This window comes from Chelmon rostratus, chromosome 12 (genome assembly GCF_017976325.1).
Source record: "Chelmon rostratus isolate fCheRos1 chromosome 12, fCheRos1.pri, whole genome shotgun sequence".
NCBI classification, from domain to species: domain Eukaryota; kingdom Metazoa; phylum Chordata; class Actinopteri; order Chaetodontiformes; family Chaetodontidae; genus Chelmon; species Chelmon rostratus.
Window position 1 is genome coordinate 6,852,717 of NC_055669.1, and position 264,521 is coordinate 7,117,237.

General features: G+C 42.7%; 28 protein-coding genes and 1 non-coding gene across 41 annotated transcripts; 19 read left to right on the forward strand and 10 right to left on the reverse strand.

Moving 5' to 3' along the window:
• Window positions 1–3,280: 3,280 nt before the first annotated feature.
• On the forward strand, window positions 3,281–10,574 carry LOC121615013 (cysteine/serine-rich nuclear protein 2-like). 2 transcript variants are annotated; one of them, XM_041949142.1, is made up of 6 exons: window positions 3,313–3,418; window positions 4,308–4,344; window positions 5,872–6,083; window positions 7,966–8,228; window positions 8,314–8,616; window positions 9,458–10,574. In XM_041949142.1, exons 3-6 carry the CDS (start codon window positions 5,873–5,875, stop codon window positions 10,442–10,444), a joined length of 1,764 nt encoding a protein of 587 aa, XP_041805076.1. In that variant the 5' UTR covers window positions 3,313–3,418; window positions 4,308–4,344; window position 5,872; the 3' UTR covers window positions 10,445–10,574. The 2 variants fall into 2 exon arrangements, with proteins under 2 accessions (XP_041805077.1, XP_041805076.1); XM_041949143.1 differs by lacking the exon at window positions 4,308–4,344 and having other exon boundaries at window positions 3,281–3,418.
• A 1,251-nt stretch (window positions 10,575–11,825) lies between these two features.
• LOC121615006 (Golgi reassembly-stacking protein 1-like) lies at window positions 11,826–16,596 on the forward strand. The gene is made up of 9 exons (XM_041949133.1): window positions 11,826–11,973; window positions 12,871–12,951; window positions 13,070–13,273; window positions 13,379–13,465; window positions 13,583–13,713; window positions 14,093–14,225; window positions 14,535–14,643; window positions 14,752–14,895; window positions 14,996–16,596. The coding sequence occupies exons 1-9, from the start codon at window positions 11,911–11,913 to the stop codon at window positions 15,481–15,483; spliced, it is 1,440 nt and encodes a 479-aa protein (XP_041805067.1). The 5' UTR covers window positions 11,826–11,910; the 3' UTR covers window positions 15,484–16,596.
• An 809-nt stretch (window positions 16,597–17,405) lies between these two features.
• Window positions 17,406–25,575, reverse strand: LOC121615005 (WD repeat-containing protein 48). 2 transcript variants are annotated; one of them, XM_041949131.1, is made up of 18 exons: window positions 25,521–25,575; window positions 24,674–24,814; window positions 24,466–24,541; window positions 24,146–24,358; window positions 23,046–23,134; window positions 22,547–22,648; window positions 22,236–22,460; window positions 21,645–21,719; window positions 21,284–21,386; window positions 21,104–21,201; window positions 20,732–20,839; window positions 20,534–20,630; window positions 20,345–20,440; window positions 20,008–20,113; window positions 19,767–19,854; window positions 18,659–18,735; window positions 18,319–18,511; window positions 17,406–18,219 (listed from the first exon to the last, which is right to left on the reverse strand). In XM_041949131.1, exons 1-18 carry the CDS (start codon window positions 25,566–25,568, stop codon window positions 18,124–18,126), a joined length of 2,031 nt encoding a protein of 676 aa, XP_041805065.1. In that variant the 5' UTR covers window positions 25,569–25,575; the 3' UTR covers window positions 17,406–18,123. The 2 variants fall into 2 exon arrangements, with proteins under 2 accessions (XP_041805065.1, XP_041805064.1); XM_041949130.1 differs by having other exon boundaries at window positions 24,466–24,544.
• An 8,741-nt stretch (window positions 25,576–34,316) lies between these two features.
• On the forward strand, window positions 34,317–66,972 carry LOC121614505 (sodium channel protein type 4 subunit alpha B-like). Its single transcript, XM_041948388.1, has 26 exons — window positions 34,317–34,589; window positions 36,490–36,608; window positions 37,800–37,889; window positions 38,866–38,994; window positions 40,325–40,416; window positions 40,539–40,781; window positions 40,898–40,961; window positions 47,285–47,426; window positions 48,455–48,652; window positions 48,758–48,907; window positions 49,033–49,423; window positions 49,655–49,726; window positions 50,098–50,336; window positions 51,408–51,581; window positions 51,838–52,194; window positions 56,037–56,473; window positions 60,030–60,157; window positions 60,297–60,451; window positions 60,908–61,081; window positions 63,007–63,129; window positions 63,668–63,940; window positions 64,105–64,158; window positions 64,242–64,383; window positions 64,639–64,739; window positions 64,954–65,224; window positions 65,741–66,972. The coding sequence occupies exons 1-26, from the start codon at window positions 34,323–34,325 to the stop codon at window positions 66,970–66,972; spliced, it is 5,817 nt and encodes a 1,938-aa protein (XP_041804322.1). The 5' UTR covers window positions 34,317–34,322.
• A 5,299-nt stretch (window positions 66,973–72,271) lies between these two features.
• LOC121615493 (zinc finger protein ZFMSA12A) lies at window positions 72,272–77,495 on the forward strand. Its single transcript, XM_041949863.1, has 7 exons — window positions 72,272–72,409; window positions 73,625–73,827; window positions 74,580–74,672; window positions 74,788–74,880; window positions 75,008–75,118; window positions 75,221–75,353; window positions 75,765–77,495. The coding sequence occupies exons 1-7, from the start codon at window positions 72,406–72,408 to the stop codon at window positions 77,156–77,158; spliced, it is 2,031 nt and encodes a 676-aa protein (XP_041805797.1). The 5' UTR covers window positions 72,272–72,405; the 3' UTR covers window positions 77,159–77,495.
• A 305-nt stretch (window positions 77,496–77,800) lies between these two features.
• On the forward strand, window positions 77,801–83,398 carry LOC121615492 (zinc finger protein 345-like). Its single transcript, XM_041949862.1, has 7 exons — window positions 77,801–78,070; window positions 78,999–79,201; window positions 79,348–79,440; window positions 79,867–79,962; window positions 80,133–80,243; window positions 80,346–80,475; window positions 80,592–83,398. The coding sequence occupies exons 1-7, from the start codon at window positions 78,058–78,060 to the stop codon at window positions 82,463–82,465; spliced, it is 2,520 nt and encodes an 839-aa protein (XP_041805796.1). The 5' UTR covers window positions 77,801–78,057; the 3' UTR covers window positions 82,466–83,398.
• Window positions 83,399–85,733: 2,335 nt separating this feature from the next.
• On the forward strand, window positions 85,734–110,461 carry col6a1 (collagen, type VI, alpha 1). Its single transcript, XM_041948663.1, has 35 exons — window positions 85,734–86,000; window positions 86,700–86,829; window positions 87,429–87,629; window positions 87,736–87,895; window positions 89,815–89,928; window positions 90,808–90,828; window positions 91,636–91,656; window positions 91,753–91,797; window positions 91,910–91,963; window positions 92,053–92,097; window positions 92,929–92,955; window positions 93,071–93,097; window positions 93,229–93,273; window positions 93,360–93,413; window positions 94,052–94,114; window positions 94,207–94,269; window positions 94,381–94,434; window positions 94,525–94,560; window positions 94,643–94,705; window positions 94,993–95,055; window positions 96,676–96,738; window positions 97,644–97,706; window positions 97,844–97,894; window positions 97,980–98,015; window positions 98,180–98,242; window positions 103,126–103,191; window positions 104,964–104,999; window positions 105,366–105,402; window positions 105,614–105,622; window positions 105,723–105,856; window positions 106,255–106,361; window positions 107,370–107,556; window positions 107,670–107,841; window positions 107,960–107,989; window positions 108,299–110,461. Exons 1-35 carry the CDS (start codon window positions 85,922–85,924, stop codon window positions 108,901–108,903), a joined length of 3,024 nt encoding a protein of 1,007 aa, XP_041804597.1. The 5' UTR covers window positions 85,734–85,921; the 3' UTR covers window positions 108,904–110,461.
• A 4,339-nt stretch (window positions 110,462–114,800) lies between these two features.
• On the forward strand, window positions 114,801–127,549 carry col6a2 (collagen, type VI, alpha 2). Of its 3 annotated transcripts, none has more exons than XM_041948665.1 (32): window positions 114,801–114,987; window positions 116,935–117,026; window positions 117,196–117,296; window positions 117,438–117,581; window positions 117,703–118,065; window positions 118,152–118,172; window positions 118,274–118,339; window positions 118,453–118,551; window positions 118,666–118,692; window positions 118,848–118,874; window positions 118,990–119,034; window positions 119,210–119,263; window positions 119,355–119,417; window positions 119,513–119,575; window positions 119,901–119,954; window positions 120,041–120,076; window positions 120,159–120,221; window positions 120,348–120,410; window positions 120,526–120,588; window positions 120,678–120,740; window positions 120,837–120,887; window positions 120,975–121,073; window positions 121,170–121,232; window positions 121,435–121,470; window positions 121,552–121,597; window positions 121,686–121,838; window positions 121,949–122,043; window positions 122,869–123,050; window positions 123,159–123,337; window positions 123,442–123,480; window positions 125,436–125,770; window positions 126,539–127,549. In XM_041948665.1, exons 2-32 carry the CDS (start codon window positions 116,951–116,953, stop codon window positions 126,806–126,808), a joined length of 3,039 nt encoding a protein of 1,012 aa, XP_041804599.1. In that variant the 5' UTR covers window positions 114,801–114,987; window positions 116,935–116,950; the 3' UTR covers window positions 126,809–127,549. The 3 variants fall into 3 exon arrangements, with proteins under 3 accessions (XP_041804599.1, XP_041804601.1, XP_041804602.1); XM_041948667.1 differs by having other exon boundaries at window positions 126,542–127,549; XM_041948668.1 differs by lacking the exons at window positions 125,436–125,770; window positions 126,539–127,549 and adding an exon at window positions 124,037–125,357.
• Window positions 127,550–128,690: 1,141 nt separating this feature from the next.
• On the forward strand, window positions 128,691–133,845 carry zgc:162816 (uncharacterized protein LOC571260 homolog). Its single transcript, XM_041949809.1, has 10 exons — window positions 128,691–128,758; window positions 129,930–130,079; window positions 130,168–130,297; window positions 130,525–130,675; window positions 130,771–130,951; window positions 132,159–132,277; window positions 132,403–132,529; window positions 132,782–132,844; window positions 132,925–133,030; window positions 133,117–133,845. The coding sequence occupies exons 2-10, from the start codon at window positions 129,934–129,936 to the stop codon at window positions 133,204–133,206; spliced, it is 1,113 nt and encodes a 370-aa protein (XP_041805743.1). The 5' UTR covers window positions 128,691–128,758; window positions 129,930–129,933; the 3' UTR covers window positions 133,207–133,845.
• A 222-nt stretch (window positions 133,846–134,067) lies between these two features.
• On the forward strand, window positions 134,068–144,515 carry orc2 (origin recognition complex, subunit 2). 3 transcript variants are annotated; one of them, XM_041949604.1, is made up of 16 exons: window positions 134,068–134,183; window positions 134,464–134,535; window positions 134,635–134,790; window positions 135,860–135,946; window positions 136,061–136,150; window positions 136,254–136,285; window positions 136,371–136,428; window positions 136,534–136,838; window positions 136,920–137,029; window positions 137,115–137,247; window positions 143,112–143,208; window positions 143,289–143,435; window positions 143,519–143,690; window positions 143,797–143,858; window positions 143,940–144,058; window positions 144,162–144,515. In XM_041949604.1, the coding sequence occupies exons 2-16, from the start codon at window positions 134,466–134,468 to the stop codon at window positions 144,243–144,245; spliced, it is 1,722 nt and encodes a 573-aa protein (XP_041805538.1). In that variant the 5' UTR covers window positions 134,068–134,183; window positions 134,464–134,465; the 3' UTR covers window positions 144,246–144,515. The 3 variants fall into 3 exon arrangements, with proteins under 3 accessions (XP_041805538.1, XP_041805539.1, XP_041805537.1); XM_041949605.1 differs by lacking the exon at window positions 134,068–134,183 and adding an exon at window positions 134,230–134,317; XM_041949603.1 differs by lacking the exon at window positions 134,068–134,183 and adding an exon at window positions 134,253–134,359.
• Window positions 144,516–144,649: 134 nt separating this feature from the next.
• On the reverse strand, window positions 144,650–146,663 carry cfap410 (cilia and flagella associated protein 410). The gene is made up of 7 exons (XM_041949803.1): window positions 146,464–146,663; window positions 146,291–146,309; window positions 146,075–146,121; window positions 145,701–145,930; window positions 145,356–145,506; window positions 145,143–145,242; window positions 144,650–145,027 (listed from the first exon to the last, which is right to left on the reverse strand). The coding sequence occupies exons 1-7, from the start codon at window positions 146,538–146,540 to the stop codon at window positions 144,863–144,865; spliced, it is 789 nt and encodes a 262-aa protein (XP_041805737.1). The 5' UTR covers window positions 146,541–146,663; the 3' UTR covers window positions 144,650–144,862.
• Window positions 146,664–146,938: 275 nt separating this feature from the next.
• rpl37a (ribosomal protein L37a) lies at window positions 146,939–149,194 on the forward strand. Its single transcript, XM_041949549.1, has 4 exons — window positions 146,939–146,965; window positions 147,668–147,796; window positions 148,027–148,109; window positions 149,028–149,194. Exons 1-4 carry the CDS (start codon window positions 146,963–146,965, stop codon window positions 149,089–149,091), a joined length of 279 nt encoding a protein of 92 aa, XP_041805483.1. The 5' UTR covers window positions 146,939–146,962; the 3' UTR covers window positions 149,092–149,194.
• Window positions 149,195–150,776: 1,582 nt separating this feature from the next.
• On the forward strand, window positions 150,777–153,826 carry pecr (peroxisomal trans-2-enoyl-CoA reductase). The gene is made up of 8 exons (XM_041949792.1): window positions 150,777–150,905; window positions 151,397–151,530; window positions 151,625–151,790; window positions 151,873–151,954; window positions 152,044–152,140; window positions 152,223–152,333; window positions 152,841–152,952; window positions 153,069–153,826. The coding sequence occupies exons 1-8, from the start codon at window positions 150,794–150,796 to the stop codon at window positions 153,149–153,151; spliced, it is 897 nt and encodes a 298-aa protein (XP_041805726.1). The 5' UTR covers window positions 150,777–150,793; the 3' UTR covers window positions 153,152–153,826.
• A 738-nt stretch (window positions 153,827–154,564) lies between these two features.
• LOC121614497 (NADH dehydrogenase [ubiquinone] 1 beta subcomplex subunit 3-like) lies at window positions 154,565–156,599 on the forward strand. Its single transcript, XM_041948377.1, has 3 exons — window positions 154,565–154,637; window positions 156,128–156,256; window positions 156,364–156,599. The coding sequence occupies exons 2-3, from the start codon at window positions 156,129–156,131 to the stop codon at window positions 156,512–156,514; spliced, it is 279 nt and encodes a 92-aa protein (XP_041804311.1). The 5' UTR covers window positions 154,565–154,637; window position 156,128; the 3' UTR covers window positions 156,515–156,599.
• LOC121614498 (UDP-glucuronosyltransferase 1A1-like) lies at window positions 156,346–168,603 on the reverse strand. Its single transcript, XM_041948378.1, has 9 exons — window positions 168,034–168,603; window positions 167,279–167,342; window positions 167,049–167,197; window positions 166,754–166,881; window positions 166,432–166,525; window positions 166,081–166,206; window positions 165,901–165,988; window positions 165,210–165,429; window positions 156,346–157,015 (listed from the first exon to the last, which is right to left on the reverse strand). The coding sequence occupies exons 1-9, from the start codon at window positions 168,565–168,567 to the stop codon at window positions 156,745–156,747; spliced, it is 1,674 nt and encodes a 557-aa protein (XP_041804312.1). The 5' UTR covers window positions 168,568–168,603; the 3' UTR covers window positions 156,346–156,744.
• A 2,642-nt stretch (window positions 168,604–171,245) lies between these two features.
• On the forward strand, window positions 171,246–175,895 carry LOC121614512 (NADH dehydrogenase [ubiquinone] 1 beta subcomplex subunit 3-like). The gene is made up of 3 exons (XM_041948412.1): window positions 171,246–171,289; window positions 175,424–175,552; window positions 175,660–175,895. Exons 1-3 carry the CDS (start codon window positions 171,261–171,263, stop codon window positions 175,808–175,810), a joined length of 309 nt encoding a protein of 102 aa, XP_041804346.1. The 5' UTR covers window positions 171,246–171,260; the 3' UTR covers window positions 175,811–175,895.
• Window positions 175,896–176,040: 145 nt separating this feature from the next.
• Window positions 176,041–180,131, reverse strand: LOC121614511 (UDP-glucuronosyltransferase 1A1-like). The gene is made up of 9 exons (XM_041948410.1): window positions 179,583–180,131; window positions 178,905–178,968; window positions 178,675–178,823; window positions 178,380–178,507; window positions 177,726–177,819; window positions 177,409–177,534; window positions 177,229–177,316; window positions 176,465–176,684; window positions 176,041–176,311 (listed from the first exon to the last, which is right to left on the reverse strand). Exons 1-9 carry the CDS (start codon window positions 180,114–180,116, stop codon window positions 176,041–176,043), a joined length of 1,674 nt encoding a protein of 557 aa, XP_041804344.1. The 5' UTR covers window positions 180,117–180,131.
• A 1,508-nt stretch (window positions 180,132–181,639) lies between these two features.
• Window positions 181,640–185,198, forward strand: si:ch211-227n13.3. Of its 2 annotated transcripts, none has more exons than XM_041949812.1 (6): window positions 181,640–181,722; window positions 182,488–182,554; window positions 182,708–183,168; window positions 183,413–183,488; window positions 183,607–183,735; window positions 183,827–185,198. In XM_041949812.1, the coding sequence occupies exons 3-6, from the start codon at window positions 182,742–182,744 to the stop codon at window positions 184,233–184,235; spliced, it is 1,041 nt and encodes a 346-aa protein (XP_041805746.1). In that variant the 5' UTR covers window positions 181,640–181,722; window positions 182,488–182,554; window positions 182,708–182,741; the 3' UTR covers window positions 184,236–185,198. The 2 variants fall into 2 exon arrangements, with proteins under 2 accessions (XP_041805746.1, XP_041805745.1); XM_041949811.1 differs by having other exon boundaries at window positions 181,686–181,817; window positions 182,488–182,568.
• Window positions 185,199–187,659: 2,461 nt separating this feature from the next.
• On the forward strand, window positions 187,660–189,376 carry LOC121614797 (C-X-C chemokine receptor type 4-like). Its single transcript, XM_041948878.1, has 4 exons — window positions 187,660–187,726; window positions 187,828–188,036; window positions 188,152–188,435; window positions 188,557–189,376. Exons 1-4 carry the CDS (start codon window positions 187,712–187,714, stop codon window positions 189,150–189,152), a joined length of 1,104 nt encoding a protein of 367 aa, XP_041804812.1. The 5' UTR covers window positions 187,660–187,711; the 3' UTR covers window positions 189,153–189,376.
• Window positions 189,377–195,080: 5,704 nt separating this feature from the next.
• On the forward strand, window positions 195,081–200,822 carry mcm6 (minichromosome maintenance complex component 6). The gene is made up of 18 exons (XM_041949442.1): window positions 195,081–195,276; window positions 195,460–195,606; window positions 195,851–195,961; window positions 196,583–196,670; window positions 196,810–196,971; window positions 197,092–197,257; window positions 197,367–197,515; window positions 197,663–197,813; window positions 197,918–198,059; window positions 198,161–198,302; window positions 198,385–198,492; window positions 198,872–199,027; window positions 199,287–199,415; window positions 199,500–199,664; window positions 199,794–199,923; window positions 200,034–200,240; window positions 200,337–200,476; window positions 200,576–200,822. The coding sequence occupies exons 1-18, from the start codon at window positions 195,179–195,181 to the stop codon at window positions 200,684–200,686; spliced, it is 2,502 nt and encodes an 833-aa protein (XP_041805376.1). The 5' UTR covers window positions 195,081–195,178; the 3' UTR covers window positions 200,687–200,822.
• Window positions 200,823–201,212: 390 nt separating this feature from the next.
• si:ch73-71c20.5 (DUF4748 domain-containing protein) lies at window positions 201,213–204,178 on the forward strand. Its single transcript, XM_041949500.1, has 3 exons — window positions 201,213–201,255; window positions 201,524–201,791; window positions 203,246–204,178. The coding sequence occupies exons 1-3, from the start codon at window positions 201,213–201,215 to the stop codon at window positions 203,412–203,414; spliced, it is 480 nt and encodes a 159-aa protein (XP_041805434.1). The 3' UTR covers window positions 203,415–204,178.
• On the reverse strand, window positions 203,777–212,219 carry LOC121615233 (protein lifeguard 3-like). Of its 2 annotated transcripts, XM_041949499.1 has the most exons (13): window positions 211,981–212,219; window positions 209,928–210,043; window positions 208,704–209,021; window positions 207,629–207,696; window positions 207,259–207,323; window positions 207,119–207,172; window positions 206,976–207,026; window positions 206,833–206,872; window positions 206,213–206,250; window positions 206,037–206,124; window positions 205,823–205,918; window positions 205,670–205,723; window positions 203,777–205,555 (listed from the first exon to the last, which is right to left on the reverse strand). In XM_041949499.1, exons 3-13 carry the CDS (start codon window positions 209,014–209,016, stop codon window positions 205,406–205,408), a joined length of 1,017 nt encoding a protein of 338 aa, XP_041805433.1. In that variant the 5' UTR covers window positions 209,017–209,021; window positions 209,928–210,043; window positions 211,981–212,219; the 3' UTR covers window positions 203,777–205,405. The 2 variants fall into 2 exon arrangements, with proteins under 2 accessions (XP_041805433.1, XP_041805432.1); XM_041949498.1 differs by lacking the exon at window positions 209,928–210,043.
• Window positions 212,220–213,210: 991 nt separating this feature from the next.
• Window positions 213,211–218,804, reverse strand: casp8 (caspase 8, apoptosis-related cysteine peptidase). 3 transcript variants are annotated; one of them, XM_041949475.1, is made up of 13 exons: window positions 218,647–218,804; window positions 217,592–217,759; window positions 217,139–217,314; window positions 216,907–217,012; window positions 216,616–216,645; window positions 216,375–216,504; window positions 216,238–216,293; window positions 216,088–216,151; window positions 215,845–215,921; window positions 215,632–215,743; window positions 215,426–215,553; window positions 214,193–214,584; window positions 213,211–213,630 (listed from the first exon to the last, which is right to left on the reverse strand). In XM_041949475.1, the coding sequence occupies exons 2-13, from the start codon at window positions 217,697–217,699 to the stop codon at window positions 213,495–213,497; spliced, it is 1,515 nt and encodes a 504-aa protein (XP_041805409.1). In that variant the 5' UTR covers window positions 217,700–217,759; window positions 218,647–218,804; the 3' UTR covers window positions 213,211–213,494. The 3 variants fall into 3 exon arrangements, with proteins under 3 accessions (XP_041805409.1, XP_041805410.1, XP_041805411.1); XM_041949476.1 differs by having other exon boundaries at window positions 218,732–218,801; XM_041949477.1 differs by lacking the exon at window positions 216,616–216,645.
• A 334-nt stretch (window positions 218,805–219,138) lies between these two features.
• LOC121614834 (ciliogenesis associated TTC17 interacting protein) lies at window positions 219,139–222,214 on the reverse strand. Its single transcript, XM_041948921.1, has 9 exons — window positions 222,097–222,214; window positions 221,719–221,904; window positions 221,577–221,632; window positions 221,327–221,413; window positions 221,031–221,198; window positions 220,825–220,949; window positions 219,895–219,971; window positions 219,693–219,760; window positions 219,139–219,543 (listed from the first exon to the last, which is right to left on the reverse strand). Exons 1-9 carry the CDS (start codon window positions 222,212–222,214, stop codon window positions 219,355–219,357), a joined length of 1,074 nt encoding a protein of 357 aa, XP_041804855.1. The 3' UTR covers window positions 219,139–219,354.
• A 351-nt stretch (window positions 222,215–222,565) lies between these two features.
• On the reverse strand, window positions 222,566–225,288 carry LOC121615362 (caspase-8-like). Its single transcript, XM_041949695.1, has 6 exons — window positions 225,033–225,288; window positions 224,201–224,538; window positions 224,033–224,067; window positions 223,710–223,815; window positions 223,074–223,626; window positions 222,566–222,913 (listed from the first exon to the last, which is right to left on the reverse strand). The coding sequence occupies exons 2-6, from the start codon at window positions 224,529–224,531 to the stop codon at window positions 222,766–222,768; spliced, it is 1,173 nt and encodes a 390-aa protein (XP_041805629.1). The 5' UTR covers window positions 224,532–224,538; window positions 225,033–225,288; the 3' UTR covers window positions 222,566–222,765.
• Window positions 225,289–225,602: 314 nt separating this feature from the next.
• trnae-cuc lies at window positions 225,603–225,674 on the forward strand. The gene has a single exon. It is a non-coding gene; the product is annotated as a tRNA-Glu (tRNA).
• Window positions 225,675–226,143: 469 nt separating this feature from the next.
• LOC121615026 (granulocyte-macrophage colony-stimulating factor receptor subunit alpha-like) lies at window positions 226,144–232,232 on the forward strand. Of its 2 annotated transcripts, none has more exons than XM_041949158.1 (10): window positions 226,144–226,208; window positions 226,751–226,824; window positions 227,151–227,203; window positions 227,361–227,503; window positions 227,621–227,796; window positions 228,096–228,229; window positions 228,400–228,544; window positions 229,665–229,770; window positions 230,299–230,380; window positions 230,486–232,232. In XM_041949158.1, the coding sequence occupies exons 2-10, from the start codon at window positions 226,758–226,760 to the stop codon at window positions 230,570–230,572; spliced, it is 993 nt and encodes a 330-aa protein (XP_041805092.1). In that variant the 5' UTR covers window positions 226,144–226,208; window positions 226,751–226,757; the 3' UTR covers window positions 230,573–232,232. The 2 variants fall into 2 exon arrangements, with proteins under 2 accessions (XP_041805092.1, XP_041805093.1); XM_041949159.1 differs by having other exon boundaries at window positions 226,167–226,243.
• Window positions 232,058–235,435, reverse strand: LOC121615027 (SH2 domain-containing protein 1A-like). 2 transcript variants are annotated; one of them, XM_041949161.1, is made up of 4 exons: window positions 235,159–235,435; window positions 232,925–232,985; window positions 232,687–232,831; window positions 232,058–232,564 (listed from the first exon to the last, which is right to left on the reverse strand). In XM_041949161.1, exons 1-4 carry the CDS (start codon window positions 235,308–235,310, stop codon window positions 232,509–232,511), a joined length of 414 nt encoding a protein of 137 aa, XP_041805095.1. In that variant the 5' UTR covers window positions 235,311–235,435; the 3' UTR covers window positions 232,058–232,508. The 2 variants fall into 2 exon arrangements, with proteins under 2 accessions (XP_041805095.1, XP_041805094.1); XM_041949160.1 differs by having other exon boundaries at window positions 232,687–232,834.
• Window positions 235,436–238,010: 2,575 nt separating this feature from the next.
• Window positions 238,011–241,446, reverse strand: LOC121615306 (uncharacterized protein CXorf38-like). The gene is made up of 6 exons (XM_041949613.1): window positions 241,211–241,446; window positions 240,967–241,101; window positions 239,906–240,025; window positions 239,288–239,437; window positions 238,885–239,094; window positions 238,011–238,792 (listed from the first exon to the last, which is right to left on the reverse strand). The coding sequence occupies exons 1-6, from the start codon at window positions 241,412–241,414 to the stop codon at window positions 238,682–238,684; spliced, it is 930 nt and encodes a 309-aa protein (XP_041805547.1). The 5' UTR covers window positions 241,415–241,446; the 3' UTR covers window positions 238,011–238,681.
• Window positions 241,447–264,521: the final 23,075 nt, after the last annotated feature.

Here is a 264,521-nt window from a genome sequence, read left to right on the forward strand (position 1 = left end):
GAGGCTATGTAAAAAGGAGCCAACTCATGTGTACATGTGACATTTCAACAAGAGGAACCACAGTAGACATCAATGATTCAGAGAGAGAGGACGTAGGAGTATCATCTCGATTTCTCTGTATCACGAGGGAGTTAATAATTTTCAGTTTTCCTTATCATTGCTCCTGCACTGAGCTGAGCACTGTCTATTTATCTACTTCTGTTGTCAAGGACGTCTTTTTCAGGAAAACAAAGCAATGTCCAGGCAGCATGTGGCTCTATTTGTCACCTTACATTATTACCTGACTGGAAAGCAATAACACATTGTCCAACAACACCTCATACTTCCTGTTATGCCCAGGAAAACTGAGAGTGATCTTTAAAAGGGGCTAGATCCTCATGATAGTATCCACATAAAGGAAGCAGGAACTGGGGCAGAGTTTCGCATGCCGGAAGCTTTGTCAAACTCTGTCAGTATATCGCTGTATGTGGGCCATCGCTGGCACAGCTTGACTGAGAAAACAGGGCCACAAGAGCCAGTGGCAGCAACCTGAGAGGCTGCCAGAATGTAGGTTAACTATAGGTTATGTAACGTGGACTCCGGACTGAGAGCACAGTAATGGTTTGCTCCCACTCTTCTCTGTATGAGCAGATACGAGGTATGATCATCCATCAGACACAGAATAAGAGTGGATGACATCGTTGAGGAAAGCTACTCTGAAATAATGAATCTGTGCTGTGGCGCTGCTTCATCGGTATTAACATTTGCATTGTTATCTGGGTCAGGCAGACGTCGATGGCTGCACTGATAAAGTGAATAAATACAGTAAATCGTGGTAGAATGACTGCACATGTACTGCACATTCAAGTGAAATATCAATCTCCCTCCATGATTCAGCTCCATCTCTGTTAGTACTGCACCAGTGTGGTCTGAGAAAATCTGGACCAACCGCCTGACTAATTCAAGCATACAACAAAGTCACACTGTGCGTGGTCACAGCCAGTAAAAGAAACAGGAAACTCCAAATGTATTGCACAAATGTATTTTTGGACAGGCAGTGTGATTGTACTATAAATAGCCATGTGGCCTCACGGAGCACTTTTATCATGTGTTATTAGTAACTCATGCCAAGATCTCACAGGGGATACAAACACTGGGTGGACCTTCAGGCTACAAAATCTACCTCACATGAAACACTTCATTAAAGATCAGTACACTTACTCACAAAAAGTGCAAGTCTGAGCATGAAATAAAGGGCAATTCTCGTGTTGCTTCACTATACTAGTAATTCCCTCCATTCCTGCTGCACTGTCTCCCTGGTGTTTACGCCTCACGCAGGTCAGTGGAACAGAAACACACACACACACGCACTAGAGTGATCCCAGCCAAAGTGGGTCACACTCACATAACACACTTGAGTGCTGAGGTTGGGACGAGCAGTCCTTCCTCTGCCTGAATATCTGGACCAACAGGTATTTACTGTAGGTGTTGGTGCAGTTTTTCTTCAAACTGAAACGCCGATGTGGATCAACATGGGGTCAAAGCTCAAGAGTATTTTGGACTTGTCTGTCTTCCCGTTCATCTGCCTGTCCATCTGTTAAGCTGTCGCTCTGTTTGTCTCTGTGAGAGCTGAGCTTCATTTTCCTCCCAGTCGGGGACACAGAGTAGCCTATGATTATCTTTAAAAGCAGGGACATTGGAATGTTAATCCAGTCGCTTTAGTTTTTCTCACTCAGTACCCCCTCCACCCGAAAAAAAAACAAAAAAACACCCCACAGAATTAACAGTCTGGATAGTTCACAATAAACACGTGTCAAATGTGTAATCAAACTCCTATTTTAACTAAGGCCAACATGTGTTGACAAGAATATGCAGAATAGAATGTGGAGACATAAACAGAATATAACAGGAAAGCAGGAGAGAAGATTTTTCCTTGAGTAGAACAGCCAGAGGCTTTACACCCAAATCCATAATCCTGCCCATCTACAGCTTCTCCACACTGCAGGGAGTTTCCTGGAGGTTAGGAGTGTCTGACTTGAAACACCATTACAGAGGTGCACCAGTGAGTCACGTTACAGTGACGTAAGATGAATACCTGGCAGCACGTCTCACCTTTAACCAAGGTCTGATCGTCACTTTTATAAGGGGTCCAAAGGCAATTTACCCAGGCACGCAAGACCAGACAGTCTTATGTAAGCAACAGAAGGACATAAGATCAGACTCTTACAATAAACTGAATTATAAATTGTAACTGAACACTTACAGTGATGTTGAAATTTACCTACCACACAAGTTGTCAGCAAGGATTTAAAAAAGAGGGACACTCAGACAACATTAATTCAGACAAATGGTTTTCAAAATAAAAGATCTCAATCATATAAATTCAGTTACATTTAACTCTGTACATTAAGATTCAGTCGTGCCTAATATTCCACAATTTGGTATTTTAGATTCTTATAAACCGAAACTTATGAAACTTTCTTTGCCTCCATAGTTGCTTCCTGAATTGCTGTTGTATCTGTCACAAACAATGCGCATATTATGAAATACAGTGAAGAAACAAATATGTCAACTATAGGGTAACAGTTCTATAGCTTCCAAAATGACCATTGAGTTGAATCAACAACTCTGACAGTTGCAATAAAAGCTCAAAATATGAGCTTCAGCTATTATATTGGAAGGTTTTCCCATTATTTCGCCCACCCCCAAAATATTGGTGAGTTTATTTTGTTTTGTTGGATGAGATTTTACAAAAGGGAATCATCAGACATGCTACTACAGTCCAAATCAGTACATGTGTTATAACCCGTTCATAATGCTGGCTGATTGCCACCTGATAATCACCAGCTGGAGGTTTATTTATTTACCACATCACCGGTTGTCAGAGGGAAGCGTGAACAGGACAGACAGGGATCTGTGGGCAGTCCTGTCAGCGGAGCGTCTCCTGCCTCTGCGTGTGTCAACGCCTGCGTCAAGAAAAGTCAGGGGAGCCACAGAGAGGATTTATGCGAAGCGAGATCATTCACGCTCACAACCACTTCCGGTTTCCCGGGCAAAAGAGCTCAAGTTCGCCCGCTAACTATGACATTTCCCATGTTTATGCCGGCTCGGTGTGTTTAAACTGAGCTAAAAAAGTTGAAGATGACCTCATTTATTTAGGATGGAGTTTATCAAGTTAGCGGACTCGCTAGCTATCCTGACAGTTGTACGCATGTGCGCGGCGTGCGGAGGAGGAGGAGGAGGGTGAACTATCTTGCTGCTGCATGTCGTGTCTTTGGGAGCTCCCAGCCAGTCCTCTCATGTTCATACTGGTACTACTGTGAAGCCTCACATAAACACAGGGGAACACACAATGCCCAGCTGGCTGAACCGCGGACAAGACCCGTAACTTCGTGTCAATTTCGGCCTTCTTTGTTGTTATGCTGCGTTTCACTTCGTGGTGAGTAACGAACGAAAAACCACTGTATTACTCCCATAAGGTTTCTGTTAATAATTTCTGGCTTTTATATAGTAACCTTATCGTATTTTAGTGTTCATCACTTCGCACTACGTTGATCTGGACTAACGTAGCCTGTTTGTAATGTGGGCAGTTAACGGACCACGACTGTTAGTTTTACTCTTAATGTGTATCAGGAACAACCACACAGCGTAAAATTGTTATCAGTTTTTAAACAAACTTCCTATGACAACGACACGGACTTCGCTCAGCGTCTGTCTGTCCTGCTCGGAGGAACTTTGCTCTGCTTTAAACGGCACGGTGCCTGCCGGTGTCGCCGCTGTGAGACAGCGGGCGGACAGGGCGGACAGTGTCGGCGTCGTGGCTGACATGATCGCGGTGTGTGTCCGCGCGAGGGGTGAAGAGGTCAGCAGCCTAATGACTGTTGTTATGCCAAACAGGAAACGGCTCGTGCACTCCTCCAATGAAAACCTGGTACGACATCCGCGCGTTCAGCATTCCTGGAGGGATGTGAAGTGTGTTTGAGCACAATACAGAAATTATTGTGAACTTGTTCTGCGTCATGGTAGTTTTTTTTATTCAATAGTGTCACTGTAAAAATAATCTGCAGCCTATTCTTATCTACGTTAGGACATTAACACAGAGTAGTTCCCCCTCCTGTTTCACGTGAACGCGCACGTGCACTCTGTGCTTCTGCTGCTTTGAACCTTTAAATTATTGATGTGGTCTCAGTGGATACCCACATGTACAGTAAAGTCTTTCCTCTCTGTTGGATAATAAATGTAATAAATATGATATAATTGAGAGAAGATGCAGCTATAATAACACTGCAATGCAGCATTCATGAGACACATTTTCATTTTATTTTCAGGAATATTAAACAGGCATGCAGATGATTTCCTGCAGAGGTGAATCCCTTCACACCTAACTACCTATGCAGCAGAGGGTTATACAGTGTGAACAGTGTAATGGCACAAGAAGCTGTCTCTTGTTTCACCTCTTATTTGCTGATGGATCCAGGAAGTTGCTCACTCTGAGTACACACACACACACACACATACACACACACACACATACAAACAAGGCACAGTTTAACTGTTTGCTTGCTACAGACGATCACAAGCCACTTTTCTTGTGGACCCAGCATTGTATGTGTATTACTGTGGGGAGTCCAGCCTGTCATATGAAGGTACAGATGGAGTTCAGATGAAGGTAGCCATCGTTTTATGTTGCTTTTTGTGACCAGAAATAATGCCTGGTGTACTCTCTGTTTTAGAAAACACACATGCTGTACTGTTTTCAGTGGCTCGTGTTAGCTTGAACGCTCCCTACCCTTCTCTCTGGGACTTGAGGGGAGGTCAGTCTAAATCCTGATCAGCTGCTTAGCTCACTTATTGGACCATGATGGATGTTGAGGTCAAACAGGTCTGATGTTTGGAGACAGAAAGAAGAGTACAAGTTTTATGAGTGTATATTGAGTTTGCATACTTGTTACAGAATAACACCAGGCAGATATGACTCTTTGCTATCTCTACTACTCCCAGTAAAAAAGTTTAAAACCAAATTAGAGCTGAAACGTTTAGTCAGTTTGTCAATTCTCAGAAAATGAACAAGATACATGAATATGTCTAGTTGCATATATTAAACGTGACAGACTATGCTGGACTGGACTACGAACAGCTTTTCTTTCTTAACACCACTGTCTTTTACAACCTACTCTGCTAAGTTTTTCTCTTCCTCTCATTCGCTTTGAACAGCCCCACTACGGCTTGTAACCCTGAAATTACTCATGTTTGGATTTCTTTTCCATGTTCACATCCAAAAATAGCAGCCACTTGAACCATAACACCCCCCCCCCCAGTCCTCAGCACACTGCCATTGGACGGTCCGTTTCCACGTATTCATCACAAAAAACTTGAGGAATCATTGGAATGTTAATTACTCTGCCGGGAAAAGAAAAAGATTTTTTTTTACTCTCAAGTGCTCAGCTGGTTGTAAGGGAACACAGGATTTCAGTTCATATTTGCACACTTAATGAAACATCAGTTTGTTGCATAATCAAGATGTAATTAGCCTGAACAAACTCGTGCCCTGAAACTGGCTCGACCGGCAGAGCTGCAGCTCTCAACAGGAAAGACCTCTCATTCCTCCAGCTGTCATTTTCAAAATATGCATTATTTGACTATGTACATTTGGTCCCTCAAACAACAGAGTTACTACATTATTGTTGCTGTGTTAGTGAATTATTATTCCATTATTAATTCACTGATTTACATAATGTCTCATTCCATGTTCTGGGGTGAGGTAGGCTGAAACAAGTGCTGCTTTTTGTATAAAGCCTCACAATGCTTGACTTGTTTTCTTCCTCTTGGTGTATTGATCTGTGCATTTGTTACCACGGTATGATGAGTATGTAAACCTTTGTTTTCATACAGAATGTATATCAACCACCCCAGCCAAACGATGAGAGGCATCCTGAAGAGGAAGTTTGCAGAGGTCGATGACAATCCCTGCTACTCCTCCTCCTCTCCTCCGTCCTCCCTCTCCTCCCCCGCCTCCTCAGAGTGGGAGTCCGACGGGGAGAGCAGCCCCTCTGACAACCAGGATTTCGCACCTCACAGCCCTTCTTCACCCGCCGACTTACCCAGTAAGTCTCCAGACCCACACCCACTGGGCTTTTTCTCCCCTCTTTCAAATAATGCAAACCTCCTCTTTATCTGCCTGTTTTCCCTTCTGTGTTGTATAGGAGTGACTCTTATCAGCCTGCAGCAGCGCTGGTATGAAAACGCCAACCTTAGGGTGGTTCTAGATAATGCCCAGCAATGACTCGACTCTGGACTGCCTGTGTAGTTGGGCAGAAATAATTTGCCTGAGCAATAGGATGTTGTGGAATTAATTTGAATAGCAAGGTCCATTTAAACAAGTCATATCAAATAGCCTCATTAAGATGTGCTGCACAGAGGACCTGCAGTGACAATATATTGTGCAGTCATTGTTGCACAGTCTAAAACCCACTGTATACCACTTTCAGGCTTGATACTCTGAGTGTGTTACCAAGTCGCAACAGAGTCATGGTGCAAACAGTGCCCCAGTGTGGAGCTTTACAGGCAGACAGAGCAGCTGAGATGAGCTTAGTCAGCTGGTCTCAGTTGTTTACTGACATTAGGAACAAGAGTTCAGCCTCAGTTATGTGTGAAGGTTAGATAATTTGTTGAAGCCAAACTGTTAAACTAAACAGTAACCTGATGGATACCAGTGATGGAATGTAACCAAGTCCATTTACTCAAGTACTGTTCTGTACAATTCTGAGGCACTTGTACTTTACTTGAGTATTTCCCTGTCATGCAACTTTATACTTCTGCTGCACTACATATCAGAGGCAAATATTGTACTTTTTACTCCACACTTTCCTGACCAGCAAAAACAATCCATCTAACTCCAAGTGTGCTGATAATGAATGTTTCTGATAAACTGAAGGATTAAGTGTTTCTTTACGGGTTTTGAAAACTCCCCCACTTCTTAAGCTAAATAAACTATTTAAAACCCCTCTTGGATTAGCTGTAAAATACATTACATACATACACTGAAGACAGGCTGTTTTTCTTAGCTCATGACTAAGGACTACCTAACAGTATAAAAAGAAGTTAAAATTAGCTCCACCATAAACATCTACAGCGGTGAAGTGCAAGATACACATTAATGCAGCAGTAACATTAATCCAGAAACATATATACACATGTAATACAGATATAATCGTAAAACATTGACAGGAACAGTTTTGCTGCACAATGAGTACGTTTACTTTTCCTTACTTTAAGAACTTTATGCTCATAATACTTTTAAGTGGGGTTTTGAATGCAGGATGTTTACTTGTAGTAGAGTATTTGCAGTGTGGTATTGCTAGCATCTGCACACTTCCCCTACCACTGATTAATGCTGAAGACTGAACTGGCAGAAAGTCTGACTATGTTCTGGTAAACCTCCAAAGAACAGCAGTAAGACTCTGTTTTATTTTCTTTTTCTCTGTTCTGTTGGGATGTCCACTGTTGCCATGGACTCTTTGCTTGGTATTTCCTGTCCACATGTACAGCATGTTAAACTATTGACCTAAGGCTCTGCATTGAAGCACCTGTAGTGTGTCACCTAGTGGCCACTCAGAGACCTGCAGTAGACAAAGCATGGGTCAAAGTTCATGGCCAGTATTTATCAAGGGTCTAGTTATGGACTTTCAGCAAGGAGGAGGACTACTGCTCGGTGAAAGTGTGACATTGCTGTTTTACAACATTTAGAACTGCAAAGTAGAAATGACCATGAGCTATTGTAGTTTTTCTGGTTGTTGTGGATTGGACAGTGGTAAAATATTACTGTTGGCCATCATTGTAAAATAAAATAAAATAAAATAGTAGAAGCAATTGTAAGATTTCATCTGTTGTGGTTAAGCTGAGCGCTGGTACTCGGCCAGAGGAAAAGGGCTCATTTCAACTCACTTTTTCTGATGTTTTCATTGTCTCTTTTTCTAACACAACCAGTTCGGTCCATCCTGAAGAGGCCTAAGCTTGCAGGCGCACAGAGCAACGTACGCTTTGACCAAGTGACGGTGTTCAGTTTTCCACGCTGTCAAGGCTTCACCAGTGTGCCCAGCCATGGTGGGGCCACCCTGGGCATGATGCGGAGGCACTGCACCCTGCAAAGATACACTGTGGCAGAGCATGCACTGGAGCAACGGCACAGGCGCAGAGCGAGGCTCAGAGAGAGACTGAGAGAAGAGAGACTTAATGCATTTAAACACAAAGTGAGTGCACTTCACACTTCTACATTAGTTTGCATTGCTTTTCTACACAGCAATCTTCTGACTTTATCTGTTGTGTTGCTTCCAGTTGATCACCAGTGGGGCCATTGACCAGAAAGAAGCACACCGACTCACGGTGGATCAAATCCCAGATGAAGACACTGACATCCACGTCAGCGATGCTGAGCTGGGGGACGGAGGTTTCCTTCAGCCGTACTCCTCCAGGCAGCGGCAGGCTCTCCTCCAGGCAGCGGGGGTGAAGCGCATAGACAGGGAGGAGAAAAGGCAGCTTCACGCCCTGCGTCTGTCCAGGGAGGCCTGTGGATGTGACTGCAGAGGCTTTTGCGAGCCAGAGACCTGCGCATGCAGTCTGGCAGGCATCAAGTGTCAGGTATGACACTTATACATAAACGAAAGCTAAGACTTCTAGTGTACTGCTGCTTACACTGCAACATAACAGCTGATGGTAAACTTGATTTGGCCATGACGAGTTTGCACTGGCACATTTTATCTTGTGGTATGAGCAGATTTCGTGTGTTACTTTTACATCTGAAATGTGGACATATTTGACCGTAAAATTGTAGTTTGTGCTGGATATGCGTTTCAAATTAATCAGTCAAATGTGTGTTTAAGGCATGTTAAGTAAAGAGAGTGAAGTGAAATGTACTTTGGCACTCAGTAATGGGCAATATAACAAAATATAATAAACAATGTGAGATGGTACGAATGGATCTATTTTACCATTTATACCATGGCAGCTGTTCCTTTCATTTATATGGTTGTATTAGACCTGTAGTTTCCATACGGGGGCACACTAATTATATAAAAGTTTGTGTTACAATATTTTTTTCGCATAATTGATCTGTCAGTATTTCTTGGTCAAGTTTATTACCACTTTCCTTTGAAAGCTCTTTATTTGTTTCAGTTAGCCATTACTTTTAATTAACTATTCTCCACCCATATCTATTTGTACTGCACTGTACTGTAAATTAGGATTAAATCTGTATTACCCACCTCAGTGGGTGCTACTGTAATAAGTTGACAGTCAGGAGCCAGTTTTTAGAAAACAAGAGCAAAGACTGTAAGTTAAGCAATCTAATTGGAATCTTGCAGATGAGCTTTTAATGGTTTCTCAGTGATTGTTAACTTCAGACCCTGGTGTCAATACTCTGTACTCTGTATTTAAGTTCCTGCAGCACTGATATTCTCTTTCTGCTGTCTTTTACACTCAGGTGGACCGCTTTAACTTCCCATGTGGCTGCACTAAGGATGGTTGTGGAAACACTGAGGGGCGCATCGAGTTCAACCCCAGACGTGTGCAGACTCATTACATCCACACCGCCATGAGACTCGAGCTGCAGAGACAACTGCAAGATGAAACACCGAGCAAAGAGGACCAGACAAGTCTTCCAGAGGACCTTCAAGAGTATGCGGACCAGGATGAGGCCCATTCGGTGCAGAGTGCACAGGACAAGGGCTGCCCCTTTGGCTTCACCGTGGAGGAGGATGGTCTTCCTCTCACCATGCCCACCACTCCTTCCTTTCATTTCATCCCAGAACGGTTGGTAGTGGAGGAGAACAGCTGCAGCAGCGACATGACCGAATCCTCTTGCTCCTCCTCTGACTCTGATGCAGGAGGATGCCTTAATGGAAGTCAGAATCTCCCTGAAGTTGATGGAGGGTTGTCACGTGCCCTCAGCATCTGTGACAATAATAACTACTCTCCATGCAGCCAGCTGAGGCACACAGGAGAACCACTGACGCAACACAGCAGCAACTCTGCCACTTACTGCGCACCTACTGACAGTCGGGGACCACTGACAGCCGACACATTCACAGACGATATAAACAGGACCTCACTGACAGATTACCTCGATGAGAATGCAAACCAAGCCAGAGACTTCTTTGACGATGACTCTCTTGAGGGCTTCCCCAACACTCCCTCCCCCACTGTGGACTATTCCTCAGGCAGGTACATGGACCTGAGTCTCTCCTCTGACTCCGACCTCGAGTTCTTCGACAGCGACTACACCTCTGGCCCTCTGCACAGCTCTTTCAAACTACACAGACACCTGGACAACTTTTGCCAACTCCAGCTGCTTAGCTCTGTTAATTTGCCACAGTACGAGTCGAGCACCTACCTCCTGGAGTCTCTGATCGGCCTGACTGAACCGAGCCCAGAGCAGGGTTATGCTGTCAGCGATAACCAGCTATTATAGCTGATTCAAAGCGTTCTAGTGACATAACAAGAAACTGAGTAAGAGAATTTAATGTATAAAGCACTGCCTTTATGTATTTGTAAGAATATTTCAATGTACAAAGAATGATTAATAAAATATTTTTTTCCTAGTTGGATATTTTCCTTATTGCCTAAAAAGAACTTTGCTTTTATTTTAGAGAAACCACACTTCAATTATGTCTTGTTTTTTTATTTCCTCAACCTATATAATGGTCTCTGACATATTATTTAATGTGCCATAGAGAACATTTGGATTGGACAGAGTATTGTGTGTATTATCTTCAATGAAGCAGTCTCATCAGTGCTCATTTCATGTTTAACCACAGCTGGAGTTCCCATCCAACAACAGTTTCTCCTGTTTTGGACTACCTATTAAAGGTAATAACTGATAGAAAGGTCACAAAGGTAGAGGCAATAAAGTGTTTTCATTTCAAATGTGTTTCCTCAGATATCAACACAAATATCCATATTATGCCTGCAGCTGGCCATGGTATAAGCAAGATAATCCACACTGATGCATGCAGACCTAGAGGAAAAAATACTCCTCTATTTTAAGTCTCCTGGTTGTGAATAATGTTTTTAATAACATCTAGTTCATCATGGATTATCCTGTATACGCATAATGATATGGTGGGAATATTTCTATGCTGGAGTAATAAAACATTTTTACTTATTTATTCACTGATTTCAATTGTATTTAATCAGTGGTATTTTTCTCATCATCTCCATTACATGTAAAGAAACCAAGACTGGCCAAGCATCACGTTATTGAGGCAACAATGATAATGACAATAATGTTCGTGAGTGCAGAGCCAAGAAGAAAACCTATTTAACAGCTTTTCTTTGGCTTCTATTATCATTCACTGGAATTCGTAATTCATTCAATACAATAGTAATACAAGTACTATCTATTTCAGGCATTAATATGCCTTTTTCATCACAGAGTCGTCTCCTCACGGCAGGAGAGGCACTAATGAAGTTTCATTAAGTTTCCTGTGAGCCAGGTGCATTATAAAAAGACCCTGGAACTGGTTCACTTCAGTGAAATGGAGTCGTGTCAAAGTGTCTGCTGGTAGAATGGACTGCTCTCCGGGTTGTTCTTAATGTGCTGCCACTACTGAACCTCTGCTTCAGAGAATATCAACATTGTGCTTTGTGCTACCATGACATCATTACATACTCATCATGTCATGTTGTTAGTAGAGGACAAATTAGCACAGCTTAAGTATGTAATACCAACGCTATTTGAAATAATAAGTTAATTTTAAAAAATTAAGCATCCTGTGTGCGCATGCGCGGTTTGAGCGCTCTTGCCTGTTCGATAACGTCGATGTTCGACTGTTTTGGACTGTAGACAAGATGGCCGCAGACTTTCAGCCGTGATAATACTCACACACTTGTTATTTTCTGATGATATAAGCTAATATTTTAAAATTCGTGGCAGAAATGGGTTTATCACAGAGTTCAGAAGTATCCGAAGGAGGAACATATGGATACCATGTGCACGGCGTAAGAAATGATCCAGCTTCCTTTGTATTTGGAACAGAGTGTTCAGCAGCTTACCGTGATATGTTACTGTATGCTAACAGAAGGCTAGCTAAGTAGTTGCTGCGGACCCACCGGTAAAACCTGATGAGGTGGCACCGTTTACCTGTCATTTCAAGCTGACACAATGCAACCGAAACTTGTACTTATTTCTTTAAAAAATAAGCTCGAACTCAGGCTTATAACTCGACTCAAAGACAGTCAGCTCTGAATCTACTGATCTATTACAGTGCCCAGCATTATTGTTTTTAATCAAAGTCGTTCAATGAATACCTGTAGCTAATGCTTTGACTGATATAATGGTGCTCAGCATGAGGACAGTTTAAAAGATGGGGAATTTTTAACTGGCCTCTGATGAATCGCCTTACTTCAGCCCTTGTATGCTGTCCCAAGATGTAGACTGGTTATACATTAAATGACAGTGCTGAAAGGATCGGTCGATTAGCCGATAAATCCATCCAAAGTGATCAAGCAACAGTGCCAAACACTGAGTGGTTCACGTTTCTCACATGTAAGATTAGCTGCTTTTCTCTTGTTCATAATCTGAATGAAAGATTTTTTAATTGTAGACTGTCTGTTGGACAAAGACGAAATTTTAAGATCTTGGGCCCTGAATGATTGATTAAGTGATCCAAGAAATACAAACATTAATCCATAACAGAAATAATCCCTAGTTGAGGCTGCTCACTATAGTGCCTTATCTGGCGAACGGTGCTATGATTTAGATGCTGCAAAACACATACTTGTTCATTCATCATAATATTTAGAATATTCCTATCCAAATGATAATGTAATACTGTGATTGTATTTAATGCTGAGGTAGCACAAGTTACTAAAAAGCTCGTGTTGTGTTGTTGACAGGTGCAGCCCAGTTCCCCTGCAGAGAAGGCCGGACTGCAGCCCTTCTTCGACTTCATTCTGTCTCTGGACAACAGAAGACTGGTAAGTTTATTGATTGTCCTGTTGTAAGCTGTTAAGTCACCAGTCGCTGACTACATATTGGTCATAAGCAAAGAGTGCACAGACTACTGTTTTGACTCGACCCGCTGTTGTTCATCAGAACGAGGAAAATGACCTCCTGAAGGAGCTTCTGAAAGCCAACATGGAGAGAGCGGTGAGGATGGAGGTGTACAGCACTAAGACCACCAGAGTTCGCGAGCTGGAGGTGGTGCCCAACAACATGTGGGGAGGACAGGGCCTGCTAGGTGCCAGTGTTCGCTTCTGCAGCTACCAAGGAGCCAATGAGAATGTCTGGCACGTTCTGGTGAGCTTCTTCATCAAGAACCAGGAAGACTTGATTTGAACTTCTTTACTCGCTACCTCATTGTAGCTTCATCTTTGTTTTCTAACTCTGATCTTTTCCTCGTAGGATGTGGAAGCCAGTTCACCCGCTGCACTGGCAGGGCTTCAGCCACACAGTGACTACATCGTTGGAGCAGATCAGGTGTTGCAAGATGTAAGATATAATGCTTTGTTGCTAACATTTGGCTGTGATATATTGAGCAAAAAAATGCATCTCTTCACAAATCTTTGAAAAATGAGTTGTCATTAATTCAGAGTTGCTGATTTGCAGTCAGAAGACTTCTTCTCGCTGATTGAGGCCCACGAAGGGAAGCCCCTGAAGCTGCTTGTGTACAACACACAAACAGACGGATGCAGGGAGGTGCTGGTCACACCAAATGGAGCGTGGGGTGGAGAGGGCAGGTACAGGAGAATACCTCTGCATTTCACCCTTGATACATTTATCTTTTTGCCTCGGGACTGTCTTATCTTTGCTAGATAACATTCACTACTTTTCCATTTCAAAAAAGAAAGAACACAGCTGTCCCACAGTGGTGGTAGCATTTTCATATTAGAAGAATGATGCCTGTGTTTGGCATCACTGGAGTTAAATGCAAATTGATCTTTTCTATTGTATAAAGTTTATTCAAATAATTCGACCATTGTAAAAGTACGTTGTCCAATCATTTACAATTAGGCCCTTTCAGATCAAACTGCATTATTTTATGTTATAAAATGTATGAATGGTGTAATAGGGCTGTTATAAATGGTCATAAAGCATTTAAAAAATGTTTGCTCTTAGCTTGGGTTGTGGCATTGGTTATGGCTACTTGCACCGAATCCCTGCACCGCCTGACACACCGATGGCCAATCAATCGACCCCTGTTCCTGAGGAGGAACCCTCCCCGAAGCTGCCTACCCACGGATTCACAGAGGTAGATCTGAATCCACATTAACTACAGTTAATGCTGCAATTAATGAGTCATTTCAATGATGAATTCACTTCAGTGATTCATCCATAAGATGTCAAAAAAAAAATATATATATATATATATGTTTGAGAAGCTGAAATCAACAAATATTTTGCATGTTTGCTTGTTTCAATGACAAAAAATTGTTCAATCAAAATCAACTAATCGCCTAACTGCTTTAGCACTTTCTAATTTAGCTGTTGACTGATTTAATGTACTGTTACATGAGATCAAACTATTGGTCGTTGCAACCTATTTCTGTTTGTTTTCCAGGCGCCTTTGATGGCACCTTCAAGCCAAAGTGAAGATGTGTTAGACCTGGAGCAGGTCACCCTTCAGGAGGCTCCTCTACCTCCACCCATTCAGAGAGTCATGGACCCTGGTCAGCTCACATGTGCAGCCGTTTTAGAGGATGATGATATATGACATTTAAGCTCCTTGGCGTCTCACTGTGCACATAAAAATCTTATATTCCTGTTTGTTTTTCCAGGTTTCTCAGACTCTGAAGTGGCAGTGATGAACCCTGACGCTGCAGATTTGGTGGACAGGCTTGATCTGTCTGTGTCGTCCATTGACATGACCAACACTTCACTGGCTATGCATGAGGAGAAGGATGGTGAAATCTCTGGAGTTGGTGAGTTAGGACAGCAGCACTTCATGCCGGTGTCCTGGAGTGTTCATGTATCCATTTGGCAAAGTGAACATAGACCATGTTTGTGTTTCCTGTTGTACAGAGGAGCTGGAGGACAGTGTGCTGCTTTCATCGTCAGCGGACAACCAGACTGACCCACAACAGCTGAGCCCCCAGGCAGCCATGGACCTCACTTCTGCTCTATCTTCCACTGACGCTTCGTCAGATTCAGGCATCCCACCAGCTGAACCATCTCTTCTGGTCCCAGAGTCCACAGACCTCCTCGTCTCGCTCTGCGAGTCTAGCGATAGCCCAAGTCCACCTATGGGTGCATTACCTCCCCCCGTAGAGTCCCCTGAGCCTCCTGCTGAGCCCTCTGTCCCAGCTGAAGACCCTCCCTGCCCATCCCCGGTCGATCTCCTCCAACCCTCTGCTGTGAATGAGTCGATGGCGGAGGACTCTCCTGCTCAAGCCATCGAGGATGCAACAGGGCCAGTGGAGGAGTCCACGGAGCCTCTGGATGTGGCTCCTGCTGACCACTGCAGCCATGAGAGCGACGAGATGGAACCAGAAGAGCCGCCTCTTGAGTAAGCTTGCATCAGGCCATACAAAAAGTGCAAAAATGCAAAGTGAAGTTGACAATCAGTGGGGCTTTTTGAAGAAACATTACACAGGAAATACAGGACAGTCGGAGGGAAATGCTGTCGATTTGACACTGATAGTCTTACAATGAGTGCATAAGGTTAGTTGCACGATAGAAACCAGCTAAAGCATCTAAGTAGAACACTTTGAAGCACTGTAGGACCATCCTATTTGTTTTATACATGAAAATTTAAAGTTACTACTAATTTCTTCGGCAAGATTACGATGTGATCCACATTTTACCTTGCGTGGTGCGAAATTGGAACAATGCGGGTGACGCGACTTTGCCTCTGGTACACAAATGTGATGAATACTTGAACACTTCCAAAGATAAACACATACATTTACTACAGCAAAGCACAGCTGCACCTTAAGATCCAGAACACTATCAGTTTTGAAGCTACCATACTGTTGGCAGAAAATGATTCCCACAATACAGCTAAAAAAAGCTAATTTACAAGATTATATGAGGGAACTTTCACTGTAGTTCGTGGCCATGTATTGGATTTTAAAGTGTTTTTTATGTGGTATGAGGGAAATAATTGTCCACTTGTACTGTGTGAAACCAGTCAGTACAAGCTTTTAAACCAGCTTTGATGAGGTCAATATTTTTTAAACACTATCTTTCATTTGATTTATTCAGCCAGGCAGTCTGCGACCTGCTTGAAAATAATTTTTATTGCTTGTATTGTTGGTATTAAGTCCCCATGTCTCCTTCAACACTGTCTTTACTTTGTAATTTTGTGATCTATGCAACAGTAGAGTACCGCCTGTGACTCGACAGGTAATGTGTAAATCCAGTAGACGACAGACCTTTCATATAGACTATGTAAGAATTCTGGTAACAGTGATGCTGCTGTTGAATAATTGTTCTCTGTTTTTCTGGGGTGGGGGCTTCTTAATGTTTTTCACAGTCAAAGTAGGTGCTAGTGTGTAAAATAAGGAAAAGTATTTTTGCAGATATTTTATCAATTAATTGTATGTTTTATTAGGAATGAGTGCAGAGTCTTTTGATGAATGTGAAATGGGTGAATCTTTGATGGTTAAAACAATCATATCACTTAAAAAACAAACTGTCCCTTGCTTGTCTTATTTCACACTCATCAGCTGAACACATTACAACTCAAGACACATCCATTTATAATCCCGTAAATCTGTCACTGTTAAACCATTCCAATTTATTTCTTCGAATGCCTAAAATATACATATTTCACAAGTTATTACAACAAGGGATACTGCAGTGTTATGGCCTAATTATGGTACCCATCATGTTTTTGGCCAATTAGAGCTCACTCGATGCGTCTCTGCTATGGCGTTAAACACACTCATCATGGCAAAATTAACTGCAGAAAACTTACAATGAAAAGATCTGTTGTTCTGCTTGGTGACACACCAAGAGAGAAATGGGTATTACCGTTTATTTCACTTTGGTGAATTCCCCACAGTTGTTGAATATCATCTTGGATGAGATTCCCCTTCAAGTTATATTCATGTTTCATTGAACTCCTTTAGAATCTAAATGAAATATACACTAGGAACAGCCCTCACTGTCATCAAAGTCACTGCTCATGACCCAAGCACAGAGCGCATAAGCATGAGTTATTGTTAAAGATACATACCTTATATATATATATATATAGAATTTCCCAATTGCTAAGATGACTTGGACGACTACTAACATTCTTAAGAGTTAACTGCAGTTTTGGGTTGTCGTGAATACAACAAATGCAATTTTTAACATCCAAGTCAAATTACCTTCGTGATCATGAATGTGCTCTAGGGATTTGGAAGAATAACAGTTGGTTTTAAGTAAACTGTACAACAACACAATAAAACTGCTGCAAAACCAAAAGAACGAAAAGTCACTGAAATCAAAAATGTTGTACATATATTTACAAAAAACATTCAGTCCATTGAGAACAGCACAGCTAAAAAGAAATGACAAAGACAAGTGTATCTGTCAATGAGGTTCAAGCTCTGCGGGAATTAGATGTCTAAGCCGAGGTTAAGTTCAAGTTAAGGTGATGACAACAGAACAGAGGAGGATTGCTTTGAGAGACTGTGACGCTACCCAGAGACCAAGTGGACTCCTGAACTGGTGACAGAGCAGAGACAGGTGTGGAGTGTCTGTAGAACAAGGACAGTTTCTGGAATGTACTAGAACAAACAAACAGTCTACTACATCCATGTGCATATACACACGCTCGGACTCAAACATGTACTGTAACTTCAGTCACCTCAAAATAAAAATGCCAATCAGAAGGAAAGAAAAAAACAGCAGTCAAAGAAAAGGAAACTGGTGAGCACTGGAGAAAACTCAGTCCATCCTTGTAATTCTTGTCAAACTGTAAAAAAAACAAAAAAAAACAAAACACTACGGACCACTTATCTCCCAGGTGTCTCTTGGCTGCTCCGGCCTGTTCTGGTCAGTTCCCTATGATACACCATGAGCCACGTCCTCACACTTTTAACTGGATTCTCATTGATACTGCGACTCTGGACCACACAATGGGGTTTAGGGTACTACATGTCAGAGGTGGGTGGTGATTGGCAAATGACGAAGAGTTCTTGTTTTAAAAATTATGACTTTCACGTAGACTTCTGCCTATAGTGAAGTGTCAAGTCCCCTCCGCTCTTCCAGATAAAATGTTTAACTGTTCGCAGGTCCATGTTGGGATCTAGAACCTGGTTGAAAGATACAAAAAAAAGAAAAAAAAAAAGGTTGATACAATGAACAATAACAGTGCACTTGTCAAAATATACAAGCACAGACACCGTGCTCACCTGGTCTTGACACATTAGTTCAATCTTCTCCTCGGCCAGCATGGCCATGTCCTCCTCCTTCTCCTGCTCCCCGGGCTTATCGTTGGTTGAGGAGCTGGTGGTCTGAGACTCGTTGTCCAGGTTGATGATCTTCTCGTAAACGTGCTCCATCACCTTCCTCACCTGGAGCATGTCACTGGCCGAGAGACGGTCCCTGCAGAACACACAGCAGTAAAAATCAGCTCTCAGCCGGCAGGGCTGCAACGCAGATCTGCAGCATCCACGTCTGTATCGATGGACTCTGATCCCTGCATGACTTAATCAAAGGAAATACAATCCCAGGGTAGAAAAACAAACTCACTTCTTTAGAGTTTTTGCACCAGAGGAAGAATGGGGCTGGAGGTAGAAAGGGATTTTGTTGAATTTGGGCATATTTTTCTGGAACAGAAGAGAAGGGATGACACATGTAAGTCAAATAATAATGACAGGAGCAAACTGGGCACAAACTTCATCACTGAGATAGTGAAACATTTCCTCCCGGGGAAAACACGGTGACATACAAAGCCCTTCAAGCCTAAATTCTGGCTTTAAGTGGGAAAGGCACACACATAAATAAATGAGTCATCATTAATCTTAACCCTACTATGACAAGTTAAAATGTCTCCTGTTACAAGGGTCTATACACTACTTCAGGAACTACCTGCACAGAAAAAACACCATCTAACTTCCTCTGTACTTAATGACATCTTTAAGGCAAGTAAGAGTTGAGAATGTTTTTGTTTACACCTGGCATTGACATGCAGCTTGAGTGATCTGATCACAAGTGGACAGCTGAGACACCCATCATGTTCCTGTTACATCCTTGTCAGGGACACGTGTGTTTACAGTACAAGAAGACGTGGTCACATGCATCCAAGGCCACCTTGGCAAGTGGTTTGAGTGATTAATCACACTGTGTCTTGGTGGTTGTACACAGTTATATTTAGTGCTACTTGTGATCAATTCACCCAAGGCGCATGCTAATGTCAGGTGTAAACACGGTCAGAGAGTGAGAGTGTATTTTGTTGGCTTCTCTGAATGAAGGAGCTTTAGATAAACACATTACACACACAAAAGGTAGCACATATAAATGCAAATACTAACACTCTCATATGAGAAGCCAAATTTGAATTTATGATAAGATAAAACTTCATTAATTCCCATCTGGGGAAATCCGGTGTTACAGGCAGCAGCAATAGCAGAAGTAATAATAAGAGAATAAAAAAACAAAACGAAAAAAAAGTTGACTACACATAAAAAAAAAATAAATAAATATATATATATATATATATATATATATATATATATATATGCACATTTTATACAAAAGAACTATAAAATGTGTATAGTCTATTTAAGATGCAATCATTTGTCTTGTTTGATTAAATGTACATTAAAGGAAGAAAGGAAGAAAACATATTTGTACTCACATCTACAGTTATGTCAATAACCCACTGTGGAACTGTCTCATTCAGCAACATGGACTCAGTCTCTCCACCTGAGTCTCTACATAGCAACCTGCAACACATAACACAGGATATCAGAAGCAATTCAGAGGTGCAACAGATGAGCCTACTGCTAACTGTTATGTTTATTACAATCACACACTGATGACATTGCATCGTTCTCAACTCACATTTAACCTGCGCTGATATGGACATGAATCATTACCTAAACAGAGTTCTGCCGCCTGCTTCCCCAAAGATCACTGGTGTGTGTGGTGGCACTTGGAAATATCCATTCCCTTTCTGGACCCTGTTCTCCTGCTCCCCGTTCACTGTGGCCACAAGAAAACACTCCTTTAAGACACACTCAATGACCCTTTGGACACCCGCCACACATTAACAACAGCAGGAAATGTCAAGTGTATGTCCACAGTCCACATGGATAACGAGTTAAATGGAACAATGAACACACATCTTGAAGTTCCCCCTGCATCACTGTAGAGGTTTGCTTCATTCAGTTTCAGAATAGTTGGCAGTAGATGAATAGTCAGCCACCTCCTTACCGTGGTTCACCTCGTTCTCTTCCTCGTCCATGGGGTTGATGCGAGTTCTGGGCCAGAACTCGAGCAGAGCCTGGAGCAGCAGTCCACCCAGGTTCACTGCAGAGATGAAGCGGCAAAAGAAAGTTAGCAGCTAGCTTCAGTTCTGCATTATTCACGTTACTTAAAATGTGGTTGGGTCAGGTATCATACACTTTGGGTCGGATCCATCAGAGCTTGAAAACCCAGCGTCCTTTGCAGACACCCAGGCAGCGAAGCAGTCGCTCTCGTCCAATGTGATGGTGAGCATCTATTGAAAAAGACATGAACTATTAGACTTCTAACCAGGGTCAGGAAGGACTTCTGAGTCCTAAGATGAAAAGCTCCTGCACAAGCAGGTTTGTGACTCACCCCAGTTTTCAGGTCAACAGAGAACCAATTTGGCACATAGACCATCTTGAAGCGCTTTTTAATCTCTTCATCAAACTCCACTTTCCCCAAGTCTTCACCCTTGCAAGCCTGAAAATAAAATACACATAAAGTCAGTACAAACCACAGGTATCACCAAGAGTGAGTTCACACCACCAGGAGAGAATTTCTTTAACTCTGGAGTGACTCATGGGTAGTAGCAAGGAGAGGTGGGCACCAATTAACCGTGATGGTCCTCTTCCAGGTGGGCTGTGGTGGGATTTGTTAGAACATAATCTGAGCCACTGTTGGACGAAAGATTGGCAGATACAATCACACTTTTAACAAACTTAGAAATAACTACAACGCGTTTACCTTCAGGACGTCCCAGAAAGCCACGTTGTTGTTGGTATCTTTGGTGAGTATGTGTCTCTTGTCATTCAGAATGTGGCACTGTATGATACTGGCACCTCCTGCAAACACAACAAAGAATTCAACTTCACAAAATGAAGCATATAGAAGATACAATAGTTTGAGATAAATAAACTGGTTTACCCTTGATGACTTGTTCTGGCTGAGTGCACAGTGGTGTCAGAGGGTTAGTGCAGTCATTGTCGTACTCCCCTGATGATCTGAAGTTGTGCATTCCCTTTAGAGACTACACATACACACAGAAAATAATAATCACTGCAGATTATCCTGGATTCAATAGCTGTGATTAATGTAATGCAATTATCTTTACGCATCATCCACACCATCACAAAGCTGGTTTAATGTTTTACACAAATTACCGCTGGAGGATTACTGATGAATAACACGAGGTGTGGCTACATGCACAAGTCTCTATCTACACTCTATTCCATAGTCATTATGCTGACAGTCAACCAGTGATCTCAGAGGTGTCACGCATGCTTACCCATTTATTAACGGATGATTTGGTGGTGGAGACCCAGATTGCTGGAGGTGGGTCAGCAGATCTGTCCAGTTCCATCTGAGCAAAAGAGAAAGACAGCAAAGGGTTGAATGACTCCAAATGTTGAGCTATGAGCACAGGAATGACTGAGGAGACTATGGGCTCATTATTCACAACTGTTTAACTTCTCTTCCTTTAAAAATACAGATTACAGCTTCCTTTTCACCACTAATAAAGCACAAAAAAGACGAGCCACAAAGGAAACAACTAAACAAACAAAACCAAAAAAACAGTCATATACAAATGTGCGATAGAAACACGACAAGGAGATAAAATTAAAGAGCGATTGAAAACAAACCACTGCACCTAATATTTACATCACACTGTAAAGACACACCAGTTGAAAGCTGTACCAACTGAAAGACCTGTACTGCTCAATAATAAACCTTTCAAATGAGAAAAGTTTCTAAAAATCCAAGAGAAATTCTTTCATTTTAAACTTTAAATGTATTATTATTATTTTTTTTTCCACGTCCATTAAATAACCTGGCGCATCACATAACAGAAACTGTGTTCCAGGTTAAAGCCTCTTACTTTGAGCACTGGGGCCTTCTCCTCACAGATGAGCACACGGATGTCTGGGTTACGCAGGTCAGTGCAGTAGATCTTTTTGTCTCTGCCTCCAGAATAGACGTGCGTAAAGGCCTCATTAACCTGCAGGGCCCAAACCCCTTCATCGTGCACCCGGTAGGTGGCGATACACCTCTGCTGGCCGAGTGACCAAAGGCGGATGGTCCCGTCTGAACTGCCCGACAGGCACTGTGGAGAAGTACAGCAGGTTCAGATTTTAGAATTCCTCTCTTTAACAGCTACCCTCACCTTTTACTTAAGTTATCTTAACTTACCTGAGTGCCATCTCGATTCAGCAGCAATGACTTGACGTTGTCTGTGTGACCCTTTAGCTTCATCAGTTTTGCACATGTCCGTGGATCCCACACTCTCAGAACCTGAAGAAAAGAGGAGAGAGTGTATGAAGACAGACACTTCTTCACTACATTCAAATGGCCCACTAGAACCACCACTGACTAATCTGATGAGCACTTAAATTTTTCCCTCAACTGGCAATAACACTGGCATGTATAGAAATGCATTCTGTAATCTTTCTGGTGCACATGTGGACTCCAGACAATATGTAGTCTAAACTAAGACAGAAATGCTCCACAATAATTGAGAGATTTTTAAGCAATTTCCTGCAAACCTGTCACTAGAGTACATGCTCAAGAAGTTTCAGGCTAAAAACTGAAAAACTATCCCAGATCAGATGGCCAGTGAAATAATTACAGTGGTTCTTTACTCTAGGGTAATTGAACTATTAGTATGCATATGTGTGTGTGTCACAAAAACCTTTTCTGTGGATCCAGATACAATGACCGTGCCCATCTGGTTCATAGCCAGACTGTAGATAGAGTCCTTGTTCCCGCTGAGTGACGAGGCTGTTGGAGACAAACTATAGTGAGTCTACAGGTACAGAGTATGTTGCAGAGAAACATATCAGACATTACAGACCAGTAGTCAGTACAAACATATAAGAATTGAGTATAAACTATAGGGTTGGGCGATTAGACGAACACATCAGCTACTACTGGCCAAGTCCATCTTCAGTCCACAACAGCAGAGAGAGGCAGGGGGGATAACAGTGTGTAGAGCCAGAATATTTTCACATCTAACCTGATGAATTATGGGTTTATTTCAACCAAACCAGAGCTGGTGGTGGATCAGCGGAAAGACTAACAAGACAGTTTTGATTAGTTTTATTTTGTTTCTGTCGAGTTCACATGAAGTGTGTTTAACAATGAGTTAACAAGGCAATTAAGCTCGTCTTAGTTCAGTTAAAGAGAGAAACTTGAATTCAGAAGGTATGGGTCATATTTTTCTGTTTGATAAGGAAAATAGGTGTTAGAATATTTCCTTTCGTGACAGTTTGAGAGTTTATTTATTAGGCTACATAAACATAGCAAACCCGGCATTCTCAAACACCTGCATGAATATATCAGCAATCTGTGGTTGTTGGGCTGATGGTGGCCAGTTGGAAAATTATAATGAATCTTCATTAAAAACATGAAAAAAAGGTCTCCACACTGCAGCTCCCTTAAGTGCAATTTAACAGTAAATCCACCACTGACATTTTGAGCTTGTGCATTTCTGTAGACTTAACAATACATACAGAGATGCCACCTAAAGCTCCCAGATATTTACCTAAGGGGTAACAACCTCTCCTTCAGAAGAAAACATGTACAAAATCACAATGACAGGTAGTCATCTCATGTTTAGAAAAAGACCACAACATTTCATGTTTTAATTGCTGTCTTCTCAGCACCTGCCTTTTTATGGTATTTACATGTGCGTAACTGCTAAACATATCACCCAACCCTACTACAGTATGTATGGTCCAGAAATGGGCACAAATGAAATAAAGAAATAATCAAAAAACAAACAATACTCACTGGTGACCGTGTTGTTGGAAGCAGTGAGTGCTGTTAGTGTGTTCACATCCCAAAGAAAGATCTGCCGGTCCAGACCTGCTGATGCCACAAGCTCCTTGTCCTTAGCGTAGGCCAGAGCTTTCACATAGTCCTTGTGTGTTCGTAACGTCGACATACAGAATCCTTTATGCGCGTTCCATACTTTGACTGTTGTATCTGATGAGGCAGATATCACTGAAAATGGAAACAGTGGAAGTGTATCAGATCAGAACAGTACAAAAAGGCTGTGTTAGATGATAAACAATGCTTTAATAAATTACCATGCCATTAATCAAACTCACATGTTTTTCCATTGCAACAGAGAACTATGTCATTAACCCAGTCTGTATGATGCTCCATCGAGGCAATGTATGGGTCCTGCTGCAATGATGGAGAAGAGAAATTGAGCCAATTAAATGATTGAAATTTTTAAAAACGGATGAATGTAAAAATACAGCTGAGTGGTCACATTGGAGGTGTAATATTTGAATGAAAATCTAAGAACTCTACTTTGTGCTGGTAGACGCTCCATATCCGGATGATCGAGTCCCTTCCAGCGGTGAAGAGCCGGTTCAGCGCAGGGTCTAGCTGGAGTGCGTTCACCCCGTTTCGATTGTACTTCTCCACCTCATCTCTAATGACATATGACACCTGCAACACAAAGAGTAGAGTGACCAATGAGATCAGATTCTTATCTCGACAACCTGTTTTTTTTTCCAAAACACACCCACTTCCTTGTGCACATTTCGACGCCTGAGCACACACGCTCGCGGTTAAGTTTAATGCAAACGTTTAATGCGTTGTAAGGACATGCAGAGTTAGTAAAGGAGCCTGGCAGCTAGCTAAATTAAACATATAATAAGAATTAATTCCTATAGATTCCTATTAACAAAAAACAAATTCAGTGCTTACAATGTACTTTGGTTGTGGTGCGGGGTGCACCGCACCACCACCGAGGCACGTATGTGTTCCCAGCAATTAGACCGAGCCCAGATACAGTGTAGCTAAGCTACCATTAACGTTGTAATAACATAAAAACGCTTCGAAGACAGCACGTGAATCATTTGGGTTGAATTGTGAACTAAGTACTTATGTTATGACACGTACTTAAATGATAACTGTTAACAAAAACATGTAATATTTTAGACGCCAGCGTTAGCACAAGAAGCTAACAACTAGCTAACGTAAACTAAGCTAGCTAGGTTAGCCGGCTTGAGTCATGACTCGTAAGAGACACTCTGCGTTCTGCTGACAGCTTCTGCTGTCCGTCAGCTATCCGTAAGGCACTTTCAAAAGCTGAATACCCTAATGTTGCCGTTGACAAACACTTAGCAGTAATCCAACTATGAAGATTTACCTGTACTTTTCTCCGCCCAGCAGCATTTTGCCTGTGATGCGTGGCCATCTTGCATGTTGACAGTCAATTCATGTGATGCTACATCCGGAAAAAAAAAGAAAACATATGCACGTGAGCGTTATGGGTAATGTAGTTTTGCCATCGTCATCCAGGGCCTTGGAGACCTTGAAATTCATAGATTATTTATTAAAAGGCTTCTTAATCTAAACATTCAAATTGACACAAGGAGTGAGTCACTCATTAGGCAAGATAGGCAACTGCCTGCGGCCCCAAGAGGGCCTCTAATGTCTAACAGACATTCTAACATATGTTTAGGCCTAATTACTCTGAGATAACTTGCTAAATGCCTTCATCAACTTCATAAATGCCTAAATATGCCACCAAAAAAGCAGGATCAAACAGATGCAGGCGAACACCAAGCACACCTTTAATCCTTTAAAGAATGTCTTAGGATATATTAGAGGATCATTTCTAATATGGTCTTGCATAATTAACACACATGGACATGCAATGCAAATGTTAATCCTGTGCTCAACCTCGCAGATAAAATATTGCGCCTCATTGTCAAAATTGAAATACTGCAACGTATTGTGACCAGTGCTGTACCCAGGATTTTAGAAACACTGAGGTCATGACTCTTTGTTTCCATTTAGCCTCTTTCCCAACATGCAAGTCTAAACATTCCTTTAATCCCTCTTTACAGCCCCAGGAATAGTCTTTCAAGAGAGCCCTAGTGGACCATGACTGGATATAAAAACTCTGTGTACATTTTTAATCATACAGTAGAAACACAAAAAACCCAAAACTGTATAAGACAGGACCTCAGGGTCTATAGTGTTAATAAGCCAACAGTCCAGTTCTGAGATACACTGCAGCTGTTTGTCTTTCAGCAGAACACACAGCCCACTTAGTCTTCCAGCCCAGGCTACTGACAGAAATGTTATTAATGGCCACTAGAGAGCGCAATAAGACACTGAACACTGAAGATGTGGGCTTCACCGCTGGGTGATCCAAAACCACCAACCCTCAGCTGGTTGGAAACACTCTATTAAATGCTGTCTTTTGTGTTGATCTATGTTCTTTGTGGGTTCCGTCCAGCACCGCAGGTTTTGTTTCCAAATGGGCTTCACAGCAGCTGATTTTATTGATGAACTTCTCCCTGTGCTTCACAGTGGAATCAGGTGTTTCAGGCCTTGCTAAGCACATGGCTGCTTGTCTCTAAACTGCAGAACTGAGTCAAATGTGCCTATTCTGTGATCAAACTCCAAACAAGTTCATGATAGTACAATACATCCTCAAAAACCCACTGCTGACATTAGGTTACTTTTAATGCTTAGTGCCATAGAGGAACCACATAAAGACAAGTAAAAGCAGTCTTTCCCGCACAGAGCGCTGATTAACTAAAGTTTCCTCCTCACCGTGTTTATTATAGGCCTTCTGTATGTTTCTGGTGGTGTGTGGGGGAACTGCCCCTGTATCTCTGCTATATTTGAATGTGTGTGCCACGGGGCAGCTATAGGAGCGGTAATCCTCTGTGGTCCAGCAGCATCCTTCCTCCCTCATGCTCTTGCTCAAGGGCAAATCGAGGCGCGCCTCTGCCGCCGCTGCGCAGCTGCTGAAGACAGCGCAGCGTCCTCTCCACGCTGCGCGGCTCGGGACCTGTGCCCTGTGGGATGACTGCGGAAGAGCCACTCGAATGGAAGGAAAGAGGACAACCTGTGGCAGCTTTCAAAATGTCCAACAAAAGGTGATCGGACCACCGGCATTTGTCTAGAAGTCAACTTTAACCGCTAAACTTTGGATTCTGGCAGGAAGACGCACTTTTCTGCTCTGCTGGATTGATGTTTTTGGATCCATCATGAAGAATAAACCTTAAAGAGAAGACATGGATTTCGCACGGAGAGTTTGGCTGTTCCAGCTTCTAAAACCCGAAGAACTCAACTCTGTAAATGATGCTGTGAATCTCAGAGTTTCATATGTAAGTACTACTGAACATGCATTAATGTGGCTACACAGACAGGAAGGTAAATTGCATTACTTGTTAACTGTATGGTTGGACACTTTTCTTTGTTTCCACCTAGAGTAAGGAGGAGAACTTCTCCATTTACTAAAACTATATTAAAACCAGGTATAATTCTAAAAAGCCTGGTTTTAGGGTTAATATGTATTTTAAAACAGTACTAACATGGCCTATGTTCTACAGTATAGAAATAAAAAGAGAGTAATATACTAGAAAGTGCATCATGCAAAATATGAATGCCATGTTTTTTAAAACATTTTTAAATCATTTTTTAAAGTACAATGTTTAGCATAAAACTCTACACTTACTTCACACTTTGATGATCTGTCACTGTGACTGAATCTGTCTGACATACATTCCTAGCACACCATTCAGTGTTCCATGGCTTCCCTGATTGAAATGTGATAGGTGATGCATTACATAATGATATGAGAGGCAGTGGTTACACATTTCAGATCTGTTTTCAGATCTGTTTTGTCGAAATCTGAAAAAAAAAATCCATCATCTTCTTGTGTTATGTAACTGAGGACAAGTTTTAAGATTTGGAGCAGGATTCAAATAAGCAGAAACATGCATATGACTGAACCAGCAGAGCTTATAAAAAGATTTTTTCATCACCCAAGTCATCCCAGCAATTTCACCACTGTTCCATTTTGCGGACCTATACATTCTGTAACCTACGTATTTAAGCTAAGCGATGCAATTACATTGAAAGGTTTTTGCAAAAGAAGTAGGTCACCAGTTCAGTCTGCGCACCTCAGATCACAGTATGTAGCTCTGAGAGGGCACAGACATGTAACACGGCCCAATAAGAACAAACTATATGGACAATATGACGTCCAGCTTGTGGTGGAACTTTGTCTCCAAAAGTTTTTGACATGCCAAAGTCTGTCTGTCATTCCACAGGTGATCAGATTATTTAATTTGATGGTAAACTGGCTGTCAACGATTCCACACATGACACTTGTTTTTACAATAGACAGTTAACAAGTCTTGATCAAGGAAAAAAGATGCAGGAAATTAATGTTTGTGTTTCTATCCTGAAAAAGCCCTCTCAAGGATTCAGCCTCATAAATCCAGAGAAACACAAACCTCTAATATTAAAGCACCATGAACAGACAAGTACAACAGTCGAGATGCCATTTTTACTACAGAAACCTTCATATGGGTGTTTGCATAAATATGCTTTATTAAAAGTTTTAGGACATATTCCCCAATGACCATAATGAGAAGGAGGTGGTCAGTTGTTCCATTTTAAAAACAGTGTAATATTAAATGCATGAAATTCACAGGAAACATGGAGTAGATGTTTCCAGCATTTCCAAATATCAAGGGAAGAAATTCAGATGAGAAATAACAATGACAGTGAATCAGAAATGTTTCAAATGAATTTTAAAACCACGAAGAAATTTGAATAAGTGAATAAAACTTTGATAACTGTGACTGAAAATCGGGTGAATTAGTAACACATTGGCATGTGTAAGTGCTGCTCTTGATAAATAACTCAAATGAGAACACTCATGAGGACGGATAAAAAGTGACAACAGGATCAGGCTGTTCGTCAGAGTAGATTCAGGTCATCTGGTCCACAGTCAAGCTCTGGTCCCCCCTCTGCAGTATATCCATGTGACAATATTTGCTTCCTGTTAAAGTAGTCTTGGCATATGCGAGCTGATAGAAATAGAAATGGTGACGACACGTCAAATCTGTTGTCTTTTGATGCCCATACAACATTTTAAATGGTTGGTTACGTGATGGATGTAAGATGAAAGCACATTTTTGAGCTGCAGAGATTGATCCCCTCACACCAAAAATGAAGTGTCACAAAGCCGAAAGAAGCTGACGTGACGTCATGTGACGTCATGTGGGGCCGTGGTGGTTCAGACTTAGAGTTTTCACACGCAGGTCTTCACAGCAGTTAAGTGAGGCGTGTGCTGTTTTCACAGGCAAATTTAAACTGAGCAGTAGCTTCCTCCATAAAATCATTCAGGACCAGCACTGTGTTTGTTTTGCTTTCATTTTGACTGGAGAAGGTTTTCAGAGCAACAGGAAGCAGCAATAAACAAAAGATAGAAGCTATTAAAGAAAACTGATTAATCCCTATACAGTAAAAATACTGCTTTTTCTGTCAATGAGGCGTTGATAATAAGTCATGCTCCACTCAGGCATAACAGCATGTGTAGAGCAGCATAATTCCTGATTACTAAATCATATTTAGAGACATTAGTAGCTAACATGGGTTTATATATAGAGTTTAAACATTTCATAATTTGGCACTTTTTATGAGAGAACATGAAAAGATTGGAGAGAGAGAGCAGGTCATCACAGGTCAACATTTTCTTACCATAACAGCTCCCAGTGCCAAATGAGGGTTTTACTCCAGTATGCTCTGATTGAAGAAAGGATAGATATGTCAAATTTTGGGAAGTAGAATCTATTTGAGTAAAATAAACTGTAGTTACAAGTGTAACAACTCATGACTCAGCACAAGTCATACCACATTATTATGGTTTTACTCCTGAAGGCCACAAGAAACACATCAACATCAAACCTTTCAATGTTCAGCCATTCCTCCCTCATCACAGGGGGTTTACTAAATGTTGTGATTTCCTCATGTTATTGAAGCTTATAGTTGAGTTTAAGCTACTTCTACTTGCAGAGGCACACAGTACAGGTAACTATTGCTGCAATATCCCTCAGCTTTACATTTTGCTGACTTTCCCTAAAGCTTAACAGCAGCAAGTGTCCCAGTGTACTGACACATAGTCGAGAGATCTTCACTACACGTTAATGTTGTTACCTTGTGCATGCGCCAACAGAACCACCTGTTTAGGAATGTTGTGTGGTTCACTTGTGAGATACAGTAAATGGAAAATTGGTGTGTTGTTTTATGTTTGTATATTACATCACCTGTTAGTCATCCCTTTTAATCCCATCAAAGAATCTCAAAGGCAGCTCTGCTGGCCCCTTTCTGTTCAAGAGGCAAGAAGAGAAAGAGGCAGTTAGTGCTTTGTTCCCTCTCTCTGTTCTTCTTAAATGTTAGAAAATTAAGTAATCAAATAAAATGATATAATATTATATATATTTAGACCAATAAAGCAGCCAGGCCAATGTATTGGCTGATACCATCTTATTGCAGATGTATCGTAGTGTGTTCAGCATATTCTGCCAAATGCCAAATCAGATCTGAGGTCATTTAGAAATAGTGTCACCATTACATCATTATCCGACAGAGAGCACTAACAAGCTGATTTTTCAACTTAAAAAACCCTCACTAAGCATTTATGTTGGTCACACACACACAAACAGACACACACCAAAAAAAATGAAGGGATCCCTTTTCAGATCGTTTATGTTAATGTTGTTTCTTTTGGCCAATATATCATATAACAAATACTGGCCTCAATACTTTAGTATCAGTCGGGCTATTATGACTATTTGGACACTTATCACAAAATAATTTTTTTTCTGCAGAGCACATGTTGTCAAGTTGACTGTGTGTGTGTGTGTGTGTGTGTTTGTGTTTGTGCGTGCCAGTCCATGACTCCACTCTGCCTTCACTCTAATTATCATAATTATTTGCAGTGATGATGAGCATATCACATCTGGCTGTTATGGGAATTAAATTTCATTCAGCTAAAATCCTTTTTTTCTCTCCGTGTTGTCTAATTTGTTATCACCATTTCCTCCCGTGCACATGAGTGCACAGTAGCAGATACTCTGTCTGTGCATTTAACTGCAGATTAATATTACTGATACATCCTTTAATAATGTACGCTACAGAGACGTTGTCATGGCCTCTAACTGTTCTGTAGTGTCTGTGACCTTTTACAGAGGAAGTGCTGTGACTGTGTTTCTGTGGACGATTCATCTCATCCAGTCACATCCTGTAACGTCCTGACAGAAACTGAACCCGTTTATCTGCTTTATGACGTTGCAAATGGACCTTAACCTATTTATTTTGATAGCAAATGGGAAAGCGCTGGATTCGGCGTATGAGACGAGCTGATCTGAGATCAACCTGGGCCAAATAAGCAGATCATGTGAAAGCAGATAACTAGCGTCTGGCTGGACGTGTGAAGGGATCAATGCATTTCAGGACAGGAGGAGATGGAAAACTCACAGAGCTTAGTCAATATGAAAAGGATACAATGGTATTTCTCTGTCAAAAGGGGAACATAGAAATGTAATCCTCTCTTTGGAAAGCTTTTTCAGTTATTAAAATATCAGACTCCATCACTGGCTAAAATGAGGGGGTGAATTTTTGGTAGTGGCCTTTAGTATTGTCTTTATTTAGACCGTGGCTTTGGCCTCTGATCAGATTACCTCCAAACTTTGTGCTTTTTTAAGTGCAGAGGAACAAAGTTTGCCAATAAGAAAAAAATTAAATAAGCGTTTCAAGCTATTTATACTACATTTAGTAACCTGTCTGGTACAATTATTCTGTCATTTTCTGAATGATTTCAAACAAAGACCTAAAACTGGCTGCAGCCGAGGCCTGATGATAGGAAACAACAAAGGCGCTTGGAAGCTTTTTTGTATCGTAGAAAATGCACTGAATCACTTCCAGTTTGTGATGTCTTGAAACCCGTGAATGCAACTCGACCTGCACACTGCTTTTATTGCAACCACCACCTGCACCTGCAGTAGCATCCTCAGATTTCATGGAGAATCAAGTGCTAGAAAACCCAAATCCAACTAAGCTCGAGAACAGAATACCATAGAAAGACTGAATGTGTGTGTTTCTGTGTTTTATAACAGTGACATTGTGTAGCATCAGATTGTAGGGCTGATTATTTAAACAGCCTGCACTTTAAAGATCACACTCACAAATGCCCATATGTTGACCCAGCTCACTGTTAATGTTCTGGGACTCAACACAGTACTCATTATAGTTTGAAATCATCAAGAGAGAGCTTGGAGGACATTTTGGCTTTCAGTGGTGCGTTTGGTGTCTTGTGAAAAACGACATCTTTAAGGTTGCTGGCAGGTCATCGTCCAGGCCCTGCAGCTTTCCTCGCTTCAGTGGAGGCAAACAAGTGACCGCCATCCTAATTCAGTGCTGGTGCAAACCCCTGGTCAGGGCTACAGACTGTGGACTTAATCCCTCTGACTCAGAACTATGGCTGCCCTAGTTTGACAGAGATTGTTGGATAACAGGAAGCTGGTGGTCAGCGGTAAGGGTAAAACTCTCTCAGCACCATCTTCCAATCAGAAAATCAGAGGCAGTCCAGCTTTTGACTTAAGCCTTTATACATTGCAATTACACAATGTTTGGAAAAAAGAGAGCTTCAGTGATAGAGATGTACATACAGTACTCAGTAAATACCACATTAAATACCATTGTCAGGCTTTCCTTGCCACAAAAGAATATTCACTATATCCTGTTGCTTGATTGCTGTAGTAATGAATGATCGTGCTTCTTGTCAAGTTGAGCTTTTAGATTATTGTAAGATTCCATTCATTTTGTTTTACAGAACTGCTTTTATATTGTTAGTACCAGTTTAAGTCACTGTGTTATATGTTTCTGTTTGGAGAAAATGAAACAATCCCAGTAAAAACTTGTGCAGTCTATGTGCCACTTTCTACCCATTCATCTTAACGTCCCCCAGTCTGGATTCAGGTCTTTTTTGTTTGTAGCACAAGGAGTGCCAGAGTCTGTTCACATAAAGGCTTTATACCTGCAATTATTGATTTTTGGGCCATTTGAGGGCAGTGCAAATGTGTAAACCCCATACTGATATACAGTATAATCACCTCACAAAGCTGACATGGCAAACATCTTAGCAAACAATGGCTATTATTTTCACATCAAGCAGACATGGAGTAATGGTAGCATGCATTTGGAGTCGTGCTTGTCTCCACCTGATGAGTATATGTAAGTCCGTTTTGGTCTCCAGCGTCTCCTGAGGGAAACCTCTGGCTCTCTGTTCCACTATGTTCACCACCTCTTCAGGAGAAAGCAATGTTAAAGATGTGTCTCAGGATTTCATTTAAAGGTGTCAATAGATGTAGAACCATTAAGACCATCAGGTAGGCTGTTCCAGAGGTTTGGGGCTCAATTGCGAAAGGCTGCCTTTTAGTTCTGGCCTCAGGAACAGTCAGGAGGTGTGATTTAGACATTATACACAGTCATCTCATCCATTTTTTGTATAAAAATATTGATTAAAGCAGCTTTAGCCATGCGAAACCCCATAGCTAACAGGCTTGTGCTATGTAAATGCATGTTAAGCACAGTGTGTGATCACCTCTCCACCTGGATGCAGGCACACTCCAGTCTGCCTTTAAAGCAAGGCAAGGGGTTGTGGATGCTTTGCTGTCACCACTGGTTACTGGGACCCAAAGTTTGGAGGCCTCTCACTCCCGCACCAGGATTTTATTTTTGGACTTCTCCTCAGATTTTAATACAGTGAACACACACACACTTTGCGTCACGGGAGCTAAGGATTAAAAACTTCCTGTAGGATGGACCACAACATGTCGTGGTTAAAATGTTCAAAATCCAACTACACTGATACTGTTTCACACAAGCGTCCCCCATCAAAGACAAACTGACGGATGATAAAGTTTTTCTGATTCTGATGCTGATTCTGAATGTGTTTGAAAACTCACAGTTACTGTTAGTTTGTTCTGGTAGCTACTGATAGACTTGATTTGTGTATGAATTGTTGCTTCATAAGCCTGTAAAGCTGAATTATATTATTCATTCTCTTACCTTCTTCCATCTCTTCCCTGCCGGTAGCTGTAAGTAAATTCTAGTACAGGAGAATCAGGATGAAAAGATGGCAGCCATGCTGTTACCAACGGGTCCTGATGGCTTGCGGCGGTTCACTCGCGAATCCTTGGCTGCGCTGGAGCAGCGGATTGCGGAGGAGCAGGCCAAGAACGCCAAGGATTGCCATGATGGTCACAGGAACACAGAGCCATCAAAACCCAGGGCCGACCTGGAGGCAGGCAAGCAGCTGCCTCGCATCTTCGGTGACATCCCTCCAGAGCTTATCGGGATGCCACTGGAGGACATTGATCCATTTTACTACAAGAACCAGAGGGTGAGAGCGTCTGTGTGTGATACTGTGGGTGGGTTGGACGGTGGCGGTTGTGTGCATGTCTGCTCCTATTAAGTCTAATATGCAATACACAAAACTATGATTTTTTTTACTGCGTCTGTTTCATCGAGTTAATCGCCATCAGCTGGAGGCCTGACATGCTCACTCTGAGAATGACTGTGTTTATTGGTAGAAAACATACTCAGACATCACCTGGACAAAATGGCTAAGGAGAAACACAGCACAAAGAACAAACTGTCACTTAGTGGGTCAGTTTAAAGGATAGTTTCATCTGTTTCCAAGTCAGACGCCATACATACACTGAAGCAGTTTTTGCTTAAAATAAGATAAGATCCCTTCCTAACATGTTTCCATTTGAAATGATCGGTGAATCCTCGGTCCTTCTGTGCAAAAAGATCTTCCAGAGTTTAGCTGATGGTATTTTGGGGGCTTCAGAGTCAAAAGCTGACATCTTCTGAAGCTCTTTTTTTCTAAAGGTCTTTTTAACACATACAGACAGACAGTTGAATCCTCATATTATCTTCACCAAACTTTGGAATACAATTTCACAAAGAATGAGGGCTGTAGCAACACCTTTCAAACATGTTAGGACAGGAGCGACAAGAGAAAGCTGTGGAACGCTCCAAAAACACCTGTTTGGATCATTCCACAGGTAAACAGGTTGATTGGTAACAGGTGATAGTATCATGATTGGGTATTAAAGGAGCATCCTGGAAAGGCTCAGTCGCTCACAAGCGAGGATGGAGCGAGGTTCACCACTTTGTGAACACATGATTGGATAAAGGAGATTACCACATGAGCTCAGGAACACTTTCAACTAAAACTGTTGTCAGTAAACACAGTTTGTTTGCAAATGACTGCATCCTGTTTCATTTATGTTTTACACAGCGTCCCAACCCTTTTTTGGAATTGGGGTTGAAAAAAAGCGAAACTGTTGTCAGCTGATAGCCGATAGGTTCGGCCTCTTTTGCTCTCCACACGGACAGTTTACCAACTGTTGCAATTAAAGCCTGCTCAAACGTGATTGGTCAATACTACCTGGACTACAAACAGAATACAAAGGGAAACCAGAAATCTTCCAATACCAAAATTTTGCCCCTACATATGCAGATATCCGTGCATAGAGATTAGTGGTGATGGTGATTGTGCAAGTACTGCTACATGTTAAATTATCACCCAAGCTCTCATCTGGACTTCATCATACGTCAGTGATCCTCCCGATCAGCTGAGGTTTTCACTGAATTTACCAAGCTGTGTTTTACAGCAGCTAGCTGAGATGAGAGGAGTGTGGCCGCATCTCTTTAGATCTCTTTTGGATGCAGAAATGGGATTAGCAAGTTTTGATTTGCAGAGTAGATCAGGCTGCTGCCCATTAATGGGCCGCTTATGGACAGATGAAAAAGGACGTGGCAGTCATTCTCAGGGTCTCTTTGTTTTGGCATGTGATGCGCTGCTGGATGGGAGGATTATCCAAAGACGAAAAAATATTTAAATAAATGCCACATCTGTTGGGGAAAGGTTCAGGCCGCTTTGAGGTTGCCTCCATTATCTCCGCTGGCCTTGCCCGTTGCGTGTATGTGCACTCACTGCTTTCTTGGAGGCAGAAGTGCTTTTGGTGGAGGTTGACACAGATGGTAGACAGAGTGGTAGACTCAACACAGCAGCCATATTATCATCCCTGCAGGGTAAAGAAAACAGCTGAACTGCTGCCCAGAGCTGCACAGATGGTAAACAATGTGCCTGAACATTTATCTTAAAAAAACGTGTCTACTTCTTGATGACTTGTTATAATTTGTTTTAATTACAGAATGTAAGCAATAATGCTTGTGATTGATGTGATTTTTCTCACCATGATTTCTGTCTTTTTCTGTTTTCTTTGCAGACTTTTATAGTACTTAACAAAGGGAAGGCCATCTTCAGATTCAGTGCCACATCTGCACTTTACATCTTTAGTCCATTTCACTTCCTCAGATCAATCGCCATAAAGATTTTAGTCCATTCATATCCTTTTTGATTCCACAGTGCCTGTGGAAAATAATCTTGTGGTTGTTTGATGGAGCGAGCCAAGTTATTTCCTGTCAGTTTGTATTAGGGTGATATTAGCGAGATTTGCGATAAGGCACTGGTGGGTGAGTGCACTTCTGCTTTAAAAAAGATGGAGATGATAAAAGTGATATGAGGATACTGTAATAGTTAATAATCAGGTTTAGGTCTGAGTACTTTCAGGTATTGCTTTTGCACACCAGTGTGTGACAACTGCTCCAAAACGTAACATGAAGATCATACTGTGAATCAGGCAGCGTGCTGACAACAAACCACTGTTACAAGTTTCCACCAAAATCACATTTTGATGCTGTAAAAAGTCGAGATCTCAAACTAGCAGATAAGCCAATTTCTAATATTTACTGATTTCCCCCCGTAGGTTTCTATTGGATTTTTCCATAGTCCCATTTTTGAAACAGCTTTGTAATGGTCCTCTCTGGCATCGCAAACCAAATCCCCTCATATCCCTCTTTTAATCTCTGAAATGAAATAAGAGCAAGGCGATTTCACGTCATGTGACGGCTGCCTATTAGTTCTCAGACAGCCGATTCGTACTTCACATGCAGGAGGCAGTCTTTCCTCTGGATCTCCACTATGACAAAACACCTATTGATCAAATTATCAATTAAATAACTCCAGCAGCTGTTATTAATTCACTGCAACTGATAAATCACAGGACTAACCAACTCACCACGTCATGCTCTGAACTACATCTTAAAAGTCCTATTAGCAAAATGTTTTTTTTATGATATGATAGATATGTTATGTAAAGCAGTTTAGTCTATTGAAAGTAACTGAAGTTACTTTTTAGATAATTACTTTGGTGACTTGCTCATGATTTGATCCTGAAATTTTAAATAATTTCATCTTTCAAAGTTAGCAGCTGACAGATCCTTTGTATTGTTTCATTCATCCACGAGAGGGAATGATATCACTCCCCTGATTTACTGTTAAATGGAATTTACTTACATTTCCCGTAATCTGCATTTACTGTACCTCTAATGCCGTTTGCACACACAGTGATGGCTTATCCTGATGGATGTATCATAGGATTACAGGATACATTGTGTCATTGTGTGATACATTGTTTGCTTATCACAAAAACTGTAAATACTGTTTCACAACACACTTTCCTTAACCCTTTTCCACATTGTTTAGCCTGTTCATAATGTGCACTATACTGACCAACTGTTTCTTCATGGCCATGTCGGATCCAGCACCATGGACCAAGTACCTGGAGTAAGTACACACTGTTTTCAAGCTGTTATCTGACCCTGAACTTTGTGCCTAGCACAGAAATGGAAACTGTGCCACATGTGTTCTAATGCGGGGCTTTACTGGGGTTTGTTGTTCTGTCAGTGATGATTGCAGAGTCAGCTGATATGTAAGTATATTATGCATGTAATATTTACTTCCGTCAGAACGCCACATACTGTAGGCATGCTAGAAGAAAGCATGTGATGTGAAACTGATGCCTAAAAGTCTTTAGATATGTTTGACTGTGCATGATGTGGCCAAGTTGTTGTCATCATCAGTGGGTCTCAGGCATGCCGCATGCTGTCCGCATTGACGAAGACTTTCAGTTTGTTCATTTATCTTTTCAGCTTTAGAAATTAATTTATATAAATGTGACAAGAGAAACAATTTGCTATCTTGCTAAGAGTTAGATGAGAAGAATGATACCACACTCATATCTATATGTTAAATATCAAACTACAGCTGAGGCAGCAAAATCTGAATGTGTGTGCCAGACAAAATGTTTCCAAGTTTCCAGTCTTTATGCTAAGCTAAGCTAACCAAGTGCAGACTGCTTCACTTTGACTGCAGACTTGAAGTAAAAATGTACTAAAGAAACAGGAATATGAAGGAACCACTGGAAAGTTTTCAGTTTTTTTTTAAATTCAATAAAAACTTAGATGTATTTATTACCAGTGTGGACTGCATAGGTCCACTTTACTTTTCATTATTTCATGTCTTGCACACAATCTGTCAGTAACATCACTCCCCTGTAATTAAAGTTACAATAAATTATCAGCTGCATTCAAAGGATTTTGGGCTCAGAGTACTTATACATTAGTCTTTCTTTTATTTGTCATGCTGTGCCTTTCAGTCCTCATTGTCGCTGATTGTGTTTTATTTTAATGCACGACTCTGTACCTGTACTCTGGATTAAGACCTGACTGCATTTCCTTCCCCCTCTGTGAATATTTTTCAGGTATACTTTCACCGCCATTTACACGTTCGAGTCGGCGATAAAGATATTCGCGAGAGGATTCTGTATAGTGCCGTTCACCTTCTTGAGAGATCCGTGGAACTGGCTGGACTTCTCCGTCATTGTCATGGCGTAAGTGCCAAATATCATTCATATTTCATTCATATTGTCAATCAGCCTCTCCTCTTTACATTATTAGAGGCTACAGCTACCAGAAAACACCCAATTAAAAAAGGTCCACCTTTATTCAGTATTCACACTCTGTCTTGTGGGACAGTTTTATGTGCAGACTGTAATGATGGTCAGATAGAAAAAAACCCACCTATTCCTTCTGTCAGTATTTTCCAATAATGTCAAAGTGACCGCAGTCAGCCAGTCATCCTGAGTGGTGATTTGAAACACTATGAGCGATAAGCCTAATGTTGAGGTCAGAGATCTGCCAGCCATGACTCACTACCCATGATGCAGGTGGCAGATTAAACAGGTGACCTCTTCATGCATTGATGCAGCATTGTCCCAGACCAATCATTCTGATAGGACATTTGCTTTGTTTGAAAACAGTGAGGCAAAATCCCTTTACTGGGTGTAGACATACTGAAACCTGTCATTACCTTCAGAGATTAATTGGTTTCTGATTAATTATGGCCCAGTCAGCTAATTCCTCTGTGATGTCCTCTCACAGGTACTAAACACATGTTATTCTTTTACAGTTTAAGGAGGCTATAACCAGTGCTTTTATACAACGGATCACATTGTATGTGAAAGGAGTTGCTTGTAGTGGTGAACCCACAGAGAAAAATTACACAACTCTGCTGCTCCAATCAGCTCTAAGTCGTGTTTTAGCATCTTTCAGCCCATTGTTCTGGTTTTCAAAACCACAACTTTACTGTTTTGGTTCATTCTTACTACTCACACAGTGTTGTCTGGCAGCAGCAGACAGCTGTTTGCAGCAATAATGCTTAAAAAACCCTGCATGTTATTTTCTTCAGGAGTTGGTGGAAACCAAAATAAAGCTTAAAGGAGAGTGTGCACTGGATTCATCAGTTGGACAGAAACACAATTCCAAATGAATGATGCTGCTGCTCTGTGTCTGCTGGATGTGTAAATAGGTAGCTGTTTGCTAACACATTAGCCAAATCAACTTATGTATCAGTGTTGTGTTCACATCTGTGTCTGTTGCCCCCAAGAGGGCAAAAAATCAGTTTTTGTAGGTTCTGTTTTGTTTTCATGTATGTTTCATGTAACTACAAGATCTACACGAATTCAAAGACTGACTGATGGAACCAAGATGCTAAGCCGATAAAATGACTTTTACTACAAACCCATAACATCATTTGATTGAAATGTATTCATAAAAACATGATATACAAGCCAAACATTAATTGTTAACCCCGGTGATTTGTATAATTCTTTGTTAAATCTCCCTGTTGAGGTTCGTAAATCTCCTTATATCAAATTCCAGATATGTGACAGAATTTGTAGACCTTGGAAACGTCTCAGCATTAAGAACCTTCAGAGTACTGCGAGCACTGAAAACCATCTCAGTTATTCCAGGTAAGACGACCATCAGCTCAAACCTCACACTGTGTTTCTATGTCTCCTCTCTGGTTTCCAATCACTTAATTTTTCTGGGTGTTGCCAAATAACCGACACATAGTCTCCTCTCCTCCGTCAAGGTCTGAAGACCATCGTCGGCGCTTTGATCCAGTCTGTGAGGAAGCTGGCAGACGTGATGATCCTGACCGTCTTCTGTCTCAGCGTGTTCGCCCTCATTGGCCTGCAGCTTTTCATGGGGCTGCTGCGGCAGAAGTGCGTCCGCAGCCTCGCACACTGCATCAACTCCTCCTACAGCTACAACGCGTCCTTCATCTGCAACAACAGAACCTGGAGCTCCAGGGCAGACTTCCTCAGCAGCGAAGGTCAGCCAAAACCAAAGAAGTGTTGAGAAAGCATTTCACACATGTAGAACGCTCTAAATACATGCAGTGAAGTTAGAAAAAAAATTTTCTTAACTTCTTTTTTCCCCTTTCCGCAGATAATTTTTACAAAGTTGAAGGAGCAAAGGATGCCTTAATATGTGGATATGGAAGTGATGCAGGGTAAGTGAGTGTCCTGCTTACTGCCTGTTAATCATCTGCAGGCTGTTACATAATATCAAAGCATCTAATGGCTTTTGAGCCCATGCATGTCATGTGGATAATTGGATACAGGCGCTTGAGCATCAGGCTTGCCGCAAATAGTTTTTGCAGGACAAGGAAAAGCAGAAACAATACATGATATTGTTTAGGCTTCATATTTAAATCTGCGACTGAGAAGCATAATGTATGGAGGACTGATCCCGTCAGAGGGAGGGGTGTAGCGTGAGAGAGGCTCTACACAAGACGACATGTGGTGTGGATAATCACCCCGGCTCCACTGGAACCCTTTACTGAGAAACATGGAGTTGCCAGCTGGAGAGAGTGGGGTCTTTGGAGATTTCATCATCTCAAAAGCTCTATGACATGATTAGGTTAACCGGAGTGGAGCGGATCACTTCGGATTGATATTCTGTTATTGTTGAGAGGGGATGCTGCACTGACGTCTTCAAGCAGCGTCTCAGCTTGTGCCTCTGAGAATTAACACCTTTCATTTCTAACATCAGGATAAATGTAGACATGCATGAATAATATTTTAACTGTGGAGTGACGGACTTTGTTCCCAATCAAAGGCACAGTGTGAAACCATCCAAATATTGCTACTCAGCCTACGCACTGAATAATCCTATAAATCCAAATGCTTTTGAAACAAGCACAACAGGATGACTCTGCCCATGCCAGGCCTAGTTCAAGGGTTATAGTGAACTAAATACCCATCTGTGTGAATCTGAAATCCTGCAGCTTCAACAAATGGCTTCCATTAGTTGCTCTTCTTAATGATACAAGATAATGGATGATAGCAAATAACAAAAAAATGGCGATGATAGCTTTAACAGGGAGGTTTGGAGCAGCTTTTTTTTTTTCTTACCTTATGTTTTTTAAAACAAATGGTTCTATACTGAACCAGATTCTATGTCTTGGTACATATTTGGTATCCTTAAACAATTCCTTATGGAGACATTTTACAGGGCCACTCTAAAAATCCCTTGGGCTTCTTTAAAAGCACAGAAAAAAAGTTTCTTTGATCAATTAATAAAAACAACTTTGACAAGAAAAATCATTTAACTAATCCAAATCCCTTCAGCCACTGCAAAACACAATTTGCAGTTCACTTTTAAATTAATCATTTTGAATTCATACCACCACTGTGCCCCTGACTGACCTGTTATGGGTATTATAGTATTTAGACCTGTCTGTCATGGCAGGTATCTCAGAAACAAAACTGAAAGAATTAAAACTGGTTAGCCATAACACATATGTTCAGTAACATTTAATTTAAAGAAATTTGAAATGGGAACAGAATGGGGAAAACGCTTCACGCCTTTATAACTGAGAGTAAAGTTATACATGTAACATTAGTAAAATAAGGGCTAATCCACATAGCCTCCTGCTTCATGCCTGAATGTTAGCTAGCACTAATGTTAGCCAGAGTACTTTCCTTTAAAAAAATATTCTGTAAAAGCTGAGAGAAGACGTACTTATAAACACCACATATTATATGATGCTTTGTGACCCATCAAGTTTATTTAGACTACATTAACGTAACAAGGAGTTTAAAATTATCTGGCAACGATGAGCTAGGGTTAGAAGGTTGACTATCTGGCTAGCTAACCTTAGTTAGCCTTAACTAACACTCAGCGTTAACTGATAACTGACATGTTAGCGCATGTTAGTTTGATTTACGCATGTACCTTATGTTAAAATAATCATACAAAAGAAACAGAGACAGTTTAATTGTGAGAGAAAAGTCTAAATAAAAACAACCCTGTTTGCCAAAATTAGGTTAGCAGCTATTGCTAACCGACCGATCATAAAAGGATATTTTTTTGAGCAAATCTAATATTGAGTACTTTCAGGACAAAAACTTCTTTACAGCTTTCTTTAGCGCTATTCCTTCCCTGCCAAATCAGTACCTGTATGATGGAGTAGGCTACAACTAGGAGTCTAGCAGACCATATGGTACCATAAGCACATCTGCAGTGTAATTACGGTCACGGCCAGCAGGGGGAGACAAAAGGGTCACACTGCAGGTTTAAAGGATCAGTGTGTGGGATTTAGGGGGATCTACTGGCAGAAATTGAATAGAATATTCATAAGTATGTTTTCAGTAGCGAATAATAATCTAAATCTCAGAATTGTTGTGTTTTTGGTACCTTAGAATGAGCTCTACAGTTGGGAGTGTTTCCTCTTCCAATGTTGCACCGCCATGGTTCTACAGTAGCCCAGAACAGACAAACCAAACACTGGCTCTAGTGAGCACCTTTCACATTTTTACGTTGAAGAGAGAGCAATCGTAGGCTCTCCTAAATGCTTGGAAAGTGAGGGGTGAGGAGAGGGGTATCAGTTGGTTGTGCTCTGCAACCTCCCCACTAGATGCCACTAAATCCTACACTCTGGTCCTTTAAGCTGATATTGACATTGATACAGTATTTTATTGAAAAAGTATAGACTCACTGGATGTAGTTACACATTTCTATTGGCATCAGAGCGCAGCCAACCCTTTAGTTTTTAATCACCCTCTCTAACCTCTCCTCCAAAAACACAGGAACTTAATCTCCCAAGAAGTAAAATCTGATTCAGTAATTTGTGTTCAAGTCAGATGGAAAAGAGGATACATCTGAGGGCATTCAGTGGGAAATGACATCATTAAACTCCCATGAATAGTAGGTCAGTAAGATCAGGCTAGTGCCAGTGTGACCTATCCAGCTGTGCCACAGTTTACCTACTCACTGCAATTGGACTTCTTTAGATTTGTTTCCTGTCGTTTGTGTTTTTTGCCATTTGTGGAGCTCTAACAGCGCACTGTGGTTGACATTCAGTCTCATTCAGTTTTTCTCTTTTTTTCTGTGTCTAATGGGTGTAATAATGGCTGCCTGGACATTAAAAGAACGAGGGGGATTACTGTTTACTGAGGGAGATTGTGTCCCTTTAATTTTAAATTTGTTCTGTTATATGGTATTCTTTACATTCTTTTTTATTCATTTGCAGTTAGAATGATGCTATGACAGACTTGCCAGGTTACATGTTTAAGTGACCATAAGGTAACTTATGTGTCTGTTGGCAAAATGATTGGGTTGGCCTTTTACCTTCTGTGGCATTTTAGATGGAACTTTCTGAGGCTGGCTGTAGAGGCAGGCAAGATATTAAGCAGGCCAGAATGGAGGACGTAAAACATAGAGGATGCTTAATCTTTTGAGTGTATTCCAACAAGTAATCCCTGAGTAGATTTCCAAATTAAAGCTTTGGATACGTTATGATGACACACACAGTAACACACATGCACGCAAACACACACAGACACAAGTGGGCACATATGCGCACACACACACACACACACACACACACACACACACACACACACACACACAAACATATTCAAATGATATTTTCAGCCTAGATGGTTAACAAGTTTGTGATAAATGATTTGCTCAAAGGTCCAAGTCGTTTCTCGTCGCGCCCACTGTAGAGTTCAGTGCTTATCCCCTCACATCTTAAAGCCACTGTGCATCAAGGATTATGACTTTCAACTTTAGCCCTTGACCGGATGGATATGGGCATGGAAACCCACCTCCCACCGAACAGGGAAAACACTTTGCTGAGACTGACAGATGTTCCTCAGCTCTTTTGTTACACAAACTGCAGGGCACTGATGGTCCACTCTCAGGGATACTACTTATAGATAATGTAAATGTAAATGTTAGCAAAGAGCAGCTAATGTCAGCATGGAAACAATGTCAGCGACAGATAAATCAGCCACAGCTGGAATGAGCTCCACCTACACTGTGTGTTCAGCTTCACCAACAATTTATTCATGAAATAGGAAATTTATTTCAAAATGGAAAATGTTAAACTTCATAACTTATTCATAATAGGAGGTGTAGGCTGGTTCTGCACTGACTTGTCATTCGGTCCACATGAGGACCAAGGTCCAGACTTTGAGAAGCCCTCCCCTGGATTGTGTGGTTTGTTAACATGAAATTACCCGTAAACTTTTAAAGGACCATACTGTAGTATCTGACTAGTTTTGGGACTCGGCTTTTTTGAATAAATACTGTCAGTTTTAGAGTTTTGAATGTGTTTTTTTCCCCCAAGTGTTCCAGGAAGCCACTTATGTCCATTCATTTTGCAATCCATCACATTACATTGTAGTTTTAACACAGAGACAGCTTTTTCAAACATTTGTCCTTGTATTGCATCACAGTACAATGACAATAATGTAGAACCAAGTTTCAAGAGTTGCCTGACATAGTGGGAGAAATACATCCCACATGCACTGTAGGACGTGCTGTGTGTGTGACGACATATTCTTCCTGCTGCAACCAGCGGCTAACTGTCAGTTCTTCATGCTGGCTGAATGTTGTCTGTGTGAAAGCAGATCAGATCCCACAGCGAGTGCATGCAGCATAGCAGCTCTCCTTCAGGAGCACTAATTCAGGATAAACCCATGCCAGAGCAGTCTCCTGGGCAGTTACTATAGAAATCTCAGGGACATTCGCAAAGCAGGTGCTTTGTTTTTACAGCAGCATCTAATTGCAAGAAGTATGACATACATGCGGCTGTTTAAGTGGCAACACTGGCCAGCAGTGTGGTATCATGTCCTTACCACAACCACAACAGTAGATGTAGGAGCCCCAATTGTGTGTGTTGCATGAGAGGCAGCCCTGAGGGTACCCTCACTTACTATTAGACATTTGATATTTATTATTATGATCTGTTAGAAATTAGAAATCAGAAAGCTGCTCAGACCAGTTTTTAGTGTGAAACTAAAACCCAAGATGAACAAATGGTAGAATAATGATTAAAATAGGAATCGCTATGTCCTGCAAGAGCCCATGACCTGTTAGTTAAGGAAGTTCCTTGAATGATTTGGCTCTCATTTTAATGTAAAAATCTGTTTTTTGTTTATTTAATTTAGAATGACATCATACTTTCCATGCACAAATTGTTTTCATTTAGTATATTATAGGCATAAATAGAGGTGCATTATTATTGACAGATTATTTTCCTGACTAAGTTTAAAATGTATCTTTAAAATGTCTTAAAATGCTGAAAAATGCCCGTCACAAATACCTGAAGCCGTCTTCTTTGACCAACCAACAGTGGTAAACCTTAAGATTTCCAATTTACAGAAAAGAAGGGCAGCAAATCATCACAGCTAATAAGCTTGAACCAAAAAATTGTTAGGCATTCCTCAAATCATTAATCAGTTATCATAATAGTTGTATATCAATACTCCATAACTCATTAAACCCCGACTCCAAAGAAGACGGGATGCTGTGAAAACAGTAAAATAATACAAAAAGCAGAATTCAGTCATTTGCAAACAAACTGTGTTTACTGACAATCAATCAATGAAGCCGATGAGGTAAAGAATTAAATATTCTGTCTTTGTGCAGTTTTCAGTTGAGAATATGTCAAAAAGGATTGCGACTTTGCAATTGATAAAAAAAGCCTTCGAAACGCCACATTAATCCAAAATATGTGTTACAATATGCTTTGATATAATTTAATTCCAGATGTTCACTAAAGAACAAGATATAGCTGTGAATTCCGTCAACACAACACAAAATCTCCAGATTCTGTGTATGTGTGTGTGTTTCGACATACTAAAGAGAGTAAAACAGGCAGACAGCTCGGCGACTAGTTGAGCAGTGCAGCAGAGGGAGGACCAGCCTGACAGGAAGATGTCGCTGGCCTCACGCAGCCTCCTCTGTCCTCACTGCTGGATATTAGCGAGCATTCCTGCTCAGCTGGCTGGTTGGTGAGATCTACAGCTGTTCTCACAGCAGCCGCCCAGCTGTTTCCTAGCCATTACGAAATTATTCTGCACTCAGATTGACATGGCAGTCCAGCTTGTTCTCAGCTGCTGGACTTAAATATTTGCTGTAATGCCACTATGCTGACAATGAAGATCAGAGATGGAGGCATGGACCTGAAAATTTTTGAACTGCAATTTGATATCCATCTGGCTCAGCGTAATCCCTTTTGCTCAGTGCATTTTAGTGCTCCTGCGTGAAACGAATTTCAAGAGGCCTCTTCAGCTGAAATAATGGTGTCGATAGCAGCGTATGTACTTACTGACTCATCCGCTTCTCTACCCTGCGGAGTCAAAGGCCACGGTGCTACATGTAGATACTGGAGATGTTTTTAGCTCTGCAAAGCAGCCTGCACGCCACCACGGCCATATCTGTCCCAGCTGCCATTGATTTAATTGTGCACAGAGTTTTTTTATCAGTGTCCTCCCATACTCATCTGTCTCCTGCCTTTCAACTGTTTGTGCATTACAGGAAGTGTCCAGATGGATTCGACTGCCTAAAAGTAGGGAGGAATCCGAACTATGGTTACACCAGTTTTGATACCTTCGGCTGGGCTTTTCTGGCCCTCTTCCGACTCATGACACAAGACTACTGGGAAAAACTGTTTCACCAGGTGCAATTTTTCTCTTTTAATTTAGCAATTTTCTCTGATGTCTTTCTGGATAATAATCCATATTTTCAAATCCTCATGAATTTCAATTAATCCACAAAGACAGTGGAATGCAATAATTTTCCTCAATCAAATGTCAAAAAATGATGCTTATGGGAAAATTCAGTATGTGATATGGACTCTATTTTCTTAGACTGGCCATCATTTCTATTATTTATGATAATATTGTACTTACGAGTTGATTTCAGGTGATACAGTGACTCCACAGAACTTTGAAGCAAGCAGCATTAGTAGTCAGATGAGATATGAACAACTCTGTATTTATACCTTCTAATGCACGTACTTTACGTGTGATATAATATTATATAAAAATAATAATGCTAAACTTTATTTGTGTAGCACCTTTCAAATGGGAATTGCAGCTCAAAGTGCTTTACAAGAAAGAAATCACATGCACCAAGTGAGTGCTTTACAAAGAAAAGACAGAATGGACATGAAAACAGATTGTTAATGATAATAAGGATGAAAATACAAATAAAGACAATGCCTAAAACCACAGAATGAAATAATACAATATAGGTTAAAAACAAGGATCAACATAAAAACAAGCATAGTCTAAACACAGATTAAACCTGCAGTGGTACTACTCCCTTCAGGAGTTGGAAGAGACCAAAAACAGAGCTAAAAGGGAGTGAACGTAGGACAACCATAAATCTATGATAATGTTGCCCCTTCTCTGCTAACACATAAGCCACAACAGGTGATAAAATGTCAGAGTTGTCTTAATAGCTTGTTCCACTGCCCCCTAGTGGACAAAATATAAAATAATGCGTTGTTAAAAGGTTGACTGGGGAGATATGAAGACCAGTAACGTCAACACCGTTGACATAATCTGCAATGAAACTTCTGAATAAAATGCTTTTCATCATAGCCATCCCATTATGGCAAAAGTAAGAAGATGTTTCAAAAAGACTAGATTTTTCCTTTAACTATAGTATTTGATTGTAATGATTTCATGTCTGCTCCCTCAGACGCTACGCTCAGCTGGGAAGACCTACATGGTTTTCTTTGTGCTGGTCATCTTCCTGGGCTCCTTCTACCTGGTCAACCTCATCCTGGCTGTGGTGGCCATGGCCTATGAGGAGCAGAATCAGGCAACCATCGCTGAGGCCTGGCAGAAGGAGAGGGAGTTTCAGCTGGCTATGGAGCACCTCCGCAGAGAGCAAAGAGTAAGTGCAAAGCAAACAGTCGGCGAGCATTTTTGTGTTTTCATGTGTGCTTTCAACAACAGATAAAAAACGATGTCCACTATCACGATTTCTTTCTGTGTCAAGTTGGCAGCAAAAAGACAAGCGCAGGATACAGACTCAGTGCTGTCCCCAGAGCTGTCTCCATTTTGCGTGAAGATAGGCAGCATACGTCGAAGCAGCAGCAGAAGAAGGAGATCACACAGGACGTTGTCAGAGGAAACAGCAGAGGAAGCTGCTGAAGAGAAGTTTGAACCGCTGGATGAGCCAATGGTACATTGATCATATCCAAACGTTTCTCCCAGTCTTTGATATTCTGATTACAAGCTATAGGAGCTAATGTTCCCTCTCTGTTTCTGTAGCCGCCTCTGTCTCCCCTTCCAGTCCACCCCCTACTGGCCACGCTCTCTGCTCATCCCCTCAGCACCAGGAGAGGAAGCCAGAACAGCATCTTCAGCTCCTTCCGGGTGCGCAACAACTCGGAGGCTGACTTCGGGGATGACGAGTACAGCGTTCATGGAGATGCCTTCAGGAGTCGCGCCAGTTCAACGGCAACACCCTGGAAGAGGAGGACGGGCAGCGTGCGGAGCCACTGCTCCCAGAACTTCACCCCCAGCCTCAACGTCAATGGCCGGCTCAACATCTCCCTCGACCAGAACGGGGTCACCACACTGGGCCTGCACACTCCCACCTCCATGCCTGCTTACAGCATGGAGAGGGTCAGAGAGGACACAGTGAGTGGTAGAAGCATGTGTGGAATCAGAAAACTCTGCAAGACTGAATAAGATGCTTTTATTAGGATTTAGTACTTTAAAACTCCCATATGCCACACAGGTTATTCCAGTATAGGAACACAACAAATAACATGCATAATAAAAGGAGAATAAAACCTTGCACTTATTTTGTAGGTGTTTTCTGTCTACCAGAAGCCGACCAATGCAGAGGACACAGCTCCCAGACCTCTCATCCAGCCTTCCCCGACAGTGACTGAGCCTCCTCCAGTGCAGAGGAAAAGAGGGCTGAGCTCTGTCAGCTTCCTCAGCGATGCCATGGATGGTGAGTCCTTTAGAATATTTAAGGAATCGTTTGACATTTGTTGAAATGACAACTCTGTGCTTTCTTGCACAGAGTTGGATGACAATACTGATACCACTCTTGTCCTCACTCATTATCTTTAGAGAAGCTGGAAGGGTGATTTTGTTACCCTTTCTACAGAGCCAGGCTAGCTGTTTCCCCCTGTTTGCAGTCTTTATGCTAAGCTAAGATGACTGGCTGCTGGCCATACTTTCATACTTTCTTGAGCTGTTCATTCTCTGGCTTCAGGTCATGTCCACTGGTGTTTTAAAAGGAAGCATAGGTTCACATTTCAAGGGGAAACATTACAAAAGGCCTGTAGATGAATGTTTCACCTTGGTGTCTCTTTGCAGAGTTGGAGGAGTCGAGGCAAAAGTGTCATCCCTGCTGGTACACATTCGCCAAGAAGTACCTGATATGGGACTGCTGCCCCTGGTGGCTGCAGATGAAGGAGTGGGTGAAGTACATGGTGATGGACCCCTTCCTGGATCTGGGTATCACCATATGCATTGTGCTGAACACCCTCTTCATGGCCCTGGAGCACTACCCCATGACCGATGAGTTCAACACGATGCTTTCAGTGGGCAATCTGGTGAGGGGTTTTTAATGACCGGGTGGGCCGGTTTCCAGCATGTCACACACTTTATCCTAAGTGCTGCTGGGTTAGCAGTGGAGAGGACTAAAAGCCTCATTGAGAAGAAAGTAAAGCAGAAGGACGAAGGACATTCATTCAAATCATGTGTTTCTGTATCAGACAGCTGGGTTTTTTATAGCCAGCGCTGTGTGGGTCAAACAGGGCCGCGCTGATCCTTTGTCAAAGGTTCTGCTTTAGACTATTTGTGATTATCCTTGGTAAGAGGGAGTATTTTTAGCAGGAGGTGGGACTGATTCTCTCATTTGTATTTTGTCATCTCCCCCTGCTGGTAAATTATCCACTCTGCCTTAGAGGATATAAACCCTAAAAGATTTACATGAAATTTGGTAGGAACTTAAACCACAGCCCGAGCAACAAGTGAATAGTTTGTGTTTGTTTGTTTTCATTTTTTATTTTGAAATATTCTTGATAATTTCTCTTGAACTATGTGGATATTTGGGTCGTAAAACTGACACACTGCAGAAGCATCCACTCTAGTGCTTTCCATTTTTTCACCTTGAAGTGATCTGATCTAAACTTCAACTTAAATCAACTTAATGTTGCATTTTTGGCCACTATAAGGCAGTGAAACAACCTGTAAACACATTATTGAAAAAATCACCTAACAAAGATATTACAGGGAACCTGTTAGCAAATAGCTGCCTATTTCCACATCCTGCAAATACAGAGCAGTGTTTGCATTCATTTGAAGTCATGTTTGAGTTCACCTGATGAATATAAGTCCAATATTCTCTCTCCATTTAGCTCTGCTTTGCTCTGTTCAGCTAGTCACTTACTGTGGTTGTCTATGTGTCATGTGGTGGGTTTATCCCAGCTTTTATAAGAGTTTTTTTCACTGGAAACTGACTGAAGCAAACAGTACTGTATATTTGTGGGCCATAAAACCAAAACAATGATCTAAAAGACACTAAAATGCTCATTGAGGGTAACTAAGATTCCACTTGAACAGGAAATGTTGGTACTTTTTCCACTTCTTACTGTTTTTCTGTCCCTCTTTGTCTTTTCTAGGTATTCACAGGGATCTTCACAGCTGAGATGGTGCTGAAGCTGATTGCCATGGATCCCTACTACTACTTCCAGCAGGGCTGGAATATCTTTGATGGCATCATTGTTTGCCTCAGTCTGATGGAGTTGGGTCTCTCCAATGTAGAGGGGCTGTCTGTCTTGCGGTCTTTCAGACTGGTAACAGAAATCTTTCACTCTCACTCACAGTGCTTTTTCATTAGAGGTGTTTTGGCATTGTTTGCCTTTGTATTCCTTAAACAAATTCAACAAATCAACAGTGATTGACACACTAATGACGGATGACACATTTGAATATAGTTATTCAAACTAAAATGAATCATATCATGACTTTCTTTTTGCATTAGTCGTTTAAACAAACAAGAACTAATCCTATTGTTTGGACTGACTGGACTCGCCTTGTGCTCTTCTTCAGTTACGAGTCTTCAAGCTGGCAAAATCCTGGCCCACTCTTAACACTCTCATCAAGATCATCGGCAACTCCGTGGGCGCCCTGGGAAACCTGACGCTGGTGTTGGCCATCATCGTATTCATCTTCGCTGTGGTGGGCATGCAGCTGTTTGGCAAGAACTACCAGGACTGTGTGTGTAAGATCTCCATAGACTGTCAGCTGCCACGCTGGCACATGAAGGACTTCTTCCACTCCTTCCTGATTGTGTTCCGGGTGCTGTGCGGCGAGTGGATCGAGACCATGTGGGATTGTATGGAAGTGGCCGGGCAGCCGCTCTGCATCCTAGTATTCATGTTGGTCATGGTCATAGGGAACTTGGTGGTGAGTATTAAAGCTATAGAGTAGGTAGTGCATTTTAGAATTATATCATATCATTATGATTATGATGTTAGGAGTTTTCTCACACATGCATGAGACATGAGGTGTTTGGGTACGGTTAGCGATGACAATGATGCTCCAGCACCTCCTGAGCCAACAGCCTCTGGTTCAGCAGCTGACCCAGCAGCACAAAGCACACACCTACAGCAGCGGGCTCGTTTTTACATGACGAAAAGAACCGATCCTCTTATCACTGCTGCTCCCCTCATCGCTCTCTCATGAACTCATCCTCCAGCAGGAGTCAGGCAGGGAGCGTTCATGTGTTTCAGGGAGTGGCTTTGGATGGAGGCCTGAACGGTGGGGCTGAGATCTTTTGGTTGGATACGTTCAAATTCTAGATTAGTGTTGCTCAGTTCTCCAGCGCTGCCACGTCCAGCTTTTTTATATGATTTAAAATCTCTGTCTATGACCAAAACCTCCTCTGTTACATAGAGCTGCATTGTTGTCACTAAACTTTTGAATACGCATCAGTGAGTCACAGTGTTGCATTGAGTCCCTTCATGGAGCTGAACATGGGCAGTGTAGCTTAGGGTCAAGAATAATACTCACTAACACACAAAATCTGCAGCTGAAAGTATATAAAATCACATGCTGCAGTTTAGAGCTGCGTTTGCTAAAAACCACAGTGCCCCGCTGGAGAGATTATCAAAGGAGATCGTTTAGCCTTTTTTGAAATTCTGATCAGTTTACATCTTTAGTTGAAGCCTCGGGTCTGAGAGCCACAAACAGGCTGGGGATTTAAGATAGACGTCTTTTTATTGGATTTGTTGGCCAAAACAAAAATACGGATAACCGCCATCTTTATTCTTTAACGGTGTATGATAACAGGAAGTCTGCCTAGAGAGAAATTCAACTGCACGTCAGTGGAAACAACTGTAACTGCTGTCAAATCAAATGATGATGTCATGAGTAATCAGGGATTACACTGGACCAATGAGGATCTGTGATTCCATTTTATGAGGACGGGACATCCTTGAACAGTTGTTGGCGGCTCATCGTGATACATTTTGCAAACTCAAATGTCTGTGCAGCTACGTTTTGTGCGTTTTTCCTTCGGTGCTCTCGAACACATGTTGGTCACTGAGGAAGTGGTTGTGTCACAGTGTCATGCTAACTGCCTTGCAGATTAGCATCAGCAGACCTCAAAACAGATCACGTCTAGACGACATATAGACCATCTGTTGTCCCTCCTAAGTAATATATGTATCATCTGCACATGCCGTCGTGCAAAGTGTGGCCACTACAGACACACTCTGCGCTAGGAGCGGCGTCTCATGACCAGCAAGGCTGAATGTTTTATCCGCTGCTAATGAACTCAGCCTTGTGGGTGGAAAGGATCAGCCAAGGCCACAGCCCTGTGTGCTCGCTGTCGATCCAGCCTTTTCAGCAGGTACTGAGTATCACACAGGATGAAACGCAGCTTGCACATCATTGCATGCAGCGGCTTCTATAGAATAGTTAATCTGTGTGACGGCTCTGTTTGTACACAACTGCTGTCAGTGTCCAGTAGTGAGGATATGTATGTTCGTTGGACCACACATATGGTGATTTGCTGTCCAGCTGTGTCCTGTAAACTAACGTTAATGAGAACAGATTAGAAAAATCCCGGAAGTGCAGACAGCCAGCAGTCACACCATTTATTTACTGTCAGTGTAGTTTTACTTTGATTGCAGTCATTTTTGAAATATGTAAAATCACACATTGTAGTGTTTAAGTCTGTTTCTGCAAGACTATTTCAGCCTGAAAGTTTTTATTGTTGTATCCTGATATTTTTATATTTTTTTAAGAATTTATTGTATTCTGTTGTTACTGAGGCCACATTTAGACTCATGGCCTGACCCTTCCATAAATTAGCAAGATATATGTGTTATGCAAGTCTTAACAAGAAACAAATGTGCCACCAGCTCATGGCTTTTCCATCTCATGCTGAGCACATATTATAACAGTAATATACACTGAAATATGAGCATCATCAGCACTACAATCAATTCAGTTCTGTCACATAACTTTTAGGCTTTTAAAAAACAATGGAGCAAGGCTTTGAGTGTGGAGTTCCTGTTGGATGTGGTTCAAACACCTGTTCCCAGCATGCCTTCTGTTCCCACTGCCATTAAATGCTAGTTTTTTTTTCCATATTTAATCATATGCTCTGATATGTATTTGTCAGACATGTTTAAATCCTTCATGTTTAACTATAAAATGGTTGAAAACAAATTGCTGCTGTGTTTTGTGCAGATCTATAGATGTGCTGATCAAACAACAATATCTATGGATGCACAATAGCAGCTTCTCATAGTGATGTATTCCCTGACAATATATACAGCAACAGAATGTCATCATACTAAAAGTCATACTGTAAACATGCCTACATGCAAAAAACTAGAATGTCTGCCAAGCTTAAACCTACAGTAATAACCTAGTCATAGTCATGAGCCACCCACATTGGTGTGCAGTATATTAATTTATGGGGTACAAAGTTTGTTGGAAAAATACTTGCTCACTGGGTGAAAGTCTAAATGCTAGTATTGTATATCAGAGTTAATGTAGCCACCGTGTCACTTGTTAAATAATGTTTTCTACACTAACCATCCAAACTGTCCAAGGGTTATGTTGGCATAAACAACATTTAAATAACAATTTTCTGAATAATAGTGCACCATAGTACTACAGCAGAACTCACAGACTTTATGGTTAACCTTAATTTATTCCAGCTAGCCACAGCCGATCTGGAAGCAGTTAAAATATATGGTCAAGATGCAGAAATAAACATCCTGTTTTTGTTTCAATGAGCCATTGTTTTAAAAGTTACAAAGAATTTTGAATATTTTGAGTGTCAAAGCTGCCATTGTTATTTTTATAGTTTTGAATGCAAAGCTTAACAGGAGTAGGAATACTAAGTACAGTATGGCGGTAGATGCTTAGCAAAATCACCTGTCTACCTCCAGCACCATTACGCCTACATCAACTTTACTCTGGTGGATTCTCCACTCCTCTCTGCCTTTTCAGTTGCACTGACAAAAGAGGAGCGGTTTTGCAATTGGTGGATCAGACACCTCCAGTGACTCCAGTGTCAGGGCAAAGACAGTGCTCCTTATAGAGTTTAATGGACAGAAACCTCCTCTGCACATGAATTGTGGGAAAGCTGTTTATCCAAGGGATTATCCAGGATGCTTCGGGGCGAGAAGGTCGGAGGGCATTCATCACTAATCATCTGCTCATGCTCCCCATCTCTGACTGGCTCAGTGGCTAAAGATGATCCTTACCAACTGTGCACATCACACATGCACACAGCCAGTTCTCTCGCTGTCTCTCTCTCTCTGTCTCTCTCCCTCACACACAGGCACACACACACACACACACAAACACACACACACACAGCTGTGCAAAGATGCACTTGATGCTGCTGCTGCTCTCTAAGCTAGTAGACAGATTACTTTGGAGTTGGTTGTTTGGAAACTTGAGTTCAGTGTAGCTGAAAGCACCCAAAGCCATATGTGCCTGAGCATATCTGGCTGGAATATCCTCCTGAATCTACAATGCAGGATTTGCCAGTGTTGACAAAATATGTGGGATATCTTGCCATGCATTAGGTGCATTTATCCTTTATCCTAGCTCAGAGGCTAAACTATGCTCTGACTTGTAAAGGAAGAAAAATGTTGACATAAGCGCAATGTAAATACAGCATTTTCTGCCGTATTCAGGCTTAACGGCTGTTAAATTATAACAATGCCCTGATAATTTCTCCAAATCAAATGTTACGTAACATAACATTTGTCTGTCAACAGGTGTTGAATCTTTTTCTGGCCCTGCTGCTCAGCTCCTTCAGCTCCGACAACCTCTCTGCACCAGATGAAGACGGCGATTTGAATAACATCCAGATTGCCATCGCTCGCATCAATGCCGGCGTCTCCTGGCTAGTCACAAGCATCGTGGACCTCTTCAACCGCGGCTTGAACCGCCGGAAGCAGAAGACCAAAGAAGCCAGTCAGGCCATTAAGCTGGTAGGAAACCATGTGGAAAGTAACGGGGGAATGTTTGGACGTTACGGGGAGAAGTATATCATACCAGAGGAGGACAGCTACATGACAAACCCGAACCTGACTGTCATTGTTCCCATCGCTCCTGGAGAGTCAGACGTGGAATTTCTCGAGGAGGAGGAGATTTCTGAGTCATCAGAGGATGAAAACAACAAGGCGGTGAGTTTTTCACCTCCAGAGAAGTGTGTTGGACCTAAACCCTCATGGTTGACTGTTGTCAGATGTTCTCTTCAATAGTGTCAAAGCAGCCTTTGACTCCTGATGGATGTCAAAGCAGGAAGAAGTGAAGTCCACTTCTGTGGGGCATTTGTGTATCCCGCTTTTGTTTTTATGCAGGTTTCCATGCACTCTAAACTAACCTAAATTAACCTTATCCAGGTTATTCTCACGCTTCCTGTCTGCACGACAAGTAAAGTAAATATTCACTCACGATTCATTCATTATTTGAATTTATGAAGTTTACTCTTCATATATGTTGCATTGAATGCTCGCCTTTAGACAAATTTCACATTTTTGCAGGCTCGGCTTTGCTTTTATCGGCAGTTGTTTACTGGCTCTGTACCCAACATGTTGCCAGAAAATGTTCTAGGAAGTTCTTTCAAAGGATTCATGAGTTCAGCTCGGTGTTTGTTTTGACTCCTGATAGAGGCGGGGGTGGACTGTGAAGGGGAAGGTGATGTGGAAAATTCCAGACGTGTAAGCTGTTAATCTGTCAAGCAGACAAGGGGAAATCTGATGGAGACAACGACGATTAAGATTGAATGTCATGCAGTGAACATCTGGCAAAGTCTCCTCACAAGTAAAGAGTTGTATACAGAAAGGATGGTATATCTATTGTTTTTCTATTCAGAAATCAACCATAACTGACCCTAACTGACATTACATCATTAGCAACATACAAACTGGTTGAAGAGCATATTTTAATCTACAGCACGTTCCTGGAGAAGCTGACTCGGGACTGTTTAACTATTTGAAGTTGCCTAAACTTTAGCTGTCACTAAAATGAACTACAGCCATCCGGTTGGAGTTTCAGTGTCTGGTACCCGAGCCACAGTGACATTATTATCATTGTATAATACTGATATAATGTTGTTATTAGCCACCTTCCATGCATGCCAATGAGGTGCTTCTTATCTGACTCAGCCCCTGCTGTGAACCCTAATCTCGACCAGATAGTCAGATAAACATGTGGATTAGAGGTGCGATCGCTTGGCATGAAAGCTAGAACTAGTAGTAATAGGCCTTTTCATAGAAGGTTTTTTAACATGTCACAGTATGAAAAGCACAGGTGTAAATAATAAAGCCAGTCACAGTCACATTGGCATTACTTACTGGGGCACTTGACACCTGTGCTTTTCCTACTACCGGTCAGAATGTCTCTGCACATAATTATAGGGACAGTATTGAAACGCCATTTACCCCCACACAGATGTTTAATCAGGTTGATTAGATCTAAGGGCAGCAAGGAGACTGAGGGGGATCAATGAGGTAAAATCAGTACTTCCCTGCACACTTGTGAGAAGAGGTCTAATCGGGTATGATAATGGATAACTCCTGTGTGGGTGGTCCATGGATGTTTAGGGGCTTTCGGGGGGTTAGGGACCACTGTGCCAAGCATACTGAACACTGTCAGAGGTAGCTAAGCCAACACTAGCACTATTTGTATTATTCAAGTTTACAAACCACCATTAGCTGAACAAGCTATCATTAAAGATATAGTTAGACATTTTGGGGAATCTGATTATAATCTTTCTTTCCAAAAGTAAGATTATAGATCTACAGCACTCTCATGTCTCTTCTGTGGACTAAATATAAAGTTAGCTTAGCTTAGCACAAAGAGTGGAAACAGCTAGCCCAACAGGAGGCATAATCTGCCTACAGCACCTCTGAAGATCACTAATTAACACTCTATAGCTTGTTAGCTTAATCCGCACAGAAACTGAGGAGTAAAAACAACACATTGTGGTTTTACGGTGGTTATGTGCTGAACTATTTCTTACTAAGTGCAGTAAGTCTTGCCATGACTGTGAGGCTACACTTAGATTTTTGCATTGGTTTGGAGATACAGTATATTGTGTCCATTAGTGAGTTTAGAGGTGCTGGAAGGTAGTTTTTGTTACCATCTGACAGAGCCGGCCTAGCTGTTTGTGCTAAGCTAAGCTGGCCAGTTGCTGGTCTTAGCTTCATATTCACAGCACAGACATGGGAGCTGTGTTGATCCTCCCGCTTAATTCTGTTATGGTCTCTGTGATTGGCTGTGTAAATGTGAGAGAAACAATGTGACTGGCTGAGAGAATCAATATTGTGCTCACCACAAATGAGGCCTGATTATGGAAGACCTTGTGATTAATTGGACGTGACTTTGTTTGGATCTAAGTCAAGACAAACTTATTGGATGCTTATCAATAGTCCATTCAATAGTACTTCCTGGATAAGTAAAATGTAAAGAAATATTTATGGATATTGGCTGCTTGAGTACGGCTAGAATAACTGACTTGCAGTATGCTTTATTTATTCTGATTTATTATGGTGCCATTGTTGCGTTTGACCCATTAGACTGATCAACCACCATCTTTAAATTTCTCATGTATTAATTGAGCCTGCCTCCTTCTCTCTCTCAGCCTCTTTGCATCAAGCTTCCTGTTTCTTCCTCTTAGCTTGCTCTCACTTACGCCTGTTTCTCCTTGAATCCTCTATCTCTCAGTACCGTATGGGTGAGGTGGAGGGTGTGTCACTCTTGTCCTCTCTGGCAGGCAGACAGCAGCGGGCCAGATGTGGAGCCAGGCCCTGCAGAGCAGATTATACTGACACAGCTGAGCAGAGCCAGGCAGGGCCAGGCTGAGCTGAGCGGGCTGCAGTCTGGCGCTCTCTCTTTCTCTTTCCCTGCCGTGCTGCGCTCCACACCACACCAGAATTAGGCATCAGGGAAAATGGAAATGAAAAAAAAAAAAAAACTCCTCCAGCCCTCCATCAGCTTAACAGGGCATCAGAAGCTGCTCAGCAGTGAAGAAGAGTACATTTTACATGGGATAGAGCTTTAAATACACACAAAAAATGGCAAGACTGTGTATTATGTAGTTTACAATTTTTTTTAGATCACTTTAAAGCACAAAGAGCAATCAGCCTATGTGCACATGTATTACATGTGCATGCATACAATTAGCAGTGATCCTGCTGTTATATGCAATGTTGAGCGAAGTGCCATCCGTGCTCTCTTCGAGCACTAAGACTTGTGACGCTGGTAATCTGGTCTCCAGGTCCTGTGGATGCTCGTTATTGCTGGATTAGACTTCGCACCAGTTTATAGGATTGAAGCTGCACCTCGGTCCTATAAATCATGTGAAATATGTTGCTGGTACAACACGCAAAAATCTCATCAAAATTGTATTAAGGCTCTGAAGAGATTGAGAGGCAAGGCTGTGCATCTAGGTGAGCTGGCTTTTATGGGATGAGTCCACAATGAAATGCTGCAACACTGCTCTCTTTGGTCTGACACTTGTATATTGCACATATGATAACACCCCAATCAGTACAGTCTGCTGCAGATGGAAAACAACTACCAAATCAAACAAAACTGTAGTGTGTTATTTTATGCAGATCTATATTCTTCCATGTGTATGGCGAGTAAGGATATGCTGTTTAGTTGTTCAGGAGACAGGTCTAGTGACCAGTCAAGTGCATACTGGATCTAAAGTGAATGACAATGTAAGTGGGAAATTCATTGTTAACTGATACATTTATTGCTCCTCAGGAGGAGATCAGCCTATCAGAGGGCAGCACGGTGGATCTGAGGAAGCCTGGAGATGAGATGGACAACTTTTCAGAGCTGGCTGAAGAGAGAATGGAGCCGGAGGATTGCTTCCCAGAATGTGAGAATTCAGAATGAAGTTTGTAACCGTACAAAAACATGAACACAGTGTAAGATCGAAGCTTTATAATATTAATTTTACATGATCCATCACCATGTGGTATAATCTGTGCTGGTTTGTTTTTTGCCTTCCCGCTCAGTGTGCTCGAGGCACTGCCAGTGCTGTGACATCAACACCAGCCGCGGCCTGGGCCAGGCCTGGTGGAGGCTGAGGAAGACCTGCTACCAGATCGTGGAACACAGCTGGTTCGAGACTTTCATCATCTTCATGATCCTGCTCAGCAGTGGGGCTCTGGTACGGCTCGATGCTATTTGGAAAATAAAATATTTGGGACATGTTTAGTGCCTGATTACTGAATAATATTGCAACCATAGTTGCAGGCAGGTTGAAAAATGACAATGCAACATTTTTGCATGAATTAATTCGATTTTTCTTTATTTCCTTCAGTTCTGTATTAGCTTTCTTGTTAAAGTCTCCTTCTTATCTAACTTACAAACATCAGCACACAGCTTTGTCCTACACCTAAGCTGCTTGTTGATGAGCCACCAAACAAACAATTAGCTGGTGAGCTGCAGCATATTAAACAGCATTTAAACATATCTGCAAATATCACTTTGGGCTCTTGGGATGCTGCGACCTTCCTCTTCAAAACCGCTGTCAATAAAAACACAGAACTTGCCAGACAGATGTTCTGTGCCAGCAGTGGTGGTTTGGTGGTGTGATGTAGTTGCTGTCCCTCATCTCCTGCAGGCATTTGAAGATATCTACATTGAGAAGAGGAAAGTGGTGAAGGTGGTGCTGGAGTCCGCCGACAAGGTCTTCTCCTACATCTTTGTGCTGGAGATGTTCCTCAAGTGGATCGCGTATGGCTTCAAGAAATATTTCACCAACTACTGGTGCTGGCTCGACTTCCTCATCGTGGACGTAAGCGAACATTTAGCTGTGCCTCGCACGTTTTTGTTGCACTACATGAAAGGATGCTGGTTATTAAAAATCACAGGTTGAACTGTAATCCCTGTCGCTGTGGCTGAATCTAGCTTTTCATGTTTGTGGGATTTACAGCTTGCTAAGAGTCATGTTGTTTGCAGGAAAGCCCTCGTCAGTTCATTTATGCTCTGCAACAGCTGGCCACTTTCTTCTCTGAAATTGTGCATCCGCCACCATCAGTTTCTCCTGTTTCAAACAAACTCTTCAACTGTTTTAGGCTCTGGATTCATTTACTAGAAACATACAGATTGCTAAATCACACACTAAACAGTTGTTACGTTGTACAATTTTTTGCCTCTATGCCGGGATTTTGCCAGACAAATGAAAAGAAGTGGCTCCAGTGGTCGGGGTCATGTTGCACTCTGTAAGCACCTTCATACAAACTGTCGGGTAAAATGGGTGTGGCTCTGCAGTGTGTAGTCACCCAAAGTGCCCGAGGCGCGCGGCCCGAGGCCTGACTTGACCTCTGATTTCGCCTGCTGTTACACAGATTGCCACTGACCGCTCTATTGTTAGGGTAAGTCGTAGTTAGCAGGTCCCAGGTGAGTATGGACTCTGAGATCGGAAACTTGCATCTGCATCACAAATGCTTCTGTGTTTCTCCACTTGTAAGTGCTTTCTGTTGTGATATCAAAAGCCACTGTCTTGTTTCCAAACGAATGCGCTTCTTGGGATCACATTTTTGTCACGCACTACAAAACTAGGAAACTTGCTTCAGGACTTTGGCTTTTATATCAAAACCAAATGCGGTGCCATGTACTCTAAGGCTTATCTACAGAAGATCTGGTGTTCTTTAAACAGCATATTAAAGCTATGGAAATGTTGCTTTACAGACATTATTGGTCTTATTGTCAAATTAGAAATGCACCTCCTGAGTTCATGTCTAAATTGCTGTGTCTAATTCATGTATGATTGTTATTTGTTATGTCTGTTTAGAGGAAAAGACAAATCCTGCTGATCATTGCAGCTACCGGCAGTACCTTTCGTTTCTCTCTAAGAAAAGTGCCACCTTACTTTCTTTTACTGTGCTCTTGTATTTTTCCGTCTATACTTCCCTGGAGCCAAAGACTTCTCTTGTCCCGAGAATTAATATCGAGTATCTTCTTTAGATATATTGGACAAACACATGTGGAAATAGACTTTTATAAAGAAATACAGACCATTGGGACCTTATTGGTCCTAAATTGTTTTTAATTAACTTATTGGATCAATTGGATACAAATTGGGAAACAAATTTGGCAAAGACAGATATAAATTCTTTATAAAACTCACTCTATTTGATATATATACATATTTTATATGCATATATAGCGGAGTATGCATGCATGGACACCGTTTGTCTATATGTGCATACTTGTCTGTGTTTTGTCATCATCAATCATGACATGAGTTTTCTTTCATTTTTTGTCATGCCACTTTCATTCATAGCTGTCATCCAAGGGCCATTCAACAGCGGAATACCATTTTGTTTTGTTTTGGATGTAGAATAGAGTGGAAGTCTAAATTTGCGAAAAGATGATACAACAGCCAAACTAAATCTAAACCCTAAAAAATTACGTAACTGTGTTCCTAACTGTGGAATGTCCCAAAAACTCTAAAATATGGCTCTTCAAATGTCTTCTGTCTTTTATGATGTTTTTCTTTAAAAGTTATATAATTGCTCTGAGAATATATGCCATTGTTTGACTGTGTATGTGATATTGCTTTATTCAAGGCTTTTCGTAATGTTTTTCCCTCTTGTAATACTTATAAAAAAAAACATTGTTACCCCCCCTAGTCCGAGGATTTAAACAAAAATTAGCTCAAGCATTTGAATTTATGATTCTCACACTACACATTCACACTTTCTGTCTTCCATATAGGTGTCCTTGATAAGCCTGGTGGCAAATTCACTGGGATATTCTGACTTTGCTGCAATCAAGTCTCTGAGGACCCTGCGAGCATTGAGACCTCTGAGAGCTCTGTCCAGATTTGAGGGCATGAGGGTGAGAAATACTTTTTCTGGTCATGAATCTCTTTCACTACTGAGTTTCTGTTGAGTAGTAACTTGGTGATTCATCTCAGGATAGTTACCCACCAAGGAGGAAGGTACATTTTCGCCCTGGTTTGTTCATTATCCTGCCTGATAGCTGGATAATCTCCTTATTAAAAACAGATCCCCATTAGGACATAGGACTAATGGGGATCTGCAGTGCTAGCGGTGTGGCTCTTAATAGATTTCTCTAGGAAATTTGAGAAAAGATCAAAGTTAAAAGAGTTATATTTCAACTTGAAGGCACTCAGTCAACACAAACATGCAGTGAATTTTATATTAGCTTAAATCTGTTGCCTGATTGGCTTCAAGTTAAAACAGTACATCTAAATGATTAATTAGTCAATTATCAGATCAGGAGCTAAAGAACTGGCTTTACAATCAGACTGACTTGCCTTGAATTGCTGAAAGAAATCAAATATGTGGGCAGCGATCAGAGAAGTGCTCTGTGCTGTGGGACTAATCTTTATCTTTAACGTGTTGCTCATCAGGTGGTCGTGAACGCTCTCATAGGAGCCATCCCCTCCATTATGAATGTGCTGCTCGTGTGTCTTATCTTCTGGCTCATCTTCAGCATCATGGGGGTCAACCTGTTCGCCGGCAAGTTCGGGAAGTGTGTGAACAGAACGGGCTTCATCCACAGTATCTCTGTCGTCAACAACAAGTCGGAGTGCCTCGCTATGAATGACACACAGTTCTACTGGACGAAAGTGAAGGTCAACTTCGACAATGTGGGGCTTGGCTACCTTTCCCTTCTGCAAGTGGTGAGTTTTTCCTGCTGGACTGTTTGGAGTTTGTCAAGTATGTCAAACACACTTTCATTTTAAGAATGTGATCAGAATATTAGCTGTCTAATGTCTTTAGATAAAGTCAATGATTCTCAATGCAACGCAATGGCCTGACAGTAATGTGTCGTATTGTATTACAGGCTACATTTAAAGGCTGGATGGAAATAATGCATGCAGCTGTTGATTCAAGAGGAGTAAGTATGATTATCTACTTCCAGGATCTACATCATAAACACGTTCCAGTATCCAGCTGACTTTTTAAACTGTTTGGTTTCAGGTGGAGGAACAACCCATCAGAGAAATCAACCTCTACATGTACCTATACTTTGTCGTCTTCATCATATTCGGCTCCTTCTTCACCCTCAATCTCTTCATCGGTGTCATTATTGACAATTTCAATCAGCAGAAAAGAAAGATGAGTATTGACTGAGTACTGATGTCGGGCACTGGATTATTAGGTACTGTATTTGTTAGTAATTATGTACCTGTACAAGGTGGGTGCAATTTAGCGACCACTCGAATTGCATAGTCATGGATTGCAAATGTTTGTCATGTTTCATTCTCCAGGGGAAAACAGATATGAAGATTTGAAGGAAGCAGCTTGTTGATCACTGAACAGCTCTTTGAACATTTTTTCTGTAAAAATAATGTTAGCTGTTTTTGTCTATACTTAGGTGGACAGGATATCTTCATGACTGAAGAGCAGAAGAAGTACTATAACGCCATGAAGAAGTTAGGATCTAAAAAGCCTCAAAAGCCAATACCAAGGCCTGCGGTAAAATAATGACATATTTCAGACGCTGACTTGTTTAACAAACATTTTTTGCAACATGCTTTCACATAGTGTATATTTGTATTCTAATGTGTACATTTTCTTAAATATTTGTGTCATATGAACAGCCCATAATCCGACATAACAGCCTTTGAAATATTGTACTGTTAATGTTGCATTCACTGACTGATTTGCCAATTGTATTTCCCAAACCTAGAACATTCTCCAAGCCTTCTTCTTCGATCTCGTGTCCAAGCAAGCCTTTGACATCATGATCATGATGCTCATCATCGTCAACATGGTGACCATGATGGTGGAAACCGACGAGCAGTCAGAGCGCATGGAGTCCATCCTCAACAAGATCAACCTGGTCTTCATCGTGATCTTCACCACCGAATGCCTGATCAAGATCTTTGCCCTCCGTTGTTATTTCTTCACGGTTGCATGGAACATATTTGATTTTGTAGTGATAATTCTCTCTATTGTGGGTAAGTAGAGACACAATGCCAAAAAATGTATGTATGACAGTCTTGAAGCTGCATTGAGTGGATTTTTTGTTGACCAAGGCAGTGGAACACGGTGTAAACATAACATTAGTATATTGTAACCTAAGAAAGTTGTTATAGAGAACATGATAGCGATACAGTTGTCTGCTTACACATCCAGCAGACATGGAGCAACATTACCATTTATTAGTTGTTGTAGCCATAGAGGTGTCCAACCCGATCAATGTAAGTCCAGTATTCACTCTCCTTTTAGCTCTGTTTTGGCCTTCACCAACTGCTGAAGGGAATATCTGGCTTTTTAATGCACCTTTATTTTACCCAGCTAGCAGCTAACTGTCTGCCTTTTGTGACAGCGAGTGACCACTTTCACATTGCACAGTCATTCTATCTATTGTGGCTATAAACATTTTCATTAGTACTGCTGTAAGTACAGTATATTTAATTGAATCATTGTGCAACGAAACAAACCTAATCTTGCTTTGTCTTTCTGTTTTTCAGGGATCGTTCTCGCCGACATCATTGAGAAGTACTTTGTATCTCCAACACTGTTTCGAGTCATCAGACTGGCAAGGATAGGACGAGTACTTCGACTCATACGTGCAGCCAAAGGAATAAGGACTCTACTGTTTGCCTTAATGATGTCCATGCCAGCTCTCTTCAACATCGGCCTCCTGCTTTTCCTTGTCATGTTCATCTATGCTATCTTTGGAATGGCGAACTTTGCCTACGTGAAAAAACAAGATGGGATTGACGACATGTTTAACTTTGAGACCTTCGGGAATAGTATGATCTGCCTTTTTCAGATCAGCACCTCAGCAGGTTGGGACAACCTCTTGAGTCCTATAATGTCCAGCTCCCCAGAAGAGTGCGACGTTAACTTTGTCAATACTGGCACTAACACCCGGGGAAACTGTGGCAGCCCCTCAGTGGGCATAGCTTTCTTCGTCAGTTACATAATCATTTCTTTCCTCATTGTAGTCAACATGTATATAGCTATCATTCTGGAGAACTTCAGCGTTGCCACAGAGGAGAGTACAGAGCCGCTGAGCGAGGACGACTTTGAAATGTTTTATGAGGTTTGGGAGAAGTTTGATTCTGAGGCCACACAGTTCATTGAGTTTTCCATGTTGTCAATCTTTGCTGACACTTTGTCGGAGCCGCTGCGCATCGCCAAGCCCAACAGGATCAAGCTGATCTCCATGGACCTTCCCATGGTCAGCGGGGATAGGATCCACTGCCTGGACATCCTGTTTGCCTTCACAAAGCGTGTCCTGGGAGAGTCGGGTGAGATGGACGCTCTCAAGCAGCAAATGGAGGAGAAGTTCATGATGACCAACCCATCCAAGATTTCCCATGAGCCCATCACTTCCACACTGCGCCGCAAACTGGAGGAGGTGTCCGCGATCATCATCCAAAGGTGTTACAGGAGGCATCTGGTGCGCCGGCAGATGAAGCAGGCATCCTACCTCTACAGACAGATAAACTACGAGACTGTGGTGGATGTGGAGAATGCTCCAGAAAGGGAGGGCCTGATAGCCACCATGATACAGCACTATGGACCTGTGGGGGTGGAGGATGTGGAGACAAGAGACAACACTCTAATGTCCTCACCACCATCTTATGAAAGTGTGACCCGGGCAGCCAGTGACCTCACTGAGGTCGTCAGATCAATATCCAGAGACTCTGACCTCGGGGAGCCTGGTGAAAACTATGAGGAAACTTTTCTTTGAGACTCGATCGTGTGGAGAGTGTTTGTGTGGTTTTTGTTTGTTTTGTTTACAGCAGAGAATATAAAGCTCAAAATAACTCATAGTCAAAGAGATGAACTTTTTTATATATGTATTAGCAGATGCCGAGGAAATATGCAATATTTTCAAGTAACTCACAGCCTCTGATCAAATTTAACAACCCAGAAGTCAATTTTGTTACACAGCCACAACCTCCATGAGAGGAGGACTTTAAGTTAAACTTGTCCTCCAACACATATATTAAACTTGAACAACACATTGGCTTGTATATTGGATGTTATCTGCAGTGTTTTTAACATATCAGTAAACACTGAACCTCAACTTCGCTAAAGAAGCCCATTATGAATATTAAATTCTTACTTCTAATCGTCAATTAAAACTTGCAGCACAATAATTGTTATATATTCTATATTATAGACCTGTTCAACACACACTTGCAAGAGTGTGTTTCTTTGGTCAAGTGGTACAAGTGGTTCAGTCACTGTGCCACTCCTAGAAATGTTCATTGTTGTTAGCTAAATTTTAATTGAATTTTGAATAACTGGCTACATTCAATGAAGTGATTTTACTACAGCTGACATTAGTTTAATCGATTTTTGCTGCAAAAACTCCTCGGTTGACAAATAAAGTCCTGTTCACCTAATTTCAAAAAGACAGCATATGGACACATTCATACATGATAAAAAATAAAATAAAATAAAATAAAAAATGTTATAGAAGATGCCTCTAAAAATAATTTTCTTTGGCAAAAGTAGTGAACAAAGTAAAGCAGCTAACGAGCTAAGCTAACTTGCATTCATGACTGTAGCTTTTATGAAGCTTTTATTCAAGTGTCACTAAAATGATTTTCACCAAAGCTAACATTTGCTTATCACATTTTCCAATTTAAATTTTAACATTTTAAAATTTAAGGGAAAAACATGCAAACCAAAATTGTGAATTAATAATAATGACTTCTGATATTTGGAGTTTTTAACGATGTGTTTGTTCAGTAAAATGATTTGTTTGATATGCACTTTGATTGAATGAAGTTGCTTTATACTGTATATGATGATAGCGATACAGCCCCTGCTTTAAATACTATCAAGTGTATTCAGGTCACAAAACAAACACATGAGGAAAAGCTCAATTTCTTGTTATCTTATAATTCAGAATATACTACTGATGACACTAATATGAAGAAATACTCCGTAATGTTTCTTATGTGAAAAACTACTATTTCTAATTACTTTGTCAAGCATAGCACATTACAAGTTTAACTTGCACCAGTGTATCGATTACAAAGAAGAGCTGTGTGTGCTAATCATCCCTGAATTATGTGCCTGATTTTGATTGCTGTTCGCACACTTCTCTGAACCTCTGAAAACCATTTAATTTGATCTGATGGATGTGGATTGGAAGAGCATGAATGCACTGAAAGCTCATTTTGTAATTAACTGTGTAAAGAACTTTGAGGCTGTGTGATGTATGTAAAGCTCATTTTTACCTATTTTTTGTAATGTATTTATATTGAAAGACCATTTCAGTGACTCTCATGATGGCCATAACAAGATATGATCAAATTATATAAATATACTGTGTTCATTTTTATATAAAAGACTTTCCTTGAGAACCTGATTGTCTGTATTGCATTTAGGTTGATCATTTCATGAATTATTTTATTAAATGGTAATAAAACTCTTCCATATTTGTTTTCAAACTCTCAGTACAGTTCAGATAGTTGGCTGACACGTCATTGTTTTTGTTAACATATTGCCATTCACTTATTTTCATGTTTAAGATTTATAGACATCATTTTGAATATATTTTGCTGTACTGGAGAACAAAAGCCAAATTCAAAACTAAGCGGTGTCTCTTCATTTTCTTCCATTTTAGATTTGACCTCATTACAAGGCAGGGCGCTGTTAAATCTCTGTGCCTGAGTCCATGTGTATAAAAAAAAAAAACAGGACAGATGTGCAAACCTCTGCATCTCTATGGCTGTCTGTCCCTGTGAGTGTATTGCCCTTTAAAGCTCGAATTTGTTTATAATGCCTCCGCAAATGCCGTACAATCACATAAAACCACAAAAATGTAGCCGAAATGGTCTGTGCTGATTAATGATTTCATCTATTCATTGAAGAATGTTTGAGAGGAGAGGATCACGCACAAAAAAATACTGCACAGTAATGCTGTTCTGTGATTAACCACCACCAAAAAAAAAAAAATCTACTGTAGTCATTGAAAAACCTTATAATAAATAGTGCACAGCCATTAAAAGAACAATAAAACCAAAGAAACTGGACTCTTTCGCTTTTGGCATTCGTGTGTATTTTCCATCTCTAGGACGCAGCTCTTCCGTCTCCAAGACATCAGTGAGTTTCATTACCAATTTTTTTTTTTTTTTTTTTTGAGATTTCAGTGGCGCAGTCAAGTTAATAGTTGAGTGCTGCCACATTTTCAGTTTGGAAAAAAATCATCAAGGGTGCCAATTTGGATTTAGCCCCAAAGAGATTTCCTCTCTCTGGTTGTCGGGGTGGTCAAATCCAACTCTGACCAGCTGGGATGGAGGGATAATCTGTGTGTAAAAAAAAAAAAAAAAAAAAAGTCACTTGTTTTAATTACACACTCACAGACACACAAATGCGCACACTCTCTCTCTTTCTATCTTTCACACACACGTACATACAGTACACGTGGACATACATGCATTAACACAGCTACCACACACACACACCCTATGCTTTTGCCAGCCAACCTCATAATAGACAGATGCTTACTTTGAATTTAATTTGGGTTTGAGCATGAAGTGCCAGGAAAATGTGACTTGACTGAATGTGACTTGGTAATTGATCTGATTTTTTAAGCGTTTGGACATGTGGCAGAGATTAAAGCTTCATCAGAGAGAGCAAACATTTTTAAAAAGATTAAAAAGGCACTATGTCTAATTACAAAATGCACCACCACACAGTAAAACACAGCAATGTCAATGTAATGCATTACAAAATGTCTACATATAATGTGGACATGCTAAACTCTAATACAAAAGACATTTGATGAATTGCATGTTCTACGTGTGCCATTTATTCAAATGACATTTAGTTAAACGAAGGTCATGAGTCACATCGAGTCTCATCATCATCAGTCAAAGGGGTCAGTGGGAATGTAATTATTTTTTCAACACGATAGTCTACGTGCCTTTAAATCTGTGCATCCCTGGAGTGAATTTAAACGGGAAATATATATAAACTGCTCAAAGTCAGCAACGGTTTAAGGGGAAGCAGGACTCATTCTGTTTTTTTTAAAGAATCTCTGACTTTTTATGGCACTTATGGTTGTGTTTTTTATATGGAAGCCCATTTTTACGAAGAATAAAACTAAAATACATGAAAAGTCAAATTTTCAAAATGAGGCAAACATTCATTATCTCATAATTTTGACATGGTACGCCAAATGTTTTGTCTTGCTTTGTCATAATTTAGACTTAAACCCGCAGCAACTGATTTCTATCACTTGTCACAAACGTGTTAGCAAACACATGCCTGTTCACATCCAGCAGACACAGAGATAAAACACAAGTTTTCATTTGAAGTCATGTTTTTGGCCACTTGGAAAATGTCGGTCCAATACTCACTTTTTTGGTTTTATGTTCACTATCTAGGTGATACAGTAGCATAAAGTGGGCTTTTAGAGCTTTTTTTTGCTGAAAACACTGAGACTGCTTAGAGTGAACCACAACAATTAAGTTGTGGCCATAAAGTGAAACGATGAGCTGAAACATGCAATAAAGCCTGAGCAGAGTTTGGTGGAACTGCAGAGTGAGTTGTTATCAAGGAGATATTTTGTAAAATGAAAGGCCAGAGGGGGGAAAATGTCAGTTTTTCAAATATCCGTATACTCTTGGTCAACTCTTTAGAAAGTCACATTTTTGTTTATGTTTTCCAATTCTGATTTATCATCCTAAAATGTTCTTTTCGTATCATAAATGTAGCTTAACATTTTAAACAAGTGTTACTACTTTTATCTTCTTTTATTTGTCCTTTTCTGGCAGCAATGGACTTCCGTAGATTTGCTGTAATGGTATTCACTGTTGTAAAGATACTGCAAATGACCACTTCTTGTCATGTTTCCTTTTACTCTCCCATTCGCCATGAATTCAGAAATACTGAGGTCACATGGCCAAACCAGCAGCCCTGTCTCCTAATGGATATGCAGTAAATTCAAACTGGCGACCCAATCATTCGGAGTTAAAGCTTACTACTTTACTGAAATCTAAATTCAAAGTTACATTTAGCCTATGTATTACCTATGCTTGCAAAAGATTATCTCTGTGGGGCTGGCTAGTTGTTGTGACAAAGTAAAAATTGAGGCTGGCCTCACTAAAAGGGCTGAGAATCCAAAAAACAGAAGAGTAGAGGAAATAGCCTTTTTAGGTACCGACGGGCTCTTCTGTCAGTCACCAGGCACTGCAGGGATTTACTTGGTGTCATTGGCAAACGCTGCGCAGATGGTCTGATGAGGCACTATCTAATTACTTTTCCCATGGTTCCTCTATTTCTGATGAATACTTATTGGGCCCTCTCTGTTAGAAAACCTCCACTGCCACCAACAGGGGATTCATGCATTTACAGATCAGTCTTAGGAATGACTAGATAGTTTGTTGGCACCTATAAAAGTTCCAGGTGATACTCTGACTGGTGTGCAAATATGGAGACAAAATGCTGTAAAGTACAATACAGTGGCCAGCAACACATATGTCTAACAGGAGAACATGTGGTGGAGATAGCAGAGGCCAAGACAAGCTTTTGATATAAAGAGTAAAGTTTACCTTTAGAACAGATGCATTGATCCACTGCACGGTTAAATAATTAAACAAAAGAAGCAGACAAGCTGAACAGTGCATAGGAACATGTATCACACCAACAATTGTGTTTAATTGATTTACCACGTTAATATGATTTTCCCTGCTCTGTTCTCTGTGTCATTTTAGTTTGATCACAGTTTTTACATCAGTTGTCTCACAAATAACACGTCAAATGTAGGCTGAAGTTTATGATTTGCCATGTTTACATGTGCACAAGTACACCTCAGTGATTATCAAAGAGGCTTGGAAAGAGGCTGATTTCACATTGTATAGGTGCACATCACTGCAACATTACACTGAATATCCTGAAATATAACAGCTGTATTTGGTTACTGCGAGTGAGCTCTTTGTAGCCGACGGTAGGTGGCGGTAAAGCAACAGGATGTTATATATAATACACGAAGAAGCAGAGCCCGGAAGTGGCGTTCAGCTACGTTTCGGAGCGACAAGAGAGCAGCGAGGTGTTGGACTGGAGGCTGGTTTCTCTGCTGTCCCTGCTGAAAGAAGAATATCTGATTTAGGAAACGTTCTTCTTTGCCAATTCAACTGTCATAGCTCTTCGGGGGAATAAAATGGGTAACGTTTTGTATTGAGCTGGGGTCGTGTCTGTTTGTTTTGATGTTGTTAGCTTTGCTGCTAACTGCAACTTCTCAGCTTTGACTTATCAGACTGCTAACAGTCGGAATCCTTCCCTTAGGTAATTTAGTTAGATATAACATGAGGGGTGAAGCCACTGCAGTTTCTATGATATGTAATTTTGGACATATAATGGACAGAGGAAGGAAGTTTTCCAGTTCTTGAGAAACTGTCTAGCCCAGAATACATAAACTCGTGATAATACATAAGTGGGCTGACGGTAAAACAAACCTGCCTCACTCTCAAAATGCTAACAGTGGACAAATCAAATGAAAGAGAAAATCAATTACCCGAAACGACACTTTATTGCCACCCAACGGTACACATGAGCCAAGTAATAGTCACACAGAGGTTAAAATCTCTTTTCAAGTGAGATCGAGCCAAGAAAGCAGCATTAAAACCCTAAACTCAACAAAACACATCAACAGGCTCAGAAAACTGTCACATAATATACTCAGTGTCCATTAACAATATGAACTAACACTGCATGCTGTTTTTGCTACTGTAGTCAGACCTGATGGCTGTGTTTTTATGGCAGCTGCTGGGTCATACAGCATACACTGAGTGTGCAAAACTACAGGGAACTTTGGTGTTGATTGCACGACCTGTCTGCTCATCATTTAGTCTCTCAGTGCAACTTTCTGCAAATAATGTGGAAATTATTGTCAGAATACATGAACTTTAAACTTTAATACAACACTAATATCAACAACAATTGACACCTGTTTCCTCTTTTGATGCCAAGGCAAAAAGGGAAAAAGAACTTCTTAGCACACAAAACAGGATTTTCTTGATATTAACAACCTGCACACAGTGCTGATACAGAAAAAGTCACTGAACACATACGGAAACATTTGTTCATGTTAATAGTAATAGTTGAGGAGCAGTTGATTTTTTTTTTAAATTTTCGCTGTTTCATCTGTACAGCCTTGGGTTGACAATCTGATTGTAGATCTGTTTTTTGTACCTTTGGTACTTTCAGTACTGTAGAATGCATTAACTGTGATCATATTATTTTAAACGAAGAAGTATCAATACTTTGACAACCTTAGTGGAAACTGCACTGTATGCTGTAGATGCTTAATGTTTCTGGTGTGACAGTGCAATGGTCATAGCAAGAATAATAATGCTACAGTCACCTCCTCCCCCTTGCAGAGGGTCCCCTGCCCCTGTCCTCGCTGAGGCTCCTGGTTCCACCCCTGCGAGTGATGTCGGCTGTCATGTGGAATGTGGTTCGTGTGAGGAACATCAGGAATTATGGGAAAGTGGAGGAGTTTGTGTCCTTGGTAACTGAAGCCATCCCTGACATCTTGACAGACAGGCAGATGAGATTGCTCACTCTGGGCTTAAGAGCAAAGGTAAGAGATACAGATGCACTGAAAAGCAATGTGCTGTTTCATTTTCAGCACATATTAACTTTAAAACGTAATATGTGTTTCATGTTAAAGCTATTTTGTATTGCTGATATTTGCCTGTGGAATCAGCTTTTTTTATTATCTTTATGTTAGTTAATAGAACAATTCTTTAGATTATTTAAATGTCATTGCACTTAATTTTACGGTGTGGTTAAAAATATAACAGATTTTGTTTTTAAAGAACTATCACTGTTACTCTTGTCTGGTCTACACCATTGTACTGTAATAATATACACAGTATCACAAATTGTGAATTGATTGAATTGAATTCCTTACAACACAATTTTACTTGGTTCTCAAACATGTTGCCATATTTTATTTGACTTGCAAATGGTTAAAATACTTTTTTCTTGAGCTACTATAACAATAAGCGACTAAAATCTGAAATCATTAACTTTCTGCACATTCAAACTTAAAGAAAAGGTGATGTAGCATATAGTGTCACATTTGTAGATAGTACAAATGGAAAATGTCTTTTAAAAAATCAGTGTAATGGTGTTTCAATGTGTTATAATGTTGAGTTATTCCTGTAATTTTTCCACCTCTGCATTTCAGTATGTAGGCAGAAAGTAATATGATCAGGGAAGAACTGGAAGTTTTTTTGTTTGCATTGTTCAGTGTGGTGCTTGCGGCTCCCCAGCAGGATTTTTGAGTTTTCTTACTTGCCTGTGGCTCTTTCTTAATGGCTTTTCCAGATGACGTTGCAGATGTTAAGTTCTGAACAGTCAGAGGATCTCAGCGGTGTTAAAACTCGCTTGAACGGTCTCCTGCCATCTAGCCCAAAACAGGTGTGTGACTTTTTCCAGTCATGGACATGAACATTTTTTCTGTTTAAGAACAATTGATTAGAGAATGGATTGTTGTTGAAATGATTATTTTAGATATGTATATTTCACCTGACAGGTTCTTCCAGGAAGTGAAGCTCTTGAAGCCAACTTTGTCAGGCTTGTTGAAAAACTCCTGGAGAACCCAAAAGGGAGAGAGCACTTCCTCAAAGTATGTCCCTGCTTTTGACCCTTTGTTAAGTTTGACATGAAAAAATAACAGTTTCTTTTATTTTCAGATGATGCAGAAACATTAATGGTTTGCATCCATGCTTTAAGATAAATTTTCCACTTCGCAGAATGTGTTTCCTGTGGAGTATGGGCCTGACTTTGACACAGCTCTGGAGGCACTGCTTTGTGAGTTCTTCACCAGACTGGAAGGTTTGCTGCTTATACCAGACTTTAAACAGGTAAAGAGAGCAATGAAAATGCACTTTACAGTTTAGACACTTTCAAAGATTGTATGTCTGGTTCCAGTCCATCAAAATGATGGTATTATTTGTTTGGTAAAGACTGCAGTGTGGATCAGTGATACACCCTCTGTGCTAGAAGAGCACATGCAGTGTGTCCCCAAAGCAGATGACCTCAAGGTACTGCTCAGAAGCAAGGCCCACTGCGGTAAAATGGCCAAGATGGATACCAGTGGTAAGTCTGCCAGATTTTTATGAGCACGATTACTGAAACAATCAGTCAATTAACTGATGAGTCAATTAATTTAAGTGATTTATCAAGCAAAAAGACCAAACATTTGTAAGCTTGTTAAATGTGGGTTTTTTCTGTTTCTTTCATTGTAAATTGATATATCTGGGTATTGCACAGTGGGTCATAGGAAATTAACAGTTTAACATTTTGTGACTGACATTGTTCATTATTTATTTATTATTATTTATAGAATATGTTTAACGATTAATTGAAAAAAAAATTGTGGATGCATTCATTGATAATAACAATAAATTTCCATTGCAGCCCCAGCACAGATATATGAAAAATAAAACTCTTAAATAGATGAAATGTAAACTAATAATTCTCACTTTTTTAATTTCTCTTTTCAAACAGCGCCATCCCCCTCGGAGCAGCGGCTCTTCTCATCACTGTCCCTCCATCCTTCACTGCAGGAGACTAATGCCAAAGATGTGGAAACTAACACAGAAGCATTAAATAAACAAAAAGAATCTGAGGGGTTTTGTCTTCCTGAGGCGGGAGATATCGGGATACAGAATGCAAAACAGCCTTCTGAGGAGGAAGCAAACCTCCTGGACAGCAGCAGTGAAGAACAAACAGCAGGAGGGAAATACAGTGACAGCATTGCTGATGTTCACACTGTAGAGGACGATGATGACCAAGCTTCCGCTACCTGCCAAGCTCCCTCTGTATCTACTGAGAGCCCCATATCGTCCAGCTCAATGATTGGCCCTCCACGGCAGAGAGTTGCACACAAATGCACTCAGTGTGGGAAGTGCTTCATTTACCGCTATGAACTCCTGGAGCATCAGAGGCTGCACACTGGAGAAAACCCTTACAAGTGCACTCAGTGCGGAAAGGCCTTTAGGAGGACCTCTGACCTGTCAACTCACAGGCGGACACAGTGCATAAAAGCAGCTTATATTTGCATCAAATGTGGGAATAGTTTTCAGTCTATACAGGACAGATTTAGACACCAGTGTGTTCATAGTGTCCAGAAGTTTGACTGTCCTCAGTGCGGAAAAAGCTTTAAGAAAATGCACTTGCTCAGTAAGCACGAGCTGACGCACACCCAAAATCGCATCTTCAAGTGCAGACAGTGTGGGGAAGTGTACCCCAGTATGAGCGAGCTGAGATCCCACCAGAGGATTCACCCTCCCGAGCTGTCCAATCAATGCATGCAGTGCGGGAAGTTTTTCAGCTCTGTTGCCTGTTTGACAGCCCATGAGCTGCGTCACAGGCAACAGAGGACACAGATCTGTGTGCGCTGTGGCAAAGCGTTCAAGAACAAACACGACCTGAATCTTCACATGCGTAGTCACACAGGCGAGAGGCCGTTTCAGTGCACATTCTGTGGCAAACGTTTCTCCGTGTCAGGAAACCTGAACATACACATCAGGACCCACACTGGAGAGAAACCATATCTGTGCTCCGACTGCGGCAAGGCTTTTGTTTCAGCTGGCGAGTTGCAGATACACCGGCGCACGCACACTGGGGAGAAGCCATACAAGTGCACTGTATGTGGGAGAGGATTCACCATGGCGAGCAAAGTGACACTTCATATGCGCGTTCACACCGGGGAGCGGCCTTATGTCTGCTCTGAATGTGGGAAGGGTTTTTCACGTAGCAGCGAGTTGAAAAAACACACTATGAACCACACAGGAGTTCGACCCTATGCTTGTCATCTGTGTGCAAAGACTTACACATGCCTCAATCACCTGAAGAGACACTTGAAAACTCACAGTGTAGTGCAGAACCAGTCTGTCTAAATCCATCCATGACCATATGGCATTTTTTTAAATGAATGTTGTATTTATGCAGCTAGCCTGTACTGATTGTAGTGCTGACTTAATGCACTGTGTTATAGGTGTCACACTCACCCTCTGTTGTATGGACTATGTTGCTGAAGTTCTTGTTTTTACTGACTGAATCTTTATCCTGCGTTGTGAGATCTGTTCTGATTGTATCCTCTAAAATGGTTCAAGTGCAACTTCTGGGCATTTCATCTATGGTTTTTTTTCTTATCTGAAGTCATAAAACATGTTAAAATGGTCTCTGAGAACACATACAAAAACAAACAATAAATCCAATGTAGGCTATAAAAGTGGCCTATTTTTTTGTTCCTGACAATAGCAGAATTTGTACTTGAATCCAACATGAAACATCCTGCAGTAATGTGGCATGACACCAATATTCTCTATTTGCTGTCTATTTTTTTCTAGATTTTAGTCAAAACAGAAACTGTAATTATTTAAATTCTAGCGATTTTTAAATGCATTTTTAAGTATCGACCAAAACCCTTTTACCTTACAATTATCAGGATGTCTAAGACATTAAAGATAAGCAATATGGCTATAAGAAAGGAGTTTCGCAAGTTTTAAACGTTTTGTAAGATTTAAACATTTGATCGTCTGGAGAGGCGGTGCATCTCACTTTGACAGTCGATTGAGCAGGAATCGCCTTATCCGGGCTGCCCCGCAAAACGAATCGAACGTCACTGTTACAGACTGGCACTGACTGGGCCAACGTGCTCCAGAATGAACAACGTGTTTCAGGAAGAAGTTGGCGCCTGAGGCCCCGTATGTGGTTAGCTAGCACGCTAACCGAAAGTATGAAAGGTTGTCCATTGTGATTACTTTTCTTGCCATCGTTATTAAAGAATTCCACAATGAACGACATGGGTATGTATTGGCTTGCAAAGATCAGCAAAACAGTGTATTTTTCGCTTCTTATGCAACTAGTCGATTAGCTAAGCGAAGGATTAGCCCAGGCTCAACAGGCCTCGACTAATCCCTGGAACAAGAATTGTTTTTCCCAATAATAAGCCGGTTTTACCGGGCAACATCAGCGGCCTTGTTGCGCGTCTGGTAGCGTTAGCTATAAGCTAACGTTTTGCCTTAGGGAAAAACACTAACGACACCTCGTATTTTAACAACAGTTTAGATGCCCAAACAGGTTTTCTGTAAGTTCAGTAACTGCAACACAGTGTTGGGGTCTTATCCAGACCCAGTTGCATTTAAAATAAAGTCCCTGATGTTAGCTAACAGGTAGCTTTTGCGAACTGTATGTCGGTAACGTTGAGTTAGCTACTTACTGCAACGCTTTTTCCTGTGACATATCGCGCAGTGTGCGGTGCACTGTCTGAACACGAATGTGTTTGAGTATTTATAACTGTTTACCGCTACAAACATGCAATGCTAGACGTATGTACACAAGCTTTCGGTTACAGCACCCCACAGGGCTGTACTTCAAAATGTACAGCTACTGCATCATAGGGATGGATACGAGAGGAAAGTGTCCCAACCATGCTGACTTTGAAGTGGGATGCTGTAGTGACACTGAAAGGCATTTCCAGTGTCCCATTAGCACTAGAGTCTACTCCACATCCCAATAAAAATAAGAAACATTTGTTAAAGACCTAGTACGAATGACTGTGTGCATGTGGTTAAAATGAAAACCAGTCTTTGAAACATCTGAGTCGTCTTCTGTACCATCGTTACCATACAACGTATTCAAGTGAACTGTGGGCACATGTAATACACATTACAGAGTAGAAGGTTCTCATCTTGCTTTTAAGTTTGTTTGACCCAATCTAATTTCTCTTTGAAGAATTCAGCGTCCCCCTGTCCTCGCTGGCACTCCTGGTCCCACCACTTCGGCTGATGTCAGCAGTGATGTGGGAAGTGGTGCGCCAGAGGAACATTAAGTACTATGGGAAACTGGAGGAGTTTGTGTCCATGGTAACAGATGCAGTTCCTGAACTGATGAGTAAAAGAGAAGGGAGACTGCTCTCGCTGGGCCTGAGAGCGAGGGTGAGTGTTTTGAAATGTGTTGATCCACCTTGTATTTAACGAGGACTTTTTAAATAAGACAGCCAACAAAAGGGCATCATGGAGGCACTGAAATCAGTAAAACATCAATTTAACGTTTTAAATGAATTTAAATACATTTCCTCCAGACAACTCTTGAACTGTTGCGTTCTGAACACCCCGAAGATCTCAAGGCTGTCGAGACCCACCTCAACCGAATCCGATCTTCTTGCATCGAGGAGGTGAGTGTTTTTATTGTTGGTTGTATAACTGAAATTAATAGTCATGACCACATCAGCAGAAAATGAATCTGCAACTGTTTTGCTAAATATTAAATAATAAATGACAGTACATTAACTGGTTCCAACTTCCCTAATGTCAGGATTTTCAGGTTTTTTGTGTTGTATGTCTTTTGTCTTGTAAATTGGATATCATAGAGTTTTTGATTGTTGGATGGACAAAAACATTTTGAAGACATCACCTCTGGCTTTGGGAAATTGTTATGTGCATTTTTCACAATTTTCTGACATTTTAATAACACAACGCTTACAAAAATGATTAAATAATCGTTAGTTGCAGCGCTGATTTAGTTATTTCATATTTTCTTCATATTAATATCATATTTCATTTGACTAAAATCATCTGTCATGTATTGTTGTCTTACCCAGACAAACGACCCTGTAATTGAAGCACCAGAGGCAAACTTTATGAAGCTGGTGCAAGGCCTCATTGAAGACACTGATGGCAGAGAACACTTCCTCAAGGTAATATTAATGTTACATTTCATTAATGCGGTGCCGTAAATGATATGATCTGGCAAATGTTCTGATTCCACTTCTTTGTCAGTTTCATCTAACATAATGTGAGAGATGTCTGATTATATTGGATGATGCCATGTGCTGAAGGTGTCTGGGTATTTTTTTCCATCTGGCAGAATGTTTTTCCAGTTGAGTATGGCCCTGACTTCGACACAGCACTGGAGACTCTGGTCTGTGAATTCTTCACTAGACTGGAGGAGCTGCTGCCAATACCAGATTTCAAACAGGTACCAAGAGGTTTTCTGAAAGATAAGAAAATGAAGTCCACAAATACGACCACTTTCAACTTGAAATTCATGTCTTTTCCTCCGTGTGCTTCCCTTGTGTAGACTGCATCCTGGATCAGTGCTGCCCCGTCTGTCCTAGAGGAGTACATGCAGTGCGTCTCAAACGGGGAGGACCTTAAGTTTCTTCTCCAAAGCAAACAGTGCCATGGGAAATTGGCTAAGAATAGTGTTGGTGTGTGAATGATTTACATTTACTATAAACTAATCAACACATAATGTATCAGTTGCTGAAGAGGGAGAATGTTGTCAACACTTTGTTTTAATTTTCTCGTCATGTTTTCCCTGCAGCTCCATTTCAGTCAGACGATCTTCTCATTCCCTCTCTGTGTCTCCCTCCATCGCTGGAAGTGGCCATCGCTTCCCACCCGAGTGCTTGCGATGATGAAAACAATGACGTTCCTCAGATTGTCATGTTCGATGAAGAACTGTCTACAAACCCCTCCACATCAGCCGACTTTCCTGAATCGCCAAAAAGGGCTGATATCTCATCGTCTCCTCGGAGGAGGCAGCAGTCAGGGATGCATAAATGCCCCGAGTGTGACAAATGCTTCAAGCATCATTCTGTCCTCATCGAACACCAGAGAGTCCACAGTGGGTTGCAGCCTTACAACTGCTCTGAGTGTGGGAGGGCTTTCAGAACCGCCACCCTGCTGGCCGGTCACAGGCTGCGGAAATGCAAAAATGCTGCATATCTGTGCATTAAATGCGGGAACAGTTTTCCAACCTCTCTGGATAAATTCAGACACCACTGCCCAAAACGGGGCCGTAACTACGATTGCGGCCACTGCGGAAAGAGTTTTCAAAAGTCCAGCAGCTTAAAGGAACACGTGCTAACTCATGTCCAAAGCCGCCTTTTCAAGTGCAGTCATTGTGGGGTGGGTTTTTCAGGGATTGGTGACCTGAAGTATCATCAGCAGGTAGATCATGATAAGCCTTATCAGTGTAAGCAATGTGGAAAGAGCTTTATCTCCTCCAAGTGTCTGGCCAAACATCAGCAACGGCATGAAGAGGTCGGTGGAATGGAGACCGCCAAATTAATGACTGGAGGTAAACATAAGAAGAGTGGCTCCACTCATCGGACTGCCTCGACTTTGTCCTCCAGAAAAACATCTGGCAAAACTGTCTACCCACGAGGACGAGTCACACATAACTGTCCACTGTGTGGAAGAAGCTTTAAGTATCGTTTTGAATTTCTTGAACACCAGAGGTTCCACACTGCAGTGAAGCCGTACAAATGCTCGCAGTGTGGGAAAGCCTTCCGCACGGAAGCTCACCTCTCCGGACACAGGAAGAGAAAGTGTAAAAATGCCGCCCACATTTGCACCAAGTGTGGGTGTCATTTCAGGTCTCTACACGAGCGGGTCAGACACCAGTGTGTCCAGCTGCTGACAAAATACGAGTGCTCTCATTGTGGAAAGACTTTCAAGATGGCCCACCTGCTAAGGAACCATCAGTTGAGTGAACACCAGCTCCCCTACAGCCCCAACCATCGCTTCAGGTGCAGATACTGTGATGAGACCTTCCCTGGCATCAGCGAGCTGAAGTACCATCAAAGAGTTGACCACGAGAAACCCTATCAGTGTCAGGAATGTGGCAAGTGTTTCCTGTCTGAAAAATGCCTGGCCAACCATGAGCTACGCCACAACGACGACCGACCCGAGAGCTGTCTCGTGTGTGGCCGCGGCTTCAGAAACCGCTACGACTTGAAACAGCACATGCGCACTCACACAGGAGAGCGGCCATATCAGTGCACTCACTGTTCGCAGTGTTTCTCCACAGCAGGAGGACTGAGGAGTCACACCAGGGTTCACACCGGCGAGAAGCCACATGTTTGCCCAGACTGTGGCAAGGCTTTCTCCCAGATGGGTGCAATGCGCACCCACAGGCTCACCCACACTGGAGAAAGGCCATTCAAGTGCACGGTGTGCGGCAAAGGTTTTACAATGGCACACAAGGTAACAGTTCACATGCGCGTGCATACAGGAGAGCGGCCGTACGTGTGCTCTCAGTGCGGGAAAGCCTTCTCAGATGGAAGTGTGCTGAAGCAGCACATGCTGAACCACTCAGGGGTGAGACCGTATCACTGCCAGATCTGTCCCAAGACCTACACCTGTCTGAACCACCTGAGGAGGCACCTGAAAAGCCACTCCAACATGAACTGAGCGAGGCTTGAAGGCAAACTGGAGCAGAATCTTGGATAACATTTTACACATGCATATACAGAGACACTGCATTCAGCTGTTGGGCTACTAAAACTTCAATGGACCAACCAAACCAAGCAATATAAAATGAGACTGTACAGTTGCTGTTGAAATTGAGGTGAAAAGTTCAGTTTCCTCTTCACTGTAAAGTAAATGTAGTCACATTAGCCAAGTGTCAAGAACTGTGTGAACATTTAAAGGAATCTTTTGACATTTTGGATTTGCACTCCATCGCTTTGTTGCTGATAAATAGATGAGAAGATTGATACTACTGAAATTTTCTGTTATAGGATGGCACAAGGAGACTGTTAGCTTAGCATAGCACAAATACTGGAAGTAGGAGGAAACAGTTTGCCAGAGTCAAGCAGCTGTTTCCATGAGTCCAGTCCTTGTGCTAAGCTAGGCTAATCAGTTGTTAGCTGTAGCTTCATATTGAAAGTACACATAAGAGAAGGGTATCAATCATTTCATCTAACGCTCAGCAAGGAAGTGAAGAAACCTATTTCGCAAAATGTGGAAACAGTCCTTTAACACCAGCACAAGCGAATGGTCTGATCTTTTCCCTCGTTCCCTACCAGACTTTTCTTGGAGCTTTTTTTTTTTCTCTCACATCAGTTTCTTATGCATGAATACGTTTGGATGTTGTTCTGGATGTTAGTTGGGTGAGATTTGTTCAGAAGCTGTGATATTGGTGAAAATATATTTTTGGAAAGGCCTCATAAGTAATAGAAAAGAAAATGTTGGCTCTGTAAATAAGCTGAAAGACAAAATATTGTGAGAGTGCAAAGTTAAAAACATGACACCATTTATTTCAACATGACAAAACTTTATTCCTGTAGGCCTTTTATATTCTCCACTTTGGTTTGCAAACTTTGTGAATTTCAAATTAAACGACATTGGTTATACCTTGTTCATGTTGACTGGATTTATTTAACAGGAAACCATTTGTAGGAGTTCTCAAGTGTGGACAGTACACTAACATCAGGCTTCACTAGATGGCAGTAGGGGATCATTAACCATTTCTTCCCAGGCAGTGCAGGCTATTGATGAAATAGAAATTTTTTAGTTGGACCAATCAGATATTTTTTTGCTTTGCTGAAAACTGGAACAACTGGAGACTATTCAAAAGATGTGTGAGGAGACAAGAGACTGATGAGGGGCTGGTGCAGCGGAAGTTAATCTGTCTCATTTCCTGTCATTAACGTTATTTGGCGTGGTTCGGAATCTTGATTAGCCTGCAATTTCCCAATGTTTTGGCTGCTGTGCAGCAGTATCATAGAGACTATCTCACTTTTTCTTCTGTCCGTACAGTGCCTCAGCCCAGTTTAGTTTACAGTAACGTTTAATCTGGACCAACACTGTTCCCAGGACCTTGTAAATTAACTTGGACCTCAAGCAGATGAAGTCTTAACTCATATCGTAACAGTCACATGTCGATTAATCTCTTCCATCTGTGCAGTGCCGACTCATGTTTTCCCTGGAGGAGAGAAGCTGTTACTTCACCCTCTCTTTCTCCCTTGTTCCATTTTTATTTTAGCTCATCCGTGCTCACTTATATATTGTAGCTTTTGAATCTTTTGAATCGTATTCTCTCTCAAAAAAAAACAATCTTTGCAATTTGCAGGAAGATCAACCCTGAAGATGAACGTTGTGGTGTGTTAAATGTTGCGAGATGCTAAAAACCACAAACCATTAACAACAAAAAAAAAAAATGGTCAGACTGGAGACACCGGCTGTGCTCAGCACTAGTCCTTCTTTCTCTGTGAGTCAGAAATGTTACTAATCTTCTCCACTGAACATCAGGATCCTGTGGAAACTCGTGCTTCATCCTGTCTGCCAACAGGCTGTGCCTAAGACATTATGCAGAGCCTCTCAGCTTTAGGAAAAGTGTGTTTTTTTGCAGCTCTTTCAACATGTGGAGCTTTATCTCGACCTTTTGAGGATGTACCCTATGTTTATTCCCTCAGGGGGGAGAGATAATGACTTCTCAGTGAAATAATTTAGTGATCTCAGTCCCACCTTCCAGAACTAAAAAGACCACAACAAAATAAAGAAAAAAAAAAGAAAAGGTTGCTCAAGCAATTTTGAAAACCAAAAACAGTTCCAAGTGCTTGGCTAATGAATTCTTATTTTATGGAGTAATGTATTCCTGATGAAGGCTGGTACTGAGACATTTCAAAATGCATCCATCCCGATTTAAACACTCCACACAGCTGCCAGAAATCCAACAGATTTACTATGAGAGCCTGCTAATAAACACAGATCATTACCAGATGTCCCCCCTCCTCCTCCTCACCCCTCCTTTTCTCCCTTCTTTCTTTCCTTCCCTACTTCTCCACACAACGTTTTCTCCCTGAAACAGTGATCTCAGTGGAAACTCTGAGTCCAGGCCAGACCTTCTCTGCAGTTCCACAGACTGACACACACACACACACACACACACACACACATACACATGTATGCCCACAGTAACCGTGCAACATCCACCCCCATCAACACCTTGCCAAAGGAGCACTCCACGCCTACACCCCTCTGCCTCCCTCCATGGAAGCGCCTCACTACACCCTGAAACTCTTTCCAAAGTCCCCTCCAGGATCTGCCCACAAGGAGCACTAGATGGCACTGTGTCCCTTCCTGCGTCAGACGAAAAGGGAGTACAGAGCCCTCCCCCCTCCTCCTCTTGATTTTATGTTCAGGTCTGGTTCGGACGCCCAGCTGAACCAGATGTGTTCAAACTCCACCCACCTCCATCTTCCACTTTTACACAAAGAGAATACAAAATGCTTCCAAGATGTGCGTCAGCTGCTTTTCATTAAGTTTGATGAAATTACTCCAGTGTGCATCTATGCACTGTTGCATTTCACGATTTTTTGCAGTTATGAGTGAAAATGAGAGCCCAAAAGCTGTCTCTGATTTCTCACTGTACATGTTATGAAATCCTTTAAATATAATCCATGATCACTTTCTAAATGCGCCCTCTTTGCTGCAAAGAAAACGCGCCATCTGTGCACGCTGCAGCCTCCTGCACAGTGAGCTGGTTTATTGTTTATTCCAGTGTGTCCACGTCCCTGTGGACCCCTTTTAAGGAAGAAGGCATATGTGGGATTTTGTGTAAACTTTGGACTCGTGCGCGTTCAAGTCTATTCCTACTCATCGTCGCCAGAAAAAGCGCGTGAACTCTTCCTCCTCCTCCTCCTCCTCCCCCTCCTTCCTCGCCGTGCGCTCTGGTCCTCCTCTGCGCGTTCTGGGTCTCGCCTCGGACAAACTGCGGCGGAGCGCTGGATCACCAAAAATTCGCCGAATCGGTTTAGAGGTACCGGGCTTGGGGCCGGAGTGGTTCGGTTGTTTTTTTGTTTTGTTTTTTCTTGTGATCGGGGGTTGTATTTTTTCGGTTTTTAGTTTTTTTGCAGTTTCACCATGGGGACTCTGAAAGGTCTCCTTGCGCTGCTGTGCGTTTTCTTGGCTGGAGCGCAAACGCAAAACCGAAGGTTTGCGGGTGAGTTTGCTGAAAAGAGGTTGTGCTTTTTAAGAAAACTCCAGATGTTTATGGCACTGTGTTGCATGTAAAGCGCTCTTTCTGTGTTTGAATGTAACATGTCCCATGCTGAAGTGAAGTTTACTGCAAGAGCTACTCCAGATGTTCATTGTCTTCGGGAAGTGTCGGGAGCCTTGCAAATCAGCAGCCCAGATGCAATGACAGCTGAGAGTAAGATCAGAGGATGACAGTAGCCTAGCCCACCTTGAGCAGGCCTTTGTTTGGGCCATGGTTGTCTCAATGGGCCTTAATAGTAAGCGTTAGGTGTGACGCAGACTAGATCTACCAGTGCTGTGGATCTCAACGAGATAGAATTGGACAAGAACCAAAGCAGGTGAGGCACCTCAGGCCTGCTCGACTGCCAGGGTGCTGTGCAACAGGTATAGTACAGGTGTATACAGCCATGTCATGGGTGCAGGCCTGCAGCAGGATGGATAGAAAGTGGCATGATGTTGGCCTACAGAGCTGCAGCAGTGATGCCAGTGCTGACATCACTTGAACTGATGGGTGGATGAGTGATCATTAATGCATTTTGGATTATACTGGTTCATAATCACATAAATTCCACCTCGAATGCGCCATTTGGCAGTATTATGGCTGTTCAATGGATGATGATGTGCTGATGACCATCTTTTGTTTGTTTGTTTGTTTTGTGAGCAGATTGTCCGGTTGACCTTTTCTTCGTGCTGGATACATCTGAGAGTGTCGCCCTCAGACAGACACCTCCCGAACGTTATATTGACCAGATCAAATCATTCACCACTCGCTTCATAGATGAACTCAAGGAAATGTAAGACGCACACACACACACACAATAACCCAGTGGAAGGATACTCCATTACAGATAAAAGTCTTACTTAACTTCTGTGGTTTAACATCTCACCTTGCTGCAGTGATGTGCAGGTGTACTCTGGGGCACTGTGACATCACTGCTAGGTTTGGTTAGCTACATGTGCAATACAGTGCACTTTCAACTACACCCAGCCACACCCGTCAGTGCTCAGTGAAACACTTTTCCAGCCTGGTGTTTAGTTACTCTTTAAGTAAAGGTGCAAAAGTATCGTTAGCAACATGTTCACGTGTCAAATGTGAAAGTTTTCACTCACTATTATGACATTATTTGTTTGTATGTAAAATTGGAACGTACAAAGTAATTAGTAACTGAAGCTGTCTGATATATTTACAGTAGCTTTAAATAGCAAAAAAAAAAAATCTCAAGTACAGTGACCTCAAAACTGTATTTAAGTGCAGTACTTGAGTAAATTTACTTAATTACATATCGTAACTGCCTGTTTGTACCATGTTGCATATTAATGTTGTGTTGACCTGATGGTTGTACTGTCAGGTGGCTGAGACTCTACTTAACACCTGTGTCCTGTGTTTATCCAGGCGCCACCGATGTGACCGCACCCTGACGTGGAACTCAGGAGCACTGCACTACAGTGACGAAGTCATCCTCGTACGAGAGCTCAGTGAAATGGCGACTGACCGCCAGGCCCTGAAGAATGCCGTCAATGCCATCGACTACATCGGCAAGGGCACATATACTGACTGTGCCATCAAGAGGGGCCTTGCTGAGCTGCTCATTGAGTAACAGTAACACACACACACAAACACACATAGACTGTAGCAGATTAAGTAAAAAGAAGATTGGTATAATTTCTGAGCATGTGTTTGTGTGTGTGCTGGCTAACAGGGGCTCCCACTACCATGAGAACAAGTACATCGTGGTGGTGACTGATGGCCATCCTGCTACTGGTTACAAGGAGCCATGTGGAGGCGTGCAGGAGGCTGCTAATGAAGCCAAACAGCACGGAGTCAAAGTGTTCGCTGTCGCTATCTCACCTGACCAGGAGGTACAGAACACACACACACACACACACACACACACACACAGACACACACACACACACACACACATACACATTTGTACCTATATAATGGTGAGCACCATCATTAGCATAATACATTCCCAAGCCCCTAACTAAGCAGCGACCTCCAGGGATGAAAAATGATGCCAATGCTCAGGTGCCAAAACCTGCAGTTCCTCAAATGGCCACTTGAGGTCCAACAGTCAATCCCCATAGACCCCCATATTAAATGCCCCAATTTACAAAAAACAGTGTTGGTCTCTAGAGCTAATATCATCATTCATGACAACTGTACCGAGGGGGAAGTTTTATATAACTCACTTGTTTAAATCATATAAAAGCTTAAAGTTATGCATAATTAAGGGCGTGGCCACTTTGACTGACAGCTACCGTCTTGGTTTCAGCATTCATTTGGCCCTCCTCAGCTCCACCTCTTTGCCCATTTTGGGATCAGATTAGTTAGTTGGAGTCGGGCGCTGCCAGGGCGGTGATGGCCAGAGCCACTGTCACTGAGCTTCACAGGAACCTGTGGGTGACGTCACAGAGACTACATTCATGTTTTCTACAGTCTGTGTCCCTAACCTAAACTTTAATCACCACAACTTAATGCAGAACCCCAATCCTTATCCATTAGAAGGATAAAGGGTAAAGGCCCTGAAAACCTACAATATTTACTCAATCAACTTGGCTCTTTCTTGGGTCTTACATTTAACGTTTCACCTGTTTGGCTATTTCTCATGAGAAATTTCTGTGTTTGTATTTCTTTCTGTGCTCTTATCACTGGTTTAAAGTTTGTGGGGCTTAGTTGGAAAAAGGTGATGCCACCAAGCAAGATTTAGCAATGCCTGAATCAGAATCTGATAAAATGTTGGGTTGTTTGGTCTCAGCCCTTCTAATCTGAACAAACCACACCCTCGCAGTCCTGATGAAGCAGATTAGTTTGGATTTTTTTTTTTTTTTTTTTTTTTTTACTTATATTTATTTTTGTCAAATAGAGAATTACTTGGGATTAGAAACTAAGATTTTAGGGGCTTTTTCATGATATCTTAAAACAATATTTACAAACCCATTTGTACAAAAAGTTATTGGCCTATGTCCATAATAGCTGTGAAGGGACATCTTCCTAGTGTGACTCAGATTTAAGAGATGGGGGACAAAATCCCAAATTCTCAATGCATTCCTGAACAAGAAACACAAAGAAGGGACCCCCCACCAAAAAGACAGTGTCTATATTAAATTAGATTAAAATAATTACTTGATTTGGCTAACTCAGACTACTGAGGCCTAATACTGGCTACAAATTCAGAATATATTTATACATTTAACCTCAAACTAAGTTTAACTTTAACCCACAAACTTCAAACCCCTGAAGAAGTGAGGACTGATGGCTGTCTGTGTTTAATGCTGCTGAACTGAGCCTTGTTACAATGCTGTACCCAAAACAAAGTTAAGTGAAATTGAAGTACCTTAAGGTGAGATCAAGTAAGAGAAGGTAAGGAAGCACCTTAAAGTAAAGTGAAGTACAGTGGAATGAAGTGAAGTAAAGAGAACTGAAGTGAAGTGAATTAAAGCACAATACCATTACATAAAGGGAAGTGAACTGAAGTAAAGTTACTTTAAATAGCAAAGTGAAGAGTAAAGCCTCTTGTGGGAATAAATTAAGGTGTTCTTGACAGAGAGTCTGTTGAAATTCAACAGTGCACAATGTCTGTTATGTCTAAAACAAGGAAGTCTAACAGTTCCTAACTGAGATCCAATAAACTAAAAATCACAACATCACAAGGTTTCACAGTTTTTAGAGATCAGCCTCATCAGTCAGTCACATACAGTACAGAGAGCACGTTTCACTGCCGGTGCTACTTTTGGGCTTGTGATGATGATGCATTTATTTTGTGTCTCTACAGGACACCAGGCTGTCAGTCATCGCAACAGACCGGAACTACAGACAGAACTTCACTGCTGCAGACAACTCCAGAACCCAAAGGACAGGAACCATTCGAACCATCATTGATATGATCGTATGTATCCTCTTCTCCTCTCCTCTCCTCTGCTGTCCTCTCCTCTCCACTTCTCTTCTCTTCTCTTCTCTTCTCTTCTCTTCTCTTCTCTTCTCTTCTCTTCTCTTCTCTTCTCCTCCTCTCCCCCTCTCCTCTCCTCTCCTCTTCTCTTCTCTTCTCTTCTCTTCTCTTCTCTTCTCCCCCTCTCCTCTCCTCTCCTCTCCTCTTCTCTTCTCTCCTCTCCTCTCCACTTCTCTTCTCTTCTCTTCTCTTCTCCTCTCCTCTCCTCTCCACTTCTCTTCTCCTCTCCTCTCCTCTCCTCTCCTCTCCTCCTCTCCTCTCCCCCTCTCCTCTCCTCTTCTCTTCTCTTCTCTTCTCTTCTCCCCCTCTCCTCTCCTCTCCTCTCCACTTCTCTTCTCCTCTCCCCCTCTCCTCTCCTCTCTTCTCTTCTCTTCTCTTCTCTTCTCTTCTCTTCTCTTCTCTTCTCCTCTCCTCTCCTCTTCTCTCCTCTCCTTTCCACTTCTCTTCTCTTCTCTTCTCTTCTCCTCTCCTCCTCTCCCCCTCTCCTCTCCTCTCCTCTCCTCTCCTCTCCTCTCCTCTCTCTTCTCTTCTCTTCTCTTCTCTTCTCTTCTCTTCTCTTCTCTTCTCCCCCTCTCATCTTCTCCCCCTCTCATCTACTCTCCTCTCCTCTCCACTTCTCTTCTCTTCTCTTCTCTTCTCTTCTCTTCTCTTCTCTTCTCCCCCTCTCCTCTCCTCTCCTCTCTCTCCTGTTCTCTTCTCTTCTCTTCTCTTCTCTTCTCTTCTCTTCTCTTCTCTTCTCTTCTCTTCCTCTCTCTCTGTATAAACAAAATGAAACATTTGGATTTTAAACTAACATCTGTTTTCTTTCCATCTTTTCAGACAAACGAGACAAAGGATACGGTACGTCTCTTTCAAATTCATTTAATCTTTTTGTGTGTGTTTGCTTACTGCATTTACATTTAAATTAGTAGTTACATAGTAAAACTGTGCATACATAATTGCATTGCAGATCGCAAAGAGAGGTTAGTTTAAGTTAAAGTTAGTGCTGAGCAACAATGCTGATAAATGTCATGAATGAATTGAAGCTCTTTTGGAGTTTGTGTGTTGATAATTTTCATTCTTCCTGTGTTGTTTTAACTGAGGCATTAGTCATTATTGTATCTTTTAACTGAAACATCCCATCAGCAGAATTGTTTCTGATGAATTTCGCTGATGCAGCTCGAATTAAGACAACTTCTGGACAGTTCTGGCAAAACGGCATGAGTTATTGCTGTTTATCTAGAGCAATAGATCTTAAATCTGAAATGGAGCTAGGATGTTTACAGATAGGTTTTTTTCCCTCTTGTTCTGTCTCAGATGCTTGCTTAGTCTTGTTCGAACTGGTCTCCCCTGCCGTGTAAACTCTGCTAAGCTCTCTCGTGCTCAGGAAACAAGGAGGGGTCAGGCAGGACTGCAGCAGGAAGCTGAAATGAACACATGAGATTTCAGCGATATTCACAATCTTGTCTACTTTCGTCTCTCCAAAAAAAAATCACTGCAGTTCTAATTTAAGTATTGGACATGTCTCCCAGCCCTGCTGTCACCTGTCAGTCAAACATGGTGATGTTCAGTTGACACCAGCAAACACTATTATTTCAGTGTCTCACCAGATCAGATCAGACGTCCTGTTATGCTTTGCTCATAATCTTTCTGTTCTTTTTTTTCCAGTGTTGCTCTTTCGACTGCAATGTAAGTAAACCATTTATTATCTTAATACCCACATTACTTCTTCTTTTTTGTTGTTTTTTGAGCAATTATTTCATTGTTTTATTGTTTCCCCTGCAGGCTCCAGGAGGGCCTAAAGGACCAGATGGAGACATTGGAGCTAAGGTGGGATGATGTGATATAAAAGCGTATGAATCCTCATGTCAGAAACCAAATGCAACTAAATGCATTACTGTACAGACCTCTACATTGTCTGCATCTTTGTGCCTCTCTGCAGGGAGAAACAGGTAGACCAGGGATGCCAGGAGAGAAAGGAGACGTTGGTGACATGGTAGGTGACTCACATATCTTTGGATTTGTCATGCAGGTTGGATGGAGGTTTCATTCAGATGCTTTAATGTTTCTATCCCTCTGTTACAGGGCAGCATTGGAGATCCTGGCCCTCCTGGGTACACTGGAATGAAGGTAGAGTGCACTTAAGTTAACAGACGTGATTCTCTTTATACTGGAGCATCGAGTGAAAGTGACCAGAGAGACTTTGTAGATGTGAATGAATGGATGCTCAAGAGATTTAGCAGTAGCAGCACTGATAGATGAGAATGTCTTAGTAATGGATGACATAGCACCATCACATTGTGTCACATTGGAATTAAATGGAGTAAGGTTTATTGACCTTTTTTGGTAACTTTATGTTTATTGATATATTGAAGCTAAATGAATGAGTTGACACGGGCGGAATGATACTGGAAGAGGAACAGTCTTTCAGAGACATATTTATTATGTTACATCTTATAAACACACACAGTCGGTTCTTCCAGTCTTTTGCATATTGTTCACGTTATAGTCTTGATAGAAAGATTCATTTCTCCATGCAGTTTATTTAATTGACAATTGAATACCACTCGTCCTTTTTTGAACGTTGGTCTGCTGTTTCCACCTGATGGCTTTCTTGCTAGCAGCCAAAAATATTTTAAAGAGATATACAGCACAGAAATCTGTGCTGTAAGTTTATCTTTGGTTTTGTCCAGGTAAAATGTAACCCAAGAGCTAGCTTGTTAGAGCCAATATGAAAAAATGGAAACACTTATCCACCTTTTTAGGTTCACGTAAATGTTTGTGACCTACAAACAAACTAATGCAGGCAAGGAAACAGCTGTAAATGAAAGTATTTATACGTTTTTAGTTTGTTTACCTGTTGATGACCTCTGACTCTAGGTCAGACTTTAGCCGCCTTCTCATTGATCACTTTGCTGCGTGTGGTGATGATGACTCTGATATGTGTGTTTCTGTTTCCAGGGTGACCGTGGCGGCAGAGGAGAAAAGGTATCTTCAGAACGCACAAAAATGAAAAGTATACTTAAACAGCGTTTCGTATTTGCTCCAGGGTGCCGTATGATTCGTGGACGTGGCTGACTAATGTTGTGTGTGTTCCCTGCAGGGTGAGAGAGGACACAAAGGCTACAAGGTGAGCTCCTCCGAACAGCTGTCTCATCTTGAGTGGGATGTTCTGCTGTCTGTAATTGCCCTGAGAGCTAATAATTAAATTGCTCTTTCGCTCACTCTTTCTAATTTCTTTATCGTCTCTCTCTTTCTCAGGGAGACAAAGGTCAAAGGGGAAGGGATGGAACCGATGGACGAAAGGTGAGTGACAGACCTGACCATTGACCCTTCTTTTTGCTGGTTTGATCAAGTCTTTTGAAGATATGCATCTATGGTTTTCCCTCTAGGGTGAAGCTGGTTTCCCTGGTCTTGCCGGCTGTAAAGGGTCTCCCGGGTCAGACGTGAGTTGCAGATTTCAATCTCAGAATAATATGAATGGTATGATCTTGCATTTTGGCCTCGTCTGGAGCTGCACTCACATTTATGTCACACATCGCACACAGTTTGAATCACAACCAGATGGGCGATCACTAGATGTTAACGCACTCTGACAATGACGTCCGGTTTGAGGTTTTCAGATACACAGTCAGTCAGATGTGCAGGTGTCAGGAAACACACACACTCTGTATCATTTTGTTTTGGTGTCATAAACTCTTTCTTGAACAGACACACAGTTAGAGAGGCCGCGTCCACATCTGTCTGAGGCCCAGCCACACTGTTTACAGATTAGCCATTAGCCAGCGTTGCATGTTTAGGAACGTCGCCGTCGGTGCGGCCCTGATCAACATCACGCCCTGTGTCTGGATCCCCCGGGGCAGGCGGACTGAAACCCTTGGCTCTTAATCACTGCTCCGTTTACATTCTCCACTGTCAGATTGTTTAAATGAAGCCGTATAGTCAGACTGTAAACAAACACACACACACTCGCACGCACACACATACCTATGTGTGCATGCACAGTCGCCTCCGAGCTTGAGCGTTGCGGCTTCAGCTGCTTTTGATCATGTGCTGAAACTGCGTCTGTGTTTCCTGCTTCCAGGGCATGCAGGGAGAGTCCGGACCAAAGGGAGATCCTGGTCCTTATGGATTGAAAGGAGCAAAAGTACGAAATGAAAAAGAAATAAAACGTGCGCTGTTGTTGATCTCAAATGGCGTTTTGGCAGTTTGAAATGAGACATTGTGTGTTTGTTTCAGGGAGATCCTGGAAGAGACGGCGAACCAGGGAGGCCTGGAAACTACGGCCCACAGGGAAATCAGGTGAATCAGTGCAAAGAGAAAGAACGAACGACGACAAAAGACAGATGTGCACGGAGTGTATCACACGAAGCAGGAAATATGAAACATGTGTAAATGTCTGTGTTGTGACAGGGTGAACGAGGCCCTCCCGGAAACAACGGCGACAAAGGAGAGCGTGGTGACGATGTAAGCGATAAAGCTCCAGATAATGGCAGTCTACTTGCTCTGTGATCTTGAATGGGTTGTCTGATGTCCTGATATCTGTGTGTGTTCCAGGGCCCGCCGGGATCGGACGGCACTCGCGGCGAGAGAGTACGTAGGATTAATATTGACTTTGAGTGTGAATACGTAACAGCTGGAGAAATATGGATTAATGTCTTTTAAATCCTTTAAGGGACAAGTTGGAGAGAAGGGGGAGCAAGGTTCCCGTGGAAACAGAGGCCCAAGAGGAGAACCAGTAAGTGATGATAAGGATGAGGAGGAGGGAGGAAGAGCAGCTCCCCTGTCACTCAGGGGCTGTCTGAGCTCAGCACCTCCTCCTGAGAAATTCATGGGAAATGCTGTTTGGCATATTCAACTGCAACCACACTGACCTTAGTTGAGCACCTGCTGTTCTCATATTATCCCCATGCACTCCTACTGAGCTCACTTTGTTTAAAACTTGGCTCTGTCTGCTTTACCTCTCTAATGTACTGTCTCGTATGCCTTTAGGTTGCATTATACATTTGTTCTTTTCATTTCCAGGGGGAGCCAGGGCCCCGTGGAGAACAGGGGAGGGAAGGCTCGGCTGGCTCCAACGGAGACCCTGTAAGACACACTCAAATGTGACCACACACACATTTACATAGACATGCACACAGGAGCCATAGTACATATAGTACCACTGTTCATGAGACTGTTGTGTAGAGTTTCAGGAGGTGGCACAGCCCCAAGTACGAACCACCCACTTCTCTTTCTGGCAGCATCCCTTTTTTTCCAGTTGGAGAGGGGTACTGGTGCCCGAGCGTGTGCTCGCTTCCTGGTGCGCGCGCGCATGTGCGAGCATCCGTATTGTGCAGAGGCTTAAACAGAGGCGAACGTGGCTGGAGCCCCGGAGTGCTGCCCGCTCCTGCATGCTCCATCTCCCCTCTCTCATTCTCAGCCTCTACTCCTCCTGGGAACATCAGCACTCACTCTTTCCCCTCTGACTCAGTTCTTCTCTCCGTCTGCTCCAGCCAAAGCCTCAGTATGGTTTCTTTAATATGGCACCAGGCAGTGTAATAATAATAATACGTTACAAGCGTTAGTTGTGGTAACCTCCGTGATGTCAGAACTTTGAATGGCTCTTTTGTGCTGCCTCCTGTCCTCATCAGAGCTGAATGAATGGTAATTGAACTGAATAGTACAGAAAACATGGAATAACTGACATGTTGGGCCTCCCTCACACACTCAGGAAAAACTGTATCCTTACATGCAGTAATGTACTTGACATCATTTGTGCTGTCGAGCTAGCATAAAGTGTACAGTGTACAGCACTTCACTACATATTTTTGTCAACATTAGCTTTAAATTAAGAAGTCCTCTTACATGGTGGCAAATATCTTCCCGTCAATACACTCGAGTGTTTTGTTCCTTTTCAACAGTGTGCAAAAGTTGGTGCTTTCATTAGGGGAACAGGACTGAGAAGCTCTCAGCTGGACCCAGCTGTTTGCTAGGAAATAGTCTCAACTGAAAAGCAATTTAAAAACTCCTCTAAACTGCAACACTTTCAAAGACTTGTGTAACAAATCCAGAGAACACAATGTGGAAATCAGATAGCTTTGGAAGTTCGTTATCAAGTAAAGCTTCAGTTAACTGTAGCAAGCATGCCGACGTGTTCCCAGCTCTTAGCGAGTGTGAGATTATTATAATGATTAGAAATGATGGCCAAAAGTATGAAAAAAGGACCAGAGTTATGATAATTAAACTGAAACATTTTTAAGCCCTTAACATGGGCTGAAAATCTTGTTTTAGCTGACCTCCAGTAGTCTAACTTCTCACCTTGACGCAGTGATGTAGAGATGTACGCCAGGACTCGTTGTTAAGGTTTCAGGTATGTTGGACCTCTGAACTCTGGTGAGATCCAACACTGTCAACCAGCAAGGTCAGTGGAAAAAACATGATTATCAGCTTTCGGCTGAGACAATTTCTCAAGACGGTCAGTTCTAACAGACTGCCTCTGCCAAAGCCTCACGGGAGCTCTAGTTTAGAGTATGAACAGAATACAATCAGTGAAGAAGTGTTGAAAAGTGGCCCAGAAGTGAGGCGGAACTTTGTGCTGTTGACCCAAACTGGCTGGTGTCAAAGGCCTTTGCCAGGCTTTTTCTCCAGCTGCGAGTGCTTTATACAACTGTTTTTTTTGGACGCGTGTTTTAACAATGTCTCGTTAATGGTGTTGTTGCTTTCCAGGGCGAGCCTGGCAGGCCCGGGCCTCTTGGCTACAGAGGAGATGAAGGTGCACCTGGACCAGAAGTGAGTCCAACGACACACACACACACATGCACAGCGATTATTGATAATTAGCGTACATCAGCTTCCTGTCAGTGATGAGATGCTACTTGAAAACAGTTATCTGATCTTTTTTTTGTTTTTTTGGGACAATTTCTCACTTGTTTCAAGTTAGGGGCTCAGTTGGAAAAATTACGTCACAAACTTCCAAGCACCAATCAGAATTTAGCAACGGCTGAATCAGAATGTGATGACAGACGGTGGGTTGTATGATCAAACCACACCCACACAGTGTTAAAATTCATTTATTGTCTTATTTAGTCATGAATGGTTAGTGTTACAGAACTTTTTGAGTCTTAAACTCAAAAGAAATAATATCAAAGATAGTTTTTTTTTTATTAGCCTATGATTGGTGCGTATTTAGTCATGAATATTTAATGTTACTGAGAAATACTTAAGGTCTGAATTCGTGTTTTCAGGGGCTGTAAGATTTTAAAGCCTAAGACATAAGAGGTCCAACTCCAGCTTTACTGCTCCAACTGTTAACGCCACTGATTTAACTCCAAAATCCATAAAAATGTGCAGTTTACTGTATCAGCTGCAATTAAAAAGCTCATAGTCATAATCATCAATAATGTATATTAGAACAATACCAACTATCACTTTAACACCTTTAAAGTAACTGCAACTAATCACACAAAGTGATAACCTGTAGAAACTGATTTGTTACGGAAACAGTTAAAAGTTTTTCTGCTACATGTGGACTGTCCACACGCAAGCGCACACACACACACACACACACACACACACACACACACACACACACACACACACACACAATGTCTTGACAAGATCCAAATGTTTTCACCAAACATGTGCCATGTCACTTTTCATATGTTTCTAATCTTGTCATTCCTTTCACCTCGCAGGGACCCAAAGGACCGAGAGGGATAAAAGGAGCTCCAGGAGACAGAGGCCAGATGGGGGAGAGGGTGAGTGTGGGGGACGGGGGGGACGGGGGGGACGGGGACAGATGTGTGCCATCCATCATATTCCCTGCCATGAGGGTTGTGTGCGTGTTTGTGTATGTGCGGATTTAACTGAACATGTTTCTCTTTCTGAATATCAGGGAGTAGATGGTGTCCAAGGGAACGGCACTTTGGGTTGTCATGGTTTCCAGGTATGTGTTGATAATGCCTGTTGTGTACACACGAGACTTGGCTTTGTGTAAATGTGTATGTTCTGAACATTTATGTCTTTCCTAGGGTTATCCCGGGCCCCGCGGAGACTCCGGTGAGCCGGTAAGCATCCTTTCAAATTTCAACTACCTATTAGTTCTTATTTTACATGCACACATCAACACTGAATATGACTTCCATGTTTAAAGTTCACTGATTGGAGTGTTAAATAGATTGTGATGCCCATGTGCACTCTTGACCTCTGACATTTGATGTGAAACCTTCAGGGTGGCAAAGGAACCCCTGGACCCAAAGGAGATGATGGAGATCCCGGCGATCCAGGCCCCGATGTGAGTCCGCCTCTGACTTGTCTCCATTTTGGAGTTGCTCCTCACTCTTGATCTCATTTTATCTCTCCTCAATCCCTTCTTGGCCGAGAGTGCTAACAGGATGTGAGTCACGTGTCTCGATTTATAGACACATTTGCATATTTCCATTTTATTGCTCTCTTTTAACACTCATAATAATGTATAATAATGTGTTTGTTCTTTGAATTTCTGTCTTTCATTTGGTTTTTCTGATCTAGCCCCTCACATACCGTGCTTTACCACTCTTCTTTTTCTGTCTAGCCATCTCACTCTCACACTGTCCTTCTGTTGTGCAGCTGGAAATGCTTTCTTAAGTAGATCTGAACGTGTGTGTGTGTGTGTGTGTGTGTGTCTTTGGGGAAGAGAGCTTTGAGCTGATGCAGCTGTGTATATGTCGTCGTCAAGGATACCAGGAAATGAGCACGATGAGGGGACTGCATTACTCTTTTAGTGTGTGTGTGTGTGTGTGTGTGTGTGAGTGAGACAGTGTGTGGCAGTGCTACATGTGTGATCACCCGTGTCCATATAGCGTGCCGGTTTTAACACTTTAACCCCTGGTTCAACTTGGTCATGTTTGCATTGAAATTATGTCATTTCCAAGGTCCACGTTTCATGGCCTAAACATTTCTGCACATGTTTGGACTTTTCTTTCATCTGAACATCAGTGCGCGTCGACTCCTTCTTCTTCTTTCAGAGGAGTCACACTTTGTCCGCTTTGAATTTACAGCCTCAGATCAGTTTACCGCTCATCCAGACTGACTTTGTGTTTCTGTGGCACAGGGAGGGATTAGATGCAGAAATATGACTCGCCTGCTGTTTACTTTCCCATCTTTTACTTGTCCTTGAGTAGTGACGGCAGCATGCAGGAACCTTCTCATAACCTCCGTAACCGATTCTACAGCTGTAATAAAGGAGGATAATCCTCTGCTTGATTATATGGCGACAAATCACCAACTCAAAACATGCATGAGTCAGTTTAGAGGAAACAGTTTTGGAATCTCACAAAAACTTGCAAATGCTGCTTGAAGGTTGTTGCTCCATCAGCTTTTTCTGCACTAGTTCTCTTTCTGAAACATAAATTATCAATCAGTCTACAAACTAGTGTTTAAGCTTTGGAAAATGGTTGCCAGCATGATAAAGTAAATAGGCTAAAACATGCAAAAAGCCTCTAATGGAAATGGTCTTCTAGTGAGCTTTCACATTCTCTTGATAAGTTATTTTAAGTAAAATATTGTTATATAACTTGGGAGATATGCTTATTCACTTTCCTGCCGAGATTTACTTCAGACGATTGACACAGAGCTCAAATCTGTTAATACGCTGCTTAGCTTAGCATGGAGATTGGAAAACATGGGGCACCAGCTAGACTCTGTCTGAAATCCTCCTACCTGCACCACTAAAGCTCACTGATTAACACGTTATTACTTGTTTAATTCACACAAGAGTTCAAATGAAGAGTTGCTTCGCTAACCACCTGCTAGCTGTAGCTTCATATTCAACCAACAGATTTGAGATGAAACCAGTCTTCTCATCTAACTCCCAGCAAGAAAGCAAACAAGACCATATCCCAAAACGTGGAGCTGCTGCCTCAAAGAACATGTCACTAATGTTCGCTCTGCTGCTGCGCCGTCGTTCAGTCCATGATCCCAAGACCCTTCTAAAAATACTTCATAAGATGCCATGTTCTGTCCTCCTCAGTGGAAAAAATGAATCCATTACAATCCACTTATCCCCACAGGCATTCACCCATCTTTCTGTCTGAACAGTCACTTGTTTGTTCCCACATGTTTTACATTCGGGCGGTTACTGGAGGACGAGACAGTTACTGCTTTGAACTGAAATCGTGAGACATCAAACTGGCCATCAACATTTTAGAGAATCTAACGCCACTGGCTTCACTGTCAGTTTTGAGCCACTGGATTTCTAATTTAAATTGTTTAAATATTTTCACACTGCACAGGCATGTACTTCGTTGCCCGCGCTCTCTCTGGCCAGAGGGGACAGGAGGTTGCGTATGGGGGTGTGTCAGGGAAGATAAAGGCGGAGACAGACCTTTTGACTTTTCCACCTTTTTGACTTTTTGTCTAGCATGCTTTGGAATGATAATATACACATATCCAACGAGGAATGACAGTCACATCTGGCCATGTGACAAATGTGAATGAGGGTCAGGAAGTGTGTGTGTAATTGTGTGGATGACACGGCCCGTGCTCTATACATCAGTGTTTGAAGTTGAGAATGCAGTAATTGGAACCTTGTGTTTATGTGCACGTGTGTATGTGTGTGTGTGTGTGTGTGTGTGTGGGAGTGTGTGTTAAAAGCCAGGTGGTTGGCATTACCTTCTCTCTCCCTCTCGTTCTCTTTCATATCTGTCCACTCTAGGTGGATGGTTGTAGAGCACGGTGCACATCGGCTGGTTTGAGTCGGCTTCCAGGATCAAAGGGCACACATTATTCGTTGTGGTGATTTGGGCCTTTACAGTGCCAGCCTGCCCTCGAGCACTCACTGCATCTCATTTCTTTCTGGCTTTTGAGCTGCAAATAAGTATTTATGTGACTACCAATCAGAATGCATTTGGGGGAGAGAGGAGATAAACTATTGTGGACAAAACTGGTTAAGCTTTGTCCATTAATGATCTTTGGGATTTAAAGGGTTTAATATTATATGCTGATGAGTAACTACATTCTTTAAAACAGCCGTTGCCCTTGAATCTGCATGTGTTCGCAAGCTGTTCTAAAAGCCCTTTCTGGAGCATAACTCCATGGTATCTGCTCTCAGTTTGCAATTTTGCATTAATTTGTAATTCTCTGCAGCTGTTTGTAGTCTTCCTCAAACCAAAATATCCACATTTCGTTGCAGTGTGTGTGTAACAGTATCTATGGGAACATGGAACTTAAAGATGGGATCATTTTTCCAACTTGATTTCCAGTGTGAAGCTCTTTATTCTCCACAGTTCTACAGTGTGGGTCATAATCTCTTATCAGTCAGCAGTGGGTCAGAGTGCAGCAGCTGCAGGGGCTTTGGCTGCTGTCCGGCACAGACCTGCCCTCAACTAAGATTTGAGTTTGAGTGTTGAGACTTTTCTCAGACTGATCCTTTGCACATGTTTTGATATACTGGTTCCATTTCTAAAAGGTGATATGATATACTGCAGCCTTTAAGAAGCATCAGATAGTCCTATATATAAATACAGTGACATTTAACAATTACTTATTGTATCATAATTTCGGGAACTTTCATGCTGTCGAAGCAGCTAAAGAAAAGAGAAAAAGTGAGAAGAAATTAATTAAGGAAGAAACTGAATACATTAGAAAAGAAGGACAAAAGACAGGAAAGGGGGAAATTATAAAGAAATGTGAAAAAGAAAGAAGTCAAGAAGACAGATAGAGACAATATGAACTTATAACATATGCATACATCTTGATCTGCAAAATAGTTTAGTAACTCCAGCCATGAGATAAACTACATTTTCAATTTCCCTCTGAAATGTAGTGTTTATTAGTATTGCAAAAGCCCCCTGAAGGACTGCTATTTTGAGATTTAGCTGTGATGCATGCTTCCAATAAACTGGAACAGTTTGTAGAGGATCAAAGGTTTGAGACATTTTAAACTGGACAGTGCCATCTGGATATTTAACCATGACTGTTTCTCAATTGAATTTCCAAAAAATGTATTATAACACTGTCACGGTACATTGCTATTGTGACATGGAAGATATTTACTGTGATAGAATAATTTAGCTATACCATCCATCTCTAGGGAACACAATCAATAAAAACACTTTCAGTGCCACAATATTTCCTTTTATTTCTGTATTAGGACCATTAAGTTCTCACCATTCCCTTATTTGCTAACATCTTCCATGAATTTTATGCAAATTAACTTTTTTATGTTGATGACACCCAGATTTACATTGCTACCCCACCAGATTGTGGTCCAGATTATTTTTGTTAGCCACTGTTTAGTTATCTGGGTGTGTCCTCACTCATGATCAAAAAACACTCAAATCCTCAGGCTGTCTTTCGTATCTATGTTAAGTGTTCAAACACACAATGCCAACTCAGTTTTCACTTCAGTGACTCCCTGAGCCTGCTGGATCAGACTAAAAAATTACTTAGTACATACAAAACTCATCAGCATCCTTATTTGGCAGAACTCCTTCTTCTTTATATTCATTCATGTTCAGATCACAGATCTTGATCACCTTAAGAAAATAAACAAACAGTCTGTAAGTAGCAAAGCTTTTCCTGCCATGTTCCACTCTATGGTATAAACTACCATGCACAATTATAGGCAAAAAAACACAATTCGTTTCCCCTTTACAATCATTATTACACCCTTGAATTTTTGTCTCTAAAACACCTAATTTATGGTGTTTATAACTATTTAGTTATTCCAGTTTTAAGCATCGAGCCATATTTATTGTCAACAATTGAACAAACCCTGATCCAGTTGTGTTACAGACTGATAAGGGCTAACGTGTGCAATGCCAGGGAAAAGATTTTCGTTGACTCCCGGGGGTTATATGTGCCGATACGCTCACATGCACATGATCCTAAAGATGAGAAAAGAGGCAGCACAGCTGGGCAGTCCCCCTGCAGTCATAAGAAGACATACTAATTTGTTAAACACACCTACAGGACACAAAGCTGTCATCTTGGAAATTATTGCACATTACTACCAGACAGTGATTGATGTTAACAGCAGTACAGGTTCAACATGGATACTGTATAAAACATTAGAGCTGTATGTTTAACATGTGTTTCCATCCTGCCATCTGAAAAGACAGCCTATCTATGTAAGAGAAAGAAACTTTGTACAAGTCTGGGCCCCTTTCTTTATCTCGATTCTTTCTTTTTTCACAGAACGACGAACCAGGGCCTCCAGGACCTAAAGGAGCCAAAGGTCACAGGGGACCTGAGGGCAGACCGGTAAGAACAGCATGGAACCACAGCATGAGCTGATTTCGCCTGCGTGCGTCTGCAAGTGTGTGTGCGTGTTGTAGGTTTGTCTGCATGTGTAAGCAAGTTAAGATATTGGAGGGTTTGCTGTCCACACATGCAAAGTATGTCCAAACCATTAACCTCAATACATTGGGAAGTTGTTCTGAAGATGAAGATTATCCTAGCTTAGCTCAATTGAAAATTATTTATTAAGCCACTGATTTAGTCTAAACAAAGTCAGTGAGATCATATCAAATGTCAGCCACCGTGGCAGAATCAGGACTTCCAAACAATTATGTAATTGTTCAGAATTTGAATTCATTTGAAAGATGAGTCGGTATCCTAAATTTGTCTTATTGTGAAGAAATCCCATGAAAACGCCAAAAACCAACAACGAGTGTTAGTCTGTCTCGACATCCCCAGCCTGTCTGTGGCGCTCAAGCTCATTCATTCTTATTAAATCTTGAAAAATGTTCCACAAAGATCTACTTTCAAACAGGAGAAAGCAATATATTTCTTGGGAACTATTTTCAGCTGCGTATTAATACACATTTGGTGCTCTAGTGAGTATTTACTGCACCAGGATGGTCAGTACAATAAACAGCGTCTGTGTTCATGATAATGAAGGAACATGTCAGCTAGTACAATGGTGTTGATTTTAATAGCAGGGTAAAAATGGAGGTCTATGTGAAGGAGGAATAAGATGTACCAGGCTTTGGCTACACAGGCACTACTTGTTAGTAGCAGCAATTAATTGTTGCTTATGGTTATTTCATGGAATTTGTTGACACCACATATAGATATACAGAATATCAGCAGACCTTTCATTAATTGCAGTGTATTTCCCTACCTGCGGACAGAGGTTGCCGCTGATCCCATAGACGCCCAGCAGCTGAGCTAAAGTTTGCTAATCTCAGCACTCAATGTCAAACCGCATGTAAAGACATAAAACATGGCATCCATTAGTTTGACTCACAGTATGTAGGAAAGATAGAGTGATTCTCTTTCCCTCTCACCAACTGGCAAGTGAAACCTTGTGGAATTGGATCATGTGAAAGATTAACAAAGGTTGGATCTAAATATAAGACTGTGCATGAAGACATGTTCTCTACTCTATTTCACACTTTCCCTACTTTCTGTCTATCTCTCTTCCTCCTCTCCTCCTCCTCCTCCTCCTCCTCCTCCTCCTCCCTTTCCTCCTCTCTCTTGTACCTCTCCTCTGGCTCCCCTGCTGCATATTTCTGTATGAACAGTTTGTGTCATGTGTTTTCTTGAGACAGTTTCTCTCGTCTACAATTAGCGTTTCTCTCTCTCTCTCTGTCGTGTGTGTGTGTGTCGTGTGTGTGTGTTTTCCTGTGTGCACACGTGCACGTTACTCTGGCGTCTTTGACACTGAGAAGAATGCTCTTAAACTGATTTTAATGTCTGTTAAAACAAAACAGATGGTTTTCCTACAGCCGAGCGAAAAAACAAAATGCTGTGGCAATGAACTTTTGGAAGATTCGCATGTTGTTGCAGAAAGATAGCGGTGTGCACAAATGTGTGGGTGTGGATGTGGGTTCAGTGACTGACGGATTCTGGCTTGCAGTCATAGAAGTAATGGCTTTTCAAAGAATCACCACTTCTTTTTATTCCAGTTAAACTAAAAGCAGTTTCCAGGACTAACTCTGTCATCTTGAAGTCAGACCAGATAAACACAACTATCAGGGAGACTAATCACTCAGTCCCCCTATTCTTACTTATTCTGCCTTTCTCTTCAGGGACCTCCTGGGCCTCCTGGACCACCAGGAACTGATGTGAGTATAAAAAGAATTCAATCAGCCCATTTAATCTGAACCCTCGCCCTCTTTTTCGCCGCAGGGCAGGACAGCTAAGCACCACAGACCTAATTCCCCCTTGAGGCTGCGCTCGGTTTGAGTCTGAAACTGATACTGTGTGTTCAGTCCAAAGCCGCACAGCCAATTTCCTGAACACAAAAACCCGTAGCCTTTCACCGACCAGTCCTCTACGTAAAATATCACCATTGTCATGTTTTCTTTTTGCATTTTGGAGCAGCTTGAAACAGTCCAGGACCCTGCTGCATGTGTGTTGTGTTTGAAAGTTATGTAATGCGATTTAACAGTGCATCGCTGCAGTAACAAGTACTCCACCTCTCTCCTCAGGAATGTGAAATTCTGGATATCATCATGAAGCTCTGCTGTAAGATGAACACACACACACACACACACTCGCAGGAACGGAGCCACTCTACGTTAAACGCTTTGCCCTTTTCAACTCAGCGCCTGATTAGCTAAACACGCAATCAAAACCTGAAGTATGTGATGGTCAGGTTATGTTGTGTTGTTTCTGCACAGTTAATTAACTTTAAATTTGTTTTTTTTTTTCCCATTCTCTCCTCATCACTTCACAGCTTGTTGTGGTAAGTTTGTAGTGGATCTGAAACACAGTCATCATAGTTGTTCCTCATGCTCCATGGCTGTTGTCATCCATTGTGATTTTGTTTGCGTGTGTGTCTCCAGAGTGCAAGTGTGCACCTCTGGATCTGGCCTTCATCGTGGACAGCTCAGAGAGTATTGGTTCCACAAACTTCGCTCTTGCCAAAGACTTTATCATCACAGTGATTGACAGACTGGCCAAAGACCAGCAAGTCAAGGTAATGCCCCTCTCTGACTGATCTTTGGTTTTAACACTGACGACACTCTATTTCATATTCATCTATCATTACCAAACTGCTTTAGGATAACCCCCATGTGAACTCTGTGGATTGTGTTGTTTATTCAAACTGACACCAAAAACGTTGCGAAAACTGTTTTCAGAGCTGTGAGGAAATGATCAGAGTGCAGACCTCAAAATAGAAAGTGTGAATGAAAGATATTGTCTCCAGTTTCAGAACTTGTTTCATGGCTTTCCAGTGACTCTCCTCTTCCAGTTTGGATATAATTAGTCAGGATGGGTGGGACGCAGAAATGTTGACAGAAGAAAACACATGCTCGTAGACATAACACACCCACACCAAAACAAACGGTCACCATGCGACGCTTTTCTTTCCAGTTCGCAGGTAATGAGTCCAGGGTGAGTGTAGTCCAGTACAGTGGATCACAAGCCCAAGAAGTTGTCCAAATGGGAACCAACGTTGTCACCCTCACCGACTTTAAGCAGTGAGTTCACATGCATGTAGCCAGAGCCCTGCCCGCCTTGATTTTCCTCTGGCTTGATCTTTGAATGTGTGCTTCAGTTCTCATTCAGTAATGATTCAGTAACACTACTGCTGCAGACATTTGATTTCACTGGTCTGGTTTCTGGTTACATCCTCTCCAAGTCTCAAGTTCAAATCAGCCAGACCGTATTTGGAAGGAGGTCTGCAGGCTTTTAGTCATGCAATAAGATCATAATCATCTCCAAGAAAATCCTAATTTACTAACTCAACACTGGCTATCTTTATTTTTTGATGTATTGTCTCATCTGGGCTGTCTTTCTGAGAGTGTGGAGAACAAAAGTATTATATTATATTATACTTTATACTGTACTATCTCTTGACATCCAGCCCAATCACATTCAGCCTATCTTAACAAAAGACAGTAAGCAAGGGGATGCAGTCCAGTTCAATCAAAAGTGTTTCCAACATCTCTAGAGTTGCATTATTTACTTATCTTTATGGTAAATAGTAAATTACACTGTAATTTAAAAGGATAGTTTCACATTTGCAATTAACATTAGAAGATCAAAAAACATGTAATCTGCAATATGGAGCTGGAGCCAGGAAACGATTAGCTTAGCCTAGCATACATAAGAAAATGTCAAAATCTCTTCTGTTTAGTGCCAAATGGGTCAGCAAACAACAGAATTTTTAATTTTGAACACATTTCCACACTAAACAAAATCCAACTAACTGTTGGGTGGGATTTTTTTTTAACAGTATGCATATTGTATATATTTGACAGAAGCTAACTATTCTTTCCGCTCCCAGTCTTTGCGCTAAGCTACACTAGAACACAATCCAGAACCATGTAACTCTAATCAACAGTAAAAGAGATGCCACTTCTCTCATTTCATTCTTGGCAAAGCAGCAAACAAGTGTATTTGCACTGCATTTCATTAATTATATTATTAAAAAGCATTGCTTTTTTGCATGATGAATTTGTGTGTGTGTGTGTGTGTGTGTACAGGGCGGTGAAAGACTTGCGTTGGCTAGCTGAGGCCACGTACACAGGCGAGGCCCTTGAGTTTGCCCTGACCAACACAATCCAGCTGATGAAGCAAGAGAACCGCGTCGTTATCGTGCTCACTGACGGACGTTCAGATGTTATCAGGGACACAGTTCCACTCAACGTCCTCTGTGGTAAAAACCTCCGGGTGAGTAAAATACGCCTCGACGGGCACAGTAAACATCTGTGCCACGCTCGTAGACCTTTTAACCGAAATACTAAAGGAAGTGCTTACCTTAAAACCTCTTTCCTCAACTCCAGGTGGGAGGTTTAGGAGTGAAGGACTACTCGGGCCGTCAGCCCAACCAGGAGCAGCTTGAGGACGTGGTTTGCAAGAGTGACCCCAAACCAGGCTTTTCCTTTGTCCTGGAAAACTTTGCCGAGCTGCTAGATGACACTTTCCTGCAGAACCTCACATCCAAAATCTGTCAAGGTAAACATTCACACACAAGTGCGCGCACACACAAACACACACACACACACATACACATCCATCGGTTGAATATTTTGTACCAATGAACTGACGTCACCCCTGCTGTTCTCTCGTACAGATAAGAGGTGCCCAGACTACAAATGTCCCAGTAAGTCTTTTTCTTCTTCAGTAACAACAGTTATGCTTTTCAGTGTTTACCTTATCTTACTGCTGTTGGCCCACTTTGCCATTTATAACTTAGGAAACAATTTTCTCTAGTAGTTTAAAGTGCATTCAAATAGACATGAAGACATGTGATCAGAGCTGAAATAAAACAGAAAACAACCAACAATTTAAACCTGTGAAACTGAAAAAGTATAAATGCTATTTGGCTGTCTTTCTTTGTTATTTACAGAACCAGCTATTGATCAGATTTATTGTTTGTGTGTCTCTTTGTCTGTGTGTGTGTGTGTTGCAGTCTCTTTCTCTGACAGTTCCGATATTTTGATGATGATGGACAGCTCGGCCAGCGTGGGACAGAAGAACTTTGAGACAAGCAAAGCCTTCGTCCGCAGCTTGGCTGAGCGTTTCCTGACTGCCGAGAGGAAGCGGGGTGTCACTGTCAAAGTGGGTCTGGCCCAGTACAGCCGAAACGCCCGCATGGAGCAGGTGCCGACTACCAATTTGACCCTGCTGTCGTATCACACTGAGGAGGCGGCCTTCCAAAACGACGGCACCAACGTGTTGGAGGCCATGGAATTTGCCGTTAGGAGTTTACGTGGCCGCGGGGACACATCGGGAGGCAGAAAGAAGCTGGTGCTGTTCTCTGATGGCAGGTCTCAAGCCGTCACCGAGGCCGTGCTGGAGAAACGCGTTCGTGAGGTGGCGGATGCCGGGGTGGAGCTGTTTGTCATCGCCGTTGGCAGCCAAGTCAATGAGGCCAACCTGCGCACGCTGGTGAGCAGGGGTCGTCAGGATGACATCACCTACGCCCAACGCCACCTATTCCGCGTCCCAGACTACCCCTCTCTGCTCCGCGGGGTCTTCCACCAAACCGTCTCCCGCAGGGTGTCCTTGCCCTGAACGCAGGGCCCCAAAAAACAGGACCAACACGCTTTAGATTTTTAGTCCCATTATGAATATTCAGTCTCACTCATTTACCGTACACTGTGTTCAAGTACATTCAAAGAAAAGAAATGTCACAAAACGACAAATGATTGTGTGGCAGGCAAATGGAAATGTTTTCTTTAAATTTACCTGGGGCTTTTTTCCCCTGATTTGGATCGCCGAGGCAGACCATCTCAGGCTGTGTACAATTTGGACTATAACCCAAGTGATGGTTCTAACCTAAACCATTTTAGAGTTTTAGAGCCAGTTGTGATAGTTCACAACTGGGAGGAATAGATGCCTGGTAGCCAAAACCCAGGGTAAAAAAGCCTCAGTGAAAGTGGTTGCTTCGGTCCTGGAGAGCCATCAGTAAGGGCCTCAACTAAACTAGATTTCTAGCTTTTAAATGCATTGGGCTGATTTCTACTCAGGTATTCTGCATCCCTGCATCACTTCAGCTAGTCTGGGCCCGTGCTCTGACACACTAACTAACTAGCATGGGTTGAAAATGGCTCATCAAGGCTACGCCCTGCTGTCTCTCCAGGACCGGAGAAGGATTTCTGTTTAGGGTTTAATGTGGACTCATTCTTGTTGCTCTTACCACTCTTTCAAGTGGTGTCAGATTCGTGGAGTCACAATTTTACATAAGCAACATAAGTGAAGCAACCGCAGCTGTGAATTGAAAAACCACAAATTCCTTTGCAAGTGCTTGCTGTACTTAAATGATTGTTAACCTGGAAAGCTGGCATGCTTCGCCAGTTAACTGTATTTTAGGTTTTGCCCCATATAAAGCAAATTATTGTGCAATTGTAAAGCAAATCTGTTGTGTGACTTGGTGACACCTCACACTCACCTCCATCACATTAAAGCTCTATGAGATCACCAAACCTACAAGCAAAGCGGGACATGACATCAGGCAGACACTCAAACAAACCGGCTTCTCACCTGGTACTAATGAGAACGCGACAGCTGGACTCAACATGTGTGATTCCCTCTCACTGCGTGTGTCTGTATTTGTGTGTGGGTGTGTGAGCACATATGTGTGTCCATCTATGGCATGTATATGTGTGTGGAGGTGATTTGTTTATGTGTAACCTTGGGCGATTGTTCCATAAACAATGGTGCTGGGGTCACTGGTTCAGATGACAGAAACATGTTCTTGATTTTCTGGGCAGGAGAGACCCCGCTGTCAAACACACACACACTTACACACACACCTTTGTACTTCATCAGTGAATTAGGAAAACATCTGTCATGGTTGAAGGCTGGAAAATGAATCTAATGGGACTCACGCCATGAGCCCCTCACACAAACAGAAAGGATACAAACACCTTTTAGACCCCCACAACTTTAAGTTCCACACCTTCAGTTTTGTTGTCATCAATGGCCCAGAGTCACTGTGCTGTTGTTATTATCTGTGGTGCTATTAGTCTCAGTGTATCGGCCTCTACCCATGTTGTTAAAGAAGATATTTTTACCTGAGGACACAAAACCTCAGTAGTGTTGGAAGAGCTCCTTCAATAAAGGTTGCTACGCCAAAGTGTCTCAGCTCACTTTTGTTCACACAATGCAATCTGTTGCTTCCCAAGCCAGTACACAAACATGCATAAATATAGCAGAGCTTCCTTTGATATAGATTCTCACTCTATGAAATGTATTATTAACCAAGACTCTTACTTCAGAGAAAAACAATTGATTTTAGCCCTTTTCATCTACAGCTATCATCAAGTCAGAATTGCCATTTTTTCTCATATGACTGTACTTTGTGTTTAGTACTAATTAGCAAACGTTACCGTGCTAACATGCTAAACTAAGATGGTGAACATGGTAAACATCACACGCTGAACATTAGCATGTTAGCATCATTGCTGTGAGCATGTTAGCATGCTGACTCATGCTGACTTATGTCATATATGGCTTAAAGCACATATGCTCGGTGCACATAAGTACATCCTCACAGAGCTGCTAGCATGACTGTAGACTTTTAAGTTTTGTTTATGATCCTTAACAACATTTATTTACCAACTATTCATCACTCAATTTTGGAGACTTGCTCAGTTTTTTTTTTCTTTTAGCAGTGCTAGCAATGAGACTCACGGACAGCGTTTACTGGTCGACTGAGCCACCACTTTTGTCTGGAGTGAAATATCTCCAGAACTACTTGATGAATTGCTGTGAAATTCTGTAGAAACATTAATGTTTCCCAGAGGATCAATCCTACTGAATGACTTTTCCTCTAGCGCCTCCATGAAGTTGACATTTTTGGATTACAGCAAAGTGCCCTTTCAACTTTTGGACAGGCCACGGTCAGATTCCACAGAAGTTGGGATGTTGTGTAAAAAATAAATAAAAACAGAATACATAATAATATGCAAATTAATTAAATATATATATTTATACAAATACACACACACACAAACTTAACAACTTCACAGACTGGAAGGCTGTCCTGGGATGCCCCCTCGACCCAGTGAAGGTGGTGGGAGAAAGGAGGAATGAAAATACCAGCGATAATGACTCTTATATATATATAGTGAAGTATAATATAGTGTGGGTCATACAGTATAATGTAAGGTCAAATGTAGTGATAAAGTATGGCATAATAAACAGTATAGCAATATAGCTCAGAATAAGATATATAATAAAGTACTGTGTATTGTATTGAGCATAATATAGTATAATATAATGTCATTAAATAATAATGACAAAAAAATAATGACAATAAAATGAGTATATTGGAACATATAATGACCTATAACATATGCTATATTATATGTGTTGTGTGTAGTATTATACATGCATTAACCACTGATAAAGATGCGCAACATTCCAACAGTAAAAAAAAAAAACACTCTTTTTCTTTAACTAATCATTAATTCTGTGTCAGCAAGTAGCTGCCTGCAAAGATGCCCATGAGCAACACATCTCTACCAGCTCCAGGGCTGCTGTGCTGCAGCTGAGTCTGACCTCTGACCTCCCTCTTGAAGAGGAGCAAGAGAAAAAAAAAAATTCCTCCTTCAGGGGTCAAAGGTGTATCACTACAAATGCTGCCCTATCATCACTGCATGTACAGAAAACACCAAACATGCAGTACATGGACATGCAAATGTTAAACTGTCTGCCTCTCCATGGCTCACAGAGAGACATGTGTTTTATATTAAATCTTGACACTCAGATTGCAGCAGAAATTCAGTGGAATTGTCTCAGTTTGATGTATTTGATCTCTTCCTGTGTTGACGCTAATTTTTGGAATATCAGGAACCAAAAGCTGCATTAATCAGAGAATACCACAGAGTTCCTGTGTGTGTGTGTGTGTGTGTGTGTGTGTGTGTGTGTGTGTGTGTGTGTGTGCGTGTGTTTATATGCATGTTCATGGGTTTGCCCACTTGCATGGCAATGCACATTTCTGTGTATGATTTACAGCATGTGTGGATGTGAAGGTGTGTGACTGGTGTGTATGCAGCTGTGGGTGTGTGTGTGTGTGTGTGTGTGGGTGTGTGTGTCTGTCTGTATGGGGGACTGTTCCTCAGAAATTTGTCTTGGCTCCTCTGTAGTTTTTCTGAAACCCAATTTCCTCCTTCCTCCTGTTTTCTGAAGCTGCAGCGATTGGACCCTCCATCTTACTCTCAGACCTCAGCACAACCTTTTTCCACCGAAATTCACTGGTAGTGACATAAGTTGCACACATTGGCTCGACCATACGCGTGCATGATGTGTGCGCGACCTTGTGTGTGTGTGTGTGTGTGTGCATGTGCGTGATGCACTGAGGTAACAACTCCCAGCTGCTTTGTCTGAACAGAAAGCACATCTGGAGAGAAGGAGGGGAAATATTCCCAAAAAAAAGCAAAGGAAGAGAGGAGTAAATGTTAGCTTATCGTACGTTTAATGTAATATCCTGCTTAAATAGAGCATTAGAGATTCAGAAGCTGCACTGGAAAACATCTGGAAGAACAGTATCACTCCCATACGTACACAGACAGCCCAGACAGCCTTGTAAATAACCTTCAGAGCTGTCATTTTGTATCTGTGCATGCTGCAGATAGCCTGAACATGTATCTGCGCTTTGACTGTGTGGATTTGTGCGCTTGCATTTGTTTACATGTGCTTGATTTGCTTTTATGTTTCTGCTGCAGCCTCGTCTTTGTGCATGTTTGCATATGAACTCGACTGAGTCTTTCCTTGTGTGTTTTCCGTGGAACAGAGAGAGAGAGAGCGATGCTGGGAGAGCTCTTTATGATTCTGGAACTGATTATGCAGAAATCCCCCCAGACTGAAACGGTCTTTTAGTCCATGTGAAAGAAATAAAGGGGAAAAAAATGATGGAGTGAGAGAGAGAGTGTGTGAGAGAAAGCGGGAGACACAGAGAGAGAGAGGCAGAGACTGGTTTACTCACATGCGGGAGGGAGGTCATTCCTATTCTATGAGTCACACTTTTAAGAGACCAGAAACCCCCACCTCCCTCCACCTCCACATCTCTCCATCACATGCACATACACACATTCACTCCTCTCTTCTTTTCTTTTTAAGGGAAAAACCCTTCCCTGGCCAAGAGAAGAGGTTCAGAGAGTAATAACTCTGGTCAGCAGCTGCCCTCCTCCTCCTCCTCCTCCTCCTCCTCCTTTGCTTTCTCATCTGCACTTGGTCGTCATGACAAAACACTGACAGCTGTGTCACATCCAACCAATTCTAGTCTGCTATACGTTCAGATAAAGTCAAGTTACACAGCATGAAGGACTAAAACTTCAACATTTGTGTGCAGAGATGCATTATGTGTCTATGTGTGCAAGAGCAGCAATGTCTAAAGACCAGATCAGATCCAGGTCCCCTTCTTCACTGGGAAACTTTAACTAAAACACCTTTGATGGGATATTCTTAAAGAAGAAGATTCCAATCTCTCACATTTCACACCAGCACCTTCCATACTGTGCTGACCCACACTGCCTCATCATCTCCCTCTCCAAGCTGATAGCCTATCATGTAACGGATGTAAAAGCCTGTTCCTGACACAGCCTGCTCCTGTGTTCTGGCCTGGATAACACATTAGTGGCACTGTTACTGGTTAATGCATTGGCAGCTCTGCAGGCCACATCAGAAAAATCAAGCACTGACATGTACAAGCGCTGGTGCTGCCGACGCATGATCAGCAACGACGAAATGAAAAGAGACATGTTTTGTGGAGTGTAGCTGTGTCTGTGCGGATGTGCGCAGACATGGTAAAACCTCTGAGGGAGAGACCCCCCACCATGTCCACCAACACTTCAACACATGCAAATGGGCAAACGGGCAGCTGAAGCACCTATGGGTATAAACATGGTGAGCAGACTCACGGACAGCCTGTCAGTGTTTACACCGAGTATAAACTGCTCTTACTCGGCCTACTAATTGTAACCAGACCACCAGACACAAACGAGAGCCTTTTGTGTGTGTTTATGAGTATGGGGGCTCAAGTCTGCTCTTTATCCTGTTGTATTTCATTCTGACTCGCCACATGTGTGAGATTAACAGTGAAAACCTCCTGAATGTTCTATCTCAGGGACATGAAAGCTCATAATGTCCCCAGGGTTCCGCCATGTGCTCCGCTGAGGACCACATCTATAAAATGTACATATCTTCTGATACTAAACAGGCATTAGAGTTTGTGGCGTTATTCAGAGAGAGGGAGGGGGGTCGTTCAGATCTCCAGCTGCGCGTTGGCATCTTGCTTTACTGGTATATGGCAGTAAAACCGGTACAATAGGCCGCCGGTGCGCGCGCGCGCGCACACACACGAGTTCCTGCGGAGCCATGGCGCCTCCAAGCGGACAACAGCGCCCACTGCTGGGGTGCGCCGTGCGCGCTCGGGAGGAGGGCTCAGAGCTTGTCGCTGGGGCTGGACCGGGACAGGAGAGCGAACGGACGGCTCTTCTGTGGGAAGTAAACGCGCATCCAGGGCTTTATTTCCCATTTTCTTCCTCCCGTTTCCTCCTTTTCTCTCTCGGCGTTCTCTCCTGCTGAGATGAGGAGATAATCAACAGAGGATCAGCCGCTCACGAAGTTTTGAAGTTGTTGGAAAGAGTTCGGGTAAGCAGCGCTTTTACGCACAACAATGTACCAATTCCTCTGTGCGTCTCTCTATCTCCCTCTTTCACCCTGTGTGTATCTGCCTCTGTCTCTGTGTCTCTTTGCATGTTAAAATTCACTCCCTCTGCAAAAACGAGTGCATTTCCTCAGCAAAACACACTTTTAATAAGCAAATCCACAAACTATAGAGAAAAAACCCAGATAGAGGATGGGCGTTATCGGTCGTGCTGTTTTAGCTATATATATATATTGCATGATATTCACCTGTGCAGTGATGAAAAGCTAAAAGCACTCGCACTCACTCACTCAGTCCCCTGGCCCGGACAGACTTAGAGGAGTGGGAACATCTACAGGAGCGACTCCTCCGCAGCTGCCTGTCCGCTAGAGGGAGCCACAGCAAAGCGTGGCTGAATATCTGCCGGTTGGTGCGCTCTGAAACGGTTTTGAAGAAGGCCTAAAAAAAATAAAATAAATAAGTTTGAAAATATTGTTTCTTTCAGTGTAACTGGATAAAAAACAAAAGCTGCCAGCAGGCGTGAGATGACTTCACTTCACTTCACTTTAGATTTCATTTGTTTTGATAACTGTCAAATTGTCAACTGGTGACATTTGAAATATGACATTTACTTATTAAAACATGTTATTTGTTAAGGAATTTATGTATAGTTTTCTCTTGTTTGTCACTGTGAAGGTGCATATTTTTACAGTGTGTGCTGCAGTGGACAGGTGTTGGCTGATGGTCCAGTGTTGGACACTTGCTGGATTGCGATCTTTGGAGTTGATGTAGAATGATGGATAAATAGTGGAGCATCTGTAGGCTTTGTTGACATGTTCCTACCAGTGTCAGACTGGATGTGAGAGCAGCGCTCAAATTGGCACTCAGGGGCCCGGAAAGGCCTCGTATCAAGTGTGTGGCAGTTAGTTGATTTGTGGTAATTTCATTAAATGTGGATTTGTTCTTGGATATGCGCAGCTACAATAAAAAAGGCAGGTCCTGCATGGTTAGCTGCCTTGGCAAAATTTACATGCTGCATATTCTTGAATGAATTTGTCTTTTATCAAATTACAAACACTGAACCCATGTTCACTGTTAGGGAGGTGGAAACCTGTGGAGGGCAGCACACTGAGGCCTTGTGAAATGTTGTACTTTAAAACCATAATGTGCCTTCCTCTATTCAATCTGCAGCCTGCTCTCTGCTGCAAAGCACAAAGCAATGCTTCTACAATTATTCCTTGACTTTAAAGAATTGAGGTGCTCTGTTTAGATATGATAATTAATTCAATTTTTTATAAGTGGACCTACAAGGTTGATCTGGTCAACCAGTGAGTCCTTTGAAAACCTGTGTAGTCTGAGTGGCTCTGACTGAACTTCCATTAGTTATGGCTGTAGTTTGGCCACATGTTAAGGCCTGGGTCCAGGTTTCAACACGAATAAACCGTAATGAGGTAAATCTCAGCCTATGTTGAGATCAGTCACCTCCTCTAGCTTCTGTTGTACAAAAAAGAAGAGCTGAGTTCAACTCATGTCATGCTTTCAAACTTATTACATAACTCCGCGGCAGCCATTTTGTTCCCCAAGCAACAGCCAGTAGACTGTCCTGCATACAGAGTTTTTGCAAGTTTTGCACTATTTTGCAAATAACTTCTCTGGCTGTGAACTAACACTGCTTGACAGCGATCATACAGTCTGTGGAATGATTAGAAAATTATTTTTATTAGTAAACTACACCACAGTAAAAGGCTACAGTGATTTTCTTTTTTAATAAGCATATGGATTTTGATTTAGGCCTTATTTGTCACATCTCTCCAGGTTCTGCGTTTTGTTTTTTTCTGTATTTTCTGTCTTTTAATTTTCATTTTAATGTTCTAATGTGACTTTACTTATTTTGGGGAATAAAGTGAGAAATTTGATGGCTCAGTTGTGTGTCTTCTGCCTGAATGTGTCAGACAGGAGAAGGGGAAGATGCTGGGGTTAGAGGTCATCGTGCTCTGTCTTCTCTTTGGAGCCCTGACTCACGGCCAGCCAACAGAGTGCACCAGTGAGTACCAAGAAACTGAAGCCTGGTTGCTTCACAGCCACAGTAAACTGGCATGTCAATATGTTAACACAGTTTTAGTGATGAACATTTCCACTTGCTGATTTGAATGTGATGCAGTTTTCCATGGAGGTTTTATCTGTGTTTGTGCGTGTGTGTGTGATCCCTCCAGAGAAGAATGAATGTCCCATAGATGTGTACTTCACTATTGACACATCTGAGACCATCGCCCTGCAGGAGCCACCCCCTGGTTCGCTGGTGGAGAGCATCAAGGTTCCTCGCTTATCTACAGTTTTATTACTTAAAACCCTCAATACAATATAGTCCCAATTAAGAGCGTCATCATTTCTAAATGACTGTCGGCCGAGTAGGCTGTTGTAGCCGTGTTGTACAATGTGTTGTGTGTTCTTGCAGGACTTTGCAAAGCAGTTTGTGGACCGTTTAGAGGATGCTGAAATCAGAGGTGCTGTGCAGATCAGGTGGAACATCGGAGGACTGCACTTCTCCCAGGAGCAGAGGGTGTTCAGTCGTATCGGATCAAAGGCCGATTTCAAAACAGTACGTCACTAAAATTACAATAACATTTTATTTTTGTTTAGTGAAAGAATAGTCTGTCATTTTGGGAGATATAGTTATTCGTTGATTGCTAATCCAGCCTCACACTTGACACTGTTTCCAGGGTGTCAGTGGAATCGTCTACCTGGGTAAAGGCACCTACATCGACTGCGCCCTCACCAACATGACCCAGGAAATGCTGCGCTCCCCCTCTTACCCCAGGGCCCTCCGATTCGCCGTGGTCATCACTGACGGCCACGTGACTGGAAACCCTTGCGGGGGCATCAAAGTGGCAGCGGAGAGGGCTCGCGATGAGGGCATCCGGATGTTTGTCGTGGCGGCATCGAAGAAGGTTGAAGAGACAGGGCTGAGGGAGATCGCCAACTCTCCGGCGACAGTCTACAGGCGGGACTTCATGGCTGTGGATCTGAGCCAGGGCAGAGCCATCATACACACGGACACCATTGACCGCATCATCAAGACGATGGTAACACACACACCCACAGAGACAAAGAAACATGAAACACGATCAATGCTTCTTCTGCTCACCCCTTGTGTCTCTTGTCCTTGCAGAAACATTTGGCGTATGTAGAGGTAAGAATGCTCTCAGATGTAATCATCATCGATATCATGAAGATTTATGTTTCAGACTGGATAAGCACTGACTGTCTGTCTTCATTTCCTGTATGACACAGTGTTACAGTGTGTCCTGTCTGGAGACACCAGGGCCTCCCGGTCCCAAGGGCCACAGAGGACAGAAAGTAAGCAACACACACACACACACACACACACACACACACACAGAGATTTACAGAATTTGCACAGTAGTCACTTTCATCCTCACCATTATCTCCTTCGAACTCATTGACTGCAGGGAGCTAAAGGAGACAACGGCGAACCAGGTCTCAAAGGAGGAAGAGGACGCCCAGGAGACCCTGGTATTGAGGGTCCAATTGGTCAGCCCGGTATCAAAGTAAGACATTGAAAATCCTCCTACCCATCACTTACAGTTCTCTGTAGTACTCTGTGACAAATGTGAATTTGTTAGAGTTAATGCTGTTTCTTTTCCCTTTTTTCCTCTCTGTAGGGAGAACCAGGTCTTAAAGGCGAGAAGGTGAGGCACCACTTTCCTTTTGTGTGGATGAAGTTCATCAATGCACAACTTAAAACTGTCTTAAATGGTGAAATTTTGAATAAATTACTGGGTTTGTGGATGAATGATATAATGATTGTACATAAAATGACAGTTGATGGTCTGTCTGTCCACAGGGAGAAATGGGAGCTCAGGGGAAAAAGGTAGGACTTCTTTTTCTATTTATAGTTTTTTTCTAAACTGAATCTCTTAATTATCATTCATTTTATAAAGTGATTTGTCTTCCTCATCTGATTGTCTCTTCTGTTTTGTCGTTAGGGCGTGGCTGGCATACCAGGACGCAATGGGACAGATGGACAGAAGGTAGGTCCTGAATTTTAACAACCAAGTTTTACTGTGCAATACAGGGAACAAAACGCCACATAGAATAAAATCTGATTCTGTTCTGAAAAATTTAAATTGTGGAGTTCTGATTTTCAAGCTTCTTTGAAGATTCTTTTGTAATGCTACTTTTTCTCCATTGTCTTCATCCTAAAAGGGTAAAATTGGACGGATCGGCGCTCCCGGCTGTAAAGGAGACCCAGGCGACAGAGTATGGTGTTCAACATGATTTGAAATAATTAGCACATCTTTATTATTTTATGTTGTGGCCTATTTATGGTGTGAGACTGATGTATTTGTAGGGTCCTGATGGTCATCCCGGAGACGTCGGTGAACGTGGTCCCCCTGGAACTGACGGAGAGAAGGTACATGATCTCACCTTCACTTAAAACAATATCCATCAGCCATAGAACCTGTGGTTAATTCTGCCTGATTGTGTGCGTCTGTGTCATTTCTTCAGGGTGATCCCGGTCGGCCCGGAAGACCTGGTCCCTCCGGCCCGGCTGGAGAGTCTGGACCAAAGGTAGACCTGACCACAGAGACAGGGATAGATGCTCTTTGCTGGGGCAGAAATTAGGTCTGAGGTCATGTTAAAGGACCAGTGTGTAGGAATTAGTGGCATCTAGTGGTGAGGTTGCACATTGCAACTGACTGAATACCCTTCGCCTCACCCCAACAAAAACACACTGATTCTTAATTTCAGGTGATTATACACTAGTGAAATCATACTTATGATGATTATATTCCATTTCTACCATTAGAGCCCCCTTAATATTACAAACTGGTCCTTTAAATGGTTTTGAGGAATGTTGGAGGCGAAAGGCTAAACGCTGGTGCTTCTTCTACAGGGAGAGAGGGGAAGTCCTGGATCACCTGGCCTCCCTGGACAGAAAGGAAAACAAGTAAGGCTCCTCCCCACAGAGAAGAATACATTCAAACACACTCACTTCATGCATCATGCAGCTCACCCGTGTGTTGTTTTTCTTAGGGAACCAGCGGTGCTGGAGGAAGCAAAGGCGAGCCAGTAAGGAACATTTATAATGTGATGTTTCCCTTCATGCATGTATTCGCTTTGTGTTGGTTTTCTAACTGGGCTTGTGTTCTAGGGGAGAAGAGGAGACTATGGGCCAAAGGGCAATCAAGGGCCTGATGGAGTTAAGGGAGACAAGGTATGAGTTAATGTACACTGTGAAACATTTCTGTGTTATGAACCTTTTACATTGGCTCTAACTATTCGAGTCATTGAGATACAATATTCCACCACTAGTGGGCTCAGCACTGATTTTATGTTTCAGGGTGAAATGGGGCCAGAGGGTGTGAGAGGACTTCCAGGTGAAGAAGGAGTCAAAGGAACAAAGGTGAGAAGAGCCATATTATCCTTCTAATCTGTGTATGTTCACATCATGCACTCTTGAACTTTTTAATCTAGCCCCTTTTCTTGCACCAGTTGTCACCTTTCTCTCCTCTGAACAGGGAGACAACGGCCTGCCAGGCCCCAGGGGACCACCGGGCATATCAGGAGAGGCTGGGAGAAATGTAGGTTAAAGGTCACATTCAGGTATCATATGAAAAATTACCTCAGCGACACATGACCTCATGCATCTTACATTAACACTGTTCTGTAGGGTACCAGAGGTGACCCTGGTGATGCTGGACCAAGAGGAGACCCTGGACAGGTTGGACCAAAGGTATGTACCACTGTGTATGTGTTAGTGAGTTTGCACCTGTTTCCAGGTATCTAGCTGCTGTTCTTTTTCTTGACTGTTTCTTTCGTCTCTATTTAGGGAGACACTGGAAGACCTGGCTTTAGCTATCCTGGGCCAAGAGGAGCATCGGTAACACACACATGCACTCTCTCTTCATGCATTTGCTACCTGAAGTGACACACTCGACTGAGGAAGCTTTCGTCTGCTGTTGTACAGGGTGACAGAGGAGAGAAAGGCAATCGTGGACCTCGTGGTAGCAGAGGAGACTGCGGTCAAAAGGGTGAGCCGGGAACTAAAGGAACCCCGGGAGAGCCAGTGAGTAACTCCTCATAGATGGATGCATGCTGTCACTGGAACAAAAGTTGTCGCAGTGTCGCAGTTACATGATTAAAATGTTTCTGCTTGCAACAGGGTGAGCCAGGACCGCAGGGTGAACCTGGCCTAAGAGGACCGAGAGGAGAGCTTGGGCGTGACGTAAGTAAACAAGAACTGCACTGTTTATCAGGGAAAACCCACGGGCTTTCCTTCTCCTAGTCACTGACATAGAGCAGATGAAGCAATCATCTGGTTGAATCCAGCCAGGAAAGGCCAACCTAAGCTGATGTTCTCATATGTTTACTTGTTACCAATTGACTATCTGCTAGCAGATGTGATATTGTGTTCTTGTCCCCTACAGGGAGATCCTGGACCTGAGGGAGATCCCGGCCTCACTGTAAGTACATCTAACCACTCGTTTATTACTTGCACATCAACAGAAACACAGACGATTTGATGGATGTCATGCTTCCTGCAGGAATGTGATGTCATGAACTACATCAGGGAAACGTGTGGCTGCTGTGGTGAGTGTAGTTACTAGAGCTGCCATTCATGTTCTGATCACGCTCTGATTGGCTGTCAGATTCTCACTGTTTGTGTTTTTGTCTGCAGATTGTGAGAAACGCTGTGGACCCCTGGACATTGTGTTTGTGATTGACAGCTCAGAGTCAGTGGGTCTGACTAACTTCACCCTGGAGAAGAATTTTGTCATCAACACCATCAACAGACTGGGATCCCTTGCCAAGGACCCCCAGTCAGATACAGGTATATGTGCATTCGTTCATGCACATGTTCCCTTGCTTCTTAAATAATCTCAAAATTTGACCTCAAAAGCAAAAACAACTTTGTGTAAATGCAGTTGCTTGTGTTCCCAGGCACAAGAGTGGGAGTTGTTCAGTACAGTCACAGTGGAACCTTCCAGGCCATCCGACTTGACGACCCCAAGATTGATTCACTGTCTGCTTTCAAGGTCTCACACACAGACACAAGCATGCATGCATACAGTTTGGATGTGTGTGATTGTTCGTTAGTCTCTTCTGTGGAGATGTTTCTGAATGAATCAAAGCTGATGTGCTGTCAGATCAAATGTGTTGCACACATAAGGCAGATGGGAGTCATCACAGTATGTGCACATGTCCCTCTCGTTATATTTCTGACATTTGCCAAAGCTGTACATGTAATCTAGGATGCAATAGATGTCAGACCCACCTCAAGTAATAAGCCTGGCAATATTCCTCATTTTTCACATCGTCAAAAAGTGACAAAAATGGGAGGGCCAAAATCAACAAAGAATTGCTACAACTGCTGAACTCTGGCAAATGTGGTGAAAGTCACATATAGCTTATTCCTCTGTGTCATAGAGCTCCATTGTTGTCAACATTCCACTGGGTGACATGTTCCTTCATGATCATGAACATGGGCACTTTTTTGAGTCACATACATTATTATTGATTTCCTTTTAACTTAAAATGGAAGGATCGCAATACTCCAGAGGGATATTTATTGTTAGCCGTCAATTCCCAGATAACTGCTTAATTTGGTTAATTTGGGGTCTCTCTGAAGCCTGTATTCATGAGTTTAAAATTTATAGATACAGTATATGTTATTGACTGTATGCTAATTTTACCTGAGCGCAGTCCACAGCACAACTGCTGTCTTTTTTCACAGAACCAGTCCAAAACTTCCAAATGGTGCAGGTGCCTTCCTCTGTGTCCACACTCACTACTGTCCTCACATGACGTACCGCTGCACCGTGCCTACACAACTCTCACACGCTGATTTCTCCACTATTTAGGATGCAGTGAAGCGACTGGAGTGGATCGCTGGAGGAACATGGACTCCCTCTGCTCTGAAGTACGCCTACGACAACCTGATCAGGGACAGCCGCAGAGCCAAAGCCAACGTCACTGTAGTTGTCATCACTGACGGACGCTTCGACCCCAGAGATGACGACTCGCTGCTCACCTACCTGTGCAGGTGCCTGACACTTGGCTGTATTTTGAGATTTAGAATTAGCGTTTGTGCGGAAGGAAAGGGTTTTGTCTCATTGTTTGTGTGTGTGTGTGTCCTGGTGCACGCGAGCAGTGATCCCAGTGTTGATGTGAGCGCCATTGGTATCGGAGACATGTTTGACCAGATTGAGGAGAATGAGAGTCTGAAGAGCATCGCCTGCCAGAAGGATGGCAGGGTGCTGGGCATGAGGCGCTTCGCAGATTTGGTGGCTGAGGAGTTCATCGACAAGATTGAAACCGTCCTCTGTCCAGGTACACGAATCACAGAAACACACATTATGTGCAACATGTTCATGTAGTCAGGGTTCTGGTTTTTGTAATTTTTCTCTAAAATTCTGTCTTTATCTTTGCTTTAGATCCTATCATCATATGCCCCGATCTTCCTTGTAAATCAGGTAAAATTTTGAACTATTATTTATCACTTCTTGTCATCTTCTAAAATTTTACATGCTGTTTCAGCATTTAGGCCTGGGTAACCACCATTACTAAGGCGTCAATATGCTCCAAAGGAAATGCCTGTTAGTCACACAGCGTTGGATCTCTGGGAGATGTGTACATTTTTGTATCTTTCTGAAACTGACAATACTTCTTTTTTTTACACAACCTCTTCCGTCACTTTTTGCGCGTACAACTGAGTGCAACCCCATGAATGCCTTTAAGAACTTGAACACTTGAATAAACACTTTAGACATGTTAAGGTAACACTTGGTACCAACTAGATTGTTTGAAGCATACTGACGCCTTTGAGCTATGTTAAGGAGTAGACAGGTTGTGGCTTAAACTGAGGTCATATCTTTTTTACACGGTTGAGTGATGTTCTGTAAGGTCAACACCAACACCAAACTTGACATTTAGTGCAACTTGGTTTACCTCCAGCATCTTTGTTGGCTCTGTTGATGCGTCGTGTCTGTGGGACCAAGCCCACAATGTTATTCCGCCCACTTGTTTCAGGAGGGGGCGTCACTGCGGGGCAAGCCCCTCCCCCCTGGGAGCCACTGGCCGAAGAAGGCAGCCCCTCATTGGTCCCCACCTCTTTGGAGGGTGTAGCAAGCCTGCTGAACGGCCTGAGCGAGCAGCAGTACGGGGTTGGCGTTGCAACCATGGCGTACACAGCCCAGAGAGCCAAACTCGCCCAGGGAGAGGACAGGCAGCAGTGGACCCAGCTGTTCATCGACTCCTTCAAATATGTCTATGGGGACATTATGGGAGACCCAGAAAAAGCCTTAGGACTTTGCTAATATGCTAATACGCTAACCATGCTACCTCGCCATTGTGGACGCCAATAACTAATAAGCTTATTGCTGGACCTAGAATAGATTTTCTAAAACCTGTGGGCATTTTTTTTTAAATCTGTGGGTGCAATATGCACCTGGGCTGATGCAAAAGAAGCATGATACGAAGCTGGTCCTGTGCTAAAGTTTCAGAGCAGCCTTATGTACAGTTACTGTATATGATGGGCCAAAATTCAAAATGTAGATTCATGATGCTCCCTCTCCTCATAGAATATTTCTGACTTTACGTACATGGAGCTGTATGACACGCGTCATTTCTTCCACCTTAGTGGAGCAAGGTTTTCCATTCGCATGGAAAGCGGATGTCATCCATTTGTTGGAGGCAGATTGCTCTGTAGAGCCATTCATGTTGCTCCTGTATTGTGTACAGTGGCTCTTTGATGAGTCCTCATTTCCACTGTGAATCACATGCTCGCTGAATCACTCTGATGACATTTCTTTTGCTGTTTTGCACATATCCATGGTTACGGCTTTAAATATGCTCTGGGAATTACTCAAGTTGGTGAAAAGGCCATGACATGAGGAAAATTTCTGGTTTTACACATGCCACAGTATACTGTATATGAGTCAGAAGTTGATGTATGTGGATGTTTGGTTTATGGACTTGGCGCTGACAATGAAGGAACTATTGTATGTTATGCCCTTGACTGGTGCATGTTTTTTTTGCATGTGGCTTGGCTTGTGAAGTAGGATGACTAGAGGAAAATGACTGGAAAGCGGCTTAAACCAGATGTTATGGTATGTTAGCTCTGTGACTGCAACATGCTGATGTGAACTAAGTCGTTGTGTATAAAATGTATTCATGCGTTTATAATGTTGTTTCAAGATAATAAAATTTAAGAGCAAACTAAAAAAGTGCTTTCTTGATGAGGCCACTGCTGACCTGAGAAGGTTTAGATGACACCAGACAGCTGGACTGCAACTAGCATGTATAGAGGCCCACCACTTTATCTGCTGCAGTTTATCTTTTTCTGACTTTGACCTCTGAGCATCTGTGTTCCAGCTGTGGCTCACTGGATACCTCATTTGATTTAAAACTTTATGTGTGTCTGTTCCAGAGCCCGCTGTGGCTAGCTGTGTTCAGCGGCCGGTGGATGTGGTGTTCCTGCTCGATGGTTCTGAGAGGATGGGACTGGAGAACCACCGCAGGGCCAAAGAGTTCATTGAGAACGTGGCTCGCCGCCTCACCCTGGCCAATGACGAGACAGACGAGAGGAATGCCCGTCTGGCTCTGCTGCAGTACGGCAGCCCTACAGAACAGAGGGTGGAGTTCCAGCTCACACACGACCTCACGGTCATCTCTGATTCACTGGCAGGAGTGACCTACATGGACTCTTCCTCCGCTCTGGGCAGCGCTATCATCCATGCTGTCAACAATGTGGTGATTCCAAAGGTATAAACAAACACAAACACTTGTGTCGGATTTGTAGGCAGGTAACCTGGAAAGGAATAGTTTTTGGAAATTCGACAAATACCACTCTTATGTCTATATGGTAAATATGAAGCTTTATTGGCTCATCTTTGCATAACAACTGGAAACAGAAGGAAACAGCTAGCCTGGCTCTCATGTTCACTAATTAACACGTAGCATCTTGTTTGTTTAATCCATACAAAAAGTGAAAATGAAATTGATAAGTTGTGGTTTTACAGTTTTGGTGTGTGTGTGTGGGGGGGGACTGTTTCTTATTTCTTGTAAAGACCTCCTGGAGTCTCTGCTGGTTGCCTGGCAACCTCAAGGTGACGACTCCAAGAAGTTACTGCTAGCAGCCAAGAATTAATCCAGCATATAGCCCCCTGAAAACCACAACTTTTTACACTTTATTTTTTCCTAAATATTATCTACAATGTGTTAGTTAGTAGAGGTTTTACTTTTTGTCGCAGTCTAGTAGTAGCTAGTTGTTTCTCCCTGCTCGCAGTCTTTTAAAGCTAAGCTAAGCTAAGTTAATCGCCTGCTAGCCTTACCTTCGGATTTACTGTACAGGTATGAGAGTGGTGGTGAGAGGCAGTTTGTTTTACTAGCTGTTAGCTGCTAAATTAATTACCACCTGGTTGAATCTCTGTATCAACACACAGATGTAAGAATGGTGTCACTTCTCTCATCTAACTCTTGGCAAGAAAGCAATAGAGTGTATTCCCTTAACTCTGGATGTTGTGTTTCTAGCAGGGGAAACGCTTGGCTCGTCGTAACGCTGAGCTGGCCTTCGTGTTCATCACTGACGGCATCACAGCCAGCGAGCAGCTGGACGAGGGCGTGACTGCCATGAGGCGAGCAGAAGGCGTTCCCACGGTGATCGCCATAGGAACAGACACAGATGAAGAAGTGCTGCGGAAGGTGTCGCTAGGGGACATGTCGGCCATCTTCAGAGGAGATGATTACACCATGCTGAACAAACCCGCATTCTTTGAGCGCTTTGTCCGCTGGATATGCTAGTGAGGAACTGTAACGCTCTACACCATAGAATTAGAATCCAGAGAATGAAAGGAGGGCCAGCTCCCTTCAGCGTACACGTAAACACACACAGATGCATCAGCAAGCCTCTGTGACCATTATCATTACTGGATATAAGGCACTGAGACCGCTATGTATCCAGTTGTTATGTGTGAGGATTCATTTACAACAGCCAAAACAATCCACATAGGACCAGTTGGCACATGCACACACACACACACACACACACACACTGACACACACACAAACACATAATGCATATCATTTGTAACTTGTTCTATTCATTCTAAATCTATGGTCAGTCAACACTTCCACCCAAAGACACTCGTAAGTATCCCAGATGAGAGGTGTATGATTATTGAATGTGTACGAAACAAATTGTAGGCTTTATTGTGTTTTATTGTGTACTGTTTCGTTTTATCTGAGTTCTTGCTTCCCCCCTCTCTCAGTCTGTTTTCACAAAGTCAGTATTTACATTAAAGGTGCTAAGATAGACATAAAGCCATCTGAGTGGTTCTGAAAACTTTTTTACATCATGTTATGCTGTAATTAATTGTAGTTTGTTCAGGGGATACAAACATGTAGACATATCTTCTCCAGGGAAAAAGAAATCACAAAAGAATCACACACATACACACACACACACACATACACACACACACACACACACACACACACACACACACACATACTGAAGTTAATTACACATACATTGACAGACAAGTATAAAAGAAAGAAATCTGTTCACATGACATCCAAATAAAGCCTGATGTGGTGACCCCAATACTGTCTTTTGTTCATATGTTTTTGATCCATGTGCAATTTGTCATTAAATCACTGTGGCTCTCAACAATGATTTTAGTAAAGAATTTACATTTTAAAAGAACTTTTATTCTTTATAATATTACATTTGGAATTTAGTATTTATCCCCTCCCCGTAATGTTTTTTTCCTTACATTATTTTGATTCCATAAAAGAAAATCTGCTGCTGCATGTCATCAACTGTTGTTGTCATCAACAAGGGTGTTTTTGTGTCTGGCCCCCTCTGCTGTACAGAGAAACACAAAGCAGCAAATTTAACAGTGTTTTCAGACTCATCTATTATAATCCATCTAATGTATCTATCATATAATTTGGAAAGTCTACAGTACATTTTGGAAGCAAATGCTGCAAAATTGTCAGATTCGGATTATGAATACAAGGTAATAAAGGTAATAAATTATGTAACAACATCTTATAAATCTTATAAATCATTGCAGATTAAAAAACCCAGCAGTATATGAAGTAGTTGAAATTACCCCCACCTTTACCAGCTGCATCAATAAAATGATGTTGACATTAATTCATCACTAATTAAACTCCAATAATGCAAATATATTCTAAAATGGACCATTCTGCATAATGAGTACTTCAACTTCTGGTACTTTAAGATCATTTTTTGATGCTAATATTGATACACTTTTAATTACATGAATGTTTGAATGCTTGACTAATGGTGAGTATTTTTATGTTGTGACCTAGAAATACGTGGACCTCATAAAGTGCATGTAAGCATAGCAGCCAGAGCATTTACAGGAGGCAAACACATATACTTTTATTTCATTTGTGCATATTATTTTTATAATACTTCATCTCAGGGCTGATGTCTCTTGCACTGTCGCTTATGCAGAAGAGTGTATCGCAGTTTGTTCATTGACACTGTAGCTACATTATGAGTGTGCGCGCGCGCGCGTGTGCGTATGTGTGTGTGTGTGTTTTGGTCAGTTATCAACATTTACATGCAGTTTTGATACCTGGACTCGTGAAAGATGTGAATACTTGTTCCACCTTTGCTTCGCGTTAGTGAATGACCGCATCCGGTGAGGAAGTAACTGTGGTCACGTGGTCACAATATCCCGCACGTCGGCGAGGTATAAACATCGCTGTCTAAAGGTAAGTCATCTGTACCGATAATACGAGCTCCACACACAGTCTGTGGTAATATTCGTAGAGACATACTGAGGGATTAATAGGGGCTGTTGTAATGGAGGGGCTGACTCGTCTTCCTCGTAGCCTTCTGACCGAGCGACGCTGCTGAAATAAAAGCTTACAACAAAAACGTTGTGTAGTTTTGTTCTTAGTGAAATAGCCGTGGCCTGTGTACTTTTGTTGGTATTTAAATTTTTTGTTGCTTAATTGCTTTCTTTATATGGTTTAATCTCGAAGAGACTTCAGTGGAAAATAATGGTCGTTTCGACCAAATTTGGTGTGTAGGCACATTTTTCGAAGTTCAAAGGTCCGTTGGTTGCAAAATCTGAGGCATCACCAGCGGTGGAGGAAGTATTCAGATATTAATCTGAAGTAGAAGTACTAATACCGCTCTGTAAAAAAATACTCCATTACAAGTAAAAGTCCTGCATTGAAGATGCCACTTTAGTAAAAATATGTAAGTATAGGCAGGAAAATGTCTTGAAGTATTCAAATTAAAAATAGTCAATGCAGAAAAATGGCTGTTTAATTGTGTATAATAGATCATTCTTAATGTAATGTTTTTGCTTTTAGTACATTTTTGTGATTATACTTACATTCATTTAATGTAACAACAGGACATGAGTTGGTTGAGGTGGAGCTCATCTTCAACTATTTTGCATAGGACTCCAACTAGTGATTGTTTTCACTATGGATCAGTTATTTTCTCCATTAATTGATTGATTGTTTGGTTTGTAAATATTCTGAAAATGGTGAGAAATGCCATAAGTTCTCAGAGACACCTTCACAATGCTTGTTTTGTCCAAATGTCAAAATTAGTACAAATATGTTAAGTGATTAAGGAAAAAGCAACAAATCCTCACATTTGAGAAACTGTAAGTAGAAATGTTTTTAAGAAATAGTTAATAGTTATCAATAGCTGCCAAGTAATTTTTGAGTAATTGAGTAATCAATTCATGTGCAGGTCAGAGGGAGTTTGTGTGTTTGAATGTTTATTATCACAAGAATAGTCTCTGTGGACTAGAATAGGAGTTGAAGCCAATCATGCACAAGAATTTAATTGCATGAGAACTATCTGGTGTATGTGTGTGTGTGTGTGTGTGTGTGTGTGTGTGTGTGTGTGTGTGTGTTCCAGTGCTATGGAGGGAGAAGCTCTCTCCACACTGTGTAGCCCTGCTCTGGTGGTCGATGTGGATAAAGTGAGGAGAAATGCCCAGAGGATGACTGAACACTGTCAAAAGCTGGGCGTCCAGCTGCGGCCACACATGAAGACCCACAAAACCCTGTATGAACACACACACACAGAATACATTGATACGGGTCAGTCAAGTCACGGATGCTGATAAGGTCTGTGTATTTGTGTTCATGTGTAGTGAGTGCGCTGACATAATGACGGGCGGATCACGGAGATGCATCGTGGTTTCCACGCTGGCAGAGGCCAGTTTCTATGCCGACCACGGATTTGATGACATCCTCTATGCGTACTCTCTTCCTTTTGATAAGGTTCTTCTCAACTCACACACTAAAAAGACTCATGTGCATGGTTTGATTAGGTAAAAGTGACAAAATTTAGCAAACTCAAAAAAGTCAACGAATCCTCAAAAGTCCCTTGAGTTTTGAGTCTGTAGTAAATGTTGTCTCATAAAGCAGCAGGCCCTTCGCCATATCACAGTAGGAAGAGCACAGGTATAAATGATAAAAATTAATAAGGTGTGTGTGTGTGTTCATAGGTGGAGCGCTGTGCAGCCCTGTCAGAGAGGCTTGATCTCTTCCAAGTTTTACTGGATCATCCTCAGGCTCTGGAGCAGCTCAGAAAGAGACCACTGAAAGACGGTCAGCTGTGGCACGTCTGGCTGAAACTCGACTGTGGCAACGGGAGAGGTAAAGACTCGGGAGGCCGGGACACAGCCCATCGTCAGCTGCTGAGCTGTGGTAGTCAAGCAGCTTGCTGATTCTCAGTTTGCTCTTTGCCGTAGCTGGTGTCCTGCACTCGGAACCTGAGGCGCTCAGATTGGCTCAGGCCATCACTGAGACGGAGGGCGTGGAGCTGACAGGAGTGTACGCTCATTGTGGGAACACCTACAGCTGCAGAGGAGTGGAGCAAATACAGGCTGTCGCCCAGGAAACCACCAACTTCACTCTGCAGTTCATGGAAAAGTATGACATAAGTGCAAAAAAGACGAATGCAAGTAGAGGTCATTCACTTCACATGTAACCTGTCAGACAGAATGCTTAAAATACAAGCAACATTTTCTCAGATACATTTCTAATATATTTCATTTGGGTTACTTTTGACTGATGTTTACCTTTGTACATACAGTATGTCCATCCCTTCAATTCTTGTGAATGTGATGTCTCAGGAATGCCTTGAAGAAGTTTCTTCAAATTTGACATAAATGTCCACTTCAGGCTGAACTGATTAGAATTTTGCGGTCAAAGCTCACTGTGACCACATACAACACATTCTTGACCATCACTCAAGAATTCACAGGCTAATTATGTTAAAATTTCACCAAAATGTCTCATAGGATACAATGATGAAGTTATGGCAATTTATATCCAACGGGTCAAAGGTTAGCTTCACTGTAACATCATAATGTTTAGCAGAAACACTTTTCTGTCCATGATTCAACTCCATTACTCAGGAACAGAAGGGGAGATTGTGACCACCTTCAAATCCATCCACCTTCAAACTGTGCTGATTGCATAGATCTTCTGTGCTGCTGGCTTGAAATTGTGTCTGAAGCATCCACATTTTACAATTTATAGCTTCTTTGCAGCAATGCCTATATTTGAAGCATTATAGTCCACTGCAAGTTGATTGGTTCTGCTGATATTGAGCCTCAGGTGATTGTTGCACCATTTGATGTAGCTCTTTATCAGGCTTCTGTGCTCCTCTGGAAGAATAGTCTGTGAGTGAAGACAGCATGTTTCTCACAGGAAATAATTCACTGGAATCATACACGTCAATTTACTGATAACTTCCATTTCAACAAAAAATACAGTTCATACTTTTTGTTAAATTCCTTCAAAGTCTTCACTGCATATATGAGTCTGGATGGACATGGAGGTAAACTACAACTTGACTTGCTGGCAGAGGCATACACCTGCGTTGCTGTTTGCTAACACGTTCCCCATATTAGCTTTTTTAGGTAATATGTTGCTGTTGTCTTTACAGCTTGTTGCACTGCCCCCTAATGTCTTAAAATTCAGTTAATGCAGATTTAAGTTGGATGACCTTCTTGACAGTTATTATAGGCTATTTTACCGTAAGGCCTCAGCCCACTAACAAGAAAACAAGCTATTAGATTTATTTCTTATGAAATGCTGTCTCTGTAAACTCCTCTGGTTTGTTTCTGGGCAGACTGAAGGCTGTCGGCATCACATGTAAGTCCAGCATTGGCTCCACCCCTTCCTGCAGTCACCCAGTCAAAGACATGGCGCAGCTCAGCGAGGTGCATCCTGGAAACTACGCCTTCTATGGTGTGTATGGATGTAGATGGAGTTATGTCAATGGGCCAGTTTGTTTATTCAGTTTTCCCATTTAAATTAGCATACGAAAAGAAAGTCACAAATTCAGCAGTGGTGATGATGTTGCTGTATTTTAGACGCGCAGCAGTCTGTGATTGGCTCGTGCAGCCTGGAGGATGTCGCTGTGAGGGTTTTGACCAGAGTCATCGGACACTGTCCTCACAGGAATCAGCTCCTGATTGACTGTGGATGGGCTGGGCTCAGGTACCTTCATCAATATTTTGTACCCTGTTGTGTCTTTGCAGAATGGTCTTAGCCTGCTTACCATTTTAAAATGCTATGATCTCTAATGATGTTAATCCTTAGCAGGCTTACGATATCTTAATGGAAGGAGTTTGAGGGCAAAATCTTAAATGTATGATTTTAATTTCCTTTAATTTTTAATTTCCTCTCAATTGACCGATGATACTCACCATGGCAGCGAACTGTTGTTTTTCTGTCTGTTTTCGCTCTCAGTCTAGACGGAGCTGGAAAACTTCCCACTGGATATGCTGTGATTGAGGGACACCCCAACCTTAAGTAATGATCGTCTACTCTTGTCTCTAGACTCAATAGTAAACATAAGTGTGACTCAGATTCTGACAGATATTTCCCTCCAGGTTGTTGTCTATGACCCAGGAGCACGGTAGAGTGGAGCCCATCTCAGGACCGCTGGACTACAGCAAATACCCCCTGGGCTGTCTGCTCACACTGATCCCCTACCATGTCAGTACTCTTCAACATGGAGTGAAGCTTAATACTGTTTCATTGTGGCACTCTCCTCTTGTCTTACCCTTTGTCAATTTTCACAGTCGTGTGCAACTGCAGCGATGCATCGTGTGTACCATGTGCACTCTGAGGGCCGTCTGCTGGGGAAGTGGACACCAACGTGTGGGTGGTGATCAGCTGTCCAACTGCAAATGTGAATGAGTCAGTGACAGGAGCAACAAATGTCAGTGGGCTGCCGTCAGTATGTGGGCATTCACTGGAGGCTGAAAACAATCAAATAAGTATGATGCTACAATTATCTAACAATATTACAAATAAAAATAATAATGCTAATTATCTATGTGCCAGCTTGATGGTTAAACACAAATGAAGTGTATGTGATTCAGGTATTTTACCATAAAGAGCATGGATTATGACTAGTCCATATGACACTGAAAACAAGTATGGCCAACATATCTATGTTGTAACCTACCTTGTGCAGACAAGTTTTCACTAGTTTTTTAATAGTCATTGTTCAGCCTTCAGTTGTGGATTGTCTCTGTATGTAGTTACTGAAAAAAGAAAGATACTTCGCTCACAGTGATCAACACATGTATTGTCAGGGAGTTTCATGATTAGGAGCCTATAAGCTGGCTCCTGATCAATAAATGATCCCTCATGATATATTTCAATGAAATAAGTGTGCCATCACTACAGGTTAGAGTAAGGTGTTGGTCTCTTTTTTCTGAACAAATAAAATGACTAACTGTGACTGATTTCCACTTTTGAACTTGTCTTTATCAATAATACATTAAATGTAAATTTTTCAGGTTGGTCTTGCCCATTTCTGAAATAGGTGTCATAATATTGTAATTCTAACACAGTAAAGTACAATGCTACTGTTTAAAGTGTTATCTACTGTCTATTATTGCAAAATTAAATCACTGAAGTCTCAGAAACGTGATTGCAAGCCACCGCGCGAAATGCATCATGGGAAGTGTGGTTTTAAGGAAGCTAACGTTCTGATTGGCCATCATATGACCTTTCACTTGTCACGTGGTTTAAAAACTTCGGGAGGATGGCGCGGAAAGTTGTCTCGCCACACAGGGTTGTTTTCAGTTTCTGAACGTTGTGTTAACGTTTTCCATCAGGCGAATCCTGCCATCATCAGGTTGGTGACGCAGTTCGGACACATTTGTTTGCTGTTGCACTTTTCTTGTGAGACACTCAGTGACCTGACCGCTGCTGCTGACTGTCCACAGCGTGTCTCCCCGCGACGCCACACTGTCAGCTAATCTCACTCAGGTTATTGATGTTACCATGACTGAAACTGAATGAAACGTCTTTGTAAGGCATATAACATTGATAAAGCTGAGGCAAAACCATGCAGAGCAGTTAGCTTTTAGCTAGTAGGCTAACTCACTGTTACTGTCTGCTGTCTTGCCCTCTAGCCATGAGTGTGTTGGAGGTGAAGTTCATTGGTGATGGCGATGCTCTGGAGCACATCGTGGACAAACGGGAGGGTATGGATAACAGTCACTTTACTCCTCGTGCTCAGGTAGTTCTGTTTATTAGTATGCGGCTACCTGCTCCATCTCACTGCCTTCTTGTCTAACTTTAAGGTGCGCAGAGCAACAGTGGGTCTGTGCAGAGGATGGTGACGTTTAAGAGCCCAGCTGGACGACGGGCCAGAGAGGATGCAGAATATGATGGCGATGAAAATGGAGTTCTTGATGAGCAGAACTATGTCCAAGCACTTGGAACAGACAACACAGAAGGTGAGTGAGGCAGCTCTTGACAACGTGTTGCGGGTAGTAATCCTTCAAAATACTCTACCTGCCAGTTTTTGTTCCAGCTGTCTTTACTAACCTTTATTGATCCTGCTGCAAAATACTGCCAAACAATACCCAGCTGCCATTTAGTATACATGCAGTTACCAGTTTATTAGGTACACCCAGATAAAATGAATACTGTGTAATACAACAGTCATCCTGTCTGCATAAAGGTTCTCTTTGGTTTTTGTTAACTATTTTAGCGAGCTGTTGGTTAACCCTCGTATTGTCTTCCCATCTACTATGCACCTTTTGTCTTCCTGGGTCAAAATTGACCCGGTCTGATTTGACTGCTTGTAAAGCATGAAGTATAAAATAATCATCAAATTCTGTGTTGAACCTTTTTAGTCAACTTGTTTCCAACACATCAACATTTATTTTACACTTATTTTTGTAATGTATAATAGATTTAATTTATAAAAAAAATACACTTCATTTTTGATTTAAAAGCATGAAGTATAAATGTGGGTGTGCGCGCGTGTGTGTGTGTGTGTGCGCGCGCGTGTGTGTGTGCGCGCGTGTGTGTTAATTGTACTGGAAAGCACAATAGTGTGATCCATTATACCACTTATTGTGGCCGGGTCAAATTTGACCGGGAAGACCACAGATGCTATAAATTTTAATAAAACACACATAATTCAAAGAATAAAGTCATAATTAATTTTAATTGCAAAGAGCATAGTATGGAACCATCCTTGTCATTTTCAAGCAATTATATGAGAGAAAACCATAGTTATGATATGCAAACACTTGAAAACAGGTCAAAATTGACCCGAAGACAACAGGAGGGTTAACTATTATTTTAAAGGCTGCAATGACAGTAGACTGAATGTAAAACACACTATAATAACATGCTGTATTTTCACAATTGATCAATGCTGGAATCAAAACACCAGCTCTGATTCCTCCTGGTCCATCTTGCAATAGCACAAGGCCATTGTGTTGCACTGCTAATCATCTATAAAAGTGATCATTTAACGTGGTTGCCGTTACGTAAATGTTCTTGGTTTTACAGAGGATGAGGAGGGTATGTCCAGAGTGGCTGGAGCCTCCATTTTCACCTTTCAGAAAGTCAAACGTGGACATAGCATGGCTCAGACTGGTGAGAGCCTCCATTCTCTCTCTTCTCTTGTGTGACATCAGCTGCGTTAATTGGATGATTACTAACTTGGTTTTCAGAATATCTCAGGCTTTGTTACGGTGTTTTTATAAATAGCAAGTGAGTTGGCTCGGACTCCCGGGAGAAGCGTGACCTTCAGCACAACCCCCAACTTTGAGCCTTCCACTCCGACGCGAACAGGCCGCAGTAAGTCCATCACGTTATGAAGTATGTTGTACAGTATTTTTCTTGTCCATCCTATCCTTTATCCATTTACATGCAACGATCCTTTATCTCTGTCTTTGACTAGACCACAAAGAAGAAAGCAGGACACCACAGAGGGTGAGACTAAAATTTGCTTTCTTCTGTAAGCTGTGGTTATGTGGCTGTTGTCTTCAGAGCGTAACCTCTGCTTTTTGTTTGACAGAGGAAGAAGGTTCAGTTTGTCTCCACAACACCTCACAGGCTCAGGAAAAGAATGACAAGTGAGTTTAACATATTATAAAGGAAGTAGATTCACTTATTGCTACAATAGTCTAGACGTATGAGGATAGACTTTAGCAGTGATCTAACGCTGCTGATACTTTCAGCTCCGAGCATGCGGTCAGACAGTGACAGTGAGCTGTCGCCCTCTGACTCTGGAGAGGAGGATGATGAAGCTGGAGAGGAGGAGGAGGAACAGAGAGTAAAGAAAGAAGACAAGGAGAACTTGAAGACTCCGAAAAAAGGTTTATCTGCAGCTCTCTACAAGACTCCTGCCAAGAGGAGCAAGAACACTTCTGAAGCCCTCAATCAGCCCAGTATGATCGAGGAGTATTTTGAAGCTCATGGCAGCTCAAAGGTCTTGACGTCAGACCGCACCCTGGAGCGTTTACACACCCCTAAACTTGACAGGGTCAGTATATAACGGCAAGTGTTTTAAATGGATTGAATGCGCTGTGTTCCCGTGTTATTGAAGATCCTTCTTTGTTTGCAGGAGACGTTGGTCCAGCTTTTAGAAGGAAAACCATCGTGCTACTCAAAAGAGATCCAGCAGCTCCACAACAAGCACAGAAAGCACTTTAGCAAATGGATGTTACAGTTACAGTGAGTGTGACTTGCTCTTTTCCTTATTCCATGCTTTTGTCCTGTTTTAGATTTTGTACAGGAGAAAGTGTCTGTGTTTGTGTAGGTTGGGGTTCAGTGTGCTGGTCTACGGTTTGGGCAGCAAGAAAGCTCTGCTGGAGGACTTCCGTGTGTCTCACTTGGCTGAAGAAATCCACCTTGTGGTCAATGGATTCTTCCCTTCCATCACTCTTAAATCAGTCAGTATACACAAAAGATTCTCTGAACAAACTGGGAGCAAGCTTGGGCATTGAATAAGGGTGATGTTATTCTGTCAATTTGTATTTTTTTATATATATTGTGAACTAGGGATGCACGATATAAAAAAGACAGGAAATTATGACGTCATTCCGATAAGTCCGATATCATGACGAACAGCCCCGATAACATATGTGTTTTTGTCAGCACGGCAGTGCCTCGCTCCCACTATGAGACCAGAATGGCCTGCAGTGAATGCTGCGTTCAAGTTACGTAAGCATAATCAGAAAAACTCTATCTCACTGGGAAAAATCAAGAATACCCCCTCATGCCAGAAAACAACTCGTTAACTCGGTCATAATTTTGCTAGTTGCTGACTTGAATTAACATTCGCAGTATTTTTTCACATGTTACACACAAAAAATAGAAACATGAACTTAAATAGGCCGAAAGAACGACTGGCAAACCAGGGAACGGGGGAATGTACGTTACACCTTGAATGCAGCATGCGGTACAGCGTGCTTATGAAAACCGAGTTCAGACTTCTTCAAAGTTTCCGAAGGAGACAGTTCGCTGGTTATTCGTAACAAATGTTCCAAGCGAGTTCCACTAGGAGCGAGAAATGGCACAAGCTTTAATACCTGATCAGTCACCTGAAACATAACCACCGTTTTGACGGAGTTTGGAAAGCGCATGAGGACGCCCGGCCTGCTAAAGACGCTAACGTTAGCAAGCCAGCTGCAAAGAAGCCACCGGGACTTGCGCGTCGGCGAGGCTTTTGTTGTCATTGAGGAATGCACTTTTTCAGTTTGTTTAAATAGAAATGTTTGAATCTAACTTGTGCCAGTGCATTAATTTTCTATGTATATTTATTTTTTGTAAACTTCTGGAATACACTTTTTCAGTTTGTAATCCTGATGCATGTATTTGCATCATTTCAAGGGGCCTTTATTTTTTATATCAGTAAGTAATGCACCTTATTTAAATTGATGTGAGATATCAAATTTGTTTGTTTGATAGCTTTAAGAACATGTTTGAGAGGCTTACCAATAGTTTCTCTACGGCCCGGAGGGACGAGCTGGTCGTGTGTGACGTAATGTGTGATAGGCTGAACTAACTGCATGTGTCCCTGCTTCTTTGTCGACCTCCGACCCCGGTGGCTGAAATGTTTTCTCAAACATTAATTCATCGACAGTTTAGTTTTTCAAAGCATCTTTTCTCTTCTTTTTCCCTGTGGAGTGATGCACTGTGGGGCAGCAGAAGCTGAAACAGCGTCCTGCAGCTTCAGGTCTTCAAAGCTCAGTTGTGGGAGTGTCTGATTGGATCAATAATTATCTGGATATAACCTAAACATAACAGCAGCACAGATGTCACATATGCAATAAATATGAGCTGGGCAGCACTTTAGTGTCCGACAAAACAAATAGAATGAAAGCAGCAAAAATTAGCAGAACCTTTAGCTCGTCTCAGTTAGCCCAGTCGTTCATGTGCTGCTTCCTTTGCCTGATCGCAGTCTGCTGGTCTTCCTGTAGCTTCCTGACAGCAGGGGGCAGCAGCTCACAGCTGTACGAGCTCTCTGGCTTCCTGCTTTTGTGCGGTCATATGTTCTGACTGAGTCGACCCGGTTCCTGGATGAATCCGCCATCCCGACAGACCAGAGCCTGAACGAGCTGAAGTCACAGCAGTGCCTTCACTGGTTCAGTGAGGCAGAGGTCTCATCGAGCGCAGGAACCGTTTGATCCGGCTGGAATCTGAAGACGAGCTCGGTGTCCTGCAGCAGAACTGACCTCAGGTCAGGTTTCTGACAGTGAACAGTAGCAGCTCTGAATCATCTCATTGACTTTCCTCTGCTGAACTCAGGAAGCTGCCTTCATGCATGTGGTTCAGTCACTCACATGAAGCATCCGTTCAGAGGTCATGCTAAGCTAACCTAGCGAAGCTAAGCTAGCTGTCATTTCCTGCAGATGCAGTTTATCAGGCTGCTCTGAGACGGAGTCTCTCATCTGTCAGTCAGTCAGAAAACTGTCAACCAACCACAGACTGCAGTCTCTGCTCTGAGGCCCCACCCACCTGTCAGAGACCAGGACCTGCACCTGACCTGAGGAAGCTTGTGTTCCAGATGGCCTCTGTGTTGAGTGGTGATGGAGGTGATGGAGGGAAAGCTGCAGCAGAGGGTGGAGGCAAACATTGTGCGCCGACAGCCGACAGCGTAATGAAACATTAACGAGAGTCACCTTTTCTTCTTTGAGCAGACCTTCACTCGTTTACCTGACAAAGTTTTCTCAGGTCAGCCAGCATCCTTGGGATCGCCCGGAGTGCGTCGGCCATGTTTGGAAAGAAACGAGCCGAGCAGAGGACAAGGTCTCTCTCGTCGTTTTTGTGTGTCTGACGTCACCAATGTCAGCAGAAAGACTTCCTGTTGCTTCACGAGGAAAGGTCAAAGGTCAAAGAGCCGAGGGACAGACACAGGTTGACAGAAGGTGTCGATGGTGAAGTATCAGAGCGCCGGGCTGCCGCCATGGAAATGACTGAAACATCTCAGCTGATGTTTGATGACTAATAAATGTGGTTCAGAAGTTCATGTTCCCCTCAAGATGAATATTAATAAGTGAATTGATCCTTTTCATCGGCGCCACCATCAGGTCAGTGTTTTAGTGCTCATAAACCAAAGTGCTGGGGAGCAAATACCTGCAGAAATAAAGACACTCCCATCAGCCTCAGCTGCACCTTTTGCTAATTAGCTAAATATTAGCATGCAGTCTTAAAAAGCTAAGCTAAGATGGACATGGTAAACATTAGACGTAGCTGCTAAACATCAGCATGTTAACAAAGCCAGTGAGGCGGATCTTACTCCTCAGAGGATGAACCCTGGAGATCTGAATGATCGGGTGCTGTAATGAACCCAGCTGCCTCTAGAGGACACCAACACGACTATCCTGTTTTCAGCATTGCTAACCGGTGAGTGGCTTTTACTGGTTTTAATCGGGCAGTCAGTAACACACACGCTGATCAAAAAATGTGGATTTACAGACGTTTCAGTGTTTGGTTCAACCATCGGTTAACTGGACTGAGCAGAAACTACAGAGACCCACCATCACTCGAACGCTGCAACGTTCAGGGAAAATACACATTCTGCATGTTGGTGTTGTTGAGCTCACAGCTGTTTGTTTACCAAACCTGAATGAACAAAGTGAATCTGAGTCAGTTTTTAATTCTGATGTGAAGCTGCAGCGTCCAGAAGGTTTATTTTAACATGTTGGAAAAGAAGCACTTCATTTTTTACTTACTTGGAGGCAGAGTTACAGAAACAGAAACTGAGCTGTTAGATCAAATGTAAAGAAGTTACAACCACTTCCTGTCAGTTTTCACTTCTGATAAACTGGAAATATTTCATGTTAAACCCTGTTACCGTGGTTACTCAGTGTGATGTGTGATGTCACAGTGTTGTCTGTGATGTCAGTGTGTGATGTCAGTGTGTGATGTCACAGTGTGATGTCACAGTGTGCTGTCACTGTGATGTCACTGTGATGTCACTGTGTGATGTGATGTCACGGTGTGATGTGATGTCAGTGTGATGTCACCGTGTGATGTCACCGTGTGATGTCACCGTGTGATGTCACTGTGTGATGTCACTGTGTCAGGTCAGTGTGTCATGTCAGTGTGTGATCAGACCTGATCAGTCACCTGAAACATAACCACCGCTTTGACGGAGTTTGGAAAGCGTATGAGGACGCCCGGCCTGCTAAAGACGCTAACGTTAGCAAGGCAGCCGCAAAGAAGCCACCGGGACTTACGCGACGGCGAGGCTTTCGAAAAGTCCAAGAAATTTGCCAAAGATGACCTACGGGCTAAGGTTATTGAAGATTTAATCATGGACGTGATGGTGCTTGACTTACTATGGACTGCCCTTCCTTAGTTTGTTTATATAGATAAGTCTAAGTAAGGGATCATGTATCTTCCTTCAGGATGACATAGAAGCCCGATGCGACGCTTCTCCGTAGGAAACTGCTCACTATACGTTATCCCGCTTAGGACACGGCTTACTACTAAAGCATTCAATAGTGTGATACAAAATACTGATTAAAACATATTTTATTGATTTAAAAATGAGTCTACTCTTGCCTGTCACCGCTCTCACTGCGCAGCGGCTCTGAAAGAAAACACGTACGTTGCCTAGCAACCGCCTCTCACTGTGCGCAGGCCGGCAGGAAAACTTATTTCTTTACAGATATTCAGCGAAATCATGTCAAATGTGGAGAAGTGATGGGATATCCCAGACCCGAGAGAGACGTAGCTGGAGACAGAGTTTGGTTTACCGCTATTTTTTCGGACTGATGGATAAAAGTCCTGCATCAGCTCATTTCTGCTTTCAGCGTCAGACATTAAAAAAATCTGACTCCAGTTTTGTCTCCACTCAGCAGTCTTTTAGCAGACCGATCGTCCATGCTGTGTTTCTCTTGGTTATTTTCGTGTCTGTCGGCTTCAATCTGGTCAACCTCTGCGTCCTCAAGTCTTTTGTGTCTTAATATCGGTCCTGCTGTCGGTCCAGCGTTGTTCTTGACTTTTCTCGTCTTTTTTGCTGGGGACATAATTCTCCAGCCAAGTGTTTGGTCCTCTCCAAACAAATTAAAAATAATGTACGGAAAATGCTCCATATTTTGCCTCTCAAATCAGCTGGCGATGTGTTATTGAGCTTGGTACATTAAGGGATTGCCCCTTTAGTCTGACTGTTAGGAACACCGCTGAATTTTCGCGATTGACCAATCAGAATTGAGTATTTAAGAGTGCCGTCTTCTAACTTCTGTCACTACGATATGCACTGTGCATTATTTTTGTTGTCATTGAGGAATGCACTTTTTCAGTTTGTTTAAATAGAAATGTTTGAATCTAACTTGTGCCAGTGCATTAATTTTCTATGTATATTTATTTTTTGTAAACTTCTGGAATGCACTTTTTCAGTTTGTAATCCTGATGCATGTATTTGCATCATTTCAAGGGGCAATTATTTTTTATATCAGTAAGTAATGCACCTTATTTAAATTGATGTGAGATATCAAATAGGTTTGTTTGATAGCTTTAAGAACATGTTTGAGAGGCTCACCAATAGTTTTTCATTGAAAAAATAAATATCTCTTCATTTAAAGAGTCAAAACTGATTTTGGTTTTGTTCGTGGTATTGATGTCATGATGTTAGGTATATGTGTGTGTTATCGGTTATGGGTATTGGCCTTTAGGAGCTGAAAGTTATCGGTTATCGGTATCGGTTTTAAAAAACAGTTATCGTGCATCCCTATTGTGAACAAATTTCATGAAAAGACCAAAGAACCATCGACCCCACTAATAAGTCTTGTGTCTGTGTTCAGTGCCTGACGTATGCAATTCCTCCGTGCCATAAAGCATCAGTGAGACACACTGTTGCACTGGATGACATGTTCCCTTTGTGACGATGAACACAGGCACTGTAGTTCCCAAATACAGTCCTGCTGAAAAAAAACACTCACTACAGCATCACATATGTATTAATCCATAGCTGAAAATAGCCTTTCACAAATGCACTATTTCCTCCTGTTTGAGTAACACTTTCCCGAAACTGGTGCCCAGTGTTTAAAGAAATTACTTGGCCTCATTTAAAAATGAAACATGCTTATGACCCAGTTTAAAGATTTACATCCTATGGAAACCAGTGGTCTTAGAGCTGAGTGCCACAGACAGGGTCGGTTGGAGACTTTTTGAAAGACAAACACATTATTGGCTTTGGACTTTTCACAGGATTTGGTGCAACTTTGTTGTTTAAAAGAGAAGTGCTTGAGCGATATTGATAAAGTAAGTTATGATAAAGCCTTATCATACTATGCTTTCATTGCAGATCTTAAATGCTCTGACATGTGAGGTTCTAGAGCACCAGGGAAGTTTCCGAACACCGTCAGACCAGATCCAGTACATCACACAGACCCTTAAAGACAGTGAGTGTGTCTGTCAGTGGTCTCTCTCTTAAGCTTGCGTTTGAATTCCTGTGTTTTAAAATTAAAGGATGTCCTTGCAGGTCCAGACCTCCATGTGTACCTGCTGATCCATAATATCGATGGACTGATGCTGCGAGGAGAGAAGACACAGAGTGCACTGGGGCAGCTGGCATCCCTGCACAACCTGCACTTGGTGGCCTCTTTAGACCACATAAATGCTCCACTGGGTGGGTGTCTGTGAGTGAGGGTATTAACATGTTAATTATATAGAAATGTATTTCAAGCTGAATCTTTGCTGTGTATTCCCCAGTGTGGGACCAGTTCCAGCAGAGTCAGTTTAACTGGCTGTGGTGGGAGTGTGTGACGTTTCAGCATTATGATGAAGAGACATCGTATGAAAACTCTCTCCTGGTGCAGCAGACTGGCGCCCTTGCTTTGTCCTCCCTTACACATGTGCTACGCAGCTTGACACCCAATGCAAGGTGCCCACACACATACACCTTACTGGTATTATCAACTGCCGAGCTGTTAAGTGGCTGATGAATTGCTGATGGAGTTTTTCATGGCTCTGGGTCTTTTCTTTTGCAGAGGAATTTTCAAACTTCTGGTGAAATTTCAGCTGGAAAACAAAGATAATCCTTCATACACAGGTAAACACATGCTCAAAACATCAAAATGCTGTACAGATTTTCTGTTATGATTTCATTTTTGTTTCCTATCACTGTGCGCAGGACTGTCATTCCAAGATTTCTACCAGCGCTGTCGAGAGGCGTTCTTGGTGAACTCTGACCTCACACTGAGGACTCAGCTGACTGAGTTCAGAGACCACAAACTGATCCGCACACGCAAGGTGGAGTCCTGTTTGACTTTAGAATTCCCAACTCTCATTCAGCACCATAACCCTGTGCAGCCTCCAGGGTCTCTCACTTACATTTATTCCCTCGATTCTCCAGGGTGCAGATGGAGTGGAGTACTTGATGGTTGCTGTGGACGCGAGCACGCTGATGGATTTCCTGGAGAACGAGGAGGGTGACTGAGAAGAGAAGGCTTCGGACTTATATCTCTTACACTCTACTGACTGACTTTACTAGCAAATAGATGTTTTGGTAGAATCAGTCACTGATCTACAGGAAAGGCCAAGTTACATCTGATCAGCATAAAACATGAGCAAACCTTACAGGCTCTGCACACTTTAAATGAATGGATCAAATCTAATTATTGGTGAAATGTTTTGACCTTTCATAATTCACATCTTGTGTTTTGATGCATGTTTTCAATTAACACCTGTAATTAAATTCAACACTTGGAGTTAATGTATTGCAATTTCATCTCTTTACTTACAGAAATAGATTTAAATTTAGCAAAACATTCTTTTGTTCTTACAAGGCAGTTAGGCAAGCTGCTATTTGTAAAAAAAAAAATGAAACAAAAAAAAAGGCAAAGAAACTATACAGTAATGCTCCACATGTGAAAACTGTGACAAAAGGGAGGCAGGTCAGTGAGATTACATCACACATCATGCATATTGCAACTAGAAGGTGACAGGTAAAAATGAGGGCGTGGTGGGATCCTGTTTCTAATCAGTTTAGACTAAACATCCAAAGAGGAGGGAGAGAGGGAGAGGTTTGGCCCTGATTGCGTGCTATGAAATTACTCAGTGCTGGATGTCAGCTGTTTTCTGTGTCTGCACTGAATCGTTTAGCGTTTCTGAGTCCAGTGTGTAAGTTTGGAGTCTGTTCTGAGTAGCTGTGTGTACAACTTGTAGCTCTTCTTCATCCAAATCCCGCAGCAGCAGCAGAACTGCGTCGAGAGTGTGTGTCTGGAAATACAGTTTCAGTGATCAATTACTGGCAGAGATTAATACGAATTTTAAAAGGTAGATTATTGCAACATTTTGAGATTTATGGGAGCACTGTTCAGAGATGAGAGGGTACCTTTTTCAGTGATGGTTTGTTTTCTCTGGTTGACGGAGAAGAAAGAGATGGGAACTTGTCTCTTGGGAGGGGCTTCATCCCCAACTCTTCCCTGATTTTGCTAAAAACAAAAATCAGAAGAGAAATGTGATTTTTTTTTAAATATTCTAATTGGTTTGACAGATTCATTTCAGCCAATGCATCTTCTACTTGGTGTCAATCCACGAGGCTTACTTGGTCTCCTCCATGTTGTAGTTAAGTGGGTCATTTTCTGTCTCTGCATCTGGAAGTCCGTTGGTGGAAAGCTGGTTTTGGTGACTACCTGGGGGGGTGGTGAGCTCTTCACCCTCCATGAGAGCTGATGCAAGCTCATCCTCTGTCACTACTGCAAACACAGACACACCACACACACATATGCTTCATTAGAATCATCACAGAAATGTTTCATCTGACTGATCTCAGATCGCAGCAAAGCTATGCAGAATTTTGCTCCAGCTCAACACCATCATTTGAATGCTTTTCTTCCATGTGTGGGTGGAAGTTGCTTCAAGCACAGTCACAGCAACACTGCACGCCCACCTTGGTTGTCGAGCTTCTGCAGGCGAGGCAGGCAGCGCAGTACAGTGAGGCGATACTGGCTGGAGTCAGCTCCACAACAGGGGTTTTCAGCCAACCAGAGCACTCTGAGACGCGTCAATGGCCGTAGATGAGAGAGCTCAGAGAGTGAGGCAATCATGTTCCTCCTCAGGTAGAGCTCACACAGAGACACACAGCCAGCCAGGGGAGACAGAGACGAGATGCTGTTGACACTACAGAGACAGGAGAGGAAGAACAACCCTGCCACGATTCGTCAAACATCTTAAATGATTCAGTGCAATCACGTCAGGGTTAACAGTCACATGGCTGTGTGTGTCAATGTGGCAGAGAGGCAGCAAGGAGTTAAATAGACCAACCTCAGTGTCAGCACCTCAATGTTGGCCATTTGAGAGAAGATAGAAATCTGAGAAGACATGGTAACGGGGTACACTGTATTATTGGATACACACGTATACAACTTCAATTAAAACAATAAAAAAAACAAGAGTAACAAAGTCGGTTCGAGCATAAATAGCGAATATAATGCTGAGACAAATGTGATGCACTTCAAATGTTTGAGTAACGTTACTTACATCAGTCAGGTTGCATCCCCTGCGGACACAAATGTAACGAAACGTTATCACAAATACGACGCATACAAAACAAGTTGCGACCATCAGCCTCGACCATCAGCCTCGACCATCAGCATGTAAACCAAAAGCCAACAGAATTTTTGGGATGCTAGCATTACAACACTTAACCTTACCAGCAGTTCAGTTTCTTCACGCTTTCCAAGTCGGAGGCCTTAGCCTTAGCGAGAACCAGTTTCCGTGTTAGCTTCATTGCACATCAACTAACTTTGCTGCCAAGACAGAATATTTCTAATGCACTATAAAGTCACAAACAACAACAGCCGCATTATGACAGACTAAATAGACAAACATTTCAACTCAGCAGTCAGTATGGTTGGCGTCAACCATATAAGCACGCATGCGCGTATCCACCAGGCGTCCTTAGTTACAGTCATTTCCTGCGTAATTATTGCGTACGTGAATATTTTTTTTTTGTTAAAATATGCCACAGCAATATTACTACGAAGCAAAATATTTAACACTTTAAACTATTTATAAGAGCAGTTTAATTTGTCTGGAATTGTACCTGCATTCTGCGAAAACACCAAGTCCCATAATGCAGCGCAGACGACTGGGTAAATCGCGCCTGCGCGGTAAGCAATCCCTCTTTGGACCTACGTCTCCACTGAAACGATGGTGAGGCTCGAATGTCCCCTTCACAATCCGTACCAATCTGACACTTTCTGTGCTAGAAATGATATAATCACACATTTGGAGACTTTGCGGCGTCCTTGTTTGTCAAAGCTGAGTGATATTTGTGTTGGTCTTGTGATTGTCTCTATTCCAAAAAGCGATGTTTTCATGTCGTATTGAGACAGAAATGGCTGCCACCATTGCTATACTCGCCGAGTCCAAATACCGGGCGGGCTAGGCATGTTAGCTTGCTGTCGGTCATTAAACTCAAAATTTGAAGTGCTACTTTACAGGAGTCAGTTTTTACAGTGGAGTTAAGTGTTAACAAGGTAGCAGGTTAACAGAGTCGTCTCCGAACATTTTCTTGGGTTGTTGAATTGTTGGCTAGGTGGCTATCTTGGTTAGAGGAAGCTAGTATAGGCTAGCTGGTTACACCACTGGTGACAGAGGACTCATTCACCCTGCTTCTTTGGTTTTGCAGCTTACTGGTGTCAACCGTGTGTTGATTACTTGCTATGATATGACATGATGTGTTCCCTTGTACAACTGGCTGCAAGACACACTTCTTAACCCGATAGAAACAGGACTCTTTGGAAGTTCTGTGGCAGTAGTTTTAAGGCGGTATATAAGGAGTGGTTGCTACTTGTACATCTGCAATACTGTTGCAGATTATGTCATAACTTATTGTGTCCATATTTTCCACAGGCCAAGCGTACCAAGAAGGTGGGGATCGTTGGTAAATATGGCACACGTTATGGTGCATCGCTGAGGAAGATGGTGAAGAAAATTGAAATCTCCCAGCATGCTAAATACACCTGCTCCTTCTGTGGCAAGGTAAGGAAAACTGTAGGAATCACCAAAAATCTGTTGTAATTCATTCTTATGCAGAAAGCAGTGTGCCAAATCAGTATATGTACTGATGTGGAGGAACACTGGGAATGCATGCAGCAGATGGCACAGATTTTAATGTTGAGAGTACTCACATGATGTTTGGATGTGTCTGGACAAGTCGACAGGATGCCATTTTGCAACCACTGTTAATGTGTTCAATTTTATATTTACAGACCAAGATGAAGAGGAGGGCTGTTGGTATCTGGCACTGTGGGTCCTGCAAGAAGACAGTGGCCGGAGGCGCCTGGACATACAAGTATGTTTTTCTCAGCTTTGCTGGAATTCTATTACCCAACTTCATTTAGAAACATGTAGTAATCCAAACTGAAGTTGCTGCCGCTTATAACAAGTCGTTCTGGTATTAGGGCTGCATGACTAAACCCAAGGACTCCTCCACCAGCATCATATTTTTAGTTTTACCTGCTGCTGACTGTATCTGTAGTTTGTTGGGTTGTTTGGTAGCAAATTGTCACAGAAGGCAGTGTACCTATGGAACAAACAGCCATACATCTTGTTTTTAAATTTGTCATTTAGTTTTTCATTCAATTTGTTCAAGTGTCAATCAGTGGTATCTCATTGTCAATGGTTATTTGCCTGTTCAGTTTGTGTGGCCAATATTGTTAATTTTGGCCAGTCAAGATCCCTTTTCCCAGCCTCACATAGCCAGACTGCAGCATGCCATGTTTGATTTACCATATGTCTTCAACCAATTGGTTAACCAATTAGACATAGGAAAGGTTAATTTCAGTGTGTCAATAACAAGAACTAAATCATCCAGTTTAAAGGATAATTGAAGGAGCGGCCTTGGCAGATGACAATATGAAAAATGATTGGATGGCTGTAAGAGTCTACCACAAAACACCTAAAATCAACATTCTATTTAACAGTGTCAGAGAAAACCATAAAGCAACTCTGCAGTGCTTTCATATGATGTTACTGATTGCAGACAGCTATTGACGTGCATGAATGATAATAAAACTATTTGCATGAGTGTAAATGAAGCAACACCCAAGTTTTCTAGACACCATTGTTTCCGTTTTCTAAATTAAGGAAAAGACAAGCTCCTGTTGAAAAACAAACTTTCTGTGGTCATGGAAATGTGCCTGGAAATCTCAGGTCGTGGGAGTTGGGAGAGTTCACTGATTTTTAACTATTTTTGTTTTGTCTTTTGCAGCACAACTTCTGCTGTCACAGTCAAGTCCGCAATCAGGAGACTGAAGGAGTTGAAGGACCAGTAAACCAAGTGCGATGATCACTGGTGGATTTGGGACTTTGTTTTCTATAATTTAACCGAACTGGACATGGCCTCAACATCCCAAAATAAAGCGGTCTGGAGCGGAACTCTTTGTGTCTTTGTACATCTGTTTTATAATGTAGCAGTAAAATCTAAACTTGTGGGTGATAACTTCAAGAAGATTCCTCACTAAACCTGCATGAGTGAGAAAGGTGCACCATCAAAAGCAGTACAACTATCCATGTACATATGTATATGTGATAGTGCTGCAACAAAAGAAAGGGGTTTGCATTTTCTTTGCAGTTAACACATTTTTAGTAAATTAGCTGAATAGCCCACAAATTTATAGGTGTTTAATGGAGTTCTTTGGCAATGGAGCTTTGTAGGGGTTACTCCTTTGCTCTGCCATAGTGTCCTTTTTTAACTGGCATAATCTCCAAACTAAAAAATAGTGCTGACTGCAGCAGCAGGTGAAAATATTTCAACTGAAATAAGTCATTTGATAAATATTTATTCTGCAGAGTTTAAGTGTGGAATATTCACAGAAGATATGTTAACTTGCTATAGACAGATGAAGTAATAATAATGGCTGCATTCTGTAGCTGCAGTTTTTTGGCTGTTGTGCATGCTGGCTCACTCTCATGACGGGCACCTAAGTGTCACTCAACCATTATGACCAGTCAGGATGCCTGCCACGAGAAAGGTCTAACTGGTACATTAAGGAGTCAGCATTTATAGCGACATTGTATATTACAGAGTGGATTTTGCAGAGTGTCTTTTTAATAGACTTGAGATGCTGTGAGACCAGAACAAAACTGGTTGATGTATAGCGACTCTCAGTTCACTCTATTATTGGCAGCAGCTGCTGTATAATATGCAAGTAAGTCTGGAGATATTTTTTTCTTAAAATCTTGAGCTGCAGCACAGGTGTTAGAATCAGAATTAGCTTTATTGGTTAAGTATGTACACATAAAAGGTGTACAAAGGTCTGGTTTTAAGTTGCTCTTGATGTGCTTATACCCCACCAAGAAAGTGAGAAACATGCAGTTAACACAAGGACAACAGGTAAGGTAAGTCATAATAAAAGTGTACATACAAGTAGGAGGGAAAAATAATGTATATGCTGTATATAAAAAGCAATGACCATCAACATACAATGCATATTGTGCTATGGAATGACTTTTGAATTGGTTATGTAATAAATTATATACATGAAGTGGAAGGGTATAGTAGATGCATGCAGATGTGTACCACAAATATCAAGCAACATCCAAGCAGAACAACAGTAAGGGAAACAGAATGAAACAAAATGTACAGGGGTATTAAACAAAAATGCTTCAGTTGTGGTTATAAATGGGTGTTTTTTATTTATTTTTGAAACAAAGGTCTGTAGTATTATCAAGATAAAGTGTGCCTTTTATGAGACTTCTAAAGACTCGAAATCTTGGTTAAAAGCTTCAGTTATTTCTCAGTCACATTAAATATCCTGACACAAGTTACAATTAAAGTTAAGATTAACATATCAAAATTGACTAGTTGATTATGCAATATTTTACATATATATTATATCAACAAGTATAGTCTACATAATTATGTTTAATTCTTGAAACAAGCGGCGTTGTTCGCACTGAAGACACCGGCTGCCGTAAACCGTCCAGCAGGGGGCGGAGTGTCGCGCGGTCCCTCAGCAGGGTAAAGAAACAAGTATGGCGGCGTCCAGTGTTTTCAGGTCGGGCTTGTTCAACCACAAAGTTGCAATAGTGACGGGTGGAGGGACCGGTATCGGCAAAGCTATCTCTGCGGAGCTGCTGGAGCTGGGTGAGTGAGTCGGTGCTGTGGCTTAAGGGACATTATTCTGTTGACAGTGCGGACGGTTTGAGGTGAACTGCGGCTGACTGACAACAGTGAGCCAAGTGAACTTTAACACAGATGAAGTCCTGTTCAAACCTGACTGTCAGACCAGCAAAAGCCTTGAAAACACCTGGACGACGAGGCTCATTTCAGCCACTAGAGATATGTTATGAATGTAATTCAGAAATCTGTCAGTGCTAATAAATGTTGCGTCAAGATGAAATTCAGTTGAAAAGATTCCAGCTGTGCCTTTATTTTGGAGAGCAGTCATCTGTATAACGACACACGCGGGAGCAAACATTCAGTGACCTTTGGTTTCCCAATAATCACATCACTTAACTACATAATAAGTATTGATTCATCAGACATCCCTGCATCATGTGCTTACATTAACTGCACCTTACATTGAGCTTTCAGTGATAATAGATTTGTTGTTACTGAATCTATTTTGTGTTCAGGTTGCAGTGTGGTGATCTCCAGCAGGAAGGCAGAGAGGTTGGAGGCAGCTGCTCAGGAGATGAGACAAAAAATCCCTTCCTCCAGCCCTGCCAGTGTCACTCCTGTACAGTGTAACATTCGAAACGAGGATGAGGTGGGCCCACACACACCTCCAGCCTCTGAAACTGCTTTGTGTTATCACAGCATGGTCGCTAGGTGTCTTTGTGACATCTTGTTTTGTGCGCCAGGTGAAGGCCCTCGTATCGTCTGTGCTGAAGCAGCACGGCAGGATAGACTTCCTGGTGAACAATGGAGGAGGTCAGTTCAGCAGCCCAGCAGAGCACATGTCCTCTAAAGGCTGGAAAGCCGTGATAGACACCAACCTCACTGGAACCTTTCACTGCTGCCAGGAGGGTAAGACGCACGCCGCTAACACTGGGTCAGGGTGTGATTGTGAAAGCTGTCAGCGTGACTGTTTGCTGCTCTGTCCACACAGTCTACACCGCATGGATGAAACAGCACGGAGGTGTGATCGTCAACATCATCGCTGACATGTGGAAAGGTTTTCCAGGCATGGCGTAAGCTGCACCGCCTATACCAGCTCCACACATGAATGTACAGCTCACACGCTCTCCTCCTGTTTGCTAATATTACCTCTGCCTGACAGCCACACAGGAGCAGCGAGGGCAGCAGTGGACAACTTAACAAAGAGCCTGGCCATCGAGTGGGCAGCCTCAGGAGTGCGAGTCAACTCTGTTGCACCCGTAAGTAAAGGTCGTTACTAAATGCAGAATCAGTGTTTTAATTATGTAGTCATTTTAAGTCTGTGCATTTGTCTGGTTGCAGGGTACAATCTTTTCCAAAACTGCGATGGAGAACTACAAGGAGTTTGGGTCCCATCTCTTCAAGATGTCTGTTCCGTTCAGCCCTGCAAAGAGGCTGGGAGTACCAGAAGAGGTGTGTGACTATGTAGTGACACCCACAATAACTTAAGCAAAGGCACTCATCGAACTAAGAGTTGTTGTGTTATATTTAAATAGTCTTTGCATTGCTGTGTTCATGGACGTAATGCATATGTTGAACATTGTGAAAATATCAGTTGTTTATGGGATTTTTGTGTTCCAAATACATGCATCCGAAGTCCAACTTATACCTTGCTCATGTAAACACACAAACATCTGTAATCAGTGACACAGTATATTCAAGAAAATTAAATTGTCTTATATCCATCACATCCAGCTGCCTGATAATATAAAGTCAACTTGAACAGTTGTTCTCAGTGTTTCAGAAAACTTCCTATTATTTGACATACTAATGACTTTTGTAGTGTTCATTTTAGACAATATTCATGGATCATGTTTAGCAGAATTGATCAATCAACACAGAGTACGTGCTGTGTGTCTGTGGCTTTGTTGCAGTGTGACAGGAAGTTATTTATTTATCTTATTTTGTGTCTGGGTTCAGATCTCATCAGCAGTGTGTTTCCTGCTCTCTCCTGCTGCCTCCTACATCTCTGGAGCCACCCTGAGGGTTGATGCAGGACAGAGCCTGTACCACTCCATGTGGGAGATACCCAGTATGTACATCTTGCTAACACATCCACATATCTGTCTTGACAGTATGTACCATGTACTATGCAGTATACTATATAGTACAGTAAATTCCTGTGGTGTTTTGTGTGTTTGTCTCCAGACCACAGCGCATGGCCTGCAGCTCCAGAGGGGGAGAACCTGGATGCTCTGAAGGACCTGCTCAACCCACAAAGCAAACTCTAATCCCCTTTTTGTGGCATAGTCTGAGCCCATGCACACACGCACACGCTTGACCAACAAGCATCATGGACATGGAGCTCAGTACAGGCACCACAAGCACTGTCAAAGAGACATGACACCATGGTGGCCTTGTTATAAGATGATGTGATTTATTATACAAATCATGTATATAATTGTATGTAATTAATAGCAGTGTGAGTTTGTGAGTCGTTTCCTGGAAATAAGTTGATACGTCATAGAATATTTTTTTCTATGCCTTTTGTAAGTCAGTAAATACACATTAAGTGCTTTTTAACACAGTTACGACAAAGAATTCAACAAGTGGAGATAAAAGTTATAAACAACAGCAAATGAATACAAAACAACAGTGTAAGAGCCATGAATGAGTTTGAAGGGATTTTTCTAGGTGTGTTGGTTGAAATATTTGTTTTGTTATTGTTTAGCTTTGTGTGATTCTGTTGATGAGGGAATATGTAGGTCAAGTGGATATGGGCGGGGATGTTAAGTTAACATAAGCACCTGCTCATCTTTTTTTTGGAGTGTGTGGCTAGAGAGTGAGGGAGGGTGAGCAGGGTCGCTGTATTTTTTGTTGACCGCTATTTCCTTTGATCACTGTGATCACTTTAATTATGCGTTTGTACACGATATAATAAGTTGATCATTCTTTTCCGTAAATAAAAGGGTAAAATATATTTTCGTATTTCAGTGATTTTTTCAGCCTCCCAGCGACTCTATGTTCTTAGAAGTCGCTACAAACAGATATGAATCGTTTTGGGAGTATTGCATTGATTTTTTTGTTTTTAATTTGCACTGATTTAGTGTCTCTGAGACTGTCTCAAAGTCAGGAGCTACAATGTAAAAAGCAAGGTCACCTTTAGTCTATAGTCTGGACCTTGGACCGGGCTTCTACAGTGACGAGAGGGACAGCAACTGTTTTTCAAACCTTTTTTGTCTTCACTGTGGCCTGATGTAGTGGAGGAATTTGTCTACTTTACCTTCTCGAAAAAAAAAGTCATTAGCATGTTTGGGAAGAGAGAAGGAGAGAACTGATTGGTACAAGTCCAGCCCCCATAACTGCTTCCCACAGGCTTTGTTATCTATCCAGCACAAGACGATAAGCTGATCTGTTCTCTAAGACTTTATTTATCCCACTCAGGAAATTCGCTAAATGTATACACATGGTTGCAAAACATCTTTTAAAACAGTTTACCAGCAGGCTGACAGTTAATAGGTATAGTATATAGTAATAAGAATAAGTACTTATGATACAATTTAGTAATCTGTTGTAATCCTGAACCATAATGAGCATGTGCACAGATTAGTAAGAATTGTACGTGTGTAATATTGTTTTATTTTGCAATGTTGAAAAAGATCACTACAAAGACGTTTTGGAATTTTGACCCGAATGCTGTGCCGTAAACCTGCCGTAAAGCAACATTAACTGTCGTAACTTTGAGTCCGGCAGCAGAGGTCACAACAAACTACTCAGGTATAGCGTGTTTTTAAATAATATCTTAATTTTCTGACGCACATTTTGTTGCTCTTTCAGAGTGGGTGACAACAGCATCTTTACACATATGAAAGTGTAGGTAATGGGTCTGAGAACAAACGCTTTATTTGTCTATCGAGAGCTGGCTAACGTAATGCTAGCCCAGGGAACGAGTCTACCTTCACTGCTGGTGGTTTGTCTTCACTTTTGCTCACTCAACATTTGGGTTCATTATCTTTGAAGGACTTATTTATTTAATGTAGACAAGTAAGTTAAGTAATCAGTGACAATGCTTGTGTGGAGGTAGTCCGTCTCTGATAACGTAAGGCAAGTGTCAAATGTTCAGTAACGTTTACCACCACTGTGCTATTGCAGGCTAACGTCAGCAGGGCAGCGAGAAGCTTGTGTCTCTGTGTATTCATTAGCAGCAGTAATTTACACATTTATCAACACTTCACCTCGAAAAACATCAACGTATTTGTGCCAGGCTTTGCCTGTCAGCTAGTTGTCACGCATGATTTCATTATAATCATAAATAAAATATTATCCTTACACACTGTAATGTGGCTTTTATGAAAATATATAGTTTTATTCCCAACATTTTGGATTTCTTCTGTTTATGTACAAGACAAGAGGAATAAGGGTAGTTTAAAGACAGTGATATCTCTATATGAAACATTAGCTGTTGTGACTGTGTGTTATACACTACTTTGTTTACAAAATTGTTTGATTTCACTTAAGTGTAGACACTGAGATTAAGGGCCAATTTATAGTAATTTTAATGTGGAATTATTGCAATACAGTTCGTGGCATCAAGTGAAAGACAAATGTTTTTATTTTATTTTTTTATTTAAAAGTCAGACTTGAGACTTCAACAGTGCCAGCCCAAGAAACCTCAGTTTATCACAGTTTTTCTCCATTTACTCCCACATCAGCCTGATAAGAATTAAGAGTCATGCATCCTGAGAAACTAAAATACCAAATATGTGTAATGAGCCAGTGTAATGCAGAGAGACAGCAGCATTTAATGTGTTCTGAGATGGCACTGTCATGTTATCAAGAGTATGTTACATTTACATGACAGAAATAAGCAGCAGCTTTGGTCAAAATGAAATCAAAGTAGACCAGGAAAGACAGTTTGATCACCAAAATTTAGTTTGTTTGCCTCCATAGTAGGAATATTTTGATCTAAGTTACATTTCTTGACAAAACATAAGAAGAAAACCAAAGAGGTAATCAGTTGTAGGTTGCAATCTGTGTTGTGGTTCAGGTATGGAAATGCAGCATGTGAAACAGTTCATGTATGGTATGTACATGTCTTGTATTTTCACTTAACTCTGAGATGTATCGTGGCTAATTTCTGTGACTCACACAATTACAAATGTATCCAGATAAATGATAATATGAGAGGCACAGAATGAGGTGTCTACCAGCAAGCTAATACGTAATCACCATTAAAAACCCATACATATATCTGCATCTGTGTTCAGCATGGGAGGTGACCACGGCCACAGCAAGACATCCATGCCAGACTGGCGGCAGTGGAAGGCGGAGGGAACACCTTTGGAGTTCACACAGCAGAGGCTGGCAGCCAGGGGTCTCAAGGATCCATGGGCACGGTCAGTATTTATACCTATGAGATATGTGTAGCTGATATTTTCATTATTCATATTTCTGACCCTTCTCCCCGTCTTCCTGTCCTGTCGCTGTCACTCTCCCTCTGCAGTAACGAGGCTTGGAGATACTCAGGTGGCTTCGCTCGCGCTGTGACTCTGTCTGATGTGCTACTGAAGGGATTCAAGTGGGGCTTTGCTGCCTTTACTGTTGCTCTGGCTGTAGAGTACGCCCTGTTCCCTCCAAAGAAAGGGGGCCACTAATGCTCATCACTGTCCCTCAAGCCCAGACCATAATGCATTCTAATAATATTCTGTATTTTCTGTTTATTAAATGTTTTTCCGATCACCCCATGGTTTGCGTTATTCTTCTCATTCCTTTAAACTACAGCCAACTTTAATTTGCACTGATATTTTAATGACAATGATTAGCTTTTAATCTCCCTTCACAGACAGTGTCATTGCTGAGATAAAGGTGCAAATGTAGCACCAGGTTAGTCCTGCTTCCTCTTCCTGCTCAGTTTCCGGAGGCATAGTTTCAAGCATTTTACTATCAGTATTACAAAAACCAGCACTACAGAAGCCAGTAGTGCTATTACATCCAGGCAGAAGTACTGGATCCAGTTGAGGTCATGGACAGCAGACCTGAGATGTTTTGCCCCTTTGTGCCGCATCACAAATTCTGTCCAGTACACTGAAAGGTCGAGGGGGTCAACTGGTCGGTCTTTATGGAGAGCTGACAGCTTCTGCATATTCTCTTTATACCTGCACATAAGTTGAAGAATACAACATGGAAGTGAAGTAGATAGTTTGAAAAGCAGATTCAGTATTTTCATCATCAGCACCAATATTTGAGGAGCTTCTTTCTACAACAGTTAATTTAAACACAAGATACTTGTGCTCAAAAAGAGGATTCATTCTCAGTGAAGAACCTTGGAGCTCTAATCTGCCTCTATACCTGCCAAAGAGCAGTGATTCCTAACACGTCTCTGGGGGTCATCAGGTGGAAACCTCCCTTCAACAGTGTTTCGCCTACTTAGTCCCACTACACCTCCAGGAGGTTAGGCAGTGAACTCCGGCGTCCCAGAGTCACCCCCCCTAGTGCCAGTTCACACTGCTCCTACACAATCCAAACAGCACCGCCACGTTCAACTGACCCAGAGATGCTCCAGGTAGTGGCCAGTACCGATGCTACCATTTAACTATTGCTAATGCTACTGCTAACCGCTAGGAAGAACAGAAGAAGACAATACAGTTCCGATGCTACCATTTAGCTAATGTTATGTGCTAACCGCTACCTGCTAAGAGGAACAGAAGAAGACAATAACGCTAGATTCACCTATACTGTTAATGTTAATTGCTAGCTACCAATACTAACTGCTAAGATACTATCATACTCTCACCGCTTTAGCTATTGTTAGCTGCTACAATGCTACCACAGGCCTAGATGCCACATGTAACTGCCGATTGCCACACTACCATCATCTACCCCTGCCTCTCACCAACTGCACCAAGAAAAAAGCGGGGTGGGAATACAAACCCTGGTTCGGGTAGGGGATAGAAAATAAAGAGGTAGAGTCAAAAGATGAAAGTAGGGATTGGATACAGACCCTTGTTCGGGTAGGGGGTGGAAAATTTAGAAGGTGCTGAAGGTGGAGGCCTAAACCACAGACTAGATTTAACAGCCTCTTCTAACATTTCCTTCAAGAAGCAGCAAACCCTACCATTTCCTTCAAAAAGCAAACAGAGCAGGAAAACAAACCCTAACATTTCCTTCAAGAAGCAGACAAAACAGGAAAACAACCAAAAAGATCAAAAAACAAGCCAACTCTGTGTCTTACCACGCAAACTCACCTGAACAGGCCGCATGGTCCCAAAGAGAGACTCTAGCTGGCCACACCCCCCACCTTATCTAAACTTCCTGGTTCTCTTCCTATTGGCAGAGCGAGAAGATGGGGCGGGGAAAGCAGAGCAGAGGAGAGGTGTCTTGTTCAGACTTTAACCTCTTCTCTTGCCGGGTTAGGCATGCATGTCCTCTGCCTGCCCCCCCACTGTCCCTATTTCACCCCCCAACTACTATTATTTCTCCTGATCCATATCCACTGACTAGACCTAGCAGCCTCATCTGACATCTCCCTCACTGTCTTTCTTAAATTTTGCCCATGCACTCCCAGCTCCCTCAACAGTGAAACAGCTGACCCTGCAACAAAACCTCTACACCCCACTTCAACCGGACAGACCCTGGTCTTCCATCCCCTCTGCTCAGATTCTGTCTTTAAATCTGCATACTTAGTCTTCTTCCTTTCATAAGCTGCCTCCACTGAATTTTCCCAAGGGACTGTTAACTCAATAAAATACACAGTCTTTTTACTCATGGACCATAAGACAATGTCTGGCCTCAGATTACTATAAACTATTTCCTGGGGCACAACTAGCTGTCCTCCCAAGTCGACCTGCATTTGCCAATCATCAGCCCCTACCAGGCAGCCACCTCCCTGCTTTCTCCCTGACTTAGCAGCTTTATTTTTCTCCCCCTCTCGAACAAACTGCACATCTAACCTCTCCTTTCTAGAACTTCCAGAATTCACCTGCTTCCTTCTCTCCTCAATGCCTGCGGCTAAGCTTCTCAGCACCTGATTATGCCGCCATGTATACCGGCCTTGTGATAAGCTAATTCTACAACCTGACAAAATGTGCTTTAAACTTGCTGTACCTGAGCAGAGTGGGCACGATTGATCGCCCTGTACCCAGAGACTTAGGTTCTGCGGGGTTGGCAACACATCGTATGTCGCCCCTATCAGAAATTTAATACGGCCTTCCTCCATATTCCACAGGTCCCTCCAACTAAGTTTCCTCTTCTCAACACCTTCCCAATTCAACCATTGTCCCTGTTTGGCTTGACCAACTGCTTTTGCCCCTCTTAACAACTCCTCCTGCCTACGCACCTGTTCCACTACAAGCTTTCTTTTCTCCTTTAGACCTGCTTTATTCCACACTGGTTTGCCTGGGCCAAGCCCCAAGCCTCCCCGGCCAAATTGAACATTTCCTACTATTTCTGCATGCCTAAGAGCTGCCTCTGCCTCCTGCACTGCTGCCCTTGGGTTCCATTTCCTCCCCCCAGAAGGATTCGGAACCACATTGCTAACTAACATGTCCTTACTCCCAGATAATAAAAGTTCTGTCCTAACCTTAGTGCATTTAAACTCCTCTGTTAGACTGGATACTGGCAGCTGAAGCATTCCTTTCCCATACAAAGCTACATTGCTTAAGCACCTGGGAGCACCCAACCATTTTCTAATATAAGAGCTAACTAGCCTTTCCATTCTCTCTGCTACAGATAATGGGACTTCATATACTGACATTGGCCACATTAACCTAGGATACAAGCCAAACTGCAAGCACCACAACCTCAGTTTTCCTGGGAGCCCTGATTTATCTATTCTCTCCAGCCCTTCTGCAACATCCTTTCTAAATTGCACAACCTGTTCAACATCATTCAGGTCCACATTGTACCACCGTCCTAGACTCTTAACTGATTTCTCCCTAATTGTTGGGATTTCCTCACCATCTATAGCAAACTTTCTATCACTTACTTTCCCTCTGTATATTGAAATACTCCTTGACTTACTAGGCTTAATCTTCATACTAGCCCACTTGAGATTCTGATTGACTTTATCTAACAACCTCCTTGTACATGGCACTGTTGAAGTTAGCAGTGTCATATCATCCATATAAGCCCTAATTGGTGGAAGACGCATTCCATTCTGCCGTCTCTCTCCACCTACGACCCACTTGGAAGCCCTAATAATTACCTCCATAGCCATTGTGAAAGCTAGCGGGGACACTGTACATCCTGCCATAATACCAACCTCCAATCTTTGCCAGCCTGTTGTGAGCTCTGCGATACTTGCACACAGTCTGATGTCTTGGAAATATGCTTTCACCAAGTTAACAACTATCTCCGGCACTTTAAAGTAGTCAAAGGAACTCCAAATAAGGTTATGTGGCACTGACCCAAACGCATTAGCCAGATCTAAAAATACAACATTCAAGTCTCTTTTCTCCCTCTTAGCTGTCTGAATCTGATGCCAAATCATGCTAGTATGCTCTAAGCATCCCGCAAATCCTGGTATCCCTGCTTTTTGCACTGTCGTATCTATCATACCATTCCTTTCTAAGTATTTAGCCAGCCTCTGTGCTACGATACTAAAGAAAATCTTTCCCTCAACATTTAGGAGAGAAATCATCCGAAACTGGCTAAGGTCCGATGACTCCTTCTCCTTAGGGATGAAGACACCTCCTGCCCTGCGCCATGCTCTTGGAATACTTTGTTTCTCCCAAACTATTCTCAGGTATCTCCATAGTGTCCTTAAGATGCCAGGTGCACTCTTATAGACACGGTAGGGGACTCCATTAGGCCCTGGGGCCGAAGAAGCCTTTGCACGCCTAACCACCTCCACCACTTCTCTCCACCTAGGTGGGCTCACATCCATCTCCTGCTCCACTTCCCCTAATGGTGGCATGTCAGGTGGAAGACCTATGTTCCTATTCTCCTTTGAATCTGAATACGTCGACTTCAAATACTGTTCAATCTCTGATTTCGTTGCCTTAAGTTGCCCTCCTTTTTCTTGATTAAACAAGCCTTTCACAAAATTAAAGGGGTTCCTAAAAAATGCTGACCTTGCACGTTCCTTCTTCTTTCTCTTCTCCCTAAGGTGTTCTGCCCTTCTGAGTACTGCTAACCTGCTTCTCAGTTCCTCCTGCAACACCTTAATTCCCTCCCTTTCTTCTTCTGTCGCCTTCCTCCACTGCTTTCTTAACTGCCTCCTTTCCTTTACTAACTTCTCTATTTCTCTTTGCCGCCTAGACTTGCCGACCTGCACCCTCTCGCCTTTCCTTTTGACAAGCACCCCAAATCTCTCTCGACCATAGGAGTAGATCACATCTCCAATTTTATCCAATTTCTCCACTACATCTCCTCTAAGCCTGCTTAATATGACTGATAAATCTCTATCAACTGCCTCCCACTCTTTGCTATCATTAGCCCTCGGCCACTTAACTCTAGCTTTCTGCTCCATGCTTCTCTCCTTGGCTGGCCTGTTGCCCTCAACACCAACTGCATCCCCTCTCCGTACCTCCTCCTCTCCAGGGATAGTGTTACTGATATCCTGCGAACTGTGGTTTTCTACCTGTCGCTGGACTTCATCCGACTGATTCGACTGACTTCTCAAGAAATACTGGTCGATGCGGCCACTCTGCCCTTCCACCGCTAAACACTTCCTCCTTCCCTGATGAGTTCTAAGGCCTCGGATTGATGTTATTTTCTGCCAGCCACATGGGCAAACTTGAAGCTTCTTATCCTCTGCTGCACAACTTTTGCTCTCCTTAGTTGCCTTCCCTGTCACCTGAGTACTGCTACCTCTGGCCCTAAGAGATGGGTCCGTGCCCCCATCCCTCACTGAGTCATGTATCCAAGACATAGTCATATCCGTTATCCTGTTCGTTACCATGCAATCCACCTGTGAGTCATCTTCCACCCCTGCTCTCGCTGACTCTTGGGGTATTTTCCTTATATTGGTTGTAGCTAAGTCTGGTTGTAGCAAGGTTAAGGCTTGCCACTGCTGCCATGGGTTGCTAGCCCATACCAGCACCTGTGGGGTCTTTTCCCTCCTGTCAGCTGTCTTTCCAAGCAGTCACATGGTCTTTCCCATGTTGTCAGCTGCTCTATTCACAACAGTCACTAGCCAAGCTAGTTGTGAGTTAATTTAAACACAAGATACTTGTGCTCAAAAAGAGGATTCATTCTCAGTGAAGAACCTTGGAGCTCTAATCTGCCTCTATACCTGCCAAAGAGCAGTGATTCCTAACACGTCTCTGGGGGTCATCAGGTGGAAACCTCCCTTCAACAGTGTTTCGCCTACTTAGTCCCACTACACCTCCAGGAGGTTAGGCAGTGAACTCCGGCGTCCCAGAGTCACCCCCCCTAGTGCCAGTTCACACTGCTCCTACACAATCCAAACAGCACCGCCACGTTCAACTGACCCAGAGATGCTCCAGGTAGTGGCCAGTACCGATGCTACCATTTAACTATTGCTAATGCTACTGCTAACCGCTAGGAAGAACAGAAGAAGACAATACAGTTCCGATGCTACCATTTAGCTAATGTTATGTGCTAACCGCTACCTGCTAAGAGGAACAGAAGAAGACAATAACGCTAGATTCACCTATACTGTTAATGTTAATTGCTAGCTACCAATACTAACTGCTAAGATACTATCATACTCTCACCGCTTTAGCTATTGTTAGCTGCTACAATGCTACCACAGGCCTAGATGCCACATGTAACTGCCGATTGCCACACTACCATCATCTACCCCTGCCTCTCACCAACTGCACCAAGAAAAAAGCGGGGTGGGAATACAAACCCTGGTTCGGGTAGGGGATAGAAAATACAGAGGTAGAGTCAAAAGATGAAAGTAGGGATTGGATACAGACCCTTGTTCGGGTAGGGGGTGGAAAATTTAGAAGGTGCTGAAGGTGGAGGCCTAAACCACAGACTAGATTTAACAGCCTCTTCTAACATTTCCTTCAAGAAGCAGCAAACCCTACCATTTCCTTCAAAAAGCAAACAGAGCAGGAAAACAAACCCTAACATTTCCTTCAAGAAGCAGACAAAACAGGAAAACAACCAAAAAGATCAAAAAACAAGCCAACTCTGTGTCTTACCACGCAAACTCACCTGAACAGGCCGCATGGTCCCAAAGAGAGACTCTAGCTGGCCACACCCCCCACCTTATCTAAACTTCCTGGTTCTCTTCCTATTGGCAGAGCGAGAAGATGGGGCGGGGAAAGCAGAGCAGAGGAGAGGTGTCTTGTTCAGACTTTAACCTCTTCTCTTGCCGGGTTAGGCATGCATGTCCTCTGCCTGCCCCCCCACTGTCCCTATTTCACCCCCCAACTACTATTATTTCTCCTGATCCATATCCACTGACTAGACCTAGCAGCCTCATCTGACATCTCCCTCACTGTCTTTCTTAAATTTTGCCCATGCACTCCCAGCTCCCTCAACAGTGAAACAGCTGACCCTGCAACAAAACCTCTACACCCCACTTCAACCGGACAGACCCTGGTCTTCCATCCCCTCTGCTCAGATTCTGTCTTTAAATCTGCATACTTAGTCTTCTTCCTTTCATAAGCTGCCTCCACTGAATTTTCCCAAGGGACTGTTAACTCAATAAAATACACAGTCTTTTTACTCATGGACCATAAGACAATGTCTGGCCTCAGATTACTATAAACTATTTCCTGGGGCACAACTAGCTGTCCTCCCAAGTCGACCTGCATTTGCCAATCATCAGCCCCTACCAGGCAGCCACCTCCCTGCTTTCTCCCTGACTTAGCAGCTTTATTTTTCTCCCCCTCTCGAACAAACTGCACATCTAACCTCTCCTTTCTAGAACTTCCAGAATTCACCTGCTTCCTTCTCTCCTCAATGCCTGCGGCTAAGCTTCTCAGCACCTGATTATGCCGCCATGTATACCGGCCTTGTGATAAGCTAATTCTACAACCTGACAAAATGTGCTTTAAACTTGCTGTACCTGAGCAGAGTGGGCACGATTGATCGCCCTGTACCCAGAGACTTAGGTTCTGCGGGGTTGGCAACACATCGTATGTCGCCCCTATCAGAAATTTAATACGGCCTTCCTCCATATTCCACAGGTCCCTCCAACTAAGTTTCCTCTTCTCAACACCTTCCCAATTCAACCATTGTCCCTGTTTGGCTTGACCAACTGCTTTTGCCCCTCTTAACAACTCCTCCTGCCTACGCACCTGTTCCACTACAAGCTTTCTTTTCTCCTTTAGACCTGCTTTATTCCACACTGGTTTGCCTGGGCCAAGCCCCAAGCCTCCCCGGCCAAATTGAACATTTCCTACTATTTCTGCATGCCTAAGAGCTGCCTCTGCCTCCTGCACTGCTGCCCTTGGGTTCCATTTCCTCCCCCCAGAAGGATTCGGAACCACATTGCTAACTAACATGTCCTTACTCCCAGATAATAAAAGTTCTGTCCTAACCTTAGTGCATTTAAACTCCTCTGTTAGACTGGATACTGGCAGCTGAAGCATTCCTTTCCCATACAAAGCTACATTGCTTAAGCACCTGGGAGCACCCAACCATTTTCTAATATAAGAGCTAACTAGCCTTTCCATTCTCTCTGCTACAGATAATGGGACTTCATATACTGACATTGGCCACATTAACCTAGGATACAAGCCAAACTGCAAGCACCACAACCTCAGTTTTCCTGGGAGCCCTGATTTATCTATTCTCTCCAGCCCTTCTGCAACATCCTTTCTAAATTGCACAACCTGTTCAACATCATTCAGGTCCACATTGTACCACCGTCCTAGACTCTTAACTGATTTCTCCCTAATTGTTGGGATTTCCTCACCATCTATAGCAAACTTTCTATCACTTACTTTCCCTCTGTATATTGAAATACTCCTTGACTTACTAGGCTTAATCTTCATACTAGCCCACTTGAGATTCTGATTGACTTTATCTAACAACCTCCTTGTACATGGCACTGTTGAAGTTAGCAGTGTCATATCATCCATATAAGCCCTAATTGGTGGAAGACGCATTCCATTCTGCCGTCTCTCTCCACCTACGACCCACTTGGAAGCCCTAATAATTACCTCCATAGCCATTGTGAAAGCTAGCGGGGACACTGTACATCCTGCCATAATACCAACCTCCAATCTTTGCCAGCCTGTTGTGAGCTCTGCGATACTTGCACACAGTCTGATGTCTTGGAAATATGCTTTCACCAAGTTAACAACTATCTCCGGCACTTTAAAGTAGTCAAAGGAACTCCAAATAAGGTTATGTGGCACTGACCCAAACGCATTAGCCAGACTGTAACTGAGAGCCATATCATGATTGACCGGACCCCCTCACCTGGTGTCACTGATGACATCCTTCAGTCCCTGAAGAAGGTTCTCTGTTGTCATCGAAGTAATATCCAGCACGACTCCTACTCCATTTCTCGCCATCCTCTGCGCGTTGTCTGGCTGGTCCCCTACAACTGGCACCATCACCATGGGAACGGCGTGACACAGTCCCTCAAAGAGACCATGTGAGCCAGCATGTGTGATGAAAGCCCGAGCTCCAGGATGTGCTAACACAAAACATGCACAAAGGTGTCAGATGTTATGCAGCAGGTGATATTAGGGGGAATGCTAGCCCCCTTGGATCTATAATATTCTCTAAGCTACATACTATAAACCCTCAATTCTATACTTTGTTATAGCCTATATACTCTATCCAGTACTGTCACTCTCATGATGAAAATGACAAGTAGCAACGTGTAATAGCAGAGGAGTGAGAGGATCATAGAGACACACTGCTGCCTGTAGTGTTCCTATAATATTCTTATCATATTTTAATGAGCCTTCAGTAGCACCTGTGCTGCTGAATATACACCTCCAGACCAAACCACCTCTGTAACAAAATATTTTAGGGGAGACATGACTACCAATGTAGTTTTTACTTGAGGGTGAGGGCTCATATTAAGGTATGTGACATGTAATTGGTCAGTTTTGAGAAGTGTGCTTCACATTTCAAGATGTGTCCCAGCAGGTTTACTGACCCAGTAGGTCATTCTGAGGCACCCATTCCATCATCTTCACATTTTCAGGGACATTGTCGGGAACCTGTCCAGTGTACCTCCATATTACCTAATAAAAGAAGGGTCATTCAGTGCTTTTTGACGGTTGCATTGATTTGAAATGCATTTCAATATGTGTTCACACTGTGTATATTCCTGTACCTTCTGTGGAATCTGTCTGAAGGCTTCTATGAAGACCAAGGTTATCTCTTCTGGCATATCTGAGATCATGCTGCCCAGAGTGAACACTATAAACCCATGCTCTCCTGACACCCAGGGCTCCAAATCCTGCAAACACACACGCACACACACACACACACACACACACACACACACACACACACACACACACACAGTTGGGTCAGACATCCACCTCTCTTTTTCTATCCATCTCACTATCTCCCTGCATTGAAAGCAGCGAGATAAAGTAAGGAGAAAGTGAAAGAAAATCTAAATGTTAATTGTTTTTTATCAAAATTCTTTAAAAAAAAAAAAAGGGGGGGGGGGCTTTACTTCCGGCAGAGGATTTCTCACGTTGCAGTTGATTCCACCAACTGGTACCATGTTAGGCATGAGAGGGCGTGGGACATCCAGTATGAAGTCAAACCTGTTTAAACACAGAATTATAATATTTATGTGAATATGAGACAAAGAATCTATGATCTTCTTTTCTCCCACTCTGATTAATGGTATCAAACAGCAGTACCAGTAAAAGTACATTTTCATTATGTTCCTCTGCTGTTTATTAGTGTGTCAGTATGTGCATGTCAGTACTTGTGCACAGGACAGTCAAGACAGTCTTCTCCGAGTCACAGTATAACATATACAATGTTACCTCAGCAGCCAGATAGCAGAGTCTGACAGCACCTCAGCTATGCCCACCTCCTCTCCCAGGAACTGATAGGCTATGTGGTCAAAGTGCCAGTACAGCAGTTGGCATAGCAGCGGCTCCATTAAAGCCACCTGTAGGTCAGAGGCATCATAAAATAATCAACAATTTAACAAAGGGAGGTGATGTGCTTGTCAAAATATATGTAGCTTATGTGGTTTTACTTGACAGAATAAAAACATGACCACCCTTCTTGGCATGCTCCTGCCCATGCATACAGTATATCGTTATGAGTGCTCACCAAAGTGTTGAAAGTCCTCTCCTTGAAGTTCATCTTATCGATGTATCCGGTGAAGAAGCGAGGGACATACGAGGGCGGGGAGGGGCAGCCTGCAGACTTCGTATCCAGCGAACATGGAATCCCCCTCAGCAGGTTAATGGTGGGGATACCTGAAAATGATTAAGCATACACCGCTAAGAAAATGTGCAGACATGTAAGAATACAGACAGTCCAAGTGTGGCAGAACTCACCTAATTTCCGAGCTATTAATGAGCCAGTGGGCACGACAGGGTCTGTTAAGACGGCATCAAATTCCTGCAGAGTGAAAAGGTGGAAAGTAGGAGAATAATGAATCTCAACAGCAAGCGCAAACAAATCATCTTTCCTCCTCTGTCGCACATTCAGACCGCTCACTGTCTTTGCACCAACAAACTATCCTTCTCTCATACGGTGATACTGATATTATACTACTGATAATACTGATTATCTGCACTACATTTCGAAAACAGATATTGTACTTTTTAATCCATTCCATTTGACATCTTTGATTAGTTCAGATTGTTAATAGAAATTATGTCAAATGAATGAATTGTGATAATATCACAATTCATTCATTTATTACAGATGAATTTACCCATCAGTATTTAAAGTAGCTCCACCTCAACGAGCGACAACAGTGGATGCTACTTACACATTGTTGCACCAGTATTACCCTTCTAATAATGTCATATAAAATAATATATTAGCCTCAGGGTACTTTTACCACTCTAAATACATTTTTGCAGTACTTTCGCATCAGTACATCAGTGAACACTCCCTCTGCCACTGTCCTATCTTCAGTAGATATATGACTTGTGCACAATAACATGAACACTTTAAAGTATGATGCAATCCAAAACAGCAATGCCTAACTAATTTAGTATAAAGTGCAAAGCTATAGTATTGAATTTCATTTGATTTCACAGCTGATCCTGATGTTGTGTTCAGCCTCTGTATTTGTACTCACCTGCTGTGCCAGGTGTGAGATGAGGCTGGCATTGAAAAGTAGGCTTTCGGCAGTGGAGTGGATTATGCTTGAAATTTTCTGGAATTGTGAGTATCGCATTTTTATCTTCTCCGTGAAAGACTGTGTAGTTTTTTGCATGAAGTCCTTGTTTGAATCCATGGCAGAAACTAAATGGGACTTGTCATAAGGAACAGGGTAGGTCACAGTGTCATAGTGTTTCCCTGGACCCATCCTCATGCTGATCTCAGGTATCACCACGGTGACCCGGTGGCCACGGCGCCCCATTTCTTGGGCAAGGGCCTTTGAATCCACCCAGCGACTCCCATCCATTGGCACCACCAGCAAGTTGCCCAGAAAACCTGAAGAGACGGTGTCGCTTGCAGGAATGGTGTTAGTGGCTTTGGCCTCCTCTGTCCTCACTTTCTTCTCTGGTCTGGAGTTTTCTGCCACTGACGCTGTCGTCTCATCTGCGGCACCATTCACCTGCATGTCCATGTATAGCAGCAGGGACAAAAGCACTGCTGCTTTCCACATTGTCCTCTGTCCTCTGTGTCTTCAGCCCACTGAATCACTGAGGCCTCCTCCTCTGTTCTTTGCATGCTCTCGTAAACCCCTCCCTCCTCCCCACCCACATTCATGCTCTGTTTGATTTGTTGAAATTCCTCTGTGAATTACCAGACTTGTGTTCAAAGTCCCTGCTTGAACAATAACACCAGTAGCAATGGTCATTGCTGTGGGAGTGTCAGTGATTTATTTACAGTGTAGTTGAATTTTTGCTTTAAATGGCAGATTGCTGTGTCATGCATTGTAGTAATCCCATTCTTCTTTGCTTTTTACAGTGATCAGGAATCCCCTTTTAAGTTCACAGTCTCAGTGTGTAAACAATGACTGAATAGTCCTGGTCCGATGTCAATTAACACCAGTAATAATAGCTGGAATTTCTAAACCACTCACTCATATATTCAATTTATCATTCCAAACTGGGCAATTTCCTCATAAAATGAAACGAGCAAAAGTAACACCGCTGTACAAAACCGGGGATCATCACCACTTTACAAATTACAGGCCTGTTTCTCTTCTTCCTCAGTTCTCAAAAATACTAGAAAAACTTTTTAACAACAGATTAGACAGTTTTATTGAAAAACACAACTTACTCATCAACAGTCAATATGGATTCAGATCAAACCACTCAACATCGCTTGCTTAAACAGAACTCATAGAAACTATCACAGATTCCATAGACAAAAAGCAATATGCAGCAGGAGTATTCGTTGACCTAAAAAAGGCATTTGACACAATTGACCACAGTAGATTGATTAATAAATTGGAGCAATATGGGGTTAAGGGGGTTCCCTTGAACTGGGTGAAAAGCTATTTGAGAAACAGGCAGCAATATGTAAAGATGGGAGACTGTTCGTCAGAGTGTCCGGATATTGTATGTGGTGTCCCCCAGGGGTCAGTGTTGGGACCGAAACTCTTTGTCCTATATATAAATGACATCTGTAATGTGTCTAGTTTAGCTAAATGTATTTTATTTGCAGATGACACAAATATTTTTTGTTCTGGTGAGAGTTTGCAGCAACCTTTGGATGTCACCACTTCAGTGTTAAGGAAAATCAAAAAATGGTTTGATAAGAATAAACTTTCACTAAATCTGAACAAAACAAAAATCATGTTATTTGGAAATTGTAAAATACACGATCAAATACAGATACAAATAGATGGTGTAAACATTGAAAGAGTACATCAAAATAAATTCCTGGGAGTGACAATAGATGACAAAATTTGTTGGAAATCTCACATCAAACATATTAAATCTAAACTGTCTCACAGCATTTCAGTTCTGGTTAAAGCAAAGCATGTCCTAGATCATAAATCCCTCTATATGCTGTACAATTCACTCATTCTTCCTTATTTACTGTACTGTACAGAGACATGGGGAAATACATACAAAACTGCACTTCAGCCACTTTTCATACTACAAAAAAGAGCAATGAGAATTATTCACAGGGTTGATTATGGGGCACACACCAATGACTTATTCTGGAAGTCAAAAACTTTAAAACTGTTTGATTTTTGGAACATAAAACAGCCCAAGTTTTATATAAAGCAAGGAACTATCTGCTACCAAGAAATATTCAGAGAATGTTTCATGAAAGAGAGCAAGGTTATGATTTAAGAGGGAAATCAAATCTAAAGGTTGGCAGAGCTCACACAACAAAGAAAAGTTTCTGTATCACCATTTGTGGAGTAAAACTGTGGAATAATCTGAGCACTGAAATCAAAAACAGTTCAAGTATAATTCTGTTTAAAAAAAGACAGAAAGAAATGATTCTCCAGAGGTACATTGAATAATTTACACAAGGTGTTTGCTTGCTATTTAAATTAAAATGTGGCAGGAAATGACACATAGTGTTATGAAAATCAATTACTGTGTTAATTATTATTATTATTAAATTAGTAGTAATGAAATTAATTAGAACATATTAATAGTTAAGATTATAGGGGTAGGATTAGATAAGTTTATACTTCTTCCTACTCCCTTTCGCGCATGTAAACTACGTTGCTTATGAGAAGTTACTGTTTTGTGGGTTATTTTTGTTTGTTTGTTTTTTTTAATGTGCACTTATTTCCTTATGATTCCTTATGATTATTATTATTTATATAGGTACTATGTATGTATAGCTATGTATGTATGCATGTATACATGTGTGCTTTTATTTTTATTTTTATTGTTGTTTACGTGATCGAAATAAACTTAAAGTTATAATAATTAATTTGGACATGAATCCATATGTTCAGGCACGGTCGCAAACTCCACGACGCAAGAAAGAATGTGAAGTACTGTACTGTTTAAACCTGTTTACCTGCTCTGCAATCCTGTCTATACAAGACAGAACAATTCTCACTCTCACAAAAAGAAAACTGAGGATTTGTAATACGACACTAATGCCAATCCAGCCTGTTTCTCTAGATTTCTCATCCAGTGTGCTAGAACATGTGAAGGTGGTGGACTGACCTGGCAACTGTGAGATCTGCAAGTGTGGATTAGCAACCAACAGCTGTTTTCTGGTAATCTGATTAGTTGAAAATTTATTTGGAACTGGGTCCTGCATTTGCCTTTTCAAGACAGACATTTTGACCTATAGTAGGAAAATCGCAGAAGTAACTAATAGGCCTAACATTTATTAAGGCTCTCTTCTACTGAAGTGTCTCAGTGAACCAGCATGCAGACTACCAGGAACCTGAAACTCAGGTAGCTAAATGGAATTCAGCCATGCCTCTTTTTATCATTTTTACCTGTGCATTGTCAGCTGTGTAATGACGACATGTCTGCAGGCCGATTTTGCTCACATAATCTACTGTATTCTAAAACAAGTTGTGCTTTATCAAATTACCACATCTGACATACAGAAAGCCTGGAGCCAGGTAGTATCCCAGTCTGTACCATCGGTACCGTCACTTACCTGCGGTTGAACAACCAGCAAGGCCAGACACCAACTGCCTTCATCGTGGGAAAGTCCAGCGTGGCACCTCTTAAGCCTGTGATGATTCCACGTATGGAGCTGACAGCAGCGGTGATGGCAGCTCGCATGGATAAGTTATGGAAGCGGGAGCTGAGGCTGCAACTGCAAGTCTCAGTTTTTTGGTCAGACAGTACTATTGTTTTGAAACATATGGAGAACGAAACCTCAAAAATCCTCAAGATGTCTGATCCATCGCAATGGAGACATGTGTCTACTATAGATAATCCAGCACCTTGCCCCCAGGGGTTGAAGGACGAAGATTTTCCTGAAAAATGAGGTGTGGCTATCTGGTCCCTCATTTCTTGTACAGTCAGAGGAAATGTGGCCTGTCAATCCAGAAAGCTTGAAAGAACTCCCATCCGGAGACCCAGAACTTAAGGTGTCGGGTGCCATTGTTTCCAGGGAACAAGAGGAGGATGATGCTGTGATATATTTGATAAATCACAGCTCATCATGGACACAAGAGTGATAGCCTGGATTCTAAGGCTCAAGACCTCACTTGTGAATATCAGAAAGAAATTGGAAATTGTTGAACACCTGTCTTAATCTTCGCCTGACTCAGCACAAGTGGATACTCTCAACAAGGAGGTGCACGTAAACAAGTCCAGTCATGGTTCTCTTTCAGTGGAAGAGATCAGAGAAGCTGAACTGTAAATAATCAAGTTTTGTCAAGGAAAAAGGCTCCCAGAAGAATTAGCGTGTCTGCAAAAGGGAGAGTGAGTGAAAGGAAATAGCCACATATACAAGCTCAGTCCCATATTGGAGGATGAGATATTGAGAGTTGGAGGGCGAAGCTGCCATGCCTGAGGAGTCTAAACACCCAGCTATAATAGCTAAGACCTTCACATCTCAGAACTCAGCATAACCATCAGGAGGTTGGCCATGGTGGCTAAAACCATGCGCTGTCAAGGCTGCGGCAGCGCTATTGGAGTCCTTCAGCTAGTGTTGCCATGAGGAAAGTTTTGGCTAAGTGTGTCATTGGCGCCAGTTCCATGGAGCTGCAGGACAACAGCAAATGGCAGATTTGCCTATTAGAAGTTTCCGCCGATGAACCTCCCATCAGTTATGTTGGAGTTGACTACTTTGGACCTTTTGATATCAAGCGTGGGAGGAGTCTGGTGAAAAGATCTGAAGTCATCTACACATGTTTGGCAGTAAGAGCAGTGCACATCCAAGTTGCTTCACCTCTGGACACAGATTTGTTCATCAATGATTTATGGCGCTTTATTGCCAGAAGAGGGCAGGTCAACAGCATTAATTTCGTCGGGGCAGAGCGTGAATTGAAACAAGCCATTGAGAGATGGAGCCTGGAGCAAATCAATGATGCACTCTTCTTGAAAGGAATCAAGTGGACCTTTTACCCTCCTACTGGATTGCATCATGGTGGAGCTTGTGAGAGGTTAATTCGCTCCATCAGGAAGATTATCAATTCCATGCTGAGAATTCAAAATCTGGATGAGGAGGGACTGTAGGTGGTATCAATTCTGAACAGCAGACCGCTTGCCAAAGAATCCACAGATCCAAACAACTTGGAAGCATTAACACCCAACCACCTTCTTCTTCTCAAATCCAAGCCCAGTCTTCCACCCGGATGACAGTTATGCACGCCGGAGATGGAAGCAGGTACAATACATTTCTGACCTGTTTTGGAAAAGGTGGATGAAGGTATATTTGCCACAGCTACAGGAGCAACAAAAATGGGCAACGGTTAAGCGTGACTTCATCCCTGGGGACATACTGCTTATAGTGGATGATTCTGCACCTCGGAATTCCTGCATCATCAGAAGGATTACGGAGGTAGTGCCATATCGAAAAGGACTTGTACGGCAGGTCTGCATCAAGACCTGGCCTGTGACCAAGATTTGCCTTCTTCAGGAGTCTGCATTGTTGTGAAGTCTGTTTTTTTGGCTTCACCTTTGTTTGTTTTTGCTTGTTTGACTTGACTTGAGTGGTTATTCACTCTGAAGAAAGGACAAGTGCTAGTGACCTCTGTCCTGACATGACTTTTCTTGGCTTAAAGGAAGAATTAATCAAGAACTCACATAATAGATGATGGACATTTTGGGTTAAGAAGAAAATTGCCTTGTGTTGAAAAGAGCAAATATTGTAAAAAACAAAACAAAACAGGGAATTGCATTGTACTGTTTATATTTTGTATGTTACATGAATTTTGATATGGTTAATATTCTGTTATTGCTATGTAGTGATGGTAATGATTAGGCGCTGGAATGAAGAGGCCAGCTCTTTGTGGCAGCTATAGCCAATAATAACAATTTATTGTTGTATTATTGCATTGTCACATCGGGGTAGGAGGGTCACGTGGTGGTGGTTTGTCAGCATCAGAGATGGTATAGTCAGCTGCTCACCTGGTGTTTGGGTTTTGAACTGAGAGGGGGTGAACGGGAAGTGCTACTTTTTACTGACTGCTTGAGTTTGTTGTAGATGGAATTCCTGCCTTTCTGATGCAAGTGCTCTGTTTTTAATCACTAATAAATAACAATAATCAATAATAATATGTTTTTTTCCCCCTCATTCAGCATCTCAGCACCTAAGTGGATCAGGATAGTTGCCTACAGGTGGCATGAAGGAGACAGGCTGGTTAACCTTTGTCAAATTTACATTCTTCGTCAAACATGTTTTGGTTTTGAACGCGGCCTGTTAAACGACTTGGATAAACACAGTTTCTATTATCCAAACGCTCTGTCCAGTCCGGTTCGCTAACGGCCCATTTTACAAATTGTGCTGTTGAATTGCAGGAGAGGTCAGAAATAATAAGGATGATGTTGGACACTGCCAGGAGATTCCTGAACGTGGTGGATATATCTGAGGAAGATCTTGGTAATGCACTGAGGGAAGGATTTATTGGGTCTGGGGTATTAGATGGACAACGTAATGAATGGCATCACTGAGAGTGGACACTGAATAATTTTCACGGTTAGGCAGTTATAATGCAATAGGTGGCGCTAATGCAGCACATATGGATGGGAACCGCCATAAATCTCCAAAGAAGAAGATCTCTGATCTGATGACACATTCGCGGTTGTAACTATGTGTGTTATACACTACTTTTTTTTTTTTTTGCAAAATTGTTTGATTTCGCTTGAGTGCAGACACAGATAAAGGGCCAACAATCACTGCATTACAGTTTGTCGCATCTTGTGGAAGAAAAATGTTGTTTTTATTTGAATTTTTTATTTAAAAGTCAGACTTGAGACTTCAACAGTGCCAGCCCAACAAACTTCAGTTTATCACAGTTTTTCTCCATTTACTCCCACATCAGCTTGATTAGAATCCTGCATCCATGCATCCTGAGAAACTAAAATACCAAATATGTGTGCTGAGCCAGTGTAATGCAGAGAGACAGCAGCATTTAATGTGTTCTGAGATGGCACTGTCATGTAATCACAATTGTAATGTCTGAGCCTTTTGCAGAGTATGTTACATTTACATGACAGAAATGAGCAGCAGCTTGGGTTGAAAAGAAATCATAGTTGACCAGGAAAGACAGTTTGATCACCAAAATTCAGTTTGTTTGCCTCCACAGTAGGAATATTTTGATCTAATTTACATTTCTTAACAAGACATAAGAAGAAAACCAAAGAGGTAATCGGTTGTAGGTTGCAATCTGTGTTGTGGTTCAGGTATGGAAATGCAGCTTGTGAAACAGTTCATGTATGGTGTGTACATGTCTTGTATTTTCACTTTTAACTCTGAGATTTATCGTGGCTAATTTCTGTGACTCACACAATTACGGATGTATCCAGATAAATGATAATATGAGAGGCACAGGATGAGGTGTCTACCAGCAAGCTAATACGTAATCACCATTAAAAACCCATACATATATCTGCATCTATTTTCAGCATGGGAGGTGACCACGGCCACAGCAAGACATCCATGCCAGACTGGCGGCAGTGGAAGGCGGAGGGAACACCTTTGGAGTTCACACAGCAGAGGCTGGCAGCCAGGGGTCTCAAGGATCCATGGGCACGGTCAGTATTTATACCTATGAGATATGTGTAGCTGATATTTTCATTATTCATATTTCTGACCCTTCTCCCCGTCTTCCTGTCCTGTCGCTGTCACTCTCCCTCTGCAGTAACGAGGCTTGGAGATACTCAGGCGGCTTCGCTCGCGCTGTGACTCTGTCTGATGTGCTACTGAAGGGATTCAAGTGGGGCTTTGCTGCCTTTACTGTTGCTCTGGCTGTAGAGTACGCCCTGTTCCCTCCAAAGAAAGGGGGCCACTAATGCTCATCACTGTCCCTCAAGCCCAGACCATAATGCATTCTAATAATATTCTGTATTTTCTGTTTATTAAATGTTTTTCCGATCACCCCATGGTTTGCGTTATTCTTCTCATTCCTTTAAACTACAGCCAACTTTAATTTGCACTGATATTTTGATGACAATGATTAGCTTTTAATCTCCCTTCACAGACAGTGTCATTGCTGAGATAAAGGTGCAAATGTAGCACCAGGTTAGTCCTGCTTCCTCTTCCTGCTCAGTTTCCGGAGGCATAGTTTCAAGCATTTTACTGTCAGTATTACAAAAACCAGCACTACAGAAGCCAGTAGTGCTATTACATCCAGGCAGAAGTACTGGATCCAGTTGAGGTCATGGACAGCAGACCTGAGATGTTTTGCCCCTTTGTGCCGCATCACAAATTCTGTCCAGTACACTGAAAGGTCGAGGGGGTCAACTGGTCGGTCTTTATGGAGAGCTGACAGCTTCTGCATATTCTCTTTATACCTGCACATAAGTTGAAGAATACAACATGGAAGTGAAGTAGATAGTTTGAAAAGCAGATTCAATATTTTCATCATCAGCACCAATATTTGAGGAGCTTCTTTCTACAACAGACTGTAACTGAGAGCCATATCATGATTGACCGGACCCCCTCACCTGGTGTCACTGATGACATCCTTCAGCCCCTGAAGAAGGTTCTCTGTCGTCATCAAAGTAATATCCAGCACGACTCCTACTCCGTTTCTCGCCATCCTCCGCGCGTTGTCTGGCTGGTCCCCTGCAACTGGCACCATCACCATGGGAACGGCGTGACACAGTCCCTCAAAGAGACCATGTGAGCCAGCATGTGTGATGAAAGCCCGAGCTCCAGGATGTGCTAACACAAAACATGCACAAAGGTGCCAGATGTTATGCAGAAGGTGATATTAGGGGGAATGCTAGCCCCCTTGTGAAATGACCAAACTGCATCCCCCCTTGTTATCTTGGATCTATAATATTCTTGAACTACATACTAAAACCCTCAATTCTATACTTTGTTATAGCCTATATACTCTATCCAGTACTGTCACTTTCATGATGAAAATGACAAGTAGCAACGTGTAATAGCAGAGGAGTGAGAGGATCATAGAGACACACTGCTGCCTGTAGTGTTCCTATAATATTCTTATCATATTTTAATGAGCCTTCAGTAGCACTTGTGCTGCTGAATACACACCCCCAGACCAAACCACCTCAAAATAGTAGTGGTAACCAAATATTTTAGGGGAGACATGACTACTGATGTAGTTTTTACTTGAGGGTTAGGGTTAGTATGAAGTTTTGTTCATCCATAACAAATTAACGACTCATATTAAGGTATGCAACACGTAATTGGTCAGTTTTGAGAAGTGTTCAAGATGTGTCCCAGCAGGTTTACTGACCCAGTAGGTCATTCTGAGGCACCCATTCCATCATCTTCACATTTTCAGGGACATTGTCGGGAACATGCCCAGTGTACCTCCATATTACCTAATAAAAGAAGGGTCATTCAGTGCTTTTTGATGGTTGCATTGATTTGAAATGCATTTCAATATGTGTTCACACTGTGTATATTCCTGTACCTTCTGTGGAATCTGTCTGAAGGCTTCTATGAAGACCAAGGTTATCTCTTCTGGCATATCTGACATCATGCTGCCCAGAGTGAACACTATAAACCCATGCTCTCCTGACACCCAGGGCTCCAAATCCTGCAAACACACACACACACACACACACACACATATTTGGGTCGGACATCCACCTCTCTTTTTCTATCTATCTCACTATCTCCCTGCATTGAAAGAAGTGAGATAAAGTAAGAAGAAAGTGAAAGAAAATCTAAATGTTAATTGTTTTTTATCAAAATTCTTTAAAAAAAAAAGGGGGGGGGGGGCTTTACTTCAGGCAGAGGATTTCTCACGTTGCAGTTGATTCCACCAACTGGTACCATGTTAGGCATGAGAGGGCGTGGGACCTCCAGTATGAAGTCAAACCTGTTTAAACACAGAATCATAAGATTTATGTGAATATGAGACAAATAATCTATGATCTTCTTTTCTCCCACTCTGATTAATGGTATCAAACAGCAGTACCAGCAGTGGCGTGCACAGAGGGGGGGCAGGGGGGGCGACTGCCCCCCCCCCTTGTGGCCCAATTGTTGAAAAACGCGTGCTAAACTGCCCCCTGGGAGCCAAAACGCGCATTAAAGTGCCCTCTTGGGAGCCAAAACGCGTGCTAAAGTGCCCTCTTGGATGCCAAAACGCGTGCTAAAGTGCCCTCTTGGACGCCAAAACGCGTGCTATAGTGTCCTCTTGGATGCCAAAACACGTGTTAAAGTGCCCTCTGGGACGCCAAAATGCATGCTCAAGTGAAGTCCTTTTCACCCCTGCCCTTCAAAAAGTCTGTGCACGCCACTGAGTACCAGTAAAAGTACATTTTCATTATATTCCTCTGCTGTTTATTAGTGTGTCAGTATGTGTGTGTTACTACTTGTGCACAGGACAGTCAAGACAGTCTTCTCCGAGATGTCACAGTATAACATATACAATGTTACCTCAGCAGCCAGATAGCAGAGTCTGACAGCACCTCAGCTATGCCCACCTCCTCTCCCAGGAACTGACTGGCTATGTGGTCAAAGTGCCAGTACAGCAGTCGGCATAGCAGCGGCTCCATTAAAGCCACCTGTAGGTCAGAGGCATCATAAAATAATCAACAATTTCACAAAGGGAGGTGATGTGTTTGTCAAAATATCTGTAGCTTATGTGGTTTTACTTGACAGGATAAAAACATGACCACCCTTCTTGGCATGCTCCTGCCCATGCGTGCAGTATATGGTTATGAGTGCTCACCAAAGTGTTGAAAGTCCTCTCCTTGAAGTTCATCTTATCGATGTATCCGGTGAAGAAGCGAGGGACATACGAGGGCGGGGAGGGGCAGCCTGCAGACTTAATATCCAGCGAACATGGAATCCCCCTCAGCAGGTTAATGGTGGGGATACCTGAAAATGATCAAGCATACACCGCTAAGAAAATGTGCAGACATGTAAGAACACAGACAGTCCAAGTGTGGCAGAACTCACCTAATTTCCGAGCTATTAACGAGCCCGTGGGCACAAAAGGGTCTGTTAAGACAGCATCAAATTCCTGCAGAGTGAAAAAATGGAAAAGTAGGAGAAAGGGATGAATCTCAAACAGCAAGCGCAAACTAATCATCAATCAACTCCACTTTCAGAGGATTATATTATACTTTTTACTCGACTATGCTTGTCTGATAGCAATAGTTTAAGATCTGACATGAAACACACTAACAGTATAATAAACTCATAAATTACAATGACTTGTCAAAGATTAAACCACTGGCTTCTAGCCTTCTTGGCTTGTGACTCCTTACAAAAAAGCAGTTTCAGATGTGAGTTGACATTTTCACCATAAACTTCTCTCACGGTTTCATTGAAATAACTGTTTGAGGTACATATGGGTACAATTCTCCAGTATTTCACAAAATTTCACAAAAACTTTAAATAAATTTTTGCAGTACTTTCGCATCAGTACATCAGTGAACACTCCCTCTGCCACTGTCCTATCTTCAGTAGATATATGACTTGTGCACAATACCATGAACACTTATGTATGTATGATGCAATCCAAAACAGCAATGCCTAACTAATTTAGTATAAAGTGCAAAGCTATATTATTGAATTTCATTTGATTTCACAGCTGATCCTGATGTTGTGTTCAGCCTCTGTATTTGTACTCACCTGCTGTGCCAGGTGTGAGATGAGGCTGGCATTGAAAAGTAGGCTTTCGGCAGTGGAGTGGATTATACCTGAAATTTTCTGGAATTGTGAGTATCGCATTTTTATCTTCTCCGTGAAAGACTGTGTCGATTTTTGCATGAAGTCCTTGTTTGAATCCATGGCAGAAACTAAATGGGACTTGTCATAAGGAACAGGGTAGGTCACAGTGTCATAGTGTTTCCCTGGACCCATCCTCATGCTGATCTCAGGTATCACCACAGTGACCCGGTGGCCACGGCGCCCCATTTCTTGGGCAAGGGCCTTTAAATCCATCCAGTGACTCCCATCCATTGGCACCACCAGCAAGTTGCCCAGAAAACCTGAAGAGACGGTGTTGCTTGCAGGAATGGTGTTAGTGGCTTCGGCCTCCTCTGTCCTCACTTTCTTCTCTGGTCTGGAGTTTTCTGCCACTGACGCCGTCGTCTCATCTGCGGCACCATTCACCTGCATGTCCATGTATAGCAGCAGGGACACAAGTAATGCTGCTTTCCACATTGTCCTCTGTCCTCTGTGTCTTCAGCCCACTAAATCACTGAGGCCTCCTCCTCTGTTCTTTGCATGCTCTCGTAAACCCCTCCCCCCTCAACACCCACTGTCATGCTCTGTTTGTGTTGCTGCGACTCCTCTGTGAATTACCAGAGTTGTGTTCAAAGTCCCTGCTTTAATCGGAGTTTGGACTTCTTTAAATGGCAGATTGCTGTGTCATGCATTGTAGTAATCCCATTCTTCTTTGCTTTTTACAGTGATCAGGAATCCCCTTTTAAGTTCACTGTCTCAGTGTGTAAACAATAACTGAATAGTCCTGGTCCGATCAATTAACACCAGTAATATTTAATTTGGACATGAATCCATATATTCAGGCATGGTCCCAAACTCCACGACGCAAGAAAGTATATGAAGTACTATACAGTTTAAACCTGTTTACCTGCTCTGCAATCCTGTCTATGCAAGACAGAACAATTCTCAATCTCACAAAAAGAAAACTGAGGATTTCTCATACAACACTAATGCCAATTGAGCCTGTTTCTCTAGATTTCTGATCCAGTGTGCTACAACATGTAAAAGGTAGTGGGCCGACCTGGCAGCAGTGAGATCTGCAAGTGTGGATTAGCAACCAACAGCTGTTTTCTGGTCATTTCATTAGTTGGAAATTTATTTGGAACTGGGTCCTGCATTTGCCTTTTCAAGACAGACATTTTAACTTGCATAGTAGGAAAGTCACAGACGTAACTATTAGGCCTAATATGAATGAAGGCTCTGTTATACTGAAGTAGGCAGCCATGCCCCATTTTACCATTTTTACCTGTGCATTTTCAGCCGTGCAATGACAACATGTCTGCAGGCCGATTGTGCTAAAACGAGTTGTGCTTTATCAAATTACCACAACTGACATACAGAAAGCCTGGAGCCAGGTAGTATGACGGTTCAATGGCAGGTTTATTACATTTAACATATGTTGCTTGAGTTACACAGAAAGTGGAGAACAAAGGTAATCTTTTGTTCAGGTTAATGTTTTCCTTTTTTAAATTTGGAACTTACCCTTTGTTTAACCAGCACAATTCCTCTTAAATAACATTAAGGTGGCATGAAGGAGACAGGCTAGCTAACCTTCGTCAAATTTGTGCTGTGTTAAATGACTGGTGTAAACACAGTTTCTATTATCCAAACGCTCCATCCAGTTAGTGTTGTTAGCAGCCCATTATACAAACTGTGCTGTTGAATTGAAAGAGAGGTCAGAAATAATGAGGATGATGCTGGATGCTGCCAGGATATTCCTGAATATGGCGGATATATCTGAGAAAGAGCGTGGGTCTATTGCATAAGATGGACAACGTCATGAATGTCATCACTTAGAGTGGACACTGTGAATAATTTTCACGGTTAAGCTGTTATAATGCAATAGGTGGCGCTAATGCAGCACATATGGAGGCGAACCGCCTTAAATCTCCAAAGAAGAAGAAGACGAAGCACAACAACTAGTCCCCTTCCGCCCGCGCGCGCATCTTCAACTCGGCTATCCTCGAGACTACTGTGTGTGCTCGAGCTCAACAAGACACAGCCTTACGCGAGCTCGCTGTGGCGCGAGTCAGTATGTGAACAAGTAAGCGCTTCGCTATGTTGTCGTTTTAGCTAGTTGGAGGTTAAAACAGCCGTGAACATGTCAAATCACGTTAACGGTGAAAGGACTGAGACGAAGTAAGTTTTAAAGCCAAAGCTTTAAATGCTGAGTGACTATCTCAGCGCTGATGTAGCCTGAAGTCTGTTGTTGTTTATTGTAGTCTGGCTTGCTAGACAGGACAGGATGCTAAAATTGGCTAAAGACGGGTCGGGTGTGTTCAAACCTAACTTCAGATCACCACCAACACGGGTCGGTGGCCCCAGGCTCACTTGCGTATATCCGTTTGTTTACAATTTCGAGCTAACGTAGTTTTTAAATCTTCAATATTAACATGGTAGCCACAACAATAGGCATCGTAAGATCTCTCCATCATTAGCATTAACGTTACATGTTCTTGAGGTCTTGTCTTCTGGAGAGGGCCTGTGTGAAAACCTAGTGTCAGATTTTTCTGATATCACATGATATTGTGCTTACATGATGTATGTTTTTATATCAAGTGACCACAGACTAACTGACACACAGCAGACCTGCGTAGTGCTTCAGCATAGGACTGCTTGGTTTCAGTGGCTCAAAGCAGAAAACAACGGAGCTGCCATTCATAGTCGTCTGTATGCACTGTAGAGAGAAATGTGAAAAGGAACAAGGCTGTCAAAATTAAGATCAAACAGAAACAGGAACAAGCTCATATTTCCTATACTGTGCTGTGTTTTTCCCCTTTCCCCTGATTTTGTTATCTTCAAATGATAGGCCTGTGACTGACAGCTTTTGTGAGGCAGATGGCTTGGAGTTATTCATTCATGCATCGTCCATAAAGGTAGAATATTATAGGTAAGGCTATATGAAAGCTCTCTAAAATGTTTGAATCCTGTAAATGCCTTAACAAATAAGACCTTAGTGAGCACACACATAATGTATTAGGCTTTACAGATGCTTTATCACAGGTAGTCGTTGTTACTGTCTCTCGCAGATCCTTTGAGTATTGCCTGAAGGGGGAAAGACCCATGTATACCCGACGCACCACTAGGAAGAGCCCCCGGAGAAGCCCCAGCCCAAAAGAAGAAGTTATCCAGCGTAGGTTGAGGGGTAGGAGGCAGGGGACGGGGCTGAGGAAGACCAAAGCCGGCGACAGCGTAGTTCATACAGATGATGGAGGGAAGCGTGACATCATTGACATCATCAACAGTACACATGCTAAACATGCTGAGGAGGATGAAGGAAAGTTTATTGAGGTGGCTGATGAAGGAGTGGAAGAGTTGGATGAAGACAGTTCCTCTGTTTCCAGCAGCATAGCTTCTGGTCCTTCCCTCCTACACAACATCGCTCCTAAGAAACCGAGGCCCTTGCAGGGCATGTGCTCAGCCTGCCAGAAACTCTACCAGAAGGCAAAGAGGATGAAAGCACCGATTAAAAATAAACTCCTCGACAATGGTGAGTGCACAGACAATGTAACGTCTGTCTTGGGTAATTGGGTCGCTGCTACAGCAATGTCTGTGTGTCTTTTTTCCCCGAAGCCTCTGTCATTACTGGTTTCACCCCAGTGTTTTGATGTTGAATAGCTTCCACATTCACACATTCTCCGCTCAGCAGTCGGAGGAGTTGACTGCTGCCTGTGTTCTGGCGGGTTAGTCTTCATTCAGTGCACAGATGCATCGCTTTCTGATTTGTTCCCCAGATCCTAAATCCCTGACATGTGACCAGTGGGTCCTAAAGAAGAACTGGAGGCCGAGGAGGCAGTCTAATATAAGAGGGTAAGACTGCTTGTGTGTGCAGTATGAGTACGGTTGCTGACTTTAAGGTGGAACACCAGTAGCCACACAGATTCATGTGCTGTAGGCTGATTATAACTGCATCTCTCTGTTTTGTCAGAAAGCTTTTGACCCACATACAGCTGGTCAAAAAAAGACTTCAGATCAAGAACAAGGCAAAGCGAACTGTTGAACATGTGGGAGAGGGAGAGCCATCAGCTTGCTCAAGACCACACACGTTCCTTCAGAGGTAATGCATCTGTGTTCACATAACACGCAAGTAGATCAGTAAGCCTGTTTACATCGAAAATGACTTGAACGTGCTGCGTTTGTTGTTTCAGGAACCTTCGACGGCTTCTCAGAGTTCCAGTGAAAAAGGAGAGGAAGAAGAACAGGAGGAAGAGGACGAGAGATGATTCTCAGGGTCCTCGCGTCGCCAAGCTGCAGCGTCTCCACAGCAACAATCACCCCCAACACATCAGTACTGGCTGGACTGTAAACGACAGTCTTCACCCACCCAGTGGTCACAGTGGCAGTCCTGGTTTTGAAGAGTGTGGGGAGCAAGAAATCGACGATCCAGCCAGCGCAGATCTCACTACTGAGTTCTTTCCCTCTGCAGCCCCCCTGGAAACCACCAAGCTGAAAGGGGTCACACCCAGTCAGAAAGCACAAAACAAGACTTGTGGATTCAGAAACTTGCTGGCCCAGTTGCGTGGCAACAGCAGCATGATTGTCAGAGAAACACGTTAGTGAGGTGACTCGACTTTCTCTCTCTCTCTCTCTCTTTTTTTTTTTTAAAGATGAAGTTTAATCGCTATATTCAAGTGCTGATGCAGCTTTTATTTGTGATGTTTTTGTTGATCTTCAGCCTGGCTATTATTCCTGTTCTGAATATCAGTCTGCAAATACTTTTTGCCATGGAGTTGTATACCTATTTGTTGGAGTCAAAGACAGTTTATTTGCAAGTTCTGGTCAGTTCCACACACTTGCATGCTATTTATTTTTTCTTGAATTACAAAATGGCATTTAAAGTTTCATACAGGATAACTGAATGTATGTGTGTTATTTTTTACATGAATTCTGTTTGAAATTGTACACTTGAAGTTGGAAGTTTACATACACCTCAGCTAAATACATTTAAACTCGCAACTCCTGACATTTAATCCTGGTAAGCATTCCCCATCTTAAGTCAGTTAGATCACTACTTTATTTTAAGAGTGTGATGTCAGAATAATCGAGAGAATGATTGATTGATTTCTGCTTTTGTTTCTTTCATCACATTCCCAGTGGCTCAGAAGTGGACGACGTACTTTTAGTATTTGGTAGTATTGCCTTTAAATTGTTTAACCTGGGTCAGACATTTTGGCTACTCTTCCAGAAGCCTTTCATAATAAGTTGCTGGAATTTTGTCTCTTTCCTCCCAACACAACGGCTTTAACAGAGTCAGGTTTTTAGGCCTCCTTGTTTGCACTGCTTTTTCAGTTCTGCCCATAGATTTTCTATTGGATTGAGGTCAGGGCTTTGTGACGGCCACTCCAATACCTTGACTTTATTGTTTTTAAGCAGCTTTGTCACAAATTTGAAAGTATTCATTGTCCATAGACCCATGTGTGACCAGGCTTTACCTTCCTGGCTGATGTCTTGCGCTGTTGCTTCAGTATTTCCACATAAATTTTCTTTGTCTTGTCATTATGGCCAAATTGTTCAATTTGTGTGTCATCAGACCTGAGGACACTTCTCCAAGAAGTACCATCTTTGTGCTCATGTGCAGTTGCAAACCGTAGTTTGGCTTTTTTTATGACTGTTTTGGAGCAGTGGCTTCCTTCGTGCTGAGCTGCCTTTCAGGTTATGTCACTATAGGACAGTTTTGCTGTGATACAGATTCTTCACAAGGTGCTTTGCTGTTGTAGGATTGATTTATACTTTTCGCTCCAAAGTACGTTAATCTCTATGAGACAGAACATGTCTTCTTCCTGAGCCGTATGATGGCTAAATGGTCCCGTGGTGTTGACACTTGTCTACTACTGTTTGTACAGATGAACTTGTTACCTTCACACATTTGGAAATTGCTCCCAAGGATGACCCAGACTTGTGGAGGTCCACAATTTTTTTTCAGGGGTCTTGGCTGGTTTATTTTGCTTTTTCCATGATGTCATGCAAAGAGGCACTGAGTTTGAAGGCAGGCCTTAAGATGCATCCTCAGATGCTCCTCCAGTTGACTCCAATAATCAGAGCCTTCTAAAGCCATGACATCGCCTTCTGAACTTTCCAAGCCATTTAAAGCCACAGTCAAAATAGTGTTGACAAACACCTGACCTAGTGGTATTGTGCTTTAGTGAATTATAAGTCAAGTAATTTGCAAAAAAAAAAAAAAAAAGGATTCGCTTGTTTAGTTGGTAGTGTTCTCACAGGTTATGTGCTGTGAAAAACCCTTCTTCCAAAAGGCCACATGATGGCGCCACTTAGCACATCATCAGCACTCCAGTATGTCGGCCCTGAGCTGTTAAGTGTGCCTTAATACAGAACACTGACTTATCACAGCAGGAAAAGCACAGTTGTAATTACATTAACAGTGAGTCAGTTAGTGTCCCAGTGCACCAGTATGCACAATAAGTAGAGTCATGGACCCAGCGCATCTAAATAGAATGCAGCCTTTAATGAATGTAATTATTTACACCTGTTCTCTGCTGAAAATGTTGGCTTTTAAAAAGAAAAGCTCAGCAGCACAACCCTGGTTAACACTGTTAGTACAGGCGCCTGTTCCCAGAAGAACGTTGACCTAGTTATCTGGAGAACTTTGCTAAGGACGTACCAGGAACAGCTCTTTTTACACGAGTAAGTGTTCCACATCTGAGGGGTTTGAAACAGCAGTGTTATTTTTGAGATGTCTGTGCTGATACCAGCGAAGGTGGAGGAAGGGTGGGGAAAATGAGAAAAAGAGATAAGAGACCGAGGGTTCAGCGCTGGAGGTTTGACTGAGTTTTTTTGAGGGTGGGGGTGTGTTGCTGTTTTCTTATGGGATTAATGTATTGGGAGAGGATGGAGCGTCACAGTCAGAACTGCCAGTTCAAAGCCAGGAAATGCCGGGCCGCACACACGGAGGTGGAGGACAGACTTTAATTAGCATCAGTTAGTGCATTGATTACAATGAAATGTCATTAAAACTGAACTGATGAGTTACTAAGTAAATTTCAAAATGGAATCACATCACCTGACATGTCATCTTTCCACCACCAGATGTTTACAGTGTGCCACCTGAAAATGAAGCTCACAGCAGTAGATGCTCTGATTGGTCAGGCTGAACTCACAGCAGCCAGCCAATCGGAGCTCCAGCTGTGGCTCTGTGCTGCTTCCAGGCCTTTAAATTAAAACAGCCATAAAATGGAAACTATCCATGTTAAAGCAGGAAGAATGGATTGTGATTGACACACCAGTCAATTAAAATAATATGTGAAAGTTTTCAAATTGATTTGCCATTTCTAAATTCAATATTCAATCATTTTCAAAAAGCATCCTTTAAATTTGGTTTTAACACTTTCAGAATCCAGGATCACGCTCCATAACAGGAGGGGATGTGTTCCTGCAGGCGTTGGTGTTGAAACATTAGTTGTTTTGCTCTCAGAGAGTTGACACACTCATATCACAAACACACACTCATGGTTCATTGAAGGGAGTCCTGCAGCTCTACCAGAACGGAGCTGATAATCATCTCCCATTCGCTTGCAGAATACCACGTCTCCTCCACCTGCGTCTCCGTCTTCCTCTCATGCATGTTCACAACCACATCAGCTTGCAGGCATCACACAAGACAGTGACGCAAATGCAAGCATGTTCACAGCCCTGTGAGTGCGGAAAGCTGCTGCTTGTCCTGATTTAACAGAGCATGGAGCCTGGAAAGATGCTGTCACACACACACACACACACACACACACACCACACATTGTCTGATTCTCCACGGCAGTCCTTCCTATTGCCAATAGACCCTGCTAATCACAAACCAGAGGTCTCAGGGCCAAAACAATTCATGCAGTGCACTCACACACAGCACAGTATCCTGTGAGAGAACCACTATCAGCACCTGACACCTCGAAAACAGGAAAAACGTTTCAGCAGGAACACAGATGTGTTGGAGTGTTTGGAGGAGGAGCGTGAACACAGCTATATAACCCCTGCGGACAGAAACCTCCACTTCACTCCGCTGAGAGGGGAGAGGGAGCGCCTCCGTCATGTCATACTATGAGGTGAGGTGCTTGGTGATGTCTCATTCACAGATCTGTGTTCAGGATGTTTCTTTTTCCTCCCTCGCTGTATTTAATGACCATCTAACGTCTTGCCTCTGCAGCACATCGTTTTGGACTACGACTACAATGACACGGGCTCAGGTTCTGGATCTGGTGACCTGGGGGTGGATCTAGAGGAGCCCTGTGATGTGGAGCACATAATGACGGCTGACCTCCAGCAGGTCTTCCTGCCTGTGGTCTACGCCCTCATCTTCACCCTGGGCATCACTGGAAACGGCCTGGTCGTCATAGTGCTGGGCTGCCAGCGCAGGTGAGAGGACAGGTGCAGGGTTGGTGGTTGAAGCGCATCCAGTGTGTCTCGTTGTCTCCCTGATTAGCACCGATAGGCTTCATGACTGGACTCGCTCTCCTGTGTCCGGCTACAGGTCAAAGTGCAGCCTCACAGACCGGTATCGCCTCCACCTGTCGGCCGCTGATCTCCTCTTTGTTCTGGCGCTGCCGTTCTGGGCCGTGGACGCGGCCATGGCTGACTGGCGCTTTGGAGCGGCCGCCTGCGTCGGTGTGCACGTTATCTACACGGTCAACCTGTACGGCAGCGTGCTCATCCTGGCCTTCATCAGCCTGGACCGCTACCTGGCAGTGGTCCGAGCCACGGACACTAACACCGGAGGTCTGCGGCAGCTGCTGGCACACAGACTGGTGTATGTGGGTGAGTGTTGCGGCTGATTTGCTTTCTGTTGGTGCTTTTCCAATTTGCAACTCTTCTCTGTTCTCATTTCTAACATCACACCCTCACAGTCTCACTTCTTTTATTCTCTCTCCCCCCGCAGGTGCCTGGTTGCCTGCCGGCCTCCTGGCAGTCCCAGACTTGGTGTTTGCGCGGACTCAGGAAGGCGGAGAGGGGGCCACTCTGTGCCAACGCTTCTACCCGGAGGACAGCGCTCCTCTCTGGGTCGCAGTCTTCCACCTGCAGCTGGTCCTGGTGGGTCTGGTGATCCCAGGCCTGGTCCTCCTGGTGTGCTACTGCGTCATCGTCACCAGGCTGACCCGAGGCCCCCTGGGGGGTCAGCGGCAGAAGCGGCGAGCGGTCAGGACCACCATCGCGCTGGTTCTGTGCTTCTTCGTGTGCTGGCTGCCGTACGGGGCGGGCATCTCCGTGGACGCTCTGCTGCGCCTGGAGGTCCTGCCCCGCAGCTGCAGCCTGGAGGCCGTGCTGGGCGTGTGGCTGGCGGTGGCCGAGCCTATGGCTTTTGCGCACTGCTGCCTGAACCCGCTGCTGTACGCCTTCCTGGGGGCCGGGTTCAAGAGCTCGGCCCGCAGAGCCCTCACACTGAGCCGAGCCTCCAGTTTGAAGGTTTTACCACGAAGGCGCCCCGGGGCCTCCACGACCACCGAGTCCGAGTCCTCCAGTTTACATTCCAGCTAGTGTTTGCTTGTGCTGTACATATGTGTATATAGTGTGTCTATACTGTATATATATCTCTGTGTGAGTGTGTGTGTGAGAACGTTTATACAAAGTGTGTGACAGAGTTAGGAGCAGTCTGCTGGCCCATGACTTGTCTCCTCCTATAAATACTGTTTTCAGGTTTGTTTTGCTGCTGCTGTGCTTGTTGTATACTGCTGAGGATGTTTGTAATAAAATCTCCAAAACAACCAGATCTGTGAACACGTCTTCTCTTCTCATTTCGAGCTTCCTGAGTGAAACAGCGTGAATTCCCGGCCTGCTCCTCAATCACTCAACCACGGCACCGACTCTCCTCCTCAGGGTCTGACACAGATCTTATTGTGACCCAAATTACATAAATAATTCAGACTCTACAAAGTTAGCTAATGAGAGGGCAGATGAAGATGAAGGCAGTTCAGCTTTATCACAGAAAACACACTGAAAGGCGACAGGAAAGGTTGGAAGAGCAACAAGCCCCAGTCAAATCTATGTGTCTCGTGGTTTAATTGTCAAGCCACAGTTGCCAGCTATTGTCCAGGGCTGGGAATTGTGTTTTGGTGTGAGGTGGTGGTGTACAGATAAAGGCTGTTTGGTAAAAGTGTTGAAATCAGGCGTGTTCGCCTTATCTTTACTATCAGCTCGTCTCCCTTTGTATTACTTCATGATCAACCATCTGAAGCCACTGATCCGGAGCGTGTCACACCTCTTTCGAGAGATGAAACTTTTGAAAATGTGGCGTGTGATGGCCAGGTGTGCCTGAGTCACATGTGTGCGTGCTCGCGTGTGTGTATGTGTATGTGTGTGTGTGTGTGTGTGAGAGAGAGGGCGCGTGTAGATTCAGTGGTGTTATGTTTTGGGGGTGCGAGTTAGATTCATGTCGATGATATAAACAGTTTGCTTCTTCTACGTGAGAAAGAAGGGAGCATGAAGGGGACAGGAGGTCCGTTTATCCACTCCACACACACACACACACACACACAAAGTGCTTCCCACATACATGTACCTACTTCCACTTGGAAGTGGGAGAAACAGAAGCTGGAAGTTTACTGTGTCCTGTTTCCTGGAGCGATGAGGAGCAGGATGAAGTGGAGAGTTGTGAGAGAGACGAAAAGGAAGAATACAGTAAGTCAGCACAACAATGAAGGGTTGACTGTGTGAGGGACTCTGTGTATCACTGCGACTGTATCCTGTCATGTGCATATGTGGCTTTACAGAAACGCATGTAGAATCATCACATTCACAGCCGATGTAAGAAAAAGACTCACCTATTCCCTTCTCTCTCTCTCTCTCTCTCTCTCTCTCTCTCTGCTTCACACACATACAAACACACATACAATTACAGGGCCACACACTTCTATTCATAGTGTATTCAAAACAGGAAAGACTTCCTGCTGCTCATTTTAGGAAAAACAAGCAGCTAAAACAATCAAACACCCGAGCAGCTCTGCACTCAGAGAGCTGCTACAAAATCAATCAGTTTAACATGAAGGGGAGACACTGAGGGACTGAATAACCCACTGATGTGTAAACAGGCAGTAGATCCTTAAAGTGTCAAGAGTCGTGTTGTTAGCTCTTTCTTTATATAATAATATCATGACTCCATCATAGATTTTCACTAACTATACACCCGCAGTCTTGACCGTCCAAACAGGAACGCCAAAAACTGAGAATCAATTCCAAATCTGAGCAAAACTGAGAACATAAATTCCAAAAAGACTGGCAATGTTAGATTAAATCACTTATCACTCATTAACTGCAATTTCCCAGCTTGGGATAAATAAAGTATATCTATCTATCTATCTATCTATCTAACTTTCAGGTTTTTGCCATTCTAGTGGCGTGGCGCAGGGGCAGTGAAGGTCACTGCCAGCATGGCTATAGACTCCATGTCAGGTGTCAACCACACATCAGCCAAGCTACAGCAGTTAAGTCTGCAGAGCCAGTTCTCTTCTAATCTGTTTTATTAAATGAGCCGTTATCTAAAAATAAAAAAAAGAAGAAGAAGAAAATGTTTTCAAGTTACAACATTTTCATTTTACATTAGCCCAGTAGCATGTTTGTGCAGTAAACCAGTGAAACATTTCAGCATTATCACAAGCATCAGCATAGTCACATGTTTGTTGTTTTACTTTGTTTTCCAGCATTTTAATCAAATTTTAAATTTAGCATCAATGAGGTTGAAGTGTTGACTTTAAGATTTAATTTGGGAGTGTTTATACCTACATGAATGGGTCATCATTGTCAATATTTGGTTCCAATATTTTCCAATCAATACTCAGATCAATACTGTTGGAAATCTATGATCCACAGACATCAGCAGACACTCTGTATACCTGCTGGCAACGTTAACCAGTACTACAGTTCTACCATTTGCACTTCTTGTTTGTTTCAGGAGGCTTTTTGCCTTCAGTCTGGTTCTCTTTAAGTGAAACGCATGCTTAGCTGGGCCGAGGTCCACTTACAGACTTTTCCACCCAGGAGTGTTACACTGTTTGGCCAGAAAGTGCTCCTTGGCTGTTGTCCTGCTTGCATTGTCATAAAATCAAGTTTACTCTGTTCGGTACTGTGAATAAAAGGGCTCAAAGCCCTGCTCTGCTCACCCAGTGTGAATGTGAACACCCATGAACTTGAAATCAAACCTCAGTCCAGTGTTCACCACCAAAACAATAAAAATGTGTCAGCATGTGAATAGAAATAACTGCTGTACACAAGGAAATGACTCCCTTTCATCCATCTTTCCCCTCTTGTCTTTCATATCCTGCTCACAAAACAGTTGCAACAAATCTGACACCATTAGAGTTTTCATCTCCAACCACAAACCGGTTCAGTCCCTGTGCAGTGTTAGAGTGTTACTATACACTGTGTTTACTGTGCGCCTGATCTGTGTGTCTGGATGTCTGTGTTTTTACTAATAGTAGCAGCAGTAATGGTATTACCAGTGGTGAAACATGTGTACTGAAATACATTTCTGAGGTGTTTTTATGCTTCTGATGCATCTACTTCATTAAATTACATTGATCATTTTTAAAGTGTGTGTGTGCGTGTGCATGTGCGTGCATGTGTTTGCCTACAGATGGTCAGGTTCTCTCATATTCAGACAGGCTGAGTTTCCTGCTGCTGAACAATCGTGGGAAAACCAGAGGTCAAGACAAAAGGAGAAATAAAGAGGGAGAAAAAGACTGGGCTGCATCCAAATGGCCTGCAATAACTTCCTGCTTTGTTCCTGGTGGATTAATACAATGTGACAGGTGAAACCAATAGCCTGCCAGGAGTGTTTGTATTGACCTCAGCAGGTGGAGACGTGAGAATGATGTGGGAACAGAAATAGAAGTTAATGGAATAATAGAGTGGAAACCAGTGTTGGTCGGTCACAGATGGCCCTGGGACTGAACCATGCAGAGGCTTGTGTGAGTTTGGATGTTCTTCCTTTTTTCTACACAATAAGACAGACATTCAGCCTGCCATTGCACTTGAGCAAGGCACTGACCTCTGACTTCAAAACTTGAGTTGGCTGCACTATAACTGCCAACTGCCTCTGAAGTTCAGATTTCTTTTACCCGGTTCAATAAGGATTCAACAGTTATCAGCAGCTATATATAACCAGATAAGCAGATATAAGGACATTTAAATGTTTATTTGTCTACAATTATAACTCCTCCTATGAGGCATCAACAACTGGTGTAACTGTAATCATATTTAACTATGTATGAACAAAGCTGTTATAAAGCATTTATTAACTGTTTGTAAACATGAAAAAAAGCATTGATGCTGTGGCTTGTTTAAATTGTTTTCAAATGTTTTCAAAATCTTTAGCTTGAAAACACAGTTTCACAAAAAATGGTCAGCTTACTAAAGTTTTCTTTGCATCTCATAATTTCATCAGCAGGTAATTTGCTGAAAAAGAAAATATTTCCAAATAAACAAACACTTTCTTTGTAAATATCATATATAATAATGTCTATATATGATTAAAAAAAGATGGAATATTTTACCATCAGAAAAAATAAGACATTATTTAAACATCTGCAACTTTGATATTTGAGTATTGAGTATTTGGATGTATAGTTTGGTTTTACTTCAGACAGCCATTGTAACTATTAGTATGGTGCATTGCTCTGTTTAACAAACAGCACCCTCCAGCGGTCACTCATAGTCACTACACTACATGCCCAGGACTCTTGGGTCAGGTTGTGTTGCTCTGTAAGTTACATGGAAAATTGTGCAGAATACCATGAAATGTATTTCATCATCATCAGCTCGTCTTCCTCCTGCTGTGAATGATAAGTGATAAGACAGGTGTAAGATAGGTGTTTCCCCACATGGTTCCTCAGTGCTCTGCCATGTCTCAGCACTGTGTGTGTGTGTGTATTTGTGTGCGTGAGCTCATGTGTGTATATATCTGGAAGCGGGATATTGTCTGTCATACTATGCTTTTATTCTCTCTGTTGTTGTATTCTTTTGTTTTGTGAAGCACTTTGTGTTGCATTTTAAATGGATGAAAAGTGCTATATAAATAAAGTTTGGTTGACTGATTGATTGATTGACAGACAAAAGATCTGACACAAAATCTGAAATCCATTTCTTTTGACCTAGCACACACACAGCTATCTTTTGAATATCAACCATTCATTTGCTAAAGGATTGAAAATTGCTGCAGGTTGGTAGCCTTGTTCCTCATAGAACAGCTGCTGTTCTGTTGGATTCTGGATTGCAATGATGACATGCTAAAATTGTAGAAATGTCTCCTTTATTCTACGCTTCTGCTGTTCACAATGTATCCTCAATATGCACTTCGTCCATGCCCCAGTAAATTGCAAAATACTGCACACACTGATAGCAAAGAAACAGACTACTTTTGACCATGAACCCAAAGTAACCACAGCTGCTGTTCTACATGTGTAGATGTGTAGACGGACCAGCCAGTAAGAGTGGCTATCTGCAACATGGTCATTCCTCACTGCAATGCTGGCAATGGTGGATGAATACTCCTTTCCATGTACAGCCCAGCCCAGGTGTCAGTAATTGTAGTAACTGTATCTTTAGTTCAGGCTGAACTAACACAAATCTGTACCTGAAACAACCGCTTTGCTCCCTTACATTAAACTGTATGCATCTGCTGTCAAGAGAGCCCATTTTGTGTGTTTTTAAGTATAAAATCCACAGCGCGCGTGCACACACACAAGTACGTGCACGGTCTCTCCTGACGCTGGTGGAGTTGACTGTTGCTGCGGGTGTATTTAAAATAATGAGTGATCATCGCTACACAGTGGCCACAGTGAGGAACTGCAACACTACGTTGCATTAGTGGCTTTCACACACACTCAAAAGTGATGTTACAGTTGTAATATGTCACGCAAACAACCATTTCTATATGTTGATGATAACAGATAAACTGATATTAACCTTGTATTAGCCATAACATCTGTCTGTTTTGATATCCTGATGCTATTGTGATTGTTATAATGTTAAACGTAATATATTACTGATGAGTGCATTGTTGCGATTACAGAAAGTTATGTGACTGGGTTCACAATGACACTGTGAGCAGTCATGGACAATGATAATTTACTTTTTGCGAAACCGGAAACGGAACAGGTTATAATTTAAAGCTGGCACGTTGTCTGCGTTATGTCTACTTTATGTCAAATTTGATATAGACAAAGACACGCGCACAGCAAAGAGAACAGATAGCGACTTTTTTTCTCTCGTCTTAACCATTTTTCCCCTGAACTTTATTGGTTTGAAGCAGGAAGCGGAACGCGGGAAAGAGCAGAAGGACGTCGCGTCAGTTGCTCCTGATTGGCTACAAACCAGAGAACGTTTGCATGGCATCAATGATTGGTCGAAAGCGGCGCGCCAAAGATCACGTGTCCCTTTTTTCGCGCGAAACTGTTGCTCTGTTGTCGGGACTTCAGCGTGCTGTCTGTGTCTGTCCGTGAAGCAGCGGGTCAGAGCTGAATATTGCAGAACTTTTTGAAGCTTTTGTCGCAGTTTGACGGTGTTTCAGCATGGATGTTGCCGCAGCAACCGCGGAGAATGCCGCAGAGATGGTGAAGGACGAGTTGGCTGAAAAATGCCAGAAGTTATTCCAGGCTTTCTTGGAGGAGTAAGTCAGCCAGCAACAGGCTTCATTGTATTGTTGTCGGCCGAAGCGCGTTGCGCACGAGTTGATCGCAAGATATCTCAGTTTTTCAAGTATTCGTTATCCGCGACTATGAGGATGTAATGCTTTGTTGATCTTCTGTCGGCCATGTACTATATTTCATTATTTTTCCGTATCCGTGTGCAGGTTCCAGACCGGGGATGGAGAGGTGAAGTATGTCCGGGAGGCCGAGGAGCTGATCCGTCCTGAGAGGAACACCCTGCTGGTGAGCTTCACAGACCTGGAGGGCTTCAACCAGGAGCTGGCCACCACCATCCAGGAGGAGTACTACAGGTGAGCTCACCACTGGAGCCCCAATTCATGAGCACTATGTTCCTGTGCAGCCTCAGTTTGATCTCTAGGCACAGTGCTAAAGTGAGCAACCCTTTCACTGTAATTTGGATTTCCCAGTAAAGCTGTTGTAGCACACATATTAAACACACAACTATTATCCTCTCTGTGTTGGCCAATGAGCAAGTTTCAGGTGCATTAACAGCCACGGACCATCGGCTGTGGATTAACTTGATTCTGTTTTCAGAGTTTACCCCTTCCTGTGTCGGGCAGTGCGAAACTTTGCTCGGGATCATGGAAATGTTCCTCTCAACAAAGAGTTCTACGTAGCCCTCGAGGATCTGCCCACCAGACACAAGTAAGACAACACCTCTGAATGAAGTGCTGATTTTGCTGTGAATCCCTGTGTGCATGTTATTTGTTTTCAGTTTAATCAGAAAGCTTTGTTTACATACCATATGGACCATGATGCTATTAATTCACATACCATAATAGTCTCAGTAGAAATCAGTAAATTGCAAAATACTGCACACACTGATAGCAAAGAAACAGACTACTTTTGACCATGAACCCAAAGTAACCACAGCTGCTGTTCTACATGTGTAGATGTGTAGACGGACCAGCCAGTAAGAGTGGCTATCTGCAACATGGTCATTCCTCACTGCAATGCTGGCAATGGTGGATGAATACTCCTTTCCATGTACAGCCCAGCCCAGGTGTCAGTAATTGTAGTAACTGTATCTTTAGTTCAGGCTGAACTAACACAAATCTGTACCTGAAACAACCGCTTTGCTCCCTTAAATTAAACTGTATGCATCTGCTGTCAAGAGAGCCCTATTAATTCACATACCATAATAGTCTCAGTAGAAATTATGTAGTTAATACAATTTCTTGTTTCAGACCCAGGACCTGATTAATCTGTTTCAATAAAGCTAGAGCAGTTTATCAAATATGACCCTTTTTTCTGTGTGTAATCTAGGATCCGTGAGCTGTCATCCATGCGTATTGGCAGCCTGGTGAAGATCAGCGGTCAGGTGGTGAGGACACACCCAGTGCACCCTGAACTGGTAAGATGTCCTGCAGTCGACGCACCAAAATAATTAGCGGTGTGAGGTAGCAAGCAGCAAAGGGAATCCAGAAAATCAAAAGCTGTGATGCGTAAACGTTAATAGCACAATCATTATAATGACTTCCATATGCTTGCAGGTGAGTGGCACCTTCCTGTGCATGGACTGCCAGTCAGTGATCAAAGACGTCCCACAGCAGTTCAAATACTCCCCGCCAACCATCTGCAGAAACCCTGTCTGCAACAACCGCTCCCGCTTCCACCTTGACACACACAAATCCAAGTTCATCGACTTCCAGAAGGTAACTGCGAGGCAGGAAGCGTGTGTGTGTTTGTGTGTGTATGCATACATGGATTACAGGGGTACTGATGACAGCTTAAGCCTGGAGGTGTCTGATTGAGTCTGAACTCTGTACGTTCAGGTGCGTATCCAGGAGACGCAGGCGGAGCTGCCCCGTGGTTCAATCCCACGCTCCCTGGAGATCGTCCTGAGGGCTGAGGCTGTGGAGACGGCTCAGGCCGGAGACCGCTGTGACTTCACTGGGACCCTCATTGTCGTGCCCGATGTCTCTCAGCTCCGCACTCCTGGTATGGTTTTAACTGTCACACTTTGAGCCTCCAGTGGCCTCCTTAGATTGGGCTTTTTTCTTTTTTTTTATATATCAATTGACTCAATGTGTGGGTGTCCCTCCTTCAGGTGTGCGAACAGAGACCAGTACTCGTGTAGCTGGAGGACCCCAGGGTTTTGAGTCTGAGGGCTTGAGAGGGCTGAAAGCTCTGGGAGTCAGAGAGCTTTCATACAGACTGGCCTTCCTGGCCTGCAACGTGGCTCCGACTAACCCACGAGTAAGAGACACACACACACACACACACACACACAAAAGCTAATGAGTGCATGTCCACAGTCATCGCATTGTTCTCACCCAAACCAAAGAAGCAAATAAAGCTCCAAACATGTCTGGTGTTAAAAGCGCGTGGCTTCTCTTGTTGCAGTTTGGCGGTAAGGAGCTGCGGGAGGAGGAGCAGACCGCAGAAAGCATCAAGAGCCAGATGACGGAGAAGGAGTGGGAGAAAGTATTTGAAATGAGCCAAGACAAGAACTTGTACCACAACCTGTGCACCAGCCTCTTCCCCACCATCCACGGTCAGTGCACCAACTGTCATTGAACATTTACTCTATCCAGGAAAGCTTCATGCGAGCGTGTTGGAGCTGTGGGTTCCTGGTTAAATGTCACTGTGACTATGCAGGCAATGACGAGGTGAAGCGCGGCATCCTGCTGATGCTGTTCGGAGGCGTTCCCAAGACGACCATGGAGGGAACCTCGCTGAGAGGAGACATCAACGTCTGCATTGTCGGAGACCCCAGTACTGCCAAGAGCCAGTTCCTCAAGTATGTAACACAGCATAGACAAATTTTGTAATCCATTGAATGTAGGACTGAATGGTAATTTAACTGTGTGTGTGTGTGTGTGTGTGTGTGCGCGCACGCAGGCATGTGGAGGAGTTCAGCCCCAGAGCAGTGTACACCAGCGGCAAGGCCAGCAGCGCCGCCGGTCTGACGGCAGCTGTGGTCAGAGACGAGGAGTCCCACGAGTTCGTCATCGAGGCCGGAGCTCTGATGCTGGCTGACAACGTGAGTGTTAGGAGTCACAGACAGGACGTTCGGAAGTGTATTTAAGTGTATTTGGTGGTACTGATGCCAGTGCTTCCTCCAGGGTGTGTGCTGCATTGATGAGTTTGACAAGATGGACCTGAAGGACCAGGTGGCCATCCACGAAGCCATGGAACAGCAGACCATCAGCATCACCAAGGCTGGAGTCAAGGTAACAGCAGGCCGAGCAGCGTAAACTCAACATTGAAATAATATTCTGAAATTGGAGACTCACAGCTGTGCTCTTTAGGATCATGACAACAGATTCCTGCAGCTGAGCTTTATTTGTTTGTTTGAAACAAACTACCTTTGTATATATATTGTTTAAGTACATTTTCTACCTTATTTTGGTCAAAACAAACACTGTTAATGCCCATGAAGGACAAGACATCAACATTTCTACTGCATGACTTGCAAATCCAATTTAACTAAAACAGCTTGAACTTGCTCTCAAGATGTAACGTTATGACCCAAATTAGGTTTCTTTTAGCCCGGAGGCCTGTTTGTCGTCTTTGCAGCAGAGTAACTGACTTTGTCTCCGTCTCCTCCAGGCCACCCTGAACGCCCGCACGTCCATCCTGGCTGCCGCCAACCCTGTCAGTGGGCGCTACGACCGCAGCAAGAGCCTGAAGCAGAACGTCAACCTGACCGCCCCCATCATGAGCCGCTTCGACCTCTTCTTCATCCTGGTGGACGACTGCAATGAGGTACATTTGTACACAGAATCATCTGTGCATTTGTTCCTGCACTGACTATTAAATGAACCTGCTTTTTACTTTTCATTCTTGCACTTTATGTGAAGTTCAGCTGTTTTAAATGTGCCTGCTTTATGTTTACCATCTTGTAGTTCTTGCATGCATTTATCTGATGCTTTAACACTGCAAGTTTCCCAACTGGGACTCTTTTCTCTAAAACTGGGTTTTATCTGAACTGGTATAAAGCTGTGTGTGTCTGTGTGCATCCCAGGTGACAGACTACGCCATCGCCAGACGCATCGTGGACCTGCACTCCCGCATAGAGGAATCTGTGGACAGACTTTACTCTCTGGACGAGATCCGCAGATACCTGCTCTTTGCAAGGCAGTTCAAACCCAAGGTGCGTCTCTGCTCTACTGTGCGTTGACATCAGGTTTGACCGCTTGTGCACTTGCGATTCGTATTAACCATCGCGCCTCTGTAGATCTCCAGCGAATCAGAAGAGTTCATCGTAGAGCAGTACAAGCGGCTGCGTCAGCGCGACGGCTCTGGAGGGGTGTCCAAGTCTGCCTGGAGAATAACGGTGCGACAGCTGGAAAGCATGATCCGCCTCTCAGAGGGCATGGCGCGCATGCACTGCTGTGACGAGGTGAGCGCCGGAAATCTTTTCCAATTGAGCACCCACAAAAGGTGCACAGGGATGTTCGGAGACTGGAAGTCCGACACACATGCATATTCTATGATACAGTGTTGACCTTTGCCTTCTCTGTGTCCTCAGGTGCAGCCCAAACATGTGAAGGAAGCCTTCCGTCTCCTAAACAAATCCATCATCAGGGTGGAGACGCCCGACATCAACCTGGAGCAGGAGGATGAACTGGATGAGGAGGAGGAGCAGCAGGAGGAGGATGGTACTGACACACGCAAACACACACTGTCAGAGACACATACACACTAACATAATGATGTCACGTAGTTTATCCTCTGGCTTCATAAGGTTTTGTCCAACGCAAACTTGCAGGAAACGCCATCCCTAATGGAGTGAACGGAGTTAACGGCCACGTTAATGGTGTTAACGGGCACGTCAATGGAGTCAATGGCCACGTCAACGGTGTGAACGGCCACGCTGAGTCTGGCAGCCAGCCCAAACCGTCTCTCCGCCTGTCCTTCCCCGAGTACAGACGCATCTCCAACCTGCTGGTCCTGCATTTGCGCAGGGTAGAGGAGGGTAAGAGACTCCCCCCTTCATCCCACTGAAAAGTTTCCACAAGTGTTTTTTCTTGTATCGTGCAGTCTAACCTTGTCACTGATGCCTGTGTTGCAGCTGAGGAAGAGGAGGAGCTGAAGAAGAGTGCGGTGGTGAACTGGTATCTGACGGAGATTGAGTCGGAGATCGACTCCGAGGAGGAGCTGGTCAATAAGAAGGGTCTGATAGAGAAGGTCATCCACAGGCTGGTGCACTATGTGAGTCCGCCCCCTGCAAAAATATGACCGCTGATGTCAGGTCAGCAGATGAAGATGAGTTTGGACATAACTGACAATGTGCGTCTGTTTCCCCCACAGGATCACATCCTCATCGAGCTGTCTCAGGCGGGGCTGAAGGGCTCAGAGTCAGCGAGCACGGACGAAGAAGTTGTTCTGGTCGTCAACCCCAACTACATCCTGGAAGATTAAACTCCTCTGAATGCTCCTATGTAAAACATACATAATAGTAGCACTGGAGATGTTATTAGGCTTGCTTTGTGAGTTTATCATCTCTGTTGTACAGACAATTCTGTGGCTCTTAAAAAAAAAAAAAAGGCATTTGTTAGGTCAAACTGACTTTTGTAAATATGCTGCTCTCTTCCCTCCAGTTGTTTGCTGGCTTCTGTCTGTTTGGCTCTCAGTTTAGGGACAAACAGCCCTGAAATTGTGTGATTGCTGTTTATTCATAACTGTATATTAGAGGCATACTTTAAGGCTGACTTGCCTTCATGGGTTCAGCTTATTTTGTACGTGTTTTGTAAAATTATATGATGTGAATGAAAATGTTGATTCAATAAATAAAATGTTGACAAACAGAACTTTTCTCTTTTTTTGCGCGGTTAATAATGTCCTCCGGTATTTCATAGAAGCGCTACATCGATATTGTCCAGTAGGTGGCAGCAGACACTTGATTAGAATACCACTGCGCATGCCCAGACGCGATTATTTAATAAACATGGCGGCACCCTTTGTGACAGCGGTTAGGACAGCACTGAAAGGTAAAACACAAGAGTTTCAAAAGTTGTACAAGAGTTTTAACGTCACATGCTCTGTTTAAAGTCCAGCAGCATCTAAGTTACCTCGGCAAGGCCTGTGTCAGTGCCATTCACGTAAATGATGTCATATAGTGATATTTTATCAAACTACGGACAACATGGTGACTTTTCCTTGTATTTACATGTTAACCGGACTCAACCCTCATATTGGCCTCGCCGCAGAGGGACAGAAGTCACATTATTGAAGAATGAAGGTCTTTCTTACTTTTAGGTGTGCACCTGGTTCCCGCCCGGTGGCTCCTCACGCAGAGCAGCCAAACCCCGGCAGTGTGTACGTGTTTGCGGCTGCACGCTGCTCGCTGTCGGCCGGTTCATGTATCTGCTGCGGCCTCCAGGACTGAGACACAGAGGAGCACCCAGCCACACAGCACAGATGACAGGAGAGCCGAGAAGGCAGAGGAGGAAGAGGAACCCGAGGGTCCCGAATACACGCCCAAAAGAAAGGCGAAGAACCCCATGATGAAGATTGGCTATGCCTGGTTAGTCTCTTCCCTTCACTCCTGTACACTCTTAGTGTCTAACAGAAAATCTAGAAAAAGTTTCGTGGAGTATCAATGAGCAAAAAACACCTCTAACCATTCTGGTACGCATATGCCTTCATGAATATGTCAGGCTTTAAAATGTAGAGAAAGTATCAGCAGTTGAAGTAACTGATGCAGTGCACACTGCAGTCGTACTGTCTCAGCATCAGTTGCAGTTGTGGGAAAACATTTCCAGATAACATCGTTTCTCACATATTACAAAGATAGTTGTCTCCTTTCACAAACTCTGCGTCAAATCTGCCAAAAAAAAAAGATCCCTTCTGAAATCACAAGTCAAGTTATTGGAAATTTGACCAAATAATGTAAATCACTGTACACTCAGCATTACAAGATGAAATGGACTTCATCTCTTCTGAATCAGGTAACAAAGACAGCCTTTTCTCTGCCTGCTTCTATGGCTAATGGACTAATGGACGTGAATACAACCATGCACATGGAGATCTTAAAATTCAAGTAGAATTCAGCTTCACGTAAAGCTCTGCACTGTGGTTATTGTCCATGACACAACATGTTTGAAATTATGTTTTGTACCTAACATCAACATTTTTCCTTTATCATTAGGAGCAGTTTGCCTTGAGCATCATGAATATCACACTGCACTACAAGTAGTGCTGCTGGGGCAGCTTTGGTTGGAGTAGTTGTACTAAAAAAGCTTTTCTGAAAACGTTCTGAACAACATGTTTGTTTGTCTAAATAAGAAAGGAGATTAGTGTTAAGGTGAATCCCAGAGTCCTGCTGCTGGTGCATTTTATCATTAAGAACCCTGGCAGTTTGTGTATATTCATGTACAAGAAATCATTTAAAAATCCCATCTGTTGTTGACACTAGCAGATAATACACTCCTCTGCAGATTTCTTAGGTACACCAAAGTATAACTAATACAGCAGTCCTGCAAAAAAAAAAATCTTACCTTCATGAAGATAATGTAATTTTTTATCTCTACAGTACTGCATGTAAAGGGGGTGGACAAAATATTAGAAACACTCAATGCAAGTCAACAGCACCACAAACAACTTCATAAATGACCATGAAGTTGATTCTGCACCTCTTTAAAACAGCTTCAACACTGCCGGGCTGTTGTAGTAGACTTTAATCGTTTTAACTAGGTGTACCTAATAAACTGGCCACTGCATGTACAGTATGTGTCCTGCCTCTCCATCACTGCAAACTGTATTATTAGAGAAGGAAGACTGATTTAATCACAGGAGGAAATATGAACACAGTAGATTAGAATTAGCTTTTGAATCATGAGTTAAACCCTTTTTGCATTCCCACCCCATTTGCTCTTTCCATGCTATGACATGTTTACAGTTTTCTACACTCAGTCATCAATAATCGATACTGTATGTGTCACCCACTGGGTAAAATAATGATCGCTATCTCCCCTCCAGGATGATAGGCCTCCCCACTGGTATCATCACCTTCATCCTGGCCAAGAGACAAGTGGACAAGAACCGACTGAAGCAGCTGAAGGTTCGACAGAGGATGAAAAGGTCAAACGAGGGAGAATATGAAGGAAGCCGCTACCGCCGTGCTGCGGAGAATGTTAAACTGGACTAATAATGTGCTTATATGGCTACTGTGATTTGCACCATATCCTGAATGTCACTACTGAGACGGTGACTTCTGCACTACAGCCCAAAGACTGATCATAGAGGAGAGGAACCACACAGAGGAGCAGCCAAAAGCTCTTTGAGACCCGCAGAACTGGGTCACAATCTCTTCTCTCAGCTGATGCAGGAAATCTGAGGAGAAACATGTTTGTGATATAGGGACAGATGTTTGTTTTTTTTTACAGATTTGATTTGTCTTGCTCATAAACAAAGATGGATCATACAGTTAGGTTGACCGCCTCTTTAATTTTGGATGATCATGTATGTATTAGCCCTGATGCTGATGTTGTATAAATGTAAGAGAGGAAATAAATGTAAATGTTTAATTATAAATTTGTGAATATGGAAACAGGAATCATCACTGGTACAACTCCATATCAACTACATCAAAACTCACAAATACAAATCTTAATTTGATATGAAAAGTTAAACAGACATTCTTCATCATTGATATGTATATTTACAAATCCCCACACTCACTATCTGTACTGCATGTTCAAAACGTTTGCCTTAGTCGTTTTGAGTCGAGGGTTCTATGTAACTTTGGACCTGTACTTATGATAAATACGAACGTGTGGAGGACCAGCTGGGTGGGGTTGTGCATCTTGGAAAAGCTCCACATTAGCTGGAACTCCCTAATTTTCCAATAGTTTAACACCGTGGCACTGATTGTGTTGTTGACATGACTTATCTGACCGTAACACAAGAATATTAAACAGGCACATATGTAACAATACTATAAAAGCTTATGTTGTACTGAGCACGTACTTCTTAAAGTAAAAAAAATCTAATCTCAGAAACATTCTGAAGGCACTGTAGGGATATAGAATATAGCGACAGATGTTTTAAAGACCACTAGCAAAGCCTTGATAATACAGTATGAACCCATAATAGATCTGAGGCATTCACTAGGTGTACTCAGCTGCATTCAGTGGCTGGCAGGTCAGCCACCAAAGTATCAATACTGCAGATACTAGTGTCATTAGGATCAGTAACAAACATTACATCATGTTATATCACGTTAGATGAGATGATCAATCCCAGTCTCACATCTGGACAGTGAATATGAAGTCACAAAGCAGATGCTGGTTAGCTTAGTTTAGCATTAAGACTGGAAACAGTTGGCCTGGCTCTGACTAAATGTATGAAAATCTTCTGAACAGCGCCTCTAAAGCTAATGAGGCCAAGTGAAAGTCAGACATGTAACATTCATAAAAGCACAACCTGATGTTTGCATACTTTGTTTTTTATGGATTTAACAAACAAAACACAATGTGTTAAACTGTGAATTATAGAGGTGCCAGGCTAGCCGTGTCCCTGTTTCCAATCTTTAGCTGAAGCTAAGCTAAGCAGCTGCTGGCTGTAGTCTTCTATCTACTGGACAGACATGAGATTAGTGTCAAGCCTTTCATCTCACTCTGGCCAAGAAGGCAAAGAAGTGTTTTTTCCAAAATGTGGACCCATTCCTTTAAGCTATTGACAGCAAATATTAAAAAGAAAAAGAATAGAAATAGAGCCTACTTCAACATTTAAACAGATGTGACCCACTTGATGTATCGCAGTACGTTTACGTGCAGAGAGAAATGTTCAGACACTGTCTCCCCTAACTTAAGTCCAGCAAGAGTAAATACATGTTGCAGCTGGCATTCCAGTGTCTATAGATATTTATATTGTGTTTAGATTGTAGTATTAATATGTATTTTTCAACCTCTATTAAGTTGCTTAATGCACATATAGACAAATATTGACCTTAGAAAAAGTGCATTTTTTGTGCATAGGTTGAACCCATACTATGAGAAAATCTGAAGTTCAGCCCTTCCTTGGAGTGCGTCATGATTTTAGAAATCTGTTCTGATTGTGACTGAAAGCAAAGCAAAGGTTTTAAAAGCACCGCCTGGTTTCTGTTCACCCAAGGTGGTCGTGAGCTGCTGGGCCGACTTATTTGTTCACAGCACCAATAATTTGCAGCAGGAAAAGGAAGATCTGGATGATGTCAACGTAGATGGAGAGCGCGGCGAACACGTACTCCTCCGGGCCGATGGAGTGCTTCCTGTTTCCTATCAGGAGCTGCGTGTGGTACGCCAAGAACTACAAGACACACAACAAACACTCACCGTCAAGCATTCTGTGAGAGCATAATACATAAAGCAACAGCAGTTATGGTAAAAGTGAAACTGAGCAGCGTTTAAACAAAACACTCACCATCGTGAAGGCTATGGCTCCCACGGCTGCGTAAAGCATGTGAAGCCACAGAATCTGCAACAACAAACAGCCATCACAATGACGTAAATCACGTGATGATGCAAAGGTGTGCTGTCAGGGAACAGTGTTTTCTTCGCGTCAGCCTGAACTCACATATTTGAAGGACAGCACGATGGTTGTAATGATGCCGGTCACAAATACCACGATCCCAAGGACACAGAAGAGGCCCTGGCACTTGGTGAAGTCCACCTAGAAAGAGAAACCATCAGCAGCCTCGTTAATACACGTGCGACCACACAAACAGACAGAGGCCGTTTGAAGCTGATCCACACACTCACACACACACACACACGCACACACAGCCTACCTTTGTCTGGAAGCAGAAGACGGTGACAGCGATGCAGACGACGGCAGTGATACCCAGAGCGAGAAACACTGCTTTTGTGTCATAGTAACTAAAAACAAAGCGCAACACACAGTTAATACTGAGGGAAATTGACAGGTATTTCTGTACTTTAGATGGACTATACAAGTTTATTTTACCTGGAAATGGATCCAGTCATGTAGGACAAAGCCAGGGTCTGTAAAACAAATTCAAAAACTCTGTTTGTCCATTTGAGGGGGAAAATAACCATGCTGTAACTGACCTAAACATCTCTGATTATAAGCTGTAAAAGGACTGGACAGAAAAACAAGCAGCAATAAGGGATGGCCCCATAAATAACTAATAATACATGAAAGATAACATATGTTGCAGTGCTTAAGACATAGGCTGTAGTGTTGTGTGGATTGAAATGGTTAAGAGGGGAAAAACAGCTGCAACAGAGCGGGCTGCAGCTTTCAGGGCACAAAGTTGCATCTAGAACTGACCCCTACAAAGCTCAACGACCGCTACTGACGGACAAAACTGTTCCATGAAGTAATGCATGCGGGCATTTCATGCACAGAGCTGATAAAACAAAGATACAGAAGTAACGTATCACAGGCGTTATGCAAACGCAGCCTGAGTCAAGCGTGGTGACTCACGGCTTTGTTCTAGCATCAAAGTCAAACCTCGAGACGGCTTCAGTGTTTTAGCATAAGAATAGACTTGATCCAAGTCCAGGAAACTGTCATTATGTGTCTCTATTTCCTGATTCCTGAAGTCCAGTCATTAGGCTTACAAAGATGAACAGCAGAATGATGTTCCATGGGAACTTCCTCCTACAAAGAGAGTGCAAGATTACATTAGATATAAATATTCTTCAAATATTCAAGATTCAAATATTCTTTGTAAGACTTTGTAAAACTGAACAATCGCACTCACCGGGGGCCCTTACAGCAGACCAGCACAAGGTGGGTGACGATGTACACGGCACTAAAACAACAATATTAATATTACTTTCATTTCGACTGCTATAAAAGCACATGGCTGCAAGGGTAGTGGTGTGACCACAGAGTGAGACTTACTATGATGCCCAGTAGATCGCTCTGTTTCTCTGAACGAAGTATCTGACAGGTTCGCTGTGGGAATCAGAGGCACAGTCAACAGCGTGACAAGCATACTCACAAGTAATGACAGGCACGCAAAACACACACTGTAAACTCACACGAAGGTGAATACGGCCACGATGGCTGTGGTGACAAGCAGCTGAGAGGCCAAAATCATGTACACCTGAAAAACACATGCAGACAGAGAGGAAGTCACAGCCTGTTGTTTCAAACAACTCCCTCCTTCCTAAACCAGCCCTCGGTTAGTGTCTCACTTCTCTTCTTCCTCATTCTGCATGACACAAACATCTAAACACAAAATATCACATCACTTCAGCCTGTGTAAACATGTGTACCCGACAACCTTCAGGGTTTTTCACTCTGCAGAAGGCTTAACTCTCAGAAAAACACGAGCTTCCTTCTGTGACTCAAATATAGTGATAACACATGACAGACACAAGTGTGGTCTGTCTGACAAGTGTGTTTTACCTTCCTGATGAAGGCATGCCGAATGCTCATCGTGTCCCAACCGCTGCCGCTCGCCGCAAACTCATCGCCTGTCGTCAGCAGAGCAGAAACACGAGCAGTGACCACAACGAGCAACAGGAAACATGTCATCCTTCACCAACGAAGAGTCAGTGACGAGGTGTTGTACAACAGCAAATTCAAGATTTAAAGTGATGGTTCCATAGTTTGGAAGAAATGCAATTGATGGAGACTCTATAAATAAGGATTAAATTATGTTACTTGAATGCATCGTAGTGTATACTCAGTATTAAGGCTCAGTTTGTTTAAATAAAGACTGAAACCTTTTGGGAGACTCGGCTTATTCCCTTTCTTGCCGAGTGTTAGATGAGAAAGGAGATGGCTAGCTTAGTTTAGCATAAAGACTAAAAAACAGGGTGAAACAGCAAGTTTAGTTTAGCTCTGTCCAGAGGTAGAAAATCTACCTACCACCACCTCTGAAGCTCACAAATTAGCACGTTACATCTAGTTTGTTTAGTATGCAAAAAAAAGCTAATGTGTAAAAATAACAAACGTGACTTTATGGTGGGTTATTTGCAAACAGGTGTGTGTCCTCTTCCCTTTTTTTTTACAGATTAATTAAACGAGATATAACGTGAGCTTCAGAGGTGTTGGTTGGCAGATTTTGTCACCTTCGCTAACTGTTTCCAGTCTTTATGCTAAGCTAAGCTAACTATCTTCTGCCTGTGGCTTCATAGTTAGTGTACAGACGTGAGCAGCATCAATCTTCTCATCTTCTCTCTCGGCAAGAAAGTCAATAAGCATAGTTGTACTCTTTATTTCAACAAACTGAGCTTCAATACTGAGTATTACTTTTTTATATGCTATGATGCATTCAGGTAACATTATTTAATCTATAGCTATTGAGTCCAGGGCCCTTTTTCAATTTCTGCTGGTTGGATGTAACTTGTTTTGGGGTTTTTTTCCAACTGGTTCACAAGGCCAGTGTCATTTTTTTAATGTCAGGACAAGGAGCACAAATGCATCATCATTCCATGTTTAGCCATGAGTGTCACAGTACTGTCAGTCCTTGTCTTACCAGAGCTCAGGATATCTGATGGCATGGTAGGTGGGACTATAGGGGGCATGGGAGGGGGACTGGGGTAGCCAGCTCCTGGAGGCCCCGCAGCGTGAGGCTGTCCTGGGTATGGGCCGGGAGGATAGCCTCCTGCCTGGCCTGGGTACAGAGGGGTGTTTGGACCGGTGGGGTACGGAGCAACAGGCTGGCCGGGCTGGGGGCCACCGTAGCCAGGGAAGCCATACGCAGGGGGTGGTGGGTAATTCCCGCCCTGAGGTGCGTACACCGTGCCCCAGGAGTCTTCGTACCCTGGAGGGTAGTCTGACCTGGACATTTCACCTGAGAGGAGGGAAGATCAGTCAAAGTTAGTGGCTAGCTGGTGAATATAGTAGAGCATTTAGCGGCTAAGAGCCACAAGTTTCCCTCAGAAGTTGGTGGAGACAAAAACAGACTGGAAAAAAACTGTTAATACTTTATATTTGACAAATGAATGCAAACAAACGCTAGCTATCATTAGCCATATCAACTGTATAAGGTGATAATATCTCAGCACTGCATTTCCAGCTTCTTGTGCCGCCCCAAAACCAAACAAGACCAGCTGATGCAGGTTTAAGCAACAACAAATTGTAGAGATAAGTTTGAGCTAACTGTGGCTAATTCAACAGTGTCGCCATTACATACAGTGTGTCAGTAAAATGTCTCCTTCTACATGTTTTTGTCAAGACTCTTTAATAGCCAAATTTAAGGGATCCTTATCGAGCCTTTTTGTCTATGTAATGTGCTTATTTTATAAGTACAGTATATCAAACATGGCACTGGCCTCAAAAATCCAGTTGGGCTTTACTCTGGTCCAGCTCATACAATAGGGATGTGAGACATGAATAAAATGTCCCATTGTGGGATTTTATATTGCAGTATCTACACACATTGTGATATACTGTGCTGCCATAAGGCAGTTCTGTTCATTGCTTCTCAACAGCACAGTGACCTGCAGTAATAGAAGCAAAGATATTTAAAGGATACAGTGGCTGCATGTGTATACCAAGTACAGAAAAATCTCTGACCCTAGATATTATATTCAACCAAACGTACCACATGAGCCATCTCAAACATGTACGCACAGACATAAATGTGCAATGGTGGTTTCAGCTGGAAAAAGCACAGACTGGCTTTAGGCCTGTGTACTACCTGCTGTCGGTGTGTGTAATGTGCACCTCAGCTGGCCGATAATCACACTTGACTTACAGGATACATCTGGGGTTGCATCAGGTTAAAGCGAACATATGGTTCTGCTCAGCAATGTGGTTCCTGAAAACCACCACAGGCTCCAGAATCACCACATTCATCTCTGGGGGAAGTTTCTAATAATAAACCACACACACACAGGCACACAACGTTGTCACATACAACTATTCCATGTTCCAAAATGAGTATTAAAAGAATTGTGGTATTTTTACAAGATACTTTAAGTGCTTCACCAATAAAATGAACCCACTTTTACAATGTGAATCATTTAGATTTGAAATACATTTCTCCCAACATGGATTTACACTCTTAACATTTTGCAGATGATGTTACTCCTTTCGATTTCCGTATTGAAAAGACAAACCGGTGTTTCTAGGAAGGTTCCCGGTTTTGCTCAGTTATTTAGAAAATGTCCCCAGAGCTCCATTTTCACTGGGGCTCTCTCAGGGAATACACACAGTTAAGGAATTCAAGAGCTGGCTCCACCTCGTGCTGCCATTACATCACATGCAGAGCACCAAGCAACAGGACAGAAAACATTGAATGGAAAAAGCGCTTCAGAGCATCTGCAGTCACAGACGAGTCACACAGCTGATCGCTGCTTTGGTCATTGGGACACTGTTGGCAGACAAAAGGCTTAAGGAGGCTGTGTGTTGGACTAGCGGGGTGGAACTCTTGTCTCAGAAAATTAACATTTAGGTGAGCTGTGGTGAGACGTACGTTCAAGCCGATGGCTTGAGTCATTTTCCCACGACTTTCATCATCAGCACCACCAACACTGAACTCTGAGTGTGTTGCAAGTATGCACGCTTTGACAGCACTGAAACAAGTTGGTTGACTTCAGTGTAAACTACAATTGCTCAAATATCTCTTTACACATCACTGTGTAAAAGAAGAACATGCCATGTGGAGGCCGTCATCTGGGTGGACTAAATAAATACCGTACAGACATTGTGAGCAGTGAGAACCGGTTTGACCAACTTAAGATGAAGACTCAGAGACTGTCTGACTTGGTAACATCTGAGGTAGTTGCTGACATAATAACTCCTGATGTGTCCTTTATTTACTCTTAGCGAGGGTTTACTGTCACTCATACACCCCTCCTCTGTTTAGCCGAAGTCATCATGCCTTGTCACACTTCCTCCTTCTAAGTCATGTCATTCTGCAGTGTTGCAACATCTACCTTAAACTGACTATCAAATTAAAGCCAATGTGGCTTTAATAACTTTTCTAAAAGGGCATTGCAAGGTTTTTCCTGTTCTGTCATCCACACTAGTGTTAGGGCATTTTATTAAAGCTTACATAAGCCCTCCTCACCACCCAAATATTTTTCATACAGTCCCTGACTGGAAGTCAGCAGGGCTAATAAATGAACCATGGGGAATAAGCCCATCACTGCACAACAAGACATCACAGGTGTAATTAGTTCTTAGAAGTCAGCAGTGATCTGGCTGCATTCCCTCTATATGTTCCAGGTATGGAGGCTTGGTTCTGTGCATGCTGCTGACTGGCACACCTGAATGGAATGGAGCCATCATGAGTGTTAGTGGTTACACCTGTGCTTCTCCTCTTGCTATGTCAGGTGAAAATGTCTGCCGTACGTACAGATACAGAAGTTAGTTGCAGGGTTGAGGAGCACTGTGGCTTCACCCTGTGCTGCAGCTGAAGGCAGTGCAGTCAAAGCAAACAAATAATAACAACCCAATGAATTAAAGTATCCCACAGGGATACACAGTTCAGCTCAGAGGGCAAAACGCTCATCATTCCAGTTCCTGACCAAAGCTGATCCACAGCAGGGTCAGAGTGTGATCTGGGCTGTTGCTGTGGCTGAACACTGGCGTGGCTGTGCAGTTTGAACATGTCCCGAGACTGCACCCACTCCACCCTGCCCACTGAGACCAGACCTCCGCTCACAAAAAGCCTTTTCAGGTGGGAGTCAGACGCGGCCTCTCCGCTATGAATAGCGCTCAGCCAGGAGCAAACACAGACTCAGTCCAGTCCAGAAGGTATGGCTCACAAACCTCTGGGTCATCATGAAACGAGCTCTACTTACCGAGGGAGAAATGCCGACGTCAGAGACGATGTGGTGCTGTTGTGAATTGAGAAAAGTGGAGGCTCTCCGCTGTCAGCCGCACCCTCTGCTTACAAAACACACTAACTAACTCCAAAGTAGTGCAGAGGTTTGGTAAACAGGTTCACATGGAGCCGTCCAGCAGCCTGCCTGTCTGTCCTCAGCTCGGTCTGCTGTGCGTTGAGCAGCACCACACAGATGTGGAGCAGCAGTAAAGAACATTTCCTGGAACAGTGAGGAGCAGGGTGGAGTCCGGAGGAATCTGACACACACACACACACACACACACACACGCCCATAAAACGTGTGTGTGTGTGGCCTGTGGGGTTTAGCTGACTCACTTTCAACAGGCGCTTCTCATGTTACTGAATAAAGGTGCATTACAACTAGCAGTGGAAGAAGCAAAAGTAGCAATGGCCCATTGTAATGTATTTTACCGGATAATTATCAGTGATGCATTCATGTGTAAGCATCACTAATGTTGCAGCTGGTAAAGGGGGAACTAATTTTAACAGCTGTATGCACTACCGTCTTATTCCATAATAATGCATCATTTAGTAGTTGATTTTTATTGTTCCGCAAAGAAACGATAACTAAAGCAGCCAAATAAATGTAATGGAGTAAAAAGTACAATATTGCCTTTCAAGGTGTAGTGTAGATTTTAAAGTCTAAGCACAAAATGGAAATACTCAAAATTACAAGTATCTCATAGGTACATGTACTTAGTTACAGTCCATCACTGATTGTAACTACACAAAATACTTGACTGTACTTGAGAATTTCAAATTCAAGCCTGAAAGGCTCATCTACTCAGTACGTTACTCTTGTGTCCATAACTTTACTTAAGTCAAATTGCGAACAAAAGCCCATGATCCTGCGAAGGATGAGAGGGTGGAGATAACGGGTGGATGTGAATAAGGGATTTTAACGTGTAGCAAGAGTATTTTTACATTTTGGCACTGCTACTGTTGTACTCTGTACAACCACCAATACAAACAAAAATCACATGTATTTTAAGGGAAAACTTACTTACTCCATGTTCTCTTAAATAACACAATGTGGAGAACTATATATGCACTTTACACTGATTTCATTTTAACAGTTTAAAAAGGTGAGGGAGCATTTGTGAAATAAGTCGTGGCATTAATCGCCTTGCTGTGAGCTGTAATACTGTGATAAAAAAGAAACTTCACATTTTTTTGTAATAATGTCTTATTGTTTATTTTTCCTAATCAACAAGAATAATCATAAACATTTCAAAGACAGCATTTTCTTTGAATGTAACATTTTTTTATTTGCACAATATGCTTTTGTTCTCAAGCGACTCGCTTCCTGAGGTACCTCCAAAGATACCGACACTCAAATTCATCCAACACAGTCAACACAAAGTCATTCACACACACACACACACACACACACACACACACAAATAGGGTCATACACAAAGTAAATTAGTGTGATATGAATCTGGGAATTCTGCACTTGGTCCCCGCTGCTCACACACACTTGAGGACTAGCTTCTTGGTGAGGGTGTACTTGGGCTCTGGCATTTGTTTGAAATTTAAATATTCTCCTTTGCTGACCTCCCTGTTCACACGTGTCAGGATAGTGAGTAAATCATCTTCCTCCGAGCTGCACAGGAAGACATCAGAAACATGTCACACATTAGAAACATTAGAAACACTGTGCCCTCTTTGAAAACAGCAAAAGCAGACCAACAGAGAGAGCAACAGACTTAATCTTAATAACGCCGCTTAATCTTGGAAACGAGAAACATTTAATGTTCCATTTCTTCTGGAGAAATGGAAAGTTTTCACCATCACAAACTACATTTTATAACAGTGATCTAATGAGGTTATGGGTCCATCATGTCTGACAGTAAACAGGCCTACTGGAAACAGAGCTCATGTTGCATCAGACGTTTGTAGTCGCGGCTCTCAGTGTCTCTCTCACTGTAGTTCCTATTTTTTAACTTTGAATGAAGATTTGTTTGTAATACTTTACAAGCCGTATCATTTTAAGCATAAAGGTGTGTGATAAAGTGTCACTATTACTACTACATGTATGTAATGTAATTATGTAATACAGATTTGACTGAAAAAATCCACACTATCTATTCCATTAGGAGTCACGACAGGGGCTTTGTCTAAACTGTTGATAGCAGACAAAAAGCTAAACAAGCACCCTCACTCACCTTTTAGCTGACCTCATCAGCTGCGTGCACAGCTGCTGGATGTAGATGGAGCCCGTGGCAGTGTTTCGAAACGACTTGCAATCTGGCACCGTGGCCATGCCCAGCAGGAAGTCGGCGTCCCAAGGCACCGTCTCGCCATACACACGACCCGCGTCTTCCTCCAGGCGGCTCTCTCTGTTCTCCTCCTCCTGTCTCGGCTTCGGGGGACACGGCACGGATCCTCTCTGGTAGCTGCTTCCCTGGCACGCTTGGATGAAGAACAGTTTGGGCTTCCCCGCCAAGGTGGGAGCTCGCCCGCTCAAGAAGGGCTGCGTCAGCTCTCGCAAGGACACCTCCTGCTCATCAGTCCCAAAGACAGAGCCCTTCTGTCCATGGGAAAGCACGCATACCACCTGAGATCAGAGGCAGACACATTTTAAAAATTATGTCTAGATTTAACTTGGATTTTAGATATCCCCACGACTCTTTAAAAATAAATAGATAGAAAGATAAAGAGATTTTGGCAAATTCGCTCATTGCTTTCTTGGTGAGCAAGACTGGTTCACCCTCACATTTGTAGGGTTACTATTAATCTACAAAGCATTTTTCCATTATTTTCCAGCAGTACATAACAATACCTGATGATATGATTAATCAAACTATGACCTGGACCAAGATAAAATGCAAAGAAATGGATGGATGGATTAACCAATTAAAAATAATTACTTCAGTCTCCATTAAAATGGTCTCTTGCCCGTGATGAGATGAGCTTCCTCGCTACTATAGCAGCAGTAGTGACAGTGTTTGCTGCAGCAAACTCTCCAGCAAATGGAAGTTACAGTCAGACTGTCATCACACTTTTAATTTAGTGTTTAATGTCCCCCCCTAGAGCCCACTAACATTACTGCCTGCAGCAGGCAAAAGACATTTAAGACTTTTGGTAATTAAATGTAAGACTTTTTAATACCTTCTAAGGCTTTCTTTGAGCAACTTTTTTTAGACTTCTGAAGACTTGCAGATGTGCTGTATAGACTGAAGCTGGTCGCTAAAGCTGAGTAATTAACATGTATCTCATTTGTTTACAAATGTGTTAAAATGACAAGTTGTTGTTATATGGAAGGTTACGTATCAGACTATTTCTTGGCCCGGCCGCTGGCTGTAGCTCTTTATTTCCAGGACAGACATGAGAGTGGTATTGAAGAATCTACTGTAGTAACTGATGTGACAGCTCTGAAGGTGTGTGACACTGCTCACCAAGACATCGTCCTTCAAAAAGTTCCTTGAGCCCAGCTTTTTTAGCTCCTGTCGCATGGCCTCTGCTGTCAAGTTGTTGTGCACCTTCACATCAAAGCCAAGCTGGGAGAACACTGTGCGCAGAGCCTCTGTGTCACATGAATGAGAGACAAACTGAAGCAAACCAGATCCTCAATCCATGGCTGTTGAAATATAAGGATACATACCCTCATCCTGCTGAGTCCCTGCTCTATTCCTCAGCTCTGTTCCCAGGAATTTCTCATTGTTAATGACCATGCACACACCACGAGGGTTATGAATCAGGGCATAGTACTCTGTCTAAAGAACACAAGCACACCCAAATAGACAAGTCATAAACATGACATGAAACTGAATGAATGACTGGCAGAGAGGGCGTGCGTGTTTGTGTGAATGATTACCTGATCAGAGAGAGAGGACGGCTCTGAGCTCGGCTCAGAGCTCGGTTCTGAATCGGCGTAAACAATCTGTCCTGCAGCTGAAGAGCAAAGGCAGAGGAAACTTAGATCTCTTGTATGTGCGTGATAAGAATAATAGCATGAGAGTGGATATCCATAGCAGTAAAGAAGGGGTGGAAGGATCTGAAGCTGTAACTCAAATGAATGGGGAGTCAGTGAGTAATACACTGGACAAGAGAGACGTACCGCTGGGCTGAGTCTCAGATATGGACAGAGCAGCTGGTTTGGGCTGAGAGGGCTTGTTGACCATCTGTGGGAAGAAAACGGAGAGCCAGTCCTCAGTAAACAGGCTCATGACAGGACTAAATGTACACAAACACACTTTTACACACACACCTGGTAATCCATGCTGACATGAGGAGATAATCTGGTTTGATGCTGCTGTGTAACCCCTGAAAAAAGTACAATCATTTGATGAATTTGATAGCAACACAACATCTACATGTGTATGTGTGTGTAAGCGCGTCTCAGACCTTGCATGTAGCGGTGTACAGTTGATGCCAGCGTTTGATCCAGCTCCAGCAGCACCTTATGCAGCTCATCGAGCTGGTCAGTCGACAGCAGACTATTCTTTTCCATTTCGGCAAACACATCCAGGGCAGTCTGTAATCAACAGAGGCGATTTGTTTGTTTCTGTGATTTGGAGGCTTTGCAGCTGCATTGAAAATCTACAAAACACATCTGGTGGAGTAATAAAGGAAGAGTTATCCATACGAAGTGTCCAAAGAGCATCCCTGCGGAAGCCTGCAAATAGTAGATATAAACAAAAAACAAAAACAACTAACTGTACATTTACTTGTATATTATTGCACTAAGGAAAATGTAAAGTTAGTATTAGTTATGAATTTTGGTGTACCACTGAAAGAATGAATGAGTTTAACTATTTACTGTCAGCTACTGTTGTATATCAGGCGTTTTACTCGAAGGTAAAAAAAGTGACCTCTATGTGTCATCATTTTTTATATAATTGTGGGTGGGGCAAGGAGGTGGGTGTGTGTGTCTCACATTGCATGTCTCAGTTTGCCTTCTACCCAGCTTGCTGCTCAACAGAAACTTCATCTTGTCAAGATTTTCCCGAGTCATATCCTCATATATCTGGTACAGCATCACCCTGACAGAGAGACAGACAAAGAAACAACAGACAAATGACTAAAACTCTGGGAATATAACCGACTGTATTATAATGCCGCCATACTGTTACCTCTTCCAGCTAAAGCACATTTCTTTCAGTTTTTACCTGTAATCTGACAGGACGGGATTCGCATCAGTCTCTTCTTGTCTCCTGCTGTCCGACTCAAGGAGACTGAGGAGATCCTGTCGACGGATAGTGTGGAGCAGCTGAGAAAGGAAGACATGGTTCTCCAGCAGTCCTTTTTCTTCTAGTCTCATGAACAGCACTTTTGCATCCGTCACCTGTATGAGAGCAACCAGGAAACACACGGGCAAACCCCTGAGAAGATAAACCTTGAAAGGAAATGATGCAACAGTCGAGAATGCTAGCAAAGGAAGAGAAATTCTGTCTACAAAACACATGTCCTGCATAGACAGTGTCACCCATCACTGATACTGATCCACCAAGGCTCATTTCAGCAACTGTGCTGAAAAAAAAACAATGGAATGGAATGGAACATTTTCAATCAGACATTGGGTTGAGACAAGGCTGCAGCAGCACAAGGTATGTGGCGCTCACCCCCTCCAGGCGTTTCTTTTGGACAACATCGCGGCACAGGAAGCAGAGAGCGGCCACCTCAGAGGACTCCAGCTCCTCATCTATGTGGGACAGCGTCACCCTGTCCATCGCAGGGCCACCCCCACCAGCACAGGCCTGCTGCTATTACAGAGGCAGAAACAGCGGAGACTGGCAGGGGGCAGAAAGGGAAAGTGTGATCTGCTGGGGTCACTATGATAAGAAAAACTAGCTTTCACAAAAAAAAAAAATAGTGAATTCTAGAAAAATACCACATATATCTAGAGAGAATATGCAAATCCACAGACACCATGAAGAACAATAAAAAGCCATTATTGCACTACCAAATACCACCTCTATACCTGGTAAGTCTGAGTATTATATGAACATTAAACTACCACATACTGCAGTGATAAACACCACATAGCACAGTGAGATCACTGTATTAAACTTTAACATCCTCAGGCAGGAACCTGTTGACTCTCATCACTGGCTTAAAGACTACAGGGGACAGAGCTTTAATGTTAGCACACCTCAGCTGTGACTTAGTCTTTTCTATTACATCGATATTTAGAACCCGTTCCATCAAAAGGCTACTTACAATGTATTTAAAATGGTTAACAAACGTGTTTATGTGGTGTAGTTATATTTTATTTGTCCCATTCTGTTTTCCTTGATTTTAACTTTGGCACTTTTATGCTTTTCTGCGCTGAGCAGCATTTTTCATATCACAGTAAACCCACAGGATGGATCTTAGTGCTGTTTTTTAGTCGCTGGGTGCTAAAAGTCACAGTAATACGCCATCAGCCTCAGTCACGATGTTTGTTACACTTCACAAAATAGAAATGATCAGTTTAAAAAGTTTCGACTCAACTATTGGCGCCGCCGTAACTGTAAAATAACCTGAAACAACTTTGTGCTTTGCATGTTAGTCCAGTCAACAGGTTAACTTTTAGCTTACTCATAATGTAGTTAACGTTACAGTAGCTACGGCTGTAGTCTGTGTTACGTTAGCTAAATGAACTTGTTAACACACAACTTCCGACTTTAAAACTTACTGTCAGCTTACGTCCAAACAGCGAAAAGATTTCACTTCTGTAATTCAAGAAAACAGACTCCTCTAAGCGACTGAAAAAGTCTTACATGAACTTTCAGTGAGTTAGCCTCGGCTACGTTCTTGAATTCACTCCGTCACTAGGACTGGTTTCACTTTTAGAGGAAGTCCGAGCCACTTACTTCACTTTCAAGCCTTCAAAATAAAATCCATGCTGGTTGAGACTGAAGACGCGAAGGGATTTCAAACATCATTGAAAAGTGATTCTTACTTCGGATTAACCCACGTTCATACAGCTCCAGTGTTTCCTATTTGGAGAAGGCTGTAGCACGTTTCATTATGTAACCTTTCTGGTTTTATTTTTTTTTATTATTATATCAGACTGCACTCACTTCCTCCTAGTTTGTCAACAAACCTGAAACGTTCATCACTGTTTTGCCCAGACAGGACTGACAGGGTAACTCAATGAAACTACAAACACTGACTGAAACAAACCGCTTCTTTATTCCTTACACTTAAGTTGTTGTTTTTTTTTTTAACAAGCTCACACAGCTCAGGTGAAGTCTCAAGTCAGAAAGGTATTGTGCATCTCCACCATGTTTCCTTTTATACTACTATTCATCTGTCACACAGAAAGAAAGATTTAATTTCCAATTAAACTGGTGAAAAACAACAGAAAGTTGTAAAAAGGCTACTTTGAGCATGCGTGCTTTCAGAGTGAGGGGGCTTTTGGGCTTGGCTCTGGAGGACGGCGGGAGGCAAAAGGGAGGAAGTACTCTCTGGCAAACTGGAAGACATCATCTGGTTTCCTTAGCAACAAGAACTGCAAGAAGTCAGATATGAGGGCACGGATCTCTGGATGCTGTCTCAGGTAGGAGGCATGGCCCGCCTTCAGCTCCTCCTGTCCCAAACAGACACGCACACACTCATATTCTGTTCTGTTCAAAGGATTTATGAGTAAGATGAGATCTGTGTGAGGAAACAGCATCATTCAGGTAAAGTCAGTCTGAATGAATGAGTGAAATATCATGTGAGAACATTATTGGTCACCTTTCTGTCCAAAAACTTGGAGCGCATCTGCATGTCTTCTTGCCAAACCAGAGGGATCTTCTCAAAACCTAAACACACACACACACACACACACACACACACACACACACACACACACACACACAAGCAGACACACACAAAAACGACTAAACTGACTCTGTTTTCTTTGAGAAACAGTTTTAATGTGTGTGGGAATGGTTACCTGTTTCTAGCTGTGATGGCAGCTGCAGAAGTCTCATGGTGACCGGTGATCCTGTCTGCATTCTGCTGGCCAAGTGTCTGATCAGAGAACATAAACTGCTCAAAAAATGTATTTATCAAGTGATATTAACGGTTTTATTCACAAAGGGATTTACAGATGCAGGGTTCCAGTGGTGGAACGACACTATAGTATGCAATGGCATGTGAAAAACGATTAAAACCGCAAGCACAGACATCAAATGAGCTTTAATAGTTTTTCTCTTTCCTGATCTCTGTATTGCACACATTCAAATACCCTATTTACATTTACAGTTCCAACAGTCTCATATTACAAGCTAAAATCCACATACAACCTTTTTGTTTTTTTGTTTTTTTGTTTGCACTTATCTACTTAGAGTATGCATATCTGGTAGCCAGATCACAAATCTGATTGCAATCTGTCTCAGTGTTTCCAGTCTGCATGCAAATCAGGGTTGGCCCTGCCCCAGGCCAGAGGATGGTGGTAATGCAGCTGGAGCTGTAATGGCTCAGAAATGCCTGAAGAGGAATAAGTTACAGAAGCCCAACAAAAAGGTTTGAGATTTGAAGAGCCCAGTATTGCATGTAATGTCTAATAGAGCATCACAGGCCCATAACACCCACAGCCAAAACTCTCTAAGGAGACAAGGGGGAAAAAAAACAAAAGGAGAAAAGAAATGCTGCATGTTAAGAAAGGAGGAAACAAGCTGTTAAATGTGATGCTGTTTTGCCAACGCCTTCTCAGTACTGCGTAATGGAGCAGCCATAAACACTGGTGTAGTCCTTGAAGGAGCTGCAAACACTAAAAGAATTTAAAGTGTGTAATTAACAGCTGTATCCCATTTGAGTGTTTGAGACAGTGAGACTGAGCAACTAGTGTAAGAACCTGAAGCGGTGTCGTCATTGAGCTTACCCATCAGCCAGGAAGTAGCAGTGCCAGGTAGTGGGGCTGTCCTCCACAGAGGGAACAACTCTCTCCACCCCAAATACCTCCACAGTCTCACCCCCGATCTCCAGCTGCTTCAGACCCAGCTCACTCTGACAACACAGAAACAGATGCTCCAGAGTTCAGCTATTCAAACAGAATCAGCAAGAGGTCATACTGGCATAATTACTTACAAACGTGGTGTGGGTGATGTGCAATCCCTGGTCGAGGGCGATGAAGGTCATGTGTTCTGGCACCTCCTTCCTGAGAGCGATCAGGCGCATCAGCAGCAGGTTGGAGCCCTCAGTTACCAGCCCTCTTAGGACAGACATGGGATAAGAAGCACTCTCCTTTGTCACATCCTGCACATGTACACACACACACACACAAAAGGATTACACCTTACTGTAACTTCACAACAGCATGTTTGTTGACATCTCCAAAGAAGAATTACATGGATGGTGGTGTAACTGAGCAAAACACCACTGACCTCTCCTACAGTGGTAACTTTATCGATCACCATCTGCCCGTCACGCTGCACCATGTGACACCTCTTGTCCAAACTGTGGCCCTTAAGCTGAAAAGGCAATTCAAATGCATTTAAAGGCAGAGAATGAAAAATACAGACACAAAGATGCAGCATAAGACTGAAAGGGCCAGTGCACAGTGTTTTCACACAGTGCAACAGCTGGTCCATGTGTGTTCAAGTGAGGAAGTATGGGAAGCTCGCAATGACTCACCTTGACATACTCGTGGTAATCTTCCTCCAGCACCTCCAGGTCTGTGGTCAGGTAGGCTGGAATGAACAGAGGGCATTCAGATCCTGAAACATCTGTAAATGGACAAAGCAACGGAGATCAACCCGCCTACCGCAGCCCTCACCTGTCACTGTTGTTCCACAGGGGGAGTCATCGATGGCTCCGTGGCTCTGAGCATGCAGCAGCACACAGGGCTGCAGGCCTCTGCGGCCCCACTCCACCGTCATACTGAACTTGCCCAGGTGTCGGCCGCCCTCTGACACACTCACCAGAGAGTCCGGGAACACACACTTCTGCAGCTCCGCGGGCACTGAGAGAAGTGGGGGAGACTGAAGTTTGGATGTGAGCCACAATGGACAATTTCTTGAAACTCATTTTGTCAGCTCCGATGCTACGCGCCTCTACTCGAGATGTGACAAAAACAGGTGGTGCCAACTCTCAGGCGAGCGCAGCTCCTGTGTAGACACTTGAGAGTAGCTCAGAAAATATACCGAGAACTCACCAATGCTGGACACGAATGTGATAGCTTCCTTAGAGGCTTTCATCTCCTCTCCGTGGTCGGGTCCTTCAACCTCCTTTAAAGCACCGGCGGGGGTCTCACTTTCCTGCGGGGACTCCATCATGAACGCCGCCTTTTGAGGACGGCAGACGCTCCCGGTAGTGAAACACGTGCCCGCGTAGCTCAACAGCTTTATGAGACAGACTTTCCTTCTGACGGACTCGTTGTTTTAGTCATTTTTATGGCAAGCAGTCTTTTGTTGTACGCCTGTATGCAGCCTCTTTTCCGATACGGAAAACACACGAACAAATCCGAGTTGTCATGGCAACGACGCTGCAGTACCGCAAAGACGGTTGTGTGCGCGCAGCCGAATTCTGAATCTGAAAGCGCGCACAAATTAATCCTGTTCACTGATCTATAATGCGAGTAGTTTGATGAAAAAAAGTGAAGAAATACAATAATGCTTTTTTTTTCTATATTAAGCTTACCAGGTTTATTCTGAGAAACAAATCTGTCACAATATAAAAGGCAATGATTCAATGGTATGAAAATAAAAGATTTAGAATGATAGAAGGGTACATTTTCAGAAAAACATTTCCCCTGAGTTAACTAACACATCCTTAATGAAGACATAAAGTACACTGTGTGGACATGATTTGAAGTGGTTGAGCTTCAGTTGCAATATGGGGACAACACAAGTCTCTTCCTCAGGGTGAACCTGACTTCAGGCATCTGCTTTACTGCACCAGGTTGACTGCACCCCTCTTTCTGGCTTACTTCATCATTCACTCGGTGGAGGATGGTGGTCATGTCATCACCCCTAAAATTGTATACAGTATTGTAAAACATTAATGTCCCTGTATTATGATTCAATAATGTGTACAGTATATTTTGTATAGTAACGATCATATCACATCTACAAAATACTACATATTCAGCCACAAGAGTGACACACTATCTAATTTTGATTATACATTTACCTTGGACAGCCCTCCTTCAGCTGCTGACACACAGATTGGATGAACCAGCTCCCATCTATTTTGTGTCTAAATGAAACATGGTCTTCAACAGTGGCAGTGGCAACCAGAACATCAGCTTCCTCAGGGATGAATACTGAGTGAGAATCATCAGAATCAGCCTGCAGACCACTGAATAACACTCCATGCTGTCTCCGATTCCCCTGGCAGGACTGGATCAGGAACACTTTGGGCTTGCCGGTGAGTGTTGACTGGTTGGTTGCCTTGAAGGTTCTAGTTATTTGTTTAAAGGAGAGGGGCTTCTTGTCAGTCCCCAAGACTGCACTCTTCTCTCCGTGACTCAGAATACAGCAGATGAAGGCATCACCATGTTTTGGAGCCTGCTGAAGATCAGTGAATCCACTGCCGGACCACTCCTTAACACCGCACTCCTGCAGCTGAGAGAGGTCGCTCAGAGAAGCAAAGAGGTTCAGTGCCCGATCCATTTGGTCCTTGGTTTGATCTTTACACATCAGCACTCTGAACCTCAGCCAGCTGAACACTTCTGCCAGACTTTCTACAGGACATTAAAAAAAAGTAGTTAAGCTTCAAACAACAACAATAATGTAAACCTGTGAATCTGTGTGCTCTGTAACATACCAGCATCTTTGTTGGTCCCATTCCTCATGATGCCATCCAGGAAATTCTCGTTGTTTACGATCAAACAGAGGCCGGCGGGCTGGCTGTTCAACGGGTACTGCTCATCCTAAAAACAAGGGAAACAGTTGGAACACTTACTGAAGAAACTAACAGGAAGGTCATTTCAGTATTTAATGCTCTAACTACTACTCTATTTGATATGTTAATACAGGCTAATAAGCATGTGTTATCTGTTAGGACAGAGTATTTTAACCTCTTCTTGTGTCTCTTTTACAAAGCTTGACTGAAATGACATGGAAATCAATATTAGTTAAAGACCTCACCTCCTTCCGCTTCTTGTCATCAGGTGACAGAAGACCTGAGGAAATCAGAAGGAAAGAGAATCACACCTTCACACATAAAACTTAACATCAGACAGAGGCTAGTGTATGAGGAATACAATACACAATAATTTGCATATCAAAATTATTTCTGTAATCATTTCATCATACCTGGGCAGGTATCTTGGACAGGTTTACGTAAAAGGCCCGTGGTGTTCAACTGTATGTTCTTCAGCTCAGGGTAGGTGGATTTAATGTCCTCATCAGTGTCCAGGAGGCTCAGGAAGGCTCGGCAGGTGTCCTCTCCTTTATTCAAGATCTTATCCACAAGCTCAACCACGTGGCCCTCCGCATCTTCTTTGTTGATGCTTTTCAGGTTGTTGTACTCGCGCCCAGTTATCAGATTGCTCTCGTGAACTTTGTTGAGGATCAGCCGGTAGTCTGCACACAAACTGGTGTGAATGGCTGTTTTATTGCGTCTCACCGTGTCTCTGGCCGACATGCTGAATCTGATATAGAGAAATAGAAAGAGGAAGACGATTAGAAGAAGAGAAGGACTGGACGAACCTGTTATTTTTCTCCTAATATTAAAGTACACGAGTCAGTGCAGGGTTTTTTGGTTTATAGAGTCAAGCTGGGACAGCTGGAACACACTGTAGCGCCACTGCTTTATCTGGCTCACTGGCTCAATTAACTTCACTCACGAGATGAATTAATGTAGCATATTTCTAATGCCAAATCCAGTATTAAGCATTACTTTGTATAACTAACGTATGCTTTTAAAATGACTTGATGTGGCTTTTTCGAGACAAAGTTAACGTTAACGTTAAGTAGCTAGCTCGAGTCTCTGTTCACATCCGGTCCTAGAGACTGACATTATACTGCGAATTTTACTTAAAGTTAACCATAAAGGCTTGGAAAGTACCGTGAGTCAACTACTGTACCCAGAAACTATTGCACATCTACAAAAAATCAGTGGTGATTCAAAGCTTTGATAACTTACCGTCAGGACGTCTCTCCTCCAGATTTTACTTTCGGACTGTAACGCCGATTACCGTTAAAACCTGCAACTGCTTTCGTTTTCAGAAGATTCCGCGTTCCATGTGCAAAACTCGCGTCTCTGCAGACGTTGCAACATTATAGACCTTTCAACTGTGCATACACTTGCCCGGGTTTTACTCCATTTACACGGAATTCAAGTAGGATAGAGACGGATGTAATGTCAGCAACAGACAATAGAAGGGCAAGCGTGTGATGCGTGGCCACCACCTAGTGGAAGATTAGCAGTATCGTATTTGTGTCTGTAGAGTTGTAATAGTAGAAAGCAGAAAGTCCGGTCGATCTAGACTCAATACCCACAGCAACTGCCAGCGGCGTTTTTCCCACCATCGGCCACAGGGGGCAGCAATTAGTATGAATGAGTCGCTTCTTTACTGGCATAAAGTGAAGAGGTTGGCGCAATGGAAAGTTAATTCAGACAACAGGTTTGTCCATTCTGTGAAGGTGGCACGGAAAACTTAAGAGTGACAATACGATTAGATATATATTGTTTAAAGGTTTCCCGATTTCACATTCCCTGGTGGTCTAGTGGTTAGGATTCGGCGCTCTCACCGCCGCGGCCCGGGTTCGATTCCCGGTCAGGGAACTACCTTTTCCAAGACGAAATGTCATCAATTGTACAATCATCTGGACTACACCAACTAATATATTGAATCTACATCTATTAACCGTGTCACACCGAGCAAAACGGCACCAATCCATCATAATCATTCATGCAAATGATTATTTTTTAGGTTAGATATAATTGCATTTAAATTTGTTTTTTTTTATCTGTTTTATTCTGTTTACCACGGTAAATAACACAGAAATTCTATATCGAGTTCGACAGATATAGAAAAAAAGTGACTCTTTTCATTTAACCTAGTTTTAAGCGTATTTAGCATCAACACATTGCTTCAAATGTCACCAGCAAAGCTAAGTATGGGCTGTTTAAAATCTTTTGATCGTGCAGTGTGTGTATCACAGAATAATAATAAAGAAACAGGAAGAAACTCATGGCTTCCTGAAGCTCTGTAAACTGACGTCATGCTTCTTCTTTCCCCAGAAACGTGTCACTGTCTTCTGTCAGTCAGGCCACTCTGAACAGTCTCTTAGAGACTAAGTGGAGGGACAGCGGGAGGTAACGGCTTCTTCTTAAAGCTATTTACAATAATGGTATTGTAATATATACTATATGAGGATTTTGTGATAGAATATATTCATAAGAAAGCTAACACCTAGAATAGCCAATCATATGTTTATCCATTTATCATTTTTGAGAGAGAATACTATAGCTGAGTGTGTAAACAAAACAAAGCGCTTATAACTTCACCCTTTTTGTGTTCCTGTAGAAGATGTAAAAGTTTTGTAGCCAAGGGGAATGTGTATGTTGTTAAACCTCACAATTAAATGTAGCCGAGAGGAGAAAAGCAGTTTTTTCTGTATTTGAGTATGTGTTCATTAAGGTCTTGTACAGACTGTCAGTCTCTAAATGTAAGCATTTAAAAAAGGGAAGCAAAAACAGCCAGGAAATGACTTAGTATGGACTGATATAACAGCTTCTGTATGCCTACCGTATGTGCCAGGCACTGTACTCTGTGTTTATGTATGTCTGTTTCTCTGCCTTTGTGTGTGTGTGTGTGTGTGTGTGTGTGTGTGTGTGTGTGTGTGTAAAACCTCTAGGTTGGCCATGAAGCTGTTTGCTGTCCATTCAATAGTTTGGTCCGGTTTGCTGGTTTTGTGGGCCTCACAAAGTGGTGGGTAGGACTACTCGCATGGGCTTGCACACACACACACACACACACACACACACACACACACACACACACACACACACACACACACACACACTGTGAATATAATTTACTTGATGATGAACATTTTTGGCTATCTTCCTTCCATCAGGGTGTTCTGCTTTCCTTGTATACAGTACTGGAGGAAAACAGTTTCCTCCACCACCCTAATCGAGGCAAAATCCCCAAAATGTTCATGAATGAAGCAGGATGCTCTGCAGACAAGAGACGCCTGGCTGACGTGTTTAAACTTGAAATCTGAACTCCAGATATGTGCTTTCTTTTAACAGAGACGGAGGCCAACAATCAAGACGTCTGTCAGGATGAAAAGTTCATTGCTGATGTGAGAGTCAATATGTTCTTTGACTCTTTGACTGTGTGGCCTTTGACTAACTTCCAAAGGCCACACAGACACAGTAAAGTTTGCTGTTTAAATACAGATATATATATATATTTTCAATTTCTATACTCTGGTCTTTATGTTTGTGCAACTCTTTCAGCTACAGGTGTCTTCATCGCAGGATGTGGAGCTGGAGGCAGTGATTCATAACTTCCTCTGCCTCCTTTACCCAACAAATATACTCAACTGCTCCTGGTCATTCCACACTTTGCAGAAGGCTGCTCAGCTGACTGTCTATATCAGGTATTTTTTAAAGCATTTCTTTAGCATTTCCAACGCATTTTTACAACGCAGCTTTGGTAGAACGTATGAATTGTTTTGAGCATGTATCTCTCTCTCTCTCTCTGTCTGTTCGTCCAGTATTTGTGACAATGAAAGGGCAGTTCACGCTCTAAACTATTCGTCTGCAGAAAGAGTCGGATCGAGGTCTCTGGCTCTGAGGGAACATGAGGTGTCATATGTAATCCTCCAGTTTAACGCAACCCTGCACGACACGTGGACATTGTACACCTACACATACAACATGGCCATGCTAGGTAATACTCCAAGACAAACGCTGTCGTTGAGCTGTTGTTTGTCTGAGTGTTTGCAACAGGTAGAACTACAGATGCTCTTCAATGCACTTTATTTTGATTTAATGTGTCCTTTTTCAACTGTAGAAGCTGCACAAATGAGGAACTCTCTGCAGTATTTAAGTCAGTGCAGAATTAGTTGATCTCTAGTTAATTACACTGTACACACAAATGCTATATCTCTCCCTGGCCTGTTATTGTAATAAATAAATTGGACCTGTATGCAGTTATTTTTTACTGATTTGTGGTGGCGTGTGCCGCAGAGGTCCTGTCTCCACCCCAGAACATCTCGGCATCAATCAAAGATGGAGACCTGTTGGTGACATGGGGTCTGCCCTTCAGTCGAATAGGCTCTAACCCCACATGCTTTGAATACCAGCTGGACATGGGGGACCAGGTACAGGATGTCTGTATGTATGGACATGGATGTTGATTATTCCAGACATAATATTTACCATTAAGTACATTACTGGTGCACATAGACACGCCAATATTTTAAAAAAGTATATAAAAAATTTTAAGAAACCTGCTGAGTGTCAACTGGTGAATCTTCGTCCTTAAAAACAGGAAAAACTCAAAAGCTTGACCAACCAGCTGTTATATATAGAGGGGAATGCAGATCCCGGCTGCACCTACAGCGTGAGGATGAGGGCGAGGAAGATAGACTCATGCCAAGAAAACCCTCAGTGGAGTGACTGGAGTCATACTGTCAGTAAGTGCTGTTTGTTAAAGTCATCTCAAACAGTGGTTTAACCCACATGTTTTCCATAAGGGACCACTTTTCTGTCATCGAGTAACCTGACGTCACCTGATTATGTGACAAACTATGGACAGTTCATATCATATCCTGTGCATAACAATAGCAGTACAGAATTCGTTCAAAGGTCACTATGACCACACACAGCACAGTTTTGGTCATAACTAATTTATACACTAATTATGACACAATTTCACACAAATGTCTCATTGCATCAAATTACAAAGTGACGACATTTTACATCCTGAAGGTCAAAGAGAAGCAGTTCTCTGTGACATCATCTTGTTCTGAACACTTTTCTGTCGATTATTTAACTCCATAACTCAGGAACAGAAGGAGAGACTGTGGTCATATTTCACGTTGGGTCAGATACTGAATTGGTGACACTAATCTGAAACTGTGCGGATCGTAGAGATCTTCTGTGCTGCCGACTTGAACATGTGTGTTAAGCATCCACATTTTACAATTTATAGCTTCTTTGCAGCAACATTTTGAAGCATTGTCCTCCACCTCAGCTGACTGGTTCTGCTGACATTGAGCTTCAGGTGATTGTTGTTGCACCATGTGATGAAGCTCTGGAAAAACAGTCTCTAAGTAATGACAGTTTGTTTCTTACTGGAATCATACACATCAATGCAGTGATAACTTTTATTTAGTCTAAAAATACACTGAATACATTTTTATTAAATTCCTTCAAAAGTGTCTGGGCAGACGTTATATCTTAAACAAAATCAAACTTTAAGATAACAATTTCATTTCATTTTCTTTGCAGAAATGAGTGAAATGTGGAGATATAGGCCTACTGTGTGTATTTTAAAAATGTTTTCTAACACCCCTTAAAATCAAGAAGACCTCACGACCAACCAGGAAGCTTTGGTGACCCTTAACGGGGGCCAGGACGCCCACTTTGGGAACTAGTGATTTAACCAAACACTGGTGGTGATCATCATCACATCATCTCCATAAAATGGTTTACTGGCTGGGGTCTGGAAGCCTGAATACACTATTTTCTGTTTCATGAATATAACAACCTCAGTACAGTGATCAGCATCTTTATGTGTGTGTGTGTTTGTAGCGGTGGAGCAGTCGGTGTACAAGCTCAACACTCTGGTCATCATCTCAATTTCACTTGGAATACCCATGATCTTCTTGGCTGTGCTGCTGCTGGTGCGCTATCAGAGGTACGGTTTCTTTCTCGAACGAAATGAGTAGCCTGTTGACTCATGCGTGACTCACACACGCTCACATGCGCCCATTCACACAGCTCCTCACAGGCTGCCTGCTTTATTTTTATCCACCTGTGAGCAGTTGCTGATCTGAAACCAAAAACTCTGTGCTCCCCTTTAAACGTTGAGGCTGATGCGAAGCAGTGAAGCTAAGTGTGAAAACAAAGTGCAGAAAGGAGAAGTGCGAGTACTGAAAAACCACCAAAAAACATCCCCCTAAGCTTCCTTAAGGTGCGGACAGACACGCTGTTAGAGTTCTTAAATAGCCAAACAGCAAAAGCACAAAATGAAAGAAAATACAACAGAAAATACAGGAAGGATGCACTTCTTTTTTTTGTTTAAACTTTCCTGGTCAACAAGTTTTCATTTAATACAAAACAAACAGCAGCAGAATCAGTTTAAAATGCGTATTGACATTCTTACTTAAGGCTTATGTGTTTTCATGTATGTGTGTGTCTGTGTGTGCGCGCGTGTGTGTTTCAGGGTGTCCGAGATTTTATTTCCTCCGATCCCTCGACCCCCTCCAAAGTACATTTATTTCCTGGAAAAAAACGACACGTTTAATGTAAGTACAAGCCTAAAGTGTCCAAACACACACGCTTTATCGCTCACTCAAACACAAACACTTGTGTACAAATGGAGCCAAAGTCTTGTGCGTGTGTTTTTCCAGTTCTTCCATCCTGCCCCCCCACCTGAGCCTGTGGAGGAGATCACAGAGGTGGAGGACACGGAGCAAAACCTTGGGAAGACATTTTGAAATCCATATGAAAAGGACACATTCAACAAGCAGAAGTCCGTGCACTGCCAGGCACATTTTCACACAGAGTGACCTTTCAGCAACAGCAAGCGTCAATGTATGCAACATGTTTATAGACGTGTATTTGTGTGGCTTATGTTGCTCATGCCTTTACATTTTGTGGCACTTTAAGACATTTTAATACATTCAGGACGTGCAAAAGTACACCAGTATGACAACAAAACATGCTGCGGGTATCGTAGCAGACTTTTTTGGTTATTGAATTAACAGAAGGGATGCATGTATATCGCTGAGATGTGATGGAATACACTCGCTCTGCCTGAGCTTGCTGGTAAGACGGTCTTGAAATGTAGATCTGTTTACCATCTAGCGCTTCTACAGAATGTGTTTATACCTTTTGGCGTGTGAAATAAAGCTGTTAATTAACTTCTGTTAAATCAATACACAACCAGCCTTTAAAAACGTCAAACTGTCTCTTTACACTGCACTTTTAGTACAGATTAAACAAGACGTGATGTAAAGTGCTGTAGTGAGATTTAGAGGTGCTAGTATGCAGCTTTTGTTGCCTTTGGACAGAGCTAAACTAGCTGTTCACTCCTTTTTCCAGTCTTAATGCTAAGATAAGCTACTTGAAGCGGCTGCTGGCTGTAGCCTCACACTGTGTGTAATGGACAGACGAGTGAAATCCATCTTCTCGCATAACTCTACGACATGATATTTTCTAAAATGTTGAATTATTCCTGTGGAGGTGTGACTGGAGATGTAGTAAATCAGAGTTTGTCTAGACTGAGAAAGAGATGCAAGCTGTTTTAAGATTGTTTAAGAACTGACTTTGAAACCCAGACCAGAGGGATCAAGCACAGAGCAATCAATTCACAAAAAAATGAACTGAGAGGTGATCAGTGGGTTTGTCATGGTGCATTTGGGACGGAACATGTTGACTGGAACACTTCGCAAAATGTGATGAACTTGAGCTTTACAGCAAAGTCATTAGTGTTCACAGCTCATCAGTTAAGAGGAACTGTCAGGAAAGAAAAAAAACACTGTTTCACTCTGACAGACTTGCGGTAACACTGCTTAAACCTGCGGTCAAGCTAAACCTAGCCTGACCAAGTCTAGCATAAAGTATATGTCAGGAACAGCATACACACACCTTTCTTTCATCAGGAGCAGGATTCTTGATTAATTCCTTTGTATTTGATAGTGGCTTGAGACCAATAAGATTGGATGCTGCCGGTGACGTAGATTGAGACGCAAAAATGAATAAATAAACAAAGTCACGTTGTGAAAATGAGTGTGCCCACAATAGATGTTGTGACTTTTCTTTCTTGCATTGCTAAATTTCCTGTGTTGCTTCAGTGGCTTCAGATAAGGTAAAAGCAGTGCAGACAAACCGCACAGGTCACACAGATCACTGTACTCAAGTGTGACTTCCACGGAAACAAAAAACACGTCGACTCAGCATCTGTGCGCTTGTAGAAGAAAGCATCACAATGCATGACCGCGGCCGTGCCCAAAATCTCTCTTTTATTTTTACCACACACATATCACCAGAATACACACATATGCATTAATAGATTAAGGCTGAGGCTGACAGGAAAACACAGCCTTCCTCACACACTGAAACCACTGCAGCAGAGATAGTGAGTGATATATTTGCACAGCATCTATTTTATTTTTGCTATGTTCCCACACTCGCCATTTCAATGACTTTAAAGGAAATAAATCTACGGGACGTTGCAGGTTTGTAAACCTTGCCTCTTTTTCATAACCTTCTAAAGTAACACACACTGTGTACGTTCTTTAAACGGATACAGACATTGATAACATTTAAAATAAAGAACATGGCAGTCAGTACACAGTACAGATCTTTGATGTACATGCTTCTGTTAGCTTGCATGTAATGGTGTTGGTCTGCAAGGCAACAGGCGCGGCCTCAACAGATGGAGCTGCTGCTGCTGCCGCCTCCACACGTTTCCATGTAGACAAACACTGTGGAGGACATCAGTGAAACTGTGTTAGAGTTGAGTAAGCAGGTCATGAGCCACCGCAAACATCAAAACACACACAAGGTTGACTGTGTGTGTGTGTGTGTGTGTGTGTGTGTGCCATACCTTGTCCAGGGCTGATGTACTGTAGCTGTGTCTTGTCCAGAGGGACTGTGAGGGGGGGTATCCTGACATCAGAGGCTGCAGCCCTTCTGTAGCCCTCTATCAGTGCTTCCAGAGTCCCGAAACCCCGCAGTCCGACACCTGAATGCTGCTGATCACACACACAGGAAACCATAAATAAGATCCTTGTCTGTGTATGTGAGCGTAGACACTTTTGACCCGCATGCAGATGTTGGCTCACCTGAAGACACCAGCCGTCAGCGAAGCGCATTAGCCTGTAGGTGTGCACAAACGGTGCTTTCCTGCCGAACACAAAGTTGAGAAATTTGAATGATCTCATGTGAATGTGTCATACGAAAAACTGCACCTGCTTACGCACATGTTCCGATGTGACGCTTAAATCTGACAGGCAGGGTGACTGATTTCAGTTTTGTGTTCGAGACATTGGATGTAAAACCAGTGAAACCAATCAAACTGATTTTAATCCATCTGAATGATTGAATTATTCTCCAAAGATACATGATACAGTCATTTGGAATTTCTGCACAATTTATCATATTTCTTTTTCCTCATTTTTCTTTTATTCACATGGTATTAATTCTGTTAATCTATGGAATAATTGTGTCAGTATATTTCAAAATTGGGTCTGCTCAGATTTTGAAACAATAAGAAATTACACCCAGTTAGGAAATAGGAAACTCTGATGGTTTGTCGCTGTAATTCTTATTATCTATACCAGAGGGTGACTTTTTGAATATCTTTGCTGCTGTGTTACCTTATCAGAAACGTAAAGTGTGTTTGCACCTGAACCCCCTGAAGCAAAGTTTGTAGAGTATGTGTATTGTCAGAGTAATCCCAAAACACCCTGGTGGATTGTAACTAAATTCATTTACTCACTGTAATTCAGGACAGATTGGAGATAACTGCACTTTACCAAAACTAATCAATTTCACACTAATATTGCTACTTTCTACTTCTTCCTCACTGCATTTTAGAGGGGAATATTTAACGTTTTACAACATTACATTTAGCTGAGGGAAGTCTGGGCAACCCTTGCTTAGACTTCAACCTGGCCCCGGATAAGCGGAAGAAAATGGATGGATGGATGGATAGCTGACAGTTACAGCTACTGTTTACTTTTCATTTAAACATCAAACATCTGATTAGTTTATAGAATAAAATGCTGTTAAAATTAGCTCTACCTTGACAACATTCAGATGCTGCTTGGCAGTAATGAATTAGGAATAAAAATAGAAATTAAATAAAATTAGGAATAAAATTCTAATAAGTGATTTTGCTTTTGATCCTTTAAGTACAATTTGCTGCTTTACTTAAGTAAGATTTTGAATGCAGTACTTATATTAGTATTTTTTTTACTGTGGTCTTTTACGGAAGTAAAAGATCTAAGTACCTCTTCCATTGTTGTCAGTATTTTTTGTGCATGTTTTAAGATGTCTACTAAAAGGCTGCTGTTATGTTTTTTTTTTTGTTTGTTTTGTCTTTTTACTTGTGCTTCTGCTAGCTGAGTTTTACTGCAGTAGAACTTGTTGATGGGAATACAGGAACCCTTTTAAAGCGTTTCATCAAATACATTTAGACAAAAGTTAGACTACCACTATTGAGTGTGGGAATGTCTAAAAAACACTCCTCATTCTCATTGAATGTAAATATGGTGTCTGAAATTATAGCTGAAATGATGCAAGGGCCACTGAATGTGTGTTTTATGCCAAAATGTGTATTTACATAAAGACTGAGGCTTCACTTCGTTAGTAACGTCTTTATCAAATACAGCAACAAGCAGAAAACTACTGTAGAGATGATAAAATACTGTTCAGTGAGTATCATGACAGGGAGGAGCACTTAACGTGTGGCTAGCAGTTACACAGAAACAGAGGTTTTCAGTGTTATTTCTTCATTCTTCCATGTGTATTGTAGTACATTTCTCTGACTCCCTGTGCATTTTTTTTGTCATTACCACCTTTTAAACTGTCCCCGTCTGCACAAATCTATAGTAATATTCTTAATTATTATTAGAGAAGAGTTTGAAAAATAGTTTCACAATTTAGACACACAAATACATCAGAAAATGTAAGAATTAAAACTATTATACAGTCTGCTTACTTGTAAGTAACTAAGCAACTCTCAACTAATTTTTGTGCCTTATTCATCAAAACGCACGCCTGCAAATCACAGGGAACATAAATAATTCACAGTTTTACAATTTTTTTGCAAAAACCTTTTTTATGATGTGCAGACCTGAATGAGATTCATGTAAAAGCCGCACATCAGCACTTTCAGCTGCTTTTCTCAGCTTATGTTGGAGGTAGAGCATAAGTCTCCGGTCTCATACATAAAGTTGTTAGAAATTAAACATGCACTTGTTCACCAATGAACAGACGGCTCAATGCACACAAACCGACAAACAAGCACAAACAATGTGGCATGGCTGAATGAAGGCTGTCACTCGCAGCTCACCTCACACACAGACAGTAGGCCCCCTGCAAAGTCTCGCTGTCTCTCAGCAGAAAACTGCCCTCATGTCCGAACCTCTCCAGCAGCCTCTCCGTGGCCTCGCTTCCAATACTCCCATAGTAAATAGACCGGACCAGCGTCCCCTCCCTGTCCATGTTGCCTCAGTGGCAGCCACCTGTGTGTGCTAAGGGGTTGAGGGGGCAGCAGGTTGTCGCAGCGGACGAGCGTGGGAAAGCCTACGGAAAGCTCCTCTGGTTTTCACACTTCTGTCATGCAGCTGCAGCTCACACGCTGCACTTTGTCTGAACTGACAGATTTAATCTATCAAAAGTGAAAGTCTTTTTTTTTTTTTTTTTTTTTTTTTGGCTTTGTTGACATGGAGCCTTCTTAGTTAGTTCCTTTTGCCAATCACAAAACAGACCCTCACAAAAGAATTCACACTAATGATTGCTCAATCCCTCACTGCATCGTGTTGCCCTCCAATAATAATGTGTGTAAACGTCACACTCTTTTATAAAATGAAATCAAATTGTGTTACTGCAACTGACATATTGCACGAAAAGGTGAATTTCCACAATCTTCTCTACACATTCATATACATTTGGCCTATTTAGCTGTGTGAAAGCAGTTTCTGGAGAATGAGTTCAAGGAAACAGATTTGCCCAATGTCACCCACAGCCACCAACTAACCGCCCACACACTCACAAATACAAAGACGTCCAACCATCGCTGTGGTTTGACTTGGTGCTGTCATCACTGTTTACAAGCTTTTATTCAAGACAAGAGGAAATGCTTTATTAAAGTGGTTACATGAAGTTCTTATCCAGACTTTGTTTTAACAAGACAAAACTCACACGAATTCAAGCAGAATACAACATCATCAGTATCATCATCAAATAGATAAAACTACAAGTTTTGTGAAAATCGTATTAAAGAGTCTTGTTGACCCAGAAGCTGATATCATAAACATTACATTTCATGTGCTGAAAATATGCTCAACGACTCTTTAAAAGCACATATGTGCATGTGAGTATTGTTTTAAAACAGGTTTGAAAAACGTGAACGGATCCTTTGAATATGCCGAGTCCAGCATTACACTTCAGGAGTGTTTTTCATGCCAGCGTGAGGGTGGGACTGGTATTCATTTAATTGCAATCTGCAACGTCTCCACTGGATGCCACTAAATCCTCCACACTGGTCCTGCAAAACACATCTCTTGCACTCCATCTTGCACGTTGCAAATACTCTTTAAACTTAATATTTTGCACAATTCCAGGTCAATATTTTGCACATTCCTGCCCATAGCCGCACAGCCCTCTCATTCAAATAACAGCCATATTGTGCATGATGCTTTTATAATAATTTCTAATGTTTTTGTCAATCTTCTATTTTCTATAAATGCATCTTGACTTGCAGAACTTGCTTTTATCTTTATTTTATATTTTCTTGGATTGTGTTTATTGTATCCACCACTATACCAAAGCAGATACCTTGTATATATGAACACCTACTTTTTGGCAATAAACCCAATTCTGATTCTGATCCTGAAATCATGGCGGAATCTAATTTTTTGGACCTAAATTATGTCTCAAACAGTAACGTGAACCACAATATGCTGTTCACACTAATGACAAGTGATGGAATTCAGAGTAAATCTGTAACTTGCTAACTTATTTACATAATGCCTATAAATCAGATACACAATACAGGAGGAAAACAGGAAAACAGAAACCTTATCAATGTCTTCAGGCAGGCTTTTGAGCAGAGGATTATGCTTTTCCAGCATCTGATCGAGAGCTCTGATTTGACAAAGGCATCTCTGCAAATCCTGGAAACTTGCAGGATCCACAATATTGTTTCAGATGCTGGAAACCTACACAGAGGGGTCAAAAAAGACTGCTTAGAGATGTTAGGGAAGATAGGGATCGGGTTCAGGTGAAGTTCACTGTTCTCCCAAATCACCTTGTGTGGTTGGTCCTTATCGCATCCCTCCAAATACAACACGCCTCGCAATCTAAAGGAGGACTGCAACAGTCAACAAAAAAGCTAGAATCACAGTAGAAAATCTTCTGTCAGGATTTAGGGGCTCTGTAAAGACCACATTGTAAATTACTGTTATTATGGGAAATCGTGGGGGGCTTTCTGATGAAATGAAACTGACACATACACCGCCTCCACCACTGACTTGCTGTCCTAAAATGTGCGAGCAAACACATTTTTACATGTGTCTATATTTGAAGTCATGTTTCTGGCCACCTGATGAATGTCAGCCCACTAACCGACATGCTGGGCAGGGGCTTTATCAGGGCTGAGGCTGATGATGAGCATTGAACTGTAAAACCAAAGCAATGGCTTAAAACCTCAGAAGAATGGCACAAATGCACTTCACATTTTCTTTGTAAGAGGTCTGGTTGTACAGCAGAGCTTGTTGAAGCATCCAGAAAATGTATTCTGTACTCATTACTTCACTTGGATGTTTGAGCTCAACTGTGCAGAACTATGCATGTGCAGTTTCACACTAGAGGACTGTTTTTACATTCATCTGCTGGAGGTGGAAAGTATCTCTGAGCTCACTTAATGCCTAAGTTTAACATGCGTACGTGTGAGCGTGAACTGGTTTGAGAGCCAGTCAACATGAAACTTGCGCAGTTGTGACGTGGAAACTTAAAACCTCCAGTAAACATAGATTACGAGCAAGGGGAGACACTTTTTTTTTCCTGCAGGTAAACTTTTGAATCAAAACATGTTTGCATCTTCTGAGATTCTGGACGTTTCAGTAGCAGAGGAGTAGATGTGATTTTCACTCATGAACTGAACTTTCTTTGCGGAAAAATCATGTCAGACACAAATTACTATTCAAATGAATGCATTTTATATTTCACTGCATGATTCATTTTACACCAAGTCAGGCTTCTACTTACTGCAGATTCATATTTTATGTACAATACATTTAATGGGCTTGTAAAATATGATGCATTGCAATAGATGAAGCTACCCAGGATACAAAGTAGGGAAAAGTAACTCCACCTAACCCAGCTCCCACAATATTCCCTGTGAACACCATGTCGGGCTTGAAGGACTGTTCATTACGGCGAAGATGTTAATGCTAATTCAACAAAAGCTCCACAAGCTTCATCTACTCAGTCAATAATGTCTACATACATCATTAACATTTAGTTATTGTCCACACTCTGCTTGTTCATAAAGTTTCTATTTTTGTACTGTGACTTTTTGACATGAATTCATTAGTGTGTGTGTGGTTGCATAAGCACCTGAGTAGATTTCTGATTTTATTATTGTTATTATTTTAGATGAACAACCAAAATAAAGATCAATAAATCAGTCAGAAACAAGTCAATGGATTTTGTCAGATTTTTTCAATTTACATTGTCAGTGAAATTTTATATAAATGCACATACAATCCCTTGGCCTGCTTAAATTCTGACATTGACACATTTTGAATAGTAAATATAAAGACATGGTGCACAATTTGCTCCTCGTCCTCCTCGTCACCTCTTCCTCCTTCTTATTCTCTGGCCTCCAGTGAGTTGATGGCTTGGAGCTCTGCAGAAAACCTCTGAGCCAGGTCTCTGTTGGCCTGCAGGAAACCTCCCAGCCTCTTCAACTGCTCAGTGTCCTAAGGAGGAGACAACCGGTTGAAGTCACATGACTCTTTTTTTATATGTATGTATGTAAGTGTACACGGACATCTGTATTCATTCTTTGCACCTGTGTCTTTGTATCATCATCATCATCAGCAGCAGCAGTAGTGTCCAGTAACTCCTGCAGCCTCTCTTGCAGCAACTCTGCCTCCCATTGGCTGATTAAGTCAGCACTGATCTCTGATTGGCTGGAAGAGTCACACTCTAATCCATCCATGTCAGCAGAATCCATTCGGTCCCACCCAGAGACACATATTGACAAATCAACGGTCAGCATCTGGACACACAACGAGCACATGCACACAAACTGTGACACAAAACAACACTGATGCAACGGGGACTTGAGAGCTACGCTGGACAAATGTCACTGCAGCATCATCATCATCACCACCATCCTCATCATCATGAGCAGCAGCAACAGCAGCAGCAGCAGCAGTGGTGATGTTACACATGCAGGCAAACATGCTCACCTCCTCTATCTGTTGGCCAACTGCTGCCATCTGTGGAACGTGGCTGAACTGCCACAGCAGGCGTCTCAGAGTGGTCTGGTAGTGCCTCAGCCAATCATCCTTCACACAGAACTCACAAGAGTGCATCAACTCATTCCTGCAACGGATCACCTGGAACCACACACACACACACATACACACGCACGCATGCATGCACACACACACACACACACACACACAGATGAGTTTTCCTGATATCTTTAGGAAGTTTTTATACAGTTCTATGTCTGTATTATGCATTTTAAAAAATGTCTATTTTCAATTTCAAATCATGCATACTTAAAAGGACTTTTTTTGACTAATTCAGTGTTTTCTTCTTCCCCGACATTTAATGAGGAGCTCACATTGACAGTGTGAATATTTTGTTGAGAGATTCATTAAACAGAACCATGCATATACACACGTTATAAATATGAAAAGAGTGTAGGCATATTTCAGGCCGTGTACACGCAAGTTTTAGTCTTGAAGGTACAAAGTTTCATGCATCTGCCCTCAGTACATAAGGCGCTGTCATTCTACGACTTGACTAACCAAAAGTAGCACAGCTTACCCGTTCTAACAAACAACATGGATGTTTACCTCTCTCACACATTTCAGATCCACAGACCGGAAACAATCACAGTAGTTGATTAGGTTGAGCAGAGCAGAGGCATCGCACTGATCCGCCGTCTTTTTCCCCTGCCCCCGTGGCATGTAGGCCTACAGAGAGAGAGAGAGAGAAGGAGCGAGAGAGGGAGACAGAGAGAAGCTTTCACTCACTTCCTTTCGCTGAAAATATGGAAGACAGATGAAAGATGAGGTTTTTCATACATATAGCATCTATGAGTGTTTATAGTAAAAGCCCATTTCACTGTGACAGATAACAAATCATTCCATGTGTAAAAATGTGTATCAAGGAAAAGTCATTTCTAAACAAATATTGTCAGATTAATTATGGTAACTAGCTTTAGCAACTTTAAACAGAGTTTTTTTCCTAATGTAACCCCACAGAAGAGCTCAAGTGCCCCGTCAGACACCACCTGATGTGTTCATTTGATCTGATATTCCACTGGATGTCATTTATAACCATCTTTAACATTAAAGTAGACATATCTTTCATACATATTCTTCAGTTAGTCTGCGTCCTTTCTAATATCTCTGAAGCTTTTCTTTGTCACATACGACATATTTTTCATCTTATTCTGACATCTTATAGACAAACCGATTTATAGATAAATTGAGAAAACGATCATGAGATTAATCCAAAGTTTAAAAAAGCCAGAACTAAAGAGCTTAAGATCAGCCTCACAGCAGTTTGTAACCCTATTAGTGTTATTTTTTCTCCTTAACACAAAAATGTTACTTCATGTCTCTTTTCTTTCTTTTTCTCCTGCTCTCTCTCCCCCTGCTGTCAGACCACCGCTCTAAGTGATGACACTATGGTGAGATCACGCCGTGCGTCAACATCAGGACCACATTTCCCATAAACCTCGCCGCCTGCTTAAGATGGTGCAACAACACACAGACTTAAATCTCACTTCCTGATGAAATGACGAGTAAAGGCCGGTGGCTGCGTTTCCTCTGATGATGTCAAATGCTGGTCGCAGCAGACCAGTGTGTGTGTGTGTGTGTGTGTGTGTGTGTGTGTGGAGAGATGCTACCTTGGCCAGCTCCCAGTGGTCTGTCCTCCAGTCAGGGGGGGAACAGTTGTCCCAGTTCACTGTGGCAGCTGGCTGTCTGTGGTGCTTCAGGATCACTGTTTGCCACTCTGAACACGGCCGACACGACGAGGACAGCTATACACACACACACACACACACACACACACACACACACACACATGCAAATCACTGTGACAATAAGTTGAAAAAATAAGCCTCAGCCGAATTTCCAGACTAGTCTAACCTTTGTGGCTCTCGGTCTGCATGAAGTCTGGCACGGTTTCCGCAGCAGACTATTTTGATTGAGCAGGTCTGCGTGGAAAGCTTTCATGTGTTGGGAGGTGAAGGGGTGCAGACCTTCCCTCAGCAGGAGCAGACACCGCGCCGCTTTCAGCCAGTTCTTATACTCCCTGTCGTTGAGACGGAGGGCCAGCTCATCCAGACCCATGCCAGCCTGACTTCCTGAGAAGACACAACCAGGCCGATCAAGTTCAGACAAAGCACTCCTGTTTGGCCCCACCCTCTCAGTGCCAGCAACAGAGCGGCCACACGATGGCGCTGCGCACTGCAGAAACTCTGATCTGTGGCTGCTTGCTGCTGCTTTGAGGAGGAAGTAGGCGTGCTGATGGTAGCAGGGAGCTTTAAATAAACTAATCCAGTTTGCACAGCCTGCAGAGCCATGAGGCACGAGTGTGAATTGTTCTGGTTACACCTGAGTCCAGTGGGACGCATCCACGCTTTCAGACTGTTCCCTCTGTGTCATGACGGCTGCTGTCAGCCGTCACACGGAGCAGACTGTCTGAAACAGCTTGGCTTCAGTAGCATCAGCTGGCTGCAGTTTTCCTGACTGTACTTCACCTGCAGAGGTCCAGAAGAGGCCCGTCTGTGGGCTTCAGGACTGCTTTGGGTGAAGCCTGCCATCCTGCACCTGCCTGTCCAGGTGTGGCGTGGGGGCATGTTTGACCCAGAGAGCAGGGCTGCAGCTCCAAGCAGCAAAGCAGCTGCTTCATGGTACCAACTTTTTTGAGTTTTCTATACATTTTGTGGAGCTGAGAATGTGGGTGTGGATCCTCTTGATTGCATACGGGGTTCATGATTTTGAGGGCCAACACAAAGGCAAGTATTGGCCCCCAGAATTCCCTACCTGGTCCTTTTAACATCCAACCATTGTATACATCTGTTGCCAAAACCACAAAGTCGCAGTAAACCAAAATATTGAGCTGATAGATGCTACAATGCTCAGTACTGTTGATCGGGACTACAGAGTTGGTGAAAATTCTCTGGGTTTGTCACTACAAGCAGCCCCCTTTACATTACACATAGTCATTTGTTCTGTTGATAATGTACAAATAATGACTACAGCTGCTCTAAATGAATATATCAAAAATGATGAAAACCTCATCATACTTGATATTTGGTTTTAAAAAGCCTCTGGCTGCTGGGGTTTAAGCCGGTGAGATCATCTACACCTTTGTTCACCATATCTGATTCCATCAGTCGGTGCATTGTGCCACCCTGAGGCAGCCCCTTATGAGAGGTGGCATCACCAAGCTGCTACATCTGCTTTCTGCTGTGAAGATGAGGGTAGGAAAACCCCGAAGATCCGGGCCAGCAGGTGCACGCACTGACGTCCCCGAGGCTGCTGCTGGAGGTGTTCATCAGGGAGGAGCTGGAGTTTCTGACATGTTCTGTGTATCAGCTGAGACTATGGGGGCTTGCAGGAGGAGGGAGGCTCGACTAACCTACACCTATTTCAAGCCTGAGCCGTAGGAACAGACAGGAGCTGTCGAAAGAAAATTCACCCTAAAACACTTCAACTCAAAAACAGCGATTGGCATTGCACCATCCACTTCTAGGTCTGACGTGTTTGGACGAGTGCTTTTCTCATTGCTGCAGATAACTGTCCAAACTCAGACAACATCACATTATTTTCCTAACTAGCTGCCGTTTCACAGCACAATAACTCCTCAGCTATTTTTGCCCTCAACAACGTCAACAGTAAATGTCAGGCTTTGGTGTAAGGCCTAACACGGCGATGCTGCACACCAGAGGAACTTACTAAATAAACACATTGATTATACAAACCAATATTTAAACAGGAAGCCACAAGAAAAAAAGCTCTTTAATGCAATTTACAGTTTCACAAGTAAAAGAAAATCAGTATGCCACAATCCGCTATGAATATTGCCCGTCAGGACTCCAGTACCACACAGGAGAAAGTCATGGAGCCTCACTCTGGACACTGGAAACACCAACAGTCTTTAGTATGAAACGCTGACTTGTCTTCTGATTACTCCGGTCTGCCACAGCTGTGGTCTGCTCGCCAGCAGACCCAGGAGAAAGCATGGAGACAGAGAGCAGGTGATCAGTGGAAGCAAAGGAGGTGCTCGCAAGAACAATAAAACCTTATCCAGCTGTGCCCCTTACACAGAATCAAGAGAAAAACAGCTTCTTTCAGCTGCCAATTTCTATATATATATATATATACATGCATATACATACATATGTATACATACATCTACCGGTTAACTGCTGGGGCTTATGGGTTTATCCAAGCTCACTTTGGAATGTGTAGGAAATCAATAACTGAAATAGGAGTCAACATGCATGTAGAAAGCATCATAAAGTGAGGATATGTAGCAGTAGGCGTAGCGGGTGAGAAGAGTAGTGTCTTACGAGTTAATACTTCTTGGCCATGTTAGCAGTGTGAGTCAAAGGATGGTAGTGTCTGTTGGTCAGTCGGGCCACCAGACAGAAATATGTTCAGAGCTGCTGAATAGATTGAAACTTTGAAAGCAGTCAGTCATCACAGAGAGCATTTTGTTAAACTTACTTGTCAGACCATTTTGAAAACTGTCTTTGGTGGCTCTCCCAAGGTTGCGCCAACAACAGTTGTTGCATTCTTGTTGCTGGAAAATAAACTTGGACGACGAACAATAAGCAGCCTTGGACACTGACAAAGAACGACAAGTAATTCTGAGCGTTCCTTCAGTTAAAAAAAAGGTGAATAAGACTTTGAAAGTATTCAGCCTTGCTACCAGCATGCCCTTGGAGATATCAGTATCAAACTGTACACCACATCGGTCCAGGCTGAAATATCCCAACAATTTCTGGATGGATGGAAATTTTGTATGGTCATTCATTTCCCCCAGACAGTGTCGTCTAATGCCTTTGGTGATCTTTGACCTCACCAGTAGCAACACTTAAAAGACAGGAATTTGTAGTTTTTAGCAAAATATCTTTACAATTATTGAATGGATTGCCATGGCATTTAGCACATGCATTCATGCTTCCCTTAGGATAAACTGCAACTTATAACTTTATTAACATTTTGTGCCATCAACAATTCAAAATCTTATGTTGTCCAATACCTGCAAAAGTAATGACAGTCCTATCAGCCTCAGCTGCATTTACTGTGTACCGCTAATTAGCAATTATTAGCATGCTAGCACTTTCAACTCAGAATGTGCATGTGGTCAACAGTAAACCTGTGAAACATCAGCATGCTAGCATCATCTCTCTGAGCATGTTAGCATTTAGCTCAAAGCACCCCTTTGCAGTACATCCTCACAGAGCCACTGCAGCATGACGGTAGACTCTAAGCCTTGGTGAGAGATCGGGAGACCTGCAGTGGAGGTTTGTAGTGTGTCATTATGTATAAATACAAACTGGTGGACAGTAACCTTGCCCAACAACTTGCAGCTTATAATAAAGTTCCCTTTCTTTTTCATCACATTGTTATGTTATTCTATATCATGCTATTGTAACACTGTCTGAAACGTGCACTCTATCGAAGTGCAGGGTGGAAAAAGACTGCTTTTCAACACTATTTACTGAGGTTTAGAGCCCCTAGCATGCCAGGAGGAAACAATAGCAAACATTTAGCATTAGCTAATTAGCATTAGCTTTTCTGCATCTTGCAAAGACCCAAGGTAAAGTTATGTCCCTTAAGAAAACTGCTGATCAGGCATATAAAAGGTATATTGTTGCATTTTGATCACACCAGTTTATGTAAAATCATATTTTGAATATTTTTTTTCAGGGATATTGGAGACAGTATTTTTGGTCACACATGATGCCGAGCCAGTGTCAGTCTATGGGGCGCTGATAAACGAGCCCCCAGTGGCTCAAGTGGACCTCGAGGTATACCAACTCGCTCACACGTACACTTCACTGCTCCAGTATTACCGTCTCTGAGATTGTCCACTAGTGTGTTCTATCTATATGTTAAACAGAGCTTGTAGAAAACACATAACGAAAAGTTGTTTCAACACATTAAAATCTGACACGTTTTTATCTTTTTTTTTTTAGCCGTTTCCCAAAGAGCCCACCAAGCACAACAGGCAGACTCAGAGAGCAGGAGAGAGCAGCCCCCCACTGACCACTGGCTTAAGTGGACCTCCAGGTATTCCAGCTCTTTCACACATACACTTGAACTGTACTTCAGTTTTGCCCACTCTGATAAAGTGGTAACGTTTGCAGCCTAATAAATCATAAACAGGCCTGATTCATGCCACTCTTCAGAGCACAGCAAGGTGAATGTCCTTACCTTTTCCTGGATCACCGTTGTAGCAACTAAAAGGGGAAATTGTTCAACTTATTGGCTGATCTCCATTGTTAGCAATCTCTGCTGACACAGAGCAGTCCCACAAGATGAATGCGTCTTTGTGTATTTGTATGTATGTCCGTCTGGCTCTTATGTTCTCACAAAGTGTCTTAACATAGAGATAGAAATGTTTGATGGAGCTTCAAATATTACATGAAACAAGGCAGCACTAGACTCCCTGCTATTATCTGTGTCTTTGAGGAAATACCTGCAGAAAACAGTGGAGATAGAACTGTTGATGGACTTGCACTAAGGTTTTTTGGTGATGCAAGGCGTCTCTCTGACGTTCTTCAGTCTCTGTCTCTTCATTTAGGTTCAGTCTTAGATCTAGCTGAAGTTCTTGTGCAATGCTTTCAACGTGACAGGGATGCAAGATACTTCAAGGACTCTGGACAAAGTCTGAAATACTGTTGAACAATGCAACGTTGAAATAGAACCTCTTCCAAAAAGACAGACAAAACAGAGCAGAGGGCTGGATGGACACAGTGTAATGATATCATGCTGACTGTATTAAATACACCATCTGAAAACCAATTTATAAAACAATGACGGCTATCCAAACCTTAAATCCTGCAAGTGCTCTTTTTTTGCCTCTATTTATGAATGCAGCACAGACCTCAGAGATGAGGCCCTCTAGCATTGATCTTACTATGATCATTGAACCATTTTAAAGAGGTATGAGCATGAGCTCTTCAGATTGTGCAAAACTGCCATTGTCATACTTGTGAATACTGCTGACAGCTCAAGGAGCTCAAGACCTACCCAAGATCTTCCATGAATGGTGATAGATTGAGCAATCTGGGCATTCTGGACCACCAAAGTCTCTGGACTTTGATGACTTAATCCGTGAATTAGTTTGAGAGGTCGAGTTTCAAAACAGAAGACATCATTACTACTTTTTTGAGTGTTAGCTCAGAGGGCAACAGTTCATGAACCAGACCTCAAATGTGGAAGACTCACTAGAATGACCGTTTCTCCTCCATGCTGGAAGAAACAATTGCCATGTGTTGATGTATGAGATACAGATCCTCATAAATGCAGTGATTTGGTGTCTGATTACTGGCTCTTATGGATAAGTCACAAAGGGACAGTCATTTCATGCTTTTCAAATGCTTCACCCTCTCTACCACTGCACAGACATTAGGCATTGTCTCTTGAAAGTGGTTACCAGTGGCTACCTGCTGATACAGTGAGAGAGAATGAGCTCACAGCGCTGCTGAGCTGAACATCTGCTCTCAGAACAGTAGTAATACTCTGTAGCTTGGGGCACTTGTACTTTGTACCTATAGTGTAAGCTACTTTACCTGCAGGAATAAGAAAAAATGTTGGATACACGAAATATTATTTGATCTGCTCACCCGCTGCTTGAATTCTAAATAATGTAGACTTGCATGCTGTATAAAATGGCTCCTTATTTTCTAGTTGGGCACATTTTTAGGTTCTTATAAAAGTGATTGCTGTACCACTCCAAAATGACCACTGGTCCCACCATGTCCACCCCACTAAAAATGACACTTACATTTATATAATGCAGTTTCTGCTTTCTTTCTCAGGGAAAGGGGAGACATACAAGACAAACAACTCAGGACTGAAAAACTCATTTTGAGTTGGTGTATTTGTTTGCTTTTGTTCTTTGTTCGCACTTTGATTGACTGTCCTTCTGCCCAATGCATTCTGGGATACGCGCTAGCCCCCATGACCCTGTGTTGGAATAATGATAGAATGATAAAAGAAAGAAAGGTAAACACAGTATGCAACCATCTTGTTTTTATGACTGATTTAGCTGTTGTACAGGATAACAGGCCCAGAAATGCAGCTGAAACAGGCAGAAAGAGTCACAGGATCCCCAATTAAAACATATTACATTACAATTATGAAAATGAAAAGACGTTTGTGTTGTATCAAATAATTTCATCTTTACATGAAAATTTAATTAGTCTTTTAGGATGCACAGAGAAAAACAAATATCCCTCTATCTTTGTAATTGGTTCTCTATGGATTTGACGATAGTTAAAGTAGATTAGACGCCCTGGAGTATGTGAGTGTGTGTGCATAAATGAGCCCTGTTCAGCAGTCAGTGGAGGGGACACAACAATATTAATGTGGGTGAGTGTGTGCTCGTAGGTACGCATGGGTGCGAGCGTGTATATAAATACATATATGCATTTGTGTGCATGTGTTGGAGTGTGTGTGTGTGTGTGTGCGTGTGTGTGTGAGTGCCCACGATCCCAGCAGGGTGTTTTTTTTAAGCAGAGGAGATCAAAGAGACATTAGTATTCTGAAATAAATCACATGCTCAGGCCTCACTGTGCGGGTCCCCAAACACATACACAGGAGACACACTCTCTCTCTCTCTCTCTCTGTCTCATTCTCTCCATCTCCTCCTTTCTCTTTCCCCCACCATCTCTCTCTTCAAAAGGCACCACCAGCCCGCACCACCACCGCCACCCCTCCCCTCCACCCTTCCCCCCTCCTCTCCCCCGGCCCCTAGCGGCCTTCAGAGCTATCTGCTTACTGGCTCTGAATCCTTTGTTACATCCTTTCAGTTTCTCACGTTCCAACTTGAGCCCCGTCTCCTCCCTCCGTCTGCAAATAAGCAGGAAAATGCTTTGTCAGAGAAAACTGTTGTTCATTGCTGAAAAAGTCAGAAACGCAAAGTAGGGGTTTTTGACAAGTATATCCTTAGGGAGAGACCTCCATCTCTCTCCCTCTCTCCATCTTTCTCCTCTTCCTCTCCTGTACCCTCTCTTTCACACCTTTCGTTCACTCTGCCTCTCTTTCTCCAACTCTCTTCTGAGCTCAACAGCAGAATGATTCCTGGTGATGGTGATTTTTTTTCTGTTTTTGTCATGTGAATATCTTTTTGGAGGAGTGTGAGCGCCTCTAAGACTTCTGACAATGTTACGACACACTCACAAGTTCTGAAGTAATGAGAGCTGGTCTGCTGGGCAGCCAGCATCAGTCGGACTTAACTCTGCTATGAAAGATGGTCACTCCTTTTCGCCAGCGGGAGAAAGAGGGGGAATAGAGCGAGAGAAGTGAAAGGAAGAGGAGAAAAATGATTGACATGGTACAGCCAGGAGAGGAAGAAGCTCATTTTTAGCCACAGAATTAGAATGAGTTGAACATAAATGCCCCCTGTGGCTCCCTGACAGTTGCAATATCCATGAGATTCAGGGTTTTCTTTGTGCTCTGTCTGTCTATGTGTGTGCGCCCGTGTGCATTTGCATGTACGTGCGCATCTGGGCACGTGTGTGGGATGGATAAGTTTACGCCAATGTGTACATGCATGTACTTATTTATGTGAGTGCATGTATCTGTGCGCGTCTACTTGTGTGTGTGTCATTTTGATAGCCACCCACATGAATATGCAGATCAGTTTTAGAGAGCGTATGTGCTCAGCATTAAAGCCCACTCTCCACTGCTGACCCAATTTCACACACTGCAGTGTGTGTGTGTGTGTGTGTGTGTGTGTGTGTGTGTATGTGTATGCATACACTTGCTTATCAATGCATTTCGCCAGCTTGGAAAAATTGTGCGGTTATTAAGACGGAGGTATGTGAGTGGGTGTGTGTATGTGTGAGTTGGCCTGCGAGTGTTTATAGTGTCTATGAGGCAAAAAAAAAAAAAAAAAAAAAAAAACACATGCGATAAGTCTCATCCAACACGACACATTCACAGTTGGATGTGAATAAAAATAATTCACCACAATACACGCTGACCAAACCACATGCCTCTACACACTGAATCACATTCTGGCTCGGTCTTTGTATCTCTGCTTCTTACACGTGTTGGTTTCTGCAGCATTAAGGTTTACACCCCTTTAGCTTAAGTCTTTACAATTTGAATTTAAATTAAATATTGTAGATATTAATTGTATTGTGTTAAGGACCATAAAAGAAAATGTACTTATTACTTTCATGCCAAGAATTAGTTGAGAAGATTGATACCACTCTCGGGACTGTAGGATAATTAGGAAGCTACATCATAGCTTAGCATAAAGACTGAGAACAGGGGGAACAGCTAGCCTGTCCAAAGGTAAAATCGTTTGACCACCACACCTGCTAAGGCTCACTAGACAACATGTTATATCTTGTTTGTTTAATATGCACAGTGGAAAAGCGAGGAGCTGCTGTTCACAGGGTTTATGTGCTCGACTATTTCCTGGCCCCTGATCCAGCGTTTATGCTAAGCTCAGCTCCATATTTAAAGAAGTGTTTGACATTTTGGGAGGGCTTATTTGCTTTCCTGTCTAGACGTAGACGTGAAACTGCACCACTCTCATGTCTTTACACCACTATGAACTGCCAGCAGCCGGTTAGCTTAGCATAAAGACTGGAAGCAGGGGGAAACAGATAGCCTGGCTCTATCCAAAAGTATCTCGACCTACCGGGACCACTGAAGCTCATTAATTAACTGGTTGGTACAAAACCAAAAGTGTTTATGTGCTGGACTGTTTACTAGCTCAGTGCATTGACTTCCTCTTGCTTCCAGTCTTTATGCTTAACTGAGACAAGAAACAAGACAAGAGAGTCATATCAATCTTATCTATTTTGAAGCCACGCACATAATAATAGGCCTAATGTTCTGTGTTCTGCAATCATAATGATAATGCTCCTTCCAAATGTGTGGCTTTGTATTATAACTGATCACCCTGACTAAACTACAACATTGCTATTCATCACCAACTGTTCCAATTGTCCCTTTAAACAACAATTTTTTATGGTTAGTGATATGAAATGCAACAATTTTATCTTCTGTAAATTCAGGTGTTCATTGACTTACAACACACATCATATCAACAGACTTCCATGTTGTCAACTCAGCAGTGCCAGTCAGCAGAACCGTCCCGGACGAGCCAGCAGTCCATCCAGCTACCAGTAGATGGAGACGTTGAGTGGAGGGAGGCCGAGTGGCAGAGCTGAGGTAATGGCTCTCTGGTCTATTGTTCCCTGAATTCATCCACACGCTCCACCCTCTCCTTCTGCCTCCAGTCTCATGGACTTCAAAGGAAAGGAAGGAACTAGAAAATAAGGTGAATCCATCTGCCCTCCTACCCCATACCTACATGTTGCTGCGGATGTGCTTTTTAATTGCTTGTGCTAAATACATAACCTATTTTTGTATCCTTTATGAAAGCCTAAATGATGATCTGGGTAGAATCTATGCAAATGCCAGAAGCCCTCATAAAACATTAACATTGCCTCATATAAGCAAAGCACCTTGAAAACAAGTTGGAAGAGTAAAAGGACAGCGTAAAGCAGGGCTCGGCCAGCGTGTGGCTTAATAAGATCTGGCACCCAGTGCTGCAAACTCTGACAGACATTCCTCGGCATCTTTAACCCTCAACCCAGAAGCCCCTGCGCAGACTGAACTCTGTGAAGTAGATCAATGGGAGGATTATCGCAGGACCAAGATGCCAGTTATAGAGCAGCTCTGTGCTGCCTCAGTGAGGGGAGAAGATTGAGAGGCTTTCCTTTGATCTTGTGCTGGCGCATCTGAGAGAGCCCGCTGCTGATGATAATGATGCTGAGGCCCGTTGCAGAGAGCCAGGCTGGGGCTCGGCCCCGCTCTCGCTCCCATTCCTATACTGGTGACATAAAAGGCTGGCCTGTGGAGGGCTGATCGGGACAAACGGATTTAGCCGGACGGATTGTGGCTTCATGTGAATTTATCCCAACAAATGTTGTTTTTTTTTCTTCCTGGAAAGGAATGTTATTGATGCAACAGTGGTGTGTGTTTGTGTGTGTGTGTGTGTGTGTATGCTCCAGTTGTTTCCTCCGTCACATTAGATCCAGCTGAACACCTCTGTCCTCTTTCAAGGACACCCCTCCCTGCTGCATGTCTCCGTCCCTCAGCCTCTGTCTGTCTCTCTCTCGCTCTCTCTCTCTCTCTCACACACACACACACACACACTTCACATATACACGCTTCACACACACTCGCACTTCCTCTCTCTCACCCTGTGTGACAGGCCACGGTGCTGGAGATGGCTGCTGACATTCTGGACAGTAAAAGGCTTAAGGTGGAATGTGTGTGTGTGTGTGTGTGTCTCAGAGGCAGATGGAGGCGCCTCAAAATTCCTCCTTCTGTGTATCTCTGCATCTTATCTGAGTGCGTTGTTGTCACACACAGAATCTCTTAACAGCACACCGGCGCTCGGCGTCGGATTCTGGACCGCTGCTGTCATTTTATTGACTCCTTTTTGTTTCTGTTTGACCGTTTGCCAAAGCTCAGTGATTATGATAATAGGATGTGAGGTCAATAATCTCTTAATTAGTGCTAAATGGGAATTAGATTAGGCTTTTGTTCATTTCAGAAACAGCTCTAGTTAACCAGATTAGCGCAGTGTGGATTAGGCCCAGGATGAGGACAGAGCAGCTGAGGTTAGAGAGGGAAAGGTTGACGTGTTTGGCCTGAGGTCACGGCCATGCTGACCGGAAAGGCATTATCTGATTGGCTGTCAGTCAGGTTCGGGGAAAGGTGTCGGGACGACCCATTGGCTGCAGAGGGGGCCAACAGAGCGCTAGAGGCTGTAGGCGAGACAGTTCAACGATACGGGGTGATACAAAATGTTAGTCACTTCACTGACTCCACAGCAACAGAGCCGATCTAACACCTCTCTCACGTTCTTCATGTTCTCCTCTCTCCTCCAGTGTTCTGTTTTTTCTTTACTCTCCCCCCTCTCTCTCTTCCCTTTGCTCCTAAAGAGCTTTTCTCTGCAGCTGACCTCCTATCCACTTCATTTGATGGGCCCCCGCTAAGAGGACTCCATCCCCTCTCTCTTTCTCCCTTTCCCTCATCTTCCTCCCTCTCACTCCCTCTTTTCTCACCATCTTCTCTCTCTCTCTCTCTCTCTCTCTCTCTCTCATCATCATCCTCCCCGCCTTCCTTCCCTCACTACCCCCGTCTATTCTGTGGACCAGCGTGGGTGGCTGAGTTTAATGAATTCTCTTTTCTCTCTGCAGCCAGGCACTGATTTCTGATTGTGAAGAGGTGTGTGTGCGTTGTAAGTATGTGTGCGTATGAGCGATTGAGTGAGTGAAGCGCACACACACACACACACACATACATATTTTACTTCCTCACTTACACCGCCATACCTGTCATCATTTTATCAGTCTAAATAAATCTCGGCCTTTATCCCAATCAAGGCTTCAGGTTTCACTTCCTCTTTAATAAAGGAGGAAGTCGCCGACTGTCAGCTTTAAAATAGATTTGCCCCGGGATGTGTCTGTTGTTATAGTGAACACTACCTGCTGTCTCCTGCAGCCAGAAACATGAGTCAAGAGTCTGTTTTGTCCTCTGCCTGTGATGTCTTACTGATGCACAGGAAAGTAGAAAAACAGTCAATGACTGCAGAGAAAGACAAGACCCCAGATGATTTTTAGCTGACCAGATCCTCTTTTATTGTGCATAAGTGATAAATGTAGGCTAAAGGTTGTATAGCAGGCTTTCTGTGAGTAGGAGTGTGTTGGAGGAGGATTTTCAGACTGTGTAGGATTTGGCAATGTGGAAAAAAACCCAGCATATTGTCATGTTTCAGTCATCTGCCGTACTTGTAGTTACAGCTAGCTGTCTGTGCTGTACTGGAGTCAGCTTATATTTGTTTTGCCTGTTCTGAGCTGCTGTACAAACATGGCGGTGCAACATGGAGGAGATGGTGTTTGGTCCTCACTACATACATAGTTTGGTCTTGACAAACACAGTCTTAATAAACACTGTCCTCCTCAGTGTCTCCCTCGCTGTCCTCTGCTTTAGCTTCCTGCATGGTAGATGATGAAGATGCACCTCCCTGTCCCTGGTTGAGCCTCCAATTAGCCGTCTCCATCCACAGGTTAACAGCTGGCTCTGGGTCAAATGTCTCTGCGGTCGTCTTTGACAGGTGAACGTACGTCAGGGCTGAGTGTGTGACAGACGCGACCTGCACTTGGTTTTTATTATGCTGAGATATGAGAATCCCCTCTCACATGCCCACAGGTAGCAGAAGAGACAATTTAACCACCTTGTTGATGTTGGAGTAACAATCTGGATGCTGCATTTACTATTTGGATCAAGTCATACACAGAGGATGCTGCCAAGTGTTTTCCTGCTTGCTTTAAGTGCATCCATTCTCTCTCAGTGGAGTCTCTGTCACGTTGCAGGATGGTTTAATATGCACCTCCAACATTCCCTCGTAGCTGCTTCAATAAAGCAGAATCCACAGCATAGGACAGAGGAGGAAGTGTGTGTTTAGCCTTGGCACATTACACACAGCTTGCTGTTGTTCTTCTTTCTACAGACATTTGTGGACATGGTTGTAGGTATAGTGATCTCCTGACTTCTTCTCTTGCCCCATCATGAGGTTGACATTTTTGACTTTCAGCAGAATATCTTGACAACCATTTGCTGGATTGCTGTGAAATGTACACATATCCAGGGTGCTCAGAGCATGAATCTTATTGACTTTGGTGATCCTCTGAATCTTCCTCTAGCGCCACCATGAGGTCATTTTCAGTGAAATGTCTCAACAACTACTCGCATTGCCATTAAAAATGTATACACATTCACAGTCCCCTTTGGATGAAATGGCATTCCTCATCAAGTGCCATCATCGATACTTTGGTTTACTCAGCTGTGCTTTGTGTGCTAATTAGCAATCTCAACATGCTAAACTAATATGGTGAATGCTACACCTGCATTTAGCATTAGATGCTAGCATTGTCACTGTGAGTATGTTAGCATACTGACATTAGCATTTCACATAAAGCACCACTGTGCCTAAGGACAGCCTCACAGAGCTGCTAGCATGGTTTTAAACTTATTTCAACTCTTGCAGCTCAAAAGTCAGAGAAGTGGCCATACAGTCAGAGGGTTGCTGATTCAATTCCCTGTCCTGGCCAGACAAACGTGGCTTGGGAAACCTTTTGGGAACAGCAGGATATATACCCAAGTGACCCAAACTGAGGTTTCATTACAGCACCGAAAAGTGAATCTACTGGATGAAAATGGGACACAACTTCACTTGGAAAGTGTGTGAGCTCAATCAACTTTCCAAATAAATGTGAAAAGTAGAATTTGTAAACTGGGTTGCATTCCCCTTTTCATGCCAAATGCAAGACTTCAAAAGGATGAAACAATCCTCCCTCGAATCTGAGCAGCGACTCTGAAAGTGGATCATCTCCACATCTCCACATCTGTCTGAGGTCACCGCAGGGGAGCAGGTGTTGCCGCCTCTGTCCTGCCTGCTGATTGGACGGATGGATTAGCTGCTTAACGAGGGGAATTTGTTTAATCTGATAATTGTCTCTGCGATGAAAACATATTCAGTAATTCTCTGTGGCCTCTGTTTTTCTGTCCTCCTGATTAAAGACACTTTCATTCTGGCACAGACACGCAAATAATGGAACAGTTGTTGTTATGACCAGAAGACAATGCTCTGAGGTGCACTGGCACACACACACACACAAACGCACGCACACACAAAACACACAGTCCCCTGTGTGTAGCCCCCCTGTGGTATGGTAATGAGCTGCTAATCTCTCTGGTTTACACAGCCAGAATGTGTGTGTGTGTGTGTGTTTGTGTGTGCACATTAAGGTGCAGTGTGGAAAAGCCTGAGGAATTCTCTTAGGCCGTCAACCTTCTGCTCTCACTTGGGCGCAGGCTGTCAACACATTAAATAGTGGAATCTGTGTGTGTGTGTGTGTGTGTGAGAGAGAGAGAGAGAGCGGAAGAGATAGAAAGTCAACCAAAAAACAACAATAATACACCGTAAAGGCGAAAGAAAAAGAGAGAAAAGGAAGAAATTAGGGTCAAGACAGAACGGCAACAGTGTGGATCAGGCAGCGTCAGCACATTTGTTTACTTCCCTTGTAAATGTGCGCTTTCTCCATCTGATCTGTAAATCCTGACTCTCCTCTAACTCCCTCTTCTCTGTTCTTTTTTTGTGTTTTGATGCTGCATTGCTGCGCGTGTGTGTTTATTTATTATGCTGAAGTCACATCACTAATTAGTCCCTGGGAGAAGCCCGAGGCCATTTGCAAAATCCCGCTGATTAAAAACAAGTCCAAATCCAACCTTGTGTCGCACATCCTCACACACACACTCAGTCACACAGACGCACATGTACCATTTGCACTCACACACACACATCCACGCTGCCATGTATGTATGCTGAGGAAAGCTACTTACTGTCAAGTCTGGAACACGTGTGGGCGAGAGTTTGCGAAACTGGGCTCGCGCATGCATGTTGAACGGCTGTTGAACGGCTGTTAGAGAGCTGTCAGTCGTTGAGGGCAGTTTAATATTTAAACTCGCCGTCTAAAGTTATCATACCCCAGGGTGGCTGCTGTCACATAGGAAACACAAGCAAGCGCTGGCACACACACTCGGACGCACACGCTCAAAGCCTTCAGGAGCTTCAGCTTGTCACAAATCACACTCAAGATGTCAAGGGCATCGTGCATTAGCAAGCGTGACAGAGAGAGGGTGAGAGAGAGACACATACAAGACAGAATAAGAGAGAGAGAGGGGGTCTCCACATATTTTCTATCTCCATTTTGAATTATATTTACATTCTGCACCTTGTACAACCTGCTTTAGCCAAAAATTTTAAGTCCTACCCAATTAATCCTATTTGAATTTTAATTCAAGTAAAAGAGGAAGAGTGGATGGATGTGATGGATGGAGACAGAGGAGCGAGACTGGAAGGCGGAGAAGCGAAGGAGGAGACAGTGACAGCATGGGGAGAAAGGGAGGAGGGAGTGAGGGATGATGGGAGACGTAGAGGGGAGGTGGAGGGAGATAGTGATAAATTGCTTTGAACTTTAATGGACGTCTCAGATGCTCCTCTAGTGATGTGTTCGGACAATACACAACATTACTGGCACACGTGAGGCCTGATTGTAGCTGACAGCCAAAGAGGCCTGTCCCCATCGACCTACAACACACACACACACACACACACATGCATACACATGCTGCACCATAGCTTTCCAAAAGTCAGCTAAAGGAAGAAGGCAGGGGGGCAACTTTCTGAGCAGAGAGTGCAGAAGAGAGGGGGCGAACAGATGAACTGTGGGTGAAGGGGAAGGCAGAGAAGGAGGAGAAGAAGTGTAAAGTCCAGAGGGAGAACCGGAGAAGGAGGAGAGATGAGAGGAAAGTGAAGGGGAGGAAGAGGAGTGAGCAGGGGAAGGTGTTGCCATATGGTCAGGGTTGGGTTCAGACAAATAAAATGTTGCCTCCTCTCCACAATGGTTAACTACACACAAATGAATCACTAATGGAGCTCTCATTCACAGTGGCAAACCCATTGACACACACTCATGCGTGCACACACACATCCACACAATGGCAGACATGTGAATGAAACTTGGAGACATTCACACAGAAGGAGCAATAAATGTCGACAGAGGTGGGCGGGCTGGCTGGGAAGTATGGAGGGTTGTTTGTGAGGTTCGAGGTGTGTGTGTGTGTGTGTTTGTGTGTGTGTGTGTGTGCAGCAGTGTATCGTTGGAGCCGCCCCTCTTCCCTTCCACCCGGCTGCCTCTCTGTGAGTGTGTTGGTGTGTGTGTGCAGGCCAGTCTTTGTGTGTGTTTGAATGGGGGGTTTGTCCCTCAATCTGTGCCCCTCTACTTTGCCAGATTTCTAATGATTTTCCAATGATGATTTAGTTGTGTGTGCATGTGTGTGTGTGTGTGTGTGTGTGTGTCTGTGTGTGTGTTTGTGAGTGCGTGTCCATGGGCTCACTCAACCTCTCTCTCCCTCTCTCTCTCTGTTCTCCGCCATAGCTGTTCTTCATGGCGCTGCTTCACTGGTTCCACTCTGAGAGCGTCTCTCTGCAACACTGATACTGATATCATGTGACTTAGTAACAGTGGACAAAACCGCATCTATCTGTCTGAATAAAACAAAAAGTTTCGCCATTTTGCATGGTGATGGCAATCAAGATTCAATCTTAAATGCTAAAGCCCACTAACTACAAATTGTGTATACAGCACTGTGTGTTCCTGCTGATCATTCCCCAAAGTTTACTGTAAGATTTGAGATTAATTTCCTACCTTCCCGACAGCTGTTGTTTTCCCTTCAATTCAAAAGTAATTCAGCTTGCAGAGGCTTAGCAGCTTGAAATAGGTAAGTTTACTGCAGAGAACATTTTGTCGCCCTTATTTCTTGGGTAATTTCGAAAACGTTTTTTCCCGTCTCTCTCAAGGCTGCGGCAACATCCAGAATGTGTGAATCGACTGACAAAACAGAGTACATTCATGTTGCTGGAACATCAAACCTGTACAACCAACAATAAGCAGCCTTGGACATAAAGGATGAAGTGAATCTGATCGACTCTTGGATTAAAAGGGTGAGCAAAGCAGCAGTGAAAGTTTTGATCCACAGGATTGGGTGCACAGCAATTACAGGCAGTTGGTCCATCAGACTGAAAGATCTCAGCCTCTACTGATAGATCGCCATGGATTCTGACACAAAGAGGATGATTCCTAGTGACTCTGATGATCCTCTGACCACCAGCGGGTCAAAGGTTACACTTATTCTTTGACATATGTCAGTGTCCAGAAGATGGATGGCACACAATGTTATACAGATTTTCATGCCTCCCAGAGGATGGACCCTACTGACTTCCAGTGAGCCCCTTGCTTTTCCTCTAGCAACACCATGAGGTGACATAAAATAATGCCATTCACATCGGGTTGTACTTTCTGCTTTGTGCTTATCAGAGAATGTTAGCAGCCGAACATTAAAATGAGATGGTGAACACGGTAAACACTGCGCCTGCTAATCAGCTTGTTAGCATTGTTGTAGTGAACATGTTGCCGTGCTTGCTTTAGCATTTAGCTCGAAGCACTGCTGTGCCTAAATACAGCAGCTAGTGTAGACTCTTTGTCTTGTTTAGCTCATGTCCCTCATGGCCCATGTAACAGTACCATTAACTTCCACAAACCGTGAAAGACACTAAATGTTAATTGTGATGGATTACCAATCTCAAGGCAGTCTTTGAAAGTTGATTTTTCATACAAGAGTGAAATGAGGTGAAGTCAATGGCTGCTAGAAGGTAGTTTTATGCAATAACAGACCATAATAAAACATGCACAGCCACTGGTACAGACCTTTATTGGAATGCATGAATTGACAGAAGACATCTCTGTGGCTCTGTCAAGTAGGTCAAAACGTTGTGGGTTTTTTAACAGCAGATGAGACATCTTAGGGGGCCATCAAGGCGGTGGAGGCGGCCAACCAGCCCCCCTAAGCTTCTGCCATAAAGCAAATGTTTAGTCCATGTGAGTAGAGGATGAGCACAGAGAACGTGTATCAGTCTGAACAAGAACCTGAATATTTCATAGAAAGACAATGGGGATATATTTGAGTTAATGTTTCATAACTGCACATTTATCAAGGCGTGAAGACCCCCGTGTGTGTTTGTGTGGGCTCGAGCACGCAGGTGTGCGCACACCCGCCCCAGTTTTAATGTTTGATGAAGGTTTGAGGTTTGAGGAGGGAGGTGTTGTGTGGTTGTTTATGCCTCGATGCGTCCTCTTTGGGTTTATTCACAGGAGGATGACCTGTGAGCTCCAACGTGTGGCAGGCATCCGTGTGTGTGTGTGTGTGTGTGTGTGTGTGTCTTAAAGTGTGCGTCAGAGTGTGTGTGTCGGGGGGCCAAGGGAGCCATAAAAGATTCAGCTCCTCTGGCTGTATTGTTGTGGAGATAACAAATGTTTCCATTTAGTGATCATGCATGAGTTATAACTCACAGGACATTGCTTATGCTGTTTGTGTGTGCGCGTGTGTGTCTGTGTGTGTGTGTGGGTTTGTGTGTCCTCACGCTTTCACAGCCTCCTTATAGCTAACGAGTGGTCAGACCCTGACGAAATGAACGGAGTGCCGTTGGAGCATTGTGCTATCTGAGTACAAAAGAGCCCTGCGTGCTCTGATGAGGTTTTTTATGCCTCAGGTGTGCACAAAGACACATTCCTGCCAGGCGTATCAGAGAGTTCTGACTGATTCTTCAGATTCAGCTCTATTCTTCTCACACAGATGGACCGACACAGATGAAACACAGAGGCACACATGTATAGACACACGTACACACACAGCGCTCTATTATGCACTAGACCTCTCCATCCAATTGATCACAGGCATGAATTTCAGAACAAAAGGGAAATATTCCACCTCAAAGAGCAGAGAATTTCTAACAGAATGCCTAAACGTGGCGCACTGTCCTCACCGTACACTTCTAAAGCCTTTGTAACACTGAATGAGTTATAAAGACAGTGTGAAACAATGTGTGAATGTGTGTGAGTGTGTGTGTGTGTGTGTGTGTGTGTGTATGTGTGTGTGTGAGAGAGAGAGCACATCCACAAGGGTAAGCACTTCAAACCAAGGGCCTAATCAGCACCCCATAGCCCACCCACACAACCTCTCTCTGTATCTCTCTCTCTCTCTCTCTTCTTCTTCATCTTATTTTCATTCCCACTCCCCCTCCCACGGACTTGCTTCTGCATTTTTCCACCCCCCCCCCTCCTTCCAGCCCTCTTCTTTTCCCATTCCCTTCTTCCTGCCCCTCCCTCGAGATGGCAGCGGTGGCGGGCGATGGTGGTGGTGGTGACGGGAGGGTGTGGGACAGGGGCGGTGTGTGTGTGTTTGTGTGTGTGTGTGTGTGGGGGGGGCTCCTGGGAATGCTGGGCACAGCGTAAGCTCAGCTTCGAGGTCAGCTGAGTGCTTTCCCCGTCCTGGTGGTGATGTTGGAAGGTGAGGACAAGCCGGGCTGATCTAGGATCTGTGTCCCTGGGGAGCAGGCGGTGACAAGGCCGCTGGCGAATGCTATGACGCTGCTGAAATATTAAAGCTAATGGGATCGTGGCGCTGCGTGTCTGCATATGAGTGTGCGTGTTTGTGTGTGTGCCAGCGTGAGCGTGTGTTGCTCATAAGTTGCAGCTACTTGAAGTGAAGTGGAGTGAACAAAGTGGAATAGAGATGGATAATGCATTACACTCTAAACAATATCACGGAAGAGAGAGTTTGGGCTGTAATAGAACAAAACCTACTTCTGAGTGTGAAAAATGAAGGAGGAGAGGAGATAGGGTGGGAGGGGAGGAGAGGAGACAGGAGGTGAGGAAAGGAGAGGAGACAAGAAGAGACAGGAGGAGAGGAGGGAAGGACGGGGGAGAGGAAAGGAGAAGAGGGGAAATAAGAGGTGGGGAAAGGAGAGGCGAGGAAACAAGAGGCGAGAAGATAGGAAGAGCAGCACACAAAAATTAGAAAAAATGAGAGGCTGTTAAGATCCCTCAGCTGCCAATAAGTAGGCATGCACACGCACACACACTTTAACACACACACACAGCGGCTTCAAGCTATCATACACATCGCCTGGAGCACAATACAGCTCGTTAGTGGATACATGCTCAAAATGAGTCCCTCTCCCTCTCTCAACCCCTCCATCTCTCAAGCAGTTGTCAATGTTATTATTTCCAAATGAATACACACAAATGCACTACATTGTCTGACAGAATATGCTATAAATACACTGTGTGTGCCGTACGACAAACACAGAGTGAGAGAAAGGGAGAGTGCCGCGCTGCAAAACACTGAACTCTATGATGCTATATGTTTGGGGGAGGGAGAACATGAACAACAATTAAAAATACAGTAGTAGGTGGTGTGCATGCGTGCGTGCATGTGTGTGTGTGTAAAAAAACACCCACAGCAGAAGTTGTTCATGTGAGACCTGAGAGAAGCGTGTTGAAATCAGTGTTGCTGTGTGCAGCTTGTGGGCATTCGGTTAAATTATGGATTTCAGCTCACTGTCTCTGTCACTCCCTCACACACACACACACACACACACACACACACACACACTCTCTCTCGTACAGAAGGCGGATGTGGGATCTCGTTGCTGTGAGATATAGACAGAGCGCTGTTTTATCACAACCACTGTGATGTTAATTAAAATCAGACAGACGTTCGCGAAGAAATAAGTTGAGCTCATTTCCATTTCTCCGTGAGAGCGGGAAAGTAGGCCACGCTTTGGAGGCGCGCCACCTTCGCTGTCCTACGGATGAGAAATGACTGACAAGCAGAGAGAGGAGAGGACAGGAGAGGACGGGAGAGGAGAAGGAGACGGCCACCCCTTGTTTGTTATCCCCCTGACAATCCACACAAACGGCAGACTGCCATGCCAATGTGTCACATGCTGTGGTTGTCACCTATCAAGTCTCCAAAGGCCAGAAGTGGGCCACAGACTTGACTGTTGCTAATTCTCCTCACCGCACCTCATCCTCAGGCTCAGCGGGGCCCCTCTGTGTCACCTCATGTAAAGCCCATTGACTTGTCTAATGACTACGAACGCTGCTGCTCAGCCCTGATGCCTTGTTAGTCTCGGGTAAACACCGACAGAGCTGCACATTAAAACTGCGTGAGCCGCCGCCGTCCCTCGAGTTGGTCACACACGCTCATTTGCATAAGCTGCCTTTTATTTAAACGACACGCACGCATGTAACCACCTACAGCAAGCACGCATACGCACAGGCAAGCCTCACATCAGCCCTCAGGGAGACGCAGGCACACACACACACACACACACGTACACCTAATTTCCCAAAAACCCACCCCTTCGTGCCTGCTGAGATGCAAGGATTTAAGAGAATTTGCCTGCCAAAGGGAGTCGTGCTGGATTTCATCATTCAAATATGTTATTCCTACGCCTTAGGACAATTTGCCGTGTATTAGTGAGCGTTCACTACTCGTTTCCGTCGCCAGAAACATGATAGAAAAGTTTTCCGCTCCCATGCGTCTGTGAATTTACACTGAAAAGTGGAAAAGGTCACTGTGGCAATATGAAAGAGGATTTTTCTGCAGATAGCAGTCTGTGTTTTGGCTCAGAAGTGATAGATGATTTAAATTTCCTCCAGATGAAAAGATATTCCATTATTCCCCTAAGTTAGTATCTCCTGTGCTTTATCAAGGAATTGGCTCCAGGAGGTCCTGTATGCTGGTCTGTTGTTTTCTACTTTCTTTAGTTTCTGGATTTGGCAGAGAGCTTTTCATATTTACACAATATTGATTGGACCGGAAAGCCAGTGTGAATCTGGGATTTAATTTACTTTATTAATCCCGCTTGGGGAAATTCAATTTTTACACTCTGTTCTTAGTAATCACGACACTGTAGGAAACACACACACACACACACACTCACACAGGACCTATAGTCATGCATTAGTAGAGGGAGTTCACTCAGGAGGTTAACTGGCACTTCTCCAGCTCCCAGGTGGGAACATTTTAGGTGAAATGTTGTAGCCTGAACTGGTGGCAGGAGGTAGCTCAGTACATTTAGTGCTGTACTTTAACAATATGTAACATCTCTGACTTTGATACATAGTAGGCTGACACCACTCCTCGTATGTGGTCCATTAAAAAGCTAAGACGTTAGCTTAGCTTAGCATAAAGACTGCAAACATGGAAACAACTACCATTGGTCTATCCAAAGGTAACAAAATCAGCCTACCAGCACATCTAAAGCTCGCTTATTAACACATTATCTAATTTGTTTAGTCTGTATACAAACATTAAGTCTATGTGGGTTATGTCCTGGACTGGCCTACTTCTTGGTCAGGTATAGTAACTTCCTGGAGTATCTGCTGGTTGCCTGGCAACTGATCCTCACCAAGAAATACCCCAGCACATCATCTCAGTAAACCATGCAGCGAATTTTACAGTATAACATGTTAATTGATCAGCTTTAGATGTGAGGGTCAGTTTTGTTACCTTTTGACAAAAAAAACATGCCTTTATGCTAAGCTAAAACAACCAGCTTCATATTCATTGTACAGGTATGAGAGTCTTTCAAGCTCCTCGATTAGGCTAACTCACAACAAGAAGTGAATAAAGGGTTTTCCAAAATCTTTTAAAATTAGCTCCACCTTGACCAACACAGTATCCAACCGTGATGCACATGAATGCATCAGCAATGGTAATCCAATCATATATAACAGTATATCACTGGCAGGGACCATTTTTCTGGATACTTTTGATAATGTGATTTTGCTAATATCATAAAATGAGTAACATTTTCAATGCAGTACTGGTACTTGGGAATATTTCTACAGTGTAGTGCTGTAGCACTGATCTGAATACTGACTGTGACGAACATTAGATTGAGAGGGCCTCTTTAAATCACACTGCACACAGACAAAGAGATATTCTTCAGTATACTTTTGCTTAAAGTTCTGCAGATGTGTATCCTAATGTCTGTCTGCAGTACAAGTACTAAGCAGGACAAAGTCAGTCTACAATCCCAGCAGATCTCTCTGGTATTAAGATGGACCTCTTCTTCATGTGCCTCCTGCACTTTAAGGTCTGGTGAGATGTTGAAATGGAACAGTCCGCCTGCAGATCTTACTCTTGTTCTGACTCTTGTGCCCTCTTCAGTGGAGTGTTTTCTTAAATGAACACACTGTCTGTACAGTGTGATAGTGTGTGGGCACGTCAATGCGTGTTCATGTGTATGGATTTTTCGTTTTAAAGCACGTTGAACTGAATTTGTGTGAGATGCCGCTATACAAATACATTTGAATTTAACTGAATTCATAAATGTATGATATTCGGGCATCCATTTCACTGAGCTGGAGGACACTCTTGTTGAGAAAATCACTTGTTTATGAAACCGCCACACAACTTTTTTTGTGTGCACAAACTGTTTTCCTGTTATTCATGACTTTGTTTCTCGGGGGACATAATTGTGAAAGAAGTTAGAGCTGTGACCTAGTCAAAAGTCTAACTTATATTCACGACTTATGAAACTCATGAGATGCTTATTTGTGTTGATTTCCCTGAATGGGTCTCCACGCTGTTGTGCCTGTTTCTCCAGTAGATGCAGACCATTAATTGCACTCCGGCCAATGGTAGCCGTTTCATCTGTCTCGTTAGAGTCTAAACTCATAAGACTTGGCTGGTTAGCCCGGTG

Bases quoted from the DNA above. Each gene is read 5' to 3' on its own strand.
- LOC121615013 (XM_041949143.1), top strand. From the start codon at position 5,873: ATGTATATCAACCACCCCAGCCAAACGATGAGAGGCATCCTGAAGAGG. The intron at 6,084-7,965 runs GTAAGTCTCCAG...TAACACAACCAG, and splicing joins TTCACCCGCCGACTTACCCA to TTCGGTCCATCCTGAAGAGG. The intron at 8,617-9,457 runs GTATGACACTTA...TTTTACACTCAG, and splicing joins TGGCAGGCATCAAGTGTCAG to GTGGACCGCTTTAACTTCCC.
- LOC121615006 (XM_041949133.1), top strand. From the start codon at position 11,911: ATGGGTTTATCACAGAGTTCAGAAGTATCCGAAGGAGGAACATATGGA. The intron at 11,974-12,870 runs GTAAGAAATGAT...TGTTGTTGACAG, and splicing joins ATGGATACCATGTGCACGGC to GTGCAGCCCAGTTCCCCTGC. The intron at 13,466-13,582 runs GTAAGATATAAT...GCTGATTTGCAG, and splicing joins CAGATCAGGTGTTGCAAGAT to TCAGAAGACTTCTTCTCGCT.
- LOC121615005 (XM_041949130.1), bottom strand. From the start codon at position 25,568: ATGGCCACGCATCACAGGCAAAATGCTGCTGGGCGGAGAAAAGTACAG. The intron at 24,545-24,673 runs GTAGAGTTCTTA...CCATCATTGCAG, and splicing joins GGAGCGTCTACCAGCACAAA to CAGGACCCATACATTGCCTC. The intron at 19,855-20,007 runs GTAATGATTCAT...TATGTGTTGCAG, and splicing joins GGCGGCAGAACTCTGTTTAG to GTTGCTATGTAGAGACTCAG.
- LOC121614505 (XM_041948388.1), top strand. From the start codon at position 34,323: ATGGCAGCCATGCTGTTACCAACGGGTCCTGATGGCTTGCGGCGGTTC. The intron at 48,653-48,757 runs GTAAGTGCAAAG...TTCTGTGTCAAG, and splicing joins ACCTCCGCAGAGAGCAAAGA to TTGGCAGCAAAAAGACAAGC. The intron at 49,424-49,654 runs GTGGAATCAGAA...CTTCCCCGACAG, and splicing joins AGTGAGTGGTAGAAGCATGT to TGACTGAGCCTCCTCCAGTG.
- LOC121615493 (XM_041949863.1), top strand. The intron at 74,673-74,787 runs GTGTGTGACTTT...TTCACCTGACAG, and splicing joins TGCCATCTAGCCCAAAACAG to GTTCTTCCAGGAAGTGAAGC. The intron at 74,881-75,007 runs GTATGTCCCTGC...TCCACTTCGCAG, and splicing joins GGAGAGAGCACTTCCTCAAA to AATGTGTTTCCTGTGGAGTA.
- LOC121615492 (XM_041949862.1), top strand. The intron at 79,963-80,132 runs GTAATATTAATG...TCCATCTGGCAG, and splicing joins GCAGAGAACACTTCCTCAAG to AATGTTTTTCCAGTTGAGTA. The intron at 80,244-80,345 runs GTACCAAGAGGT...TCCCTTGTGTAG, and splicing joins CAATACCAGATTTCAAACAG to ACTGCATCCTGGATCAGTGC.
- col6a1 (XM_041948663.1), top strand. From the start codon at position 85,922: ATGGGGACTCTGAAAGGTCTCCTTGCGCTGCTGTGCGTTTTCTTGGCT. The intron at 94,270-94,380 runs GTGAATCAGTGC...GTGTTGTGACAG, and splicing joins ACGGCCCACAGGGAAATCAG to GGTGAACGAGGCCCTCCCGG. The intron at 107,990-108,298 runs GTAAGTCTTTTT...TGTGTGTTGCAG, and splicing joins CCCAGACTACAAATGTCCCA to TCTCTTTCTCTGACAGTTCC.
- col6a2 (XM_041948665.1), top strand. From the start codon at position 116,951: ATGCTGGGGTTAGAGGTCATCGTGCTCTGTCTTCTCTTTGGAGCCCTG. The intron at 118,066-118,151 runs GTAACACACACA...TTGTCCTTGCAG, and splicing joins ACCGCATCATCAAGACGATG to AAACATTTGGCGTATGTAGA. The intron at 120,411-120,525 runs GTGAGAAGAGCC...TCCTCTGAACAG, and splicing joins AAGGAGTCAAAGGAACAAAG to GGAGACAACGGCCTGCCAGG.
- zgc:162816 (XM_041949809.1), top strand. From the start codon at position 129,934: ATGGAGGGAGAAGCTCTCTCCACACTGTGTAGCCCTGCTCTGGTGGTC. The intron at 130,952-132,158 runs GTATGACATAAG...GTTTCTGGGCAG, and splicing joins ACTCTGCAGTTCATGGAAAA to ACTGAAGGCTGTCGGCATCA. The intron at 132,278-132,402 runs GTGTGTATGGAT...GCTGTATTTTAG, and splicing joins TGGAAACTACGCCTTCTATG to ACGCGCAGCAGTCTGTGATT.
- orc2 (XM_041949603.1), top strand. The intron at 137,248-143,111 runs GTCAGTATACAC...CTTTCATTGCAG, and splicing joins CTTCCATCACTCTTAAATCA to ATCTTAAATGCTCTGACATG. The intron at 143,691-143,796 runs GTGCCCACACAC...TTTCTTTTGCAG, and splicing joins AGCTTGACACCCAATGCAAG to AGGAATTTTCAAACTTCTGG.
- cfap410 (XM_041949803.1), bottom strand. From the start codon at position 146,540: ATGAAGCTAACACGGAAACTGGTTCTCGCTAAGGCTAAGGCCTCCGAC. The intron at 145,931-146,074 runs GTTGGTCTATTT...CTGTCTCTGTAG, and splicing joins ATTGAGGTGCTGACACTGAG to TGTCAACAGCATCTCGTCTC. The intron at 145,028-145,142 runs GTACCCTCTCAT...CTGTATTTCCAG, and splicing joins ACAAACCATCACTGAAAAAG to ACACACACTCTCGACGCAGT.
- rpl37a (XM_041949549.1), top strand. The intron at 147,797-148,026 runs GTAAGGAAAACT...TTATATTTACAG, and splicing joins CCTGCTCCTTCTGTGGCAAG to ACCAAGATGAAGAGGAGGGC. The intron at 148,110-149,027 runs GTATGTTTTTCT...TGTCTTTTGCAG, and splicing joins GGAGGCGCCTGGACATACAA to CACAACTTCTGCTGTCACAG.
- pecr (XM_041949792.1), top strand. From the start codon at position 150,794: ATGGCGGCGTCCAGTGTTTTCAGGTCGGGCTTGTTCAACCACAAAGTT. The intron at 151,955-152,043 runs GTAAGCTGCACC...TCTGCCTGACAG, and splicing joins AAAGGTTTTCCAGGCATGGC to CCACACAGGAGCAGCGAGGG. The intron at 152,953-153,068 runs GTATGTACATCT...GTTTGTCTCCAG, and splicing joins CTCCATGTGGGAGATACCCA to ACCACAGCGCATGGCCTGCA.
- LOC121614497 (XM_041948377.1), top strand. From the start codon at position 156,129: ATGGGAGGTGACCACGGCCACAGCAAGACATCCATGCCAGACTGGCGG. The intron at 156,257-156,363 runs GTCAGTATTTAT...CTCCCTCTGCAG, and splicing joins CTCAAGGATCCATGGGCACG to TAACGAGGCTTGGAGATACT.
- LOC121614498 (XM_041948378.1), bottom strand. From the start codon at position 168,567: ATGTGGAAAGCAGCAGTGCTTTTGTCCCTGCTGCTATACATGGACATG. The intron at 167,343-168,033 runs GTGAGTACAAAT...TTCACTCTGCAG, and splicing joins TCTCACACCTGGCACAGCAG to GAATTTGATGCCGTCTTAAC. The intron at 166,526-166,753 runs GTAACATTGTAT...GTGTTTAAACAG, and splicing joins TCTGCTATCTGGCTGCTGAG to GTTTGACTTCATACTGGATG.
- LOC121614512 (XM_041948412.1), top strand. From the start codon at position 171,261: ATGCAGACTACCAGGAACCTGAAACTCAG. The intron at 171,290-175,423 runs GTAGCTAAATGG...ATCTATTTTCAG, and splicing joins ACCAGGAACCTGAAACTCAG to CATGGGAGGTGACCACGGCC. The intron at 175,553-175,659 runs GTCAGTATTTAT...CTCCCTCTGCAG, and splicing joins CTCAAGGATCCATGGGCACG to TAACGAGGCTTGGAGATACT.
- LOC121614511 (XM_041948410.1), bottom strand. From the start codon at position 180,116: ATGTGGAAAGCAGCATTACTTGTGTCCCTGCTGCTATACATGGACATG. The intron at 176,685-177,228 runs GTCAGTAAACCT...GTTTTGTGTTAG, and splicing joins GCCTCAGAATGACCTACTGG to CACATCCTGGAGCTCGGGCT. The intron at 176,312-176,464 runs GTGAGGGGGTCC...ACTTATGTGCAG, and splicing joins GATGTCATCAGTGACACCAG to GTATAAAGAGAATATGCAGA.
- si:ch211-227n13.3 (XM_041949811.1), top strand. From the start codon at position 181,780: ATGTCAAATCACGTTAACGGTGAAAGGACTGAGACGAA. The intron at 181,818-182,487 runs GTAAGTTTTAAA...TTCAAATGATAG, and splicing joins GGTGAAAGGACTGAGACGAA to GCCTGTGACTGACAGCTTTT. The intron at 183,736-183,826 runs GTAATGCATCTG...TTGTTGTTTCAG, and splicing joins CCACACACGTTCCTTCAGAG to GAACCTTCGACGGCTTCTCA.
- LOC121614797 (XM_041948878.1), top strand. The intron at 188,037-188,151 runs GTGAGAGGACAG...GTCCGGCTACAG, and splicing joins GTGCTGGGCTGCCAGCGCAG to GTCAAAGTGCAGCCTCACAG. The intron at 188,436-188,556 runs GTGAGTGTTGCG...CTCCCCCCGCAG, and splicing joins ACACAGACTGGTGTATGTGG to GTGCCTGGTTGCCTGCCGGC.
- mcm6 (XM_041949442.1), top strand. From the start codon at position 195,179: ATGGATGTTGCCGCAGCAACCGCGGAGAATGCCGCAGAGATGGTGAAG. The intron at 196,972-197,091 runs GTAACTGCGAGG...CTGTACGTTCAG, and splicing joins AGTTCATCGACTTCCAGAAG to GTGCGTATCCAGGAGACGCA. The intron at 199,924-200,033 runs GTACTGACACAC...GCAAACTTGCAG, and splicing joins GGAGCAGCAGGAGGAGGATG to GAAACGCCATCCCTAATGGA.
- si:ch73-71c20.5 (XM_041949500.1), top strand. From the start codon at position 201,213: ATGGCGGCACCCTTTGTGACAGCGGTTAGGACAGCACTGAAAG. The intron at 201,256-201,523 runs GTAAAACACAAG...TCTTACTTTTAG, and splicing joins GGTTAGGACAGCACTGAAAG to GTGTGCACCTGGTTCCCGCC. The intron at 201,792-203,245 runs GTTAGTCTCTTC...TCTCCCCTCCAG, and splicing joins ATGAAGATTGGCTATGCCTG to GATGATAGGCCTCCCCACTG.
- LOC121615233 (XM_041949498.1), bottom strand. From the start codon at position 209,016: ATGTCCAGGTCAGACTACCCTCCAGGGTACGAAGACTCCTGGGGCACG. The intron at 206,251-206,832 runs GTAAGCCTAATG...TTTGTTTTACAG, and splicing joins TCATTCTGCTGTTCATCTTT to ACCCTGGCTTTGTCCTACAT. The intron at 205,724-205,822 runs GTGAGTTCAGGC...TTGTTGTTGCAG, and splicing joins TCGTGCTGTCCTTCAAATAT to ATTCTGTGGCTTCACATGCT.
- casp8 (XM_041949475.1), bottom strand. From the start codon at position 217,699: ATGGACAGGGTGACGCTGTCCCACATAGATGAGGAGCTGGAGTCCTCT. The intron at 216,505-216,615 runs GTATGGATAACT...TGTTGATTACAG, and splicing joins GGATGCTCTTTGGACACTTC to ACTGCCCTGGATGTGTTTGC. The intron at 215,744-215,844 runs GTAATCATTCAC...TGTGTTCTTTAG, and splicing joins CGTCCTCTCTCTCTGATCAG to ACAGAGTACTATGCCCTGAT.
- LOC121614834 (XM_041948921.1), bottom strand. From the start codon at position 222,214: ATGGAGTCCCCGCAGGAAAGTGAGACCCCCGCCGGTGCTTTAAAGGAG. The intron at 221,905-222,096 runs GTGAGTTCTCGG...CACTTCTCTCAG, and splicing joins CACATTCGTGTCCAGCATTG to TGCCCGCGGAGCTGCAGAAG. The intron at 219,761-219,894 runs GTAACCATTCCC...GTGTGTGTTTAG, and splicing joins GCCATCACAGCTAGAAACAG to GTTTTGAGAAGATCCCTCTG.
- LOC121615362 (XM_041949695.1), bottom strand. From the start codon at position 224,531: ATGTCGGCCAGAGACACGGTGAGACGCAATAAAACAGCCATTCACACC. The intron at 223,627-223,709 runs GTATGTTACAGA...AATGTCCTGTAG, and splicing joins TGGGACCAACAAAGATGCTG to AAAGTCTGGCAGAAGTGTTC. The intron at 222,914-223,073 runs GTAAATGTATAA...ATACAATTTTAG, and splicing joins CTGAAGGAGGGCTGTCCAAG to GGGTGATGACATGACCACCA.
- LOC121615026 (XM_041949158.1), top strand. From the start codon at position 226,758: ATGAAGCTGTTTGCTGTCCATTCAATAGTTTGGTCCGGTTTGCTGGTT. The intron at 227,204-227,360 runs GTGAGAGTCAAT...CAACTCTTTCAG, and splicing joins ATGAAAAGTTCATTGCTGAT to CTACAGGTGTCTTCATCGCA. The intron at 228,230-228,399 runs GTACAGGATGTC...CCTTAAAAACAG, and splicing joins AGCTGGACATGGGGGACCAG to GAAAAACTCAAAAGCTTGAC.
- LOC121615027 (XM_041949160.1), bottom strand. From the start codon at position 235,310: ATGGACAGGGAGGGGACGCTGGTCCGGTCTATTTACTATGGGAGTATT. The intron at 232,986-235,158 runs GTGAGCTGCGAG...TGTGTTCGGCAG, and splicing joins GCCTACTGTCTGTGTGTGAG to GAAAGCACCGTTTGTGCACA. The intron at 232,835-232,924 runs GTGAGCCAACAT...GTGTGTGATCAG, and splicing joins CTGACGGCTGGTGTCTTCAG to CAGCATTCAGGTGTCGGACT.
- LOC121615306 (XM_041949613.1), bottom strand. From the start codon at position 241,414: ATGGGTCTGGATGAGCTGGCCCTCCGTCTCAACGACAGGGAGTATAAG. The intron at 239,095-239,287 runs GTGAGCATGTTT...TTGTGTGTCCAG, and splicing joins TTGGCCAACAGATAGAGGAG to ATGCTGACCGTTGATTTGTC. The intron at 238,793-238,884 runs GTGCAAAGAATG...TCTCCTCCTTAG, and splicing joins ATGATGATACAAAGACACAG to GACACTGAGCAGTTGAAGAG.